Source organism: Mus caroli, unplaced genomic scaffold, assembly GCF_978045245.1.
Source record: "Mus caroli unplaced genomic scaffold, Mus_caroli_1 scaffold_4, whole genome shotgun sequence".
Classification (NCBI taxonomy): domain Eukaryota; kingdom Metazoa; phylum Chordata; class Mammalia; order Rodentia; family Muridae; genus Mus; species Mus caroli.
This window is the reverse complement of record NW_028227259.1, coordinates 39,479,218-39,723,124: the sequence shown is the minus strand read 5'-3', so window position 1 is coordinate 39,723,124 and position 243,907 is coordinate 39,479,218. Positions and strand designations below refer to the sequence as shown.

General features: G+C 49.1%; 3 protein-coding genes across 5 annotated transcripts; all 3 read right to left on the bottom strand.

The window, feature by feature from the left end:
• Positions 1-12,445: 12,445 nt before the first annotated feature.
• CUNH4orf50 (chromosome unknown C4orf50 homolog) lies at positions 12,446-84,094 on the bottom strand. 2 transcript variants are annotated; one of them, XM_085836177.1, is made up of 12 exons: positions 83,713-84,094; positions 78,669-78,807; positions 75,057-75,602; positions 68,325-68,430; positions 67,327-67,445; positions 62,320-64,746; positions 55,499-55,672; positions 52,838-52,894; positions 51,348-51,530; positions 45,824-45,872; positions 44,327-44,463; positions 12,446-12,630 (listed from the first exon to the last, which is right to left on the bottom strand). In XM_085836177.1, the coding sequence occupies exons 1-12, from the start codon at positions 83,994-83,996 to the stop codon at positions 12,544-12,546; spliced, it is 4,308 nt and encodes a 1,435-aa protein (XP_085692303.1). In that variant the 5' UTR covers positions 83,997-84,094; the 3' UTR covers positions 12,446-12,543. The 2 variants fall into 2 exon arrangements, with proteins under 2 accessions (XP_085692303.1, XP_029333706.1); XM_029477846.2 differs by having other exon boundaries at positions 44,327-44,448.
• A 5,259-nt stretch (positions 84,095-89,353) lies between these two features.
• On the bottom strand, positions 89,354-209,113 carry Jakmip1 (janus kinase and microtubule interacting protein 1). Of its 2 annotated transcripts, XM_029477928.2 has the most exons (23): positions 208,885-209,113; positions 191,469-191,638; positions 152,875-153,137; positions 146,326-146,820; positions 137,087-137,296; positions 136,065-136,184; positions 133,167-133,313; positions 132,361-132,501; positions 130,789-130,848; positions 120,515-120,643; positions 119,186-119,314; positions 117,051-117,134; positions 114,821-114,883; positions 113,163-113,261; positions 110,665-110,766; positions 110,080-110,133; positions 109,469-109,534; positions 103,860-103,928; positions 102,535-102,612; positions 96,957-97,160; positions 95,929-95,994; positions 90,679-90,754; positions 89,354-89,600 (listed from the first exon to the last, which is right to left on the bottom strand). In XM_029477928.2, the coding sequence occupies exons 3-22, from the start codon at positions 153,001-153,003 to the stop codon at positions 90,704-90,706; spliced, it is 2,496 nt and encodes an 831-aa protein (XP_029333788.1). In that variant the 5' UTR covers positions 153,004-153,137; positions 191,469-191,638; positions 208,885-209,113; the 3' UTR covers positions 89,354-89,600; positions 90,679-90,703. The 2 variants fall into 2 exon arrangements, with proteins under 2 accessions (XP_029333788.1, XP_021017909.1); XM_021162250.3 differs by lacking the exon at positions 191,469-191,638.
• On the bottom strand, positions 120,515-124,617 carry LOC147005132 (uncharacterized). Its single transcript, XM_085836651.1, has 2 exons — positions 124,196-124,617; positions 120,515-120,643 (listed from the first exon to the last, which is right to left on the bottom strand). Exons 1-2 carry the CDS (start codon positions 124,299-124,301, stop codon positions 120,612-120,614), a joined length of 138 nt encoding a protein of 45 aa, XP_085692777.1. The 5' UTR covers positions 124,302-124,617; the 3' UTR covers positions 120,515-120,611.
• Positions 209,114-243,907: the final 34,794 nt, after the last annotated feature.

Here is a 243,907-nt window from a genome sequence, read left to right as displayed (position 1 = left end):
CCTCCGCGCTCCCTCCAGACACCTAGCACACCATAGATACACACGCACACGCTCACACACGCTTGCGCGTGCACACCAGAGATTCCCTCTGTCAGGCAACCCCACGCACCACCAAAAACCATACAAAAATTAAATGATCTTAAATGCACAGTCAGAGGCATACACATCCAACTCCCCATTGGCTCACTCGACACTACTACACTGATTGCCTGATAGGATCTGACACTAGTGTAGGTGCTGGGCACAGGACTAAGAGTAAAATGAAATCCCTGGTCTCAAGGGCCAGCTTCTAAAAGGTATGATAGAGAATGCAGCCTGCAGCACTCAGGAACAGAGGTTCCTATCCCAAAGGAAGGAGGTCATGTTAGCATTACACTCCCAGACGCTTGTCACTTAGCCAATGACCCACACTCGTGCTGGATACACAGCCCAACAACATCTCAGGGTGAAGAATTTCCACACCACTACCAAAAGCAACCTCACAAGGCTCCTTCACACACAGGCCTGTAGACTGCTGATAGGTGCACATCCCCACCAGACACGAGGGAAGGAAGAACTCTTGAACAGAAACACTTAGGAAACAAATATGCAGGGACAGACACACACGCAGTAGGCAATGACCCAGACAATAGCCTCCATCTATGGGCAGCTCCCACATCCTGAATACAGCCCACTCCAACTATGCCTGGAGCTTAACGTCTAGACTTGAGGGGCTTCTTTAACCAGGAAGAAGTATGGAGACTTGGGATCCGCTCATTTATTTATGACTTTCTAGCATAGGGGTTATGAGATTCCCTGGGGACCCAGGAATCTCAGCTGTGCTTTCTGGATGGAAGGCTCACAAGCTGCCAGCCCCCTAGGCAGACAAGTCCAAACTGGCAATCAGGATTGCTGGGGAACAGTAGGAAGCCTGATTCAGCATCTGTCCCTTCAGTTAGCTTCCCTGAGCTAGGAGCTGTCCTTTCAGCACCCCACCAAAGGTCAGAGAAATCTGTAACCAACCTTGGAGAACTCCAGACAGACAGTCAACGTGACTGTTGAGACCATAACCAGAGGACTCTGCCACATAGGAGGATCTGCGACATCAGCTGACACCTCATGCTCCCTCTGTGATTAAAGCCAGTCTGCGCAGAAAGCAGGACGCTTCTGCTGTGGGGTTGAGGAAGCAGGAGAAGCAAACAGCTACCTCTCCATTCCATTTCATGCAGCTGCTCCTGTCTGCCTGAGACCTCATTATTATCCAGTGTCAGTGGGCAGTTGGAAAGTTCCTTCCCTCCTCCCTTTATCTTTACTTGCACACAGGGGCTAATGTTGAGCACACAGGAAAGTACAAAGTCCTTGTCCTCAGTGTCTATTCTAATTAAGTGCACAGTCTTCCACCCACCTCACCCATACCCTGGCTCTTCTATCCCCTTGTTCCTACATCCCATGAAGATTCAGTTCACCCAGGCATTCCTCTTGAAATAAGAAGAACTACACTGCAACCATCCTCAATCTTTAATTGAAAACTCTGAAATACAATCCACAACATGTCCTGTGCTAGAAAAGCTGACGCTGAGGTCCACAGTGAGTCTAATCCAGAGTCTCACAAGGATTGATGGTGATTGCATCCACATAGCATAGGTAGCTGAGTGTATTCATGCACACCTTTATTCCTAGCACTCAGGAGGCAAGCATATGTCTGTGAGTTTGAGGCCATCTGGTCTACATAATGAGCTTCAGGCCAATCAGAGTTACACAGTGAGACCCTGTATCAACAACAACAAAGATAACAGAGACTCCAAATATCTGAGTTAGACAGGACTTTCAAAGCTCAAGCTTTCTACTCCATGCTACAATCAACAATTTGGGGACACAGTCTCTCTAGACTTGCCAATAGTGATAGAAGCCTTATTGCTTTTTAAGAAAATTCCAGGCCCAGAGAGACGGCTTAGCAATTAAAAGCACCTGCTGCCTTGCAGAGGACCTGAATTCAGTTGTTAACACCCATGTACAATGGCTCACAACAGTCTGTAACTCCAGACCCAGGAGATCTTACACCACCCTCTTCTGGCCTCTGCAGGCATCTGTGCACATGTGCTCTCATGCATACATTCACACACACACACACACACACACACACACACACACACACACACACACAGCATACCATCACACAGGTGACTACATAAATAACAATGAAATAAATCTTTTAAAAGGAAGAAATGAAAGGCCTGGAGAGAGGAATTGGCCATTAAGAAATCTTACTGCTCTTGCAGAGGAGCCAGGGCTCGGCTCGCAGCACCAACACGGAAGATTACAAATGACTCCGGTTCCAAAGGACATGACACCCTTTTTGCCTTCATAGTCTCTCAAGTGCTTGTGGTGCACAGAAACTCACAAAAACTCACACACATACAAAGGAAGGAAGGAAGGAAGGAAGGAAGGAAGGAAGGAAGGAAGGAAGGAAGGAAGGAAGGAAGGAAGGAAGGAAGGAAGGAAGGAAAAAGAATTTTTAAAGAAAAAAGCCCATTCTCTCATGAGAAAGAGCCAGCCAGTTTGTGAAGCCAGAGGGTGCAACACGAGGAAGCACTATGTTTAGGCAGAAGCAAGAAAAATCACAGTTTCCACTTACCAAGTGTTTACCACCTGCCTGGGGCACTCTACCAAAAAGAATGCTTTGTACACCACCACCACTACCGCATACCCTCGCCTACAAAAGCTTGAAAGTACTATTTTAGTCTCATTTTCCAAATTAGGAAAATGTGGCTAAGAGAGATTAAATCCTTTGCCTAGAGGCACAGATGGCAAGGAGACTGTTGGGACGTTAACAAAGTCTCCTGCTGAGGCTGCATCCTAACCATTGACCTTGCTCAGCCCCAAATGTCTGATTGAGATTATCCCCTTGGGAGAAGAGAGAAAAGAATGAAGGAAGTACAGACAGAGTGTGGGATTGGGGGGGCTTAGACTTTTGCCCTTAGAATAACCTTGGGCAGTGATCACCCAACATAGCATTGGAGCACCACTGTGTAGTCTGGGCCAGTCATCTCTCCTCCCTCCCTTGCAGAGGGGAATATCCAATACTCAGATTGTTCATTCTTTGTGTGATGGTCAATGCTCTACCTAACACATCATTGTCCCCTTCAGCCATGCCACATGGCACCTCCACCTTCAGGCTGTTGTGCTGAGGAGGTCACACTGTAAACCTATCATGAATGTTCTGCAGGGAGGAACTAGGTTGAGATACCCAGACAAGCTTGTCGGTGGCCGTTCAATCTCTTCAACTCAAAGCCAGGAAGGTAAGAGGATCAGAGTCAGAGACAGAAAACAGAAACAGGAACTGAGCTTAAAATGTATGCAGTGGCAGGGAGTCAGGGACAGTGGCTGGCAGACAACTACAAATGACGTCCAGGGTACTGGCAGAGAGGCACATGTCAGAGTGTAGCAAATAGGACAAGCCTAACTCCAAGGAGTATTTTGTGTAGACAAACAAAACAAATACAAAAAAATTACAACTTATCTAAAGAATATTCTGTTGGGCTTAATAGCATACGCCCTTAATCCCAGAACTCAGGAGGCAGAGACAGGTGCGTCTCTGTGAATTTGAGACCAACCTGGTCTACATAACAAGTTCCAAGCCACCCAAAGCTACACAGTAAGTTCCTCTCTTGAAAAAACAAATTTCAGGAAATGGAGTTGCAATTTGCTGTCAAATGTATAGTGTTCTTTGTAAGTCTTCTAGGCAAAGTCATGTGCTCGTCTGAGACATGAGAAGTTCAGAGAGCTGTGGACCTTCCTGCAGTGTGCCAGAGACAGACACAGACACAGATTATTGAATGCTGCTCTTTCTGATGCTTCCACCAGAACGAAAGGACAGAAGAAAGCTGCTTAGTGATGCTCACACGTTTCCTGGGATCTGTTTGATAACCCACATGCCAAATGGGGATTTTGGGGTGTGCTTAAATTAACGATCAGGAGATGGAGAAAATAGGCTAGAATATCTGGGAAGCACCATCCAGGTGAGAACACAAAAAAAATGAAAGGCAGATGGAGATGTAATAGCAGAAGCAGAGAGAGTTCATGCTACAGTCCTGCCCTTGGAGATGCAGGAGGGACCACACGCCAAAGCAGACAGCTGGTCTCTAGGTGCAGGAGAGGGCAGGAAGGTGTATTCTTCTCTGGACTCAGAAAGAAGTGCATTCTGCCAACACTTTGATGTTGAGACCCATTTCAGACTCTGGCTGCCAGACCTAGAAAACATACGTGTCCTGTAGGGTGGGGTCTCACACCTGAAATCTCAACCTCAGGAAGTAGACAGGAGGACCTTGGAGTCTATAAATAACTGTGGAGGTGTTGGCTTTTATCCGTCGTCTCATGGCTATAAGAAATTAACATGGTGGTAAAGGATATTATCCCATTGTTTGTACCGAGTAGATTTGATTCACAAGAAAATAGTTTATCCCCCACCAGAAAAGGAGAATCCCAAAGTCATTGCCTATTTACATCAGGCCAGGCCTTCCAAAACGTGGTAACGAACCCATCGCCAAACATTAAAAGGAAAAAGGGAACTCTAATTATGATAAAAAGCATATGTTTTAATGTACAAAATTACACAAAGTATACATTTCACTAACATAGAAAAATACTTCTGGGTAACAAGAAAACATCCTAATTTACACAAGACAGAATTGTCATTAGAAAGCCTGGTGGGGTACTGAGCCTGAGTTACACAGGTCTGAGTGGTGAGGGGAGGGGCTGAGTAGTGGAGGGAGGGAACACTGTGGTCACTGTACTACAGGTAGCAGCTGAGGGACAGCCACTGCCAGCCACTCAGTGGGGGTCCTGTTGTAGAGCATCCATCAGGAGAAGGGTCTACATGTCACTGGACCATGCCCCTGTGGAGCTGAGAGGCTAAAAGGGAGGGGACATGGTGGGTCTGCCAATGTTTTGACCCTGGGTTTGGTAACACAGAGATGGGAGAGTCCTTTTAGATTCCAGCAGTTAGGTGTAAGGTTAATGTGCACCTGGGACCTGGTTAGAAAGTGCACAATTTCCCAAATGCTGTTGTGCTTTACTGCGGTCCTGTGCTTTCTGTTCCTAGTTCTAGCCCCCAAGGGACTGAGAAGGCCAGGGACTCTCTGCAGCACCCCAACCAGTGATTCCTATACCCTTCCCCCCACTGGCTAGGAAAAGTGGTTGGGAAAACCTGAGCTTCAGACCCTGGTTCAAGGGGGTAACCTGTGCTCTGACTCCCTAGAGGTGTCTGCATGCTTGTTTTTAGAGGAATGACAAAAGTCCCTGGTATCTGTCAACGTTCTTTGGCTGTTGTACTCACACCCTCCCACACTGTTCCCCTGGAGAGGCTGAGAGGGCCAGTCGGAGTTTACACAGCTGATTGGTGGCCCAGGCCAAGTTCAGGGCCCAGGATGTGCATCTGGCCCCCTGTGCTCACCCTTCCACCACTGCTGGCCTTCTACTTGCCTCAGTGAAGAGTCTAAGTGAGAGCTGTCCTTTACCTGTTTTCCCCCCATCATTTCCAAGGTCATGTTTATGATCACTATATTGTATTACTGCAGTTAGGAATGAAAAGGACACAGATTGAAGTCAAGTTTTCATCAATGTTTGACACTCTCATTCATTGTTCTCTTCCCTTTTACTCTCGATGTATAAAGATACCATCCGGCCACCCTTTGTCATAGAAACAGCTGCCCAAAATCATGCTTTTGAAGAAAGCCTTATCCTCATGGACTTGGTTCAATCTTCCCATGATGCAAGAGTCAGACTGGGGAGCAGCCACAATGAGATCATGAACAGGGATGAAACAAAGAAAATCCTGCCCTTTGGCCCCACAGTGCACTGACTTATTCCAAATGATTTTAGGTCCAAGGTATAAATTAACTTTTTTTCTAGAACTTCCCATTACATGGAGAGGTTACAGGTCAGCATCCCTCTAGGGTTTTTCCTTATCCACTTCTGTAAGGCACCAAGAAACCTCAGAGTACCAAGCAGGTGCACACCGGCACCAATGCAGGAGAGAAATCGGCTGCTGTTCACTGAACAATTAGAAGATGTGCCTCTCACAGTGCATCTAGCCCAGAAGAGTTCAGGAGGCAAGGAAGTTGCCAGAGGCACATTTCATCCCCTGGATTCTCAGATAGTTCTGCAGTGATGGGCCACCAAGTTCCCAGGGAATGAAGGCTGTCTCTCACTGTGTGCTCTGGTTCCACAAGGCTCACTGAGGTTTAAGAGGGTCTCAAAAGTCAGGTTGCAAAGCCATCTCGTGTCTAGACATAGTCGAAAGATGGGGACCTCCTGCCTACACAGTTCTTTCCCAGTGAAGAGTAAAAGCAAATGCAATAGAGCACATGAGAAACTCACAGTAGCATCTGGAAACTTAATTCGTTCGGAGAAGGGCAGGGCTGGAAGGGACTTTGGGTTCACCATCTGAAAGTGGATAGTTATCTACCCTGCTGCTTCACTCAGCTTCTCAGAAGCTTCCCTGCCCAGGCTACACCCAGGACGATGTCTGCAGGTGACCCCAGAACCCACAGTCTCAGCAAGGGGAACACGAGGGGTGTCTGAAAGATGACAGAACTGTCTAATTCCCTATTCTCACTTGAGACCTCAAAAGGTCTCACTTTCCGAGCCGTGGGTGGCACATGCCAGAAACCCCAGTACTTGGGGGGCAGAAGCATGGGAATCCAAAGTTCAAAAGCAGCCTGGACTGCAGAGGGCAATGAGACCATCAACAAGAACCCAGAATGGTGGGTCTGGGTGGGGATGCTCTGCTGAAGGCAGGTGAAGCAGCTAGGGAGACTAACTACCTAGTTTCAGACAGTGGCCCAAAGTTCCATCCAGCCTTCTCCCTTCCTAAACTAAGTTTCCAGTTGACACTGTGTGCTTTATTGGATTATCCCCTGCTCACGAAAAAAGACAGAAGGGAGAAGAGGAAGGAAGAAGAGGAGAGAGGGAGGGAGAAAGGAAGGAAGCAAAGAAGGAAGGGAGGGAGGGAGGGAGGGAGGGAGGGAGGGAGGGAGGGAGGGAGGGAGGGAGGGAAGAAAGGAGGAAGGAAGGGAGGGAGGAAATGAGGAAGGAGGAAGGAAGGCGAGGAGGAAGGGAGAAAGGGAGGAAAGAAGGAAGGAGAAGAGGGGATGGAGGGAGGGAGGGAAAAGTTTCACCTTCCAGACCTAGGATCTCAGCTTGGAAACAAACAAGGGCCATTAGTCTCTTTTAATCAGCTCAGAGCTTATAGGAGAAGAAACCCCTGAAATAATAAACCTCACTCAATTACCTGCTGAGCCAAGGGAGCACGAAGCAGTCCTGTGTGAGACCCGAGTTCCCATCCTCTGCAGGGATGATGAACCAGACTCACAGATGAGTCTCACCACAAAATGCTCAATACACATTATGATAAGACAGCTTTCACATAGCCCAGACTAGCCTTCATCTCTGCATCCTCCTGCCTCTGCCTCCCAAGTGCTAAGTAAGAGGACTGCAGGCATGTATCAACATGCTTGGCTTAATTCATGTTTTGTTTTGTTTTTGAGACTGTATATCCCAGACTGGTCTCAAACTTGCGTAGCTGAAGGTAAGTTGGACATCTGCTCCTCCTGCCTCCCCATCTGGAGTGCTAGGATCACAGTCCTTCACCACACCCAGTGTATATGGTGCTGGGGTTGGAACCTATTTTAGGACCTGGGATTTCCCAAGGAGGATCATTCATGTGCACATGAATTCCACAGAAAAAGAGAGACTTGAACTCGGAATCTAAGTGATGCCATGGCCATTGAAACCCACCCGCACCGCTGGGCAGCAGTCTACAAGAGACATCAGAACAGGAGCAATCCCACCTGGGGCCCCTTGGCCAAGGGTGTCCCACTCAAGTTCTCTGGGCTTCAGGAAGGAAGGACATTTATAGTGAGTCCTACTTTCTCTCCAGCCCCCACAGTGGATGCTTCTGGGTTTTCCCTCTCAGTCCCTGCACTGCTAACTTGCTGGGGACAGACAAGGGCATGAATACTCTGAGTTTGCCACCCATTTCAGGCTGCAGAGCTATCTGTCTCGGCTGCTGCCACACCTCCAGCGTACCTATTTTAAGCTTCCTGCCTCGCAGTTCAGGGAGAAACGTTGCCATGCCAACTCTCTGGCTGTTGTTAGTTATAACCGACGAATGTGTAGTACAGCCATCTGACAGGCAATCCTTCTCTGTCCAGGGATGTTTTCCAAATCAACTCGTGGCAGACAGATCACATTGTTCACAGCGCACACAGTAGGTGCACCATAAATGCATAACAAAGGAATGACCCAAATAAAGTGTCTTCACTGTGCTCAAGTCTGCAAAGTGCTTCCCCACCCAGCCTGTTCCCAGGTGCTCCCAGCAGATGCTGTTGCAGGTGTGTGAGGACCCAGGTTGCCAGGTGATGAAACAGGGCAGGGAGTGTCTTCAGGGTCAGAGATCTTCAGACGACTCACAGCAGCCTTGCTGCTCTGCCTTGAGATCCTCCTTGTCCCTCCTATGCCAGGTGGTCTCTGTCTTCTAGCTTGCACATGAAAGTCAAGTAGCACCAAACTGGCCTCTCTCCACAGAATGTGAGTTGATGAGAGGCTCTTCCATCTGTGTCCCATCTCATCCAAAGCCGAAGGGGGAGAGGCCAGACTCTGCTGAGTCCGCATCTGACCTTAAAAGATTTTTTTCCCATATGTGGCCACAGGCTCGAGTTGGCACACAGTGTTCCGGGTGCTTCGTAAGTCTCCATCCAGGCTTTGGAAAGGAGGAAGTAGCTGCAGCAGCATTGAGTGGGAAGAGAGGTCTGTAGGACCCAGAACAAGAAGATCAGCTGGAACTGAACCCAGAAAGATGATGAGATGGCAGCCATGGGTGAGCCTCAAAGGCAAAGTCAGGGAGAAGGGCTATTCAGAAGGGACATGCAGGGGAGCCACTGATGGGTTGACCGTAGTGAACTCCTACTGCAAGAACTCAGGGATTATCCTGAGTCACTGCTATTCATCAAATTAATAAACAAAATCTGGAGACCATTAAGCCATGGCATCTAGTGCCTGTGAGTCCTGGAATGGACCAACTGGAGGTCACCTGTTTCTTCCTCCTTGTGGGAGACGTATTGGAGAACGGTTTTTGTTTGTTTGTTTGTTGTTTTTCTTTTTGTTTTGCTTTATTTTTTTGAGACAGTGTCTCACTGTGTAGCCCTGGTTGGCCTGGAATTCACCTCCAAATCATAGAAATCCACCTGCCTCTGCTCCCTGAATGCTACCTGAAAGGTGTGTGCCACTGTGCCTAGTACAGGCTTTGTTGATCTTGCACTGTGAGTCTAGTGCCTTCTAATGATATCCTGGTACTGGGAAGACTTTGCAGGAGTCTTCCTGTCTTGGGAAGCTGTCCACTACAGACTGGTTTGAAGTTAGGCAAAACCAGGGTGATCCCCCTTGACTTCATGGCTCTTGCTGTAAAGTGAGTGGGAGACCTCAGATCTGGCCCCCTTGACTGGAAAGTGACATTTATGGAGTACTGAGGTATGCCAAGTTCATTTCCCATAAGCCTCAGAGGTCCTAGGAATAACCCTGGGACCCTTTTTCCACTTTCCAGCATAGTAAAGGGTTCCCATTCATGCACACCCAGCCTCCTGGCTTGGCCTGAGCTGTTATTGGCACATTCCAAGTGCACTCCAGTCCCTGCACACTTCCTCTTCTGTCTTCACCTTTTCAGGCTGCCAGAGAAAGGACTTTCTCCAGTGTTTCTCCACAAGACAAAACTGAGGGTCAGATGATTCAGGTCTTTGCCCTGGAGGACAGGCAGCATAGGGTCTAAACTGCCCCCAGAGAGCACCGTGGGGTCTAGACTGTCCCAGAGAGCACTGTGGGGTCTAGACTGTCCCAGGGAGCACTGTGGGGTCTAGACTGTCCCAGAGAGCACTGTGGGGTCTAGACTGTCCCAGAGAGCAGTGTAGGGTCTAGACTGTCCCAGAGAGCACTGTGGGGTCTAGACTGTCCCAGAGAGCAGTGTGGGGTCTAGACTGTCCCAGAGAGCAGTGTGGGGTCTAGACTGTCCCAGAGAGCAGTGTGGGGTCTAGACTGTCCCAGAGAGCACTGTGGGGTCTAGACTGTCCCAGAGAGCACTGTGGGGTCTAGACTGTCCCAGAGAGCACTGTGGGGTCTAGACTGTCCCAGAGAGCAGTGTGGGGTCTAGACTGTCCCAGAGAGCACTGTGGGGTCTAGACTGTCCCAGAGAGCACTGTGGGGTCTAGACTGTCCCAGAGAGCAGTGTGGGGTCTAGACTGTCCCAGAGAGCAGTGTGGGGTCTAGACTGTCCCAGAGAGCACTATGGGGTCTAGACTGTCCCAGAGAGCACTGTGGGGTCTAGACTGTCCTAGAGAGCACTGTGGTATCACTCCTTGACTGGGACATAGGATGAGTCTCTGGCCTCTGATATCTGCACTGTCACTATCATGCAGTACTGAAAGATTGTCACTGAATCGCAGCAAGGTAGTAGCCAGCTGGATTTTGGACTGGATTGAGGAGAGTCTATCCACAAGGTGCTTGCCACTGGAACAGCAAAGCAACCTCACACAGCTCCCATGATGGCCAAGAAAACGATGGGAGGGAGCAAAGTGGCCAGATCCCACAGTCTCCTGAAGAACCCACATATCCTTGCTTGTCTGAGGTTTTAAATGTTACTGATTCCAATATTTTTTTTTAAATCCAGCACTTCTGTGTGCTCCCCTTCACAGCATCAAATGGTAGCAGAGATCCAAGTGTCACTGCAGGGTGAGAGGACAAACAATGTGCCCAATACATGCAGTAATGGCTTCATAAAAGGGTGTTCTGATGCATGATCCAACATGGACAGTCCCTATGCTTATCATATGGAACCCAAGAAGCCAGTCACAGGATACATGTTATACAAGATCTCCAGGGCAATCAGACAAGGGAGACATAAAATGGGGTAGAAATTGGGGTTATCAGGGTCTGGACAAAGAGAAAGAGGAACCAGTGTGCAATGGACATAGGGTTTCAATTGAGAAGACGTTTGAGCTCTGGAGGTGGTAGAGGTGATGACTGCACAGCTCTAAGTATGTGGATGTGCTCTGTGCAGTGAACTGAATGTTTGAGATGGTTGAGACACTAAGTTTGCCCTTTGTACCTTCTGCCTAATCAAAAGCGCAAGTCACAGAAATGTGTTTGGGGCCAGATCCTCCAAGGGTAGTCTGATTGTATGCTAGATTCTGTATTTGAGCACACAGGTTATAGAACCTATTACTGCCCCCTCACTGACCAAAGCCCCAGGTCCTTCCCAAGCCTAAGATATACCAGCTGAATGTACCCACCTCCTATTATTCACTTGGAAACACAGCATCAAAGCTAGGAAGATGGCTTCTGGAGAATTATCCAGGCAAACTCTTGTTTTTCTTAACTTTTCTAGGGGTGCTTAAATCTCAAATGGTCCTGTTGGATGCCCATCTTCCAGAGCCAGCAAACCCCATCAACTCTCAACTAAAAGGGAAACATTCCACCCTCTTACAGAAGCTAAGCCCCTGGATAAGAACAGAAATGGGGGTGTGAGTATGGGCTGCTTGATGGGGTGCTATGACTCTCTGTGGGGGTGGGGGGGAATAGAGGACACCATTGCTAGAAGTGTTTAGAAAAGCAGCTCTTTCTCTGCCTATTCCTGGAAGCAGAGAAGGCTGCCTGGAGACTTCCCATGAGCCACAGCTTGTTCCTCAGCAGATGCCAGCAATAAGGCTTAATAACTAAGAGACTGAGCCATGATACCAGGAGGGTCTGCAGCCTGGGAGGTATCACAGTTACCAGTGAACTGGAAAATATGTGGGTGCATCCACCATGCAATTGAGGACCTGGGTCTCTTAGAGGCCAAGAATTAGCACAAGGGTCACCAGAAAGATAGGAGCAGAGTCCAGTACCTGGATGCCCTGTAGAATCTTCTCCATACTAGACTAATGTGTTTAGTAGAGCTTATTTCCTTTGAGAATCAGTCACTGGGTGGGGGGCTCTCCCCTAAACAATTTCCAGCACAGCTGAGCCCCCCATTCAACCTGGGCCTCTAAAGAGGCTCTGTGATGTTTAGACCATCCCCAGGGTCACCGTAAAACCTTCCCTCCAGGCTCCTTGCTACTGCAGGCAGGAGAGACAGCGGTGACACTGTGTGTGCTTAAAGGCAGCAAATCCCGAATGACATCAGGGCAGTAAGCAGAGGATAGCTCACAAACACCAAGATGTTCCCGAAACATGCGCCACCGTTCTGAAGGTTCAGAGTAACTTGCCAGTAATGGCACCATCATGAGTGACTGTCAGCTAGCAAGAAAGGCTCCCAAACAGACTAAGAAGGAGACACTCAAAAAAGTTAAATCGTTTGTACAAGTGACACAGCCAACCTGGGAACTCCAGATCCCAGGGTCTCTCTATTGCTCCATGCCAGTGCTGGGGGCTTCTGAGGTGCTCACTGGTCTTGTGCAGAGAGAAACATTCCCTCGTGATGGCTTGGGAAGGGAGTGATGATGAGGCTTGTAACTCAGCTCCTGAAAGGACCATACATCACAGTGCCACCTCTGCTCCATTGGTCATCTGGGACAGACATTCATCTTTTCCATCGTGATGTGCCTGGTGGTGATGTCTTCTTTCCTGCAATAGAGAAAGCAGACAGATGAGCCTCTGAAGAGAGCAGACCCCCCATGTTGCTACCATGGAGAGCTGTCCAGATGGGCCAGGCTTCGGGTTGCTAGGGGCTCACCCTGTACCTCGGTGCCTTCAGGACAACTCCCCCAGCTGCTCCCACTAGGAAAAGAAGCTGGATTGGAGGTGTCTGTGAGCTGTGAGTGCCATATGGAAGTGTCATGTGATTGAGTCTGATGCACATAGTCTGCAGGGTTACCAGCCCCTGGCCCCTGCCAGGCTCAGGGATTAGAGACGGCCCAGTGGCAGTTCTGGTGAGCTGGAGGAGACAGTGAGAGGTGTACATGTCTCAGCTGTAACTGTGAAGCAGGACAGTTACTGCAGATTCCAGGAAGCGTGGAGGCAGCAGAGCAGGAACTTGAATGAGAGGAGACTGCCAGACAAGCCTGTGCAAGGGTCCTGTGGGGGGAAAGCCAGTGTGGTGAGAACAGAGAACAGAGGAACTGTGTGGTAGAAGAAGGAAGGGTTGTTGGGAAGCTCCACGCAGGCCTGAACATGATGAGGATTCAGAGAGAAAGGGAGGATGAGAAAGGAAGTTATGGGTCAGAAGACCATCTGAAGATGCTGATATCTTAGGCTCTTGGAGACCCAAAGGGGTTTTCTATGCAGAGAGAACACAGGAGGCAGGAGGCAGTGTACACTGGGTGGGGTTTGGGAAACTCAGGCCAGAGAGTTCAGCTTGCCAAGAGGAGACTTCGGGAGAAGCTGCCAGATCCACTCAAGTATCTGGGCAGTGTGACAGCCCAGAGGGAGATCCCTGAAAAGTGATACCCTACCAGAGCATCCTTGTGTGGTTCCACAGCCAGCCTCACAGCTGATGTCATCGAGGGCAGCTTTGCTGTGATGCTGAGGCTCTGTGGAGCTGTGCAGCAGCAGCAACAGCAACAGCACGGGCCCTCAGCAGACTGCCAACTCAAGCAACATCCTCAGAACCCTGTCCTGCAGTAAAGATCTCATTGTTCAGCGTGTGTGTGGTGTGTGTGTGTGTGTGTGTGTGTGTGTGTGTGTGTGTGTGTGTGTAGGTGGTTTTAGACTGCTTTGCTTTTCAAAATGTATTTATAGATTTCTTCCTGTGCGCTGCATCACATGTTAGGGGTGGAGGGAGAAAGTGAAACAAAAATAAACTCAGTGCAAATCCTTGACCTTGTAGGATCTCTGGGGCCAGGATTCCCTTCCTATGAAGACTCTGGGGATCTTCAGCTGTGTTCAGGTACTAGAGGCATTCACATCTCTGTGGACTCTGTCCATGGGGTACATCTTCTGTATGTCCAGAGGTCCCTACACTCCTTTCTTCCCCATACATTCTGCACCTCAAACCCCAGCACCTGGTACCTGGGCATCACTGCATTGAGACAGCTTCCAGTCGCGCAGAGCACAGAACACTGTCCCTAGAAGGAGCTGAGTGACATCAAGCTCAAGACAGCATCATCCCTAAGTTATATGGCACACAAGGTTAAAGACTATATTCTCCATTGATCTTGTATTTACCAAGAGATACACTCAACTGTCCCAGGATTAATGAAGACCATAAGATCACCCTCAAAGTCCACATGAGATGTTTACAGGTTCAGTTTGGGGAGAAATTTTGGAGTTCAGAAAGGATGTTAAAATAAGAATACTCACAACCGTTATTTGGGGTGGTGTGTCTGTCTGTCTGTCTGTCTGCATCTATGTGTCTCTGTGTGTGGAAGAGAGAGAGAATGTGTGTGCACACACATGCATGCACACACTCCTAAAAACAAAACATGGAGTAACTTATATGAAACCTCTCTCAGCAGGTTAAACAGAAGATAAACAAAGATAAAGAGAGAGGCAGTGAACTGAAAGGCAGATGTGAGGAAGTCATGCAGAGCTCATGATAGAGATAAGAACTGTGGGAAAAGAAGTCCTTTAGGAGGCATGATCAGTAGAGACTTGAGGCAATGACCTCCGAGCTCCCAGTAACAAGAGAGACCCAGCCATAGACAGAAACACGGCAATGAGTGCAAAGGCCCTCAGGGTACAGTAGGATCAGGTGCCTGAAGAACAGAGAGCAGGATCTGTGGCCCTACTGTGTGACAAAGGGCTGTTGCAAGAAATGTCAATGAGGCAATAAGCTCAGACATGGGCAAGAAGATTCGCTCCAGCTGAGGGCCTAGAAGGACATTAGAACAGTGATAACTGACCATGTGCCTACTAAATGACCGGCTCTTCACCCATTTTCTCACACACTTGCTTACTCTCACCCACGCACCCGCTCATGCTCACCCACCCACTCATCCATTCATTTTGCCACTCATCCGTTCCCTCCCACGCCTCCCAGACATGTGGAAGCAGGAAGGAGAGGGCTTCCTCTATGGTGGCTGTGAATGTCCAGAGGACTCCTGCATTGGGAGGAAGCACTGATCCAGGGACCTCTGAGGCCCCTTTGACCACTGAGGTCTGATGATTCTGGACACCAAGGCATTATGCATGCTTGAATGCAGGACCAGGCTTCAGCTTCATGGCAGAGTCAAAGAAAAAAAAAAAAAAAACAGAAGAAGAAGCAACTGTGTGAGCAGACCATGGCAGAGGCTCAAGCAGGAAGGCAAACACGTAATGGGGAGGAAGAAGCCCTAGGGTACCAGGAAATGAGGCCAAAAATGGGGACAGTAATCTATGTCCTACTTAGTGCCAGACCCTTGTGAAGACAGCTCCTCCACAAGAGAATGTAGCCTGACAGGAGACTGGCTTAGATGTGTGTGTCCTTGACACAATTTGCTCCACCAGACCACAAGGCTACGTATTTCAGTGGGGACACACGAGGAAGCCAAACTTAGGGAAGGCTTCGTCCCCTCCCCCACCCTCCAGCCTCTCTCAAATCAGAAGCCCAGGGGACCTGATCTGCTGATAGGTTCAAAGCAGCCAGGATCTCACATCTAGAATCCCAGCACTGGGAAGGTACCCCAGGCAGGAGGAGAACCATGGGCTCAAGGATAGCTTGGGTTAAATAAATGGTGAATTCCAGCCATTCTGAGCTATATTATGAGAACTTGTCTCAAAAATAAGGAAAGGAAAGGAAAAAGGAAGGAGGAAGGGATGGAGGGAGAGAGAAATGGGGTAGGGAAGTAGGGAGGGAGGAGGGAGGGGGGAAAATAAGGAGGGAGGGGGTGATTTGTAGACTCTGTCCTGCCTTTCTCTTCCACACTGCTATCTCCAGCCCAGCCACTACCACTTCCTGCCAGGGCACAGCTTCCTGGCAGGCTCTTGCTCCAAGGCTGGCCCCTCCCTACTCCGAACAGCAGCCAGAATTCCTAGAAAGAGGATGATGTCATTCCCTTGCTTCAAACCACCTCACCTCTCACTTCTCTGAGATGCAGCCAAGCTTCTCGCACACAGAGCATCCCATGACATCTAGCCCTGCCTGCCTCTCCCAGATGTCTCTTAAAACATGAGCACTTCCATGTCATGCCTGAGCTCCCTGCTGACCACTGTGTCTGAGGCCACCACAGGTGTCCAGAGGGTGGGAATGAGCAAGTTGGGTGGACTGGGGTTTCAGCTGCACTCTGCACTCTGAGACTATTCATTTCCACCAGACCTCCCATCGCTCCCCTGAATGCCAGCTCTAGATTGGTCACTGAATCCTTGGTTCAGCTCGGGTTCTGGGCACAGCTAGGTAGTGGGGATTGATTCTTGCAGCACCTAGGACACTGTCACCTAGGGACAGTGACAGAGACATGAAAGTGGGGAGCCTGGAGTCCAAGGAGGACCGTGCAGGAGCACTGAAGAGAACTCTTCCTGAGGAACCCACCATGTCCAAGACAGCCCAGTGTCCCAGGATGCAGATGAGAAGGTCAGAACATGCCATCCCAGAAGCTTGAACCACAGTCACCTTCATGGAATGGTCTCACCTTGGACAGCTAGCACACCCAGCATCTTATTGGTCCCTAGGATGCACTTCTATCTTATCCCCACTTTTGTCAGGACTACAGCCAGGTCCCACATACAGGAAGTAGTCACCCTAGGAACTTGAAGGGGCCTGGAAGAACTCAAGACTGGTGGCCTTAAGCAAGACAAGGAGACTCACACAACACTATTTAAAACCCAGAGAAACCACTCACAGGGGAGTGTGAACAGGGCAGGTCTTAAACAAGGCCAAGCTAAACCCAGATCAACTTAATGAGATTCCTGTTTGAGGCAGCAGGTTTCAAGATATGTCCTTGGGCAGCAGTCAGCATTTTTCTGCCCAGTGATGGAAATGAAATATAGGATGCATGATTCCCATCCAGCCCCAAATACAAGGCCTCAGAGTTTAAGTCTCTACCTAGTCTGCTCCATCTGGTCACGAATTCCTCCGTTCAAATATCTGTGTGTTTCTAGCATGCACTAAGTGGCAAAGAGGGTGGGTGTGAATCTCAAGTGTTTTAATAGACCAGTTCCTGGTATGGGACCATTCAGAGTCATCTGTAGTTGGGGAAACAAGCCCCAAAGAGCAAGAATAATAGCCAAACTCAGAATCACTTTGGGATTCTCCAGTCCATGCTCTTCCCACCTTACCTCTGGCCCACATTTACCCAGAACTCCTCTGACTCAGATAAAAGCCATGGCATGGTTTGTCCACCTCTGTGTCTAACCTAACATCCCTGTGACTTCAGGGAAAACCTTTTGGGATACCTTTACTTAGTGGACAGCTAATTGTTACCAACCCAAAAGCTAAGGCTGTCTTCAGATAGCATCTGAGACCTACAGCAGAGACTGCCCTGCCTGGCTGTACCCAGCCTGCCCATTATTCCCACCAATATATTTGATGCTTTGATTTGTGGATTTTTTTTTTATTCTGTGACTACAAAAGCTCACGACACTGCTTCCATGGAGAAATGTGTTATCTGGGGCAACCTGAATTTGGCACAGAATAAATGGCCTATTATTTCCCCTTCAGGGTGAGAGCTGGGTTGAATCCATGTAACCAATCATTGGCAGGAAGCTCTTTTGGGGTTCAAGAGGAAACAGAATGAAGTCCATCCCTGCAAGCTGCTCTTGACCCTGTCAGCTAATGTCTGGCTCTGCCCACCACATGTGAATTCACAGAGCTCTCCACCCACTTGTCCAGCAGGCAGCCCTTCAATGCCACTGGCTTCTTCTTCCCCTTCTATCTGCTGAACTTGGAGGTTTGCTGGTCTTTCTCAAAGCCATGTTAGAAATAAGATGATAACAAATGTAAGAGACTAGTGAAAACCAAACAGTGTGTAATATACAATTCTATAGAAAGGGACACCAGAAGAGGAAAAAGGGCAAAAATTACCTGCAAGCTGAATTGGCACACACCGGTAGTTGTTGGTTTGGGGGTTTGTTTTTTTAAGTCCTAGTCTCAAGAAATTCCTGCCCTCTTCTCCCATAGGCAGGACTTGCCCAATTTCCAGATTCTCCATTCTATTGGCTTAGAACACAGCGCTGATCCTGGGCTCAGTCAGTTGGCAGACCCGTAACTTTCCAACCTGAGAGAAGCACCTGCCAATCAGGGGGAGGGACCCGGCAGCTCCTGCTTATCTGTGACTCCGTTGAACTCGAAGTGCACCTCATGCTGAACATGCACTATAACCAACAATTTCTTACAGCCAGAACCCTCTGGCTGGAACATCTGTGAGTGTAGTTGCTTAAGCCCTCCTTGGGTCTATCTTTAGATACGCAGCTTACCACAAGGAAGCTGTCCCATTGGCCAACTCTCACTTTTAGGAGACGAGTCCATGAGGAAAATTATATGAGCTGGGCTGGGCTGGAGAGATGGTTCAGCTGTTAAGAGCACTGGCTGTTCTTCCAGAGGTCCTGAGTTCAATTCCCAGCAATTACAGATGGTGGCTCACAACCATCTGTATTGGGATCTGATACCCTCTTCTGGTGTGTCTGGAGACACCAACAGTGTACTTAAATAAAACAAATAAGTCGGTTTTTTAAAATGAGCTGTGTTAAAGTGGGTGTGAGGCTTGGAAAGACTATTCCATATGCCACTTGGGGATCATTTACAGAGAAAAGCTCCTCTATAGACACCATGATGAGCACAGTTAATGATGGTCTGCCCGCCTGCCCTGTGTTTCTTCTAAATAGAGACAGAGCATCAGAGAGGCAGGATCACGGGCCACTTGCTGCTCTAGGACCCTGGCAGGGCACAAAAGAGAACCACAGTTGGAAGCAGCACAGGCCTAGTCACTGACTCTCACGTGAGGTCACTATTGATGTAGAGCCATCTATGTGATTGGAGGCTTGGCAAGACACACTGCACACACACTACACACACACACACACACACACACACACACACACACGAACACACACACACAAGAGAGGCCAGCTGAGTGCCCCTCTGTGCATGCATACATGTGTGCATGCCTTTGGAGAGATATGTGTAAGGGAATGAACAAGCACCCAAAGGAACAAAAGAAAACAATATTTCAGAAGTTGGTAGAGAAAAACCATCTTGAGCAGAATATTTTTATAACCGTGTGAGATGTGACTCTATGGAGAACAACGCAAAGGGTCTTTTGTTATAACTCTTCCAATTTTCCAAGAAAACACATGTGCTCTTATATCAGAGGCATGACGGTAAAGTGCCCAGGAGTTTTAATCAGCTAAGGGGAACACCACAGGCACAGAGGCAGCAGGCTGAGAAGGCAGGATATTACCCATGGCTCCCCAGAGGAGGAGGGGGCGCACATGGGGAGCACGGGGTCAGATGGGAGGCGGAGCAGCAGCAGAGAGCCTTTATTAGGGTTTCTAATCCGTCAGTTTATGTGAATGGGGAATGCAGGGTAAGCAGTCTGAGATAGACTGGAACTAGACAGCCTGCATGATGAGGGACCTCCCGGCTACGGAGGGGTGGGTTCTTTAGGAAGGAGGATGGAGATTCGGTTTGATTCGAACATGAAAGGTGAGCTCACAGGGAGTCTTCTGCCATCCCCCAAAGGCCACCTCTTCCACAAGGCCCTGACATTATAAAGCATTGAAGATAAAGATGACCTCCGAGTTGATTACCCTCAGGGCCTTGGGGAGGCGATTCCTCAGTTTCCCCATATGCAAATTGAGGGTGATATTCTATTGTTCACAGGGCTGTAGGAAGAAGCTGACTCTCAGAGTCCTCCATGAGTGGCTGAGCCAGAATCTGAGCCAGAACTCCCCAGTACAGGGACTGAAGCTCAATTCCGTGATCAATGCAAACCTGCAGTGACTATTCTTGGGTCATGGAGTCCACACACTGATGTGCAGTGGGAAAGCACTCATGGTATGAATCGGGTGAGCTGCTCTCGAGCTTCCAGGAGATATTTGAAGTGTGAGATACTGAAAAGATAAAGAGAGGGTGCTCCTTTTCTCTGCGTGCTCTAATCTGTGTATCAATAGCATGATTCATGCTTCTGTTTCCACTCTCCTGTTCTCCCAGCTCGGCTTTAATTGATGGGTCTGTCTTGGAGGCGGGGCTCTGAATCTCATTACATTACACTGGGGTTGAGGCAGATCAATTCCCTCTAGAAACGAGGCAATAAATTGTCCATGGACATTATGAGCAAACCTGCAGCCACTAAGGAAATACGTACACAAAGCAGGCTTCCTCCAGCCATGGGTTTATAAGTTCACTCCTATCCCAGGTTGACATTTTCGAACGAGACATAGGCATGAGGTATAGACATCTCTTAGTACAGCCTCCCAGAAACAGACTTCTTTCTACAAAGGTAGATTCATAAATAATAGCAACCAACACGGTATTGTTATAGATTAAACAGCTCGATGCTAGGTCACAGGGGTCAAGAAAGCTTTTTGTTATGTAACCATGAAAGGTGAAGTTGATGAAGACTGCACTGACCTCAGGGAGATCAGACAAACGCAGCTTATAAAGCTGGGTTTTGATTACAGCTATAAATATTACAAGGAAATATATACATAAGGCTAAAAAAAGATACAGGCCAAAAAGCTAATGGTGATTTTGTTTTTATAAATTTCAGTTTTCTTCTCACTGGCTTTTCCCTATTTTTTCCTATGATAAATACACTTCACTTAAATTTGAGTTTTTGTAGCTGGAAGTGTTTGAAAGCTGCAGACGTTAACTGTGGCTTCCGTTCCAGTGCCAGCGGACCTACTTACGGTACCTTGAGCAATGACACTTACAGCTTTCACTGTTCAACTGTCTTGCACCTTATCCTATGGCCCTGAAAGAATCCATTCTTGATCTGTTTCAGGTACTTGTTTTATGCATCTGAGTGACATAGCCTGAAATCTTCCCATTTGCAAATAAAAGCCACAAGCAAAATATTGACATTCAGGAACGGGTCCCACTTCATCATTCCCAGTCGTCCGATTGTCTGTCACCCACCCTGACACTTGTTCTATCCTTGGCAGCCGCATCAAGTCTAGACAAGTGTGTACCTCTCACCTACTCCCAATCTGGCTACCCGGACTCCCTCCAGGTAACAGCCAGGCTGGTGGTTCCAGAAGGTGTAGTCAGAGGCAGTTTCTCCCATCACTAAGCTGGGGCTGTCACTGCATCAAGTTCTTAGCCCCACCCTGCCCCAGCCCCACACCCTGAGGTCTAGTCTCGTCCAGTTTCTTCCACTTGCTCTTTACAATGCTGAATGCTGTGTCACTACCAGAAAAAGACACGTTCTGTGTGCTGACTCACGAGTATTTCCAGACGCTTTTCCCAGTCGCCTCCTATCTGGGAAGTTGAAAAGGGAAATACTCCTGTCAGGAAGGAATGGCCATAGATGTGAAGCCTGAAGCTGCAGCAGCCACTTTGTAACCATCTGACAATACTCCAGGAGACCTGAGCAAGCTGGAGACAGAGAGCCCACAAAATAGAAGGCAGTCAGGTGATGGACAGCATTAGGGAGGTGCCAAAAAAGCCCCTAGAAAGTGTCTGAATCCCCACTCATTCCCTCTCCTCTTCTTCCTGAGTGCTTCTCCCGAGCCACACTAACTCATCTTCCGGGCCCTGGAACCGTATCTACCCTTCACCCGCCCCCCACCCCACCCCCGGGATAACACCAGTAATGTTTATAATTATCCAATGTGACCGCCTGTGAAAGAACACAAACTAAAGTTGCCTAGGAAAAACTGGACTTTCCAAAAGAGATGCTAGGTAATCTCAGGAGAGGACGGACTATCACCTTGAGTAGAGTTAGGCTTTCAATCTATGATTGCGTCTTGTCCCACCGGTCCCTACCACTCTACCCTCTTTCTCTGGGCTGTGGCTCTTTTTCTCTCAGAACACCTACTAGCTCCAGTTAGTTTGGAGCTCTAGGTAGTTGAGCTGGACATATCTGCAAGAGTTCCAATTGGCTTGGTGTTCGGCAGAGTCCTGAATGTCAACCAATCATCTTTGAGAGGGGTGGAGCCATGCCACTCAGCATCCAAGCTCCGCCCACTGTGAAGAACAAAGCAGAGACAAGACTAATCTATGGGCTCCTCTGTCGAGCTATATGATGTACTGGCTTCTGTGAGACACCAAGGAGAACCAGGGCACCTTCCAGGCAATAGCGCTGTAAGGCAAAAGCAACTCCTTCTTCCAACTGTCACAGCTTCGATTCCTCCAGACATAGAGGCTGAAGTCAATATGTGCATGCAGGCTAGCAAAAGAAGAGAGGAGCCAAAAGCTAGGCAGAGAATTTAGTGTCCAGGTGGAGATGGAAGTCGCTCCTATAACATCAAACAAGGAACCTCTGAGAAGTCCACAGAAAACTACTGGGGTGTTCTGCTTCCTGCACAGGCAGGTGCCTGAGGCCACAGGAGAGCTGTGCTGGCCAGTGGAGGTTGCAGTAGTGGGTGTGGCATGGCCCCAAAGCCTCTGTTCCACAGACCGGAGAAAGCAAGGCCAGGGCTGGAATTAGCCAGACAAGGATTTAGCCAAACACAGGCATTTCCAGGGCGCACACACACACACACACACACACACACGCGCGCGCGCGCGCGCGCGCGCGCGCACGGATATGCTGCTGGCTGGTAGCCCCACATTATTCCACAAAATTCTCTAATTCTGTGATCCATATTAAGCTCATCCCCCAGTTCTAGATGGAGAAGCAAGGCTCAGACTCACTAAGTAATGTTCTCAGAGTCATCCAAATGGGAGTGGGCAGATCAGCACTGGAATCCCGATCTGCCTTTTCTCTTTAGCCCAGGTGTCCCCAAGAGCATCAGCCTTATCCCCACCCCAGGGACCTTAAGGGAAGGAGAAATTGGAATGAGATGTCCTGAGAATTGCTGGCAGACAGTCTCCTCACACAGCCCTGCTCTGCCTGGCTGGGGTTGCAAACACTAGACAACCATCCATTTAAGCCCCAATACATCTGTGAGCCTGAACCGTACCATGAAGGAAGGAAAACCTAATGGAAAAAGCAAAACAAAACAAACAACAAAAGACAAAGAAAACAAAACAAAACAAAACAAAAAGGAAGAAAGAGAAAGAAAACCAACCACAAAAATAAAAATTTTAAATGACCCATCCACAAAGAACAACCTTAAGCTGCTGAAGCCAGAGTGTTGGCAACCTCCTTCCAGGCTCCTCTGAGACCTGCAGCTCTTCATTCTGAGGCTGGAAAGCCCACACCCAGCAAGGTATTTAATTATCGAGCATCCTAGCATTTCAGCTGCGCTCACCACGAGTCCTGCTTTGCACAGGTCACTGGGAGTCACTGGGCCTCTACCAACTCCCATAAATCATTGCAGCCTGGCAGAAGCCCAGGCACAGGGCAGCAGCAACAAAATCATACAGAGTTGGAAGAGAAGCTGCTGGCCATTCATCAGAGAGCTACGGCTAGAGGGACACAAAATGATGACTAAGAACAAATGGTTTGTGTCCCTGAGGGAGAGGCTTGGAAGGAAAGGGCAGCATCGGAGAGAGAAACCACATTGCTAGTCTTGTTGTCAGGGAAAGCCCCCACTGGAGACCCTGGAATTCAAGCACAAGTGAAAAAGGAGATAACCTCTCATAGTCACCACAGCACCCAATTATTATACAGCCCGGGAAGGCATGGCTCATTAAGGGACCAGCAGACTCTGGACTTCAGTAAGGTTGGGTGGGGTCCTGGGGCATTGAGCAATTGGTTCAGTGTCACAGGAGGAGAGAATCAGGCTTCTGGAATATAGACGGGGTAATTCTACTCCTGAGTCACAATGCTGACCAACTCACATGACCCAGGACCACACTCTGTATGGGGGCAGGGGCCAATGAGACGTGGAACTCAGGCTGTGCTAGATTCTGACTGGACTTGTGATGTTTGACTTGGGGTGTTTGACGGTGGGAGCGGGGAGCCAGAGGGGGAGGAGGGAGCAGCACACACCCCAGCTGGCTTGTGAAAATGAATACTTACTGCCTGCGCATCCCAAGGGTACCCTAAAGAAGCTACTAGACAGCTTCTGTGGCTTCGATTTAATTTATCCTCCTTTACAATGGTCTTTTGTGGTTAGCTTACAGGGGCCTCTATGCTTAGCAGCATGCTTTGAGGGGTTTCTGAAAGCATCAACCATATCTTTGCAGGCCAGATGGGCAGAGTGTCCAGAAGGACTCAGACATTCTATCTGATGAAGCTCCCACCTTCCTCCCATGCAGCCAAGGCTTAGGATCTCTGGGCCAGACACATCCCCTGCCTGGGGTGGGAAAGAGACCCCCAGGGGCCACATGCTTACTCAAGGCTCACGCCAGGCTTGGGGCTTCTCAGGCAGCATTTTCCAGTGTTCCTCAAAAGCCATTGGTGAGGTCTGGGGTCTGGGAGGAGAGAAAGGACAGCAGAGCTGAGGGATCTCTCAGGGATCGGATCCCCATCTGATCCAAAAGGCAGTATCTCTCTTGACCCCACTCAGAAAGTCTCCCTATAGGAACCAAGCAGTCAGAGGTGGTGGTAGCCAAGTCTCCTCCCCAGATGTCCGACTTATGGCCATAGGGAGGGATGGGAACAAAGAGGAAGTGCAAACATGGAAGATGACAGGGCAGCTAGCCCACCTCAGATCCCAGTGCGGCTGCAAGAGAGACAAGCCAGTGTGGACAAGGCTCTCAGAGCCCAGAGTATTAGCAGCCAAAGAGGATGTCCAGACTAGTGGGGACTAACACCAATGCCGGCAAGAAGGACCCTCTCGTTACCTCTGTCCCAAGAATTAATGCTCAGAAAATCTGTCAGGAAGGAAGCAAAGATTAACTCCATGCTCCCTTTACAAAGATCCATAGAGATGCTCCATAAGTTAGTCACATGACTGTCCCTCCCTGCTGGGAGGTCAGCTGTCATGGCTAGCTCAGTACCTCACAGTTGGCAGGCACTGACATTGAAGATAAACGGGGAAATAAGGAAGTGCCCAAAGTGACCACTCATCACACATCCCAGAGCTGGGTGAGGATACAGGATGAGGATATGGGTGTCATTCACAGGCTCTCTTTACACACACAGCTTTCTCGTGCGGGTCTCTGAAAGACCCTCGGTAGGAGGCAGGCAGACCTGCAGCTCACTTCTGCCTCTCTCCAGGCTGTCCTAAATTTTAATTAGCAATAATCATCATAAACATTTCAGAGTACTTGAGCATTTTACAAACCACTTTGCACACATTATCTCCCTAGGAACCCATGGCGTTCGGTGCGTGGGGAATCTGTGAGCGAGCTGTTTTCTGGATGGTAGCCAGGACATTGCCTGTTGCAGTGGGGACTGGGCCCTGTATTCTCTGTAGCCTTTAAGTATTAGAACTTTTACACAGGCTGCTTATTTTTGATTAGTCACAGCAAAGCAGCAATACACGGAAATGTAATAATTACTGGCTCTCGATGAAAATCTGATGTCCATGAAAGGTATGTATCTCGCTTGAGGGTCACAGCAAGGGAGGGTAGAAGGACTCAACTGTGGGTCTTCCTGACTTCAAGAGGGCATAGGACAGTGACAATAACGATAATACAGGACACCAGCTGATGCCACCTGAGCCAAGCACAGAGCCTGGCGCTTGGCATGTTCTATTCATTTTTTTCACCGCTAACAAGGAAAGGAGGGCATGGTGCCAGCCAAAGTGGATGGAGAAGTTTGTGGAGCCACCCTTGGGCAGGAGGCTGAAGGAAGGAGAAGTGTAGCTGGGTGGGGCTCAACCTGGAGATGGGAACACAATCTGAACAGGCATGTGAAGAAACATATTCTGAACAGTGTGATTCTGAGCTGGGGGCCTTGGAGGCTGAGGGGAAGAAAAGGGGGGAGGGTCTGTTCTAGGACTCTGCCTCACCACACTCCAGTCAGGTCTCATCCATTGGCGCTATGGTTACTTGTAAGGCAAAGTTGTGAGCTTCTAACAAACTACAGGAGCCTGGAGACCAGGGTTGGGACCCCCAAGAGGGCAACTGCTGGGCCAACTACATGCCATGGAGCCCTGGAGTTCTGTCTTGGAGATGACACCCCACTACCACACTGCCCAGCTGCCTGCCTCAGCCCTTATGGTTAGAGAAGCAGTGAATAAAAAGAGCCGAGAATGCCCTTGTCAGTGCTGTGGAACCCAGAGGCTAGCAATGATGGGAATCTGAGTCTCTGCTCCACGCCAGTAAGAGCCACCACAATGGGAATGGAAGAGAGAGAAGGGGACAGTCTTCTATATAATATATTTTTAACCACACCTTTGTGGTGGCCTATAATTCCAGCTATTTGGTAGGAGTGGAACATAAGACAGGAAGATTATGAGTTTGAGGCAAGCTTCAGTAATTAAGACCTGCCTAAAAGAAAAAAAATTGCTGGGGATGTAGCTCAGTTGGTTAGGTGCTTGAATGTATGTGTGAAGCATGCCTGGAAAGGCAGCCAGAGAGTATGGGATAGGATGGGGTGGAGTGGATCTAGGAAGAGTTTCCCAGTGTTCCCAGCAAGAGCTTCCAGCTGGGGAGAAGAAGGAAACAGGGAACAGGGGCAGAAGGCAGAGCATCCAAGTAGAGGCTTCTAAAAGCATGGTCAGGTTGAGCAAATCACAGAGGCGTGATGGTCTCTAAGCTCCCATTTTTTTACGAGGTGTCCTTTGGGTAGAGGAGATGGGGAACCTTGTAGCTTGTCTAGGAAGTGGTGAGCATTCAGCTTGTGACCTGAGAATTGGAAATACAGACACAATCCAAGGTTGTAGGGAGATGGCCATGGTGGAGAAGGTTGCAGGGCTGGTCACAAGCGCCTGTGTTCTCTTGTTTGAGGAAGGTGCTCACTAGCTCAGACTAGCCTTGACCTTCTTACGTAGGAGGAAAGTTTTGAACTTCCGTTCCTCCAAAACCTATGCCCTGAGTTCTAGGATCACAGGCATGTGCTACCATACCCAGCTTGTTATTGATGTGTGACCTTATCTTGTCATCATCAAAGTGGGTTTCTATCACAACCTGCTACCTTACAAGTGTTTAAGGCCACGGGCCTGCAGTCAGAGATGAGCAGAGTGATCCGTGGCTTTAGAGCCATGTCTGGCAGGGGAGACACTGGGTAAAGACAGGACTATGACTTGGCCCTGAGAAGCAGGGATGAGCTGGAGTCATGGAGGGAAGGAAGTTGATAATGAAGTCCTAGGAATCAGGAAAGAGGGAGAGGGGCCAGGTGTAGGGGGAGGACAGACCTTAGCACAAGGACAGACCTAGAGACCCCACAGAGAAGGTGTGACTGTGCAACAAGGAGTCAGGGGACATCTGCCCCTGAGAAACCAGGCCACAGAGAAGGTTGAGCCATGCAGGAGTCAAAAGTGGTGACTGTGAGTCTCCAAGGTATGTTCCCTTTATGTGTCTTTCTGGAAGGCTTACTTTGGTTAATCTGGCAACTTAAATATTCATAACTGCCAAACATGAACTCAGATGTCCATCAACTGAGCCAGAATCTACCCATGAATATTAGTAGTATACTGGTGGCCCCTCGCATCTATAATCCCAGCCCTGGGAAGGCAGGGGCAGGAGTGTTGCCATGACTTCAAGGCTATCCTGGAGTGCAAAGTGAAACTCTGTCTTAAAAAGAACAAAATAAACATGAAAGTTGAAATGAAATCATGACCTCCATTGATCTAGGACCAGACAGCCAGCAAAGTGTCTGTGCCCTCAGGCTGGGACATCATCGTTACGATCCAAAGAAAAGGCTACATGAATTGACTGAACCCAGTTTCTAAGCACGAGAGATATCTGCCCTCCCCCATCTCCCTCAAACTCCCAGCACCAGGAGCAGACCCCTGGCTTTGTGAGCTGAGTGTCCTCCCTCCGTTCACATTCCTTCCTCCGCTCCCGCCTGCCTCATGCATTTCCTACTCCCTCATTGCAGTTCATGTTCTACATTTCCTCGTTCAGGAATTGTTCTGAGGTCCCTCCTCAGCCAGCCAGCTCAGTGCAGAGGAAAAGAGTGGCCAGCAATAGATATCTGTCTGCCTGTCTGTCTGTCTGTCTGTCTGTCCATCAGATATGTGGAGTGCTTTAAGCAACAAGCAGACCAGGATTGGCAGGAGAGACAGGCCAGCCTCACTTCCACTGCTGTCTGGGCTTGAGAACCAGAGCTCTGGTATCAGGGAGTCAGAAGCAAGCTGCACAACAGACGGCCATAGTTCAAGGCCAGCCTCGGGAACCCTACTCCCCAAAGCCAGACTCTTCCAGGCTTGCAGTCCCCCATCCATAGCTGCCTATTGCCTGTTCTATGCAACCTTCCAGGCTTCCTGCCTCAGCCCCTGAACTAGTAATTCCAATCTCCCAAGCCCTCAGTTCAGCATGGGTGGGGCCACGCTGGTTCAACTGCACAGCCCAACTCCTCCCCAGCCCAGGAGTCCCTCCTGGCAGTCTCTATACAGTATTGCCACTGACTTCAGCTCTGTGCTCCTTGGCGGGCTCATGAGACCAACCCCACTCCTCTCCTAGACCCAGTTCGAAGTACTTCGAGGGGCCCCCAAACACGCAGCTGAAATTAACACATGGAACTCACGATATTAAGAGACATAATGTTTATAGCCATCTATAAATGGCAAGTGTTCATGAGATGCATGATGATTGAATTCAGTGGAGCTCATTAAGTCAGAAATAAAACTCGGTCACAAAAGGCCCTGGGACAGTGTTCGTGTTTCTTCCACTAAACGTGTATCACGGGAGGATCCTAAACCAATGAAGCAAGGGCACTCAACACTTAGGAGCAAAGGTGAAACCAGTGAACCAAGTTCTCTGTGGGCACACATACGCATCTCTATGCGTACATACACTCATGCATATGACAGCTACCAGCCTGACAGCTATGACAGGCAGCTGCAGCTAGGCTCTGGGTCTCCAGAGAGCACGTGGGGGAGATGACAAATCACCTTTGTTGCTCACACAGTGTTTTATGGAGGCAGGAGCAGGTCCTTGTAGGGGCACAGATGGGGACTGAAAGATGGAGGCTTCCCTGGGAATGTACAGGAAGAGCTGTGGGGACAAATGTTCCTACAGGCTGCATCCTTAGGCTGTCAGCCTTACAGGGGATAGCTATGATCAGTGATTCTGAAGTGCAGACATGACACCCCCAGAAGCCCATCTAAGTCAACGTGGCAGATGTTTTGAAAGCTGCTTTCCCTTTTTCGGCCATGCGAGTATGAGGTGCCCCTTTGAGACACTTGAGGAAAAAGCAAACACTAACTGTGCCTTCCCAGGGCTGTGTGTGAACAGAGCTGGGATTGTAAAGCTTCAGGAGGCTCGGTGCTTGACATCCTACCTTTCCCCCAGTGTTGTCTTCCCAAAAGCTGTTATCCACAGCTCCTTCCTCACACCCAGAGACAGTACTCGGGCCACACAGCTCCCAGCGCTCAGGGCACATGAGACAGCGCTGTATCATTGTTGGATTAATACAATTGGATGTCTTTCCAATTCCTAATAGTTTTTTTTTTAATACAACTCAAACCATTGTAAATTGTCCAATTAGTTACATCTGTGTCTCAATGACCAAGAAGCCACAAAGGGGGTTATTACTGTCAGGCAAAACAAAGACCTTGCAATGGTGGGCAGCGGATTGGGGGCTTGAGGCTGTGCTGAAGGCATTGACACAGTCTGACCCAAACTAGAAAGCATTTGGTGTGAGGGAAGTGCCTGATAGGGAGAAGTCAACAAAGCAAGCATCGAGCAGGACTTCTGACAGAGGATGTGGAGAGTAGAAATGAAGAAGAGGTGGGCTCTCACGAAGCCTTAGGCATACAAATGTTTTCTGAACCTTGAAGGACTACAGCCCACCCTCCACCAGAAACCACACTGATGGTTAAATACTTGGTTTCTAGAAACAAGAACACTTTCCCATTAACTCTATTTGTAAATCTTGACAAAACGAGATTTTCAACATGTCGATACTTTTATAAATATAAAAATTGAGGCTTTCCAAATAAGTCTTACTTCAATATAGTGCTGTGTCAGAGAACAAACTTTGAGCTACTCTCTTAGGGTTTCTATTGCTGTGAAGAGACGCCATGACCATAGCAATTCTTTTAATTTTGTTTTTCATAGCAACTCCAATAAAGGAAACCATTTCATTGGGGCTAGCTTACAGTTCAAAGGTTTAGTCCATTATTATCATGGCAGGAAACACACAGGTAGACACTGTGCTGGAAAAGGAGCTGAGAGTTCCACATCTGGATCAGCAGGCAGTAGGAAGAGAGTGACATTGGGCCTGGCTTGAGCTTCTGAAATTTCAAAGCCCACCCCAAGTGACACACTTCCTCCAAAAAGATAGTACCTACTCTAACAAGGCCACATGTTCTAATCTTTTCAAGTAATGCTACCCACTGTGAGTCTATGGGGGCCATTTTCATTCAGACTACCACAGCTACTTACATCATAGTTTATCCAAAGCCATTCATTAAGACTTCCAACATACAAGCCAGGCAGTGGTCGCTGGCACCTTTAATCCCAGCACTTGGGAGGCAGAGACAGGTAGATTTCTGAGTTTGAGGCCAGCCTGGTCTATAGAGTGAGTTCCAGGACAGCCAGATCTATATAGAAATCCCTGTCTCAAAAAAATAAAAAGACTTCCAACATACAAAAAGTTGGGAACTCTAGAATCATCACCTTGTTCAACACAGAAGAAAACCTTCACCTACACAAAGGCGATAGATGCTGTTGCATCCTCTGACTTATTGACCAGCACTCATTTTTTTTTCAAGCTAGGATGCGTACCATCACCAAGTTAGAAGTTAGGTAAACACTTCTTTATCCCAAACTCAACAATCCATTTAGGCATAAGCACACTGTTCTGAGGCAAGTGTACTAACACTTCATTGCTTGACTCTGCAGCCCAATGTGGCATGTGTGCTTTTGAGAAACAACAACCCAGACTCCTCAGCTGTCTCCTAGCCTGGCGATGACAGAAGCTTGAACTGGAAGCAAAAGAGATGAAAAGTGAGATTTATTGCGGGCTCCTTGTTCAAGCGGCAAGGAAAGTGAGCAGTTCAGCTCACAAAATGAACATCAAAGCTATGTGCAGCAGGGACTCCCGTGGGCCCAGCCCAAAGAATGCCTGTAGAGTTCTCCATCTGCCTGGGCTCCTGAAGACACAGGAATCAAAGGGACTCATGGGCATCCCATGCAATGACTCTCCTGTATTATCCTCTTGTGAAGAAGGAGATGAAGAAGTAGTGAAGATGTCCTATCTCAAAGGGCAGTTGAGACAATGCTCCGTTCCACAGGAGCCACCCCACAATGAGCAGGCTGCCCTGGGCTCACCCAGGCTGGAAGACTGGAAGGTTATGATGGCTTTTCCATGATTTTTTTATAGTCTCCTAAGTGTTTATAGCCTCTAAATGTCTTGCATGTGTCTACAGGACTCAGGAAAAAATGGATTCTGGAGAGATGATGCTCTGTGTGCTATGGCGCAGAACTGAGAATTGGGGACCAGCCACCTCTCTTGGACACAGATTTCCCTCTCTCCCTAGAGTGTAAGAGTGTACAGGACTTTGACTACCAGAGGCAGTGCTGATTATCACCATGACTAGGTGATACTTCAACTTCCCTGCAGAAATTGGACTCCTCTTGGCTCCAGGCTCACCCTTGGATCATTCCAGTCACTAGTACCAATTCAGTTCATCCCCTAATACATCTTAGCCCATTTTTCCAGTTGCCCCCTCTTATAAAGCTTTTAGAAAAGCCAACACAAGCTTTGAAAATCTCAAATCACCAGGCATTTTTATGCACTTTAAACCATACACATCTAAGCCGACCCTCCCCGGGGTCCTCGTGTGGGCAGTAGCTTTGATCTGTGCATAGTAGACACTCCTGAAGTGTAGCCCATCTGGAAGAGTCTATACAGAACTATCCCTGGGCTTGCTCCACATCCTGGTGCTCCCTATAAGGTCATGCAAGCATGTTCACAATTTGCTGTGTGGCTGTGTGCTAAAGTGTTAATCTCTGTGGATCCCTTGCTTAAATTCACTTCTGTGATCATGCTGCCTAAATGGGACAAGAAGAAAGGCTTGCAGCAAAGCCTCTTACATTAGAGACCAAACCTCTCTGGCCGCCTAGCAGAGCTCATAGTGAGAGCGGGAGTCTGGCCCTATTCCAGTGAGACAGATGAGGGGCGGCTTGATGTGTGGCTGGTCAGGGCTGGTTCAAGCCCCACTGAAAAGAAGCCCCAGGGAACAGAGCCAGAGCTAGGGTGGTCACTGAGTGGGTCTCACTCTGGGTGGGTCACACCTAGCTGGGAGCCCAGGTCACATGTCTGGCATTTGCCTGAATTCTGCACAACTTGTGTCCTGAACAAAGAGAAGAATTGGGTAATAGCCCCTACCACTGGTGATCAGAGCAGAAGGCACTATGCAAGTTGCCCTTAGAAAGTGCAGATGAGGTGGGGGGTGGGGTGCAGATATTGCTTTCAGGAAAGATCTGAGGCTGGGCATGTGGTCACATCAAAAATTTAGTGCCAGGATCTTCCCAGTCCATCCCCTGCCACTCCCATCATCACCCCACAGCCCACCCCTGTGTCCTGACCTCATGAGACCACCATCTCAAAGCTGGTGCTGGCACAGCCCTGGATGCTGAGGCAGTCAGCTAGGATGGATGAAACACCTTCTTTGGGACAGAAAAGAATCTTAAATACTAGGATCTTCAGGATACACCTGCAGTGGGGAGAGACTGGGGGGAGGGCAGGGGTCAGAAGAGAGGAGAGAAAGATGAGAATGGAGAGAGAGGCAGGCAGCCTTGGGAATGGCAGCCTGAGCTAAGAAACCTAAACAAGGGAAGGTTTGCTACAGCTCACAGCTTCGGAGCTTTCGCTCCAAGGTCAGTTGGCACTATACTCTGCCAAAGTAAGGTAGGATCTAATGGCAGTGGGGGTTTATGGAAGAGGAAGATAGCCAGGAAGGAGATATGGGAAAGGCCAGGCACAATATATAACCACAAGGATCCATTTCTCTCCCAATACCAGGTAGAATAAGGCTGGAAAGATGGCTGAATCAGTAAAGTGCTTGCCATGCAAACACAAGAAGCTGAGTTTAGTCCTGCAGAACTCATCTCAAAAAGCAGGGGGCAGTCATAGACTCCTGTAGTCCCGGTGCTGGGGATGTGGAGACAGGATAAGCCCTGAGCTTTCTGGCCAAGGACTCAAGCTAAATTGGGGGGTTCCAGGCTCACCAGGAGATTCTGTGTCCAAAATTAAGGTGGAAAGTGTCTAAGGAAGACACCCAGCTTTGACATCTGGTCTTTACACACATGTGCAGACACGTGTACCTGCACAGACTTATGTAGACCCAAAAGAAGATAGAATGGCTTTATGATCAAGATACTAGATCCCTAATCAGGCTAAGGTTTCATTCTCCCAGGTCCTAGGTTTCTGCAGTAAGACAGTCAGTCTGATTCACCCCCAGGTCTCAGATAACTGTTTTAGTTTTTTCAACTTAATTTGAATCCATCCCGTTTCAGTTCTGCTTAATATTACACAAGACCAATTCTTCTTATTCGCTGCAAAAACCTGTCAAAGCCCTTTCATAACATGTTGTCAGCTTTCTTCTCTCTCATCGCTGAAGACAAATGATGCTTCGCTTCCGTCTTTGCTTCACCCCATCTTCCAAGTTTGCTACGGAGACAGATGGCCCTCCATCTCCTTCCCAATGCCTCTGCTCATCTGCCTCCTTGATTTATGGGAGAAACCAAGCAAATCAGGTGCCACCCCAGACTGCCAACCCTGCTAGGTAGCAATGCCTCTCATGTCCCCTGTGTACCAAACCTCTTTTCCACACTGGATCTAGAATGGATCCCCTATACCACATGAGGTTGGCTTGCCACTCAAAGCTTCCCCTCAGCTGCCTGGCAACCATGGGCTTAAAACTGCTGCTTTCCACTGAGCCTCTGTGTCTGACTGGCCCTGAAGGTCCATCCGTTTCATCTCAGAATGGAGGCTGTGAAAACCTATGCTCTGCCATTATTGGGACTTATCATTCATCTTCCCCCTGCCTCCCTGTGGAACAGTGTCTTCTACAGAATGTATACCTAAAGGAGTGGCCAGACAGGTGTCAGAAGCCCCTCCAGCCTGCCACAGATTGTCTCTGCCAGTGATTCTGGCCTGGACTAGTGCACTTGTTGGTGCTCCAACTGGTAAAATATATATATATATATATATATATATATATATATATATATATATATATATATTCTGTGGGTGTGAAACTGATTCTGTGGGTGTCATTTAGAAATTGAATATGACAACATGTGTGAAACCTTGGAAGATGATCAGCACACAGTAGGGAGATGTACATATATAATTTATTCCAGTAAAGATGATATCTACATTTGAGATCCAGTGAAAAGAATATGTATGCCTGTACTGATGTGGCTTCTCATGGCTATGACCAATTCTGGAGAGAAACAGCTTGAAGGAACAAAGATTGACCTTTGCTCACAATTTCTGAGGTTTCATCCCATGGTCATCTTGAGACAGACTAGGCTGATGCCATGACAGGCTTCAAATTGGCTGTTCAGGAGACTAGGCCTAAATCTCTGTTTTCAAGAACTGGGAAATTCCAGGCAAGTCCAGGCCCTGCCACCTGGCCTGAGGCCAGGACAATGGGTCAGCAGCAGTTTCCAGACTTGCTTAGCAACAGTTTCCAGCCCCCCACGCCCCAGCAATGGTTCCAGAATGTCCCTAGAGATAGAGCCAACAGATTAAGATAAAGATCACTTACCCCTCCCAGAATTCCCCTGATGTGGCTTTTGCATACTATTTGAGTCCAAGGTATCATTCTTCTGAGAATCATGGACCCTTACAATCTGGTTCCACGGCTGTGGTCCTACGGCCCAATATCACAGCAGGGGGCACCCCCTGAGGCACACAGGAAGCAGAAAGGAAAGAATAGGAAGAGAGACAATGCCTTTAGGAGGCGAATCAGCCAGTAACCCCTTTCCTTCAACCAGGCCCCACCTACTATACTTCTGCCACCTCCCAAGATGGTGCCACCAGGTTGGCAGGGACAAGTGTTCCACACTTGAGCCTGTGAGAGACAGTTCATCAGAGTGTCACACCCTGATCCAAGCCTTTATACAGGAACACGTCTACTGATGTTCCTGACAGGTGCTGATGGGGACATGGATGCACCGAAGGATTAAGAGCATCTATTACATTTATGAAGTGGCTTGGTTGTCTCCAGAAGGTTCCATCTTTACCAGTGTGCCCTCCTACCCCTTCAAAATGCTACACTGGTGAAACACATGGTTTCAAAGATACTGTTCGTTAGTTCATCATCACTGTGGGAGCTTAATGACTGGAAAGGTCCAGTTCCTGAAAGTAAATTCCCAATTGCTCAGTGCTGGAATTTCTAGTGGTTTTGTTTGTTACTCTATTTGTTTGCATTTCCCAAATAAACATATGTGATTTGATAAGCAGAAAGCATACTGTTTAAAGTATGCTTATTTCTGTCTGTGGTACCAGGAATGGTTAGGGGCTGAGTAGGAGGCCATGGTCTCAAGGCAATGTTCAGAAATCTTCTAGCTGGCTTAAAGCACTGTCCGTATTATGCTTCGTTCCTCCCAAGACCAGTCACATCACAGCACAACCCATAATCAAATCCCCTAGCCCCAGGATAGGGTCTCATACACTCCATCCTAATCTCAGCCCCATTATGTTGCCAAGGATGACCCTGTCCTTCTGATCCTCCTGTCTCTACTTCCTAAGTGCTAGCTACCCAAGTGCTAGGTAGCATGAGTTACCACACCCAGTTTATTCCATGGTAGAGGGGAGAATAAAACCCAGGGTCCCTGCGGGTTTGGTAATCACTCTACCCACTGAGAATCATGACCAGGCTTGCCCTTAGGTTTCTAAAGTGAATATTGATAGAGACCCCTTACTCCATTTCTTGACCCTGCTAGGGGAAGGAGTGGCTCTCTGTACAGCTCTCCCATCAACCAGGAGGAGCTGGGGTTCCAAGAATTCCCAGCCCCCACTGCAAAGGAAAGTCAGAGTCCATGTGTTAGCCAGAGTTCCTTGGCAGCATTAGTCTAATTACACAGCCCTGAGAGGTCATGACCTCCTCATCCATCATCCTTCAGGACTATTCATGACTTGGTTTGACACAATTTCCCCAGGGACACTAAGTGAGCTGCTGGTACCCAGGTTCCAGCTGAGGCTAAATCTCACCAGATTCACTTCATCTCCCTTGTCTTTGGCTGCATTGGATGAGCTGGGTCCAAGCTCCAGCCCCCAGGGAGAGAGAGAGAGAGGGAGAGGGAGAGGGAGAGGGAGAGGGAGAGGGAGAGGGAGAGGGAGAGGGAGAGGGAGAGGGAGAGGGAGAGGGAGAGGGAGAGGGAGAGGGAGAGGGAGAGGGAGAGGGAGAGGGAGAGGGAGAGGGAGAGGGAGAGGGAGAGGGAGAGGGAGAGGGAGAGGGAGAGGGAGAGGGAGAGGGAGAGGGAGAGGGAGAGGGAGAGGGAGAGGGAGAGGGAGAGGGAGAGGGAGAGGGAGAAAATCCCACATTGCATCACAAATGTGCTTCATGCATGTAAACCCGGAGCATCTGAAGATTCTGTTACTCCCATAGAGCCTGCTCAGTGGACAAAGAAGCCAGGGAACACACTGACACAGGAGGGGCCTGGAGGCTAAGTCAGATATGATGCCTTCACCTTGGAAAGGAAGAGACTGGCTCAGAGACGGCTGTCCTCCATCATGTGGAGGGGACAAACTGTTACAAGTCTATGCAGTTGAAGTATATTCAGCCTTTAAAAGGAAGGAAATTATGGCACGCTATTGTATACACGCACCTTCATGGCATTGTACTAAATCTAACACAGCTAGGCACAAAGGGATAAACTCTATAGGCTCTCCCAAATGAGGGACCTAGTCACTGTCATTTTCTTTTCTTTTCTTCGAAACAGGGTTTCTCTGTGTAGCCCTGGCTGTCCTGGAACTCACTCTGTAGACCAGGCTGGTCTTGAACTCAGAAATCCACCTGCCTCTGCCTCCCAAGTGCTGGGATTAAAGGCGTGCGTCACCACTGCCCAACTACCAGGGCAGGTGGACTGTTCATGTTTCTAGGGATGGAGCTTCAGTATAGGAAGCTAGAAATGTTTTGGAGAGAGACAGGTGACAGTCCCACAGCAAGTGGCCACGCTCATATTTAATGAAGTAAGTTTTGCCTTACATAGATCTACCTCAAAAAAGACATGTCAATCAGTTATAATGAGACCTTAAACAGTTTCAAATAAACCACAAAAAACTACCAATGTAATTTGTAAAATAGAAAACTGAACAAACTGGATGTTTGATAAAATTAATGAGTTATCACTTATTGGAGGCATGATGATGGAACAAGTGTTTAAAATGTTTGTGAAGTGGATGAATATCTAGCCACACCTCCCAATAATGTGGGTGGAAAAGAGGGAAGGGGAGGGGCATGGACAAAGGAGCCTGCCTTCAAGCTGATCTTTGTTGATGCTGAATAATGAACACGCTGGAACCTCTAATTTTTCTGTCTGCTTTTGTAAATATTTGACATCTTTTGTCCTAACATGTTTTCAGAAATGAGGTTAAACTCCCTTCCTTCCTGTCATCTATCTTTCCTGTGACAGAAAGATCTCCCTGTCTCCACTCACAACACAACATGCTGAGGTGCACACCCAGGCCTAGCTAGGAAGCCAGTTTTCAGCCACATTCATATCAGCCACCCTCATTTTTCCTCCCTGCAGCTTCCCGCACGCAGAACTTGGATCTCTTGTCATCCCAGGCCATGGCCTATCTTCAGCTCACAGGGAAAGATGGATAATCTGAAGCCCGGATGCTCCCTGCCTTCATGTAGCCTTTCTTCTAACCACAACCACATTTCTTTGCATTCTCGCCACTGCCAAGAGGAGCACCTCAGTAGAGTTGACCATCATGATTCTGGGGGATTCCATAGAGGCCTCTCTCTGCTGAGCCGTGTGTGTGTGTGTGTGTGTGTGTGTGTGTGTCTGTGTGTGTGTCTGTGTCTGTGTGTCTGTGTGTGTGTCTGTGTCTGTGTGTATGTCTATGTATGTCTGTGTGTGTCTGTGTGTGTTTCTATGTGTGTGTCTGTGTGTGTTTCTATGTGTGTGTCTGTGTGTGTTTCTATGTGTGTGTCTGTGTGTACGTTGTGTATGTGTCTGTGTGTATATGTGTGTGCATGTGTGTATATGTGTGTGTGTCTATTGTGTCTGTGCATGTGTCTGTTTGTATATCTGTGTGTGTATGTACGTGTGTCCATGTGTTTGTGTGTGACGCTACCCATGCTCCATGGCACACTGACCATACATTTCAACCACATCATGGACATGGCACTTAGGGGCCATGAGGTCCTAAGTGTATGACCAATTCTGTCCCAGGGGATGTTTATAAACTGCCACACAACACCCAGAGCAGCGCATATACTTTATCCTAACCTCTTCTGCCAGGGTCTCCTGTGTGGCTGAATCCTGTTCAAGTCTGCATCACCACACTGTATAGAGTTTTATGTTCCTGGATTATAAAAACCACACCGTCGAAGTCACATATTAGCAATGACACTGTAGCTCTTCCATGCTTGGGGGCCTACTAGGACAAAGGGTGGATCACCCCTTCTAGTCATGCTGGGAGCCAGACACCCCATCCCACAGGCCAGAACACTGAGACTCTGGAGGGATGCAAGGGTCAGAGCCGGACCAGTGCATGGTGTGGAAGGTAGGCATGCTTAGCTCCTAAATCACCTGCCTCTTGGCTTAGGTAGGGAAAGTGTGTGAGGATGACACTGAGTTACAAATGCCGCAGGGCAGGGCAGCATTCTAGAGGTGACATCATGAAGCATGTCACCAGGCTGTGTCAGCAAAGATGATGGAAGACGATGTCACCATGGAGGTGTTTTACCAGGCAGAATCCAAGGGCTGCTGTTAGAAGCTACATCTGGCCAGCTGAGGGGAGAGTGAGCACGAGGCTCTGTCCACAGGACACACACTCCATCTGAGTTCTGGAGGTTCATTTGCCCAGCTCTGTGCTTCCTGTGATTTTTATACCAGGCTTCCTGCCTCCTAAAGAAACAGGAACTGAACACAGTGCTACATGGACCTGACACTCCAAGTCCCCACATCTTCTGCTGTCAGACTATCAACTTTCAGGGCTCAACAAAGGCCACTCAGGCTCTCCAAGGCTTTATCAAACGTCCCCAGGGGCCATCTTACCACTTCCCAGCATCCCCTGTGGTCCTTTCCTCCTAACTGTGAGCCCAGCAGGTGGAAGCAGGACGGCCATTACTAGAACTGAGAAGCAAACACTTGCTTCTTCTGTGAAAGCTGCCAGAAGAAATGGAGTCACTTCTGCCATGCTCGTAAAAGAACTGGTCATTGTAACAAAGCCAGAGGTGACAAGGGAAGGCGTTTTGCCATATACACACACTTAGCACCAAGAGCTGCTGCAGAACCTACTGGGGGTGCAGCCATAAGCAGAGGCCATCACAGCTCCGTAGGTTCACACCTGCCTATTTTGTACAGCACCAGGCTGGGTCTGGGTCCCTATGATGGCATCCCCTGTATCCGCTTACTGTGCTCCCTTTGCTTTGCCTTTGCAGACTTCTGACCCCAGCCATCTTGGAGTATGTGAACCCACACAGAGCGCTCAGCTAACCCCAGAGAAACCATCACCTTTGGAGAGAGTCTGATTGCCATTTAAAGTTGACAGCTAGTCTCCCTCTTCTTATGTATATCCCCAAGATGTATACCGACAAGAGATGGTATATCCCAGACCTGGGTGACGGTACAGGGTTATAGCATCCCATGCTCTCTCTGGGTTTGCAAATCCACCTCCACCTACCTCCACCGTGGGGAGGTTGGGAAGTGACTCTGCTATGGCTGCCTGACTTTGGCATCTCCTCTTCCTGGCAGCACCCCTAGGGAGATTTAGCACAGTGCACACTTTGGCCAGGAGTCTACAGCAGTATCCTCACAGGCAGCTTCCTACTCCAGAGTCCTACCCTGCATCTTATCTATGGATGCCCTGGGTCATAGGCTATACATTGTCTACCTGGAACCCCCAGGGCAGGAGCTGGCAGGACACCAAGGAGACCCAGTTCTAGTCCTCCCTGGACTTCCAGATTCATGGGAAGATGAATGAGGCCACAGGGAGAGAAACCACATTTAACACAGGCAAAGCCAGGCCTCCCCAAGGACCTGCCTCGTGGCTAGGGGGAAGGGCATGCTGACTTTACTGGCTTTGGCTAGGCTCCAAGGGAAGTCCTCCGCGTGGCTTGCTGACAACTGACTGATAAATTATTTTCTGCTGCAGCTGCAGGGCTAGTCTGTTTTGCTGGTCTCTCCAGAGGCCTAGGCAGAGGAGTGGCTGTCCCCAGCTCCTGCAAGCCAAGCTCCTGCCTGGCCTTCAATACCCTGGGTGCAAGCCCTGGCTTGGTCCCCCTGCATTTGACAATATATAACTGACTGAGGGTGTGTTGGGCCTCCTATGCCTTCCAAGGGGCTGAGCTCTGCAGGCCTGGAAGAAGGCCAGAATCTGCCTGCATCTGCCAGCATTCATTGCAACAGGGCTTGGAAGTCAGCCCACGAAGCAACCCGTATTGGAGACCCTCAGTGTACCCTAAGAGGAAATGCTTACTGCAGTTTCTGATTTACAAGGATGTTGTATTTAGTATGGAATCACCATGGTGAGCAGCAGGGATCACTCTGGAGAGACCTATCTGGGTTGCCTCTCAGCAAGGCTCAGAAGATGAGCTGGGATGATAGGATGAAGCCTCGTGTCTTAGTATTGCAGGACCACGTTGGAGATCAGAGGTGGTACCACTCCTGCAGGATGAGCTGCCTCTTGTACATCCTCTCTCCATCACATTCTAGATATCACAACTCATGATGTCAAGGATGTAGTTCCAGGACAAAGAGACAGGGGAGCAGAAGAGAGGCCATCAAGCCAATATGCTCACCCAGCTCCGTATGTGTTTCATCTGTACTTGGTTCCTTGTCCCACGACAAGTGACCACAGCTCTGTGAGATTTGTGTTTCAGTGGCTCCCGTTTCTCCTGGAAACCAAACCCACCGGCTCCTAGATCCATGTTGTGGTTGGTCTCATGAGATTCGAATAGCAGGGATGCAAGGAAAGGACAAGTGGGAATTCCCTGTCTGTTCTCAAACTGAAAACCAACGCATATTAAGACCAAGCCCACAGGCTCTGGCTACGTACTGACATACCTCGGTTTCTTGTCATTGTCCCTGTGCAACCTTCCAGGAGAGAACAGAGCAGGGCAGGGACCTCTGACCTTCCTTTCAAGAGGGGAAAAGGCACCTGAGGAAGAGCCTGGGATGGGAGCTGGAAGGTGAGGTCTAAGGACCTCAGTGTGGCCTTGCCATGTATCACCCTGTGCAGGGTGACTATGCAGCTGTCACAGTGGCCTGGTCCTTCTTAGAGCTGCACACAGGAAATCCTTCTATCACTGCCTTTGTACCAAAGCAGGTCTGCAAGGCACACGGCACCTTTCCAGCTAAAACCGTGACCGCAAGCCCTTTTAAAGACAAAGACGAAAGCACTCCCCACTCACTGAGGGCTGAGAGCAAGCCCGATTTCTTAAAGTGCTCTCAGAAGACTCTGCTTCAAATATTTATGGAGGCTGTGAAGTGGCCCCGGAGAGTGAGTGGCCCTGTCAACTCCACGCCTGCTGCAGTGATTTATTGGCTTGGGAATTGCTTCAGTCACTCTCTGAGTGCTTGGTGGAAAACCAGCGTCCTCCAGGAGTTGCAGAATGGCAAGAGGCTGCTGGCTAGGAAGAGAGGGTGGGATATTATGCCTCCACCCCTTAGACACGATGGGGAAAGCTCTGTTTCCCCACTGCTGGGCACTATCCAGAATCCAGGCCGAGCCCGAAGACAGAGACAGCTGGAGAAGGGAAAGCAGAAGTCTCTGTGTCCATTGATGACGGTTTCTGTGATCACACCTCTTAGCCCAGGAAGATATAGCAATGACAAGTATTGCTTACCCAGCACTTTCTGTGCTGGCATCAACTGTGACCGTTCTAAAAGGACATCGTCACCGAGTCACAGCCAAGGACATGGAGATGGGGACCAGTTGGGCTGTCATACCCTGCCATTGAGCAAGTGCTGGCGTACAGGCATTGGGCTGGTGGCAGAGTGGAAGTGAAGGCTTTTGTTCTCAATGACAGGAGAACACACCCTTCACACAGGTAGGCGGTGTCTCCTGCATGGTAATCTCATGCCGCAGTCCCCATGGCCCCTAAATGTGCACCCAACCCCCTGTCCTGGATCCTTTCTATAGTTTTGAAGACACCAGACATTTTATGTAAATGTATGTGGCTATGAAGCTGCTGACTCCACATCCCTCGGGTCACGTGACTTCGTCCCTTACCCTGTCTACAAGCCGGTCATCAGCCACTCCTGGGTATAAGATGACCCATGTCAGCATCTCACCTCTGAAGACATGTTGCCTTCCAGAACTCACAGGAAGGACCAGCTACAACAGCACAGCAGCAGGAAGCTCATCTGCCTCTCCAGCCTCCCCCAGAGGTGGCCATGTGTCTGCCTTCTAGCCTGACCAGAAGACTAGAGCCATCCCTCCATCCACCAGGGATGGGATCAGGGAGCAGCTACAGGGCTATACCATCAGTGCACTCAGCCTTAGTGTTCCTGGGTGAGCCTGAGCCATCTGCCTCCTTTACCTCCTGCCTTTCTTCATAGGCAAAGCAGGTATAATGTTATTATGAGATTGCTGTGTGGATGGGTACCCAATGTGGGCTCCCCCTTTCAGTCTCTGCCTGCTTCCCTCCCTGTGCCCCAGCCATGCTCACCCCACACATGCTCATCCTGCTTGTCTGGGAAGGCCACTGTTGCCTGTGGTGCCTCCAGACTGCAGAGGGTGCGGTGACAGGTTAGAAAAGGCGAGTCAGAGGTAGTTTTCTCAGGGGAAGGCAAAAAAAAATGGGAAAACGTTTCTAGACATGGACTCTACACAAGTAACTGTGCCATCAGCCCTCAGAAAGCTGGTAAAGGTCCCGCTGAGCACAGCCAGCACTTGGGAGCATCTCTTATGAGCTGGAAACAAATATTTCATAGATGTGGGGTCATCAAATCGACCCACAACCCTGGCATGCAAATGTATCATCTCCGTGCTTAAGATAAAAACATAAATAAATGTGGAGGCCAGTGAAAAGTCACAAGAGTCAAGGTGGGAAAGACCATATCTTGTGCTGGAAGAGATGCAGCGAAGAAGAGCCACTTTCTCTGTTCTTTCTTTGTTGGGTGAGGCCTGCAAACACAGAATGACATGGCCACCTTCTCATGACAGCATCGGACAGTGCCACTCCCTTTTTATACAAAGGAGACTGGCACACAAACAGATGAAGGGCTTTGCCCAGCATCACACTGACTTAACAAGGACAGGCTTGGGGTAGAACTCAGAGCAGCCAGGCCCCAGATTTAATAAGTTAAGTAGTTTGTCTTGTGTCAGGGCAGTGTATCTGGTGATGACTGGTTCAGGAACTTCATAGCAGAAACGACTAGACACATCTAGATAAAATATAAGGACCACATATTTGTCAGCTAGGATCCGCAAAGGACCACGGCTCGAGGGGCTTTGTGGGACTGACCCTGACAGCAGGGGTGGGGGTCCCTCTGCAGTCCGATGGAGGATCAGAGTCCTCCCCCTCACTTGCAAGTCTGTGGGAGGTGCAGGTGCTGTGAGGGTCGGGTGCTGGACAGGAATCCCATAGCCGGTGCGACACCAGGAACAATGGAAAGGACTTGGAGGACCCTGTAGGTTTGGGGCCCACAAGTGAGTGTGACCAGATGTCAGGCAGAGCTGCTCTGGCTGTGTGACCTTTGAGTCAGCCCTCAGTGACGAAGGTACTGGACACATCAGCCCATCAGAGCAAGGGAAGTTCTCCTGGGACAGGGATCACCAGCAGAGCCTCAGCTCAGGACCCGGGTCTCCACACATGAGGGCCAGCCCTCAAAGAAAATAGCATACAGCATGGGGCTTCAGCAGAAACAACAGCTGAAATGCAGGTATTAGACACTGGGTTACATTTTACATCTTAACCTGGTGGGCTTTAGTGGGGCTGACATGTGTGCATGCTTGTGTTTATACATGCATCTCTCTCTCTCTCTCTCTCTCTCTCTCTCTCTCTCTCTCTCTCTCTCTCTCTCTCTCTGTGTGTGTGTGTGTGTGTGTGTGTGTGTGTGTGTGTGTGTGTGTGTGTATACATGTAAGTGTGCACATCTGAGAGTGTATTCCTCTTCCAGTTGAAACCATATTTCAGAAGAGAGGTGAAAGCATGTGCTTACCTTTGGGGAACCTGGTGGAGCAGTCTGCAGTGCCCACTCAACCCCTGGATGGGACCAGGACTCCGCACCCCACAGGCTTTGGAGGACACTGTCTGTTTCCGAATTAAACAGATACTCCTGAGCTGGAAGAGAGAATCCTCAGTCAGGCCTCAGGCCAAGCATCCATCTTTAAAACTGACATGGCCTAAACTTTATCATATTCTTCCAGTCTCTTGCTGTCCACAAATGCTCCCACACTGCCATCCCTGGGACAGAGGCTCTCTTGGTGCCTTTGAATTCTCTGAGTACCACACTGAATGACAGCACTACCATGGTCTTGCTGCACCCCAAACCGCTGCCTGACTCCCTAATCCCCTCCAGGGTGGGGCTACCTTCTGTGTTCTCTCTGCTGGCCCCCACATCTCATAGGCATCCCCTACAGGGGGAAGCAACACAAACAGCCCCATTCATCATAAGCATTTCCTTCTCCCACAAGTGAGAAGGCTGAGCCCAGGGAGGGCAGACGGCATGAAAACCAGTGGCCGAGTGTGGCCAGATAGAATCCACAACTCTCCAGCTGTAGAATCAGATACCAACTCAGGCTAGAGGCACAGCAGTGAAGGTACAAAGGGCACCCCCATTTGCACAAGATGAACCTTTCTTCTCGTGTATTGACAACTCGCTATGTGTTGGGCCCTGTACAGGAAGGTCACAGTGCCCTTGTTTTGAACACAGTCTTTGGCTCAGAGACTGTGAGCCATCACAGGGCTGGCAAGAACAGAATATAATATAGGAGCTGTGGAGAGAACGCATCTGGAGAGTGCTCAGTCCTTCTATGAGTGCAACCGCAGCAAGCCCTCAGAGTCAGCTCCACACCTATAGCCCAGTCCCAACCCGCTAGTAAACGGCACTTTCTAAGGCCCTCGGAGAGGAGACTGTCTGGTCTCTGCCACCTTAATTCCCCTATTACGATAAAGACAAAAGAACGACAACAAAACCACTCACAGTAAATATTTAGTTCGTCTCTTAACCTGCTTTGCTGATCGCCCATGGATATGCATGCTTGATGCATGCGTGATACAGCTCACAGTATCGAGCACTCCGTGTCTTACCATCTTTGAATTTAATATCATCACACTGCCCTACAGCATGGCATTCTCAGCCACCTTAGTGACTGTGTTACATTCCACAGAGGGCATGGGGTGAACGCATCTGCCCCCCTAGCTTACTCCTAATGTTATATGAGATGAAGGGGTGTAATGGTTCAGAATGAAGAACAGAGCTAAGGAATTTGAGGCTCTTCTTAGGTTTTTGTTTTTGTTTTGTTTTGTTTTGTTTTGTTTTTCAGTATGTTCTGATGCTATGTGGTGGCAAGACGGTTGGTTGAGCAGCAGAAAGAAAGGGAGAGAGAGGAAGTCCCCTTCATGGTACAAGCGTGACATTGGGCTGTTTGCACCCGCCCCACCTGGCCCTGGCTTCTGCTGAACAAACAGAAAGGTTTCTGGCAGGTGCACTGACCTCCTCCGGCTGAGGTCTCCTTGGAGCTCACGTCCAGGTGGCAGAACGTCTGGAAGAAAGAACAACTCAGTGGATATACTTCGGGGACCAGGGTGTGAAAGTCCCCAGAGAACCAGAGTAAGGCTGGTCACCCTGTGCAGCCTGCTCAGGAAGGTGAGCATGATAGTGGTTCTGCCACATTCCCTCCTCAGCCACCATCCTGGTGACCCAGGCCAGGTCTCCTCAAGGGTACCACACACCAGAGACAATTACATTTCCTTCAATCAGATTCAACTTCCTTGCAGAGACAGCAGCCCGTGTCTTTTCAGAAATGCATTGCAAGAAAATTTAAAGAACATTGGGGCATCTCGTGCTGCCAGGGGCCACCAATTCATCATCTAGGTAATGAGGAGACCTTGATCCCGAGTCCACCCCATGCACTACTGCAATGATCAGTCACATCTATAGGCAACAGGGCAGCCTCAAGAATTCACACTCTACCCAGCAGCCCCTGTTGGTGAAGAAGAAGCATCTACTAGAACTTCAAGGCATGTTGGAGTCTCGATCCTGCATCCTTTGGGGCATTCTGTGGGGCGGGGTCCTGTGTGTAGTGACCCTGGGGCATCTCTTCTCTCCCACCTTCATCCTGATGCTCCAGGCACCAGCACAGCCCATCGTCCCTGTAAGCTCTACTCTCTTTCCACCATTGGCAAACCTCTGTGTGAACCCCAAGACCTCCTTCAAGTGAGCCAGTGACCCTGTATCATCGTTCCAGAATCCTAACACAGTTCAGCCACCTGCCTGCTACTTGCCCTGACCAGGATCTATGTAACAACTGGATACTGTGACAGGGACTCCAGGATGGACTGACAGAGGCAGTGACCAATAACCAAAGACTGGCTGTCCTCTGGTCACAACCCACTCTGCCACACCTTTCAGGATCCTTGTGCTCCAGGTGGGACGGTGCCTGCTCTCCTGCTGTGCTTAGGTGTGGGTAGATACTCTTGTCCTAATTTCATTGTGGTTGCTCCGACAGATACGTTAAGAAAAAGCGATGGGGTGGGAATGGGGGTGCTGCAATTTACAATCCCAGAATACAGTCCATCAGTTTGGGAAATCGAAGCAGGAACTCAAGAAGCTAGCAACATGACACCCACAGCTGTGAGCAAATAGAAATGTTGTATCCTTGTTTGCTTGCCCTCAACAAACCTCCTCTCTTCTAGACAACTGCCTGTGCATTCCCACCATCACCACACCAAGGACCTGAGCTGGAGAAAGGGGTCCCACTGGGAGACAACACATGTACAGCAGTCTGGGGAAGCGGAGGCAGTGCAGGTACTCTGGGCGGGGGCCCACAGCCATGTCCCAGTGAGAAGAGCTGACGAAGGATGGGATCCATCCCTCTCTCTCAAATCCCAGCCAGAAAAGTCAACGGAGGTGAGACTCCACTAATTGCAGTGACAGAAAGAGGGAGCGGGAGTGACAGACCACACCCTCTTCTGGGAAGGGGGGATGCCAAACCTTCTCTACCCCTGTCTTAGTCGGGGTTTGTATCCTGCACAAAACATCATGACCAAGAAGCAAGTTGGGGAGGAAGGGGTTTACTCAGCTTACACTTCCACGTTGCTGTTTATCACCAAAGGAAGTCAGGACTGGAACTCACACAGGACAGGATGTTGGAGGCAGGAGCTGATGCAGAGGCATGGAGGGGTGCTACTTCCTGGATTGCTTCCCCTGGCTTGCTCAGCTTGCTTTCTTATAGAACCCAGGACTACCATCCCAAGGATGGCACCACCCACTCTTGATCACTGAGAAATTGTCATACAGCCCGATCTCATGGAGGCATTTCCTCAAGGGAGGCTCTTTCTCTGTGATAACTCCAGCTTGTGTCAAGTTGACACACAAAACTAGTCAGCACAACCTCCTTTCCAAGGCCTTGACAGACCTCTGGTTATTAGGACTCTCCTCCAAGGAAGGGGATGTGGGAAGATGGAACAGATTCATCTGTGGAGTGGAGGGCAGGACTGCATTACCAGATACCAAGCACAGATGACCTGTCTGGGAAGGAGCACCATGTCCCATTGCCATAGTCTCTGTTTCCAAAGAAGGGCTGTCAGGCACTTCAGTGTATGGATTCCCCAGGGATGTTTCCAGGAGGCTTATGTCAAAAACACACCATCTCCCTACTTGCCAGTCTGATGCCATGCACGGCCTGCCCCATGCCCATCAGCAACTCCTCAGCCGCCAGGCAGCCCTCTCGGCTGTCAGCCAAAGCCCAAAGTCCTCCATCAGGACTCCCATCTGTGTTCCCTGAAGCAAAACTAGTGTCCATAAAACCAAGCGCTCTGGACCAGCTTCCAGTCCCCAACTGCCAGCAGGAAGAGCTGCCACTACCAGCACGACTCCAGCAACTACTTGGCCACCAGGGTCCTCATTGCTCAGAACATACTGTTGGAGGAACAGAGGGCTACATAGTACATAGCCAGCCTCTCAAACCCCAGCCTAGCCACACACTTAGGGGACTTGTCTATCTGGTCCAGGACCAACACTCTACCCCTCAGCCCTAGAAGCTACTGAAGCCAGTGCAGACACCATGAACCCCAGTCCAGCCATACTGTCCCTGTGCTTGCACTCAGGTAGGCCCTACCTATCCACTTCTACAGTGGTCATTGCTGAGGGCTGTGTGCAGACTCCCAGCATCAGGTTCAACTGCCCCTCCCACCACCTAGGCAAAGTCACTCAGCATGTAGAGGACCGAATGGGAATGGTCCATAGAGATGTCTATGGGAAAGACTGTCTCAGAGCCTCGCTTGTCATCTGATTGGGGGAGAACTGGGCCATTCCTGTGGGATGACAGCCACACTCTGCTAGTTTGCAGCAAGCACTTGGAACATCGCCTGCACACAATCAGCAAAACACGTAAGTGTCACCTCATAGGTCAAAGGACTAGAGGGTGGTGGAGCAGAGATGTGACCCTGGACCCCTTGGTCTCAGCTTCTTGCCTACAGGAGACAAGTTATCCCATCCTGGCTTCTCAGCATCTCCCCATGAGCAGACTGTGCTGTTCCCATTGTACAGGTCAGAGAAGAAAAGTCAGCGGACTCAGGGTCATGCTGTACCCTATCCTGGTCTGAACCCTGCAAGGGCCAATTGTCTTTTACCCCGTTGGTTGGCTCACTGTGCTTTTGGCCTACTTGGTTTCCCAGATCTATGGCTGAGGGTGGCAGGAACTCTGTCAACACTCCTGGCCAGGAAATGGCACAGCAGGCTGCTTCAGGCTCCAGACCACACAGTACATGGGTAGACTCTGAGTCATCTTTTGTGCTTGGTTTTTTTTTGTCTGTTTGTTTGTTTGTTTGTTTTGTCAACTTGACACAAACCTACACACACCTGCAAATAACAAGTCTCAGTTGAGGAGCTGGCTCCTTCAGAGTAGCCTGTGGCCACGTCTGTGAGGAACAGTCTTGATGGTGGGTGTGGGAGGGTCCAGCCCACGGTGGGCAGTGCCATTCCTGGGAAGGTCCTGAGATGTCTAAGAAAGCAAGCTGAGCATGAGCCAGAGAGCAATGTGAGAGTCAGCACTCCATTCCATGGTCTCTACTTCAGTTCCCGCTTCCTGACTGCAGACTCAAGCTCCAGCCTTGACTTCCCTGATGATAGTTTGTGATCTGTAACCAAGGAAACCCTTTTCTTCCCCCCAAGTTGCTTTTGGCCATAGCATTTGTCACAGCAACAGAAACCAAACTAGTACACCTTCAAAGCTGGGGGCAGTTCTGAGCCGAGCCAGGAAGAGACTCAGGGCTGTGACACTGAATAGTGTGACAACTGGAGACAGTTATGTCTGCTGTATGGCCTCCCCAAGATCTATACCCCAGGCCAAGAGGAGGCATCTCAGGCACAGAGAATCTTCTTACAGATAGATACACATTAACATCCACCCCTATCCCACACCCACATCTTACACCCCTATCCCACACCCACATTTTTCTTCTAGCTTCTGACAACAGACGGTAACTGACCAACATATGAACACATTAGTGAATTTGCCTCTCTGAGAACTGCAATGGGGAAAATGTGCTGACTTCCTTGATGTATTCATGTGCCTAGAGTATGCCAGACACACACTAGCTCTGTTTTCATAGATAATTGATTATTCTCGGATTCACCCATCAGCCCCTTCTAGTTTGGCTACTGCAAACCAGCCTATTCTAGCACAGTGTTCATGTTATAATCAATGCCTCCTTGTTTCAGTCCTGCCTCACTCACCGCAACTATTAGGCACTAACTGTGTCCCAGAGATTGTCTTAATCACTTTAACTAGAATTCCCTTTCCCTCTCTCCATCTCTCCCTCTCTCCCTCTTCTCCTCCCCCACCCATATCTTCTAAAAACCCACAGAAACAAACAGATAAACACTAGACATGTCATCTGGTGTTTTGGATTTGAACTCCGGCCCTACACCAAGTTTCTACACTTCTGACAGCCCTATGACCTCCAGTTTCCATCTCCTCAGCTGCATGGCGGTTGGTATCATAGACATCGGCAGGCTGTGAGGGGCTGAGAAGGTTGACCCCTGTACAGCCAGAACCAACCCCAAGGCTGTATTCCCAGAAAACACATCCACCCCACACCATCAACAGCCTCAGAGGCAGATCTGTCTCAATCACAGGAATAGGATGTGGGCAGATATGGCTGACACTTCTGGGTTCCCTCCAGGCAGCTGTTCAGAGCCAAGCACACCCCCTGGGGGCCCTCTATCTAGATCAGAAAAATAGGTACCCAGGACCACCCTTCACCATCACCAGGACTTCTGAACATTTCACCCTCAATTTCTTCTTTTGCTAACCTTCAAGAGAGAAGATTCTCACACATTGAGTTAATTATCTCTATGTGGGTGTGGTTCTGAGCATAGCATCCAGGGTCTCACCGGTGCGGGGCAAGCACTCTCTCTCTCTCTCTCAGCCTAGCAACAAATCATGATCTTGTGCTTCAAGAAGTGTTTCCCTGGGCAGATTCTGTGTCAGACAATGGGGAGACAGACAAATGGGGAGAGGCTCTGGCCTCCCAGTGAGGTATCAACAAATGTGCTCAACAACATGGGAAGAATTCCCTGTGCATGCTCTATTGTGCATACCAGGTACCGTGGGGGAAGAAGGGTGTGAGGGGAATTATGGTCTTTGGGATTTAGACCAGTTGCTATGGAGAGGCACTAGGAACCTTGAAGGATGGACAGGAGGCAGTCAGTGGACCAAGCATGCTGTCAGAAGGGGCTATGCATCCAGAACTCCTGAAGTATGGGTGACAAGAATGTCTGGTGACACAGCATCATGGTGCTTATGTGACACATTAGTGTCTGTTGCCCCTGCACAGGGTCATAAGCGCTTCAGAGACAAAGGCTCCCCAGCCCTCTTCCCAGACCCCAGAATACAGGTGCCACCTAGAGAAGGAACCAGTGTGGGGGAAGGATCACATGGAAGCAGGTGGCCTGGGCTGGGTCCACCTAAGAGTCCCTAGAAGCAAGGATAAGGTTGTCTATGGCAACTTACCTCAGGTGCTCCTGGGGTCAGGAAGGTGGCACTATACTCAGCCAGGGCTATATCCTCAAACATGCTCTGCGCCAGCTCAGAGAGCAGGCGGTTCCTGGGCTCGTGCCTTGGCAGCTCCTGTAGTAGGTGTTCAATCAGGCGATTCCTCTCCTGGCACTTGTGGACCAGGGAAGCCATCTTGGCCTAGGAAGTAGGGTTCATGGTAAAGGCTGAGCTAGGGGCCAAGGCAGTACCCGATTCCCAGTACGATTCCCTCATCCGCAACCGGGACCTCAGGGTTACATGCTACCATCCTAAAAGATTCCAGGCTCACATAGTAGGCACGCAAGAATACAGACGCAGACTGGGTGGTGGCTCAGAGCTGCAACTAAGCTCCTCTCCACACCTCAGCCTACCAATCTGTCTGATGTGCTGTGAGGGGAACCAGGAACCACCCGGCAGAGCCCTCCCTGCCTTTTCATTTGGCTTCACCTTGCTAAAGCACAAAGCTCTGGGATCCTCCTTTAATGGGAGGGATTTGTCAAAGCATGAAGTTAGTTGGGGGGGCACTCATGGTCCTGACTTTATGGGGGTCCTTATACTGTCCTGTCTATGGTGTCCCAGATGGCATCCTAGAGTCTCGGTGGTAATTCCTAAAGTTTCCATTTTACCAATACCAGTGTTTCTCAACCTGAGGGTCCTGACCCCTTTGGGGGTCAGATAACCCTTCCACGGAGGTCACCTAAGACCATCAGAAAACACAGGTGTTTACATTACAATTCACAACAGTAGCAAAATTATACTTATGAAGTAGCAACAAAATAAGTTTATGGTTGGGGGTCACCACATGAAGAACTGTATTAAAGGGGTGCAGTATCAGGAAGGTTGAGCACCACTAATTAACACAAAGGTGAGGCTCCAAGAGAAGGCAGGAAACAGGGACTCTGAGTATCATGGCGTCCAACTGATGATCAAGCAAGGCTCCTCCTCAGCCACCCACACAGAAACCAGGACCGTGGGTGGGTCTCTGCCTCTTCCCAAATGCAGGCCCAGATTAAACATGTCACCTTATCCTGCTAGCAAAGAGCGTGTGCAACAAGGGTCCTTCCTCAGTATGTCCCAAATATACATATAAAAGGATAGGTGGAGTGGGGACCTTCTTAAGGAAGCGTGCACTGGAGTGAATGCAGTATGGGAAAGTGGGGGAGATGGAGAGAGAAGAGAAAGAGGGAAAGGAGAGAGAAGAAGAACAAAGCAGAAGAAGGGTGAGGAGAGGAAATGGGGAGGGAGGACTGTGGGCACCAAGGCACTGCCCCGGAGCCCAGCTCCGAGGACAAAGTGGGACACAGCATGTGGGGTCAAGACACGGCATATAGGATGATCTCACACACGTGAGAAGCGAGGTGAAGAAGATATGTGGAACACTGCTCATGTGGGGACCTGGGTGACATCCGTGGCTGACACTTGGGTATTTTCATGAAATACAAAATGGTGACGTGGCAGTGTGTTACCTTCAGAGGGCTTGAAGCCAGGCGTACTTCATGCTGCTGCTCCCGAAGCTCCTCAAGCTGAAAGAAGAAGAAACGCACTTGTGACTGAGCCGTGTGGGATGCGTCAGGGGAGGGTGCCAGTGCTGGCCTGCAGTCACCTTTCCCTGTGTGGGGAATGGAATGCCATAGAAACACAACCTACCGTGAAACGTGGGTCCCTGAGCCACACATTATCCTGACATAGCTGGCCCCTGTGACCTGTATGTTCCTGCATAGTGTCTTCTGTGCAGTGGGGTACAATGACTGTTCACCCCAAGCTGAGGGTCACTAATATAGGGCACCTAGACCCAGACATGGTGGTCAGTGGTGCTCAATAGGCACTAGCTACTCTTACTACCTGGGGCAGACCAGCAATGTGGATTCTGTTCCTGGTGTGAGGCTGCTCTCACTCCAGCCCTCATCTCTGGGCTGGCCTCTGGTACCCAACACTCATCATGCAGCTGGAGTGCCCTCCTGACCTGGCCTCAGGTCCTGCTGAGAAGGACCAAGTATGGGACCTAGCACGACAGAGAGAGGAGCCAGAGAACAGGTACCAGGCATGTGTGAGGTCACCTCAGACTTTCCACATTAGCCCAGCATCCCACCTTACCAGATTCTGTCTGAATTCTTGTCCTATAGTATGTATAAAATGGGGATTTTATGGCAATTCCCTCACACTCTCTTATCTGTTGCAATCTAAATAAACCCCTTGCCCATGACCAGTTCTCACCCATCATTCTTATTCCTCAACATTACACACTCACACAAATAGGATGTGTGTGCACAGGCACATGAAAATCTGATGCATAGGGAGTGTCACACACACATCCTGTTTGGTAATTAAATAGAAAAGCCTGGCGACGTTTTCAAGCAAACCAACTGGCCTCATCCCTTTAAAAGCTCACACACTCTCTCCTCATGCAGCTGTGGTGTGACTTATTTACGCAGGCTTCTGTTGGTGGGAATACGTAATGCTGGTCTGTTTCTTTGTTTTTACAGACATTACTTCTATGCCTCTATCTGGTGTAACTCTCTAGGACTGGTCCAAAGAGAGATTCCAGCTTCAAGCGGATAAACTTGTATTCAAAAGGGACTCAATGTGTGCAGGCTTCAAGGTGGTAGGACTACAAGCAGACAGTGCTTCAGGGGCAAACCAGCCCAGCTGCACATCCGATTGAAGTGCTTGTGACAGCGTGCAGCAGACCTGCGCAAGCGCAAGTCAGGCTGAAGCTCAGCACGGAGAGGGGAAGAGGGCACTGAGTCCACCACTGGCCATGCAGCTATTGACAACTGGGAGTCTGTTTTCTTCAAGAGTGGCCCTGGTAAGTGGACCACACTGTAGTGGGAGGCCACACGTCTGAGAGTATATGGACAGCACAAACTTACTTGATGGATTTAAGTTAAAGAAAGCAGAGGGTGGGGAAGGAGGAGAGGGAGACTTGGGTGGGGTGGGAAGGGGATCTGTGAGAGTTGGCAGAACGGAGAATATGACAGAAACACATTGTATAAGATTACCAAAGACAAATGATTGTTTATGTGGATGAGAAGGGAGTGAAAAACGTAAGCTGGGGATAGGGAGAAAGTATTCTTAAGCCATGCATCTAAGCATGCCTTAGATAGAATGCGTTGAGGGCGCTTTGGGGTTTCGGTATGTAAGATTAGGAACACATATCATGTTCGGTTAAAATCAATTACTGATATGTGTCATCACTGAGGGCCGATGCAGAATGAGAAACAAAGTGGGCTTCCCCCGTGCACTTCCTCAGGCTTCCTCCAACGGGAACATTGTACAAAGCTGCAGGGTCAGCAGGGACTGAAGTCAGCACAACTGCAGCTGGAATTTCTGCCCTTTGGTGTGTGTGTGTGTGCCTATGAAGGTCTGTGTGGGTTTAGACCCATGTTGGTCCAAATGTCCTCCAGAGCCAAGGTCCTGAGCCAGTCCACCTTGAGTCCCTCACTGAACTTCTATAATCATGTCCATGCATGCCCCCTGCAGCAGAAGGGCTGAATGTTCCTCTTGCAAATAATTGAAGGCGCCTGTGCTGACTAGTCTTATGTCAGCTTAACACAAGCTAGAGTCATCAGAAAGGAGGGAGCCTCAACTGAGAAAATGTCTCCATAAGATCCAACTGTAAGGCATTTTCTTGATTAGTGATTGATGGGGGAAGAGCCAAATCTGTTGTGGGTGGTGCCATCCCTGGGCTGGTGGCTCTGGGTTCTATAGGAAAGCAGGCTGAGCAAGAAACAGGGAACAGACCAGTAAGCAGCATCCCTCCACGGCCTCTGCATCAGTTCCTGCCTCCAGGTCCCTGCCCTGTGTGAGTTCCTGTCCTGACTTCCTTCAATGATGAACAGTGATGTGGAAGTGTAAGCCGAATAAACCTTTTCTTCTCCAACTTGCTTTTTGATCATGGTGTCTCGTCACAGCAATAGAAAACCTGAGACGGTGCCTGATGCTTTTGAAACCCATATATACATATTGTCTTGATGGAGGGCAGCTGGCTGCAAAGGCTCCAGCCCTCTTGTCTTTCTTCCCACGTTGCTCTAGGCTCTCAATCTCTAACCAACACCACCAAGCTGTTGGCTCTCGCTCCTTGAGGTCTGGAAACATTCAGAGGGCGAGGAAGAGTTGGCCTAGCCTACCTTGCTTTTGAGCTTATCCTGGAGGTCCACTGCCTCATCCCGAGCCATCTGCAACTCCCTCAGTGCCCAACCCTGGTCCCTGAGCTGGCACTGTAGGGTCCGAACCTGGTGCTGGAGCCGCTGAATGCATAGTTTGGTGTCTTCCTCAGAGGCAGCAGCCTTAGAGTTTTGGAGCTGAGAAAAAGAAGTGTGGGTAAAATCATCAGGTGATAAAGTGCCATAGCCTACAACCAGCAACCTGCTCGTCTGTCTGTCTGTCCATTCATCTATCTATCCTGTTTGGTTATTTCTCATAGTAGAAAGAAAAAAGGAAGGGGAATGAGAGAGAGAGAGAGAGAGAGAGAGAGAGAGAGAGAGAGGGAGGGAGGGAGGGAGGGAGGGAGGGGAGAGAGGGATGGAGAGGGAGAGAAGGAGGGAGAGAGATAAAGATAGATAGATGGATGGGTGGATAGATAGATAGATAGACAGACAGACAGACAGAGTATGAATAAAGAAGAATCTCAAATTCTATGCCTTTCATTATTGCTAACATCCATTTCTCACATGGGATGCCCTTGGTGCCTCTCGGTGCACAAATGAATGTATGAGCCCTGATGAATATCCTGAGAGGAGAGGGAAAGGTAAATAGAACCACAGAACAACATTCCAGATTATTACTCTCAAAAATATGCAAAATAGGGCCTATCAACCAGGGTTCTGTTCGATCACTCTCAGTAATTACTGCTTTGAAACACAGAAAAATCAGCTTTCACACGCAACTCGAACTGTCAGATGTGTGTGCCGTCGAAGCTTCATGACTTTGCAAAAGGCAGACAATTCCAAATTTCCCACGATTACTACCAAATCGCCACCTATTCTCTGACAGAATGAATACCACAGGAGCAGGATTCATACAGCTGCCAGGGGAGTCAGGGAAGAAGGAGCTTGCCCAGCCCTGAGGGAAGTAAGATCAATAATAGTGATCGTTCTGCCCCTAAATGGTCCTGTGTGCTGAGTCCTCATTGTTTTACTAACCCACATATACACACATATGTACAAAGCATGTGTCTTTTCCTTACATGTTTTTAAAGATTGAAAGTATTCATTTGACTGTTGACAGTGGTGGCGCATGCCTTTAATCCCAGCACTTGGGAGGCAGAGGCAGGCAGATTTCTGAGTTCGAGGCCAGCCTGGTCTACAGAGTGAGTTCCAGGACAGTCAGGGCTACACAAAGAGAAAAAAAAAATGCTTATAAAAGTGTTAATTTATATGTATGTCAGTGTGAGTTGTGCCACATGAGTGCAGTGCTCACAGAGGCCAGAAGATGGCGACAATCCCTCGGAGCTGGAATTTCAAGTGGCTGTGAGCTGCCCAACATGGACTTTAGGGAAATGGAACCTGAGCCCTCTGGAAGAACAGCAGGTGCTCTGAACCCCTGAGCCATCTCTCCAGCTCCTCTATAAAATCTGATAAAAGATATCTATTTTTCTTTCTCCTGCCATGTGTGGTTTCCCATTCTTAGTATTGGAGTGATATCTGTAGTTGCGCTGAACTTGACTATGCTAATTCTGTCAGGGGATAGACAGACCTTATCCGTGATGGGAACACACCTGTAGGGTCTTGAGAACGCATGGGGGTGGATTTCTAACCCCACTGAGCAAGGAGTGATCAATCCCGATCCGAATGCTAAGATGCACATGGGAAGGAGTGGTATGGCTAACAGGGATCGTCTCCATGAAGGACTGGCTAGCTCAGAGATACCCGTATCCCTTGCTTTATTTAAACCAACCCGTTTCTTCCATAACTTCTACCATCCCACACTCTAGTGGGAGAAGGTGGAGAGGTCTCAGGCTATTCTGAGAGCAGGAAAAAAGTGTGGGACAGGAGAGGGCAGGATCCATGGGACTGTGATTGATCGGACATCTCCCTATGAACAAGGACCACAATAACAGAATGTGGTATTTTTCTTAATTAATAGAAATTCACACTGCGTAGGCCTGAGACTCGCAGGCTGGGGCCTGTCAGGAACAGATGGGTGCTCCGGATGGTTCCATAAAATTTAGCTCCAGACTCCAAAACAACGTGGCCTTTTGAGAAGTTTGGTGGCTCGATGCTGTGTCCTGCCTCTGGTGGCATGGACAAGGGCTCTCTGTCCTATGGACCCTAAGAGAGTGTCCACAACATTATCTGGTAGTAGATGGGGAAGTGGGCTGGTGCCTGAGTCTACACAGCTGACTGTATGCTGCATTTAGGCTTAGGGACAGCAGGGAGATCCCATAGGAGCTGTGGTTGACTGGGAAAGTGACAGACACAGGTCATTCAGCTCAATTTGCAAAAAGGAGGTCTAAAAGCTATGGAAGCCTATAGGAGGCTCTGAGCAGAGACTCTGGCCCCATCCATCTGTGCTGTGGTAGCAGACACCATGCTGTGATACCAACGTGTAGCCTTCGTCTATTTTAGTGATATAAATCCTCGTCACAAGTATAGCAATGACTGCAGAACTGTGAAGAGCTGTGCCCAATCAGCTCCTCCACCCTTCTGCCCTGAGCCCAGTCTGCAGGGCTGCCCTGAACATGAGACTTGAAGGCCAGTAGCAGTTCCCAGGTGAAAGCTGGATATCTACAGAGAAGTCAATGAAGGATGCAGAGAACTCAGTCTCAGGTTGCTGCAGCTCAGGGTGCAGTTGGTGAGGTGTAGACGGCAGCTCCTGCAGCCTTGGAGACTCTGCTGTGTCCTTACTATAAGAACTGGAGATTCGGGCCCAGTATGACAGGGAGCTATGAGAGGGCCGAAGGTCTAAGAGTGACTCTGTGACAGAAAGAGGATCTTCACCCTCTGTCCCTGATCATCCCTAAATCCTGTGGACTTCATCTCTAGTTATTAACCTCACATTTCCCAACTGTGTGTCACCTCTTGGTTGTGATCCCCAGATGCCCTCTGTGGTCCTCAAACTCCCTCCCCACCCCACCCCTTCTCTGCCTCCCCCCCCCACCTCTCACATACACCCCACCTCAGAGGAGGGCCACCTAGTGAGCTCTGACCTTTTTTCTCAACAGCCTTTAATACCTTCTATCACATACCACAGCCTGGCTGCTGTGGCGGCCACACCAGCTCAGTTTTATTTTTAAGCAAGTCTGACTCTTCACTGAATCAGAGCCGAAACAGCTGTCTTACAACATCCTGAAACTCTCTACTCTCTATGCCTCCCTCCCTCCCCCAGGGTTTTCAGTTCATGCCAGGTTAGGTCAGAATCGTGTTACTGAGAAACTATGAAATCCAGGGAGGTGGATGGTGTGGACAATGAAGACACCAGGCCAGCATGGATCCCTGGGCTTCTCTCTGAAGCACTTTGTAGAGCATGGTTCGGGAAATTGGCTCCACTGCTGAGAACAGGGCTGGGTGAAAAGGATGAGAGATGGAGTTCAGCTAGACTTAGGGTACAGGGAAGAGAGAGCCGCAGAGAAGAAACCCAACTGCTGCCCTAAAAATGTCCTCCTGGGTCCTCTGCTGGGAGGTGAGCCACCAGGACCTCAGGGTCACACAGCACTAAGCATGTGGCTGTGTTGGTTGTCCTAGGTGCAAGTGCCACACTGTGAGAGGCACAGCATACCCTAGGACCAAAAAAAGACTCTCATGGGAATACCGTGATGACCAGCAATCACCCCATGAGGGGCCAGCATGAGATGCACACAGCACCACCCGGAAGAAGAGGCAACCAGGGATCTCTACCACACATCATAGGAAGGTCCAAGCCTCAAAAGCTCTTTGAATGACCGATATATGAAGAAACAGAGAAATCTTCCAAGAAATCAAACGAACAGAGGCAGGCAAAGGGATGATCCAGACCCTGGAGTGCAGATGAGACCCTACAAAATGTCAGCCACTTACATATTTCCTCATTTGAAAGATAAATTGAATGGATGAAAAGGTGGACTACTTCAGCAGATGGTCAGCATTGCTTCTTTATAAATAATAAAATGAATTTTCTAGATCCACAAAGTACAACGAATGGAATCAGGAGCTCACCGGGTGAATTCAGAAAGATATGGGTCACAACAGAACACAGAGTTAGCAAATTAAAAGAAAAAAAATCAATAGAAAACCCCCAAACAGAAGCACAGGCCTGCAAACTTATGATAAACCTTTCTCTTTTTTTCAAAAGATAAAAGAGTCAGCCAAAAAGTCTGGAATTCCAGAAGGTGGAAAAAAAATAAGAATAAATTCTTTACAAAAGAACAACCACTGGACTGGAGAGATGATCACGAGGTCAAGATGGTTGCTGTAGAGCTGAGGTCCAGAGCTCCATCTCCAGCATCCACAGTGAGAGCTAAGTGTGGTACCACACATTTGTAATCCCAGCACCTGAGAGACTGAAACAGGCAGATCCCCATGGCTCGATGGCTAGTCACTCTAGCCTAATCGGCAAGCCCCAGCTCACAGGGAAATCCTATCAGGTTATAGCTCCAAGAGAATGACACCGGAGGCTGACCTCTGGTCTCCAAACACCTATACTCACAGATGCACATGCATATACACATACACTGCACGCACGCACGTGCACATGCACACACACACACATTGTAGATATACACACATATGTACCTCTGAACATGCAAAAGAATTTTAAAGGAAATGATAACCAAGAATTTTTCAAATCCTTTACATAAATATACACGTTCAAAGAGCTTGGGAACTTGTATATAGAAAGTACAAACAGAGCCATAGCTAGATCCATCAAGCCACCAAAACTCAAAGATAAATGAAAATCTTCAGAGCAGTCAGACTTAGCATCGGCGTTTATTCTGGGGCTTGGGGGATGATGATGACAACGTGTGTCTGAGGGTGGAAGGCAGACGACAGCAAAAGGCAGCCTTCTGAGTACCGAGTGAGGGGAGGCTGTGGATCCAGCGCTGAATCTAAGAGAAGGGACCTTCAAGGCCAGGGAGAACACAAGAAAGAATACCACCTAATCCGTACAATGAGAAATATCAGCAGCAAACTGCTCCTCCAAATTCCTGTGGAATAGACGCAATAAACACATGTGGGTGTGTGCGAAAACGGCTAATGACTGCTCAAATCAGCAACAGCAACAGCTCACGAGGCTTAGAATACACTGAAGCGATACGTGACAGGATAATAGAGAAGAGGCAGAGTTAAATACTAAAAGTTCTCTCTCTCTCTCTCTCTCTCTCTCTCTCTCTCTCTCTCTCTCTCTCTCTTTCTCTCTCTCTTTTCATGATTTGGGCACATGGTACAACGGCATTAGCCTAAGGCAAATTTAAATGACAGATACATCCTAGAATTTCTAGAGTGGTCACTAAAATAACAGTAGTAAATTATACAGGAATATAAGCTACTGTGGGAGAAAGAATTATATATGCATGTATACATACAAATATGCATACACACACACACACACACACACAAGGTCAAGTGCAGACGATAAAGGAAACTGGTAAAAAGCCAAAAGCTCTTCTTTGAGACAGCAGCTAAATTTGCTGAGAAGAGGGAGGGAAGCAGAACTCAGCGATGGCGAGTGAGGGGGAGAGGGCAGATGGAAGGAGAGAGAGAGAGAGAGAGACAGACAGACAGACAGACAGGGAGAGAGAGAAAGAGAGAGAGAGAGAGAGAGAGGATTTCTGAGTGATACAGTCTTAGTGACAGTGGTCCCCAGACATTAACAGTGTGAGCATTTCATCCTGGGGATTCTAAACATGGAGATTTGATTTGTCAGGGATCGGGTGAGCAGAGAGTGACTCTAAGAGAGGTTCCATGTCTGCACCAGAATCCCACATCTCTATAGAACAAACCTTGTCTCCACTCTGCTGCTACCTTCCATGGCTCACTGCTCTGTCTGCAACAACGTTTTAAGACATACCCTGAAGAGTGCTGGCTTGGGCTGCTTGAACTATTCACATGGGAAAAATCCAAGGTATGATCTCAAAATGCAAACCCTAGACCCAGACCCAACTTCAGCCTCAGCTCCAGACCCAGACCCAGACCCAGAACCAGACCCAGAGCCAAGCAAGACCCAGACCCGGACCCGGACCCAGGCCTGGGCCCAGAACCAAGTCAGACCCAGCCCCAGACACAAGTCAGACCCAGCCCCAGACACAAGTCAGACCCAGACCCAGACCCAGACCCAGACCCAGACACAAGTCAGACCCAGACCCCAGACCCAGGCCCAGGCCCAGGCCCAGGCCCAGGCCCAGCCCCATTCCCAGACCCAGACCCAACCTCAGCCCCATTTCCATCCTGATCCCCATCCCAATCCCCAGCCCCAGCCCCAGCCCCAGCCCCATCCCCAGCCCCAGCCCCAGCCCCAACCCCAGACCCAGACCCAGACCCAGACCCAGACCCAGACCCAGACCCAGACCCAGACCCAGACCCAGACCCAGACCCAGACCCAGACCCAGACCCAGACCCAGACCCAGACCCTGACCCAACCCCAGACCCAGACCCAGACCCAGACCCAGACCCAGACCCAGACCCAACCCCAGACCCAGACCCAGACCCAGACCCAGACCCAGACCCAGACCCAGACCCAGACCCAGACCCAGATCCAGGCCTGGGCCCACCTATTCGCTGGACCTACTGGGAGATTCAGGCTTAACTTTCAGGCCAAAAGGGAGATCTTGGGCTCTTCTCAGCTGACGCCCTTCCTAACTGAGTGACCTCAGACAAACCCCTTCACTTTTCTGCCTGGTTTTCTCATCTAGCAAATGGGACTGGTGATCTAATTCCCTTTTATGGCTGCAGCAGGGGCATCTACATCTTTGGGGGGGGTGGGGAGGCCCTCACTACTGAGCTTGCTAAACAGGAAGGAAGTCAAATCAGAATACCTGGGGGCTGAGGCTCCGGGACCTCTGAGACTCTCCTTGCTGCACAGAACACCATGGCGTCTTCTGTTCTTTCGGCAGCCAAGCTCTGTCTCCCGCGGCCCCGTCGGTGTGTGCTTCCTGAGGCCCTGTGGTGGCTGCACAGACTGATGAGGTCATACTAGCATCAGCCCTGCATCTGGAATCTTCCAAATCTAAGGAAGGTCCTCCAGCCACATCTGACTTCTCAGCCCAGGATGGCCCACAGGCTCTTGTGCTCAGTTGTCTTGAAAACATAGTCACCTGGACCTCTTTGTCTTCAGCGTGTCCCTTGTCTCCCACCATGCCGGCGTTTCCCTGGGAGTACCACTTTTCTTCCCCCAAATCCCTGCTCATCTGCAGGACCTCCCTCTCCAGGCCTTGGACCCTGCCCACAAGGCGCTTGTTTTCCCCCTGCAGAGCCCAGACCATGTCTTCTATCCCTAGCACTGTGTCTTTTATCAGTCCTTTATAGCTGACCCCGAGCTCAGAGATCAGAGCCCTGAGCTCTGTGTTTTCCAGGGTGACATGTGTCACCCTGCTCCCGGCTTTCCTGACACTTTCAGCCACAGCCTTATGCAACTGGCCCAGGTCCCTCTTCAGTTTCTCATTCTCCTCTTCCAGCTGGGAAATCTTGCAGTAACTCTTCCTATTGCATTCCTCCAGGTCGGACACAGCCTGCAGGCACCGGTCCAGCTCGTGCCTGAGGCGGACCAGTTCTCCCTGCAGCGTGTGGTTCGCCTGCTCCAGCCTCAGTGCCTTGGCAGCTTCTCTTGCATGCTCCTTTTCACAAGGACATCCTTCATGGTGACATCTCTCTTGGTGTCCCTGAAGCCCGGCATTATCAAGTAAAACCTGACTTCTCTCTTTCTCCGTGTTAGAAAGGAGCTGATGGAATCTGCTTCCCGCCTTATTTAGGGTACAGTATGTTGCAGGGAGCTGACTCCCACCCAGCTCAGCAGGGCCCCAGTTGGCTTTATCCCCATTGAGTACTGCTCCTGGAAAAACTTCTTCATTGCATAGGACCACATCCTCGTCCAGCCCCACTCCCTCATTATTCTTGTTGGGTTTTGCATTCAGATCCTGGCTGGCCAATGCCTGCTGAAGGCGCACACCCTCCTCGATGTCCCGCTGCCACCTGTGAGTGGCACTGTGGCTCTGTCTCATCAAGGCTGACATCTGCTGGGGGTCTCCACACACACGCTGCAGGTTGTTCAGCTGCTGGAAGCCTGCTCCCACCTCCTTCTCCAGTGTGTCTGTCTGGAGGGCACGCCTATCCTGTCCCATGATCAGAGCCTGTGAGGAGAAAGGACCTTCACTCCTGGCACCTGCTGAAGCCCATCTGGAAAGCTGTAACAAATCCTGATCATCTATGCACTGTTCCTGACCCACACGGGTCTTGAACTCAGGCTGCTCAGGGCCCACAGAAGCCGAGTCTGACGCCACGCGGACCTGCATCTCCTCTTGTTCTCCATCCCCAGATCTCTCCTTCTGTAGGAGCTCAGCGTCTCCAAAGCACAGCTGGTGGCCCAGCTTGCCCTGTGCACTCCTCCAGATGTCTTTGCCCTTTCCCGAGGAAAGCTGGCTACCATTTGTCCTTGGCTCTCGGGTCGCATGAGCCCTGAAGCTGGTGGCCTCTTCCTCCTTCTCTGGAGACAGATTTATCAATCGTTCCCAGCCACATCCTTTCACATTTCCTCTCTTGCTCATGGAGTCAGGACCCTCCTGTGACCTAGAGGCTGTCCCACGCAGAGGCAGTATTAGACATTCTGACCCAAGCCAAGGAAAGGAGGACCCATCCTGGGTATCTGCAGCCCTACCTTCTCCCTGCATGCTCTCTGGAGTGTGGACCTCAGTGTCCAAGGACAACTTCTCACTGTCTTGCAGGAACAGCAGGCATCTGTCCTCAAGCTCTGACTTTACCCCACCCAAGGTTCCCATCACCCCCCACTTCTCTGCACTTGTGATTGGAGGCCCACTTCCCTCCTGCCATGTGTCTCTTGGCTCCTTGGGACCTTTTGTGAGAGATGAACCATTGGAAATAAGTGGGAACTCCCGGCCAAGGGTGGTGTCATGGTTCCTTGCCAGATTACAATGGCAGCTGGAGTGTGCCAGAGCTCCAAGGGTGGGTGAAGGCATGCTGTCCAGCTCTTCTTGGGTCTGCAGTTCTTGCAGAGGACACTCCTGGAGCAGAGGTGGCAGGAGGAGCTCTGGGTCTCCAGCAGGTCCCCAGAGCTGGAGCATGGATGTGGGTAACAGCAGTAGAGGTTCTTGGGCTCCAACACTTTGAAGATTCTCTGATACTTCTGACAAACCCAAGGAGCAGAGTGGCTCGTCCATGCCTGAACTTGGGGGACAGCTACACAGCAGCCGGAGAACCTGTGCATCCAGGTGGGGCTGGATGAGAGCCCCCTGCAGGTGGAGAGAGGAGAGGAATTATGAGACAGGCCTGGCCTGCTGGGTCCCACACATGATCATGACCCCCATTACTCTCTGGACCTGCCATACAGCTGGGCATGTGACCTTATGTGTCCTCTTCCACCTCAGGGCCTTGCCCTGAGTTCTTCCCACTGCCCAGGATTCCCCTTCTCCCAGATATCCTCAAGGAACACCCCTTTATCTCAAACCAAATATCATTGCCTCCTCACAAAAGACCCCAACCCCTTGTACCACTCCCCAGCCGTTCTTACTTATCTTCTGCATACTACACCTACTACTCCCTGGCCATTCTCACATATCTTCTGCATACTACACCATAACAGATCATACACACGTGCCTATAGGGTGACCCATGCTCCCTATGGTCCTTTCCTGTCCAGCATCGTCTCCACGATGCCACAGAATGTAAAAAGATATTAACAAGGTTTGGTTCTGCAGGGATATGAGTCACCCTGTGGCTTGTATCTGCCATCAGAGATGGCATAGGTTGAAAGCACCAATCACAGGTGGAAGGTTCTAGTACACAGTGTATGTGGACTCTGTACTCCCCCCAGGGGGTATGAGCTGGCCTTCACTTTGCTTCAGGCCTGGAGCAGTGCCAAGCTTACCTAAAGGGTTTCCTAGACCGCTCTGAATGTCTTTGTAGTCATTTATACCACATGTCTACCAAGCAAGGGAGATATCTGGTCACAGTACCCTGAAGAGAAGCAGGAGGCTGGGTGCCTGACTTGGGCTCCAGTTTTCTACCAGACCCTGAGCTTCTCAGTCTCCCAGTGCTATAGGGAGCTGTGGGGTAGTGGGCAGGCTCTTAGCAGGGACTCTGACCAGCAGGATGAAGCTTAAACCTTGCCTCTAATCTGGTGGGAAACATTTGGCTTCAGGAGCCACACAGCTGCATTTGTAAACTGGGCATCCCTAAATTAAAAGATCTGGACTGGGTCTCAAGGGCAGCAGTGACATGCAGTTCTAATCCAGTGATGAGATTAGATTCAATAGAATTAGCAGAGAGACAGACATGGTGCTGAAGCTGAGCACATGCTATTTGAGAGTGGCAAAAGACATGCATAAAGGGAGGAAGAGAGAGACGTGGTCCATGAATCTAGGGATGTGGGTTAAGCCTCTGCTCTTAGTCCAGGCCTCGGAGCTTCTTTTTCATCAGCAATGTGGAACCTAGGGCTGAGGCATCTAAGGGGATCTCTGGAAGCCAGGAAATGTGTTGGCTCGGGGATAGACGTCTAGGAGCCACCCTGAGATTGTGAGGGGTTCATTCAACAAGGAGAGCACAGAGATGCCAGTCTTTTGGAGCACTGAGACTAAGTGACTTCCCTGAAGTGTTTCTGAGCTGTCTATAAATAGGATGAGTGGGTGGCACACAGGGCCCCATCTTCCTGTCCTTTCATGTCTCTTTAGGGCCGGCAGAAGACTAAATAATGGAGGCAGGTCAGCTCTCTCTCTTGCTGTGTGGAATTCTTTCCTCTACATGAAGCCAAACTTTGTGAGGGGATGTTTCAGGAGGTAAATAAATGAATACACGAATGCATAAACATATATATAAATGCATGCATGCATACATGAATGAATGAATGAATGAATGAATGAATGAATGAATGAATGAATGAATGAGGAATGAAGAATGAATGAGGTTCAGAATCACAGAGTCATGTCAGGACACCACTTTCAGTTCAGCTTTGTTCTTTAGGACAAGAGGCAGAAGTTGGGGTCAGAGGTTTGCCACAGTGTCAGGAAGAATTCAGATCCAGCTTTCAAGACCAGATGATTGGAGTGGCACAGAGTGCAGGAAGCCAGTGCAGCAGCATGGGCCAAGATGTTACCTGCCTTACCCGAGCATCACGGTGAGGCTGCATGCATGCCTGGGCTGCCTGCCGGGCTAGACCATCCCTCGTGATCTGGACTTGTCAGCCTATTGGTGACCGACCTGAGCGCGTGCCTGGAGCGTGTGTGAATTCTGATTGGATGAGGTGGGGTGGATCTAGATGAGGTCAGTCGGCTCGAGTATAGGAGGTTTTGTTGTTTAGCCCTTGCCCTAAGTAGAAGCTAGTTGTAGTAAGAGAAACTGTTGTAAGGGGAGTTGTTGTAAGAAAAGCTGCAAGAAGAACAAGTAAAGAAGCTGTTGCATGAACCCGACTTGGTGCCCGTGTCATTCCTGTCTTTCCGGCTCGAAGGACCAGCATCAACAGAGTACAGAAGAAGGAGACCTCCAAGGCTGGGGAACTCTGGGAAGTTCAGTGTCCCTCGGGTCTCATTATCTCTGGATAGGGAGGCACGACCTGCTCTGTGGGTGGCCAGGGAGGTTCACTAAGGTAATGTGGGTATCTTGGGGTAGCCCAGACCAGACACACTTATTTGGGGCTTCTTTTCACACCACCCTACTTCTCAGCTAGGTCTCAGCACACTGCATCCATTCACTCAAACTGTCCTCTCAATTATATCCTTCCAAATCTGTTACTTCCCCAGGGGGGGCACACCACTGTACACATAGAGGGCCATCCAGGCCCCACTGATCTGCATATCCAAAAACCCTTCTGGCCTCACCTGTCTATGCTCAGACACTGGCAGGTCTCTCTGAAGCTTGACTGTGGTCCTTGCTGACACCATCATGTGGGGGTCTGGTCCATCTCCAGCCCAGCTTGGGGGCTCTTCTGAGAGCTGGCCTAGAACAGCAAGACCCTGAGGTTAAAAATCACTCATGGAAGATCTATTACAATAGCCACCAAGAACCATGTCTCTCTTGACACTCTTGTAGCCCACAGTGACTCCTGATGAGCTCCACTCCTCTGCCAGGTGAGGACCTGAGGTTGGAAGATGTGAATGACTCCCAACTGTGAGCAGAGGTCCCTCCATGGACGATAGCTGGACCATGTCTATGAAGCCTTTAGGACCCTCGGTGTCCTCATCCGTCAGCAGGGCGATGCCCCTACCCCAACCCTGCACAGCTTTCAGGAACAGTCCCACCAAGTCCCATCATGCTTTATTCTGTCCCACAACTCTGCTCCCCAGACATGAATAAGGGAAGCATCAGCTGCCTCCTCCTGCATCCAGTAGCCCTGGGTAGCATGAGGCTGAGGACTGCTCTTGCACTTGGAGGGCTGAGGATGAGCTATCAGGATCTCCTATAGGAGGGAGGTAGGAAATCATGTCTGACAGCTAAGAGACCAGGGACCTCAAAGCCCCAGAATTCTTAGACTGAGTCGCAAGTCTCATCCTCAACCCAAGGCATCACCTAGGATGTATGGGGGCTAGGATGGCTCCTGCTTGCCATGGATGTCTCTGTGAGGACAAGCTCTCACTACCAACGTGTTGACACACTTTGAGAGTCAAGTGTGTACGTTTAATTGTCCAACTATCCTAAGCTAATGACCCCTGGAACGACACACCCTGATTCTGCCTTAACCAGCTGTAGGACCTTGAGCCCCAACTCTGTGAGAGGCGTGAACCACCCTGCCCAACATTGTAATATCAGGAAGACTAAGGGAGCTGGTCTATCAGAGGGATGTCAGGCAGCCCCTCTACGTATCATAGCATCCACAAACCTGCTAGTCCCTGAAGTTCACACGCATCACCGTGGCTGCTGCCGGGATACAGCACCTCTGCCCTGGGTGGAGATGGAGAATCACTCTGTGCACAGCCCAAGGCAACCTGGGGAGAGACAAAAAATAGAACAACCATAGTGCCCATCTGAAGTGTCCACGCCAAGCCGGACAATGCCCCTTTCCCTTCATAGCAATGGTCAGACGTCTCCAAAGTAAGGAAAATGATCAGAAAGCAGTGGGCTCAAAGTTGGTCATGGGGCCTAGCCTGAGCCATTGGTTTATCAGGTCACACTGTTCCTGGTGACTCCTGAGATTCTTTCAGTAAGTTAGTTACGTGGGGTAGCAGTCTGTCCTCGGAGTAGTCTGCCCATTCAGACAAGAAACTGTATGGTAGAGCAAAGTCCCAGCCTTGCTCCTATGTGGTCCCTCTGTCCCACTGGAAAACTGGCTTCTGCTCAGGGATTTTGAATGCTTCCATTTTTCCCTTGTGAGCAAGTACCAAAGGTGACAGTAGCTAATGACCCAGGCAGTATCCCCCAGACCTGTATGAGGCCATCTGTGTGGACAGAGAGTAAGATACCCACCATGGTCCTGGAGGCCACCTATGGACAGTTCCAGCTGTCATGACCCCAGTGGGCTCTTGGCCTTGACATGGTAGCCTCCTGGCCTGCCACCATGCTGGGCACATTCTCTGTGCACAGGCTGTTCCTTCTGCTATGTTGGGGGAGGGCTCTAACAGCCAGCCAACTGTCTTACAGGCCTTTTTGTAGTTAACTCTCGGACCTGTCCCCATCCCACTGAACATCTGGACAGTAACTTAAACTGGAAAGCAAAGCAGGCCAGGGTGCCTCCCCTTTCCCCCTTCTCCTGTGCAGCAAGATAAAAAGGCCCATCTTCATCTCAGGCATATACCTTGCTCTGTGTTCCAGCCAGTGACTGTAGGCCCCAGGTCATGGGCAGGACTGTGACTGAGCCACAGGATACCTGAGTGTCCCTGAGCAAGGCCACCCTACAATAAGCTCTGCCCCTCATTTGGAATCCTTTTTGCAACAGATTAGTCTTTGGAGCACGCAATCATTGCTGGATGGTAGTAAGTAAGGGTCCGGTGCCCTGCAAAGTCCCCTGTGAGGCTTTCTTTTGCCTTCCTTGACCTTTCCACCAATCAGATTCCCATCACCCTCCCCCATGTCCTGCCCTTCTGCCACTCTGTGCTTGTGACCTCCTTTCTATCTGTGCAACGGTTTATGCTGCATCCTTTTACCCACAAATCAAAGCCCCCCACCCCAGCTGCATCATAGACTCTTAGAAACAGGCCTGTGTGTTTGACCTCTTGGACCTAGCTAATGGCACTGTTTGAGAAGGTTGTAGAACCCTCAGAAAGTACAGCCTCACTGGAGAAAGTAGGTCACTGGAGACAGGCCTTGAGGTGTCACACATTTGATAAGCTGGCTCCATTTCCTGACTGCTTTCTGATTCCTAAGTGCAAACACAATGTGACCAGCTGCCCCATGGCCCAGTGACCATGCCTGTCCCACTATGCTAGGACTGTGCCTTCTTTTCAGGTATTTGGTCACAACAATGAGAACAGTAAACATCTGTTCATGGGGTCCATGTCCACATAGACCCCATGGCTGTAATAAAAATATTAATTCCTTTAAGGATAATAGAAAAGTTGGATGGAGAAAATAGTGACATAGTGATTAGTAGTTCTCCAATACAGTTGGTGCATCATGGGAGCGCTAAATCAGCAACACTTGCTCCAAGTCATCAAGTTGGTTTCTTATAACGTTTGATACTCACTGCCTGACAGCCCTCCCCAAAGGCCTAGGTTCCCAAAGGCCCAGGCAAACCCTGTAGATCAGTGGCCCCTTCAATGGCTGTGTGTATTAACTATTTCTTTCTGTTTTCTTTGTGTGTTCGTGTGTGTGCATATATGAGTGTGTGTGTATGTGTGTTTGTGTGTGTGATTGTGTGTGCATATATGAGTGTGTGTGTATGTGTGTTTGTGTGTGTGATTGTGTGTGCGTGTGAGTGTGTGTATGTGTGAGTGTGTGTTTGTGTGTGTGATTGTGTGTGTGTGAGTGTGTGTGTGTGTGTGTGTGTATGTGTGTGTGTGTTATATTGCAGGGAACTGAATTTAGGGCCTCACATATGTTCACAAGTGCTTTACCATTTGCCTTTGGTATTTTTTTAAAAAGAGTTACTTAGTTGTTTGATGTGTGTATTATTGTGTCTGAGTAAATGGTGGATTGTGTGTGTCCAGAAGCCCTCAGAAGAAGGCAATGAATTTCCAGAAGCTGGAGTTAACGAGCAGGTGTGATCCACTCCATGTGGGCGCTAAAAACCACACCCTGGCCCTCTACAAGAGCAGCAAGGGCTCTTGACCACAGAATTCTCCCTCAAGCCCTCTCTATTTCTCAGTGCCCCTATCTTCTCTATCGTGAACAGCAAACCGGTGCTGACGCAGTCCTGCAGAGATGCAAGCAGAGGTCATTTCCCAACAATGAAAGCGTTCCCACAGCTGATGCCAGGGCTCACTCTATACCCACTGAGGACAGGGAAATGCAGACAGCACCCAGCAATACCCATCACTTCAGCGCCTCAGCTATCAGATGACAGAGGACATGGTGACCTTGACAGTCTGACTTTTCATCTCTGTACATAAGCCTCTGTCAGTGGCCCTGCAGACCAGGTCATGGCCATCTATCTGTCTTCTGATATAGCTGCTTGGTAGCCTAAACCACTACTGCTTACACCTGTGTCTGTATCTCCATCAAGTTCTTGAAGAGCTGGGCCACACTCAGATCACCCCCCGAGTCCCAGGGCCCAGCACTGTGCCTGGGACACTGCAGAAGCACAGTGAATGCTCCCAGGGAAGCCTGTGAATGCACACCACCAAACAAGTAGCATCTTGCTACCCAACATCTTCCCCTGCTCCTTTCCCCAGCATCTTCCTTTGTCCAAACTCCTCCCTGGGGCTTCGGAGGACTTAGCTTTTTAAGAAACCTGTTCTGAAAGTTCTCAGCTATCTGAGCTTGGGCAAATCGAGTTCACTCCCTAGACTCAGCCTAGGGATAGGGGATCAGCACTTTTCTGGCTGCTTTACAGTGCCTAGGAGAGCAAGCACCTTGTGGCTAAGGAGCAACCAATATGTCTTTTCCCAATGCCCGCCCTCCTTGTAACTAACAGCACATCGCCCAGAGTCCATGAGCAGAGAGCTATCTTGAAGCAGGTAACAGGTGTGTGTGTGGGGGGGGGGTGGGTAATTCCCCTTCAGACCTGGCTTCCTTCATGTGCTGGAGCATGTGACTCTCCCTCGCTTTCTCGGTTCCCTCTTCTGTAATGACTACTAACTAATAAGGACTAATAACTCTATCACCTTGTCAGCTGGCTACCGTGAGGACAGCAGTGTCTGGTAAACGGCAGCTCTGTGAAGACTGCCTGCTGCACACATGCCCAAGGATCCTCACTCCAAACCTCTTGTCTCCCAATCTCTGTTCCTCAAAGAAGTACGGTCACATGAAGACACTCCCTATGACCAGAGCAAGTGGCTTCCTGCATTCATTTCCTTACCGAGTGGCTCGTTCACAGAGCTTCACAGTCCATGGGGCTCAGTCCCATCTCATCATAAGAATGCCGAGGCACTGAAGTTCAGCAACCAGCCTAAGGCTATCCTGGCTAGTCTGGATCACTACTGTCCCTGTAGTGTGATTCCCTACAGTCACCTATAGGAGTACCTCCTCTCTCTTCAGCACAGGATCCTCCCCACTACTGAACACTGTTTCGAATATACCATGGGTTCCTAAGGGCAGCCTGTTTTTTTAAAATCTGCAACAAACAGCATGGGGACAACTGTTTGTGGACAACTTAGAGAACCTACAAGAGACATCTTTCAGCTTTGACAGTTGAATCCCTATTTAAGATGCAGCTCCCCAGAGCACAGGGCCATCTGAAGAGAGGGCATGTAACACTGAGGTCATGGATGCTTGTGACCAATGATGGCTTTCCAGCTAAGGGCACAGATCTTACAGGATTCAGCCACTGATAAGCCCACAGCCCCAAAGAGCTACTGACTCTGGCCCCAGATTCAGAGTGAAGGACCAAAGACGGGGGCATGATTCCCTTCTGGTCGCGATGCTACCTTTGTGTCTGTAGCCAAATCACTCCCCCTCCCTGGGCAGTTCCTCCGTCAGCTTGATCAGAACAACCCTTGATGCAGAAGGGGTTAAAGGGGAGAACAGGAAATGGACAAATAACAGCAAGACCCTGCCAGGCATCTAGGAACCTGCTCTTCTTCTCAGAGACGTGCTTTGAGGGAACAATGAGTCCAGCACTCAGGGTAATGGCAGGATGGGAGAATGAAGCCTCAGGCCAATTGTCTAAATGAGAGTGCATTTATGGCAATCCCAGAAAAGATTCTAAATGACAAGTTCCGCATATGCATCATTTATTTTCAGAATTACAAGGAGATGATGGTGAGTGTACATACACTTTGCTCTCCTCTTGGATGAACAAGAAGCACACAGCGGAGACAGGTGGGAGACAAAGCAATGCAAAGGCACCACAGAACACCAACACGCTGGTAAGCTCGCCCAGGCAAGAGAAACGCCGCCGTTATCTGGAAAACTTGAGCACTCCATGTTCCAATCAAAAACTACATTTCAATTTTTAAATAAGCAAACCCAGCTGGCTTGTATTGACAATCTGGTTTGGTTGTGGTTCTGTTTGAGACAGAGTCGGAACCCACCCAAGTTGACCTCAAATTTGCTATGTAGCCTGAAGTCCTGATCCTCTTGCCTCCGAAATATCCCCTCTTCTCTAAAGGAACTGAGTTCACTCTGGCTTGATGGGCACAGGGCTCATGCAGCTGGAGCCACCCACCCTGATGTCACGTCTTATATGGACCAATCTCCAGGTCTATCTCTCAACAGCTACATGGCAACAGGTAAGATACTACCAGAGTCTTCACTTCCTCTCTGTGGAACAAGGATGCTGAGAGCAGCTGTCCCTGTCTCCACAGCTTTGAAAGGGAGCTTTGAACACATCTGGCACGTGGCAGGAAGACATAGAGTGAGGATGTTTACTCTTCTGTCAAGTAAGGAGGAAATAAATGCCCAGCCATCCCTCCCCAGCTTGAAACATACCCAAGTTTAAAGAGATAGAATGAGGAGAACAGGCAAGGCTCAAACCTTTGTAGTCCCTGGACCCACACTGTGTGCTGCTGCTGGGAATGGAGGCTGCAAAGCCCAGTGGATGCTGGACCTGCCTGGGAAGTTCACAGCCCAGGTAGAGAGGAAAGACGAGGGGGGTGGCGGGGGGGGAGGAGGAGTAAGTTCCCTGGGGGTGGGGCTGGGCCAGAGGGGACCTATATTCAGATTTGAGACCCATCACTCATATGGCTTACACACTGTCGACTGTCGGGGCCCGATCAGTGTCAAATAGATGGATGAAAAGGGAGAGGAAGAGGGAGAGGGAGAGACCATAACGGGTATGAGAGGCAACTGGCTGGCTGCCTGGCAACCAGCTGGGTGAGTGGACAGATGGGGAAGATACAGGTGAATGGGGGCACAAGGAAACACAGGTGACAGTGGACAGATGGATGCCTCCACCCAAATGTTTGTTCTGCCCCCCCTAATTCATGTGTTGGAATCTAATCACCAAGGCAATAATGTCAGCGGGTGATTAAATAGGAAAGGACCCCCTACTGGGTGGTACCATCGCTCCCATTAAAGAGGCACATGCCCCTTCCCCCTGTGAGGACTCAGCAGCCATAAGGCACCATCTACAAACCAGGTCTCAGACACTGAGTCTGGGGGTGCCCTGACCTTGAACTGGGTGTGAAAGGCTAGACTAGTGTTGGGGTGGGGGTGCACTGATCATTTCTCAGTGTGATAAAATACCTGGCCAAAGCAACTTAAAGGATGAAGGGTTTATTGTGCCTCTTCATGCAGAGACCACAGTGATGGCGAGGAAGGCACGGGGCTGAGAGCAGCTTGGGAAAGAGCTTGGCTTCTGCTTCCTCTCAGCTGGAAGGGCTTAGGAAGTGCCAGCACCTCAAGTCACCCCAGCAACCCACCGTTTCCACCCAGGCCCTTTCCTAGCAGGCGTGTCTAACCTTTTTCAACATTAGGACTCTTAAGGTCTTCACTACCAAGTTCACACTCACACTCAAGAAGTTCATGATTGGTTTTGTTTTGTTTCGTCTCATAGCGTTTTAAGTCTTGGGTTTTGTATTGGTCCACATGCATAGCTATCCCAGAGAGAATGCATCCCAAGGGCTTCAGATTGGACACACCTGTCAGACCTAAAGGTTTCACAGCCTCCCCAAATAGAACCAGCAGCTCCGACCAAGGGCTCAAGCCTGGGGAAGGAGGGGAAGCGCACAGCGGGCATTCCACATTCAAACCTTTAACAGTGGGTGAGGAGAGTAACACCAAGGTTGGCGATGGGGTACAGTAGAACTGGACATGGGGGTCTGCAAGTGCATGGACAAGTGGGTAGACATCGAATGGCTGGCCATTTGGGTAGTGAAGCCAATGTGTTGAAGGGCAACGGCGACCTCGTGTGTATGAATGGTGGAGGCAGGAGACTGAGTTGGCGAAGGACGGACCAGCCTCTGATTCAGCTAAGTGATGACCAGATGCTGGGGAAATGACCTTAATCAAGCAAGTGGCTGGGCAGAAGTCAGAGGAGGACAAGCGATCACTCCTGTCCTGGGTTCCGGCCACTTACCGGGCTACGGTGCCCCAGCTGGGCCCGCAGGCGCCGATTTTGGTGGGCGAGCTCCTCCACCTGGCTGTGCAGGCCAATCTCCGACAACGTCAGCCCATACACGCAGCAGCGCAGTTCCTCCAGCTGCTCCCGCAGCTGCCGCTCGGTGGCGCTGTGCTCCCGCAGCCTGAGCACCGCTTTCACCCGCTCCCGCTCCGCGAGCTCCGCCCTGGCTCGCAGCGCGCTTAGCTCTACGACCTCAGGATCACCCAAGGGACCGGCTAGAAACTGCGGTCCGGAGCTCCCCGAAATAGGCGACGAGTCCGCGGCCTGCAGCTGAGCCAGCAGGAGGCCCGCAGCGTGCCCCAGGCGCCGCACGTCGCGCTCCAGCCGCTGCACCTGCACCCGCAGAACGCGCTCCTGCTCCCGCACCAGGCCCAGCTGCTGCCGCTGCACCCGCCCGCAACGCTTCAGGGCCGCCGCCTGCCGTGCCAGCGCCTCGTCCTTGCGCCGCAGCCGCTCCTGCAGCCGCCGCTGCCGTCGGACCGCACTCTCTGCCTCCCGCACCTAGGAGTTGCGGTGATGGGCGTGTCAGGAAGCCCCAGACACGCTCCTTGCTCGCCTTGATCTCTCTTCCTAACATTCCCTTATTTTGTGCATGGTGGGTATTTTTTATTATCATGTTGCGCTAGGACCAAAGATGGCTCAGAGGGTTAATGTCACTTGTCACCAATTTTGAAGACCCAAGTTGGGTCCCGGGTACCCACATGTGGTAGGAGAAAAACCTATACAAGTTGGACTCTAACCGCCACTGTGGCACGTGTATGTGCATGCACAAAATAAATAAACAAAAATTTAAAGTTATGCTGATTACTGAGTTTGCTGACACTGCAGCCAAGAGTCACATTCACCTCATCCTTGTCATAGCCCCAAATCTCCCTGAGTTCCCTAAGTCTGCGTGCGGAAGAGTGTTCAGTGCGCTGGAGGAGCAGTACCCTGCAGAGGGTCTCTGGAGTTGTTTCATCTCAACAGTCCTGACACACCGATTTCCAAACACCACAGAACTTTCCAGAGCTTCCCAGGTCAGTGAAGTGAGCTGAGCAGGGGCCAGTAAGCCTCAGTAGCTAACTGTTCACAACTATGAATACCTTGTCCCCACCCCACCACCCCACCCCACCACCCCAACCCATCACCCCCCCAACCCATCATCCCCTACCCCCACCCCGCTGAACTAGAGCTGTCATTAGCCCCACCACACATTCAGAAGCTATCTATATAATGGGACAGCTAAAATTCTTGCAGCCAGCTCTGGAGCACAGCATGGGAGCCTTGTGTCTGCCTCAAGGGCTTTTTATCTGTCCCTTTGGCCATCTTGCTGAGCAGGGAACACTTCTCCATATTCAGACACCCAGCCTTCTCCCTACCCCAGACAGTGAGTTGGACTGACATGCAAACACTGCCTCTGTGGTAAGCTTTCTCTCACCAGCTAGCTGCTTTCCTCTGCTGCCAGAGAGCCTGCAGGTGAAAGAGGCGTTTGCCAAAGGAGAAAGGACGTGCAAGACCAGCCCAGGCTGGCTTTGTGGGGTAGTTTATTGACTGGGTGTGGGGAGGGAATAAAAACTGGAGTTGAGTTTTTTGGATCTTCCTGGCTTTATAATGGTGTGGATTCTGTCCTGGGTGCCTTTATGGTTCTGGGAGCCTGGGGATCCACGGCATGGGTGGGTGGGCCCTCGACACCTCTCAGGATGACCAGAGCTTGCTGTGGAAATGAGGCCTCTTTGCTCACTGGGAGTAGGACCAGAGCAAAGCTGGCACCTGTGACAGATGACACACATTTTTTTAATGCCCAAAGCCTGTTCAGAAAACCCTGTGATACTAACTCCTACATTCCAAACTCTCCAACAAAAATATAAAGGCTAGAAGTTAAGGTTGGGGAATGGGCTGCAGTTGGACCACCTCTGACCCTGACCAAACCACTGAGTCTGTACATGGGCCTCTTGACAGGTCTGTGTGAGAACATTCTTGCTGCTCTCTGGCTCGTGCTCAGCTTGCTTTCTTAGACAGCTCAGGATCTGCCCAGGGATGGCACTGCCCATGGTGGGCTGGACCCTCCCACACCCACCATCACAGACCGTTCCTCACAGACATGTAATGACAATGGAGAAGCATGTGAAAAGGACTGATAGCTCCCTGGGCTCCCCAACACCCCTCATCCCACTAATGCAATTAGTGGCTTGCATGTCACCCTCACCATTCATCTGCCACCACACTACAAGCATCTCCACTGCAGGACTGTCCCTGACTTCCTTGGGGATCCCAGGTGTACAGAAAGCAAGGCTTGAAACACCTTACAATGTCTCCTCAGAGGAACCACATGTCCCAGTGCAGAGGCACAGCCTGTACCCTGCTTCTCTGAAGACTCCCCCGGGGTTGAGAGGCTAAGGCCACGTGAGACAAGGGTTCAATTTAACTTAAGTCTGCCTCCAGTGGTCAGGGGAAAGGTGAGAGTGACTCTAGGCTGGCCCACTGGTACCCAAGGGCTAAGTTGAGCTGAGCTGGACTTTCCACTTTACATTTTTGTCTCAGTGAATACCATGTCATGTACCCTAGTTGTCCCATAGTTGCCCACTGCCACACACACACATACACACACAGCTGAACAAAACCTGAGAAACAACACCCCCTTTAGTGGGTGCCTTGCTTGTTCAAGTTGAGTTCACATCCCATGAATGGTCTGCACCCTGCAATCTTAATACCCCACTAAGCTGTGCCCCCGAAGCCTGGAAACTGGGTACCCAGGCATCATTGGGTACCTATTGCAGAGGTGTGGGTCCATCTGTTATATATTCCTTTTGCAATGTGGCCTGCATCACCTGTCCCCTGAAAAGTGTCTTACGATGGATAAGAATGGCCAGTGCAGATGACATTAAAAGATGCCCTCTTCTTTGAGTGTTCTATGTGCATGTACCCATTTCGCTCATATACCCACCTGAGAGGTGGGTAGCATATTCCCATTTTACATATGAGGAAGCAGGCCCAGGGAGGTTGTGTCACTTGTCCAATGTCACACAGCCAATTCAGCAGGAGAACTAGGGTTTGCCTCCACAACCTGGCCCTGAACCACTCACTTCTTGGTGGGGCTGTTTCTTGTGCTCTGCCTCCCTACTCTCCAAAGCTTAACTGTCTTCCTCGTTTCTGCAATGGCCCCTCTGGAGTTCCTGCTATACCTGCCAGCCTTTCCCTCCCTACATATACAGCTTTTCCTGGCTCTCCACAGCAGAGTGTTGGTCCGCCTCATTCCCATACTTCAAATACCTTTCCCAGAAAGGTCTGGGAAGATTTGTCCCCAGTTCCCTGAGTGTCTTTCTCCTGCCACACCCACAGCATACTCAAGTCCCTCCTCCACCCAAGAACGGGTTCTTATCTTCCCTCTGTCCCTGCCTTCACACAGCAATTTGAAGAGAGAAACCTGCACTGGCCACTTCCCGACCTCAAGGACCCAGGCATGAGAAAGATACCAACACCCAAGCTTCCCCGGGAGGCCTAGGAGGCAGGCAGGGAGAGGTCAGACAGAGAAACTGAGGCCCAGGCTGATCACCCGACCTGGCGCTGGGAAGGGGAAGGGATACGAACCTGGCTGACCAGTGTCCCCTTCAGTGCCTGCAGCTGCTCCTGGACATGGATTGTGGCACTTCTTTCCTCGGCCACACAGGCACTCAGCTGTTCCACCTTCAAGAGAAGCCTCCTCTCTGACAGCTCCAGCTCCTGGACCCTGCGGAAAGAGAAGCAGGAGACACTCAGGATAGAAAGTGAAGACTGAGTGTCCAAGCCACTGTGTAAACCCCACCACCACCAGTCCTGCTCAGCTGCTGGTCTAAGGGTTTCATTGTCAACCGCCCACATACTAGATCAGCTAGGGCTTAAGCTCCGTAGCCCAGACTGGTCTCAAAGTCACGGCGATTCACTTCCCGCTTCCCTGCCACTGGATGGCCAGGTTGAGCCACCAACCCAGTCATATCTATCTCATTAGAGAGTCTCTGACCTACCACAAAGGGCTGGGAAGATAGCTAAGTGGGGAAGAGCACTTGTTCAGTGAACAAGAGGACCTTAGTTCAAATCCCCAGCACCCACATAAAAGCCATCCCTGTAACAGAGACAGACAGAACTTAGGACTTTATTGCTCAACCTGCCTAGGCAAGATGTGAGCTTCCAGGCAATTAGGTGGAGAGTTATGGAGGAAGACACGCTCATGTCCTGTCTGGGCCTCTCCATGAATGCAGATGGATGTTGCATGGATAACCATACTACATACATGTGTGCGCACACATACACACACACACACACACACCAGCATCACTTACCACAAAATTCAATCCTATGTATTTCTCAGCCCTACATGATGAGCGAAAGACACTGAGGGGAGGCCGACCAGCCAGGATCCTCTTTTTTTCTTTTTTCTTTTTTCTTTTTCTTTTCTTTTCTTTTCTTTTTTTTTTTTTTTTTAACCATCAGACCAATGGTTGCAACTTAAGCATCCTTCAGGTCATATATTTCACACAGGAGAAAACCGAGGACCCGAGAAGCAATTATTTCCCAGGGTAACACAGAATTGTGGATTCTAGGCTGACTTTTAATCCTCCTCACTGTTGCCTCCCATTCTGGCTCCACACTTGCGCACATCTCCTAAGGAAATGACTGAGAGTCAAAAGGTGTCTGTGATAAAAACAGAAACCATGGTCACGAAAACAGAAACCATGGTCACGTCTGTGTGGCTTGCACTTGCACAAGAGATGCTGGGAACAGCCTGTAGGACTGACACGGAGTGGCTGAGCCATGCAGGGCTTTGTGCTGCATGACGAGACTCTAGAGACTGTGCCTAGCCAGGAGGGGACAAACCCTGACTGCAAACAAAGGAAGTGACACAAGCAGGATGCCCCCACCAGAAGAACCACAAGACGAGACGTTTCCTTCTGTTCAGTGCTAGCCTTGCCTTCATGCTAGGTAACGTTAGCCGGAGATATCCCTCTATCTACCACCTCTAAGACCAGCCAGACCAGCCAGTGGCCTTCTCCTCCATCTCAGACCCTGATCCACTGGGAGGGATGGGCTCTGTCTTTACCAGCCATTGAAGCCTAACTGGGTTACGTCTATGACCCTCAGATTTTCCTCTGTAAGATACAGGCTCTGCTCACAGGGTTTTGTTAAGATGAAAGAGTATGCTCTTGCTCTTTAAGACCTGGCCAAGGTTTCCTCTCCTCGGTGAGTCCCTCTATCCCTCCTGAATAGGTCCTCTCAAGCTAATGAGTGAGGAGGTGAACTGGTGCCTTCTCACTGCTTTTGAGATGCACTGAGAGTTGAAAGGGCAAAAGGAAGCTGTTCTCTTTATTTGGGGGAGCAACCTGTGCCCTGACCAGAGAAGACAGTTGCTTCTGACTCAGTGCAGTGCAGTGCAGTAGCCAAGCTGTGGTCCCAGATACACCCAGATCCTGGTCCCTGCAGGAAGGGTGTCGCCCTTCACGTGTCCAGAAGGCTGCAGAGCAGGTGAAGTCAAGTCAGTGAGAGGAGACCGACAACTGGTCTCCAGCTAGTCAGAAGGAGGCCAGGGTGGAGCTGACTGTGGAGAAGAAAGCCACAACAGCACTAAGGCACCTGGTTTGCTACAGCTCTGAAGTGGGCTAGGAGACGAGGAGGGGTGCTCAGCTCAGGAGCAGGAATCAAGCAGCTAGGAATCACAGTGCCAAAGGTGTCTGGGTGTGACCCTACTAACAATTTGAGCTAAGCCTGAATCCTAATTTCCAGCCTCCAGGGCTGTTAACCAACCATACCTAGGTTCCTATTTGATAGTCTGTCTGTCTGTCTGTCTCCCTGCCTGCCTGCCTGATTGCCTGCCTGCCTGCCTGCCTGCCTGCCTGCCTGCCTGCCAGCCTGCCAGCCTGCCTGCCTGTTTGTTTGCTTGCTTGCTTGCTTGCTTGCTTGCTTGCTTTAGAAACACTATGTGAGTGCAGGTGCATATGCATGTGTGAAGCCAGAGGTGGACATGAGGTGTCTTCCTTAACTACCCTCCACTTACTTTATTTATTTATTTATTTATTTATTTATTTATTTATTTATTTATTTAGAGACAGAGCCTCCTACTGAGCGAGAAGCTCACTGGTTGTTTCAGCTGGCCAGTGCACTCCACTGATTCCCCCATCTCTGACTCACAACACTGTGGTTCCAGGTGTGTACCACCCCTGGCTTTTACTTGGGTGTTGCAGGATCTAAACGCAGGTCCTAGTGTTTCTACACTGGGCACCTCCCAGATGGAGCCGTGTCTTTAGGCTGTTTTTAAGCCACCAAGTCTCGTGGATGCATGCCTATAACCTCAGCACCCTGGAGAGAAAGACAAAAGGATGGAGAGTTAAGGCCATCCAGGGCCAGAGCTCGAGTCGGAGGCCAGCACAGGCTGTGTGAAGTCCTGTCTCCAATCCCACCACGCTACTCCCAAGAAAAGGAACCAAGTTTGTGCCATTTGTCATGGCAGCATAGGACACCCATACTCACAGGACCCTGAAAAGGGCAAGGGGTGGGGTTTTTTTGTTTTTGTTTTGTTTTGTTTTTCTGTCTACAATAATCACACGAGGCTTGTCAGCATGGTGTCACAGAGAGTACTGTGAATCTAAGATGCTCTGCCGTGAATATATGGGCCCACAGTGGCCACAGGCTAGACTCCTGGTACCTGGAATCCAGCCCTGAGGGATGTATAGGCACAGTGAAACACCATCCCCAGCCTTGGTGTCTCCTTCATAAAACAAGCAGGATGTTCACCATGAACACCTGCTGAGGGCTTAGGTCTCACTCAGAGCGAGAGGGTGACAAGTACCCCATGTGACTTTGCTATACTAGGTCAGAAGTGACTGTGAAGCACAGTTTGGTGAGATGAGATTGGGCTTTTTTTTTTTTCCAATCCATTTTCTAACAACTCAGTTGTGTTATTTTTATGTTTTATCCATTTCTTTGAATTAGCTAATTAACCTCATTTTTTTTGAGACAAGAGCTGAATCTATAGCCGAGGCTGGCCTGTGACTCACAGCAATCCTCCTAGCTCAAGCTCCTAAGTGCTGGGATTCCAGCTATGAGCCTCCTCGCCCAGCTCTGCATTATTTCCATAATAATAACTTTTAAGACCTTTGGCATGTTAGCACTTCTCTATTTATTTTTTTTTTAATTTTGTGGAGGCCAGGTGAGCAGTGCATGTGTGGTAGACAGGTGACAGTGGGTCCTAGGAATTGAACTCATGTCATCAGGCTTGGTGGCAAGCATCTTAGCCCACTAAAGCCATCTCACCAGCCCTACACGTTAACTCTGTGACTGCAGCAAGTCCAGTGTGTACTCCCAGACACTCGCTGTTTCCTAGTGGACGTCAGCTGGGCATCTGCATTCCTAGAGGGACATTTAGACACTGCAGCTCTTCTTGTCTCTGACTCTATAGTTCCACCTCTGGAAAAGGAGGCAATAACATTATATACATCACAGGCCTCAAGAGAGTCAAAGTTGGGCCAGAATGGAGGCCAGAGTGGTCCTTTTTCTCCTCCACAGATCCTACCTCCCTATCCCCTGGCTCTTTCCTGAAAGATGTGTACCGCATCTTCAAAGAGAACAGTGGCTATGGTCTCACCCTGGGCTCCAGCTGCAGAGGTGCCTCCGCCAAGGTCCAAGTCAATGAATGCACATCACAGACTGAAACCCGCTGTGAGCCACAATGAACCTGTGCTCCATTCATTAATGACATGAGTGTCTGTTCACAGTGACAGAAAAAAATAACTAACACACACAGTCTCAAGAAACTCCCTGGGGACCCCACTGCCGCTCTTCCTGGCTACAAGGAGGAGAACAGCATTCCTCTACCAAACCCATCCTTCCTTCATGATGAGCCCAACTGGTCACAGGCCAATAACAATGCAGCCAGCTGACCATGGAAACTGCCTTTTGAGAGGAAGGGAGGGAAGGAAGGCAGTAAGGGAGGGAGGGAGGGAGGGGAGAGGGAGGGAGGGAGGAAAGGTGGAAGGGAGGGAGGGAGAGAAAGGGATGGAAGGAAGGAGGGAGGGGGAAGGGCTGGGGTGTGATCAGGCAGCACAGTGCTGCTCTAGGATATTCAAGGCCTCGAGTTCCATCCCCAGCACCACTAAAGGAAGGGAAAACAGAAAGAAGAGGAGAGGGCGTGGAAGAGAGGAAAATAAGGGGGAACGGGAGAAAGGGAAGGGAGGTGCCATTAGGAAAAAGCCAGAAAAACTAGGGTTTGGAAAAAGACCTAGATTCAAATGGCCACCCTGGTCTGTGTTGACTCCACCAGGCAGCAGAGCCCATACGAGAGGCAGCAGGAAAAACAACTCAGGATGGGGTCGGGAATATCCTGTACCAAGATAGCGGAGGAGCTGGGAGGCCAGACAGAGATGACAGACAGCTGGTTCAGCGACTCTGGGGCCACTTCTGTTCCTGGAGCTAAGGGACTACCCAGGGGAAACATGTGACCAAGAGCACAGGCCAAGAGTGACAGACAGAAGCGAGGGCAGACGACCCCCTGAGGCTGGGCCTACACCTCGGGTGAGCCTGGGACCTCAGCTGGAGACAGGATTCAAAGGACCATGTGTAGGAGGGGATTCTCCCCACACAGGCATGCTCACAGGGTTACACCCACCTGCTCCTCAGCCCTGACTCTGATACCATATGCTTGTCCACAGCTGCCAACAGCTTCTGCTCGGAGGATTCTAGCTGCTCCCTGAGCAGCCCTGTGTCCAGGTCCAGGCTGCTGGCTGTTTCTCGAAGGCATCCCTGCTCCTTGTCACTCTCCTCCACGTCTCGGAACACCCAGCAGGTGTCAATCTTCACGTCCACGTTTATCCCATCCGAGCCATCGATGCTGGGAGCTCTGATGACATAGCTGAAGCATTTCTCCGTCTGTCCCTGGGCTGTCGGCTCCATCCCGGAAACATTTCACTGGCTCAGACTTAGCCAAAATGGAATGGGTCTACAACATGGACTTTCTGGAAATTCTGAGGTGGCTACTGTGCCTTTGGATTATCCCGGAAAACGTCCTTTGAGGAGAACAAGAACAGGTGGATTATTCATGAGTGGGTAGCTTGGGTTTCATCCACACCAAAGTCATACAATACGAACAGAGCATCTCATTTTACAAGCTGGCCCAGCTAGGATACAGCAAAGCTAGAGTGTGGCTCAGACCAGCAGCCACCTGGAGTTAAATGCTTAGCAATGCACACAAAGAGGAAAGGGATGGTTTCCAGAGAGTACCATCAGGCTCTCCCAAGCAAACAAAGCTCATTCCTAACCGTAACGAATGTCGGTCCCTGCTGCCGTTTGAGTATAGCGCATACTTACCAAGGACCAAGAATCTGCCAGGCAAAGAAGGTGGGAAATAAATGCAGGACTGAGAGGTCTCGGGAACCTACCTAGTCCGGTTGTCCTGGTGACCCTATGAGGTAGGCATCCTCATGATCATTTTAGAGATGGTAAAATCAAAAGACCTCAGAAGGTGGAAGAGCTTGTCCAAACCCTACAGGTGGGAAGGAACATCCAGGTCTGACTCCACACAGAGAATGCATGTTGTAGCCCAGGAGCTGTGAGATCAAGTGCGACATGAAACCAGCCTTTGAGCATCAGAAAACGAGTCCCCAGAGCTCGGGGTCAGGGAAGGGATGCAGGGGATGAGAAAAGCAGGAATGGCAGGGAGCAGCAGACAGATGTAGGCAGAGATCCGTGGAGTGGGGACAAGCACCAGGCCACAGCCAATAGGCTAGGAGTGTCTAGACACATGGCACACAGAAGGGCCCACGTTGACACAGGTACGCAGGGGTCTCGGACATCTCACTGTGAGCATAGGGCAGTTATGGCCATTCAGAATCAAGGAGGTGGCTGGTCTAAGGTGACATCAAGGGATCTACAGGGGGCAAAGTCTGAGACCATCACCATACCACAGGACAGGACTAGTCAGGGAGGTAGCAGGCTATTATAAAATAAGAAGCTTAGTTTCCACAGGAAATAATGGGGCAGGTTTTTTAGCACATTGTCCTCAGAGCATACAGATGTGATCATTTCTAAAGTGCCCCTGGGACCCAAAGGAAACCGTATCTCCCCCCCCTCCACCTCTGCACACAGCTGCTCATTTATTCTCTCTCCATTTCCCAGTCTTTCTTGTACAATTGACTCTTGCCATAAAAATAGACATTTATTGTAATATTTGTATAAACCCACTTAATGAAGTCGGAGGGTTACCCAGCTTACCAGCGGGTGAACTTGGGGTGACCCATCCTTGGAAAGAAGCAGCTATGGTCTTCGGGGCCAGTAGGATTTGTCTGGAAATCATGTGTACCCCACCCCAAGCATCCTGTCTGTACCCCCTTCTGGGTTGCCTGGGATGCACCTCACTCAGGCTTCATGCTCTCTAACAATGAAGTCTGTGGCTCTCTCTTCTACTTTTGTAGAGAGGCCTTCAGAGTTCCCAACAGTAGATCTCTGGGGGACTCAGGGGGTGAAGAGCTGCATCAGAGTTAGGCCAGGCAGAATGGGCCATGGGAAACACTGGCCTTATAGGGACAGGAAGATCAACTCAGATCAGAGGTGCTGAAGCCTTCCTCCTTGGGTTTGAATCCTGTCTCAGGTATGAATCTGGACAAATTACTGAGTATCTCATCCAAGGATATCCAGACACTGTCTGGAGTACAGGCATCTGCGTCTGTGAGAGGATGCATGAGTGGGTTCACACAGCTTGCGCATTGAGCCCAGCACATCCTCAGGCTGAATACTGGGTGGATGTGATAGGCATAGTGACGTTTCCTGGGCCACGCCCTCAGCTGTCTGCATTGTGATCAGACTTACTGCTTAGCTGCTGCAGGGTACTGGGCAAGTGGCCAGCACCTTGCAAAGGGACACCACACACAGTAAACAGTTCTTTCCCCTACCACGGGGAGGATTCCCCAAGTACTGGGCATGTGAGCCCCAGAAACACTGGCCAGAGAGGCTACCTGCCAGGGGAAGATAACTGTCACCCGAAGGCAGCTGGCTCTTCCTGGTGACTCACCGAGACTTAGAGGGAAAAGAAGGTGGAACTGGGAAGATTAAAAAGAGAAATGGATGCTGGGTAGAGGCCTGGGCCTGTGGCCACCAGTTTTCCGTGGGAGACAGGCCTCAAGAAAGTGGCTATAAGGACAGAGACCAATGTCTTAGGAGACATGACTGAGAGATAGCCACAGAAAGAACTCAGGCCATGACTGCAGCACCCATCTTAAAATCTTGGCCCTGAGGAGAATGGATAAGGAGGGGAAAGGGCAGGCTCAGCCTTGAGACTAGTACCTTCTACCAGAGTAGGGCTCTGGACACATACTGGAGTCTGCAGAAACCCCTCAGAGGCTCTTGGTTGTCTGGAGGTGTTTGTTTGTTTGTTTGCTGGTTTGTTTTGGTTTGAGGTTTTTTCTTTGTTTTGTTTTTTTTGTTTTGTTTTGTTTTTGTTGACAATTTGGTAGAGGAAAAAGACACCAAAGTGGCTGGTTTGGGGCTTCCTGCTCCCTGATGGGAATCCCTTAACAACCTGAGGTTAAGCATGAGAAATAAAAGAACAACCCATTTGCATGGTACTGGGATTGCCAGGTTCCTGGCTGTCACCTGGCTAGGGAATCCAAAGGAAACAGCAGCCATGTAATTCTTCAGGGAACATGACCTTGGTTAGGGACCTGAAGCAGGCCAGAGCATGTAGTCCCTGCCTAGCCAGGATAGGAAGCAACTGAGAGGGTGTCAGGCTGGGTGGACTCCGTGTAGAACTGAGCTAAGACTCAGGCCCTGGCTTCTGCACAGCATATGGGCGGGGTTGGGGCTCTACACTGTGCTAAGCAGGGGACCTTGACTGAGCACTTTTCCATGACCAAGCAAAGTGAAGAGGACCTGGTAGGACATAGGAATTTCAGCCTTAGGAGCACCCTCCACTTTAAAGCTAAAGGCTCCCAGTCCTCAGCTCATCTAGCTACCTGACTCCAGCTCGGGTCTCCCCACTTAGCCGCTACAGGCTGCAGCAATGACAGACTAGCCTTGACCCCTCAGCTTCTCTGTCCTGCTCAAGATCACCATGCTATGTGGGTTTAGAGGACTGGGGTACAGAGGTGGAACCTTGTGTTTGAAGACTTCATAGGATGAGCTATGGGCTTCATTCTCCTAGTGAGTCTAGAAGAAGAGCGAAGGAAAATTCCACCTGCCTTCCTGCCTACAGAAGAGTGTAGCCTTGGCGTTGGAGCCTTGGTTTTACAGCTCTACTCTCCTGGAAACTACACAGGTATTTGGTGGCAAGAGCCCTGCGACTGTGCGTCCCAGCAGGGACTCTGGCAGAAATGCCTAAGCTAACCATAAGGACTCGGGAAGCTTGCACACCTGTCTGTGTGAGCTGAATTCTCAGGCCTGAGTGGCTTCCTGGGGGTAGAAGAGGATAGACACTGGCCCCGACCGAGCAACCTGAATACTCCTGGGAAAACCCTTCCACGAGGGTCTCAGATCCTTGCTCCTGCCAGCTGCTGACGGGATGTCAGAGTGGAATGATGCAGGTCCACCCATCCCGCTGTGGTCACAGAAGCTCTTCCACGAGGCATGGCCTGGGATCTGTCAGTTGTGTTCCTCAGAGTCACAAGGAAACTGTTTATCTGCATCAGGGAAATGACTGAGCTGGGAGTGCCCAGACCGGTCTGACTGCAGAGTTAAGGTGTCACTGTCACATAAGGTGTTGAGTGAAAGAGCCAGGCAGACAGGGAGGCTGCCCTCTCCCTCACAGTAGGTAGGGACAGGAGGTACAAGGACCACACTCCAGCACAGCCTGCAGGGATTCTAGACAGATGGTTGCGGGGACAGAGTGGTGGACTTCTTGACCCTCTGGGATGCCCCGGGATGACTGTCTACAGAAGTCAGTTGAATCGTACCCCCCTGCATCTCCTATCAGAGAAAGCAAGCACGCTTTCCATATTCCTGACAGTTGCCCACATTCCTGCGACTCAGTGACTCAGATGCTTGTCAAAGATAAATTCCTTGGGATTTAATTAAGCCACTGGATAGTGGTAGGTTGCAGAGGCTTATGGGTCACAGGTGTTGGGGGACTCAGATTTCAGCAGAGAGTCAACACTTCTGAGCCATTCTGCTATGTTTGCTTCAAGCTGGAGACATCATAGCTCCCGGGATGACCTCCTGTCTGGACGGCCGCTCTTCCATCCAGAGCACTGTCCTAGCCTCTCTGTGTTTGAATCTGGCTTCCCTATAATGTCCGGTCCCTGCTCCATGGTTCCATCCATGGGCCTGATCTGAACCCCAGTCATTCTTCTTGCTTCCAGGAAATCGTGGGGCCACTTGCTTGGTCCTGTAACTACACAGCAAGAGGCTTCATCTGGCCTGCTGCCGCCGTGTCTCATCGCAACCCACCATACGCTCCTGCACCCAGACCCACCGTCCTATCCTTTTTTCACACTGTCAATCTGATGGCTAACATTCTCTTCACCCCAAGTTTGAAAGAGTATAGCCACATAGGCAGGGTCCTTTTGGAGGTGCCCCACCCTACCTGCCCTAGATGGACAGGAGCATCCCAAAGTTACTTCTTGGGGAATTTCCTCTGGAAGTCGACTTCTAGCATCTCGTTCTAGCACTACCCTTTATCTTACCCCCTGTGCTCTGGGAGGCCCCAACACCTGAGGAGATGACTCTACTCTCTACCAAGAATCGTGGGCATTGAAGGCTCTACAGTAGTTTTCTCTATGGTAAAGGGTGCTCCTGGCCTCAGACCTCAGACCTCAGACCTCAGAGCTTCTGGGTGCTGCACTACCAGCTTGAGCTCCTTCATGGGATGTCCCTACAAATTACAACAGATAGCTTTGGTCTGTTTTCTCTGTCCTCACTCCTCCCTGGTCTTAGGCACAGCCATGCTCTGGGACTTATGCGGTGTCACACCTATAAGTGTCAGAGTGTCAGAGCCTCCAGCTTTCCTCGGAAATCTACAATCCACAGGGTCCCCACATTGGCGATTCCAACTCTCTCTTGCTGGCCACTAGCTGCCAGTCCAGCTGTGCATGGAGTCAGAGGTTTCGTTGGTTGCTCTGGCAGATAAACTCTGGAAGAACACTCTCAGTCCAAGGAGATTTATGTACATGAGGCAGAGGGGCTGCCTGAGTCCCTCTAGGCACTCGCGGTGCCTTCAGGGAGGCACACAGCACGGGGACAAGGCTTGTGCCGATCCCCCAAGGTAGCAGTTCCCATGTCCTGGGCTTCCACTAATTGCACTTATCGATTTCTGCCATCCAGATCCACCTTTGCCCTTGGCTCCTGAAGATGTCACAGTGGGGATACTGGGAAGGCTCGCCATTGTCCTGCAGAGCTCCACAGCAGAGGCTGGCCAGGTCCCCAGGCCTCCCCTTTAAGTGACCGTCAAATGTGCGTAAGTTCTGTGTTCAGGCTCTGGACTTTGAAAAGCTTTGTTGCTGTTGGATTTTGGTTTCAGTGAGGATGGGGCACCACGGGGACTCAGGTAATTCCAAAAGCTCTTTGTCTAGCCTGTAAGATTAAGAGATAATTTGAAGTGAAACAAAAATCAAAGGTTAAGTAGAGTGCCCTGGTATATCTTCAAGCCCACACCATCCTGATCTCTCTTGACAGTTGCCCAGAGAACCTTCTCCACAACCCAGAAAAAAAAAGGGGGAGCAGGATTTGGATATCCCAAGCCCCAGGACTCCATCAATGGAGCATGGTGTGAGCTGTCTCCCAGAGCTCAGGATAACCCTTCATTCTCTCTATACCATGACCAAACATGTGCCTGGATATGTCCCAGGCAATGGGACATAGAAGGGACCTAACTTAAGCCCTTGCGAGCTAGTGTTAGAGTCAGGGACATCACTAAGGACATTGGGTGGTCCCTCTAGGGATCTAGCAAGCCTCAAGGGTACCCTGGAGTTCAAGGATCCTCAGCCTAGGTTAGATTCAGGGTCAAGACTCCAAAATTCAGAGGTCCTGGCAGATACCAGCCCTATTATGGGCAGCCCTATTAAGGGGACTGGGAGTGTATGGAAAGGCAGGGACTCAGGCTGAAAGTTGGGTGCTTGGAAACAAGGAATCAACAGCCAAGGCAGGGCCAGATCCTGGGATGCCTTCAGTCTTCAGGTCTCTGAATATAGTCGGGCATCATAACTGGGCATGCAGGTTGAGATCCAGAGGTGAGGAGCCAAAGACTGTTGGTTTCCGGACATTGTGCAGTCACATTAGGGATCTGGCTTCATGAGCCACTGGCTTGTCAACCTGCTGCTCCTTGCCCTGGAAGGTCACTTGAAGGTCACTTTGCACAAAGCAGGAACTACACCAGACTGGAGATAGCTTTGGGAATGGGACATAAACTCTGTGGATGAAATGCCGTGGGGCCTCTCTTTCTCAGCAATCCTCACCATGTGCCTCTATGGCAGGACCCTAAGGACCCTAAGGACCCAGGGCCACACGGCCCCTGAGGAGATGAAGTGGGAGAATCCAAAACAAGGTTGCACTCAAGGCTCCTCATTTCCCAAGGAGCAGCACAGCCGGAGGGGAATCAACCTCCTCTCTCAATCGGCTCTGCATCAGCCAGTAGAAAGGAAAGGATACACACCCGAGTTCTCGGCGCATGGGAGTCGTCAAGGCCACAGAATGAATGCTAGTGAGAAAAACAAAAAAAGGAACAAAAACTATAACATAAGACCAAAAGAAAACAAGAAGAGAAAGGGGAAGAAGGAAAAAGAAAAGAAAAGGAAAGGAAAGGAAAGAGAAGGGAAGAAAAGAAAAACGAAAAGAAAAAAGAAAAGGAAAAAGAAAAGAATGTGAGATGTGGTATGGAATTCACTGACAGCATCTTACAAAACTAGAACACTAGGGGGCAGCAGAGAGAGAGGAGCGGAGGGCTGCCAACAGGAGGTGCCATTGCTCCCTCCAGCCTTATGTGCTCAGTGGGTTGTCCCTACACTTTTATCAGGTATCCCATCAATCCCTGCTGCCAGGTGAGACCTATGCCGTGTGCAGAGACTTTGGGGGATAAAAGTAAGGCTGCACAGGGCAGCACAAGGGAAGGGCCTGCCCAAGGGCACTCTGTGCTTCTCCAGTATATGTTATAGTGGGCAGAACAAGGGAGGCAGCCAGGCCAACCTGCAGACAAGTGATCCTTCCCTACACTGCCCCTGGAAAGAGATTTGTTAATTTAAAACATCATGTGCCTTTTGCTAGTCATCTTTAGAGAAACGCTGCTTAAAAAAAAAAAAAAAAAAAAAAAAAAAAAGATACTCTTACAAAACCAGAAAAGACAGATCAGTTAGTTCAAAAGAATATTTTTTTCTTAATCTACTTGTGACTTGCCCTGTTTAAACAGAATCAATAGTCACTAGAGGAAACAAATATGACCACCATCTGGGATTTAAAAAAAAATCCCCACCAAACAAGATCATAGTTTCCTATGTTGTTTTTAGAGAAAAGTGAAAATCCAAATAACATTACCACTTTCTTCCATCCAGTCTCTAGGATCGAGAGCTTGAGAGGTCACTGTAATCCTAGAATAGTTCATGTTCTACATGGGGAAACTGAGGCTCAGTGCGAGGAGGGTGTAGTGACCATCCAGTGGATTGTGAATAAGAATGGCCACAGAAGGAGAGAAAGATCACAAGCCACAGAGTTTCCCACGATCACTTGCAGGGAGTGACTGGGAGGACCTAGATGTGACAGTTAGGCCTGTCATATAGCCAACTAGTAATCCACCATTCATTCAGGTCAGCCTCTCCTGCTGTGTGTTTGGCCTGGGCATGCCCTCCTGGGAAGATGGAGACAGAGCCACCCACAAATCAGCTCTGAGAAAGTCTGAGAGAGCAGAGAAACAATCCAGGTGACAACTGGGTGCTCCTCCATGGCGGCATAGCATATACCCACCCAGCCAGCCTGATTTCTGACATTACTATATGTGTATAGTGCATGCGTTGTGTGTTGGTTGGCTCACGGTTGCAGGTGTGCACGCATGAGTGTAGGGCAGAGGACAAGCTCAGATTTCATTCCCTAGGCACTGTCCTCTTTGGGTTTTTGAGACAGGGTATCTCACTGACCTGGGACTCACCAGTTATGCCACACTATCTGACCAGTGTGAGTCCCCAAACTGCCTGTCTCCACTTCCCCAGCACTGGGTTTCTAACTGTGTCCCACCACACCCAACTGTCCTTGGTGTGAATTGTGGGAATCCATCGAGCACTTTACTGACTGAGGCATCTCCCAACCCCCACCCCCACCCCACCCCACCCCATTCTTAACATTTTAATAAGTGGCAGCCCTTGTGGCCACGTTTGTACAGTTGTCACATCTGGCTATGACTCTCAAGGTGCCTATGGATGGAATGGCAGGCAGAGTTCATTCCCCCACCCCTACTCCCACCCACCTCCCTCACTGCTGCCACCCAGGGAGGCAAAAAGTCTCATTCTCAGAGCAGTAAAGAAGCTCTCCATTTACAGCCCCAGGATCTCGGGCTATCCTGAGCCCAGCCACGGAGCCATAGTATTCTCAGCTGGATCAACCTGACATTCCTTTAGGACTTCCCAACAGTCCTAGAGGGTTAGCAGAGGGAACTCTGGGATCTAGCACAGCCGCTCAAAGGGTTCCCCAGAAGGGAACTGATGGGAAAACCAAGGTAGCTACTGCTTAGACACGGACCTCTGGTGCCCCCTGCAGACACAGGCAGCGATGCACCTGAAACTATACAGGAGAGACTAGTGATTGCCCTGTCTGAATTTAACGTCTCAGGGAGAATATATCTGTCCCTCAAGGAGTCTCAAGGAGCACTTTCCTCTTTCTCTCTCCCCATCACCTTTATTTAGTATCTGACAACCACCAGGAAGTCTGCCCAACTGATGAAGAGCCTCAAACTCTGCTGTCCAGTGACTTCTAGCAACTTGTCCCTGCTGTCCCTGGAGAGTCAAGCTCCTTTCCCACAAGCTGGCCTGGCATGTTTCAGCCCAGAAGTGGCCTTTGTCTTTCCTTCTGGGCTTTCCCATATCCTCATTTAGGATTCAGACAGAGTCTTCTCAGGCACCCTAGCCTTACCCTGAAAATCAGGCTGGATCAGAAGGCCTGTGCTTCTGCCCACGGATGTCCTCGCCACCCCACAGATGTAAGCTCGGCCTTACCACCTTGCTCTTTGACATAAGCTATGCAACTATGACTTCTCCCTGGACTTGTCTAGGACCACTCTACTCTTTGCCTCAGGGGAAGACATGAGTGAAATTTCACTCTGCCCTCAAGGGACGCACAGTTAGCAGGTGTTGTCACAGGAAGCAGTGACAATCACAGTACAGTCACCTTGCCTGTGTGGTCCTCGACTAGCTTTGCAGTCTGCTAGGCCAGCAGCACAGGGTGGCGACCAGCATCCACATAACCCTGGCTGTCTCTTCTGGGATGAGTGCAAGTGTTTGTCTCTGGGATCCTTCCTTTCTGGATGTTGGCCTGCCATTTTTCACTCCTGTGGATGCGCTCCAGTCTGATCTTGAACTTGTAAGACCTTTCAACTTTGCCTCCTAAGTACTGGGATTACAGGTGTGCACCACAACCATGCCCAGCATGGTTAAGAGGATTGATTTTTATGTTTTTCAATTCTTAGCAAAAGGGCTTGTCTAAAACAGCTCACTCTACTATATCCCAAAGTTAAACGGGGTCTGGAAGTGGTAATTGTTGTTGTTGTTGTTGTTGTTGTTGTTAGAGACTTTATTGTTTAATTATGTGGTATATGTGTGTATGTGCACATTAGTGCAATACCCATAGAAGCCAGAAGAGGGCGTCAGATAGATACCCATGGAGCTGTGGTTACAGGTGATGGTGAGCTGCCCAAGCCACTGAGCCATCTCTCTAGACCAATAGGCACAGCTACTGGTGTATCTACTGTTGTGCACAGTGTGAAGCCCGTGGGAGTGAGCGAGAACTGTTGGAGGCATCTGTGTGTTCCTCTCCTGTCGTGTGTACTGTTTCCTCCCAGGAATTCTGCTTAGTCTGTGATGCTGAGTTTTCCTTCTAGCTTCACCAAGCATGCATTAGACACATCCACTATCGTCACATCTGGCCAGCTGGTAAGTGCCAGGCCTGGACTGGCACCATAGCATGGTCTTGCTTACTTCAGTCATGGTATGTGCTCCCTGCCCTGTGTCTCTCATCCCACACATGCCTGTTATCCCAGCACTGATGGGATGGCAGTCAGAAGGATTGCTGGGGCCTGTTGGAGGCAGGCTAGTGGAAAAATCTCAAGCTCCAGGTTCAGCAAGGGGTCCTCCCTCCTAGGAAAAGTTGGAGAGTGGTAGAGAAGGATATCAGATACCTTCTTCCGGCTTCTGTGTGTGCACACAGGCACTCTCATCAACACATACATCTCAATATGTGCCCACACACATACATACATACTTACACCTCACATACATACATTCATACATACAGACACCTCACACATACACATACATACATACATACTTACACCTCTCACACACATACATACATAATACATATATATATATATATATATATATATATATATATATACATACTTACACCTCACATACATACATACTTGTACCTCTCACACACATACATACATACTTATACCTCACATATACACATACATACATACATACATACATACATACATACATGCACCTCACACACACATAAATACTTACATCTCACACACACATACATACAAATATAGACCTCACTAACACACGTACATGCATACATTCACAAACAGAGGTAAAAAAAGAAGCAAAAAAGATCTTTAATGCAAAAATAACTACAAATACAAATGGCTTCATTATTACTATGTCCTTTTGTCCCAGTAAAAAGAGCTAAGATTCAGGGATTGCTATTATTCATTCATTCATTCGTTTATTCACTCTTTCTCTTTCTCACACTGCCTATGCCAGGCACTGTACTGGGTGTATTCTTGAAAGTGGGACTACAATATGGACAAACAAAAATTAGAAATATAATCTACGTTATTGAAAGGGTTTGTTTACTAGGACTGATGTGTTAAGTATACATCTCAGTGAAGGTGGGTAGCACTCTGCTAATTTATATAAATATACATGAATTAATTTCGAGGGAGGTTGGTTTCCTGAGATGGGGGCTTTGTACTCATGATTCCATTACTTCAGCCTCCTAAGTTCTGTGACTGAAAGCATGCCCCACCACACCCAGCTTGTATGCTAATGTTTTGAGCTCAAGGCCTTCTGTTTATGCTAAGCAAATGTTCTACCATTTGACTATTCCCCCAGACTCTTGCTATTTTTAATTTTTCCTGCATGTAAGGCATAATCTATTCATTCATCATTCACCTATTTATTTATTTATTTATTTATTTATTTATTTATTTACTTTGTGTTGACATGTATATGTGTCTGTGTGTGCATGGTTGTGTATGTAGGTACACGTGTTTATAGGTAGGTGTATTCATGTGTATGGGTACGCATGGGGAACTAGAGAACCCTCGGCTCCATTTCTCAACAGTTGTTCATCGTGTTTCTAAGACAGGGTCTCTCACTGACTTGGGTCTTGATGACTGGGCTACATCTTTTTACTATGGCTCACCTTTTCAGCCTTTCTGAAGGGATTTGAACCAACCCTCACCCAGACTCTGAAATGGCCAACCCTCACCCAGACTCTGAAATGGCCAACCCTCACCCAGACACTGAAATGGCCAACCCTCACCCAGACACTGAAATGGATTCCTGACCCTGTGGCCCCAGCATCTGCCTGTGGAGGCCTTAGATTCCTCGGATGAACTGGGGAACAGGAAGCCTGGGTTTTAAAGCTGAACGGGGCAGCTACCTGGTCTCAGCACTCCCGGTCCACCTACCTTTTCCTCTAGCTCCTTCAGCTGGCGCCTCTGCAGCTCCAGCTTGCCCTCCATCTCCCGGATTTTCTGAAACACATCGAGTCATGCGTTACAAAAACCTGGCCTATGTCTTTTATGGTGGTCCAGAATGGAATCCCTGAAGGACAGACCCAGAGGACAGGCAGTCCCCCTGAGGAACTAACTCTCTCTTCTGACTTGTTACAGAGGGATAGACTTCATTTGCTTGTGAAGTCCATGACCTGCTCACATCCAGTGTAGACAGCGTACACTCATGAGATGAGGCCTGAGCTGGGGCACCTAGGCTCCCAGCAGGACAAGAAGATGAATTGCCTCAATCACTCAGTCCAACATCCAGGTAGCAGGGACCTGGGGGCTGCAGGGAAGGGGAAGGTAGTGCTGGTGACAGCCATGATGTGTGTGCATTCATGCACCTCACGGGGATGCCATGAGGTGGGTGGAGGCTCTGATGAATAAGAAGCATGCATCCTAGCAAAGCTCTGTGTAGCTCATCTCTTCTGCTTCTCCTCCCTCGGCTATCATCAAGGTTCTGGAACCTTCTTTTCTCTGCTCAGCATCGTATGAACCGCACAGATGGTTAGGTCCTCCAAGAAGTAGCAAGTCAGGCTCTTAGGCTGATTCTCAAATTCTTGGCCATCCCAAACCTAACAGCTAAGAGTTGCTGAGGCAGTGTGGTTCCTGTACATCAGGCTGCCATATAGGGAGCATTGGAGGAAGGTGGGAGAATCACCTTTGTTTTATGGATATGTTACAGCCAATGGAGAATACAAGTTTACCATTTACAACACCCAAGTGCCTTGTGTCTCCCCAGCCACCAAGGAGGAAATGCTTTCTACTCTGTGACAGGCAGCCATAAGAAAAGATGCCGTGTCAGCAGAACTCCTACCTGTCACTCTCCACCCAACATCCAGGGTACCTGATGTCCATCAAGTGCCAGCAGGTCATCAGGGACCCAGGATATATTGAAAGTATGAGTGGGGGAATGAGACTGTAGGGGCCATTGCTAGTACCTGCTGGGCTTGCTGTAGCAGCTCCATTCGCTCCCGCAGGATCTGACTGTCGAACTCCCGGCTCTGACGCAGCAGCTGTCTGCGCACCTTCTCTACAGCTGCCTGGAGGTCCTCACGCTGGCTGGCGCTCAGTGCCTCGCTGGCCCTCCGCCCTGGCTCCTGCTGCAGTGCATTGTACAAGGTGGCCTCCAGGTCCTGGATTTTCTGCATGACCCAAACCAGAGACAGTTGAGGTTATAGAAAGGCCGACAGCCATTGCTGTCAGGATGATGCTAGAGGTCACGCTAAGGAGGGAAGGTCAGCATGCAGGGTCCAGCAGAGCATGTGGGGGTCTCTCTGGCCAAGGCACACCTCATTGAGTGTTTTGTTCTGGACAGAGACAAATATCCTTGGTCTGAGTAGGAGACAAGGGCAAGAAGAAAGAATCACGTCTCCCTGAAACAAATCCATTTAACTGGAATTTATCTTCTCTTCGGCTTCTAACTTACTCTTGCCCACTATTCTAATGAAGCCAGTGGGTCACTATTTGTCAGTTGTATGATTTACTTACCAGCTGTGTGGAGAAGGAAGCTTTTACTGGAAGCAAATAGGGAGAATGTCCTACCCACCACCCCATCCCTGATCCTGCACATAGTAAGGGGGCCTTTGTGGGCAATGCTGTAGGAGACAGTGGAGCTGGCTGTAGGAGTCCCGTCATTCGGGGTTTGAATTCTTAGTGAAGTTACATCAGACTCTCTCTCTGCTGGATGCTCAACAGTTACCTTGCCATGGTATCCAGAGGCAAAGGGGAAAACTGTCTCTCTCCTGCTGCCACAAAGTCCCTCACCCCAAACTAAGAAATATCACAACCATGTGATGGAACCCACCTGTGACGGTTTGTATATCCTCGGCCCAGGGAGTGGCACTATTAGAAGGTGTGGCCCTGTTGGAGTAAGTGTGGCCTTATTGGAGTCGGTGTGTCACTGTGGGTGTGGGCTTTAAGACCCTAGTCCTAGCTGCCTGGAAGCCAGTATTCTGCTAGCATCTGTCAGATGAAGATGTAGAACTCTCAGCTTCTTCTGCACTAGGCCTGCCTGGATGCTACCATGTTCCTGCCTTGATGATAATGAACTGAACCTCTGAACCTGTAAGCTGGCTCCAATTAAATGTTGTCTTTATAAGAGTTGCCTTGGTCATGGTGTCTGTTCACAGCAGTAAAACCCTAACTAGGACACCACCCTAATATGAGACAGAGCAACCCAGGGAAGGTTTTGCGATTCTCACATCTGCACCATTGTTCTGACTTCCTAGATAGCCCTTTTGGGCTACCATTGATTTGGCTACAGACACGACCACCTTCTCCCAGAGTGACCTTGGCCATGGGAAAACAGAAGGCAGAACAGTGGGATTCCACGTGGTCTCTGTCTGGGCTCCAAGTGTCACAGGAGCTTACATGTAGGATGGTCAATACTCACCATCAAACATCCTAGCTCACTCCTCTCCATTCAGCAACGAAGCTTCTTTTTTGTTTTTGTTTTTGTTTTGTTTTTAGATATTTTCTTCATTTGCATTTCAAATGTTATCCCGAAAGTCCCCTATACCCTCCCCTACCTGCCCTGCTCCCCTACCCACCCACTCAAACTTCTTGGCCCTGGCATTCGCCTGCACTGGGGCATATAAAGTTTGCAAGACCCACCCCACCCCCAAAAAAGCTGAGAGGTGGTGGCACATGCCTTTAATCCCAGCATTTGGGAGGCAGAGACAGGCAGATTTCTGAGTTCGAGGCCAGCCTGGTCTACGGAGTGAGTTCCAGAAGAGCCAGGGCTCTACAGAGAAACCCTGTCTCAAAAAAAGCAAACAAACAAACAAAAAAGTTTGCAAGACCAAGGGGCCTCTCTTCCCAATGATGGCCAACTAGGCCATCTTCTGCTACATATGCAGCTAGAGACACATGCTCTGGGGGTACTGATTAATTCATATTGTTGTTCCACCTATAGGGTTGCAGACCCCTTCATCTCCTTGGGTACTTTCTCTAGTTCCTCCATTGGGGGCCCTGTGTTCCATCCTGTAGATGACTGTGAGCATCCACTTCTGTATTTGCCAGGCACTGGCATAGCCTCACAGGAGACAGCTATATCAGGGTCCTTTCAGCAAAATCTTGCTGGTATGTGCAATAGTGTCTGCATTTCGTGGCTGATTATGGGATGGATCCCTGGGTAGGGTAGTCTCTGAATGGTCCATCCTTTTGTCTTAGCTCCAAATTTTGTCTCTGTAACTCCTTCCATGGGTATTTTGTTCCCTATTCTAAGGAGGAATGAAGTATCCACACTTTGGTCTTCCTTCTTCTTGATTTTCTTGTGTTTTGAAAATTGTATCTTGGGTATTCTAAGTTTCTGGGCTAATATCTACTTATTAGTGAGTGCATATCAAGTGACTTCTTTTGTGATTGGGTTACCTCACTCAGGATGATATCCTCCAGATCCATCCACTTGCCCAAGAATTTCATAAATTCATTGTCTTTAATAGCTGAATAGTACTCCATTATGTAAATGTACAACATTTTCTGTATCCATTCCTCTGTTGAGGGACATCTGGGTTCTTTCCAGCTTCTGGCTATTATAAATAAGGCTGCTATGAACATAGTGGAGCATGTGCTCTTATTACCAGTTGGAACATCTTCTGAGCATATGCCCAGGAGAGGTATTGCTGGATCTTCAGGTAGCACTATGTCCAATTTTCTGAGGAACTGCCAGACTGATTTCCAGAGTGGTTGTACAAGCTTGCAATCCCACCAGCAATGGAGGAGTGTTCCCCTTTCTCCACACCCTTGCCAGCATCTGCTGTCACCTGAATTTTTGATCTTAGCCATTCTAACTGGTGTGAGGTGGAATCTCAGGGTTGTTTTGATTTGCATTTCCCTGATGATTAAGGATGTTGAACATTTTTTCAAGTGCTTCTCAGCCCTTCAGTATTCCTCAGTTGAGAATTCTTTGTTTAGCTCTGTACCCAATTTTTAATGGGGTTATTTGATTTTCTGGAGTCCATCTTCTTGAGTTCTTTATATATATTGGATATTAGTCCCCTATCTGATTTAGGACTGCTAAAGATCCTTTCCCAATCTGTTGGTGGCCTTTTTGTCTTATTGACAGAATCCTGTGCATTACAGAAGCTTTGCAATTTTATGAGGTCCCATTTGTCGATTCTTGATCTTACAGCACAAGCCATTGCTCTTCTGTTCAGGAATTTTTTTCCCCTCTACCCATATCTTCGAGGCTTTTCCCCACTTCCTCCTCTATAAATTTCAGTGTCTCTGGTTTTATGTGGAGGTCTTTGATCCACTTAGACTCGAGCTTTGTACAAGGAGATAAGAATGGATCAATTTGCATTCTTCTACATGATAATTGCCAGTTGTGCCAGCACCATTTGTTGAAAACACTGTCTTTTTTCCACTGGATGGTTTTAGCTCCCTTGTCAAAGATCAAGTGACCATAGGTGTGTGGGTTCATTTCTGGATCTTCAATTCTATTTCATTGATCTACCTGTCTGTCACTGTACCAGTGCAACCAAGCTTCTGGGAGACCCAAGTTTCCACTCCTCATTCCACACCATGACAAAGGAAGACAGCCATGCACCCCGCACCTTGCCCTAACCAGCCTGGAAGCAGGAGGTGAGAGGTCCATAGACCATGCTCTAAGTGAATCTGATACCTCCCAAGAACTGTTTAGAATCTCACAAGACAGATACCCATCTGGGTCCATGCTGTGCACTTGAGGTTTAGTGTGTTTTCGGTGATAGCTATAACTTCTACAGGGACCAGGATCATTAAGGTAAGGATGTGTTCTAAGAGCCAACATGCTCAAGGTCCTGAACCTGCCTACACACCATCCTATGATTGGGGATCACCTTTTCCAAATAGCTGTCCTGTGAGAGGCCCCAGTGAACCACAGCACTTTGCAATGCTGGTCCCCACCTCTCTCAGCACTGCAGCTGTCCTTTAGCACACTGTCCTGGGAGGACCTTAGGATCAGGGCCCTCAGCTTTCCATCTAATGTACCTCCCCTTGGGGACAACTGGGTTCCCGAAGCTTCTCTGAGGGCTGTCCTTCAGGGCTGCTAAACAGGCTTCAGAGGCAGCTCTGGTCAGTGGGGGTGTGTTCTTCGTGGGCATTTACAAGGACCAAGACTGGATGAGGTAGAGGGACAGAGATGAGAGCATTCTCATTCATTCATTACTCCCCGATGCTGTTGTTGGCCACATCACAGGATAAGGAACCAAAAGTGACAGGAGAGATGTTGCACAGTGATGAGTGTTGACCGTCCTCCACAGAGTGGCACTGACTCTCCCTCCACCATGGGGACATCTTGGAAATGTCCCACCCACAACTTAGACCCTCACCCACAAGGGATAATGGCTCTTGGTGAGAGGGATTTGTGACTTTGAGGGAAACCCAGACTCTTTGGAGAACCCCACAGGGTTTCACAGGGCTTTAAACCTTTCCCCATTTGCCTGAGCACATCTGGCCACAGCTCACTTCCTCACCTCTTTGTTCTTTAGGACCATCTCTGTTCCTATCTACAAGAAAACCTGCAGCACCTGAGTCAGATGCAGATACTTGCACCTTATCAATGGACAGAAAGCAGGGACCCCTGGGGTTGAATTAGGGAACAGCTGGAAGAAGCTGAGGAGGGTGACCCCATAGGAAGACCAGCAGCCTCAACTAACCTGGACCCCCGAGATCTCTCAGACACTGAGCCAACAACAAGGCAGCATACTCTAGCTGATATGAGGCCCCCAACACATTGGACACCAACCCAGCCACAAAACCTTTGACCTACAGTTTGTCCTGCCTGAAGAGTGTGGTGGGACAGAAACCTAGCAGAATTGTCATCAAAGAGACCAGAGAGATTTCATCCAGCAGCTGATGGGAGAGATGCAGGGTCCCACAGCCAAACATTAGGCAGAGCTTGGGGAGTCCTGCGGAGGAGGGGAGGAAGGATTGGAGGAGCCAGAGGGGGCAGCAACACCCACAAGAACACGGCCCACAGAATCAACCAGCTGGGACTCTTAGGGGCTCACAGAGATCTGGGAGCCTGTGTAGGTCAGCACTAGGTCCTCTGCATGTATGTCATGGCTGAGTAGCTTGATGTTCTAGTGGAAATCCTAACAGTGGGAGAAAGGGCTGTCCTCTTTTGCCTAGTTTGTAGGACCCTTTTCCTCCTACGGGTTTGCCTTGACCGGCCTTGATGTGATGGTGTTATTGTAGCTTGTTATGCTATGTTAGGGTGATGTCCCGGGAGGTCGGTTCCTTTCTGAGGGAGGGAGGCAGAAGGTGTGTGGATCTTGGGGAGAAGGGAGGTAGGGGGAGAGTCTGCGGGAAAGGAGGGAAACTGTAGTCCAAATGATAAAAGAATCTAAACAAAAAAGAATATAAATTTAAAAAAAAAAGTGTTTAAAAAAAAAAACCCACAGCTCATTTGGAACACTTGCTGGTCATTCTAGTCACGGGTGCACTGGGAACATGGTGTGCTCCCTGCAGGAAGCAGCAGCCTCAAAGGCTGAGAGAAGAAAGCCAAAGTGTCAAACCCACTTCCGGTCCTACCAGGTAGGCCTGGTCGAGGGCTTCTTTCCTGTAGTCCAGCTCCTGCTCCAGGTAGCCTTTCTGCCTGCTGAACTGGTCCTAGAAAAGAGAGGCCGCCATTAGGATTGGCCGGAACAAGTCAACAGCAGGAGGGCCCTGCACCTACCCCCTAGAGACTCAGTGCTGGGGAAGCAAGAAGATCCTGACTGTTGACTGCCCTGTGTGAACTCCCTGAAAAGTCCTCACTGCCCTGGGCACCCAGGCTATCCATGAGAACCCTGATCAGGGTACCATCATTCTGGCTCCCCCTCCTCTTGGCTATCTGGTAACAGGGAAGGAACATCATATGCAGCCTGCTCTTCAGTCCATATTCCCAAAGTCCCCAGTCCCTGTGTTGTGGCCTGGAGCCTCTGAAGATTGTCTCAATAGTTCCCAGGTGCAGCCCATCCATTGCCCAGGCTGTGCACCCCCTGCCCCATGAATCTCACTGTTAAACACTCCCTGAAGCTGTCTGGTTCCTGCTACACAGGCCTCATCTGAGCAGACTACATGCCCATTTATACCCATGAGGCCCAAGGGCCAGAACTCATGGTGCAGCCCCTGTATTTTATAGGTGAGGAAAAAGAAGGCCAAAGAGGATTAGTGCCTCACCGATGGTGCCATTGATGTCAGGGATAACTAGAAACCCAAGTTCCTAAGGCCTCTCCAGGGCCTCTCTCTGGCACTTCATGCTGCTTTGGATCCATGTGACAGTCCCATTCTTCAGTGTGTTCTCTTATATTTTTGGTTGTGAGCCTAGCCTTTAACATTGAGCCATCTCTCCAGCCCTTCAATGAGTTCTCAACTGAAGTTGGAATACAAACGGGTCTTGGATGGCTTTGGAGCCAGGTCTTCTGGAATAGCTTCTCTTGCCTCTCTGAGCTGCAGACAACTGTCCCCCACACCCCAAATAGGGCATCCCAGGAGCATAACACCCTCACAACCACAATCCACCAAGCTTGCATTAAAGCACCCAGTCCACAACCAAGGAAGACCAGCTCCAGGTTTCCAAGCTATCGTGAAAAATCTCCACTGTATATACATCTGCAAATACCCTCAGACAAGGGTCCATGTGTCACACTACATCTCTAATGTTCTCAAGATGCACTCATGTCACCCCAGGGCCTGTGAGTCCAAGATGGGGCACAGGGTCAAAAATAAGTGTTCAGTTGAAAACGGGGTGACTGGGAAAGGAAGAGAAAGGAGATGGCTCAAAGGAGCCTTAAGAACTGAATGCTATGCTGTGATAATGCTGAGCCTTCCGCAAAGCCAAATTCTGCCTCTGCCGCAGGCCCTGGAATCTTTACCTTCTCCTTCTCCAGGTCCATCATCTTCTGCGTGAGGGCTGCCTCTGTTCCCTCTATCTGCTTCAGCCACTAGAAAACAGCAGGACAGGAGGACATAGGCAAGTGAGCAGGGCCACCGGGAGGCTGAGCCTCGCGACACATACAGACAGTTGCACGGGATGAGGAACGATGCACTCACACAGCTGTGTGTGTTCATGGCTATGGCTGTGTGAGCACTATCAGGCCTGTGTTCAAAGGGGTGTCTGGAAGTGTGGATCTAGTTCATAAGTGAACAGGAGCTGGGAAGCCTGTGTGCCATCCAGAGGTAGGTGGCAGCCCTACCATCTTACAGGTGAAGATGTAATGGCTGCATTAAGTCTTGTGTCCAGTCACAGAGCTGTGGACTGGGAATCTAGTACCCAGCCTGCAGGACTGGGAAGCCACTCCCGTGATACTTACAAGGTGTGCTATGAGATCAAGATGCAGAAAAGAGGAGGATACATGCATGTGGGGTGGGGACACAGGGGCATGAAAGTGGGCAAGAGACAGGAGGACTCTCAGACATGCCAGTGACCATATGAGGTGCACACCTGATGGCTGCAGTACATCCCTCTGGCCAGATGTTGGGAGTGTGCCCCTATACTAGGCGAACTTTGGGGATGGGTGTGGGTGTCAAAGGCACCCAGGAGTATTTAGACTTGACACTGAGTATGAATTGACTTTGGCCTTCTAACTGTGAAGACCTATAGTCTGGCCTGGTGACCCCAAGACTCCTTCCAGACTATGAGGCATCCCATAGTTTCTCTGGAGACACTGGTCCATTCCTCCTCTGGCTACATCTCTGAGGTCCCACTTAACACCACAAACTCTTGTTGCCCTAGAACCAGACCTCTGCCCTTCACTCTGTCTCAGCCCTTAATCATCTCACTCAGTACAGACATTCCTTGTTGTATTTTATGCTCTCTTCCTGTTTTTCAGACCTACCACACTCTGTCCCCATGGTCACCACCCATATCAGAGCCCCACCCAACGCCTAGCTCATGCCTGACCCTACCAGGGCCCTCAGACCCTTCCTCGCTGCACATCCTTATGGATAATTTCTGACCCCATCCAGATCTCACCACGCATCCTCTGCTCATAACAACAGGGACAAGGCCAACACAGCATTGTCCTCCTGAAGATCACTGTGGTCACTCGATAGGCTCTTCTGCCACCACAAAACCCACGCTTGGCCAGGAGTGGTGGCACACATCTTTAATCCCAGCACTCAGAAGGCCAAGGCAGACAGATCTTTTTGAGTTCTAGACCAGCCAGAGCTGCACAGTGAGGCACTGATTCCACGTTCCCTACTTGTCACCAACCCACATTTAAAAAAAAAAAAAAAAGCCACCTGTATCTTAGCTGTCTGAAAATGTACTTGGCTCCTCAGACATAATGAGCCATATTTCACCTCAGGGCCTTTGTACATACTCCTCAGACATCAGTAGCTCAGACCTCAGCATCAGCCCCAGGTCTTTGCCAAGCTATCATCTACCCAGATCACCAATCTCAAGCTAGCTCTACCTTCTCCCGTAAGAAGTCTGTACTGCTTCTTGAGGCCACACGGTCATCTTTTCCTGGTGCTCAGGTGAGGACACTATTACCCACTTAGATTTCTCCAGCCGCCCATGGTGGGAACACATCTGCCTTTGTTGATTTTCTTTCAGGGCAGAGTCAACCACACAGTGGTGACAAAGAAATCTCTGTGGAGTGGAGGAGGCGCAGTATGGATATAGGTGGACACCACAGAGGTTGGAGAGGTATGAAAGACATGATCAGAGATTCCTCCCACAACATCAAGGTCAGCTTGGCCCTGAGCAGCTTCAGGGACAAGCAGTAGACGTGTGTAGAGCTAGCCCCTCCTCACACCGCTTGTGTAATCGCTTCTTGTGAAAAGGGTGAATGTTTCTGATGAGGAGTTTAAAATACTGTGCTTTTTTGTAGTACTTTAAAATGTTTGTTTATTTTTACGTGTTTTGGTGTTTTGCCTGTATGCATGTATCAGTCAGATCTTGGAGTTATAAATAGCTGTAAGATATCATGGGCGTGCTGGGATTTGAACCTGAGTCCTCTGAAAGAACCATCAGTGCTCTTAACTACTAAACCATCTTCCAGCCCTGAGCACCTGTGCTTTTCAAAGTTTGATGTTAGCTTGAGATTAATTTTCAAAGGGGAGCAGGACTTTCCAGTCTTAAAAACCACACATGCCTTTTTCAGGACCAAGGACAGTGACAAGACAGAAAGAGAAAGCTCGGTTCTGGGTTGCTGACTGGGGGTTTCTGTCCACTAATCTCATACTCTCCTGAGGAGACTGCTCCCACCCCAGGAGGGAAGAGAACTGGCTGTACAGGAAGCAGGAGAACCTGGCCACTGGGGATGCTCCAGAAACTGGGTGTCTTCTAGGCAGATGCAATTCAAACGCGTCAACTCTCTGAATCCCATGCCAAGGATCTTCAGGTGAAGAGCCTGGAACCCCTCTATAACCGGATACTCTCTTCCCCTACATTGACTCAGGGACAGCTCTGAAAGCTTCACTTTGGCTGAAGACCTAAGTAGCTCTCATCCTTTGACCCCCATCCCCTACTTACAAACAGAACAGAACATAGTGGGCTTTTTGTTTTTGTTTTGATTTTTTTGAAGTGTTTTTCATCTTCCTGAGGTCTGTGCCTACTTCTCAAAGGACTTTGAACTTTATGGAAAAGAGGCATGTCTGACTGGGAACCCCAAATGAGCCACAGACCCTTCACGTTTTCAATTTGAGCCTCTCTGTGTAGGCTCATACCTGGGCTAAGGTTAAGCTTGGTGTAGCTGCTGGCCTTGTGCTCAGTTAACCAGAGGAAATCTGATGGGTCGTTCCTGCAGCCCAGAGCCTGAGAAAACTTCTGAGAGAACAGGAGAAAGGCACACACAAGGGACAAGAAGCGGGGTGCTGACTGATGTGAGACCATTATATATCGGACCACCTGACCAGACTGGGATGCACTCTGTCTAAATACCAAGAAATGTCCTTAGTGCTGCTAAGAGAGAGCTGGGCTGGGGCTCATTGGTGTACCAAATGACAGTTTTTGTTCTTAAGTGGGGTGTGTTGGGTGGAGAGAGGTTCCTAGGGCTCCTAACCAAGTTCTCTGACATCCATACTGCTGGCACCGTGTGTCTCTGTAGTCACTTGTCTCTTTTTGTTCTTGACTGTCCCTGCCTTAGCACTAAGATGCCCACATCTCAGGGAACCTCCAACTCCAAGCTAGAAAAGACTATCTTGGCTCCCAGGCTGTCCGGCCAGCATCCTCAGGGGTCCCATGAACCAGCTCCCAGCCTGCTCCCACCCCTACTTGTGAACATTTTCCCCAAGCAGTGAGAGGATAAGCAGCAGCATTGACGCCGGCTTCACTTTAGTTCACAGACACATGGCTGAAGCGGTCACTGGCAGAGCCAAGTCTGAGGAGAACCTGGGTGACGGCCAGTGTTCTGCCCACAGGTATCAGCCATGGACCCCCTGCTCTCTCCTGCTCTCATGGGGCACTGAGGGGCTGGCAGCCCAACAGCCAGGCTCTCTCTCTAATATTTAGGACACAGAGTGAAATGCCAGGCAGGCCCGTGCCGTGGGGCGATGGCGCCCAGAAGCGTATAGGTGTCAGCTGGCAAAGGTGGGTAGAGTACAAGCCAGAGGTGGGCAAGGTGTGGCAAAGCAGAGACTAGCTGATGCCAGACAGGCCTCCTTTCTTCATCTGTAAGAGATTGCAAGAGGTTGAGGGGCCTGGGGTTCTACAGTACTGGACTTAGCATAGCTGCTGGCACAGGTGTGGTCCTGCACGGCCTGAAGCCTGTTCCGAGTGAGGTCTCCACCTTCCACCATGACAGCCCTGCCCTGGGGGACACTCCAGCAGCTGGAGAGACAGCACCTACCAATGTCCACTATCCTAGCCCACTGTGAGCCAGACACCCCAAGTCATAGACTGGCCCTACTCTGTCCATCAGATCCTGAACAGCAAGTAGTGGACCCAAGACGCAAACTAGGAGAGGTCTCCTTGGAAACAAGGGAGCTTGAAAACCTGGCCTCTTCCTCACTCTCCAGAGACTTGCTGGGAACTGAACACTGACAGGCTACGTGAATGCAGACTACACTGATATAGGTATCTTTAGTCAGCACTTAGGTAATTCTATATAGCCTGTGTTATAAAGGGCTGGAACACCACATTTGATTTTGCTAATGACAGCAGTCATATACTGAATCTGCCTAGCACTGTGGTAGACACTTGCTTCTCATGGCCTCCAGCCAGCCAAGTGTGACTCACTGACCCAACCGTCCACTGGAGAAAACCAACTTGGCCAGATAAGGGGCAGAAACAGAAAGCTCACAGTGCCACCCAACCACCACCCTTCCCAACCATGTGACCTGGGACAAGGCACAATCACAATGTCTCACGTCAGTGTTTTGTGTCCTTTCCTTGGCTGAGGGCTGGGAAAGGATGAACAGGTCCCTAGGGGAGAAAACCGTATTGTAAGTGCCCTACTGACGACTGTGGCAGGACTCCAATCTAAATCATCCCAAGGTTGCATTTCAGAGTCTGACTGTGTGAAAGGAAAAGATCTGCAGGAAAGACTCTACTAAAAGCTGTGTGCATCTCAATATTCTAGGTCACTGTAGGAGGCACGAACGCCAGGATGTGTTTAAAAAAAAAAACAGTCGAAATTTAGCATCTTTAATACACAAAGCATACACAGAAAGAACAGTTACAACAAATGCTTATGGGATGGATGGATGGATGGATGGATGGATGGATGGATGGATGGATGGGCGGGAAAATGAATGAATAGAAAACTTTCCAAAGAAACGTAATTACACTTCACAAGGAAGAAGACACTGCTGAGGCCCACTCGAAATCTCACCATGCTGACTACCCACTCAAACACAGTACAACTATGATCTCACAGGGTGTAGTGTCTACCAACTGCCCGTGTTTTTATTCCTAGTAAAAGTCACATTATATGTAGAAATAGACCATTCAGGTTATGGCTCCAGGCCCTACCCAAACCCTGACAAGTGGTCTTACTATCTGGCCGGGATTCCTGTTCCAGAATGCATGGGTGGGCTCTCCAGTGCATACAGACATGTATTATGAAGTTGTCCCTCAGGGCACACTGGTAAATAGGGAAGAGTGGGCACTCCCCGGATGCTGACTCACTGAAAGGTGATGAGGTTCTCTGTGGGTACCCGTGATGGAATGGCATCGATACCATTTGAATACATATCCATGAGCCACTCCAGATAGCTTAGCAAGCAGGAGGGACACACAGCGTGTTAACTACTCCGAAAGAGAATGCGCATGGGAGCTACGAGGTGGAAATAAAGCAGACATCACAGATTGTTTCCTTGCAAAGGGTGGTGTGCATTTCCTCCTGAGCGTCAAGGCTTTCTGCAGTGAGCCTGTGTGGTGCTCCATCTTGAACACGCAAAGGCATGCATGTGTACATGCAGACGCAGACTGACCCACACACATGCTCCCAAATAAAGCGACACACCAATGGACAGTTTCTGCTATGGTGCCGGGTGCTGGGACAAGATGTGAGCACAAGGACACTGCCAGGTCTACCTTTTCACAGAGGGCAAGCACAGTTCCCGCTTGGATTACTGCAACCTGCTCTTCATTCCTCAAATTCTACAACACAAAAAGGGGCAAGCGCGTTGACACTGGGTTCCAAGGACATGGCAGACAGTCAGTGCCAAGCCCTTCGGGGGTGCGTGCCGACGACGATCAGTCCCCAATCAACAACCAGCCGAGGTCAGCCATCTGAGGGACATGGCTCCAGTCCCTCTAGGTAGAGATAGGTCACAAAGTGGAACCGACACTTGAGGAAATAGCGCCTCATTAAAGACAGTCTTTTCAGAAGGCAAAGACATCACCTTTTGACTTCGGCAATCTTGAGTACGGGACCTTGTGTCTCTATGCCCCTTAGTCTTTCAGTTTGTTGGTCCCCTGTTCACTCACAGATTTGTAAGGCTGTCCTCAGCTCAGAACCCCACTCTGACAAATACAGACCCAACCACCCACACGGGGACACGGCCATACAAAAGCCTTCCCTTGTACTTCTCAGATCTCTTAAATCAGAGAAAAAAAATTAAAAAAAAAAAAAAACAAAGCCACACAGAACACCCCCAATCAAAACAAGGACACAGAACCGGGAACCGACCGCTCATAGTTACCCCGTTATCGCCAAGAATATCTAAGTTCTTCATAAGTTCAGAGATATTCACACCCTGGAAAAGATGGCCAATGTTCATTCTCGTGTGAGCTGCACATACGACCCACACCTACTCTAGTGCCACGGCTCACACGCCTCCTTCTGCTCTGAAGCCACGGTGGGGCCCAGCCTCTGGCTCTGCGCAGGCAGGTGGGGACGGTGTAGCTATGGTTCATATACTGAGATTCACTCCAGTACAACCCTGCTTTCTAAGCTCGTGGGCATCTGAGGACTCTGCCTGTGGGGTCTGGTGGGGCGCCAGGCCTGCAGCCAACCATAGTCACTATCAGCACAGCCCTGGTTATGGGCTGGGCACTGCGCAAATAAGAGACAGCCCATTGCGAGGTTGGGTTTAGAGCCTTCCTGTAGCTGGGCAGAAGGGTAAACCCTGCATGATCCTTTCACCTAGCTCTCTGTCTTTCAACACAGCAGCACTGGCTCTGTCCCTGACCTAAGGACACAATCCCCGTTTACCACTGTGCCAGGTACTCAGCCCGCCCCTGAGTGGCAGGTCCATGTGACATACCCCACCCCCCAAGCATGCTACCTTTACTCCTTCCTGGTGACAGAACAGCTGGAGGGCGCTGCTGTTGTTCTCGGGGAAGGTGGTGATTTGGAGGTTAAAGGCTGGCGACCTCCGCTCTCTCTCCTGGGGAAAAGACGTGGTTTAAAGACAGAACTCAACTGCTATTCACCACTTGCCATCTTCCCAAGTTATCAGCAAAGGAGGAGCTACACGGCACACATCTGGACCACACAGTCCTGGCATGGGACATGTGGTGTCCTCCTGCCTCTTTGGAAGCTTCACATCTCCCCTACCGCTAGGGAGAAACAGACGATTGGGCCTGCCTGTTGCAATCCAAACCCCAGAAGTCACAGAGGAGGAGGCTTAATCAACACAGTGTATCAGATTCAACAGAGAACAGAAGCCAGCCACCACGGGGGATATTCTAGGCAGGGTACTTTGGTTATCACAAGGGATGTCCAGGCTACCTCACAAGGCACATACCCACGGAGGCTTGGGATGGCTGAGCCTGAGGTCCCCTGCTAGTGAGTAACAGAACTGGGCCCACTTCTAACTCTCCTTGCTTTCCATGATAATAGGTGACTCAGCTCGGCGTTTTTTAAATTTGGTTTTGTTTCTTTGGTCCACACTAACAAGACTTGTGCTCACTCTTTGCACACCCCCACCCACACCTCAGATTTATGACTAGATGTCCCAAAAGAGACATTTATCAGCCATACACCTTATGAGCACTTTATGGAAGGCCCAAGGGAACCTCGTTGCTTAGAGGAATTACAGCATGTTGGCAGAATAGCACCCTGGTCCCCTGTGCATTTTCTATATGGAGCTGGCTTTAACTGGCAGATGAGTTATGACGGGTTGGCACCCTCTCAAATTCTACATTAGGTCAAGCTGCTCTGGGGGAGGGGGTGTGCGGCAATTACAGACCTAGCACACCTCTATCATCATACCAAGAGAAGTGATGGAACTTAGTGTGAACCCAGAAAGCATGCCTTAACACACTGAGCGAGGCTCGAGGGGAGGGCTGGGTGCTGTTCACAGTGGGCTTCCAGGAAGCCTCCAGCTGGCTCACCTCACTTTGCACTGTTCTAAGAGACAAGACGGATGCAACCACGTACTTCCCCACACACCTGCCACCAGAGGTACTCAATCAATGGGCTTCTCACAGAAAAGGGGTGTCGGAGCAGCCCGTGGTTTATATGAACAAAGTCATAAACCTGCTTCCCAGTGGCTCCGAAGGCCGTTGGGAAGCTCAGGCAAAGCATGTGGTTATCTGGAGCTCGCAGTGAAAGGGGTCCTAGCGAAGGACTGTGGAAGGCATTCTCACAGCCGTGGGGTACTAAGCATGACCTCGTGACTTCTCACTTCTGATGGAAGAATAAAGGGTAGAGCTGAGACACAGTGACAGCGGAAGTGGAAAGCCACCTGGCCCGTCCTTGCCAGGAGGACAAGGCTTTTGGGCCACAGAAGGAAGGAAAAGGAAGCCAGAGAAGCCACAGATGAGAGAAGGCGCCCATGTGGATGGAGAGGAGTCACACATGCAACAACGGTGTCGGCTGGGGAAGCAGCACAGTGAGTGTCACAGAGCCCTGTGGAGGCTCACCCCAAGTGCAGAGATGTTCAGGATGCTCATGATTTAAACAGAAGCAGAATGGGAGGATGAGGGGCCGTGAGAGCCGAGCAATACCGTAACACACCTGACGCACGATTCTGACTGGAAGCAACAAATTCCTCAAGTGTTTCCTCAGAGTCCTACTCCCTGCCCTGTGGAGTTCCCAGAAGGACAAGGTTTCTACGCGTGCAGTGTCTGGGAGTTTCCAGTTGCGGTTTGAATCGTATATAACTTAAGTCCAAACGCCTGCAGTGCCCAGGTTTGTATTTACTGGCCAGAAGGGTTTGAGCAAAGTAGCCGGTTTAACACCTTGTGTAAATACATCCTCCTGCCTGCCTCCACTTACCTCGCATTCGCTTTGGCAGGCAGAAAATGGGCCCACACTGCTGTTAAACACAGCAGAGATCAAAAGAGCCAGCTGGGGCAGACCCTGCTATCTCAGAAGAGGCCTGCTGCATGCAAGATCAAAGGTGTGTTATCCATTGCAACAGTACTGCTGTCTGGGGTTGCAGAAGGCGCACCCAGTGGCTGCATGCAGGGTAGTAGTTATGGAAATGAAACACAAATAAAAAAGGCAAAATATTGCAAAAACAACTTATTTTATTAAGTGCAAAACAAGCGGTAGGCAATAAATAGATTGCTCTGGTACAGGTCCACAGACGTCGCAAGCATCCTCCCCAGGACACGTTAAGGCAGTGAAGTTATCCCGAACATACAGATTTGTTTTTTGATTTTTGTTTAAAAAAAAAAAAAAGAGGAAGAAGAAAAGAACGGAGGAAGGAGAGAAACGGTAACACGTCCCTTCACACATGCTTGGGAACGGCAGGGAGCTTTACATGAATTTCAGTTTGGGCTCAAAGAGAATGTCTGCTCCGTTTGAGAGCTTACAACAGAGAGAGTCTCTTACTTCGAGCTCTAGCACTCTGAATTCTAACAGCTCGTTCTGGTCCTTGGCGTCTTGCATTTCGCTCTTTAGCTGGTTCTCCTCCATCTCCAGCCTGTAAATCTGGGCAAAGACACCTTGACATTAATGGCCTCTGTGGTTGTCCCCCACCCCCCCTCCAGGGGGATCCTACAACTACAATATGACATCAGTGAGTAGTCTGAGAGCAACAGGGAACTGGGCACTGAGAGAAGGGCAGAGCTGGCCACAAGTCCATCTGCTGGTGAGCCCAGAGTGAGGGAGAGTTGCTGGACTGAGCTCGCCTCCATAGCACTAACCCTAGACCAAGAGACTAGAAACTCCTTATATTTTCGCTGAACAAATGAGTGATGGGGACCTGAGGCCTGGGGCTACCAAGTCCCTGCCTGAGGTCAGATAAGGGAAACAAGAGTGCAGTGTTGGGGTATAGTACCCAGAGCCCTCCAGACCCTTCCAAGCCAGGCCCAGGATTAAGCTGTGGAGGCCACTACAGCAGGTACTGTGAGGGCTCAGGTCTCCAACACCCCAAAAGGTTAAGAGAACATTAATTGCCCTGATTACACAGAGCAGCCTGGGAAGAGCTTAGGAATGCAGCTCAGAACCTGCTCTGACCCTCAGTTTCCACCCAAAGAGGATAACAGTGGTGCCTACAACCTACAGCAGAGAGAGGCCACCAGTATGTGTAGGTGAGAGCTCCAGGTGGCAGCTATTCTCTCTCCTCCTGTCAGAAGACCAAAGAAGGGCTATCTTACAGGTAGTCTCAACCCCAGGAGGAACCAGGAAACACTGGGTTTCTTGTGTGGCCTGTGGGACTGAGGTAATAGCCATTAAAGCCTTCCTGACACACAGGGCCCACCAGGCAGCCAAGACTTGCCACCCCTCAATGCCTTAAGGAAGATAAGGTCAGGGAAGGTGACACAGCAGAGCTGGGCCAGATCCAGACCACCTTCCTGAGAGATGGGCCTTGGCGGTTCAGGCCTGGGCTTTCAGGATGCTGAAGACCCAGGGACCACCCTAGATTCTCTTCTGCTGGCATGAAGTGTGCATAGGGCATGAGTCTACTGATCACACAGCTCAAATATACTGGGACTCAGAAAGCAGGGAGTAGGAAGGACTGCAAACATGGGGGAGGGAGGCTCAAACTGCTCTAAACGGGCACTGGGATCATGGTAGCACAGCTTGGCATCTACTTTAACAATAACTGAATGGACCCATCCAATCAAGGAAAAGCTAATCTCCATGCCAACGCACATTCAGACCAACTCCCTTCAAGCTTCAGGGAGGCCCATGGTGAGAGGGCAAGGCATATAGGCTCCAATATAAGAACTGATCCAGCTGAGGGAACCTGAGGACCTGCCTTGGACTCTGTCTGCCTCAGGTGTCCCCATGAGGAATAGGAAGGCTCCCAAATCAACAGCAAAGGGAGATAGCACCCTTTCCTGTTTTGTAGAGGCACACTAAAGGTTCTAAGACCTAAGGGTTATGTCCCAGAAGACAGACCCTGAGTCTAGTGGGAAAGACCCTACTCCTATGAGAACTACTATGTCATGGAGCCCTGGTCTTTGTGGTGTACTCAGAGCTTGGGGCAGGTTGGTGGCCTCTGTGGTTTGGTTCATGAAGCTGAGGCTCTGGCCTGAGCATACCTTCTCCAGCAGGTCCTGGTTTGTCCTCATGAGTACCTGCTTCTCCTCTACCCACGCAGCGTCCTGCAGGAAATACAGGGTATTTATTCACTGGTTCCGGTGTTGACTGAGCCACCAACTCCCAGATATGGACAGTGGCTGTGTGACTTCATCATCCTCTAAACCTTCACACCCAGGTAAGAACAACAGGGTTCTTCCAATTGTCCTGAGAGCACAGAGCGGCAGGAGGGGTGACCGGACCACAAGAGGTGAGTGAGCTTATTTAAAGCCTCCTAGCCCCATGTGTGAGATGTCATTCTTTACTAGCTCTCTCCCCATAGGTTCAAGGTCCCCTGGTCCATTACAGGACACTCTGCTCTGTGATGGCTGAGTGAATAACCAAAAGGGCTTTCCACCTCCCCACTGGTGCTTTGCTCAACTCCACTCACATGGAGTCTATTAGCACAGCCTCTGTGCTGACACCGTAGCACCCTCAGTGCCAGGCCAGAGCCACGAACACTGGCTCTCCCTCATCAGCATCAGACTGGAGGGGGAAGATACAGGAGGCAAGGGAGCCTTCTCCACCTCCTCTTCTTCTCCCTTCTCCTCCTCCCTCATCCTCCTCCTCTTCCTCCTCCTGATCCTGCCCACCCTAGATTCAGAACAGTCTACCCCCTCCACCTTGCCCCCCATTCCCACTCCACAGGAGCCGAGCCAGTCTCACCCAGTGCTGGAATTCAGCAATGCTCGTTAGCCAAGGCGGACCTAGAATCTGACCAACAGATGTGCAATGCCCAGAAGACATCTGAAGGTCACCTCCTGGGGCCTTCTACCTAATACCCTGTGTCTCTGCTGCACCCATTTGCATACATGCTCTTTGCATGTATGTTTGTGTGGCTGCAAGTCCCTGAGAAAATAGTGCTGTGTCCATCCACCTTCCTGTCTGGTGGACTGGTCACAAGGGTGGCTGCAACATTTGCTCCACATCTGTTTGTACAAGATGCTTTGCAAGTCAGCTCATCGTCCAAAGGGATGGGGTTTGTTACTCCAACCTTGAAGCTGGGCTTGGCTGTGATGTGTTTTGCCTACTCAAGTACTAATGAATGTGATGTGAGCAGAGGCCTGGTCAGTATTCGTGGTGCTTGAGAGAACGGGGTTCCTCATCCCAGACGACCAGATAAAAAAGCCAGAATACCTATGGTAGGAGGGATAACCAGACCTCAAGTGGCAAGTGATCTCATTTAAGGCCTCCTAGCCCCACTTGACCTGCCTGACTACTGAAGCTTCAGGGCAGCCCAGGCAAGACCAACAGAACAACAATTTACAGAGCCCAGCCTGGCACCAATCCACAGATCTCAGAACAAATCAAACCATACTATTTAAACAACTACGTTTGGAGGCAGCTTGTTATACCATACAAACACACACACACACACACACACACACACAGAGAGAGAGAGAGAGAGAGAGAGAGAGAGAGAGAGAGAGAGAGAAAGATCTGAGACCTGAGACCTCTCCATATGCCTCAGTCTCTCTCTGAGAACAGGAGCAAGGACCTACAGAAACCCATGCCTGTGCCTGTGCACCAGCCTTTTATAGGCCCATATGGGGCCATGTGACTAGTTTGTGCCAGTAAGCTATTCTGAGGCAGTGAAAATCTCCTCAATCCGCTGACTGCTGCCAGGAAATGAGTTCTAAGATGGCACCTCTGGTACTGGGTCCCTAGGGAACCGTGTAAAATAGATAACCCTCTGCTTACAATAGGCACCAACAAGAAAGACCTGAGGGCTGCCTCTCTCTGCCTGCTGCCCACTGAGCCTGGACTAAGCAAATCAGAGAGAGGAGTCCATGCAGATAACCAATCCAGACTCCCATGGCGGAGTCACAGCCTCAGCCCTTTGCTATGCGCCCTGCCAAGTGGCCCACAGCACTTCAATTATGCACAGGCAATTAAAATCTTGACAGAAAACAGCAGCTTTTCTTCAGGCTCCAGCCCCAGTCAAGAGCTTCTGGCTGCGTCTCTGCTCTGAGAGTAACCTTCTGCTTTCCTGATGTGGGCAATCAAGGAGAAGCCAGGCAAGCTTTAAGGGCACCACACTCTGACTGCGGCAACACAGGCTTGCCTGGGGTCACAGGGATTCCTCCACAGAACCACCCCCTTACCCTTGGCACACCAAAGACACCATCGATCCCAGGGACACTGTGGGGACAGAGCCATGAGGATCACAGAGTGCATGGCCTTCTTGCTTACCTGTCCCTTCTCAACCAGCAGCTTCTCTAAGTCCTCGATTTTGGCCTGGCACCTCAGCAGGTCGGCCTGAAGCTGCTCCCGAGTCTGGAAGTAGAAAGACCAGGAAGTAAGCAAGTCACTTGCAGAGGTAACAAGTCAGGCTGCCAACCAGCTGCCTCCACAGCCAGAGAGCTTGGGGGTAGGAGGGTCCTGTTGCACGCATGCTCACGTCACAACCACTTGAGGCGTTCTGAAGTCCATCTGCAGCCGCATCCTGCAGTGGGAAGTAAGGGATCGTGGGGTGGGGGGGTGATGGTTCTAACTCCCCAAGTAAAGGACAATCAAAGGGCAGCCTGCAAGAGGAGCCACCCTCTTCCGGGATGAACTTGCCCAAACTGGATGCCTCAGGGTCCCAAAGCCAGAACTGACAAGGTCAGTGCTTTCTCCTTCAGCATCATCCAGCTGCTGACAGCTGTTCTACTTGCTTGGGGGTCTAATGGGGCTCTCTGTCACCTACAGCAAAGACCAAAACCTAATACCTCATAAACCAGGCAAGTCATGTACATCAAGGAAGTCACTGATCAGCTGACCCTACAGCAAGATGAAGCAGGCAGGGAACAGAGTAGGCGCATACCCTAGTCCCGGGAGGCCCAGCTACTTGGCTACAGCCACACATTGACACGCGGAATGTGAAGACACGGATGTGACCTGCTTTCCAGATGTCAGGAACCCAAACTAGGTGTGTTGTCAGAGGCCTGAAATCTTGGCCCTCAGGAGGTGTATCAGGAGTTCAAGGTCATCTGGAAAGTGGGGAAATCTACCTCTTTCCCCTTTCTTTTTAAATTATGAAACAAGGTCTCAAACTATGGTCCAGACTAACCTAGCACTCACTATGTTGCCCTAGCTGGCCTCCAAGTCATGGCAATCCTCCTGTTGTAGCCTCCAAGTGCTGGGACTACAGATATATACCACCATGTTCCACTATGCATTTCACTGTGAAATCTCCATTAACTGGGAAAGTGGACGACGTTAAAAGACAAGAAGAAATTAAGCACAGATAAAGCCTAGATGTTTACTTGCTGTGGTCCAGAAAGAAAGACTGGTCATTCATTATGGCAGAAATGGCTACATCCCCTGGGGATCCTGTTCCCTATGTGTCTGCCCCACCCACTCTCTGAGACTGATACCATCCTGATCCCTGAGTGCCAAGCTCATTCTGGAGATGGTTGCTCATGCCCACGCCTTCCATATTCTTGAGACCTACAAACCATGGTGTCATGCATGCTTTAGGATACCCAAACCCGCCTGCATGGGGCTCCCAGGACTATTTCCGGAGCATTCTGAGCCTGAGTTGCACAGTCCCAGATCCCAGTTATGTTGGGGACCATCTGGGCATCTTCAAGCAAGTTGCTATTTTCCTGAGTCTCTGTTCCTTCTGCAGGACATGGAATCGATTCATCCCGGCTAATAGGGCTATGGGAGTGAGACAGGGAACATGGGACAGCACTAAACCAGTATGGGCTTCCTGGTGTCTCTGGAACTCCTAGAGGGACATGCAAATACTATAGACTTCAAGGTGGGAGAAGGGTTAGTGGGAGGAAGTTTCCAGAAAAGTTCATCCCAGTACCACAATGTATTTATTTCCTGAACCTGTAGTACCTGTGTCTTGGGTGCTCCAAGAACTCCTGAAAGTGTTTCCTGAAGACACTGGGCATGAGGGGAGAGGAGCCTTGGCTCTACAGGGAGAAGAATAGGTCTGAAGCCTGAAAGGCTGGCTGAGTCTATAACTTCATCACTTTCTTAAATTCCATTCTATTTTAACTCATTGTGTGTGTGTGTGTGTGTGTGTGTCTGTGCGTGCGTGTGTGTGTGTGTTTGTGGAGGTCATAAGCACAACTGGCAAGAATCAGTTCTTTTTCTACCACGTGGGTTCGGCAGATGGAACTAAGATCATCAGGCCTGGCATCAAGTCCTTCAGCTGTTTGTCCATCCATCTGCCCCTACCCCTTCAACTCTGTAAGTCTTCTCTCTTGCAAACAGACAGCAGACAAAAAGTGGAGGGTCTAGTTTCACCTCCCTCAGTTTCAAGATTCTAGGTCCCTCCCCTCCTGGTCCCCAGTCTCTGTACCTCCCCATCAACGAGGGGACACACTTACCCGGGCCTCCCTTTCAGCATCCAGTGTCCCCCCAACCTGCTCCTGAAGCAGGGCATAAGCCCTCTGCAGAGCCTGGTACTCCCTGGTCAGCTGGCAGAACCTCAGGTCCGCCTCTTCTCTGGTTGTGGTCTTAACCAAACAACAACAAAACAAACAAGTCAATTCATGACTTCATGTGACTTCAAGGGACAGAGTCAAAACACGAGTAAATGCCCACTTCTCTCCAGCGTGTCTACAAATGCCTAGAGAGCTTGTCACACCAGAAAGTAACAGGAAGGACCTGGAGTGAAGGCTGCTTGGAGAAAATACCTCCCCCACTTCAGCACGCCACCCCAGCACTCACAGGCCTCCTGGGAGCCAGCCTGACTCGACAGGTAAAGGCTCACCCTGAGAAGGGTGTCCCTCTGGCCATGCGAGTCTGGGAGTTTCTGCTCTGGCATGTGACTGGAGAGCACCTGTGTGTGAAGCCCCCGTGTGGTCGTGAGAGGACAGTGCAGGGTGACTAATGTAGCAAGTCACTGTTTCGGGTACCATGACAAGTTTGTAAAAACCGGAGATCATATTGGACCAAATTTTAGCCAGATGCTCAGACAGGACATGACACCCGTGGCATTTCCCACATGGGTAGGCCACTCCATAAGCAACTGAATTTAAGGCCAGTGGGCTGACTTGGAGGAAGGGTCCATCTTCCTGAGGGTCCTGACACCATTCAAGAAGGCACTCCATAGTAAAGCCTGAATGGCCCTGAACCATGGGGCTGTGAGAGGCGGCTGCTCAAGGAGCTAGGACAGGGAGACAGAGGACGGGCAATCCTAGGCTCATGCAGAAAGCTGCATGGAGCTTCCCAACAGAGCACATGTGACACCAGAAAGCTCCACCAGCACCTGCCACAGCCAGGCTCAGGGGACAGCCACTGAGGGGTGCACAGAGGACGGACAGACAGACAGACAGACACATACACACACAGAGGAAGCCTGGTGTGAGCTGCAGCACCAGGGGAAAGTCTATATTAAATACTGCCTGGAATTTAGGAAAGTCACCAACTGTGACCACTTCTGTCACCTATGTGTGGGGGATAAGAAACGAGACGTGTAATTTTACCTGCAATTGTAAGCAGCACCGGGGGCAGCATCTGGGTGTTGCTCTAGCAGCCTTAAGTCTCCCAGGAGATCAGCTCTGAGGGAGGTGCTCAGTGGGTGCCCTCTAGGCAGCAAGGCCTGGCTTTCCTTGCTCTGAGGCTCTAAGGCATGGCAGGATTGACCACCAGAGAGGGAGCAGCCCTGGCCAAGACAAAGGTGTGGCGTCCCTAGCATATTGCACTTTGCTTACCTCATCTAAGTCCTCTTCCGGCGTGGCTGGGGTCCGGTCTGTCCTGTCTGTGTTGTAGGACGTCTCAGACAATGTTTCAGAGTCCACGGACTCCTCATCAAATCCAAAAAATGTCTCCACAACATGCTTCTGTGAGAGGCAAGGAGCACGAGGTCAAGAAGACAGCAGCTGCCTACCCACAGCCAGCCCAGGGCACAGGGGGCTGAGGCTGAGGTGGAGGCAGCTGTGGCCCCATCTACAGCTGGCTCAGGACGGAGCGAGCCACTAAGTCTGCTGAAGATGCGGCTAGCATAACAATGATCACTAGGTGGCAGGAGGGGTCATAGGCAGAGGGGGCTATGCAACTCTTCAGTTGGCTTTAAATGCCAGGTCTTCTGAGCTCTAGGTCCCTCCTGACGACTGTTGAGATGCCACCCTTCCAGTGTAAGAGGGGACCTCACTCACTCTGTGCTTAATTAAGTCCCAGCACCCAGGGCTTTCTACAGGCTGAGTGAGATGTCTGGCCCCAAAGAAGGAGCTGATACACGGGATGCCAGGAAAAGGAGATGTGATTAGGAGAACCAGAATTCTGACCCCATCTTCCCCAGCAGCTCGGCCTAAGAGGTGATTCCTCTTAGCTTCGGGTGACAATGCATTCAGAGCACTGAAATAATTAGAAAGAATAACATTAAGGGCCCTGTACTCATAACCTCAGATCATCTTTCTGCCCTGTTTGCCAACTACCTGAGAATCTTTTTGCTACACCTCTCTCACTCCAAACTGCACAGGATGTGGGGCTCCCCTCACTCATTTGTTCAATCATTCATTCACTCGTTCAGTAGTCACCGGCTGAGCAGCTTCAGTGAGCCAGACAAGGCTCAGCCTGGAGACACACGATTAAAGCCAGGTAGGGTACCTGCTAGGGAGCACTAGCCCCAGAGGGCTGTGTCCATCAACCATCTACCTCCACATGCACCCCTCTTCCTGGCTCAAGGCACACTGCTCTTTATTCTCCTTCCAAACACCCTGTTCGAGAGAATCCCTTGCCTTCCCAATCAGAGTGCTTTCCAGGACTGTGAGAGAACAGGAGCCTCATTGCAGTGATCAGCTCTGGGCTCCCAAGGACTCCCAGAGAGTCACACATCTATCCTTAACCCACAGAGGAGGCAGAGTGTACCCTACACCCAAGCCACTATGGCAGCAAACATGTATGTGCAGATACGAGAACATAGAGGCTGCAGTCCCCAGCAACAACGCCATGAGGAAGTCCCTTTGACATCACAGGGAAGGGGCAGGGAGGGACTTCTCAGTCACTCTGGACAGTTAGGGTTTTCTACAGAGGCTCTACCAGGCCCCTGCAAACATTCCCTCCAGAATGTTCCTCACATGGTTTGGGGTTTGCTCTCACGTGACCTCTTTGAAGGTTCACATGGCCAGCATCTGCTGGGTATCCACCTGCCTCTGTACCCAGCTGACAGGGAGGATGGTGAGACCAGGTGAGGCTCCATATAGTCCAAGTGGCCTTCAGCATCTCCCCTCCCGTCAGATAGGAAGCCCTACCACTGCAGGCATTGGCGACAACAGGAAGCAGTAGAGTCCACACCAGCAGCTCACTCTGACTCGAGCTCCACATCCCTGTTCCCTTGGGCTGCTGCCTGGCCAACCTTATTTTTCATAAACACTGCTAATTGCCTGTCCTCTGGGGACAGATCTGCGTGTTGGCTGTGCTAACTAGTGGCCTGATGTGGGGACATCTCTGCTCCCCCTTCTACCAAGTGGGCCCCAGGAAGGTCCTAAAATTACACACTTCCCCAAATTAGGATGTGGTGGTGGCCTATGACCATCCACTGTTAGCATTCTGGAAGTTTCTGGGGCTAGTAACACAGATCAATTGCCTAGGCTAATCTGCTCTTGAAGAACAGGGTGGCTTTTAATGAAGCGCTCAATGACAGAGCCTAATCACAAGGTTTCAACTGCTCAAGTTCCCAACTGAATAGGACAAGGTTAGGCCCAGGTAGAGCTTCACAGTAGACCTGGCCCTAGACTGGGGCTGCAGAAAGCCACGTTATACCAGGGGAAGCCGGAAGCTACTTACAGGGAGGAAGCCAGCACAAACCAATAGTTCCAGTGAAATCCTGTTGTAATGGAGGGGAGTCAGTAACTATGCATGGCCCATCTACTTCCTCAGCTATCAGGAGCTGGCTGGGCTCCAGTGCCCACTGCCCAGCTCTCAGGACACACGGGTGGCCTAGCCTGCCTCCTTTAGAGGTTCCTTTTTGCTTTGTAATCCTCCCCCCCACCTTTGGTTTTTCGAGACAGGGTTTCTCTGCGTAGCTCTGGCTGTCCTGGAACTCATTCTGTAGACCAGGCTGGCCTTGAACTCAGAAATCCACCTGCCTCTGCCTTCCAAGTGCTGGGACTATAGGCGTGCACCACCACTGCCCAGCTTTGCTTTGTTTTCTTTTAAAATGTCTCATGTAGTCCAGGCTTGCCTTAAACTCCATCCCTCCATGCCCCTACCTCCCAAACGGCAGGATTACAGGTGTGTACCTGCATGCCTGGAACAGCTCCTTTGTCTAGGTGATGAGGTGACAGAGAAGCTGACAGAGCCAGCCCACTCAGCACAGCCTCACTAACAGCACAAAACAGAAAAGTCACCTTGGTGTTTAAAGTGAACACAGTGCCTATGTCCTCAGAACAGGAAACTTGTTCTGGCTGCTTCCTCGATACACTGAGGTGGCCCACACTCACTTCCCGAGGGGCGGGGGAGGGCCACCAGGAGATGTTGCCCGCTGCCTGCTGCCAAGTGGCCTGTGTCCCTTAATTCTAAACTTCCTGGATTGGGCAGAAAAGTTCTTACAATTCTCAGGCACCAAGTGAGCTGACTGTGAAAAGGGGCTTGTCCCTCTAGACACCCACCCTGCTTGCAACACAAGTCAGTCCAGCCAGTGTCATTTTTACAAAGAAATCCAAAGTTTAAAACATAGTTTGGGGGCTGAGGGTGTAGTCCAGTTGGTAGGGTGCTTGTCTAGTATACATGGAGATCTGGGTCGGTGTACACCAAGTGTGCTATGCATGGCTGTGGGGCGAAGAGCTGACAGCTGTGAGTCACGGGACACATAGGACAGTCAGAAATTCAAGGTCAAAGGTCATCCTCAGATGCATCGTTAAGTTTGAAGCTAGCTACAGTGAGCTACATGAGACCTTGTGCGCTCTCGAGCCGCTCGTGCTTGTGTGTGTGTGTGTGTGTGTGTGTGTGTTTGTGTGTGTAATTGTGATTTTGACCAAAATGCTTTTAGAGCAAATCTTTCTTCTACATATACACATAAGTTCATGCTTGGCACACATAATACATACATACATACACACACATACAATACACATATACACACACACAGACAGATACTAACCTCTCCACTGAGTTCAGCAGAGAGAGAAAGAGACAGACAGACAGTGAGACAGACACAGACAAAGACAGGCTAACCATCTTCATTGGACTCAACACACACACACACACGTATACACACACACACACACACACACACACACACACACACACACCTCTCCACTGGACCCAGCATCTCACCAGCTCTTCTCTTCACCGTCCCAGCATCCAGCCAGAATTGCCCAGAAGATCTAGGACCTTCCGATGGCAGCCAAGAGTCACCAAGACAGACCCTCCCATCCTAGGCAGCTGCCTACCTTCATGCTTATAGGTCATCTCCTGGCAGCCAGAAAAGTACAGGCACACGAGGGCGCAGAGGCAGAGGAAGAAGGAGAAGTAGAGCACAAACAGGATGTACTCCATGTCTGTCAGGGATGCTGCGGGAACTAGCCTGTACTGGCTGGTCAGGCCATCCCTGCCTTCTCTCCAGCCCCAGAAAACAGGCACACCTGCCCCTCACAGCTTCCTGAATAGTGTCAGCAGCAGAAGCCAGAGGACAGGGACGCCCCAAAGGTGCACCCTTGGCAACAGCGGTGGTGATGCTGGTGACAGAGCTATCAATGGAGAGTAGCCAGTTTCCAGGCCAGCCCAGGTATCTGTCACAGAGCACAGCTTCTAAACCTGCATGTCCTCTGGGGACTTCTCTCCTAGGACCCAATCTCCCTATGCCCAGAACTGTTGTCAACAGTCCCAGGTCCCTGGATAGTTGCAAAGCCTTTGGGCACAGCAGTAGCAACGGTATCATGACGAGAGTCTTCTGCTTCAGGCCCAGAGCCGCAAAGGATGGGATGTCTCTTCCCTCGTCTGCCTGGGACATCTGCAAACTAACCCACCGCCAGCCGTGGGTGTCCTGGCACACGCAGCCCCTGTTGTCCCCGAAGTGTGGCTCTCAGAGTTTATTTACCTGAGCTCGTACACAACCTGCAACAAACCACTACAGAGGTTTTTTTTTGGGGGGGGAGCTATGATTCCTAAGCTATAAGGAAGTCATCAGTACCTTGCCCAGACAGAGGCCAGGGTTGGACTTAGGGGTACAGCCCTTAGAGAAGTGCCACTAGGAAATCTCTCACCACAAGGGCCAAGGACCAGCCTTGCATTCAAGTTGGGCATAAAATCTGACCGCTTCATGCAGTCGCCGTTCTGAATCTCTAGGCTTGTAGGATGCTATGCTACAGTCGTGCCTCGGGGACACACAGGGCAGGATGAAGCCATAGAAGCTCTCAGGGCAACAGCTGGAGAAGGACTGACGACAAACGGGTTCAGTTGCAAACTAACATAGGGATAGAAGCACTTTTGGCTGCTGAGAAGCAAAAAATCACACTGAAAACCAGTAGGGTGTCCTAGGCGGGAAGTCACTCCACAGCAGTGTCTGCTCCGGAAGTGCCCAATGTTCCTCTGCCCCAACCCTCCACAAGCAGCTAGGCACTGGTTTTGGTTTGTAGGGCTCCTAGATGTGATGTCAGAGTGGACTCAGGAACAACGCGCCAGAAGGATCTGCCAGGCATCAGGCATGGACTCCTCACTGCTGGCAGTAAGCCAAGGTCCCCAGAGAAGAGGCGACTCAGGCACATGGCCCAGCAGGCTCTGCAGCCTTCCTGGGTAGACACCACCATAGGATACTTACACTGTCTCAAAGGCTACACTGTGGATTGCGGGTACCTGAGCATCTGCATTAAACCCAGCCACAATAACCTAGCTCGCCTCCTCTATGAACCTGACACAGCCTTGAACTGTCTGAGGGAACCTCAATTAAAGAACTGCCTTGATAGGACTGCCCTGTAGCCATGTCTGTGAAGAACTCTCGTGGTGACTAATGTGGGAGGGGCCCAGCCTACTTTGGGCACTGCCACCCTTGAGCAGGTCCTGTGTTGTAGAAGGCTAGCTGAGCATGAGCCAGAGAGAGGGCCAGTAGCTAACAGCCCCCTCTGTCTCTGCTTCAGTTTCTGCTGATTCCTGCCTTGAGTTTCTGTGCTGACCACACTCAATGACGGACTGTAACCCGTAAACTGAAACAAGGTCCTTCCTCCCATAGTCATGGCATTTACTACAGCAATAAAAAGCAAACTAGAACATGCAGCAAGGCTACTGTTCTAAGACAAAGAGGGGAGGAAGGAGGCACAATCATTTCTTGACTACCGACTATGGTCAGCCATAGAACCAGGTCTCCAGTATGATCTCCTGATTTGAATGTGATTTCGTTTTGAGAACCAGGAAGCAAATTCTAGGAGCTTATGCCCTTGTCTCAGGCCTCAGAGTTTGTGCTGGGGCTGACTGCTCAACATTCCAGACCTCAGTCTCTCAGCTACACCCAAGATCCCCATCACCCATGTGCTAGAGCTCTGCTAGAGTTCAATTCACATGGCTATGGAATAGCAGCTACTGACAGTCTGCAGTCCGGTTCATTGCCCCATATTGAGGCCTCCTTGCTGCCAGACCCCTGCAGAGAAAGGTCCCTAGACTCTAGGACAAGGCCCAAGAAATCAACTAGGGTCTCCCCTGCACCTCTCACTAGGAACTGATGTTAGCTTGGCCTAAACTAGCAGGAGGCACAAAGAGTCAGCATAGTCTTGCCCCAGAGGGAATCCCATGGCGGGAGAAGGTGCTCCTGGGAAGCCCAGGGTGACATTAAGGTAGTCCTTAGGACTGTGGAGACCATTTAAATATGAGGACCACCACTGGGGACACTGCCCTGTCTCCATTACCTGTGCATCAGGGTGTATGATGGTCAATCTTACTGTCTACCTGAATGGACTGATATAAATACCCAGGAAAAAAAAAAGTCATGTGTACCTCCAGAGACTATCAGACCACAGCCATCAGATGGCTTCAGGTTTTGAGTAGCGGTGGAGAGGTGGTAGAAACTTGGAGGTGGGGCCTGGCTGGAGGAAGCAGGTCACTGAGGGAGTGTCTCTGGGACTGTATCTGCCCTGATCCCTTCCTGTATGCCTTTCCTCTGCTTCCTATGCAGCACGTGAGCAGCTCGTGCCACGCGCTCCTGCTCCCATGATGTGCTGGCTCAGGAGGGGCCCAGAATCAACGGACTCAGCATGATTGACAGTGCCATCAGAGGTTGTAAGCCTACCCAAGCCCTTCCTCCCTAAAGTTGTTTCTGGCAGACACCTGGTCTCCATGGTAACGAGAGTTAACTAATACAGGAGTCCTCAGAGTCTAGAGGCTTCCCTAGGGTCTAGGTGTCAGGAGTCAAGAGCAGGGATGGATCTGGGAGGCTTCTGAAAAATTTTGTAAGTGTCAATGAATTTATTCAAATGGTCTGTGAAGCTGGAGGACCTGACATGGTCCTAGGATATACACCATACAGAGTAAAAGGGGGAAGGGGGCAGTTATAGGGGGAGACAAAAAAACCATCAGTACTTCAGCCGTAGGAGGAGACCAGGATGCACCAGGCCTGAAGGGCACCAATGGGGCACAGAAGAGTACAATCACGCTCAAGCCCAAAGCTGCAAAGCTGCCTGTCCACCCGGTCTGCACAGGAAGCCACCATCGCCTGTCCACCTGGTCTGCACAGGGCTGGGCTAAAACGCAGGATCCTGGGATGAAAGCCAGCCTACATGAATCTGGAGAAAAAGAGATGCTGGTGGCCCAGGAAACAGTAAGAGGGAAGCCACTTCCCATGGGCTGGGGATGCAGATCAACTGCTGAAGGGCTAACCTAGCAGGCACAAAGGCCTTGGATCAGCCTCCAACACTACATAAAACAGGGCTTGGTGGAGCACGCCAGGAACCCCACCACTCAGGAAGTGGGGCCGGAGGAGCCTCAACTACACATGGAGGTCAAGGCCAACTTGGGCTATAAGCAATCCTACCTTTAAGAAAACAAAATCCGTACAGCTTTCCCACACCCAACCTTCTAGGGTTCGCACTAACGTACGCACACACCCCTGCTTCTCTGAGGTAGGCAATGTCCTGCAAACGCACTTCTCGGGAGAGGCTGTGCACCTAGTCAGTCAGCCCCCTGCTCGGTGCCAGTCACTCTTTGGAGACAGATGCTTCCCCCCCGCCCCCCTCCCCCGCGCTTCCCCACCACCACCACTGCTGGCGTGCTGTGCTGTTAATGTCTCTCCCAATCAGCAGATTCAGAGATCAGGACCAGTGGAAGACAGGCCAAGTGCCCCTATCTGGGACGATTGGAAGCACAACTACTTACAATTGCTGGGTTTTTCTGATTGGCAGGATTTTTTTAAAATAAACTTCATCAGTTAAGTATCCCTAATCCAGAATCCAAAACCTGAATTTTTTTTTTATTTGATACTGAAAACATTTTAAGTTTCAAAAAAGGCTTCACAGGCCACGTAGGCTTGAGGTAATCTTACCTCACAACAGATTTCTTGGTAACCTTTAATTATGGATTGTTTCATGCCACGCATGTGCAGTGTGAACCAACCATCTACCTACCCTCAGTAGTTTTAACTCCTGTCTCACAAGCACTGTTTGCAGATGTCACAACCTTCTTCTGGCAGCAGGGGGCGCTTTCTCCCCATTAGGCCCATGTTGCAAACACTGAGATGGTACCAGCCAGAACCAGCCAGACTTTCTGCTCAAAGTGACTTTACTTCAGTGACATTTACCACCAGAGCAAAATGCCCCCCGCCCCCAGAAGGGGAAAGGGCGGGCAAATAATTATACAGTCACCAAACGCAGTTACTGGAATCAGCTGAAGGCTGTCGTGTGGGGGTGCTGCAGCGTTCCTCCTAACCACAGGAGGGAGGGAGCAAGCCTGCAGCGTTGAACAATTGTATGACCCACACATTCAGCAGATTATGTGGCAATAAACATTCTAAGTGCCAGATGAGTGTAGGACAGACTCTGGCCCACCCTGGGGACAAGCCATGGGGACATCACTTGCTATCCCCCTGCTTTATTAAGGTGGGTGTCAACAGGTCTGTGAATGCAAACAGCTATGCTGGGCCTCCTACTGGTCCGTTTTTTTCCTGTTTGGTTGGTTCGTTTTGAGGGTGTTTGTTGTTTTGTTTTGTTTTGTTTTGTTTTGTTTTGTTTTGGAGAAGATCTTACTAGGAAGCCCTGACTGAGGTGGCTTGAAACTTGCTATATGTGGAAACCAACTTGGTCTCAAACTACCTCCCTCTGCCACCAGAGTGCTGGGATTAAAGGCGTGCAGCATCATACACAGCCTTCTGAGCATCTAAGATCAGCACACAAAGACCTGCCCCTGACTCAGCTCAGCCTGCTGCAGACAGTGAGTCCGAGGCTCGACCCCATCTGCCCACTGGCTCGTCCTCGAGCTGTCTCTACATCTCTGTCTCCCGTAACTGGAAGAGCCAGGGTGGCTCTGAGGATGAATTGAGATAGTGGGGTGACCACTAATCAATCCAAGCAACCATGAGCTCAGACTGAATTCAGACTGGCTACCCGGGGAGGGGACAGGGCAGAGATGGCTCAGAGACACATTTTACACTCTCTGTATTCTGACATTTACATCCACATTAAAAATCCTTGGGTTTTATATAATGGTATTATGACTAAATTGTGTCCCCTCAAAAGATACGCTGAAGTCCTTCCTGACTGTGCTGCTGCAGAATGTGATTATTTATTTATTTATTTATTTATTTATTTATTTATTTATTTATTTGGTCAATGCAAAGATAACTATGCAAGAGGTCCTGAAGAAGCACCTCATGCTGAGGCACTATAGGCTCTGAACCCAGTATATCCGGTGTCCCTAAAGATGACAGTGTGACCCAGCAGTGGACTGGAGTAGTGCAAGGAACAGCCACTATCACTGGAACACCCCAGAGCTGGAGGAAATGGAAAAGAGGGCCCTCCAGACGAGACGCCTGGGGGAAGAGACCTGGCCTCACCAGCACCTTGAAGCCAGGCTTCTGGTCTCACGAATTATAAGACACTAACTTCCTGTCATTCCAAGGGACCCATTTTTGTTCAGCCAGTCCTAGGGAAATAACATGTAAGGATCTGCCCCTCCCTCATCTCTTGGCTTATTGACGCAGAGCCTCATATAGCCCAGGTCAGCCTCAAACTCACCAATTAGCCAGAGGGCTAGTTTTGAACTTCAAATCTTCCCATTCCCTCTTGTCCAGTGCTGGGGCCACAGGCATTCTCCATCACTCTGAGGTGAAGACTTATGCTTCGCTTTAAACAGTGGAATGCTTGATGCCATCAGCCTACCTTGTGCCAACTGGGCCACATTAGGTGTTCTGGGCCAGAAAAGGGTTGTCCCCACCACTCCCTGCTGCCACTCTGACTCCACGTCTTTAGCCATCTGCTGTCATACCTTCACAGTTTTTCTTACCCAGAAGCACTTCTCTAACCATCTCTGTCAGTAGACGAAGCTGCCAGGTACCAGTTCAGGAAGGAGCAGAGATCCATCTCAGACAAGTGGCCAGTGGGGCTGACATTCAAACCACAGCTTCTTCTAAGCCTCCCCGGGGACCTCTAAGTCTCCCCACCCAGCTCTGCTCGCTCCTGATGGCACACCCAGACAGCCTCTGGGAGACAGCAGTCACATGTTACAAAAAGGGCTCCATTCCACACCTCTCAACAAAGCGCCTGAGATCCCATAACACACAGGAGGCATAAAATGAGGCTGAGTGTCCTTCAAATCCCTCAGAAGGCCTGAGTAACTATGGGTTTTTTTGTTTTTTTAAATTTTGGATGCACATAATCCAAGGTTCAAACACAGAATTCCATTAGTAAGTGTTCCATTAATAAATTTCCATATCTGGGTCACATTACTGTGCCACAATGTATGTAGCCTTGAGACAGCCAACACACAGCTGTGTCACACAGTCTCTGGGCCTGCGGCTGGCCCTGTGACCCTCCCCTCCTGTAAGACTGGCTTGAGGTGGCAGGCTCACCTTGGGGGGCTTCAGGCTCTTCCCTCGATGCCTCTTGGAGCGCAGCAGGCGTTCTCTCTCCTGAAAAGAAATGCAGCCACCAGTGAGCACTTGCAACCAGGCCCCCATCACACAGGACCACACAGTTAAGACATGGAGGTTCAGTGCACCAACCTGCCTGCTTACCTCTCTATCAGTATGGCCTAGTTCACACTGCAGGCACCCAACTGAGAGCCTAGTAACAAGATACTTGTTCAGGTCCTTGTCACCCACCCTGATGGACCATCTCATCACAGAAAAACCTAGATTCTTTTTTTTTTCTTTTCTTTTTTTTTTTTTTTTTTTTTTTGGTTTTTCAAGACAGGGTTTCTCTGTGTAGCCCTGGCTGTCCTGGAACTCACTCTGTAGACCAGGCTGGCCTCGAATTCAGAAATTCACCTGCCTCTGCCAAAGGCAGAGGGTTGAGGCTGCCAAGCCCAAGCAGTGTGGCCTCACAGTGGTTCTTCTGGCCTTGGCAGGGTCTACCTGCAATAGCAGCAGCTGGATGCTTACGGCTTTGAGCTAGACAGAGCAGGGATGGAATCCCCCACAACCCTTGTACTGGCTGTGTGACTTAATTTTCTCCAGTTGTTTCTTTCTTGCTGTGTGGGGCTAGGAGCTTCCTGCAGCATTGCTTAGTTGGGGTCCACTGCAGACAGGGGTGGCAGTACTGAGGACCCAGATGGACCCAGGGCCTCTCCCTATCAGCACTCCCTCCTTTCCCTCCAGCAGGACAAAACTGGGACTGGATCTGACCAGATCCTGGCAGACTGGTTAATCTGTTCCCCAGTCCCGCTTTGGCTTATTTTTCTTTTCACTCATTGTCTCTTTATTGAGTGTGTCTTGTCATCCTTGGCTACATTATGTCATCTAGGTAATGAAGCCAAGATGGCTGGCTGTGTGGGAAAGGCAGGGGGAGAGAGGGGAGGGTAGAGGACAGGCACCGCTTCTCATGCAACCCGCCGAGGATGTGATCATGGCTTCCCGCCCTTCAGAGTCCCGTGGATGGAACCATCATGCCCACGCAGGTCTCATGAGCAAGCAGAGCCCACTCCGCTTCTGCGCTCACTGCAGATGTGCCTGACTGCACTGCCGGGCGCTATCTTTGGAATAAGACACCCCTCTCTACTGCAGGCTCGCTCTCCTCTCCTTTCATCATAACCACCCCTGAGCAGCTATGAAGCCCTCATGACAGTCTCAGCTGGTCCTTCAAACTCTGATCTGATGATAAAGCTCAGATTTTCGGGCTCAAACTCCTGGTATGCAATAGCTAAATTAAAAAATGAATCCAAGTTAATAATAACTCAAAGGCCCCTCAGAACAGATCCAGGCTGCCTCTTCACCAGGGCAAGCCAAGAGCCCACTGAAAAGTGAGTTGCCATGGAAACTGTTCCCAGGTAGCACTGATCTCATTTCAACCAAGCTAAAGCTGCTTCCTGGAGATCACAGGGGACCTAGTGTCAGAAGCTGGACTGTCAGGTCCCACTCCTGTCCTAATGCCCACTCTTGACTCTGCCTCCTGTGGTGTCATCTTAGCCAAGAGTGACAACGTACCAGAGAGAGGTCATCGATGACATGCTGCTGTTCCAGCACCTGCAGCCTCAGGAACTCTATCTCCTGCTCGTCCCTGGTCAGACTGAGGTCATTCAGGGATGTGTGTCGCTTTAGCGAGGCCTGAGCAGACAGCTTTTCTTTCTGCAACCAGAAGGAGAGAGGGTGCTTCGGTGTGCTACAGTGTGAAAGACAGCACTGCTGTGGGGCTCAGGGGTGGGGATGACAGACCCCTGGTCCCAAGATGGGGAATACACAGCTGAAGGCCGAAGCTGAGCCAGAGGTGTGGTCAGTGATGCTCACAGGAATGGCTGGTGGGGCTGGGGCAGGGGATAATCTGAATGATCTCTGAAAGCCAGAAGGCAAGACAGGCAGGGAGGCAACTCCTCATCACAGACTACCCACACTAGTACCTGGGCCCCAGTCTTCTAAGCTGTGAAATGGGCACTCTAATTAATGGACCTGAAAGTATCTTACAAACCCCCCAGAGCACAGACACCAGTCATCCTATGTAGAGGGAAAACCTGCCCCCACGTACAGCCCTTTCAGCAGTAACTGTCTCCAGGGAAGCCCATAAAGCATGAGCCAGTCATGGGCTATAATCCATCAGTGTATAAGCCTGGCCTACTGATTCTGCCCTGTCCTCCTCTGGGACAATGAGGGGATGAGGCAGCAGGCACTCTGGCAGTGCGCATATGGAGATGTGGAGGCGAGCAAGACCAGCCAGGACTGAGCCCACTTCTGAGGTGTCAAGGGGTGGGCAGAGATCATGGACCACAGAGTCTAGCCAGGTGGGAAGTGGGCCTCACCATCTCCACGTTCTCCCTCGTGAGGCTCTTGAGCTTCTCCTCCATCCTCTGGATGCTGTGCAGCAGATCCTCATTCTTTTTGTTCATGCGTTTGTTCTTCTCCACCAGCGGCTTCAGCTGCACCTCTGTCTCCCGAGAGCGCTTCAGCTGCAGCAGGCACAGACAGGGGTCAGGAGGCTGCACAGCCCCACGGGTGGCCAAGCTCCACCGCGAAGGCCAGCAGAGATTCTCAACATGGTCCCTCTTCAGAAGCATGGCCCCCAGAGGTCAATCCAGCCAGCCACCTAGTCTTTCCCAGCCCCTCTTCAGTGAGCCATAGGACAACACCCTGCAGACAAGAGCCCTGGCCTCAGTCCCGGGCATGGAGGTGAGTCTAGGCCTACAGCCTGGAGGGATTCACCAGAACTCCAAGCAAACAGTCCTGGCAAAGGTGGGGTGTCTTTCCGGGCTGCCATTCATTCAGCCTCTGGAAAACCCTTTGTGCCTCTCTTGTCCGTTTGGTCTTCACCCTAGCTCCCAACAACTTTCAGTCAGGAAAGCTTTGTGGTTAGATCTAACTTCTAGAGCAATCCATGATTCTAATCTGTGGTGTGGGGGCAGTTCAGTGGGAAAGAGACTAGTGAGAGGTCATGGTGGCTACTGGGGAGAAGGGGCAGGGTCCTCCATGGCTAAAAGTGGTCACTCCTTTTCCTTGTAAGTACAGTAATTGCAACTGCAGGCTCGGTCGCTGTCCAGCTGCACAGCCACAGTCAAGTTTTTAGCTTGTCTCCTCATCTACAGAACTGAAGTAACAACCTCATCTGCTCAGACTCACAATGAGAAACGGACCAAAAGTAAAAAGTAACCGAAATGTCCCCATGTCTGTACCACAAAAGTGGCCACCATGTCACCAAGCCCTCACCATGAACCTGACCTAGCGCTGAGCCCCTCAGCTCACTCACTAAGACCCCCCATCTGCCTAGGAGGGCCATGGCCACTCTGCTGTGCACCAGAATGTGAGCAGAGAGGTGGCCCTGTGGTCGCTGAGGGCACAGTCACACTGAACACTCAGACGCTGTCTGTCACATACCAAAGGCGCGTGTGACCTCCCACCCAAGAGAGGATAACTACAGACCCTCTAAAGTAAAGACAGGCATGGGGCTTCTTGCATTATTTATAACAGTAAAGAAGCCAGGAGCAGCCTGAATGGCCACCAGGAAGGGTGGCCATCAAGGCTATGACACTACCATACATAAGGGATTGGCTGCACTGGTAAATCTACACGCACCTTGCAGAGCACTAATCCCACAAGTGCAAAGTCAACCCTTTGGGTGTGGATTTGTTTACTAAAGTGAAATGTGTAACCAACCACCCAGGTCAGGAGCCACTGCACCGTGGGGAATTCAGATGCTGACCACCTCACTCTTTCTACCTGAGACTTGTTCAGGCAGCCTACAGGTTTTGCTACAGTAAATTGCCATGTGGCTCATGAGTATTTATTTAGCTCATGAATATTTAAGCAAGAAGTAGAAACATAATGGGGGTAGAGTCTGATCATAGCTGTCTGGGGTATGCCTTCACGTACACTAGGAAGAACGTCATTTCGCTTCTGCTAAACCTGTGAAGATGCATTTCCCTTCACAGTCAAGGTTAGAAAGAGCAACAAGGTCATGAGGCTTCTTCCAAACGCTTTGTGCATTAACAATGGAAAACTAGCTCAGCTGGGGCCGGCAAGCTGGCTCAGCAGGTAAAGGTGCTTGCTGCCAAGTCTGATGACCTAACTCCCATTACCAAACCCACACACTGGAAGTAGAGAGCCAACTTCCCAAAGTTGATTTCTGCCATCTACAAGTGTACTGTGACACACGGAGGAAAGAAAGGAAGGGAGGGAGGGAGGGAAGGAGGGAGGGAGGGAGAAAGGAAGGAAGGAAGAAAGGAAGGAAGATGGAAGGAAAGATGGAGGGAGGGAGAGAGAGAAGTTATAAAAATAAAATTAGTTTAGCTATTTCGATAGCAAAAATAAGCATATTCTTGCAAATACTAGTTTTACAAAAGATTTGTTTTAAACTAGTCCGTGTTCATTACGCACACATACAGAGAGAGAGAGAGAGAGAGAGAGAGAGAGAGAGAGAGAGAGAGAGAGAGAGAAATCTGAAGCAGGATGCCAGGTAACTCAGGCTAGCCTCACAACCTTAGCTCAGGCTGGCCTCACAAACCTCAAGCTGAAGTACAGCCTGGAGCTTCTGACCCTCCCGCCTTCACCCCTCAGGTGCTGGGATTAAAGGCTGGAATTACATGCAGCTTATGTGCTTATGTGCTGGGTATGGCATAATCCAGGGCTTCCTGCATGCCAGGCAAAGACTCTAGCAACTAAACTACCAGCATGCATGCTCATCCTTTTTAAAAATAGAAATATATCAACTTTTATGCCAAGTAAATAAAGGAAAAATAGAGCTATTCATAACCACACTACCTAAAAGAACAGCTTTGCAAATCCAAAACAACTACAAAGCCTGCTCGGGACGCTGCTTCCGCCCTGCGACTCAAGGGTGAGGAGTCTCCCTGTCGGCAACATCTGCTCCTCATCACTGTGCAGCAGCATCGGTCTGGAAACCCCCACAGATCCTGTGCAGGAGGCTTTGGTACTGAAGGCCTGTGTCTGCTGTTACTTTCTGTTGATGTAAATATTGGGAAACCCTGCAGAGATTCCTTCCCCCACTGTTTTCTAAGGATGGATCCCTCCACAGACAATAAGCGGAGAGATTTCTTCCATGAGTGTCACACAGACACACACGCGCACACACACACACACACACAAAGAACGGGATAGGAAGTAAAGAGACCCAGGGGCCCCTCTGCATCCACTCCTGGCCCTAGTCCCTTCCTCGTGTCCAGACGCCACATGTTTTGGGTGGTTACCAGTTCGTTCCTCTCATCAGCCAGCAGGGTGTTCCTGTCCTCTAGCTTCCGAATCACTGAATTCAGTTCAGCAATTTTCAGTTGAAATCGCCTCACATCTCGCTCATCCATATGTTGATCCTAAAAATAAAAAACTTTGAAGAAGCTCAAATGATTCCAATGGAGCCTCTGAAGACCCGGTGAAGACACAACGGGAACGGCCGGCCCCATCTAGAGGACCATGTGCTCAACATGGAGGCAGACAGACAGGCACACCTGTCCCATCCTCCCGGGGACACTTCATCTCAACCTGCCTGAGACTGAAAACCTCGGTGTGATTCAAACACCAGCCCAGGAGGATTGAAGTTGAAGCTCCCACCCATGCTGCAAACTTATGAGAACCCACTGGATGCCATTGTGGTTTCTAGAATATGCTAGTACATTCCTCCACAGCAGGCTGTCTTGCTCAACTCTGAAACATCAGCGCCTCATGCACACTCAGCACAGAGCATTCATGACACCCGATGAAGCAGAGAGGAAGAAAGGGAGAGAGGGCAGGCTTGCTTCAACTGCCTGTTTTTGCTAAGAGCCTGGTAGTTGCCACCCCCAGCACACACACACACACTTGCCCTGCCACTTTGGGGAAACCCTGCTGGTCTCCGGGCCTCTGAGTTTGCCACTCTCTGTCTTGCCCAGGGGCCTCCTTCTTGCAGAGCATCAGCTGTGGACCCTGCTCTCTGTATCTCCATATATTTTTTGCAACTCCAGCCACAGCCGGCTCAGCCAGCCAGTTCTCCACAAATATTTTCTCAGTGCTGAGTGCTGAGCCTGGCATACACTGAATATCAGTAACTCCCTCCTTCCCTCTCCCCCTTTCTTCCTCTTTGCCTCATCGGATATCATGAATATCCTGGTGGGAAGGATCCAGAGAGGAGGGGAGTGTGAGAGAGTAGGAAATACCAGAGAAGAGCCAGGAAGATGGTAGGACAGTAGCCAGCAGAGGGAAGTGGTCTTTCTGGCTAGCAGGAGACACCATCCCTCACCTGGCCACCCATAAGCTCCGCCATGTCACCAATGCCAGGAGGAAGCTCCCTCTTTGGGCTGCTGTGGTGGCGTTCTGCCTCCTTGACCTGGACCAGCTGTTCATCCAGAGCCTCCTTCTGTAACAACAGCCGCTGGGTCTGCCCGGTTTGCACACCAAGCTCCTTCTCCAGGGCCAGGATCACCCGCTCCTTCCCTTTGATCTCGTCCATCTGGTACAGGAAAAAGAAAATGGGCCATCAGGTGTGGGCTCAGGACCAGAGGGGGGGTCCCTGTCAGACTCTGGATTGATGCTGAGGCTGAGTCCACTGAACTGGGAGTGATCTGGAGTGGGGTAGCCAGTGTGCAGCACAGACCCTCTAATCTCACAAACACTGACGACATAGCCCTTGGTCTGAGGATCTACAGAGCTATGGGCACTTCTCACCGCAACTCAGCGCCCTAAGGCTCCCCTAACCCGACAGCTCCCTATCAGCCCCAAACAGTCCAGCCCACCCTGCTTCCTCCCAGATGCATTTCTTCCAGAGGTGGCTGTTCCTGCTGTCTACTCACTGTGTCCTACATGCAACTGATGCAGAAATGTAGATAGGTCCCCAATCCTAAGTGCCCTCTGAATCCCAGAGTCTCAGAACTACTGGACACCTAAACTCTGCTTGGCCTCTAGTAGACCCCTTCTCCAGGTGTGGGGAGCCCTCTCTTTGGGTACAGATGGGACACTTAACCCTTGCTTTCTCCAGTCCAGTCAAATCCAGCCTTCCCTGGGACAGCACACCAAACAGGGGACAGAGCTTAGCCTGGCAGGCCAGACAGAGCAGGGAACCACACTGAAAGAGGTTTGCAGAGGAACCCCAGACCATCCTTCAACGTACTCATGGGAAATCAACCATTAGGGACCTATTTCTGTGAGGACACGGTCCTGGTTAGAGTGTCACCCAGAATCTACACCTTCTCTAGGATCTCTGGATGTGTTGGTGGTGGTGGTTGTTTTTGTTTGTTTGTTTGTTTGTTTGTTTGATTGATTTGTTTTTTACAAAGACAGCTGTCACACAGCCATGGAACAAAGAACTATGGGCAACCCAAGAACTAGGAAAGGTGGAAAGGACCCTCCTCCAGAGCCTTCATACCACATGGTCCTGGTGACACCTCGGGTTTGGCATCCTAAGGCTCGCTCTGGAACTAAGAGCCCTTAGTGAGCTCACAGCCCCAGCCCCAGGAGACCAAGAAGGCTTTAAAGCTTTCGGGTCCAATCGTTGGGGGAGTTTCCTCTTGACCACAGATAGAACCTGGGTTCTTACTAGCAGGTCATCGGCCTGTGACCACCAGCAGAATCCTGTGGAATAGACCTGGTCCATCCAAGACCCACAAACCTAATCTCAGAGAGAGAGGCAAGTGTGCCCTGATTGGCAGGAGAACACTGGTGGTTCCTCCCAGCCCTCTCCTCCTCCCCACACTGCAAGCCTGGTTCTGGAAGGCAGAGCCCAGGATGTGCAAGGCAGTGGAAATCACAGTTGGACAGCAACCTACCTCTGTCTTTTGAAGCTCTGTGGGCTCCACTGCTCTACAAAGTTTGGAAGATTCAAAAGTCAGAGACAGAAGCCACTACTGCTACAGCCATTATCACTGTCACCCTCGGCACCTCTCACGGGTGAACAGTGTCCCCCAAATGCTATGCTAGCCTGCTGAGTCAGAGCATGGCTTTCCTTGGCTATCGGATCTGTGTAGATACAATGATGGACATGAAAATGACACCCACAGGTTAGGATGGGCCCCAAATCCAAGGACTGGTGTCTTTAGGACAGGGCAGGGTACAGATATGGGGAGATGTAGGGGTGAAGGCAGAGATTCGATGGAGTCAGCCACACTCCAAGGAGCTTCAAGAACAGGTAGCTGCCACCAGAACCTGGAAGAGATGGGGGCCTTCCCCAGAGCCTACAGAGGGAGCCTGATACTGAGGCTGCCTTGATTTTGGACTCCTATTCCCCAAAATAGTGATAAATGCCACCATGAAGATAGAGAAGAGTCTGGGGGGACAAGGTGGCTTGGGGTCTGGTCTACGTGGGGTTCTCAGGCTGCTTGCCTTACAGAGGGGACACAGAGCATGAGGTCTTCTTCAGAGGGAGCCTGACATGGGAGCTAAAAAGAGTAGGCATAACAGGACTGGAGATGGGCAGAGGACATGAAGGAGCCAGCACAAAGGCCCTGAGCCCATTTGTTAGGTGACCCTCTCGCTGGGGCAAGAGGTAGGTGCCACCATCGTCAGTTGGTGAGGGTCCCTGCTCTTTGCCTCCTAAGATCTTCCAGGTGCTCAGCTCAAGGAATGAGTCAAGGAGAATGGTGACTTCCGTGTCTTTCACTAGACTGAGTTAGCCCAGTTCAGTGGCATTCAGCATCCCTCCAGCTTCTGCCTGGAGACCAAATGTCATTGGGTTTCCTTTCCCACAGCCATCCCATCCCCCTAGTCTGGCAGTGATGTCAACTAAAGGTGGAGAGGGGGGTCACAAAGACAAGGGAAGCCCTGGTCCTGGGCCTTACTGGTCCCCACATCTAGCTGTACAAAAAGCCACTCTGGTTTTCTAATAAGCAGAACCAGTCAATATCTGCATCTGCATAACTTTCTGCTGGTCCTCAGACCCTGCAAACAAACAAGCCAAAGTCTATATGTCTGCACTTGGTGGGGGCAGTGGGGAGCGCCCTCCCAGCAAAGTGTCTGGTTTCCTGGGGTGAGGAAATGACTACCCTTGATGTGAATCAACACTGTGGAGCCAAGGCATGGAGATTGGAGCATGGGTGATTTTCCCTAGATCTTCTCCTCTTCCTGGGCCATGGGAGACAGGCCTTGGGTAACTACCTATTCTGCAGGTTCAGGTTTTCCATCCAATGGGCTGCTGCAGAGTTCAGACCGGAACAGCTACAAGCTGTCCTGCCCTTTACCAAACCTGTTCCTCCCTGGCCGAGCTCTGCTGGTGATGACGGAGACTCGTCCCTTCCTCCTCTGCCAGATGCTTTAGATTCTTGATTGGTTCAGGACCAGTCCAGAAGACAGCAGCGTGCTACATCCATTAGTCAAACACCCTGCTGTGTGTGCATTTCCTTCTCTGTATCACTTCACCTCTTGCTGAGTGCAGGAGTTCAAGGCTTCCGGCACTGGGCTCAGTCTGCACAGGGTGGGCGGTGCAGTTGTACAGAGAGCGACAGGCCTTGGGAGAGAGTCCCTGCATAGTGCAGTTCTTCTGTACAGCTAACTACCACATGATCTCAGTCACCCCAGAATTGGCCAAGTTTTGCTCAGGCATCGACAAGCACTGTACAGGCCGGTCACTGCCTTGGATAACTTTGAATTGATGCACCCACATTACCAAGCACCCAGGGGAGCCCCTGTGGGTGCTTCCTCACAGATCCACCCTGCAAGGAGCTTCTGCTCTGTCCTCCATGCCACCCTCCTCTATCCCCTTCTCCTGCATGGTAGAGATACAGTCGCACCATAGGGAGGCTTCACCCTCAGGTTTGGGTTGATTTCTTTCTCCTGGCACATGGCTAGAGTCCACCCAAGCTCTTGTACACACCAGACATGCATTCCTTTAACTGAATATGCCACTATTCACATTATTATTATTATACTTGCATAGCAATTCTTCTTCGTCCTTCAGGGAAAGTGGGCCTTCGTGCTGAAGGCCTGACCTCCCTGTAGGCACTTTTTTTAAAAAATGGGGTTGGTTTCTCTGTGCTCAGGAAACTACAGATGTCTTCTGTTTACTTCTGCCTTCTCCCTCCTACTTGTCACACCCGAACTTCTATGACCCTTTCTTCTTACCGCCCTCGAGCATAAATTTTCTGGTACCTCAACTCCCTTCCTCAATCAGCTTTCAGCTGAGCCTTTGTTTCTTTGTTGTTTGTCCTGGATCGAAGTCTCATGCCCCAGTAAGATGGAAAGATTTCCGGGAGTGTGAATCCGCTCGTGGCCCAGGTTTCACCCATCCCTGGGTCAGACATCTTCTTCTCTGTGTTGAGCACATTGCAGTGCCTTAGTTAAGCAATCCCTGGAGGTTTAAACTAAGGGCTACAGATAAACCTAAGCGCATCTTCCTGGGCATCCTCCCATTTCCTGCCTGAACGGCTTTCCTTCCAGCTGAGTTCCCATTCTTTGGGAAGTGTGTTGCTCATCCTTTTCAGAAAGCGACGTGGCTGGGTCAGTTCTCCCACACCAGCAGACTTGTTCTCATTGCTTTACTTTACAATGCACCCATGTGTGGGACACCGGCTTTCCAGTGATGTCTTGGAACTACTGGTCTTTTTAACTGAGCCACTCCGGTGACTGTAGGAAGTGTCTTGGCTATAAACACGTCCTAGTAGAAACAATTCCTCATAGCCACCGCACTGTCCCAGTGTTGTTTACTGAAACGACGTCCTTTCCCTACTGCACTAGGAGACAGTCTGCCCCTAAGTCAAGTGATCCCGTATCTAGAGGTCTCTTCCTAGACCCTCCTGTTCCTACTTGGTGATAGGATGCCTGTCTAGCAAGCAGGGAGCTACACACACACACACACACACACACACACACACACATACACACACACACAGGTACACACGCTTGCACAAACAAACACACACATCCTCCATTCCAACCCCTTTAAGGGTTTAGTGACTAACCTAGACTCTGTTTGCCGATATCCGAGCTGCACAGCAATACCCTCCAAACACAAACATCATCTTCATCCGTCTGCCCCATCTACTCCCAAAAGTTCATCACAGCTGGGCTTGACCACTGACATCTCCACATGGGAGGTCAGGGACAGTCACTGAACCCTCCCTGAATATCCAACCACTCCTCCTAATAGCAGGCAATTCTGCCCTTACAGAACTTGGTTTTAGGGCCTCAGGGAGGAGCTAGAACACACAGGCATGGGGGTGTTATTGAGAATGTCTCCATCTGCACAGACATGGAGAAGCCACCACCCATGCTGGGTACAACCCCCCTGGTGCAGCTGTATTATGGCTACCCACACTCTTGCCACGACCCAAACTTATTGGTTCCCTCTATGAACTCTGGGAAATCAAACTGATCTGTCTGCCACTGGGAATATAAGGACAGGGTAAAACAACACTTAGTCATGCCCACACCCCTCCACACCGCCCCCCATGCTCATGCTCACACACACACACACACACACACACACACACACACACACACACACACACACACCTACCTCAGAGGGAAGTCAGCTTGGCTTCTAGCTTTCCCTTCCTGGGCATTCTCATCAATGCAAATGGTTTACTTACTTGGCTCTCCCTTCACCCTTCCGAGCAAGGCTTCTAGCCTGGCAGAACTCCTGAACAACTTGCCTGACAATTGTTCCTGGAGCCTTTTTTTCCTGCTTCTTAAAATTAAAAGTCTCCTCCCTTCCAGCAGTTCATTTCTAGTACCCAAAAACGAAAGTTAATTTGTGTCTACTTTGTATCAGAGCTTGGACAAATGCGTTTGTTAGTTCTGAGAAGTCATGAGATTGATGACCTTGAGGGAGAGGCCCAGGCCACTGTGTGCCTCCCTTTTGCCATCCTGTGCCAACCACTGTTTGAGGACATGGCTCTGAGGATGCCATCTTGGAAGCTCGGACTGGGACTCGTCAGACACAGAACCCAGTGATACCTTGGCTTTCTCATTTTGAGAACCACCGTTGCCCAGTCTGTGCTAAGAAACAGACTGGAGGAACTGGGAGAGACCCTGGACTCTGCAGCATCTCAGCATCATTTGCATATAATGAGGCTCCCCTTCATCCCCTCTTTAGAACTTACCGCTTCCAGAGCTTCTGTATACTGTGCCCCTGGCTAGTGAAATGCTGAACAGAAGAGCTGCTTTAAGGGTCACTCTGGCTTGATCCTGAACGTGAGTGGGAAACCTTAACTGAATCATCATTATGACAAACATCGTTAGCAGATTTCCAAAAGAACAATTTATCAGACTAGAGCAACTCCATTTTAAGCCAGACATGCTAAGAGTCTGCCAGGAAGCGGAATTTTAAAATGTTTTGAATGCGTCGACAAAAATGGCCACGTGAGTTTTAATCCTTTATTACACTGTCAGATTGGCGTCTACACAGGCTGCGCGTGTGGTGGCCTCTATGAGTGGATCTCTGTGAGTTTGAGGCCAGCTTGGTCTACATATCACGCTCCAGGCCAGTCAAGGCTACACAGTGAGACCATCTCAAAACACCATAGATAGGTAGGTAGATAGATAGATAGATAGATAGATAGATAGATAGATAGATAGATAGACAGACAGGGATAGATGGATGGATAGTTGGTTGGGTGGATGGATGGATGGATAGTTGGTTGGATGGAGGATAGATGGATGGATGGATAGATAGATAGAATAAAATTCTCTAGTTTTAAATCAGTAAATACTAGCAGATCTTTACATTTTCATAGTTAACTTACCCTGGCTCATGATTTATTAGCCTTCTTATAGAGCCCTGGTCTTTCTTGGTTAATAATTAGCATTCTTATAACTAAGTTCTTTTTTGGGGGGGATTTTTTTTTTGGATTTTTCGAGACAGGGTTTTTCTGTGTAGCCCTGGCTGTCCTGGAACTCACTCTGTAGACCAGGCTGGCCTTGAACTCAGAAATCTGCCTGCATCTGCCTTCCAAGTGCTGGGATTAAAGGCGTGCGCCACCACTGCCCGGCATAACTAAGTTCTTAAGAGAGAATGCTCCATCCCTAGTTCTTCCCAAGTCACAGCTTTGGAATCTGGCTGGCGATGGAATCCTAAGGCTTTCAGTGCCTTTCTACTTCCTGGATGCATTGCATCTGTGTGAGCTACTCCTGCTCTTGACAGGAGTAAAATCACTCAGGAAACACACCTCTGGATATTTCCAGGGGTTTAATTAAAGTAGGACTACCTGCCAGCCATTATGTTGAGCAGCAGTAACCCCATGGTGGAAACCCTGGTCTGAGTAAACACAAGTCAGTTGAGCTCTAGTTTTCATTTCTCCTTGTTTCCACGGACTGTGAATGCAGTGTGAGCAGCTGCTTCCTGCTCCTGCCACCCATCAGGCCTTTCTCACCAGGATGGACTGCACCCTCAAATTGGGAGACAGGATGAGTCCTTCCTTTCTCAAGAGGCTTCTGGTCAGCTGTTGGATCACAGCCCCCAGTCTCGCAGCTGATGCAATAAGGATTCATTAGTTCCTCCGTAAGTGGAAGACGAAGGCGCCAGACCTAGACTCTTCTTATGTGTGGAAGTGCCGAGAGCTACAGGCTCAACAACCTGCACAGCTATGGGACATTCTATCCTACAGTGTTGATCTTGATGGGCTAGCTGCCACTTCCTCTAACTACACCTTGACCATTGATCTACACTCCCCAAGGTGTCTTCAGTGTCAGCATCCCTTTCCCCCATGACTTACCCCCCCATCCCCACCCGTGACTTAAAACCTCTGTCCCCTTCATACAGACAATTGACTTCCCAGGAAGTCATATTGTGAACACTGTATCAACTTTAATTTTAATTCATTTCTGAACTTGATTTCTTGATTGGTTTTTATCTTCAGCAGTTCTTGCTCTTTATGGTTTTCTTTGCCTTACTTTCTGGGAGATGAAACTTTAATATTTATTACTATTATTATCGTTGTGTGTTTATATGACAATTGTATTTGCATATGGGAAGCCATGTGCCCTGGTATGATGTAATCAGTTCTCACCTCCCGCCAAGGGTTCCCTGCGATCTCAGTTCATCAGGCTGACACAGCAAGCGATTTACCCACTGAGCCACCTTGCCAGACTCCTTCCTGGGAAGTCAATTGTCTGTATGTCTCCTGACAAGGCAGCTCAAAAGATGGTTGAGTCCCAGTATTTCTTTCATCTACAGCATGCTTTGCTCTGTGGACTGACACAGTTAGTGCTGAGAATCCTGACAGTTTGAAGCGCAGATGACTTTTGATTAAAGTGCTAGATGTCACCTCCCCAAGAACAACACTGTGGGCTGCCGGGGTAGGTCTGTGTACCCAGAAAGGTTCTTCTCCAACTCCAGCCAGGGGTCTGCCTCTTCCTCCTCCTTGTCTTTGAAATATTTATTACACATTTTTTAGGCTTTCCTATCAAACCCTTCACTGTTAAGTGCTGCTCCTGTCTATAGTCAGTTATGACCTCTTGACGTAGGTCCTTCACATCTGTGTCACCAGGCTGGCCACACTCGGGGTCAGTGTGCTCATGGTACATCATCTTGTTTCTTTACGTTGCACCTAACTCAGCCCTCAGCCTTCGAAGTGGCTCTCCTAAAAATCACCCCTTCGTGCAGTCTGAGATTCTAAGCTAGCTGAGGTGCTAGTACGCTGTGCCACCCTGCTGCAGGATGACCAGGGCCTTGAGGGGCACCTAGCTGTTCGACACAGTCCCGTATGTGTACAGAGCCCTGTCTCCTGTGTCTACTAGGACTGTGGAAGGTGACGTTATGCCCTGCAAGCCCCCATTGACCTTCCACATCCCTTCAGTGACTAAGAAGAATATTACCAGTCTATGGCCATACCACGCTGAAGGTCTGGGCTCAGAGGCTAAGCAGGGTTGGACCTGGTTAGTACTTGGATGGGAGAAGAGTATACCAGGGTGAGCTGACCCAGTCTGAGCCCTGCTTCTTCCTGTCACCGCTGAGATAGCTCAAAGTTCCACTCACCTCTTAATCAAAATCTCCACCTGCTCACACTTAGAACCCAGGCTAGGGCTGGTGGTGAGTGGTACTGGGAAGGGCTCCTTCCATTAGGAATGGAGGTCAAATCAACTTAACAGCTCTCACCCCACTCCCACTTTTTAAATAAAATTAAAATTTTTTATTTATTTTTTTACTTTCCTTTTTATTTATTTATGTATTTATTTGCTTACTTGGCACTTTACAGTTCCCTGAATGGTGCAGCCCTGGGTCTCACCCAAATGTAAGGCCCACTCCAGTTCAAGTGAATAAAGGCTGTATCTCCTGCCTTTCCTCTACAGCCTAGGTCCGCTCTTACAGCACCTCAGCCCTCCCCCCCCCCGCCCCCATCCACAAGTCCTACATAGAGACAAGGAAACTGCTCCTCTCTTTACAAATCTTCCCAGAACCCCACCCTAGGAGAAGCCTGCCATTCTAAACCTACTACCATCCCAGGAACAGCCAGGACTTTGCGGTCGCCCCTGTATCTCCAATCTTGCTTGCCTGGAGCACACAGCCCCCCTGTGCTTGAAGGAAGGGGTGCTGTGGGGAGAGAGTTCACGTACCAGTCTGCGGATGTCACGTTCGCACTCTCGCTTGATGCGGTGCACCTCATCCTGGTGCGCCTGGTACGCAGCGCGCAGGTCGGCGGCTTTGGCCTTGTCTGCCTGCATGCAGTTACTGAGTGCCTCTTCCGCCTGTTTGCGCGCAGCCTTCAGCTCCAAGATCTCCTGCTGCAGCCGCTGGCGCTCGCCATCAAAGGTCCTGCGCGCCTCCTCGCGCGCGTCGGCCAGCAATGCAGTCTTGACTTTGTCTGCGGCGCCATCGCGCAGCACATTCAGCGTGGCCTGCAGCCGCTGCAGCTCACCTTCCTTGATCTTGGCGGTCCGCGCTGCCTCCTGCTCGTGCTGCCGGATGAGCGCCTCGCGCAGCGCCTGCAGTTCCTTCGTCTTCTCCTCGTGCAGCTTGGCCTTGAGTTCCGAGATGTAGGCCGTGTGGCGACGCTGCTCCTGCTCCCGCTCCAGCTTGGCCTCCTGCAGACGCTCCCGCAGCTTCCCCACCTGCAGCCAGAACAGTGGCCAGAGTTAGGATCGCTCAGGGGTAGCCTCAGCTCGATACTCTTCCTGTCTCCACCCTCTAGTTCCCCTGCAGGCCACACCCACAGCTCGGCCCTCCATCCCAACCTCATCCCCATCTCCCTTCCCACAGTACTTTATGATTTTCTCTGGAGAGACAAACCTTGAGGACGTTTCGGTTCTGAACTGTAAGAGGAAGGACAAGAAACTAAGGAGAGAACAGAGGCCAAGGAAAATTCTAAACAGTTTAGCGGGTTTTTTTAGTGCCCCTGGGCAGGGAACTTGAGTCAGTGATGGCACCACTATTACCTTGTGCCAGAAGGTCTGGCAGACCAGTATGGAATTGGATGCAAAATAGCTGCCCTGAGACAGATGCATGAGACTAGTATCTCCTGACATCACATGCAATCACAGAAACAATAGGTGACACCATCAATCACCTCCCCCCGGAGCTGGAACTGGCACTCTCCTGGTGAACTTAGCACCAGGGCATCAAGACTCAAACAGTCCATAGACTTAAGGACAGCACTGTCCAAATGCAAGGAACACTGCAGCTGAGTCGGGTCCTGCTCCAGCCTACCTGCCTCAGACAACTGTGGTGCTATGGTCTCACTGTAAATCTGTCAAGGTTTAGAATTGTCTCCGAGATGACGAGGAACGCATCTAAATAGGACTGAGAGCGTTTCCAGGGAGAAATGTGGGAAGAAGACGTTCTTGTCCTGGAGAGGACCCGGGAGCTGGGGACCTGCTCTCACGCAGCAGAGAAGGGAAGTGCTTTCAGAGGTTCAGTCTGTTTGTTCTGTTGCCATGGCTCCTTTCATGGCTCTGGTCCATTATATTTGGGGAACATATAGGTCTGCTGTAGTTTTACAAGGGTTCATAGCTAAGAGATTGCCTTGAGTCTCACACAGAGACTTTGAACATGGACTTTTAAACAGTGTTGGAAGTGTTAAGGTTTTGGAGACCACAGATACAGGCTGAACACATTTTGCATCGTGGATGAGCTGGGGGTAGGGGGTGGGGCAGTCTAGGATGGAATGCTATGGTTTAAAGGGCGGCTGTCTCCATGCCATACTGACACAGGGTAGACTTCACCATCAACTTGACTACGTTTTAGGCTCACCCTGGAGATGAGGATTCTGGGAGTTGCCTGTAAGGATGTCTCTAGAGAGGATTACCTTAGGGGAGAAGGACCCACCCTGCAGCTGGAGGGCACCGTTCTATGGGCTGGGGGCTCAGATGGAATAAGATGGAAGAGAAGACTCCAGCTAGTCTCCAGCAAGCCTCTTTTTTCTGCTTCTCTGACATGAACCCTTAGTTCTGCTCGGCCACACCACCCGGCCATGATGGATGAGTCCTTTGAAAAGGTGGGTCAGAATAAACATGTCCTCCATAAAACTCTCCACCCCTAGGCTATTGATATCAGAATCTTTGTTGTCCCAGCAGCAAGAGGAGTAACTAACACACAGTGTGTCAGCCCTGTGGCTTTGTGAAGGACCTGGATCACCCGGCAGCTGTCTCACTAGAGGTAGGTACTTCCCTCACACAAGAAAGTTTGTTACTGAGCCAGTGCAAAGCCTGTAACTGGGCCTTAGTAGAACTGGAAGTGGTGTTGTGATTGGCAGAAATTATTAATACCACATTTGCATGCCACTCCCTGCCATGCCCCACAACTGGGCTGTACCCCTCACTTTTTGACCCAGGGGTGCACCCCCTCCTGTGCTGCTCCCTGGTGTTGTAAGAGATTCTCCTGAGATGCCATGTCTTCTGTGAGCTTCACCGTGGGTAAGACAGGCTAAGCAGGCAAGGGAGGTAGCAGAGGTGGTGACTGCTGCTGCCTTGGTGGTAGGGACAGCACCATCCTCATGAAGCCAGCACAGTCACAGAGAGTGACTGGGCAAAGACTGCCTGGAGCCCAGACAGGAGACAGCTCAGGATAGTGGAAGCACAAAGAAAGCACTGTAAAAGACAAGACAGCACCAAGACAGCAGCAGAAGGCATTGACAGGCTTCCAAAACCAAAGGCCAGAGGCTGCAGTTCCTGGGTACTGAGTCCAAAGAGCTAAGGGTCCCCACATCCAAGGTCTAGGAGCTGTAAGAGCAGCAACTGCAAGAGCCCAGGATCCTGACACACAAGACCTGGAAATAAGACTCCCACCCCAAGCCGGGCATGGTGGCGCACGCCTTTAATCCCAGCATTCGGGAGGCAGAGGCAGGCGGATTTCTGAGTTCGAGTCCAGCCTGGTCTACAAAGTGAGTTCCAGGACAGCCAGGACTATACAGAGAAACCCTGTCTCGAAAAAACCAAAAGAAAAAAAAAAAAAAGACTCCCACCCCACCCACCAAGGCCAACCAATCCCTTATGGCTGGGGTCAAGGTCTGACTCACTTCTGCAGACCAAGGCTGGTTCCTGCCTCGGGATGAATAAATAGTATAGTATGGACTAGTTGCAGCAGGACTGAATAAATCACTGTCGGGCTACAGAACCTGCATGGCCTTCCCTCCACCATCACTGCTCCCCATATGACCTCAGACTTTGGACCTTTTCGGGGTTTCGAGTTCTACCCTGCCAGCCAGACATTCATCCCACCCTGTCCCTGACTAACACTCATGTTGCTCATGGGGGCAGTTGAAAACTTGATGCAATGCAAATCTGTTTACTTCCTCTCCAGTCAGAGAAATCCTTAGGATCAGCTCTAAGGTCTTCACAGGCCCAGCTTGCCCTGCAGGTGCTGAGACCTCCCCCCCACCCTACCCCACCCCTCCCCGCACCAGTTGAGGGGAGGGACCTCATGCAAATCAGGTGTCCCAGCTCACAGCAGGCTGCATACAGTACTCAGGACAAGGCCCTCAGTGAATGAATGGTGTCTTAGTTAGGGTTTTACTGCTGTGAAAAGACACCAAGACCAGGGAAAGTCTTATAAACAACAACATTTAATTGGGGCTGGCTTACAGGTTCAGAGGTTCAGTGCATTAGCATCAAGGTGGGAGCATGGCAGCATCCAGGCAGGTATTGTGCAAGAGGAGCTGAGAGTTCTACATCTTCATCCAAAGGCTGCTAGTGGAAGACTGACTTAGGGTGAGAGAATTAAGCCCACACCCACAGTGACACACCTACTACAACCAGGTCACACCTATTCCAACAAGGCCACAACTCCAAATGGTGCCACTCCCTGGTCCAAGAATAGAAAAACCATCACAAATGGTGAGAGGAACACTTGACTCATGTTCCTTCTTCAACTGAAGACTTTTATGCCTGTCCTCTGCTAACATAAGGACACCATCAACATGACCTTGCTGGTGAGTATGATATCATGTTCAATGACACCTAAATGAAATCGTGCAGTTCACATTTATGCGTTTCCTCCTGGCCTGGGGGCTGCTCTACTGAGTTCTCTGAGAGCAGACTTGTCTCAGTGACTAAACAGGCAAAGCCCTATGCAGACCACAGAGGGTGATGCGGAGAGGACAGCAGCCGGAAGATGGCAAGGCAAATATCCCAAGTCCCAGAGCTGAGAGGCATCCTGGGTGGTCGGAGACTCCCAAAGCTGATCTTTGGTACTTTGTGGGTTCTTTTCCCTTCCCTTTATCCCCCTGGCTTCACCCCACATCACTAGATAGGAGAGAAAGAAGGGTAGGGGGGAGAGAGAGAGAGAGATTGGGGAATCTAATTTCTTTTTTTGTTTGTTTTTGTTTTGTTTTGTTGTTTTGGTTTCTTTGAGACAGGGTTTCTCTGTGTAGCCCGGGCTGTTCTGGAGCTCACTCTGTAGACCAGGTTGGCCTCAAACTCAGAAATCTGCCTGCCTCTGCCTCCCAAGTGCTGGGATTAAATGTGTGTGCCACTACTGCCCAGCTCTGAATCTAATTTCTTTCTTGTTTCTTCTTTGACTGTAGCTGGTCTTTGCTCCTTTGAGCAACCTTTTACCCCTCTGGTTTCACCCCCTATCACTAGATAGAGAGTGAGATCTGAATAATTTCTTTCTTCTTGTTTTTCCTTTGAGTACCACTACTAACAAACCACAACCAACAACTACCCACCCAACTATCCAACTATTGGGTCTCTAGCATTTATATACCCTCAGAAAAATTCCCAGAATCCCAAAGTCACACAATTGCAGAAACAATTTGCAGCTGGGTAAAACCATGCCTCTGCTAGAGCACGAGACAAATCACAATCAGCTGCTGCAAAGCAGCCCCATAGCCCCACACCTGGGAGTAAGACAAAAACAGTCTTAAAATAGTCTGAGGTTTTTTGTTTTGTTTTGTTTTATTTTGTTTTGTTTTGTTTTGTTTTTTAAGAAACCAAAATTCGGGCTGGAGAGATGGCTCAGTGGTTAAGAGCACTGACTGCTCTTCCAGAGGTCCTGAGTTCAATTCCCAGCAACCACATGGTGGCTTACAATCACCTGTAATGGAATCTGATTCCTGATTCCTTCTTCTGGTGTATGTGAAGACAGAGCACACACACACACACACACACACACACACACACACACACACACATATATATATATATATATATATATATATATATATATATATAGTATTTTTAAAATATTAAAATAGGGCTGGCAAGATGACTCAGCAGGTAAGAGTACTGACTGTTCCTCCAAAGGTCCTGAGTTCAATTCCCAGCAACCACATGGTGGCTCACAACCACCCGTAATGAGATCTGATGCCCTCTTCTGGTGTGTCTAAAGACAGCTACAGTGTACTTATGTATAACAATAAATAAATCTTTGGGCCAGAGCAAGCAGGTCTGACCAGAGTGAGGAGAGGTCCTAAAATTCAGTTCCCAACAACCACATGAAGGCTGAAGGCTCACAACCATCTACATCTACAGTGTACTCATATAAATAAATAAATAAGTCTTTAAAATATTAAAATAATAGAAACCAACATTCCAGAATTCTCACTACAGACTCCCACAAGTCTGTCTTCCATAGTATAGCACCTGCTAGACCAGGGCTAACCTGGTATGGAGGCTCGATTACGTCTCACAAAACAAACAAGCTAAAGTCCTAAATACTAGAGTCTTAGGATGGCATTAGATTGTAAGAGTACCTGTAATGAGCAGATTAGTGTAAAATGAGGACATTCTATTGGGTCCAAATCCTATCTGTGATGGTTAGGATTAACTATCAACAGGTAGACGTTAGAATCGCCTGGAAGATGGGCCTCTGGGCATGTCTTGAGGGGATTATCTTAATTACATTAAGTGATATGTGAAGATCCTTCTGTGGTAGGGAGCACCCTGTCCAGGGTGTGCAAGGCTGCACAGCAATGGAGAATGCATAGCTATGGAGAAAGCAAGCTGAATACTGGCTCATACTAATTGCTCTCAGCTTCTGACTATGAAGGCCATGTGACCAGCTCCCCCAGAATCCATCCTGCAGCTGTGACTTCCCAGCTCTGAGGGATCTCAGACCCTCCCATATCACAACAGCTGCTACAGCAAAGACTATGGTGGTGGGGTATTGCCTTGTAGCTGTTATCTCAGACATTTAGGACAGCCTTGAACTAGTTCATCTCCTGCAAGCTCAGAACAAGAGCTGGGAGACTTTAAGTCACACATCCATGATCAGGAAGCCAGTCTGGCTGAATCATAAGAAGGCCACCGTGTCTATGAACCAGACAGCTGGAGTCCCCTGACCGTACTGTGTTGACATAAGAGCTGTGCCTTGACTGTTTTCCTGAAGGTTGTGGGTGCCCAGCCAAGTACTGTTCCAACAGGTTCCAAAGCTTATATATGCCCTACAATGTCAAGAAAGTTCTTGTCACAGAGCCAGGCTCTTCAGAGATGACTTGCCCATAGCCCCTACCTTGACTCCTATCTTGCAAGGAAGGGGAAGCTGAAACATAAAGAATCTTGAAGCCCCACCAAGGTCACAGGCAGCATGTGGTAAAAACTACCACCAGGTCGTCTTCTCAGCTGTCTCCTGTACTCAAAGGGGCAGCTGAGGCTTGGGCCTGGGATTACACTCTTCACAGCCCAGTGCTCACAGCCCAGCCTGAGGTGGCCCCCGAGGCCCCGCCTTACCTTGCTCTTCTCCTGCTGGAACTCAATCTGGATGTTGGTCAGCTTGGCCCGCAGCTCTTCATTAGCCATCTGCACAGAGTCTGTCTCCACCTCGGGCTTCTCCCCCTTGCTGCGGCCCTTTTTAGACATGTTTCCTCTTGGAGTGAGACACGGAGGTCCTGAGGTTCACGCCCACCCACCAGCGAGCACAGCTACCAGCTCGGCTGTGCTAAGCAGTCGTACAGGGCTCCGCTCGTCCTCTGTGCACACCATCACTGGCAAGTCTGTCCAGGGACAAGAGAGACTGAGTAAGCACATAGCAAGTGTCCCCCTAGCCTGAGCATCCCAGGCCTAAGCACCTGCCTCACCTGCAGAAGGCCTACCACTCTCAAGTCTGGTCTATCATCGCTCACTGGAGCTACCATAGAATCACTTGGAAGATGTTACAGGCAGAGTCTCACAATCCTTGGGGCCTGACCACCAGCTCCTAAATGATGCCCCCAGAGGACCACACTGTGCCGCTCTCCTCTAGTCCTGGCCTCTTGAGGTTGCAGGACCTCATCAGTGTATCTGGGAGCCACAGCATACAGACCTCTGTGCAGCCTGTGGGTGCTGTTTCTAAAGGCTTCCTGGGGGTCTCACTTGAAGCACGTGGCAGAGGACAGGAGGCACTGTGTGTCCACAAGCTAGTAACCCTGGACCAATGTCAGTGCCGCACTCTGAAACAGACGGTTTCACCCCAGACTTAACTGTTACTCCTATGCAGGGTAAAATTCTGTCATCCATGTTACAGATGAAGAAGAAATGGAGGCATGCACCAGCCAAGCACCAGGTTACACAGCTCATAACAGGAAATGGAGCTGACCTGATCATCCTGCTATGTCCAAAAGCAACACCAGGACAAGCAACTGAGGCCCTGGGACAGCAGACCTTGCCACCAAGGGCCCAGTCCAAACTCCTCCTGCTGCCCACTAAACAAGAGAAACTCCAGTCAGGGAAATACCTGCCACATGGCTACAAAGCTGAAGTGCTGCCCAGTGAGAGTGGGGAGGACACATGAGAGGGAAGGATGGAGGAAGAGAGGAAGAGAAGATGTTAGGAGAAATTAACAGAATATATAGTTTCTAGTCCAACACATAAAAAATTTGGAGTCCCAAGATAGATAAAGAAAATGGAAATAAGGAACTTCCTTAGATCATCCGAGGACTGAGGTCTTAGGGCAAAGCAATGCCTGTCCCACAGAGGGCCCGGAGCAGAGAACCGCTTCCCGAGTACAGCTCCAGCTCCGTTTGCATCAGGCCCAGCTTTCAACAAAATATCAAAGACTAGACCCAGACTCAGACATTAAAGTAATTCTGAATAGCATGCAAAGGGCCTCAGAGAAAAAAGCAGACAGCATGGCAGAACAGATGGTCTGTAAGTAGAGAAGAAAAATCCAGGAAGGGATAACGAGATGTCCAAGTTAAAGCACACACAAGCGCACACACACACACACACATACACACACACACACCACAGAGGAACTCAAACAAGCTTTCTACAAGTTTTTGCAGGACTGCACAGAGCTAAAGAGCCCATGAGCTCACAGATGCACCAATGGTGTATTTCCAAACTGAAGAGAGTCTGTCCATGAGGTCACAGATACTAACATAGTGTCTTCAAACTGAAAAGCAATGAGAAACTAACAAGACAGAGACAAGACTGTCCAGGGGCAAAATAGTGAGGAGGCAGTGTATTAGCTAGACTAATAGCTGTGCTCAAACACACCGAAAGCAACTTGAAGAGAAAAGGGTTTACTTCAGCTGCTAGTCCCACATCACACTCCATCACTGACAGAAATCGGGGCAGGAACTCAAATAAGGCAAGAGTCTGGAGGCAGGAGCTGATACAGAGGCTGTGGGGGAGTGCTTACTTACTGGTTTGCTCATAAGCCAATCTGGTGGGCACTTCGTCTCAATCTGGCTCCCTCTTCTAAAAAGACTCTAGCTTGTGCCAGGTTGATCTAAAACTAGCCAACACAGGTGTGAATGGAAGAGTGAGAGAAAGAGCCACAGGTCTCTGTAAAGCTATGTGTGTTCTTCCCCAACTAACAGCAGACACCCAACCATAGGTACACACATTGTACTTGCACGTGAGTATGTCACACAGCAAGCTGCAGCTGACCAAAGATGAAGGAAAAGAAAATCCTAAAACAAGACCAAGAAGAAATAGCTCAGCTACAGAAAAACAATGATAAGAATTCAGCAGACATCTCTGCAGAAATGATGGGGGGGGGGGGAACAGAGCAAAAAATGGTTTAGATAAGAAAGTCAACCTGCAATTCAGTCAACTGTGACATTTTCAGAGATTAAAAACTCAAGAGAAACAAAAGCCAAAGGATCGGCCAAGCCACACAGACCTCCCCTTTTAAGAAGGCTAAGAGAAAACGCTACAGAGAAGGGTACAATGAGTTGAAAACCCAGTCTAGCTGGACCTGTAGTGTCCTGTATACCTTTAACCCCAGCACTTGGGAGGCAGAGGCTGGTGGATCATTCTGAGTTTTGGGGCCAGTGCTGGCTACAAGGGTTCCAAACCAGCCAGTGCTACATAGTAAGACTGTCTAAAAACAAAAACAAAAACAAAAACAAAACAAACAAACAAAAAAGTCCTCAGTCTAAATAGGAGAACAAACAAATGAAAACCAGATTATATTGTAAAATTATGGTTTCCATTTAAAAAACAATGAGAGAGCTCTAGAGAAGGGATATGTAAACAGTAAAAACTTGAGGTTTCTATTCTTAACTGATCTGACAGATACCAGTTTGCTGGAGCAGAAAGAACTGTGGGCTGGATGCCTGCAGCTCCAGCTGGGAGGGGGAGGGGTGACAAATCAGATCTCACAACCTACTAGAGGAAGTAGGACCCATACAGATGCTATAGTGTACTGTTCATCCAAACTGGACTTAAGACAGCTTCTAAATACATGTTGCAAACTCTGGGCTTCTCCTGAAACAGTTTTGAGAGCGAGGAACAAATTGAGTTCCTCTTAAAACGGAAGCATTAAGCTACAAAAGGCAGAAAGAGAGAAGATAAAATCAGTTACTAAGAAGACTCAAGGAATCCAAGCTAATAATCAACTGGGCAGACAGCAGCTAAGGACACCAGCTCTAACTCAACCACCCAGAGCACCGTGGCTTCACAGCCAGCCACTGCCCCATGCTGGGGTCCCCGGAAACTGCAGAGAGAGCCAGGGGAAAAATGGCAACAATAGTATCTGAATTCACACAGCCCAAAATGCTAGCTCTGAGCACCCAGCACTCACATTGTGTACCATGCAATGCCCTCAGAGGCTGCAGGGAACACCATGGCTCTGTCTCCCGGCTGTTGTATTGCCTGCTCTTTTTTTTATTAGATATTTTCTTCATTTACATTTCAAATGTATCCAGATCATTTTCCTATACCCTCCCCCCGCCCTGCTCCCCTACCCACCCACTCCCACTTCCCTGGCGTTCCCCTTTACTGGGGCATATACAGTTTGCAAGACCAAGGGGCCCCTCTTCATAATGATGGCTGACTAAGCCATCTTCTGCTACATATGCAGCTAGAGACACGAACTCTGGGAGGTACTGGTTAGTTCATATTGTTGTTCCTCCTATAGGGTTGCAGACCCCTTCAGCTCGAGTGTTTTCTCTAGCTTCTCCATTGGGGGCCCTGTGTTCCATCCAATAGCTGACTGTGAGTATCCACTTCTGCTCTTCTTGAAATGGAACAGTTTCAGTAAGGAAACAAAAACTTTAAAAATGTTCCTATCTTCATTGTTCGGCATGCGAATATCAAATTGGTGTCTACGTCTCATTACTAGGACTAGTGAGATGGCTGAGCGGGTAAGGATGCAGAGCTTAGTCTCTGGGACCCACGTGGCGGAGGGCAAGAAGTGACTCCTGCAAGTTGTCCCCTGACTTCCAAGCATATGCACGTATACGATAGATAAATAAGCATAATAAAATTTTTCTTAATTGCTGTTTGTGTTGTTAATATCTTTCATAGAGAAACATTCAATGAATTGTGACTCATGATTAGGGCAGAATTCACAACTTCTGAAGTGGCCCTAAGCATGCTTTTGTTATTCAGTATGATATATTTATTTATGCAAAGTGCCATTTGAAGCTTTGAGGATTACAAAATCAAAATATTAGTCAGCTCCAAAATATATTAAAGGTGTTCTACTCCAACTCTCAATATCAAATATTCAGCCAATATTTAATTTCTTACATAAAAATAAAGAGCCCATCATTCTCATTAGTATGCAGATGTTTTCATTTTAAGAAATGCCACAATCATATGAACATAATAGAATTGTTTTAAAGCCGGGCAGGGGTGGCACACACCTTTGATTCCAGCACTCAGGAGGCAGAGGCAGGCAGATCTCTGTGAGTTTGAAGCCAGCTTAGTCTACAAGTAAGTTCTAGGGCAGCCAGAGCTATACAAAGAAACCCTGTCTCAAAAATCAAAGAGAAAAAAAACATTGTTTCAAAGTAAGTATCGTATGACTTACCAGGAAACATCTGAGTTGTGTGCTATACCTTTAAACTTGGGGTCATGGAAATTACTCCAGCAAAAGGGATCACAAGTGGCAAAAGCCTTAGAGGCACCCATGGAGACAGAAGCTGCCGGAGTGGAGACAAAACGAGAGCCAATCATTTGTTGCCTACAGCAAAGCACTGACTTTTAAGACTCTCTCGTGTGCAAAGCTGGCCAACACTTTCATTGTTAATTGGGGGAACTGCTTTGAATTCATACCCAGTCACAGAGGAACGGATTGGAAACCGTGAAGTCAAGGCCCTGCTGGCAGGGCCTCCAGGAACAGGACACCAGACTCCACTCACCTGAGCTCCTGAATATTTATGGATGGGTGGGTCTCCCTCCCACCCACTGCCCTCACCAGCATCTCCTTGGTAATCATGAGAACAGTTACAACCAGCCAGCTCTCTGTGAGGCTCAAACAACTGAAGCTAAACACAACTGTTCCATTCCCACAAAAAGATGCACTCCACATCATACTCTAAGGAGGAGGGAGGGAAGGAGGAAGGAAGGGTGGCTGGGTGGGCGGGCCCTAAGGGAATGTGACAACACTGAGCCCAGTTGTTTGGAAGCAAATTACAGAACCTGACGTGAGTCAGTCCTTCTGGAAGGCAGAGTCCATACGCTCCCTGAAGCTCTCCTTCTCCCATGGGTCCACTTTCCAGACACAAGGTTGATGCCCCAAAGTGGGTGGTGATGCACCCAGGGGAAGGAGAGTCTTTGTTGATTTTCTAGCAGAGCAGACACTTCCAGAACCAGAGTTGAAAGCCATCTTGTGTTCTCTTGCCTGCAAAGGTGCTCCCTAGAGTATACCTTGGAAATGTCCTACATGGTTCCTTACACTTCCTAGACTCCTCTGCAGAAATGCGTCATGTGAACAGACTTGGCCAATGATGTACATGAATGGTTGTGCCTAGGGCCCTCACCGGCAGAATTTAAAGTATGACTATGCTTCCTGCCTATAGAACCCTATAAAACCATCTGTTGAGGTGGTGACAAGGCCACAGGGACATCTGGGCTCCTGACTCGGGCACTAGACAGGCCCAGCCAGCCTTCACTAAAGGATCTATGAAGCTGAACTGTCCTTTTAACCTTCCTTTGTTGGCGTGGTTTGGCCTTGACACCTGGGAAATGTTCTTCCTAGCCTGCCTTCCTTCTCCTTACCACCTACCTAACTTCAAACTGCAACTCAGACGTCCCCAATTGCTCAGCACCTGCATCATGTTCTGTAAACATTCCTCTCCATCATCTTCTGATTGGTTTGGAGCTGACAGCCTATGGCCACAGAGGAGAGGAAAGGCAAGACACCAGGGCAGAGACAGGAACTCTGGGAAAGAATCAGGTGTGTGGATTTGCCAGCCGGACATGGAGGAAGTCAGATGTATGGGGACTGAATGAAAGGTAACAGGTCACGAGGCAAACATGACTAGAATGGAGGGATTAGTTAAGTTATATGAGCTGGTTGGGAAGAAGTCTATGCTATAATGTCTAAACACTCATAAATAATAAGAAATCACTGTCATTGCGGGCTGGCCGGCCAATAGCTGTCAATCATAAGGCCAGCCAAGGCAAACGAGGCATAGCAGATCTGCTTGTCCTGGATGTGGGAAGGGCTACAAATCTAAGGTAAACTGGTTTACAGAGCCCAGACTTGCCCACTGCTTCTTCCCAGGTGGGATTAAATGGTCACACCACAGAGGCAAGAGTTGTGACATATTTAACACACCTAACCCCTATATACCAAGAAAAGCCAGGCCTCAGTGGTGGGAGGGTGGATTCCATCTGAGCTTAAAGATGAGTCAACTGCGAACTCCTCCCTAAGGTGGAAGAAGGACCTATGACACCAGGACTGCAGTGATCCCCAGTGACATCCCAAGAGAAGGAAGAACAAACCGGGTACCCTCAATGAATGCGGGCACCCAGATCCTCGGCCAGATGCCAGGAAGCAGAACCATGAGATAAAGAGAAGCAAACACTGCAGCTCTCAGGTCCTAGCACATCCCAGCCCAGAAGGACTGCTCTCAGAGGGGGAACCCTCTCTCCCCACCCTACCCCACCAAAGTCACAGATCTCCTCCCCCACAGCTCCATCAGTCTGCCCTGTGCCTCCTTCTGAGAAGCCACACTGGGCAAACAGACCTGGAGTCCCTAATAACACTGTTCCACCCAGTCCATTCAGTCACTCACTCAACTAAGATCGACCGGACTTGCCCATGCTGGTCCTAGAATGAGAAACCCCTGCTTGCCTCTGTCTCTGATCTCTCCTTCCTTATCTTACTTAGTTCTGTGCTCGTGGGAGCTGCTGTGCCTGGCGCTAAGCAGATGCAGTGACAGCATGGCCGAGGGAGACTTGGGAGAGCTGCGGGCTAGGCCATGGGCACTGTGGAATTGAATTCTGCAACGGATGGATTCCATGACAGAGGGTAAGGGTGTTGAGGGGGATGAGGAGGGTCATCAGTCCAGAGCCACCATGTCTCTCAGGGTAGCCCTGAGGAAAAAAAGGCCCCTCTCCCATTCAGCAGACATCTAAAGCCTTGATCCTAGCAGCCCCTGGCACTGACACACCCTGCTCACACCTCACCAACCCCAAAGGAAATCTTCCTCAAGGACTGTCCTTCTGTCACCAACCCCCTCCCTCCACCTAGCATCCATCCAAGCTTCTACTTGTGGTCAAGGTGGGATCCATGCACACAACTATGTAATGTATGCCTTTCACCAATTCTTGTTATAAAATCGTCTTAGCTGTAGGTCTAGGGACATCTTTTAATTTTGCAAGCCAGTCTTGCAGACAAGTGGGTCCCAGTAGCAGGTCTTTTTTTTTTTTTTTCTGGCTGGTGTCTGCAACAGCTCAATAACCACCCATCAGCCTCCACGGTTTACCACGTGACCTGCTGCGGGACGCCAGCAAACTCCGTGCACCGAGTACCGATGATATAATGGCTTCCGTGCACCTTTCTGAGACAGAGCGCACGCAAGGTGACTGTGTCACCTGGGAACGTGGCCCAGAGGCCAGCTGACTTCCAGCCCCTGATTCAGGCTCAGGTCCAGCAGACCTTCCTGTATGGGGAGTGGCATTTTGCATATGTTTCTCCTAAACAAATGAGGATTTCAGATTTTTGTTTGGGCTGCAGGAAACACACATCAGCATCATATCTCTACACATCCCTTAGCTTCAGACAGACACACACACATACACACACACACACACACACACACACACACACGCACGCACTCGTGCACGATTGCTGTGAGCAAGTCCACCAAGGAACAGGGATCAGGAGCCAATGCCATCATTTTTTTGGGGTTTTTTTTTTGTTTGTTTGTTTTTGTTTTTGGTTTTTCGAGACAGGGTTTCTCTGTATAGCCCTGGCTGTCCTGGAACTCACTTTGTAGACCAGGCTGGCCTCGAACTCAGAAATCCGCCTGCCTCTGCCTCCCGAATGCTGGGATTAAAGGCGTGCGCCACCACGCCCGGCTCATCATTCTTTACCAATTCAACTCAGCAGCCTGTCCTGAGTACCAGCCAGGCACAGGGAAAGAGGGCAGAGGGAGGCGCTATGGGGCTGCAGAGATGCCTACACTGCAGGAGGGGGCCTTGATTCTTGCTGTCCCTCAAACTGTCTCGTGTGTCCCTGTAGCTCATCTGCAGACAGTACCATGGCCACTCCCAGGCCCAGTGTTGTGTTGTGTAGAATTTCAAACCTTCCGTCCTAGACAGAAGCTCCTTATAGCCCAGGAAGGAAACAATTTACAAGTGTCAGGAAGCCCCTGAATGTGCCAGCTGCACCAGAACCCACCCTCCTCAAGGTTATGTAAGCAGTAAGAACTGCTAGAGAGACTGAGGCGGGGCAGCTTGCTGGAATAGATGCTCTCTAACCAATCGCATGCCTGCAGGTGTCCATGGGTCATCACCCATGCTGGGGTGGGCTTTGGGGATGCAGCTGTCTTTGAGTCATTTCTGCTCCTGTAAATAACTCTCACCCACATTGCCATAAGTAACCGCAGTGAAACTGATGGGTCACCGAGTTGGACTTTGCTGGTATCTGCACTTTGATCTCTTGTCAGTTTCCATATTCCCCACAATGATTCTTCCTCCCTATGTCAGCTAGCACCTGCCTTCAAGTCCTCCACAGCCAGTTTCACCCACATTCCTTAGAGAAATACACCACCTCGTCTATGCAAGCACCCGCCCTATGCCAAGTCCTGGGTGAGCGAGACAGGCAGAGAGCCTGACAGCTGCTGCCTAAGGCCCTGCAGGTTCCCCTACATCATAGGAGACAGGCAGGTATCACAGGAGCTCCGATGCCTCTAAATGCTTTCAGAGCGACTCCCAGCACCATCCCCCGCAGCCCTCCTATATAAAGAAAGAAAAGCTGCCTGTAAAAACTGAAGAGGCATTCCTGCCAAGGAGGCTAAGCACAAATCTTCACCCTTCCCTCCTCTCCTTCAAAGCCAGTTCCCCAGGCTCGCCCCAGCCTTCCTTCCCTCTCATCCCATTATCCCAGCCCCCAACTCCAGCAGGTACCCCCTGGGAAGCCAGCAGCCAAGTCTGCCAGAGAAGAAAGTAGGCCAGCGAAGCAGGTAGGTGAGCTTCAGGTCTTCAGGTCTTCACACTCCCTTCCCTCCTGCAAATCTTATCCCCCAGTCTCATGCCCAGCTCTGCAGCAGACTACCCATGATGGCTACCCCTGGCTCTCCGCCCCTCTTCCCAGGGGACTAAGCTGAACCTGGTGAGACACTTTCTCCCTTTGCAAACTTCCTTTATCCCCCAAGGCTGCCTCTATTCCTAAGTGTCAGTTCCCAATACCTAGAAACATATTTTACCTAGAACCCGCAGTGGCCACACCTAGTAGAATCCCAGTGTAATTCCCTACCAACCAACACAGGGCCGCCAGCACATCCTCCTGAAGACGGAGTGGGCAACAGAAACTAATGAACAAAACGAAGGGACTCAGCCAGACCGAGCACAGCAAGCATGGCTGGGAAGCCTTGCCTTTCCCCCATCCCCTCTGCTTGGTTAAAAACCATTAAATCGCATCCCTAAAGCTAACTAACTCCCAAGTCCCTCACTTGGCCAATTCCTCTCCTGAGGCTGACCACCAAGGTCCGGATATCAAATTATTGACGTCCAGCAATCAAAAGTCCCATTTGAATCATCTATAACATCTCTAATTAAAATTAGGCACATCATCACAACCCTTGCACCTTCTTTTTTTTTATTAGATTTTTTTTTTATTTACATTTCCAATGCTATCCCGAAAGTTCCCTATATCCCCCCCCGCCCTGCTCCCCTACCCACCCACTCCCACTTCTTGGCCCCGGCATTGCCCTGTACTGGGGCATATAAAGTTTGCAAGACCAAGGGGCCTCTCTTCCCAATGATGGCCGACTAGGCCATCTTCTGCTACATATGCAGCTAGAGACACGAGCTCTGGGGGTACTGGTTAGTTCATATTGTTGTTCCACCTATAGGGTTGCAGACCCCTTCAGCTCCTTGGATACTTTTTCTAGATCTTCCATTGGGGGCCCTGTGTTCCATCCTATAGATGACTGTGAGCATCCACTTCTGTATTTGCCAGGCACTAGCATAGCCTCACAAGAGACAACTATATCAGGGTCCTTTCAGCAAAATCTTGCTGGCATATGCAATTGTGTCTGGGTTTGGTGGCTGATTATGGGATGGATCCCCGGGTGGGGTAGTCTCTGGATGGTGCATCCTTTCATCTTAACTCCAAACTTTGTCTCTGTAACTCCTTCCATGGGTATTTTGTTCCCTATTCTAATGAGGAATGAAGTATCCACACTTTGGTCTTCCTTCTTCTTGATTTTCTTATGTTTTGCAAATTGTATCTTGGGTATTCTAAGTTTCTGGGCTAATATCCACTTATCAGTGAGTGCATATTTAATGACTTCTTTTGTGATTGGGTTACCTCACTCAGGATGATATCCTCCAGATCCATCCACTTGCCCAAGAATTTCATGAATTCATTGTTTTTAATAGCTGAGTAGTACTCCATTGTGTAAATGTACCACATTTTCTGTATCCATTCCTCGGTTGAGGGACATCTGGGTTCTTTCCAGCTTCTGGCTATTATAAATAAGGCTGCTATGAACATAGAGCATGTGGGTATATGCCCAGGAGAGGTATTGCTGGATCTTCTAGTAGTACTATGTCCAATTTTCTGAGGAACCGCTAGACTTCCAGAGTGGTTGTACAAGCTTGCAATCCCACCAGCAATGGAAGAGTGTTCCTCTTTCTCCACATTCTTGCCTGCTGTCACCTGAATTTTTGATCTTAGCCATTCTGACTGGAGTGAGGTGGAATCTCAAGGTTGTTTTGATTTGCATTTCCCTGATGATTAAGGATGCTGAACATTTTTTCAGGTGCTTCTTAGCCCTTTGGTATTCCTCAGTTGAGAATTCTTTGTTTAGCTCTGTACCCCATTTTTAATGGGGTTATTTGAATTTCTGGAGTCCCGCTTCTTGAGCTCTTTGTATATATTGGATATTAGTTCCCTATCAGATTTAGGATTGGTAAAAATCCTTTCCCAATCTGTTGGTGTCTTGTTGACAGTGTCTTTTGCCTTATAGAAGCTTGCAATTTCATGAGGTCCCATTTGTCGATTCTTGATCTTACAGCACAAGCCATTGCTGTTCTGTTTAGGAATTTTTTCCCCAGCCCTTGCACATTTATAAATTGCCATTTTCCTATGGGCCACGTCTGACTCCTCTCTATTCAGAGGCACTTCTTTGTCCTCCTGGGACAAATATCCCTTCCCCTTATCCCCTACCCATTTCTCCTCTCTCCTTTCTTCCCTTCCTTTATCTCCTGTCTTTGTCTCTTATCCCTGTTCTCTGTCCCTCTGGGACAAATAAGTCTCTTTTGTGATGAGAACTTGGTCTTGGGGCATCTTGAGATGACTTCGAGATTCCTTACACAAAATAACCACCCAACAAGGCAAGACCAAACATCAGCACCTAGAGTCACTATCACTGCAAACCCAGATGCCACCAGCATAAACACACAAACAGTAACAGCCAGGACACTGTGTCCCCACTAGAGCCCAGCAACCCTACCATGGTAAGCCCTGACACAGCTTAAGCACAAAACGAAGGCCTTCAAATTGCCATATGATAGACGTCCTTAAAGAGGAAGCGAATAAACCCCTTAAAGAAATCCATGGGATCACAAGCAGTAGAAGGAAGTGAATAAAAGTGTTTCAAGTCCTGAAAGTAAAAACAGAACCAGCAAACTGAAGGAAATCTGTAAATGACAAGCTTAGGAACTCAAACAGGAACTTCAGAGGCAAGCCACTCCAATAAAATACACAAGATGAAAGAGAGTTTCAGGCACTGAAGACACCATAGAAGAAATGGATACCTCAGTCAAAGAAAATGTTAACTCTTTAAAAAAAAATGTAGGAACAAAACAGCCAGGAAGTCTCAGACATTATGAAAAGACCAGATCTAAAAATGATGAATATACAACAAACCCAAACTTATGAGACACAATGAAGGCAGTTCTAAGAGGCAAACTCACAGCACTAAGTGCCTACATTTAAAAAAAAAATGGAGAGATCTTATATTGGTAACTTAACAGCACACTTGAAAGCTCTACAACAAAAAGAAAACATCACACCCAAAAGAGTAAAGAGCAAGAAACAACCAAGCTCAGGACTGAAATGAAAGAACAAGCAAACAATTACAAAGAATCAATGAAACAAAGAGTTGTTTCTTCAGTAAACACCAGAAAGATTGACAAACTCTCATCCAAATTGACTACAGGGCAGAGAGAGAAGATCTGAATTAACAAAATCAGAGATGAAGAAGACATAACAACAGACAATGAGGAAATCCAGAGAATCATAAGGATATACATTCAAAATCTAAAAGAAATGGATCATTTTCTCAATTACAAATTACTAAAGTTAAACCACGATCAGATAAGTCAATTAATCAGGCCTATAACTCCAAGTGAAATAGTAGCAGTCACTAAAAGTCTAACAACAGCAACAACAAAAGGCCCGGGGCTAGATGGGTTTAGTGCAGAATCCCACCAGCCCTTCAATGAAGAGTTAATGCCAATACATCTTAGAAACAGAAGGATGTTGCCCAATTTGTTTTACAAGGTCACAGTGGCCTTGATACCAAAACCACATAAAGACCCAACAAAAGGAGTTATAGACCAACTTCCCTTATGTATACAGATGCAAAAATTCTCAATAAAATATTAGCAAATTGAATCTAAGAACACATCAAAAAGATCATCTACCATGATCAAGTAGGCTTCATTCCAGAGATGCAGGGGATAGTTCTACACACATAAATCAGTAAATGAATCCACTAGATAAGCAAACTGAAAAACAAAACCACATGATCATCCCATTAGATGCAGGAAAAGCCTTCAACAAAATCCAACACCCCTTCATGATAAAAGCCCCGAAGACATTAGAGATACACGGGACATACTTCAACATAATAAAGCCATTTACAACAAGCTGATAGCCACCCATCGCCAACTCCAAGTTAAATGGAGAGAAACTCAAAGCAATCGGGAACAAGACAAGGCTGTCCACTTTCTCCATACCTATTCAATGTAGTATTGAAGTCTTATTTAGAGTAATAAGGCAACTGATGGAGATCAAGGGGATACAAACTGGAAAGGAAGAAGACAAGGTATGGTTATTTGCAGATAATATGATAGTATACATAAGTGACCTAAAAAAATCCCACCAGGAAACCCCTAGAGAGAATAAACACTTTTGGCAAAATAGCTAGCTGCAAAATTAACTCACAAAAATCAGTAGCCTTCCTACATCCAAATGACAAACAGACTGAGAAAGAAATCAGGAAAATATCTTTCAGAATAGACTCTAATAATATACAATGCCCTACAGTAACTCTAACCAAGCAAGTAAAAGACTAGTGTGATAAAACTTAAAGAAATTAGGGAAGATATCAGAAGACGGGAAGATCTCCCATGTTCATGGATCAGTAGGATTAAAATAGTAAAAGTGGCCATCCTACCAAAAGCAATCTACAGATTCAATTCAATTCCTATCAAAATTCCAATACAATTCTTCATGATCTCGAAAGGTCAATTTTCAGCTTCATATGGAAACTCGCACACTCATGCACACACACACACACTCATACACACATACACACACACACCAAACTGCTGAAAGTATCACCATCTCTAACCTCAAATTGTTCTACAGAGCTCTAGTAGTAAGGAAAAACCTACATGGTATCAGCACAGAAACAGACACAGTGAACAATTAAATAAAACTGAAGACCCACACATAATTCACACTCCTTTGGACACCTGGTTTTTTGTTTGTTTCCTTTTGTTTTGTTTTTAAGCCAGAAATACACTGGGAGGAAAAAAAAGAGCACCTTTGACAAATGTGTAACATGGCAAAGGTTCTTCAATCTTGTCTCAGCTGGAGCCATCTTTGATTTAAACTGTAACTGACCCCCACCCACCCCCCTTCTCCCCATACCAGAAAAGGTCCTGTGAGAACGCATCCACCCTGTTCTAAAAACGTGGAGTCCAAATGTCCCAGATAACTGCATGTTCTCCGCTCCTCTTAAACTGTTGGCTTGCTTCCCCTGCAACTGCCAAGCAGGACATAGTTTTTCTGTGTTCTGTGTCTTTAACCACCCCCTGTAATACTCATTTGAGGCTGCTCTGTGAGAAGTGTTTCCTTCTAGGCAGTCACCAGCCAGCTTAACATAGACGCGTAATTCAGACTTGGGTCATGCGGAGTAGTCTTTGGGTCTCTATTCCCCAACAATGGTGGTAGTCAAACTGTATGACAGAATATAAAATACTGCAAATAGAGCCATACTTACCATCCCACACAAAACTCAACTTTAACAGATCAAAGACCTCAACATAAAAGCAGACACACTAAACCTGGAAGAAGAGACAGCAGGGAACAGCCTTGAACTTACTGGCATAGAAGACTTTCTAACAACAGAACGCCGTTATCACAGGCACTAATATCAATAATTAATAAATGGGAAGTCACAAAAATGAAAAGCTTCTGTGTGGCAAAGGGCACTGTCATTTGGACAAGGCATCAGCTTACAAATTAGGAGAAGTTTTTTTTTTTTTTAAACCAGCTACACATTCAATAGAGGGCTAGTATCTAAAATATATAAAGAACAACAACAACAAAAATAGATAGCAAAAATAAACAAATAACCCAATTTAAAAAGATCTAAACAGGGCTGGAGAGATGGCTCAGCAGTTAAAAGCACCGACTGCTCTTCCAAAGGTCCTGAGTTCAAACCCCAGCAACCACATGGTGGCTCACAACCATCCGTAATGAGATCTGACTCCCTCTTCTGGAATGTCTGAAGACGGCTACAGTGTATGTACATATAATAATAAATAAATAAATCTTTTTTTAAAAAAATCTAAACAGAGAATTCTCCATAGAGAGAACTCAAATGGCTGAGAAACACTTAAAGAAACGTTCAGTATCCTTAGTCATCAGAAAAACGCAATCAAAATGACGGATGTTTCATCTTACCCCATCAGAACGGCTAAGACCGATCAAACACGTGACAGCTCATGCTGACGAGGATACAGAGTGAGGAGAACACTCATCCGTTGCACTTGAACAAGTGCAAACTTGTACGATACTATGTTCCTTAGGGAGACACAAATCAATCCTCCACAAGATCCAGCTATACCACTCTTGGGCATATAGCCCAAGGATGCTTCATCCTACCCCAGGGACACTTGCTCAGCCATGTTTACTACTGTTTACTAATGTTTACATGTTTACTACTGTTACTTCGTAACAGCCAGAAACTGGAAACAACCTAGTTGTCCCTCAGCAGATGAATGAGTAAAGAAAATGTGGTACATTTTACACAATGGAATATTACTCAGCTGTTAAAAAGATGATATCATGAAATGTGCAGGTAAATAGTTGTAACTAGGAAAACATCATCCTGTGTGAGGTAACCCAGACTCAGAAAGACAAATGTGGTATGTATGTACTTATATGAGGATATTAGCCGTTAAGTCAATGATAACCAAGCTACAATAAATAGACCCAGAGCGGTTAGATATAGAGTAAAGGACTTGGGTGGGAGTGGGAACAGATTGATCTTCCTAGGAAAGAGAAATAGCATAGACAGTTAGTTATAGTTGGATGGATGGATGGGGAGATACTGGAAAAATAAGATCATGTGACAAGAGGTAGTGAATAGGGGAATGAGGGAGGGAATACAGAGAGAAACAGCTAAAATTAAAGTCCATTTGAGGGGTCATATGAAAACCTAATACAGTAGAAGATTCCTAAAATATATACATATATGAAGGTCATCTAAATGTAATCACCAGATAATGGAGGAGACAGAGCCCCAACTGGACATCTCTTATCACCAAATAAAGCTTCCATAGGAAAACTGGGCTACATCTAATTGAGGTGAAGGCCAAATGGGAATATGTTGGTCCCATGGGAACCTCCATACAACCCAGGCTATTGCCAAGGTTACTCTACACAAACTGAGAGGAAGGCCCTGCTGCTGAAGACAAGACTGAACATGGAGAACTCAAGCTGGCGCCTACATAGAGCCTTCTCACTCCTATGTGCTAGCATCTTTGGTACAGGAAGATCATCTGCATGCTTCTAAAGGAGGAACATAAACACCAAACCAGCTACAAACCCCTTGATCTACAATGGTGTCCTGCCTGCAAGATACATAGTGCAGTGGTGGCTCAAAGCTTGTGAGAGCAACCAACCAATGTCTGATTTGATTAAAGGCCTTCTCCATGTCAGGAACTGCTTGGGTGACCAAGAACCTGAGACTAGATAGCCCAGAGCTCTAGGAAAAACCAAATACTACTGTTCTACTAAAAGAATATAGCAAGAGAATGACTCCTAATGAAACTGAGCTATCCTTGTATATCAGTGCCTTGCTCAGCCATCATCAGAAAAGCTTCCCCCTGCAGCAGATAGGAGCAAGTAAAGAGAGCAGGCAATATGCAGAGAGTGAGAGACCTACACGAAACTTCTCCATCAAATCCCTCCCCTTGGGGATCAGGGAAAGCATCAGAAGAGGAGGCAGAAAGAGTGTTAGAGTCAGAAGGAATGGAGGACACCATGAAAACAAGGACCCGTAAATCAACAGGATCTAGGAAGATATGAACTCCCAGAGGCAGCACACACAGCACACAGCAGAGAGGGTCCTAGAACTGAAACAGAAGTTCATGCGTGCCCTAATCGCTAACCCAGAAGCTATCTCCAATTGATAGCCACTTGCAACAGACTCCTCTTACGGGCAGGCCGCATGCCCAGCAGTTGATGGACAACAGAAAACAAACTGAACAACGTCTCTGGAGGCTTTCATAACATCCTATCAGGGCTGGCTTTTTTGTTTATTTTAAATCTAATTTTTAATTTTCTTTTTTATTTACATATTTTTGTCTCTTTTTACCCTACAAGTCCTTTGCATATATCTTATGACTTCCAGTTAAGAGTTTTATGTGATTGCTGAGTGTGCAAATGAGTGTGTATCTGTGTCTGTATCCGTTTCTTGAGCCTTTTTTTGGGCTCATTTCCTTTTGTTTGTTTTGTTCTATTCCAATGTATTAGGTTTTGTTTTATCATATTATATTATATTATTATGTTATCTTCCCTTAGAATCCTGCTTGTTTCTAATGAGAGACAGAAAGGAGGCAGATCTGCATGGGAGGAGATGTGGGGAGGAACTAGGAGGAATAGAGGGAGGGAAAGCCATAATTAGGATGTACCGTGTGAAAAAATCTCTTTCAATAAGAGGCAGGAAAAATGAAAAGGAAATGATACAAGCTGCCTGCGTCCAGGAACTGGCAAATGGTACTTGCCCTCACAGTGGTCTGTGTTAGACCCTTCACTGTGCCTGTGTAAACTTCTCTCAAGCAACATCAGAAAAGGGCCCACCTCTGCATCCCCAGGGCCCAGCCTGACTGGCAGAGGCTCCATGGCCTATCTGCCACGGCCTATCTGCTGAACAGAGCAGTTTCTGCCTCTGAGAATAGATGCCTACATCCAAAGCCATGGCTGCTGCATTCAGCCAGGCGATTTTGGCTTTCTCCAGAAACCCACTGGCTTTCCTGTCAGCCAGAAAAACCAGTCTGATGAGATCAGTAGGATGCAAAATCATTAAAAGGCACCTCTGAGAAGGCTGTTCTGTAAATCTATCTCCCTAGACACCATGAAGAAAAGACAGTGTGTGCTGTACATTCATGCCTGGCCACCTCCACAGCATCCACACTGTACTGATGCCTCCACAATGAGGTCCCCAGCTACACACCAGAGCAGTCTTCCTTAGGGGCCTCAGCTCTCTGTCACACACACACACACACAGAGGGGGGAACGGGAGAAGGAGACAGACAGATAGACAGACCGACCGACCAACCAACTGACTCTAATGGCCCTCCATCAACCAGCAAGGAAAGGCTAAGACGATATAAAGTGGGTCTTTACCCAGAAGCCTCTATCCCTTCCAGTCTGCCATTCTCACCCCATCTACCATCTGCAGCCACAGTCCAGCTGTTTTGGCTTGGCAGTCAACAGCCTCCATCATTTAGCCCCAAGCTCAACACCTTCTTCCCAGCTGTGGCATATTCACATCAGACCACACACAAACAGCGACAGCAGCAACCACATAGCACCTCCCCTGTGCTATACACATTGCGTCAGTATCCTGTTTCCTAAATAGAGGCTCAGCAAGTTCACCTAACCTCAAGATCATAAGACATCTATGACAGGACTAAGATCACACATGGCTGCCCATACTGATTCAAGGCCTCTGCCTGCCTCCTCCAGGTACCTCTAACCCCCACCACTCATAGTCCAGCAGATCCAGCCTAGCCAGTGAGCTTCCCTGGATGCCTGCCCTGGGGTTTCCCACCCCTCACCCCCACCTGGTTGTTCTCAGAGTTCATCACAGCCTAAGCCTTGAAGTTTTCCAGGCTGGGGCTATTTGTTTGCAGGCCTACCTGTCACTCACACTCAAAGTGCTCTGAGGGCCACACACAAAAGGGACAAGCTGGAGAGCAATGTGAACTGTACAGGGCGAGAGCTTTGCACTTCAATTTCCTGTCTCAGATCCTCAGGTTCGGAAAAAATGAAATTAAACAGTGACACCTCACCCGCAGTGCTGTTTCAAGAATGAGCAAGAGAATATAGACAAGCACAGTTAAGACCATTCAGGCCCAAGGTGCCTCCCCCACCCCACACACTGCTACTACGGTGACCACCGGAGCCTCCCTCTCCCTTCTCCTCCCCCTCCCCTTCCTTTTCCTCTCCCCCTTCTTCATCACAGGCTTCTGCTTCCATGGTACTCTGTCTCCTTCAGGCTGACCTTTGAAATGAAACCTGAAACTTCTAGAATGGTGAACTAAAGTGCATCTTTCTTCAAGTTGCCAGGTATTTTGTCCCAATAATGACAAGGCTTACACAGAACTCGGAAGGCACTAACTTTTGTGCATAAGATGCTAGGGACAGATGGGTGGGTGTTGTGCATGCTGGGCAAATGTTCTACCACCAGGCCACTTAGTATGTATGTGTGTGTGCATGTTTGTGTGGGTGCACACATGCATATAGCAGCATGTAGAAGGCAGAGGTCACTGGTGTCTTCTGTGTGTGTACATGTTTGTGCAGGTGTACATATGCATATAGGTGAATGTAGGGTCCCAAAGTCACTGGTTGGTGTCTTTTATCACTAGCCACTATATTTTTTGAGACAGGACCTCTCCCTAAAGATGGAGTTCATGTTGATCGGCTAGACTAGCTGGCCAGGAGCTCCAGGAATCCTCCTGTCTCCACATCCTCAGCCTTGGTATAACAGATAAAACACCATGCCTGACTCTGTATGTGAGTTCAGGGAATCCAAACTTAGGGCCTCAGGCTTGCATGCAAGCACTCTACTGACTGAGTTATCTCACCAGCCCCTGCAATGACTCTTTAAAATGAACCTTCCTAAAGTGCCGTTCCCAATGCTGGTGTACAGCTCAGAGGCTGACAGTAGCCAGAGAGTATCTGGTCAACTCTACAACACTTCCATGATCCTTCGTACAACTTATCTTTCTTGGCCTAAAAGTTTTAAGATTCTTTGATTTTAAAACACACACATGCACACCACCAAGCCTGGTTTGGTGGTAAAGGTGTTTGCTGCCAAGCCTGGCAACCTCTCCTCCATCCCTAGAACCCACATGGTTGACGGAGAATCCACTCCCGAAAGTTGTCCTCTGACCCCCACATATGCAGTGTGGTACGCATACATACACACCTGCAAAATAAATAAGATAAAATGGAGTGACTATTAAAAACTAAATGTGTAGCCGGGCAGTAGTGACGCATTCCTTTAATCCCAGCACTTGGGAGGCAAAGGCAGGCGTATTTCTGAGTTCGAGACCAGCCTGGTCTACAGAGTGAGTTCCGGAACAGCCAGGGCTACACAGAGAAACCCTGTCTTGGAAAAAAAAAAAGAAAAAAGAAAAAAAAACTAAATATGTGTGTGTGTGTGTGTGTGTGTGTGTGTGTGTGCGCGCGCGCGCGCGCGCGCTGATCCAGCCTTATTCCAAGAAACATTTCATGAGCTCACAGGCTAGTTACAGTCTTCCCAGTATACACTAAATATTAAGATGAAACTTCTCGGACCAAGAGAAGCAATACGTCTCACTACGCAGCATTCAAGAAGCAATGGCCCCAGAGCCAGCTCCCCAAGTCTGGAATCCATACTTGCTTGCACAGAGGCTTGTACACAGCAGATGATATGAAGCCAGAGAGTGCCAGGCCCATCTTGGTAGCCCACCCAAACTATGTCTGGTCCCACAGCCCTGCTGCCTGGGTGAGAGGCAGCCGACATGTGCTGAAGGATCGGCATTCGGGCTCCAGCCCTGGGTGCAGAAGAGACCCAGATTGAAGCAGGAAGTGGGGGGGGAGCAGAGATGACCAGCAACTCCACCGAGGCTCAATGGCTAATCTGCCTGCATATTCACTTGCTGCATATTGTTAATAATTCAGGCACTACACATCAAAACTACTTCGTGGAAACCTGCTAGGGGTGTCAGTCTTCATTCAGAGGGGTGGGGGGCTTCCAACAGAGGCAACAGACGGATCCCCTTCCAAGTCCTCATTTCACAAGCCAAATAGCTGAAAGGAAGCCTTCTGTGCCCTGAGCAATTAGGCAAGGAGTCTGTCAGATGTCTGCAGACTGCAAATGAGCTGGGGGAGGGGTACATGTCAGCCTAAAAAGAGGGAATGAGGTAGGTTTTCAGAAACTCAAAGATCAGCCACCTAAAGTCCCTAAAACACTTGTTCTACTGCACACTGGAGTCACACCCAACCCTGCAGGCTGCCAGTCTGGCACCAATTTCCTTGTTCTCCACCGTACCACCAAGGTCTCGCCCCAGCCAGAATGAACCCTGGACACTGCCCGGTACATGTGCAGCCATGCCTTTACACATGCTGGCTCCTCCTTCCTGTTCCATGCGAGAAACTCCTATTCACCCTCCAAAGGCCCACTCAACCCCCACGTCTCACAGCTCCACAAAACAAACCAGCACAGGCCACACAGGCAGGAGAGAAGCAAGGACCAGCTGGATCAGAACCAGGTTCTAGACAGCCTTCCTTTCCTGTCTAGTGTGTAAAGGAGTCCGCAATCCACCTCAGGCGGCAGGGAGTAGAGCAGTCAGGTATGAGTATGTGGTGGGGAGAGTCTCTGGTGGCGGTGTTAGGGGCTCTCGGGCTCCTAGATCAGGAGCAATGAAGTCAGATTCTCTAACATCAAAAGGCACACAGATGTCCAGAGCATCCGTCCACCGTGACCCCAGTCCACAAGGAGACACAGCAGTTCCTGGAGAGACAGCAACCCAACTAAGTGCCCTACCCTACAGGCACAGCCACCGGCACCACCACCGCTGCTTTCAGAGGACACGTGCCAGCTATCAGCTCTTGATTATTTTTTCCACAATGTTCAGTCCTCACATTAACCTTAAAAGTAGGGACGACAGGACTGGGGGAGGGGGGTGGCTCAGTGGGTAAAGTGCTTGCCTCCCAAGCATGAAGACCTGAGACTGATCTCCAGTAAAAATGTAAATAAGCCATATGAGCACGGTAGTGCGTGCCTCTAACCCTGGTGCTCGCTGGCCTAACTGGTTAAGCTCTGGGACAAGGAGAGACTCTGTAAAAGGAGGTGGGCCGTGTTCCTGACAAAGGCTTCCATGACTGTTCTCTGCCCTCCATTTGTGTGTGCATGTACACACACACATACACACACACACATGCATGCACCTTAGATAATAAAGAAATTTAGAATTTGTGGCAGGTAAAGGAACCTGTCCAAGGATGCAGAGCTAAGAACTATGATCCAAGCATACACTTTGCTTATAGGGGGGAATAAAACACCAGTTAGATTTGCTAGCCACTGACTAAACACACTAGGGATCGTCTGTAGAGTGTGAGGCCATGAAACTGGAGCTCAGTCTTTCCGATTCTGATCTGTCCCCCTGCCTTTCCAATACCTAGTGTGCCTATTCCAGTGCAGCTGCAAACTGATATGAATCGTCATGTAAACATCTGTGTTTTCTGAAGGTCTTAGACACCCCTGGGAAGGGGTCTTTGGACTCCAAGGGGGTCCCACAGGTTGAGAACCACTGTGCAAGGGGTTGCACGCTAGGCTAGTAGTGCTCTGCCTCTGAGCCACACCTTCATCTCACAATCTAGATTTTTGCACATTGGTTTTTCTGCATGTTAACATCATAGACTGTTACCAGGAAGAGGACTTCACGGCCTTGGAGAGTCAGCTCTGTGAGCAGCACTGACCACAGCAAGGTTTCCAGTGCTTGGTACAGAGATGCTTAAGAATTTAGCATCTGGGTGGACCCATTAACCTGCAAACTATTTGATGCGATCCACTGGCATCCCATGTGCCAGCATGAGGCCAGGCAGGCACAAAGCCTGCTGTTCTAATTTGTTGCTATTGCTATGACAAACACCATGATCAAAAGTAGCTTAGGGAAGAAAGAGTCTATGGGCTTACACTTCCCAATCACTGTCCATCATGAAGGGAAGCCAAGGTAGGAACCTAGAGGCAGGAACTGAAGCAGAGGCCATGAAAGAACTCTGCTTACTTGCTTGTTCTTCAAAGCTTGCTCAGCTTTCTTTCTTCTACAACCCCAGACCCATGGATGACATCACCCACAGTGAGCTGGCCCTTCTCCATCCATTATTAATGAAGAAAAAGCTCCTACAGGCCAATCTGATAGAGGCAATTCCTCAACGAGGTTCTCTCTTTCCAGACGTGACTAGGTTTCTGTCCAGTTGACGAACACTAACCAACATACCTGACCTCGGAAATGATCTGTAGCAAGCAAGCACATGCATGTCCCATGCGACCCCACCATGCCATGATTCCCTGTGTAAGCCTTATGTGACCCGATGTGCTGTGACCACGTCCCCAGCAGCAGCATCTCCTCTTACTGCTGGCACAACAATCCCGGCACCTGCCCATTGATGGCATCTTTGATGTGGGTATCTAACGGAGTTCAGAATTCAAATGAAACTGGGATCCCGATGCCTGCACATCTATCAGGCTGCTGTACACTCCCTTCTAACATTTGCAATTATAAGCCTGACACCACCTGTGAAGCTTCCAGCCTCTGCCCAGTTCGTCCTGGGGATTTGAGCAACGTCTGCTGAGATAAGACTCAATCGTGTATCTGCAGCAAACGCAAGTTTCTCCTCATGCTTTCAAAGGTGCTTCCAAGTATGGCAAGTGCTAGCAATCCTGCACTCTGTCCTTCCTTGGAGGCCAAAGTCCTTCTGAGCTCCACCCTGGGCCTATCCTCCAATGTCTGGCTTTAGGGAGCCATGACTTCCGTATCAGCTTTGATGACCTGCAATACCTGTTGGACCTGCTGTGACTGTCTGGTGGCCCACACTCTTGGCCAATGACCACAACTCCATATTCTGACATTAGTTCCACAGCTATAGAGCCGAGTGCTTTCAGAAATGGGGTGGGATGAGGGCCAGGCGAGGAATCTTGCCAACGCCCAAGATCCTTCACTGTCCTCACCTTCTCTGAAGGAAAGGGCACAGGTCACCAAAGTAAACAAGAGCCAGACACCGGGGGAGCTGGAGTTCCAATTCAGCCATCCTCCCCAGGAGCCTTAAACAGCTCAGCCTCAGCTGCCTCCATGGTCTCTGCTACTCAGCAGTGAGACTCACCTCTCTGTAAAGCATCATTCCCAAAACATCATCATAGGAATCTGAAGAATGCTGTGCTGCAGAAGCAAGAGTAGCCACTCTCTTCCTGTGGATAACTTAGTTTCAGAGAACAAAGCTAAGGATACACCCTCGGATCCAGAGAGGCTACTGGCCATACTCCGGGGTTCTCAGGGTGGAGACAGGGGACAAGGCTCTCAGGGGACAAGGCTCCCAGATGTAGTCCTAACTACTTTACTGCTCTGCCCCCCTCTTCTGAGTGCAGGAAGACGGGGCAGAGAGACCATACCCAGCACACCCCACATCCCTACCAGTACTCAAAGCTTAGGTACAAAGAGCTAGGAAGGAAAGAACAGAGCAGAGATAGCATAGGGTGTCTAGCCGCATATGTCCTTCCAGCAAGGCTTCCTCGCGAGCCTCTTGAGACAGACTGTCACACACAGAGTGCACAGACTGACTTCTGGGAGTTGACTGTCAACTTGACAAAACCTAACATCACCTTGAAGACAAATCTCTGGGCACATCAGTGAGGGGGTTTCTAGACTGAGTTAGGGAAGACCCGTGTGGGCAGCACCATTTTATGGGTTTGGGGTTCCTGGGGTGAATTAAAGGGAAAGGGGAGCTGAACATAAGCACTCCTTCTGCTTCCTGACCGCAGGAGCAGTACAGCCAGCCGCATCATGCTCCTGCCTCTGTAATTCCCTTGCCATGGTGGACTGTACCCTCAAACTGTGAGCCAGGATAAACCCTTCTTTCCACAGTAACAAAGGGCTGGGTAAAGAGGGATGCTCAGAAGGCACAAGTCTCCCAACAAAGGCAAAGGAAGACAAGAGAGTCTGGGTTAATGCTGAGGGAGGAGAGAAGCAGAAGTATGAAGAGCAAGAGGTCAGGGCTCAGCATTTTCTCAGCATCTTTGAGGCACACCAAGCCTGGAGGAATACTCAATAGGGCTCATGGCATAGATGCATTTATGAACTGGATCCAACAGGATTCTCCCCAAAATCCATGTCCTTCCAGTTGGAATGTGACCTTCTCTGGAGCGGAGGCCACTGAGGTGTCACTGGTTAAGGTAAGACATGCTGATTTAGGGCTCACATCCTGAGTGACTTCTGTCCTTCCAAGGAGAAACCCAGGGCTGTGCACAGAGGAAGCAGAGAGTGAAGTGAGGCCCCTACAAGCCGAGGAACCGGGAGGGCTGCTATCGCTACTGGACACTGGAGGAAGAAAGAAGGGTCCTCCCCATACCCTAAGTGAGCAGCCCTCCCAGATTCTGACCTTAACTTTGGGTCTCTAGAAACATGAGGAACTGTAGTTATGTTTTAAGATGCCTAGTTTGTGGGAATTTGTTACAGCATCATAGAACCGTGTGTGTGTGTGTGTGTGTGTGTGTGCATGTGCATGTGTGTGTTCATATATACATATGTATATGTGTACATGCACGTGCACAAGATTTATTTTCAAGTGACTTTTAACAAGGTAGAGCTCCTGTCCTGAACAACTTTACCAGTCTGGAGCAGGCCAAGTACATGGTTCCCTAACCATGTGCAGACACAGGTTCAGAGTCACACATCCTGGGGAGGGGGCAGAGGAAACAGACATGCAAAGAGAGGCAGCGGGGTTCTGGTACAGTAGGAGGCAGTGCTCAGAGGCTGCTGAGAACCACAATTGGAGAGGCAGACAGCAGAGCAACTCAGCAGGGCAAGCCAGCTGCCAAGCCTTGACGGAAAGGCCAGACAGACTACCCAGACTGGCCACTTCTAACTCAAGCAAGTGGGCAGCTATATCTCCTTCAAAGCTCCAACCACAGGAAGCCCACTCAGGATTGTGAGAGCTTTAGACCCACGGGCCCACCACCAACTGGCACTTCTTGTCAACAAACAACTGCCCAGTAGCAAACACAGCCATGTAGCCAGTAATGGAAATGTGGCCAATGCCAGGCGGCACGCACAGTGGTCCCCTGAGATGCCCCCTCCAGATGATGCCGTAGCTGCCTTGTCTGTGGAAGTGCTTATGACGTTCTCGCCTAACTGCGTATCATGTCTAAGTACGCTATGTGGTACATGACTGCCCTTTACTTTTTCCTAGATGAACGAACTCAAGGGAGGTTTACTAGGCCAACAGAACTAACACCGCCCCACAGGACAGTGATCAAAGCGGTTGCCTTACAGGTCCCTCTGACTGCGATGAGCTTACCCACCACTGGCAAGAGGGGAGATCGTGACTGGGCATCTCGCCGAGACCTGTGCCACCATAAGTGGATGTCACATCAGGCTGGGAGGGTGCCATCTTCACTAGACCCTCTTTACCACCATCCTTGCCATCACCATCACCATCACCATCACCATCACCACCATCACCTGTACTTCAGTTGTGGCCACAGCAAAACAGTGCTACCAGGCCCGGGCAATGGCTCAGCAGGTCAAGCTGTTTGCCATGCAAGTCTGGAGGGATGAGTTTCATCCCTGGAACCCAAGTAAAGGTGGAAGGAGAAAACTGACTCCACACAGCTGTCCTCTGACCTCTACCCATGTGCCCTGGTACATGTGCCGCTCCCACACCCTTTGAGATGAACTTTCATGTCTACACATGTCCCTCAAGTCTGGGAAGGTCCCACTCAGCACTGGCTCTCCACAGGGACGGGCCTGGGACAAAGGGAAGGCAGCCGATTCATTTACTGCATTCCTCCTTCTGTTTCAATAGTCACAGTAACAAATACTTCTTTAGTAAATTCCTGTTTAAATTTTATGTGTGTGTGTGTGTGTGTATATATATATGTGTGTGTGTGTGTGTGTGTGTGTGTATGTATATATACATATATATATACATACATACACACTACCATATAACACATGTCATATATATGTATATAAACCTCAAACACATGATAATAATAAAATACATTTTTAATAATTGTAAGAAAGCAAGCAGACTATGGCTGGCTAACTCAAGAGCGGTGGGGCTGAGAGAGGTTTGAGTTTCTTGGCCACAGCTCAAGCCACTTCACAGCGCCAAGCTGAAGACATGAGGATGGGGCATCTTTCCTGAAACCATGGGCTGGAAGATGTGGGGTTAGAGTTCACACAGCTGTCAAGGAGGGGTTCGAGGCTGCTGCTGTGTAATTCCCAGAGCACCACCTGTGTAAGATCAGACCATGGCTTTCAAGGGGAAGAATGGCCACACACACACACACACACACACACACACACACACCACTCCAAGGAGTGGGTTTTGAGCTTCATGGAGGAGAACATGGTTGCCATGGATGCAAAGACTTACAACCCAATGGAGTGTATGAAGGAATCCACCTCCTATGATGTCCAGCTGAGTGTAAGTTGGACCTGTTTGTCTGTATAGCCTATGTGAAGTCCCCACCTGGTGTGGAACTCTAGACCTGGTGATCAATCATTCGGGACCCGACAGAAGTGGAGGATACCTCTCTGGAACACAAAGTGAGAAGGGGATGACCAAGTACATGAAGAAGTGCCAAGTCTCAGAGGATTACAAGATCTGTGTTTAACACGCCAGCAAGCAAGGGTAGGACAAGGTTGCAGCTGCCCCTACAGTCAACATCATGAAATTCAGGGATGGGCTGCTACTGTGGTGCTGTGGAGGAGGTTGCTAACAAATCAAGTGTCACAGAAAACTGCACAGAATTCTACAGGATCCTTATCAGTGTGCTCATGATACAACCCTTATGGGAATGTTACTGACAGCTGGCCTTGGTGGGGTAGCTGAGGTAGTCCCTGGTGAGAGCTACAGGGCAGAATGCAGGGTTTTTTTTTTAGATAAGGACCCTGTACCAGTTCCCCAGGCCGTGAACAGGAATACAGCTAATCCCACAACCACCCTGCTGCCAGCATCCAACCTGCTGTGGCTTCTCAACCTGCTCCTGAGCATCACTGCAGACACAGTGAGGAAGGTGGTTCAGAGCTGGGGAGGGGTGGCCTCCAGACACAGGCAGCTATAACCCCACAACTGACCTCACCAAATTCATCACCGGCCTTCTCCACCCCATGGTGGCTAGAGCCCTTTACTCTCTCCAACATGCTATGTGCACATCCTCTCAGTCCAGGGGATCAGGGAAGAGAACTCTGACCCTCCAGACAGTACACAGCAATTGCTTTTCTGGGTAGAGCCTTTGGCTGTCATAGGGCTGGCTTCCTAAGCAAACTGTGCTGGGTGGTGAGTGTTGGAAATAAGACCTAGCACACAGGATGATATCATTTTCCCCCATGGGTTGAAGCCACTTGTTATGACGTCATTAAAGCTGCCATTGCTGCTGTATGTAAGTCCTGCCCAGACCGGTGTGAAATATTCAGTAAGCATGTGTTACCAAAAACACTGATCGAAAATGTCGAGGAAAAGGAAAATCTGAAAGTAAAGGTCCAGCACAGACATTCTAAAAATGGTGCCATCCCTACAGAGGGAGAGAAAGTCGGACGCTCCTGCCTTCATGCCAGAGCTGGGCCCCAAGGGACCAACCAGGAAGGAATGTGATGAGAGCTCTTCAAACATTCAACATCTTAGAGACATGAAGGGGAGACCTCGGGATGGACCAGGGGACACAGCAGCCATGGGTCTAGAATATTTTTGCCCCAAGGACATTGATAAACTTCAAAAGCCACAAAGAATGTAGAGCAGTAAAGGAACCTCCCGTCCCTACATCTGGAGGCCCCAGCTGCCCCCCCAGCTGCCCCCACTGCTCCACGGCTGCTTCCCTGCCTAAGAAGATGCATTTCTGTGCATAATGACTATTTTTATGAATCTCTTTTAAGTCACAGACATGTGACTTCCCATCCTCAACACTGTGACTTTGATCTTAAGACCAAAGATGATATAAAAATCACAAAACAGTCATCCCTCCCCCACCACCAATGTCAGTGGGCTCCACATCTGTGAGTTCAGCCAACCGTGGATGAGAAAGATTTTTAATTGCTTCTACACTGACACACATAAACTTTTCCTTTTTGCTTGCTGAAACAAATACAGGGTCAGAGCAAGAGTCTTGCACAGGCTTCCACATCGTCAAATGTCACCCAAAACAAGAGACAACTAAAAGGCTCACGGGGGATGTATGTGGGTTCCATCAAACACAGCCCCATTTGGAGAATCGTGAGGTTTCAGTACCTGGTGAAACTGGTCCCCTGCAGACACTGAAGGGCAGCCATGACAATGACAATTACCAATGCTAGAAGCCCCTCCATTGACAATAAATACACTTGTCACCACCCAAATGTCACAACAATGTCCTACCCTGCCTCAGAGCAGTTGTACAGAGAGTACAGTCCATCTGTCAGTGCTACCTACCCCCTAGCCACAAACTCCCCCAGAATAGCTAAATGGACACACAGAATATAATGACATGTGGAGAACAGCCAGTACCATCAGGTGACATGTGGCCTTTGATAAATGAGGAGCAGCATAACACCAAGCTCCTGGCTAACATCAGCTGCCATGGTCAAGAAATCAGAAACCAAGAACCATTAGGCAGGCGGTCCTCTATCCCTGGGATGTGGAAGTATGACTCAGAGCAGGCCCAGCACATAAGAGCCAGGAACTTGGCTACACATCTCCAGACCATCTGGATTAACATGGATGGTCACACTGCTGCTACAGGCCTCAGTTTCCACATCTGCAAAGACTCAGCACTTGCTCACACCCTCTTGGAGAACAGCTAACCTGTTGCAGGATTTTTCCCATCCAATCACATTAGGGCAACAGGAGGCCTGTGATTGGACAGGGAAAAGGGAGATGGAGCTAAGAGTTGCAGGGGCAGAGAGCATCTCAGAGGGGAGAAGAGGAAGGCCAGGATGGAGGTGGGTGTGAACCAGAATGACTTTAACCAGCCATAGGTAGTTATGGTATCACAAGGTTGTAATATTGTGATAAAGCTTTTATCACTATCAATTGGTTCTGAAACTATTGAATTAGCATCTTGTAAATTGAGAATTTATTGATACATAAATCTGATTAATTATAAGCTTCAAGAGTTTTGTTTCTACTGGGTAGATGGGTGTTGTGGTGGCTGACCATGGGGTGGACGGTCATTGCGTGTCAGCTTGAGGAATTTGTGAGCTCCAGCCCTGCTGGAGAGATGGCAGGTAGAGACAGAATTGACAGGACCGCAGTGGGGCCGAGAATTGCCAGCACATATGTGGGAACATGCCAGTTCTTTTTTTTTTTTAATATTTCCTGCAACACTAAACCCTCTCTCAGGACTAATAAGATGGTTTACCAGGTAAAAGAGCTTGCCTCACAGGCTGATAAACTGTGTTCAACTCGTGGAACCTACAGTAGGAGAGAACCAACTCCCAGATGTCCTCTGACTTCCACATGTGTGCTGTGGCACAGGTGCTTACTCACATGGACTCATTGCCCTCCAACCTACACACACACACAAACACACATGCACACACACACACGCACGTGCACACACACATTCACACACACAAACACACATGCACACACACACGCACACACACATTCACACACACACACACAAACACACATGCACACACACAAACACACATGCACACACATGCACATACACACACATATTCACACACACATGCACACACGCACACATGCACACACACACATTCACACACACATGCACATACACACACACATTCACACACACACACACACACACACGCACACACACATGCACACACACATGTAAAAAAATAAATGTACTTCCAGTTCACCTCTAGACACTCTTAAAAGAGACCTTCCTACTCATCCCTCTGTGTCTCTTCCTAGGTCCAGAGAGCCCTCAACTAGACCTTGACACCCAGCCAGGTGGTTGCAGTGGTTTTTTGTCACCCTGCTCCACTATTCCCTTGCCACTTCTTCCCGCAATTGCGTCCAGGCAGCCATCAATCCCCTGGACCACTGGGAACCACACTGAGTTCTGACCCAGAGTCCCCTGACCTAGGCAGATACACTGTCTCCGTGCATTAGAAGACAGATACAGTGACACACTGTGCCTGTCTGCCTACTTCCCTGAGGACAGAACCAAACTCCAGGCATGGAGAAGGATCCCTCGCTTGGCCCCTATTACATGTCCTCTTAAACTCTCTTTGGATGCTAAAGTGAGAAAGATCTGGGCAGCAACACTGACAGGCAGCAAGAAGAGCAGGGGATGAGAATGTAAGGGAGGAGAAACAAGCTCCAAGTACACTTGTTCTGCAAAGGACTCCTGAGTCCAGGAAAGCTCAGAGAGACAGAGGTACTTGTCCAAAGTCACATAGCTCATATGTGATCAAACTATGGCACAAGCATGTGAGCCCAGAGCAAGCACCCTGGCACCTTATAGGAAGGCACCATCATGAGAATATTCAAGGATGCTGGGGGGTCTGTGCACCTCAGTTCAAGTCACCTTGCACAGTGACTTGGTGACACTGGGGGTGACACTGGGGGTCAGCACACCTCAGTTTAAGTCACCCTGCAGAGCCACGGTGACAAAACATCATAGAATGCCATAGAAGACCCACAAAGTGCTGAGAATAACTGTTGGGTGCTCAGCCCTAAACTGACATCTGTGTAGCCCCCTCAAAGGCTCAGAGAATCCTGCATAAAGCAGGACATAAAGGATGAAACACTGTCTTTTGGATACAACATGACTGGTGAACCCATAGCTCTAGGGCCTTAGTGGCTACCTGAGGCATAAGACTGGGCCACCAACATTCCAGCACGAATGGGGAGATGCTCACACAGCCCCACCCCTCCCCAAGGAGCCAGAGGCAGTTAATGGCTGCTAAGAGAAAGGGGGCCATAGCTCCCTTGGTATAGCCACTGGCAAGCTGCTATCACTCAAGTAAAGGACCCCCCCACACCCATACTTATACACAGAAGTCTTATTAAATGAAGAGGGGGGAGGGGAGAAGAGGATGTTCAGCGAGAGGAGCAGGGGATGAGAATGTAAGGGAGGAGAAACAAGCTCCAAGTACATTTTATAGATGTATGTGTGAAATTATAAAAGAATAGCAGGCCCGTATACAAACGCACACAGCTACGGCCGCAGCTGATTTTTAGAGAAAATGCCAAAAATACAAACTGGAGAAGAGACATCTTTAACAAATGGTGGTGGGAGAACTGGACATCCACGTGCAGAAAAATTACACTAGATCCCTGTCTCCGACCGTGTACAAAGTCAGCCCCAAATGGATCAGAGACTTTAGTATGAAACTTGAAACACTGAAAGGGACAGGAAAAATCAGAGAATATACTTCAAGATTCAGCATAGGCTCAGTGGCTAAGAGCACTGACTGCCCTTCCAGAGGAAATGGGCTCAATGCCAAGCACCCTCATGGTGGCTAACGACCATCTGTAACCCCAGTTCCAGGGGATCCAATGTCCTCTTCTAGTCTCCTGGAGCACGCAAGTGGGGAACAGACACTTGTAAGCAAGCACCCATACATATGAAATATTTTTTTTATTAAGAAAAGATTAGACATAGGTAAGGGCTTCCTGAATGGGATTCCAGTTGTCAGGAAATGTGGCCAACAACTAACCAAGGCGATCTCGTGAGATCCGAAGCTTCATCTCAATCCAGGAGAAACAGCCAAGTAGGGAGCAGCCAGCAGGATGGGAGAAAATCTTGGCTAGCTAAACACCTGACAAAGGACTGCAATCTAGACCATACAACGAACTCCGAACTAAACAGAAACTAAACAACCCAGTCGATAACAGGCTGATGAAGTGAACAGATGGTTCTCAGAAGGTGTGCAAAGGGCCGATAAACAGAAAGAAAACAAACAAGCAAAAGACTGTTCAGCCACTAAAGACATGCACTTCCAAACTCCACAGAAATTCCCTCCTACCCCAGGGAGAATGGCAGTCATCAGGAAAGCACACACACACACACACACACACACACACACACACACACACACACGCACGCACAGGCACAGGCATGCACACACACACGCACGTGCACACACACGCACACATGCACGCACGAACGCATGCACACACACACTCAGGAGATGGAGAAGGGAGCTGGGTACTGTGTAAGCCTGGGGACCTGGGTCCGGATACCTAGCACCCATATAAATAGCTGGGCATGGCCACATATGCCCCCTTACCCTCAGTGCTGTGGGAAGTAGAGGCAGGAGGATAGCTAAGGTTAGCTGGCTGCCAGCCTAGCTCTAGGTTCAGTGAGTGGTGGAGCAGGACACCAAATGTCACACACACAAATAAAACACACACAGAGAGGAAAAAAAACAACAAATATTGTCAAGGGTATGGACAAAATGAAACCCTTACACACAGCTGGTAGGAATGTAAACTAGTCCAAGCCATGGTGGAAATCAGTTCCTCAAAAAACTCAAACTATGTTTACCATCTAATCAATACGCCATCCTGGTATGTATTCAAAGAAACCCCTCAGCAGGCCACAGAGATCCTTACACACCCATGTCTACTGTAGCACTTCACAACAGCCCGAGTGTCCGCCAACACAGGAACTGGTTTTAAAACGTGCCTATCTACACAAACGTGAAATTTCTTTCAGCCACAGAGAGCAAAGTTATGTCATTTGCAGGAAATGGGTGCCCGTGGACGTGATCACATTAATCGAATTAAACCAGTCTCAGAACGAGAAGCTATCTTTCTTATTTGTTATCTTTCTCACTTGTAGTTCATAGACTTTGCTCGGTACCTAAAGACGCAGATGTATACAGGATATCAGAGTAGAACTGAAACTGCTTAGAGACAAAACTAGCAAGAGGGGGAAGAAAAGGAAAGGAGAATGGAGGGCGTGCTGAATATACATTGTCCACTCATATGACAGAGTCTTAATGGGATACAGCACCATGTACATTGAATACACAAATTTTTCAAGTATGTATTGAACAACAACAAAAAAGCGCCACCTCTCTAAGTGTGAGCCCCAGAGAGTATCAAACAGAAACCGCAGAGGAAGCCCAGGTTGGTGTGGGTTGTTTTTCTTCTTTGCAATAGTATGATTAATTCTGTCATGCTGAACCTTCACAGTGCACTATGGCTTGAAGGTAAGATACATACATGAGCAGGCACAAACACAGGCACACGCACACGTTTGCCAGATGGTTTTGGGAGGTTGTGAAATCTTGGGAGGTAGGACCTAGACATCCTAGAGGAAGTGGGTCATTAGAGCATGGGTCAGAGAGTTACAACTCTGCTCTCCCTCCAAGAGCTCTCAGCTTCCTGAGAGCCCTAGGGTGTAAGCAATTACTTCACACTCTTATCACAGAGCAGCACCTCCATGCCTTCCCCCACCATGACGGATTGCAGCCTTTTAAACCGGGGTCAAAATGAAACCATCCTCCCTTGAGATGTGCCCGTGAGATCTGCAGTCCCAGCATTGAGAAGTAGCTGACACTGCGTGCAACCATGCCTAGAAGCCTAGATGATCAGGAGCCCCAGGCACCCCTTTCATCCAGATGAGTCATGCACCCGAGTGGAGAGGATGGAAGGGGGAGAGGAGTGGGGGAGGGGAGTGTTTGATCCCAGCCGAGGACTCACCCAGCAAGGTCAGCCTTGGACAGATGAGCGGTCTCCTCTGTGCCCTGGCAGATGAACATTGCCCCAGCACACCTCCCTGAGCACACATGCAGCCAGCTACCAGGGTGCGGCTCTCTGCCACACCTGCAGAAGGCTGCCCTCAGCACAGACTTTCCCCCACTTAAAGGAACAGGTGCTTTAAGGAAGGCCTTGAGGTTAGAAGGCTACCAAAGTCACACAGTGCTCACCTCTGGGTCTCTCAAGGCCACTGCCCTCTGGGAAGCAGATGTGGCCCCCAAGCAGGAGAGAGACACGTGATAGTGTGTCACAAAGTTTGCAGACTGACCACAGAGTCGGTTTTACAGAGACTTAACAAAATGGAGACAGGAATCCTTGAAAGGAGGAATCTCCCACACACATACGTCACCAAAAGAATAAAATAAAGTAAGACCGCACCCAAAAATAAGAAGTATCACAAAAGACTCTTCACAGCTAAGGCCACTTCTATGGGGGGCATCTTTCCAGTAGCAGCCAGTCCTAATGCAGCTATTCTGCAGCCAAGATCCTCTCCCAGCAACACCCGGGGCACAACTCACTGTCTAGGGCACACTGCAAGAACCGATAAGTGTGTTTTCTAAATAAGCTGCGTGTACTTCTTCTCTCCAGCTTTGAATAGTTCCCCAGCTGTGCCTAGGTCAGAGCACCCACATTTCAGCTCACAACCCACTGCAGAGTCCAGGTTACACCCAGGTTCTTAGCAAGCAGCACACCTCTTTCCGCTACCGCTTTAGACCGACACTCAAAGTCATGGAGATATACAAGGTGCACTGTGCCCTAGAGTGTCAACAGAGACCGAGCGACAACAGATCACTACAAGGTTTGAGCTTGATCGCAAGCTCAAAATGGAGCCACCCCGAGGTGCATGCGTGGAAAGAAAACTCCCTCACACCTCAGAGCTGTGCCTCCAGGATTGGCCTGGAGGTGAGCCACTAGCGGGGATGGAGGACAGAGAAAAGCATGTGTCTTTGGTGCGGTAAGATGCTATCTGAGACAAGGCACAGGTATGAATAAGAAAGACAAGACCTACAGCCTAAACAGAGAACTCATGAAACAAGTAAATGAAACAGAATTCCCAAAGCGCTATTAATGGTGTTAGCATCTTCATCTAGTTTTCAGCCTCCCTGTCCTCCTGTGACCACTTCTCTTCAGAGTGTGGAAGCAGAGCTGTGTCCCATCGTCTGGACTCACTCAGCATGGGGCAGCAAAGCCAGACTGTACTAGCTCCGACAAAGGAAAAACTGAGGCTCACAGCAGAGAGGTGACCCCTGAAGGACCCACGAACCCAGCAGGTAAGCACATGCCTCCCAAACAGTGGGGCCCCTTACCTGGAGTCCCCAGTGGGTGAGCCTGGACACAGTAAAGATGGCTAATGTGGCCAGAAAGCAATGGTCCCTATTGTAAAATAAACAGTGCAACACAGGCCTGTTGTCATGAAGATTGGCTGCCTGAGAAGCACCCGCCCTGTCAGCACTGTGAAACCACACAGGAACTTTGGGTGGGAAAGAAATGGTGGACAGATATCAATCAAGGCTACCAAGCAGAAAAGTATTTAGGATACACTGCAATAAATTAAAAGGTCCCAGGGTTGGGACTTTAAGAAAGGCCATCTGGTCCACTCCTCACACTCCTTGTCTAGGCTCCGCCCCACAGTTACCTAGCAACAGCCAGGTGTGCCTGACTCACTATAAAAGGGGCTGCTTGTCCCACTCCTTGCTCCCTTGCCCTCCTCTCCTCTTGCTCTTGCCCCTTACCCTCTCTCCCCACTCCCCCTCCCTCTCTCCACATGCTCATAGCTGGCCTTCTCTCCTCTCCTCTCCTCCCCTCCACTCCCTTCCCTTCCTCTCCTCTCCTCTCCTCTCCTCTCCTCTCCTCTCCTCTCCTCTCCTCTCCTCTCCTCTCCTCTCCTCTCCTCCCCTCCCCTCCCCTCCACTCCACTCCCTTCCCTTCCTCTCCTCTCCTCTCCTCTTTACTCCTCAACCCCTCTCCCATGCCCTAAATAAACTCTATTCTATAACTATACCATCGGTATAGCTGGTACCTCAGGGGAAAGGGATGCCTCAGCATGGGCCGGCAGAAGCACCCCCTTTCCCCACACCATTCTGCAACACACCTCCACCAAATATATCCCTGGCCTCTCTCTTTTTATAAAACACAACACTCACCACATAGATGGACATCAAGTCAATGGGAATGTAGCTAACTCCTAAATACACTCGGAAGCAGAATCTGAACACATGCCCTTCCACCATCTCACCCTCACCCCTGAACTGTTTTTACCAACATCTCACTCATACTTAGCTAGTTATGGCTGCCCCAGGAAACCAACATGGACCCGGAGGCCCTGAAACCCTCGGGCTTCCATGGATGCAGAATGAAGGAAAAAGAGTCAAGAACTCGTTCCAGACTTAGGGTCAAGTCCCATCTCCAGCCCTTACTGTCCTAAGATCTTTATAGAGGGTGTTGCCTCAGAGTCCTGGCACTGTTGGATGGGTAAAGGTATTCGCCCTAAGTAAAGCCACCTTCGCAGGACAGAGTGACGCAAAGTACACTCATCCCCATACCAGCGACCCCTGTGGCCTCCAGAGCCACTACCTACATCAGGGCCAGGTCCTCTTGGCCACCAGAGTGCCCGGCTCCACCTGCCTTGGGGCCCTGCTCGCTGCACCTCGCCGTCCATCTGCCTCCTACACCCTGCAGAGCCACTCAACCTTGGGGACAATTTTAAATAGAAAAAGAAGTCAATGAATTCTAACAGCCCTAACATATTAATTCTACTTCCGGTATATACAGCCTGACTTCCGGTCTGGCTTTTGAAGTCAGGAGGAAGTCTCACTCTCAAGCCTGCCTCCCGGGCCACGCCCCTTTCCCTGATCTCCGTTCGTTCCCCCACACCCTTCCAAAAAAGAAAAAAAAAATTCCTGGGGGCTAATCATTTGACACATGCCCACACTTAGTGTCTCTGTCTCTTTTTAGTTGGAAGACACCTTATAAAAGCAGCGTTTCCTATCACAATTACAAATGGCAGCTCACAGCTGTCTCCACCACCTCTAGGACTGGGCTGGGGCCACTGAAACCGTGCACTGGTTATCAGTTCTCTCTCCAGGACAGAGACTCGACCCCCAAAAGCACACAAAACACCAAAAGCCAGGAAGCCTCGGAGGTGCGAAGTTTAAGAAGGGTAAGTTCTCCTCAGCCCAGAAAGTTCTCAGGAAACCATAGAACCAGCCGCGGGGAGTTCTAAACTGTGCTTCACAAACCTTTTGTCATGAAATGGAATCTTATCTGCTCTTCCCTGGGCACACCCTGGTCTCCCAGCCTCTTTCCTCGGGTAGGCCTGCCTGAAAGCTTTGCAGTGTAGAGAGAGAAGCAAGGCTCTTTCACTCTGGGGGGTTGATGGTGGGGGACTCATAGCTCTCACCTTTCAGTGACTGTTACATCCCAGGATCTTGCCTCCTCTGGGCATGGAGGTTGAAAGGCTGAGGAGGAAGCTATAGCACCTGCCGCAGGGAGCACTCTGTAAATACCACAGCACAGCAGCAGGTGGGGACAAGGAAACAGGAAGACTGAACCCCAGCAAGAGACCAGGCCCATCCTCTGTGGTCTGCTTCTTCTACCTGCTACTGTACAGAGCAGCAGAAACACACACACACACACACACACCAAGAAAACTGGACTCTCACTTCCCAGCCACATCACCTGCAAAAGGAGACCTGTCCATTGTGGCAGAAGGCTTGTGAGGATGGAGCTCAAGATGGTTCCAAGTCAGGCTCAAGATATCACGGCTGCTTCCAGACTCAGGAGCAGTGTTAAAACTAGCTGGCGGCAGGCAGTGTAAGCCAGCCAGCACCCCTCATCACAGCCCATCCACCAGGCCCCCTGGTTGAACAAGCAACAGTATCATTGGACCGCTAAAGAAACGATAAAGAAACGTGAGGCACTTGCTGCAGATGGCAGGAAGGAAACCCCAGGCACTCCCCAGCTGCAGAAAGACCTGCCTGGTTTGTTCCCTGCTCTTCAGAGCAGCACAGCACAGGCATGCTCATGGAAGACGCCAAGAACACACTCAGAGATGAGCAACCAGGCTCTTTCCTGCACACCCAGCTACAGCCTCCAAGAACAAAGCACGCTGACAAAACCAAACACCACCAAGGCATTCCCATAAAACAGAAATCCCAGAATATTTGATACTGCGCTCCCAGTATAATCAGACTTTTCGATTTTCCACCACAAACACAATTTCTGACTTTAAAAAAAACACACACACACATACCTGCTCCTCTGAGTATGTTAAGACATTCAGAACCACACTCTGAAGTCTGATCCAATTGTCACTGGAGTTGTTTACAGGCACTCAGGAGAGTGCAGGGTGCTTCCCTCCCAACACTCTGTATGGGAACTCCTCTTTGTCCTTGAGCTTCTTGTGTGTGATCTTACCAGGGGCTGGAAAGGAGAGACGGAGGTAGAAATGGGTGATCCATATTCTGCAAGAATAACTAAGTGCCAGAATCTGTATCCTCCTCTCTTTAGACGGAATCCAGCACAAACGAAGAAATATGTGCCAACTGATAACAGCCACCGCTTCTACGGCTCCTGCGGAGTGCCAGAAACTGTGGCAATGCCTTTAGACAATCGCTGCTCTGAAGCCTGTGAATAGCTCTGTCCACACCAAGATGGTCCTTCCCGATGGCTTATTGATAAGGCCTAGAGTTCAGTTCTCAAGGACCCACATAAAAGGAGTAGGTATGAGGGTCCTCCTGCAATCCCAGCACAGGAGAGCCAGAGACAGGTGGTGCTCCAGAGCAAACTGGCTACTCAGACTGGTTGACATGGCAAGCTCCAGGTTCAGTAAGAGACCTTTTGTCAATACGTAAGGTGGAGAGTGATCAAGGAAGGCAAATGATGTCATCCTGGGAGGTTTGTGGGGGGAGGGGGCTCCACGGTACACAGACATATATACACATGCACACACATGTGAACACAACTGCGAACACACATTCATGATATATATATAAAGAAATAACCACCTGCTGGTACCCCAGCAGGAAGGGTGAATTCCTTAGACAATGTGTTCAGCAAGTGGTTACAGCCACAGGGAATGGCTCTATTGTCTTTTGTCCTAACCTGTTTAGGAGTGTGACTTATAGGGGCCATTTATTATGCTAGGCCTGGAGGCTAGAACCACAAAGTTGCTGTCAGGTCCATCAGAGAAAAGGTCAAGCTAGCTCCATTCATGAGAAAGAGAGCCCAAAGAGCCCCAGCCATCCTGCGAGTGTGAGGGTGGGTGGCTGCCCCCTCTTAGATGGTATAACATCTTAGGGGGGGGGGTAACAGACACATTATTTTAGTGCTCTGAACTTCTTGGAGAAAGATCCATTATTTCCCTTATTTTGTAGGGCAGAATTCGGCCTCGAATGGACTGTAAGAATTTGCTAATCTCCCCACCAGAATGCAAAGCCTACCTCTGGGCAGACTGCCTGCAGCACCCAAGAATCCCTTATTGATGAGACAGGACCCTTAAAAGGTCTCCCCAGAGGCTTAGGCCTCCTGTTTTTTCTGCATCAACTCTGCTAAAGTGAGCCAAGAGGCCAAGAGTACACACACCCCAGAGAGCTGGTGGGTGAGGGCCACCCCTGAGAATGGGTAGGAACGGTTGGTGAGGGCCAAGAAAAGAATACCTTCTTTCTGTGGTTTCCACATCCTTTCTGAGCTCAGTGTGGCTTGACATACATAGGGCGCTCTCTGCAGAGTGCACTGGCTGTGTGCACAGATTGTCTAAAAGCCATGCCAGGGACCCAGAGGGAGGGGACCCAGAGTGCACAGGTGTCATGATTTCTCTCCGGAAGCTCCAGGAAGTGTGGTTGAGGGGAGATGAGATGGGGAGGGAGGGACTTGGAGTTCAGAGAGTGGGGTGCTCAGCCATTGTTGAGGAGGGGTGACTCACCAGCTTTGTAGTAGCTCATCAGGGAGTGAAGGAGATGTCCTGAGGTCATCTACACACACACACACACACACACACACACACACACACACACACAGTCCCAACCCTACAGTGGGCATCCTGACACCACCCCTGCCCCAACACAAATACAGTCAAGGAGTTCCCAGTTAAGTTGGGAAGATACCATAACAAGGCCAGGTAAGGCTTAGCCACAGGAGTCATGGGGACCCCTCTGATGGAGGGACACTTGAAGTGGGCCTGTCTCTGTAAATGAGAATTTACAGAGAGGCACAGGAGCCTAAGGGAGATGAGAGGCACCCAGGCAGACAGAGCAGCAGGGACCCCAAGTCTCATTCACATATACACTGACTCAGCAGCACCCCTGCCTGCTCCATCCTGGGATTCATGCTGACCACTAGAATCTCAGACATGAATTGAATGTATATTGAACTGCTCTGGGAAGAGATGTGGAAGAGAAGAGCTACATGGGGGGGGGGGACCAATCTAGGACAAAGAGAGGAACAGCAGATGAGAGACTATCTGAGGAGAGGGGCCTGGGCATGGTCGGAGGTACCAGGAAAGGTGTGGCTGGGGAAAGGCACAGCAGTAGACAGGACAAAGGTGGGGCCTGGTGAGGTTAGAGATGGCAGCTGGGACACCCAAGGTTCATATGCTACGCCCCTAACAGGGTCATATGATATGATGAGGTGGGGCCTTCATATGACAAAAGGCAGGACAGGACAAAAGAGAGAGCTTGCTTCTGCCTGTTACCAGCATAGCAGGGCACAGGAGAACATTGCAACCTGCAAACAAAAAGGACCTCATCAGACCAGAATAGCCCAGAACCTTGACCTCAGACTATGCAGCCTGTGACACAGTGAGAAGCAATCTCTGCGGCAAGTTCCAGCCTCTAGAGTTTGTTAGAGTGACCCAGTTGTCCACCAACTCAAGTAGGGGGTATGTGTCCCTTCAAGAGGCCACACAGGTAGTGACAGGAGTCTGTGTTTCTCATCTATTGTGGGGGCCTTTTCATCAGGCATGAGTTTCATGAATATGTTATCCTGTCTCAGTTCATTTATTCAATTTCCCAAATGTTTCCTACAAATCGAGAGTTACTCCAATGGAGAAGTGGAGAAAGATCTCAAACATTCCAGGAGACACAGGACCCTGCTGTGTTTCAGATACTTAGAGGCGCATAGCTCCCAGCCTCATCCATCAGTCAACGGTGGTCCTGGAAGCTCCCAACCTTGATGCTTGAAGGTTTGGGACAGAAGAGCTAACAACAACCTGACTCATTCATGACATCCCAGCGATACAAATGCCAGGCAGAGGAGAGGGGCCAATGTCTAAAACGGAGCAAGATATTCAGCACTCAGGTACAGAGCCCATTTTTCAAACCCAGATGTGTGAAGTCTCAAGTATGTCTTGAAGATGCTGGAGGCTGGGAGAGTGAGCCTGACAGGCCCAGTCTGGTTTTGTTTCCTTCTAGGTTGCCCAGTGAGTGCTTATCAACATCCTGTCTTGGGTACAGCCATCCCATCCTCTCTTGGGAAGAGATCTGAGCCTGCAGAGCTCATGGATGTTGCCATTTGCAGGAACATTGGGTATATTGTCGCTACACAGGATATTTCCATGGCAACAGCCAAGCCTGCTGTCAATCAGCGCTCTGTGCCACAGGCTGCTCTGACAAGCATGGCCTCCCAGACTTCTTTTCCAAATGTTAAATTCACCAAGGTAAAATAGTCTTCAAGAGAAAACCAGTGTTGGCAGAGACAAAGAGCTGAACTTGACACCTCTCCCGTTTTGTTTATTAGAACAAGATGGTTTAGCTGTGGGGTTTTTTTTAATGGTGTGGAGGATGGAGAGATGGTTCAGTGGGTAACAACAGCCCTTGCCGCACAAGCATGAGGACCTGAGTTCAAATCTCCAAAGCCCTCATAAAAGATATAGGTGTGGTCTCCTGCACCTGTAACCCCAGTACTATGATGGAGACTGAGACAGGAGGATTACTGAAACTTTCTGGAGTAGCTCTAGGTTCAGTGACAGACCTTGTCTCAAAGGAATAAGGTAGAGAGCCATAGAGCAAGACAGCCAATGTCCTCCGCTGGCTCTACTCTGGCACAGACGTGGGCACGGCACGCACGCGTACACCCACCATACATAAACGCACACATTTTAAATAATAATTGATTTAAAAATCATTTTTAAACACTTTAATCTGAAGATGAGGAAGCAGACCAGAGATGGGTACAGGTGTCACACACTGCTCAGGGACCACCGTCCCTACTTAATGGGTGGAAACCAGCCAGATGCCCTGCCCTGCCCTTGGCAAAAGGACCCTCAAACATCACCAAGAGACTGCAGAGAAGCCAAACCCAGGTCCTCTGAGACCTCCTCCCAAGACCCTGGCCCACAGTTTTTCACCCCTCACTCAGCCTCCCCTCCTCTCCCAGATGTGTGGCCACACCCATCTTCCCATGCAAGGAGAGCACAGCGCAAGAGCCAGGACTTCTTCCTTCTGCAAGAAGGTACCAGAAGCCAAGTATACTGTCCCCAAAGCACCAGTTTGAAGATAGTGCCTATGTGCACAGGAAGGCCTCTGCACCCTGCACACAGTCAAGGTCCTCAGGCCACCCTCAGAATCAGCAGGAGAGGAACCTGTCAAATACTTTAGCAAAAAGTATTTTTTGCTAAAACAAACATCAAATAAACAAACACCCTGCTCTCTAGTTCTCATTGGAGGGCCGATCAAAAGCCACAAAAGGACTAAAGAGGCAGGCTGCTCAAAGGCAGGGCACCAGAGGATATGAGGTCATGGAATGCTTCCTGGAGCTACTGCTGCCACTGCTAACTAACCTTTATCTTCCCACTACACAAGCTCTTTAGAGGGGTTCCTTCCAGCTGATGATGCATACCCTTACCCAGGCTAGGATCAATGTTCCTACTAATGCTTCACTGACGGTATGTCTAGACTACAAATAAACACTGCATTACCTCGGTGCAGGACGACGCTACTTTCCAATCCTTTTGTGTAGTAAGATGGCTCAGCAACAGTAGCAGGTTCAGGACCCGCCCTCAGAGCAGTCACATCAGAGATGAAGAGGCAGGCATACAGAGCCAAGCATCCACTAGGGTGGAGCCCAAGAAGAAGCCACGGAAGGGAAGGTGAAGCAGGCTTGGGAGAATTCTGAGTCCTAAGGAAGGCTGGACAGTGGTAGGAGTGGAGTTAACAGTGTTGGGGGCAAAAAAGAATGTCTTCAGGTTGGTCGTAGACACGATCAGCAGGCAGGGAGGGAAGGTAAACGGTGACAGTCACAAAGGGACAGGGGACAAGCTGGGAAACTTGCCATAGAAGACCAGAACAACCCAGCCAGGGAATAAGGGGGTAGAAGGATTGTGAGAAGGCGAAAGGAAAAGCGTGGCCTTGGATGTCTCTCAGGAAGAAATCTGCGCCCTCTACTGACCTCTGCTAGTGCCCGTTACCGCGGGTGGTTTTACAGTGTTGCTCGAGTGCCCCCCGTCTTTGACAGTTTCTGTCCATTCCTTCTGTCTATTAACAGGAATACTGCTCTCTGCCCTCATCAGAGACTTGTTTTCACAACTGCAGTTAGTGAAGGGCTCACGGCCAGTTAGAGTGCTTAGCCCTAAAGGGACATCTACAGTACGCCTGCCTCTACTTCAGGTAACATGGCAAAAAAAGGTTCTGGAGAAGAGGAGACCTACGCCAGTGTCTTCTAGGTATGATGGGAACCAATGTGCTCACGAACTCACAGCAGCTGAGATTACCTGCACAAGATCCAGCCATCAACATTCAGCATGGGTAGGCGGGGCTCTTGAGGCCCCGCCCCCAGCTGAAGAGCTATCGGTAGCCAATAGCTGCTGAGGAAGGGAAGAGTCTTTTTTTTTTTCTTCTTCTTCAGGGATGTGGCCCCTGGTAGGTTGCCAAGCTCCAGCGGATGGCCCCACACCGGTGTACATGCACACAGGCAGCACTAACTGGACTCCGTTAGTGACAAGAAAAAAGAAGAGAGCCTAAAGTGGGGAGGGCTGTTGGGTAGTTGGGGGGTGGAGGGAGGTCCAGGAGGATAAAAAGGGAAAAGGGAATGCATATGACTACAATACATAATATACATATGTGAAATTCACAAAGAATTAAAAAAATGCTCAAAAATTAGAAAATCTAAAAAGGAATGGGATATTGAGTGGAGGGTGTACCTCAGTAGAGCACTGAATCGTGTGTTTGAGAGCCTGGGTCGCATCCCTAGCACCACAAAGGGTGCAGGAAAATGAAGTGTGTGAGTGACAATCATTATTGAATACTTCCCTTCACTTTGGGGGTTATGCTCATGAATTTTGATGCTACGTTGTTAAGTGAGAGCATGCTGACAAATTGTTAACTTGTCCTGTGAAAACAATCCTTTTGTATACTTTCAAAATGTTGTTCCTCGTCTCTAGTGATTATTTTATTTTAAAGTCTACTTTGTTTGATATCCGCAGAGCTACTCTAGTTTTCTCTGGGTTTCTATTCCCATCCTTCAGCGTCTGTTTATTCCTCTGGATCTAAAATATGTCTCACGGGGCAGTGCTGTGGTCCAAAGTCTTATGTTCCCAGATCTGAGTCAGACATGCGCCTGCTAAGACCTAACAAATGTGACGGCCTGTGGTGGGGCAGGGAGGTGATAGGTGAAGTTCTGCCTCCACAGGTGGGGTTAGACCCAAGGCATGGCAGCCCTCCCTGACATAGGGGGGCTCACCAGGAAACCTGCTAGCTACAAGGAAGCAGGCCCTCAGTAGACACTGAATATGTACGCACCCTGAGACTACCACCCTCCAGTATGTGTGAAAGAAATTTACTTTATTTACAAGCTCCAAGCCTAAGGTATTTTGTTACAGTAGACCAGGTGGATTAAGATAGCATAGAGTTGGAGCACAGGTTCTATCCTTTCTGAATATGTCCATCTTTTGATTGGGTTGTCTCACACATTTCTGGTTAATGGTGTCATTGGAATGATTGGACTGTCCTCTGCCATTTTGCCTTTTTTCCCCTTTATTATTGTTCAATAATTTTTATATATGCATATAATTTTTATCAAGCTCATCCTCACCCACTCCTCTACAGCTCCTCCCCTACCCCACCAACCATGTTTCCCTCTCAAACTGACAAGCTCTGTCTTTATGAAACCCACTGAGTTCACTCAGTGCTGTCTATACATGCTTGGGTGTAAGCATGGGCAGACCCGTGTCCCTCATCCTGAGGACACTGGCCTGACTTTCCCTCACCCACTGCGTTCATCTTTCCGTTCCTCTGTTCCCTTTATTGCTTTATTGCTTTAAATGAAGCAGGGACTGCACTCAGCAGATAACTCGGGAGCCAAGAGTTATTTATGTTTAATGTAGATAGACAATTTTAAGCTTCTTCAACGGCTTGTTTTTCAGATCCATCATGTTTTTCCCTCTCTGGTGCCGGTAAATGAGAAGGAGCAAATGGACTCCTCATCGAACGGCCACAGGACACCAGCTGCAGTCCAGAATGCCTGCTGCCAGCCTCCACAGCTGGCGCATCTAAGGTCTTCAAGTGGATCTCCCCATCAGAAGGCAGGACAAGGTCCTCAGGTTAGGTTCATGATAGATCAAGGCAGCCCAGAGCTTCACACCAAGGTATGGTGGTGGTGGCTGAAATTTTCAAACATACCTTGCTCTTGAGGCCATTGGTATGGGTGCCAAGGAAGCTCTAGGGCACTGAAATGCTTTATGAACTGAACAGGTCAGACAGCACTGAAAGCTCTCGGTCTGCCTCAGTGCCCGAGTGACACCACTAGTCAACCTCCTAGCTTACCTGCAAAGCCCTTCACACCATTCACCAGCAAAAACTGAAAGATAGCTGGAACCCAGCGGCCTGGGGCTTGTGAGGTCTAGGGAGGGGGCACATGATGCTGTGGGGGAAGAATCTCAGGAGGAAAGCCTGGTAATGAAGATGAGCTCCAAATGAAGGCATGGCATTGGCTGGTCAGGAATGGGCAAACAGAGAAACTGGTCAGGAACAGTGGCTAGACAGTGCAGCCGACAAAGCAAGTCCGTTCCCTGTCCCGAGGATGCTCCAGGGACAGCCCATTGCCTCCATTCATATAATGTGTCTGTAACAACTAGGAAATATTCTCTCATTATCATAGTTTGAATATGATTGGCTCAGGGAGTGACACTATTTGGAGGTGTGGCCTTGTTGGAGTAGGTGTGTCACTGTGGGCATGGATTTAAGACCCTTGTCCTAGCTTCCTGAAAGTGAGCATTCTGCTAGCAGCCTTCAGATGAAGATGTAGAACTCTCAGCTCCTCCTGTATCATGCCTGCCTTGGTGATAACGGACTGAACTTCTGAACCTCTAAGCCAGCCCCAATTAAATGTTGTCCTTAAAAGAGTTGCCTTGGTCATGGTGTCTGATCACAGCAGTAAAACCCTAACCAAGACACTCATGGAAAGAGAGGACTTAAAAGACTCAGGAAGTTGGAAGCTGTAGAGAAGGCTTAGTAACTTAGAGTACTTGTTGTCCTTGCAGGGAATCTAAGTTCATTTCCCCAAATCTACACATCTTGTGGCTTATAGTCAATCATAACTCCAGTTCCAGGGGATCTGATGCCCTCTTCTGACCTCCCTGAGCACCAGACATGCATAACACATGTACACCTGCAGGAAAAACACTCATACATACAAAATAAAAATATTTTTAATTCCCAAGGAAGTAAATAAAACTTACAAGTCTCAGGAAGCACCTGAAACTCACAGGACTCACCACACACACACACACACACACACACACACACACACACACACAGACACACACACACAACCCTCAATCACATAGCCAAAGTCATTTCAATTTATGTGTGAGCCTAACCCACTTCCACCTTAATACCTGTCCAGCACTCTCCAGACATATCAGAGTGACTACCTAGGCTACAGGTTAGTGATAAGCAACTGTGAACCCTCCCACTCCCACCCCAGGGCACAAAGCTATGAGCATCAGTATTCCCTGCCTCCAGCCTTCAAAAAGCCATTTGGGCTGGTGTCAATACTAGGTTTGTATTTTTATTCAAACTGTGTGCCCTGTGGGTCTCTCCCCTCCCCAACAAAGGCAGCTCCAGGTCCTCTAAGACCTGGGGGCCCAAGATACAAGAAACCCTGCTGAGGACAATGGTTCCCAGTCACTGTTCGTTATCAGGCTGAGCTTCTGGTTCACAGACCAGGAAACCAAAGAGCCCCAATCCTCCCAGGCCCAAGGTCACACAGGCAACAGAAGACAGAGTTGGGGTGGGGAAACTGGTGGGTGTAAATACCTTGTACTACCAACACTTAGCCTCAGGGAGCTTCAGCCTACAGCAGCAGGGCCCAACAGAGATACTGTCACTTCAGTTGTGCAGTGCTAGAGCAAGCCCAGGACTGGGGGGGGGGGAGCTAGTTAGCCCCGAGCCTACCCCATCAGTCTGTCACTTTAAATATTCTAGTGATTACATCATAAAATTGAAACAGCAACTAGTAATAATAACAGTACCCAACACCTCCCCAGCAGGACCCTCTCCCCACATGCCCATGGCTCCACTCAACCCTGGGCTTATTCACATTAGTAAGTCTGACCCCTTGCCTGCTGGAGTCATGTCTCAGTGCTCAGGAACCATACTGCTGTAACAGCAGCTCAGCTCCAGAAATCTCCTGGTCAGATGACACAGGTACCTGAGTTTCCAAGCCTAAGGATGCTCACTCAGTCTAAGCACCTCCAGCCGGTGTATCACAAACCTTATACTGGGCTAGCCTTTCATGCCTTAGCAATGGCAGACCGGGGAAAAACAAGGACACCCTCCAGATCTTACAGAGGACGCAGAACCCAGAAAAAAAAATGAAGCCTTGTGCTCAGAGCAAGCAAGGCAGCATGGGGAAAACAAAGTCACCCCACCTCCACGCAGCAGTGATTTGGTGCACGTGAACACCACCTGTATGGCTGAAGAGTCACAAAAACTTGGGAAATGAGTCTCTGCATGCATGATGCTCTTCAGGGTGGGGAGTGGACATGAAAGAGGGAAACAAAGTCATATCAGCTCACGATGACTCTCAGAAGGAAACTGAAGCAAGGGTGAGGGGAAAGTGGAGTTCTGACCTGCGACAGCACTTTAAGATGGGAAGGAAGCCAAACAGTCATCCGGGGCCAGGGCAGAAGACAGCCTTCCAGAGAGCAAACAACAAACAGAAATGCTCGTCACAGCAAGAGTCCAGCATGTTCCAGAAACTGGCAGAGAGGCTGCTAGGGTTCCCTGCACTGTGCCAGCAGGCCTCCCTTGGCCACTCCCCCACTCCTCAAGTCCTCTCTCCAGCTTTGGGGTATTCCCATGCTCTTGCTGGGGAGATTAGGAGCCACTAAACCGGCCTCCTGGTTGGATGCTCCCAGCACAGTGCTGGGCATGGAGGACCCAGAACCATTTCAGTGGTTAGTTAGCTTCATGGTCTGTAAATTTACCTCAGTTTTTTTTTAAGAAGTCATGTAGAACAGGGAAGGAGGTGGACTGCATCAATGGAAGTTGCAGATTGTGACATCATTAAACAGTGTCCCATGCTGGAGTGCACAGGTACAGTGCCAGCCCCCAAAACACTATTAAAAGGGACACGGAAGGAGCCCTCTCATCTGTCGCTACCCACCTGACTTTTATGCCTCAGCTCTGAGGGGAAACAGGACACCCCTCCCATGGCACATCCCACTCTGTCCATCCCCGAGGTAAGTACCAAAAATTCTGGACTCAAAACACTGCGAGGGAGAGGCTACAGGCCAGAAGGCTGAGCCAGCACGTCCCTGTGACCTGGAATACACAAGCACATTACCACCACAAAGCCCAGTCCCCACTGATGCACACAGAACCTCTTTCATTCCTCAAAGTGGTCCTTCAGCCAAGCCAGGGCCACAGGGAGAGAAAGCAGGCAGCCAGTGCCCAGTCCCAGGTTGCCATGGTTAGGCTGAAGTCATCAGGGCACTGAAGTGTACCAGGCCCTGGATAGGGGGAAGAGGCCACACTCAGGTCACACCGAACAACACATAACAGACCAATACCTGCCTGAATGTGCTGTCCCAGGAGACAACTTCTATCTGCTGCACAGTGCCAAACAAGACCTTCCCCCATCCTTTTGTCCAGGGGATTTGCAAGCACAAAACTCCAGTGTTCTACTTTGCTTTCTGTTGCTGGGATAAAGCACTGACCAAAAGCAACCAGGAGCTGGAGAAGACAGGGTTTATTTCATCTTACAGCTTACTGTCCATCATCCAGGAAAGCCAGGACAGGAACTCAAAACAGGAACAGAATGGCCATGGAGGAATGCTGCTTACTAGCTTGCTCCCCATGTCTTGCTCAGTCTGCCTTCCTATACATGCTGAGGTCCACCTACACAGGGGTGGCAGCACTCCCAATGGACGGGTCTTCTCCCATCACATCTCACACCTCACATCAAGACAATACTCCTTAGACCCGCCCACAGGCCAATCTGATGGAGGCAATTCCTCAATGTATGCTCTCTCTTCCGAGGAGCATCCAGGTCTGTATCAAGCTGGCAAAGTATGAGAAATGGCTCACCAGATAAAAGTACTTTGTGGCCAGGCCTAATGGCCTGAGTTCCCATCCCCAGGCGCCACACAGTGGAAGGAGAGAACCAACGCTCACATGTTGTCCTCTCACCTCCACACAGCTGTAGCAGGCACTCTCCCCTCAACAAATAAATAATGTCATTTAAAAAAAATAGTATGGCATTCTACCCTGAGTGCATTTGAGACACAAATATATCACTTCAATCCATACTCTTTCATTCCTTGGCCCTAAGATCTCATGTTACTATCACAATATAAAAGACAGTCCAATTTTAAAAGTTCTACTCCTTAAAAAAGAATATTGTCAATGATTTTAAAGTCCATGATTTCTTTAAAAATCCAACATCAGGGCTTCTGAGATGGCTCAGCAGTTAAGAGCACTGGAGCTCTTGCAGAAGACCAAGGTTCGGTTCCCAGCACTTACCTAATGCCTCACAACCATCCATAACATATCCATACATATGTGCATACAGTCAAAACACTCAAACACATAAAATAAACCCAAAATTTTTATAAATAAAAATCCAGGGTCTAGAGAGATGGCTTGGTGGTTAAGAGAACTGGCTGAGGATCTGGGTTTGTAACCCAGCACCCACATGGTGGCTCACAACCATCTGTAACTCTAGTTCCAACTTACCTTGCAACTAGTTCTTTCCTGTTCTCTGAAGGACACACACACACACAGAGTGCACTTACATGCATGCAAGCAAAACACTCACACACATAAAATATAAAGAATAAAACCAAAACTCTATTAACTGTGAATGCCTGTGAAACCCAAAACAAGTTCCATATTTCCTTATTCCGAGAGGGAAAGACCAGACCACAGTTCCAAGCAAAACAACAACAACAAAAACCCAATACTCAACAGTGGGAAAAGTTCTATGTCCATCTTGGACTCACTTTTGATTTTCTGGGCTCTAAATGATTGGTTGTAGCCACCCCTTCAGTTCTGCCATCCACAGAACCCGTAGCTTGCCTTGTCAGCTCTAACCAGCTGCACTTCACACCCGCTACTGTCCTTGCAGGATGTCCCAGGATCTCTAATATCCCAACATCCCAATATCCCAGGATCCCAACATGTCGAATATCCTGGGGTGCCCACAGCCATACCTTCACCAATGGCCTCTCTTGGCCTCCAAGCTTCTCTCCATGAAACCGTCCATCTTAATGGTTTTCACTGCTACTGAAGCTGTATACATTCACTGGTGGCCTGGCCTGGCCTCTCCAGTGCTCTCCATGGCCCCTTCATGCTTTCAAATCCAGAACTACCTAAGGGACTCTTATGCGTCACCAACTTCTGTGGCCAGCTTGAGCTGCAGCCTTGGCCCCTTCTGGACCTCAGCTTCTGTGTGCTGACCCAGAGGAAACACCTCCCAGAAGATTTCAGTGATACTGGTCTTATTAATCACTGTTGATTCTTCAGCCTCAGTTGACCGGAAACTACAGAGTCTCCACTCAAAATCTATCATAAAATGGCCCCAACAGTGTCTTTGATGGACTCTCAAACTTCCCCTCTGAAGCCTCACAAGGCAGGCCTCCACTGTCTGCACAGCTCTCAGCACCCACAAGCTCCCACAGAACAGACCATTAAGCTCTGAGCACAAATGGCTTTTCTAGCCCAAAGCTTCAAATGTTTCCCCCATTGCCCCAAACAACATGGTCAGGTCAATTATAGCAACACCCCTTGGTACCAATTTCTGGTCTAGTTTGCATTCTGTCGCTGTGACACAATATTGACCCATAACAACTTCAAGGTGGGTAAGGTGGGAGCTGTTACAGGTTACTGTCAGTCACTGCAGGAAGTCAGGGCAGGAATTCAAGACAAGGACTTGAAGGCAGGAACTGAAGCTGAGGTCATAGAGGAGTGCTGCTTACTGGTTTGTTCCCCACGGCTTATTCAGCCTGCTTTCTTATACAACCTACTATCAACTTCCCAGGAGTGGCACAGTTCACAGTGGGCTGGGCTCTTCCACATCAATTAGCCATCAAGACTATGGATGTTCCACAGACATGCCCAGAGACCAATCTGATAGACGAAATCCTTCAATTCAGACTCCCCTTCTAAAGCATGTCTAGGTCTATGTCAGGTTGACAAAATCCATATCACGAGGACCATTGACTCTCACCAAATAAGGAAAGTAAAATGCAGAGGATCCTGAAGGGCACAGACGTTTGTTTGCACAGTTAACTGGTAAAAAGCAACACTGGCACGAACCTGAAGCTGGTATTTGCACTGGGCAGTGAGTGTCCGTAAAGAACTCATGCTGCAGTTTAGGATAATAGAAAGTTCTGGAAATGGATGACAGCCATGGCGACAGAGTAGTGCAACTGTGCTTAATGCAACAAACTGTGCACTTAACAAGGATTGCTGGAATAGCCATTGTTAAATAGTAAGTATACAGTTAATGTAAAATATTTTAAGAATTAATCAGCAAATTTTGACATTAGATATAAGATGTATCGTACCCTATGCCCCACAAATGTGGTAAAATTAAATGAGTGGTAATTAAAGTATAGAGTTCCAAGGAAAAAAATATGAAGAAATAAAGAACACTGACTTCCTGCCTTCAAACTCGCTGGCTGTGCTGAGCCCCTCAGTGCCCATTTCTTAAGAGATCTCCCTCTGGGTCTCAACAAGTTCAGAATCAGAGATAGCATGGTCCACAGGGCAGCGACCACCTCCACCCACCATGCCAGCTCTCCCAGGTCCAAGCCAAAGCAGCCACAGACCATCCTGCACAAAAGAGCAGGGCAGGGATGTGTGCCAGTTACTATTTACACGGGTACTGGATGCCAACCCTGGTGTGAACCCTAACACTTGGTAAGAGCTTTGCTACACTATTCTAAACCCATAACATCTGCCAGTCCACTCTGAAAGCTCCTGAGAAGCACCCTTCTTGGGAAATTTAGAAACGGTGTGCCCAAGCCAGAGGCAAGAGCAGAGTGCCATCCATCACTCCCGTCCTCTGGGTTGCCTCAGAATGCTGACCTCTTGTCTGCTTCTAGCCAGGGTTTGTCCCTAAAAGATTACTTATATTTTATGTGTACAAATATCTTGCCTGTGTGTATACTTATGCACCATTTATATGCCCAGTGCCTGCAGAAGCCAAGAAAGGGCATAGAACTTCCTGGACCTGGAGTTGCAGACGGTTGTGAGCTGCATATGGGTGCTAGGAACTCAACCCAGGTCCTCTTCAGGAGTAGCAAATGCGTTTAACTGCTGAAATATCTCTTCAGACCCCCAGCCAGGGTTTTGACCCAGCATCCAATTACATCTCCAGAGTCCTCCCTGTCCTCATGTCCACTTCCTATGAGACGCCTGCCTTCTCCACTCTCAGTTCAGGCTCCCAGAGCTACCCCTACCCTGCCCCTGTACGGATGCTGCCTGCGTCCTCTCTGCCTTCAGCTACCTGTGGAACCACATGAGCAAAGATAGCACTTCTCTGACACTTTGGAGTTGGAGGATTGCTGGACATCCCAGGATCCTTTTCTGAGCCTCTAACTATAGCAGCCCCAGTGGCTAGGAGGTGATTACGGTGCTGTGTTTCCATAGAAAGCAGAGGGACAGTACCTACGCTTTATTCTAGCCCTGCAGGAAGATGGTGATCCACTGCCAGGGTTTCACACGTGGGGCAGCATTTGAGGTAGAGGAAAGCTCACTGATCTGCTCCTCCCACTGGAGCAGACTGCTCATCCTCATCACGTGATCTGTACCTGCACGGCATGGGGCTAAAATAAGAGCCCTCAAGGCAGAAGTGGGAGGTAGAGCAGTGCAAGCTATTCTCTTTATATAACCCTCTCTCCCACTGAGCTCAGAGACTGAGTGCCTTGCCTAGAGACACAGAGCCACCGGGACCTGAGCTCACCTCACCCGGGACTGCTTCTTAGGATCATCAGCGTAGCCCGAGGGCAAACTCGAGTTTCCAGCAAGGGCGCTAGCTCTGCCACAGAGCTGAAGGACACAGCTCAAGCCAGACTTATCATCATGATCGTTTAGTAAGAGGACCACACCTCTGATTTCCAGACAACCCAGCAAAAGAGGGACACTGCCACCCACCCCACCCGACCCCCATTTATACAGGAAATGAAGACTGAGCGAGAGGTTAGTGCTCTTGCCCAGATCTCTCATAGCAATAAGAATCAGGGCACAGATTCTAGTGGGGCCATTCTATCATCCTGGAAGAGGAGACCCACTCAAGCAAATGGGGACCACAGTAATACTCAGTCCTCACAGGAGGACCCTTAGTCAGAAATCCCAGGTAGAAAACGCCTTCCGAATTCCAAGAGGCAGGTAGGTTTTGAGACATCTCAGTTCCCAGAATCCCTAGTGGGCTAGGTCTGCCTGAGGGGAAACCCACATAAATCCTGTTGTTGCACACAAGTGTGATGCTCTGGGAGGTACACATAGGGAGTCACAGTTTGGCAAATCAAGAGAAAGCCAGGAGAATGTAATTCCAGTGCAGGGTTACATTATCCCATGAACAGGAATTTCTCAGACAGACAAGAAGGAAACAATATTTTAAAGGAACGGCAGGGAAAACCCAATTTGTGTGCAGACAAGACCATGAAGCACAAAAGTTGCCGAGACAGGACAGCAGGAAAGGGATCAGGTGGGCCAGGGACACCAACAGTGAGGAACTTGCTGCACAACGGAGACAGTGGGACTCTGAAGATGGCTTATAAAACAGGGAATGACAGTATTGACATCTACAAGACCACAAACCTTTTGAGAATTTCATGTTGTGAAATGGCCCAGGTGATGAGAACTATCTCCAACTCCCGTGCAGGCCTCAGCAATCCTACCTGAAGCAAGGTCTCAATGAGCACTTTGAGACAATCCTCAGCTTCACAAATGAATCCACAAAATGAGCTTTCACACCACACCTCACTTCAAACCTGTCCCTTCCACTTGGCCTGCCCACCTGATGGGACAATCATCAGCCAGACCTCTGATCTGGAGAAACAGCCGGCTCCTCCCCTAGCCTTGCCCACACATCAGAGACTCCCAAGTTACACGAGGTGGCATCAGGTGTGCCCTCTCCTCCTCGGCTTTGGGAGGTACAGCCATTCACCGTGAAGGTCGGGGGTGGGGGGGGGGAAGTGCCCTGCCACACTAGGAAGCACGGATTGGCAAGGAACTCGGCTTTACTTTGGTCTACAAGGAGCCAGCCAGATGAAGGGCGTGCCCAAAATGGGAACAGCACAGCAAAGGTCAGGGGGCCAGAGTCTGCACTAATGACAGGTGCTGAAAGGGTCAGCTACCATTATCTTTGAGCTTAAAGCTCTGAGGAAAGTCTAGGGTAGAGCCTTGGTGCGGGAAGGGAAGTGAAAGGCTCCAGCCTGGCCAGTGGCCTAAAATGGCCTATCCTTGGAATCCCACAGCCGGGAGGGTGGAATGATGGACTGAAAGTCTAGGAATATGCAGCACAGAGCAGCTCCCTAAATGGAGACCAAAAGGTCGCCAGCCTGATCTCCAGGAGCACGACATGGAACCGGGCAGCACCATGGAGCTGATCCCAGCGCCTGCCCGAAAGGCGGTGCGCCCAGGGCGCGCCGCCGGGCACAGGGTGGATACCAGCCTTTCTTCGCAGCGCTCCAGCCTTCTCCCCGGCGCACACGTGGGCGGAGCGGCGCGAGGGTGTGCGTAGCCCGGCAGCCGCAGCGTGTGCAGTGCGTGGGGTGGGATATCACTAGGGCGGCCTCCCACTCCGGGTCACCCCTACATACTCTGGGCTCCACCTAGGCAGAAACCCTCAGGACTGTAACGGGCCGGCCAACCACGCCCCCCTACACCACTTGCTGGGGCTCGGGTGGGTCCCCTCCCACTCCTCACTCCGGGATGTAAGGACGAGACGAGTGGAAAGCGATGTGGCGTGAGCGACACAGGGGAGCAACGGGCCAGTGTTGGGGAGCGCCGCCACCACAGGAAAGATGGGGGGGGTTAATAGCTGGGGAGAGTGGGGGAGGGGAGATGGGCGGGGCTGGGAGGTAGGATGAACGGTTGTGAGGGGCGCGGAGGCTGGGGGTGGGGATCGGACAGGCAGCAAGGGTAGCGGTGTCCTCGTTGCAGGGTCCACCTACTGGGTGCGGTGTCCCAGATCCCCTTCCTCCGTGGCACACCTGTACCCACCTGCTTGACACTCCGACCCGAGCCGAGCAGCAGCGGGGAGCCGCATTCTCCGGCCGCCCCCTCCCCGCGCGCACCTACGCTGCTGTCGCCGTCGCCGCTGCCTTAAAAGGGACGAGATAGAACAGAAAATGAATGCATGCAAAAAAATGAAAATAAAGAAAACCTGGACCGTAGCCGAGGAGGCCCGGCCCGTGGGGAACCCGTGTGCGATGCGGGAACGGCGGGGACCGGCGCCGCACGCTAGCGGCTGCAGATCGGTGGGCGCCGGGCGCCGGCTCGCGGTGTGGCCCCGCCCCCTCCCGCATCGTCCCTCCGATTGGTGTTTTCTCCCGCCAGTCATTGGGGAGGGTGTGGTGTCCTCGCGGCCCCGGGCGAAAGCCCTTAGCGGTGGTCAGCTCCCGGCGCAGGCGAGCGTGCGCACTGGGCGGGGAAGGCCTGGGTGCTGCTAGTCTAGACCCCCCGGCCATCACAGGCAGGAGCAACGGGAGTTGGGGGGGGGAACCTTTTTAGGCCTAGGAAGCTCTCTCTGCCCACAGAGGCCGCCCACCGCGGGATGGTGACCATCCTGGGAAAGATGCAGCGATGGAGGGGGTGTCTACCCCCACATTGTGCAGATAAGAAATCTGAAGATCAGAGGTTAAAGCGAAATGTTCAAGGTCACAAATGGTAAGGGCTTCCCCTTACCCGGGATTCCAACGATTCTGACGTCTCCATCATTGAGTAAAACCGCACCTACTTCATGACAATGTGATGGCAACCGGAGTCTTGCAGGAAGATAGGGTTTAGCTAGGCAGAGATCCATTGGTTCAGTATAGGTCTACAGATATGTATTGAGGACCTACTGTGTTGTCCCTAAGATCTAAGGACAACATAATGGACAAACCAGCAAAAATGGAGAAGAGCATCCATGCCCAGGGAATAGTTTAATGACAATGGGGCATATTTGACAGTCTAAAAAGGACTGTCTCAAGGCAGAGAGAAGACTGGAAAGGTAAGAGAGAAGGAATGGGCAGATGCCAGCACCATGAAGTCTTATGGGCTACGAGAAAGCCTTTGGAGATTACCCGGAGACTTGTCTCACCTTGGGAAAAACTACTATCAGATTCACACTTTTTAAATATACTAGTCAGGATAAACTCTGCTGAACTGCGGTAACAAAGGAGCCAGAATCTCACTGGCTTGTTTCCTGCCTGCACTCTTCATCCTGCTTAAATCAGCAGGGGATCTACTGATGGACTGCTGTCACAGGCCAGGCTTATGAGACTGGGTCAGAAGGAGCACAATTTGCAGAACAGTGTAAAGGAAAGGTGGCCTGATACAGGAGTTTGTCAAACCAACCCTTCCACTTTAAAAGCACCACATGCTTTTGCACTTCATTGGCCAATGTAAGAAACATGGTTCTGCCTGACTTTAGAGAGGACAGATCTTCCCAGAACTGAAGAGGGAAGACCCAGAATGTGAGGGACTCTAAGGATGTCATTAACAGCAACGGACCAGTTGTAAAGAGAGCATGGTCCGAAATGGGGACCTGGTAGCAACAGGAACGACAGGAAGGGTGATGTCATAGGAACACAGCCAGGAAAGAAGAGCAGGAATGAGGTGTTTCGGGAATGATCTGTCTGCCCCACCCCCACCCCCTACCCTCTCTCTCTCTCTACTTTACAATATGACCTTCTTTAGAAATAAGACCTTGACAAGTCTCATTAATTAGGATGAGGTTATCCTGGAGTAGCCTGGCCCCTCATCCAGTCTGACTCCTGTTCCTATGAAAATGGGTGCAGGGAAGTGCCCAGAAAGGACATAGTTGGTGAACTTGAAGGCATTGCAGAAACACCAAACATCAACTTGGGGAAGGAGCAGAGGGGAGGCTTCTGAGAACTGCAGAGGGGCTTGAATGGCTTGAGGTAGCCATTCTAGCTTAGAACAAAAATAGTAAGTTTCTGTTACTAGGGCCACTGAGTTTGCCCTGATTCGATACATATGTATCAGTTGCAGATTGCATTTGGCCACAAGTTATCTGAAGCTCTGCTCTACAGTATGCTTTTCCTCACTTAAGAAACCCAAGGCAAGCCAGCCCTCCCTTTCTCCTGTCCTCCCCTCCTCAACATGGGATTTCCTTCCTCATGTTATCTTCAAGGTGGCAAGGTAACACCCATCTTCCTGTATCCTGTCTTCATTCCAGACAGGAGAGAGAGATTCAAAATGCACAGGACACATCCCACAGCTCCTTGCAACAGCCTTTCTGGAGGATCCTATTTAATATGTTTGGCCAGAACATCATTGCACAACCCCTCTGACTCCAGAGGAGGATTTCTTTTTTATTTAAGGAAACGAGGTTTTTTTTTTTTTTCAGATGCATGATGAAAAACAGTGCCACAGGGTTCTGATAATGGGTAAGAGAAGAAGAATGAATTATGAACTGATGTCTGTGTGGTGTGTGAGTTTCATGATGCCCAGAGCTTCTGAAATCAGGAGCCCTCCTTAAGAAGAATAAGAATTACAAAGTTCTGTGCAAAAGACAATTTTTTTTAATGGAGCCATAGAGATGGTTCAGTGAGTAAAACACCTGTCACTGGGTCTGATGACCTGAGACCCACATGATGAAAGGAGAAAGCCAACTCCTACAGTGGTTCTGACACAGACAGACAGACAGACAGACACACACACACACACACACACAGAGACTACACATATAAACACAGACACATACATTATAGATTCATAGACACATGTAGAGACATACACATGTATGTCTCTACATGCTACATGTATTCTATTTTTATTTAGAATAACAAAATACAACAAATTTTGTTTCATGCAGCTAGAAGCCATACACATAACAAGACACAAGACTCAGAAAAACGGTATTAATTGAATTAATTACTTAGCTGACAGCCAGCCACTATTATAGAAGTATCTTTTGGTTGGTTTCCCTACCTCCTCCTCCTCCTCCTCCTCCTCCTCCTCCTCCTCCTCCCCTTCCTTCTCATCCTTCTTCTTCATCTGTTTTGAGTGACTTCATGGGATAATGATTTGGTAACATTTTTCTATGCAGAAATCATAGAAATAGATCATTTAGAGTTCTATAATAAGAGTAGAGAAATTTTTTGTTGGTTTTTGTTGTTGTTTGTTGTTTTGTTTTGTTTTTGTTTTCTTGAGGCAGAGTTTGTCTTTGTGTATAGCCTTGGTCATCCTGGAACTCACTTTATAGACAGGGCTGTCTTCGAACTCAGAAAGATCTACCTGCCTCTGCTTAGATCAAGTTGTGTGCCACAGCCACCACCACCAGGCTCCGGTAGAGGAAACTCTGATGTAGATAGAAAGGTTCTCCCGACTCAGACTCATTACCAGTGACACGCACATTTTCAAGATTGTTTGAAAGCTAGGGAAGACTTGAGGACTGAATGCTTCCAGTAAAGTTATTTGTTGTATCTTGTTATTCTAAATAAAAATATAACTCTGTGTGTGTGTGTGTGTGTGTACTACCATGAGAGTTGGTTCTTTCCTTTTCCAGTATGTGTTCTGGGGATTGAACTCAGATCATCAGACCAAATGTCGTGCTTTTATTTTACACATTGAACCCCCAATTATTCAAAATAAATATTCGTCTTGCATCTAGATTAGAATTCATGTCAGTCCCCCTGCCCCAGCCTCCAGAGTGATTGGCTAGTGAGCATGTGACGGCCTGAGTGGCTTTTAACTCTCATGAGGAGAAGCATCTATTTAATAGATGCAAGGAGAATGTGAGCAGCCCAGCACTTCCCATCCCTGCCACCTAGGAAGAAAGAACCCAAGTGCCCAAGCTCTCCCAGGTCCCTGTGGCAGACCATGGCTCTGCTGTGCTCTCACAAATCTGAAGCCTGCTGATCCTACATTCACACGGTGACTCGAGCAGCCTACCTGCTGATCCTGCCCGGGGTATTTTATCACACCAACAGGCAATGAAGCTCACACAATACTGCAAACACAAAGCGATGAGAACCATCCCAGATGTTGGAAGGGGTAAATGCTTAACCTCTCAAGCTTGAAGGTGAATTTACCCCAGTGCCACCATGTGGCTGCTGCATAACCCTCAGTTAGACCTGGTAAGAAAGGTGCCACTGTGCTATCCTAGTAAAGGACAGGAAGCTGGGCCCAGGGAGCAAGCACCTGGGGACACACCTAGTATCCAAAACTGCACCCCTGGCCCTGTATTGTATGGCACTCAACCCTGAAGTCCAAGGCTCAGCCACACCCAGTAACACTCAAAGTGTTCCCAACAGAGAGGTACCTTATGAAAAGTTCAGAGGGCCACTGTGTGACTTCCACGGGAGAAGGAGTTCAGAGGATCCGGAGAACCAGAAAGTGCCTGGTTACTGTGGGCAACTCTGCAATTACCTCAAAATAGAATGAGCTTTTAAAAGAATCGATCATCCTTTGATAACCTTGAAGGTTGTTCACCGACGTTCTTGTTCTGCACAGAGGGTTTTTGGCTTTTTCCCCTCCTGGGGCAGGGAGGCGTGGTTAGGGGATACAGGCTCTCCTCCAAAACTTAGGAGTGTTAGCCTCGGGAGTGTGTGACCCTAGCTTGACCCTCAGAGCCAGGCCACGTGGCTTCATGCTGGCAGCTGCAGGTTCCTCTGCCAGGCCACTGCTTCCTGGGTTCTTGCCTTTGAATGGGTACTGTTTGCTTTCTATGAGTCTCATGAAAAGATTTAAACAGCGCAGGCAATTATGGAAAGGAACATGAAGGCCTCCTTCAATCTTACCTCCCAGGATAAGTTCACAAACCCTTGGTGACCTTGGCTCAGTGACTCTCCTTGTATGCAAACACATGCACAGAACTTTCTGTGAAGCACAGACTCTCCCATCACACCCTGCAGGTGGCCCACCTCCACAGCCTGGCTAGTTTTGGTTTTGTTGTCAGTTCTGGGGGTACTTGAATGTCAGATAGGCCAGGTAAGTCCTCTAATGCTGAGACATTAGCCATATTGTTCTGGTTCTCCCTCTGCACACACATCAGCACCTCAGGAAATTCCATCCAGTGCTGTAGGGTCTCTAATTCATCTTCTGATGGGCTGTGCTCCACACTGCCAGCCAGGATCAATGACGGGAAACACTCTTCCGTACATGCCAGAATTTCTGTTTCAGGGGAATGTCTTCCTAGAGACAGTTGTCAGCTTCTAGGTAGAGGTTTTGTTCTTTTTTTATTTGTTTGTTTTGTTTTGAGACAGGGTATAGCCCTGGCTGTCCTGGAACTCACTTTGTAGACCAGGCTGACCTCGAACTCAGAAATCCGCCTGCCTCTGCCTCCAGAGTGCTGGGATTAAAGACGTGCGCTACCACTGCCCAGCGAGGTTTATTCTTAATAGCTGTTCCTAGGACCCTGTACCATGTCACTCTTGCTTTCCTAGTTCCCACCGTCAGGCCATGTCACTGTGTGCTGCAGTGTCACCAGGAAAGGGTTGTCTGTCCCTATAAGTTATTTTGAAATAGTGCCTTGCATATTCCAGGCTGGCTTTAAACTCACCGTGCAGTCTGTAGTGACAAATTTTCTAAAACTATCTTTTGCCTTAAAAGAGACTGAACTTTCACTGGACCAAGTTAATGATATGCCTTGAGATGACTTAAGACTTAACCTGCTCTCCTACTGTGTGCTTAGATGTAAGATTAACCTCCCTGTAAGGGAACAATGTAACCAAACTGACTATACCTTCTACAAGCTAAACCAATCATAGCTTTAATTTTATCTTACATACTCTTCCATCCCCAGAACAATGTATATGTGTTACCTGTGTGTTGTGGTCATCGTTTTCGGGAAGCAGACAATACATTGAAAGCAACCTTAACCAATGTCCCATAAATGTTTAGATACAGGTTGATAATATCTGTTTGCAGTTCTGAGTTCTTCTTAGGGTTAACTGAGTTAACCGAGTTACTTCTTGCTTTGTAAAACCCTGTTAAAGATTTCTGTAAAGAATTCCTCATTTTCATTGTTCTTTCATATCATGTTTTCTGTGTTATCAATAAATACAGAAATGAAGCCCTTTGTTCAGGCAGTCAGTCACAAGAAGGCAGCTTAGGACGGACAGACCAGATATATACAATAGACAGGCTGAATGCAAATAGGCAAGAAGTCAGGAACTCTAAGCAGAGGAAAAACACTGAGAACGAAGTGGGGAATTCAGCTCTGGGCTAGTTCTTGGTAGAATTCCTCCGAGAAGGAGGGTCTGTCTTCCTTCCTTTCTGCTCTTGCAGAGGTCCCAGGTATAATTCCTGACACCCACATGGTGACTCACAACCATCTGTAATTCTAGTTCCAGGGGATCTGATGCCCTCTTCTGACCTCAGAGAGCAATAGACCCTCATGTATTTAGAGGGGGCAGGGATGGCAGGAGAGGTGACTCTGTGGTTAAGAGCACCTGCTGCTCTTGCCGAAGACCTGGGTTCAGACTTGTGTCCACATGACAACTCACGACCATTCCTAACGGCAGCTCCAAGGAATAGAACCGGCCACCCTCTTCTGACCTCCATATGCACCAGGACACATGTGGTGCACAGAGATGCTGTCAGGCAAAACACTCATATACATAAAATAAAATAATAAATCTTCTAATAACTAAAAATCTAACATATATATATATATATATATAAACAGTTGGGCGACAAAGGCCATCCCATAAAGCATCTTTATGTGGAAAAGTTTCCTACCATGTGGCATATTGCAGAAATCCCAGGAAAGACATGCCACTAACACCTTCTCCAAAGGCGGTTTGTAAAAGGCTTCCAATAAAGTCAGTTCTGCCTTGAAAGTAAAAAGAATAAAGCCAAAGACAGTGAGATCATACTATACAAGTTAGCAGGTATGAACCCAAGGTGGCCCTGAAGAAATTGTTATCCTTCTGTCTCTGTCCCTCACAGCAGGGAGCTCCCATTGCCCTTCATGAGAACAGGGGCAAGGCAGGGACATGACTGTAAATTTACCTTCTCTTACAGATCTTGGTGTGTATAGACTACGCATTAAGGGACCGGCATTCACATACACCATAGGCCCCATCCCCCTGTGCCTCTCTCCTTAGTGTGTTATCTTTCTCACTCCATGCGTGGAGAGTTGTGGCTATAAACAGAATCCATTTTTTTAAACTTTTAACTTGATAATGATCTTTTAAAATCTATAATTTTGTTGGTCCCTATGGATAGGAAAGACATCATTTTGAACAAGGCAACTTAAACATTTGAGTTTCTGACCATGGTCCTCTAGAGCAGGACACTTGACCTTAGAGGCAGGTTCTTGAGCAGGGGTCGTACACCAACAAGGCATGGCAGCATCTTCAGCCTCCATCCCAGAAGTGCCAAGTGTCTTCCCCATGTGATATATCAACTCTGTATCTTTACAGGAGATCAAGTTGCCCTCAAGGGGAACCATGATTAAGTGTGTCTGTTACATGAGTGGAAGGGCTGTCCAGTCCACAGGGCTATGAGCATCATCAACTTCACTGTACAAAAAGCCCTCCAAGACAGGCATGGCAGTTTATCACGTAGCAGCTTTGGAGGAAATGTTTGCCGTCCTCCAATTGTATCCCCCACACCTTCTGGATGCCAGTGCTGGGCTGGGATCTGCTCCACACATGTCTTCTCCCATATCCTTATGGGTTCCTCTGTGTGAATGAAAACAGTGCCTTCAACGTAGTCCATGCTTGCAACGATTTTCTCTGATCTGAGATTCTGTGTTTTAATATGTTCTCAATCTTGAAGCAATAACAGAATATACGCCCATATTCCTTCAGGGTGCTTTCAAGTTTTGTTTTATTTTTCCATCTCAAAGATTAATGGCCATGGCACTGAGGTTTTGACACATTTTTATTCATCAGTGTGTGTGTGTGTGTGTGTGTGTGTGTGTGTGTGTGTGTGTGTGAACACATGTGTATAGGTCAGAGGACAACATTGTGGAGTCAGATCTCTCTTTCTGACTTTACATGGTATATTAGTCAGGGTTCTCTAGAGTCACAGAACTTATGGATAGTCTCTATATAGAAAAGAAATTTATTGATGACTTACAGTCGGCAGCCCAATTCCCAACAATGGTTCAGTAGTAGCTGTGAATGGAAGTCCAAGGATCTAGCAGTTACTCAGTCCCACACGGCAAGCAGGCTAAGAAGCGAGAGTGAGACTCCCTTCTTCCAATGTCCTTATATGGTCTCCAGCAGAAGGTGTAACCCAGATTAAAGGTGTGTTCCACCACAGCTTTAATCCCAGATGACCTTGAACTCGGAGATCTCCATGTCTTAATCTTCTGGAATCCATAGCCACTATGCCTCAAGATCTCCATACCGTGATCCAGGGCAGAAACTTCTATCTCCCAGCCTCCAGATTAGGGTCACTGGTGAGCCTTCTAATTCTGGATTGTAGTTCATTCCAAATATAGTTAAGTTGACAACCAGGAACAGCCACTATACCTGGGTTCCAGGGATTAAACTCGAGTTTCCAAGCTTTCGCAGCTAGCACCCTTACCTGCTGATTCAGCTCCCTGGCTCAGAACCGAGGTTTGTGAGGCCAGTGTGAGTGTGTCTTCACTGGAAGAAATTAACAACAGTGTCAGCATGTACAACTCCATCTCGTGTCCAGACTGTGACACACACTGAGTCCCTCTCACACAATTCTGTTTATCTCCTGTCATTCGTCTACTCTGTCTCTTGCCACACGGTCACACCCACCCATGACAGCACGTGTCCCCAGCTTGTTCATTTTCTCAGAGCCTGGCAGCTATTCTTAAACCTTTGCTCTTCCATATACATTTTGGAATTTTCTTTGCAGTCTTGCAAAGAGCTTTGTTAGAGTTTGATCAGCCCTGCATTGAGTCAATCATAAATGAGAGAGAGAGAGGGGGGAGGAGGGAGGGGGAAGGGAAGGAGGGAGGGAGGGAGGGAGGGAGGGAGGGAGGGAGGGAGGGAGGGGGAGAGAGGGAGGGAGGGAGGGAGGGAGGGAGGAGAGAGAGAGAGAGAGAGAGAGAGAGAGAGAGAGAGAGAGAGAGAGAGAGAGAGAGAGAGAGAGAGAGATCTTACAGATTGCATCTCCAGGCTGTGGATCCTGCCAGCATCTGCTCCCTCCTTCATTCTTCTTTCTCTTTTGGATGCATGCATGGACATGTGTACATGTTAGTGTGTATGTAGGGGCCATCTAACTTGGTTTTTGAGATAGGGTCTCTTATTGCGACCTGGGGCACACCGACTAGACTAGACTAGCTAGGCAGTGAACCTAGACATCCACGTTTCTATCAGTGCTGAATTACAGATGTGCTGAACCCTGGTTTTTATGTGGGTGCTGGGAACCACACTGAGGTCCTCATGATTGTATATATGTGTGATATATGTGTGTATACATTTGTGTCTGTGTACTTAGTGTGTGTGTGTGTGTGTGTGTGTAGGCTGTAAGTTCGATGTTGGATGCCTTCCTCTATGGCTTTCCATCCTCTTTTTGGGCAGGGTCTCTCACTGAACCTGGATCTCACCAATTCATTTAGACATCCAGAAAGACCCAATGATTGTCCTGAGTCTGCCTCTCAGAACTGGAGTCACAGACACACCACCACGCCTGGCTTTTTATGTGAGTGCTAGGGTTGTGGGCTCAGGTCTTGTACCCACACAGCAAGCATTTCGCTGCCTGTGCCAGCTCTCCAGCTCTGTTTAATTTTTGACTTGCCAACAGGTGTGTGCCATGTCATTGAATTTTTAATTTGCATGATCAATAACTAGTCTGTTTTCAGGCGCTTCTTTGTTACTCATTTATCTTTAGGTTTATTCAACCCATGAGCCAGTTTCTAATTGCTTGGTTTTCTTATTGAACAACAAATGTTTTCACTTTTATGTATTTACGTTACATATTCATACACCAATGGGATTTTTTATCCCAGTCTCTTGTCTCTTCATTTTTTAGCAATATCTTATGCTTTTGCTATTGTATCTCAGAAATCTTTGCCTAACCCAAGGCCACACCACTTTTTTTTCCATTTCCTCCTGTAAGTTTCCCAGCTTTAAGCTTTTGCATATATGTCTGTCATTCATTACGGAGAATTTCTTTAATAAATGGTTCAAGGATTGACTCAGAATTGATTTATTCATGTGGTTATCCAATTGTCCCAACACCATTTGTTGAACGACACTTTCTGCCTTCTATAAATGTTCTTAGCATCATTGTAAAAAAAATCAATCCTCCACATGTGTGTGGGTCTGTTTGTGCATCCCCAGCTCCATTGATCTGTCTCCACAATATCAACACCATGCTTATTTGTAAGACTCCAATGCCTTAAGCAAAGTTTCTCTGGCTGCTTTGGCTTTATTTCCAGCAGTCTGGAGAATGCACATTCATGTCTACCCATGTTCAGGGTGGGGGATGTTGAACACTTTGATCTTTGTCTTCATCAGATGTAGAATTTCTGGAATGATTTACTTCAGTGTCTCTATCTGCCTCTCTCTTCCAAAGCCAAATACTACCTCCTGAAACCCCCCTTCCAGTCCCCAAGGCTTCTCCTTCAGCTTAGGGCTTTTGTGCTGCCTTCTCATACTGTTCATGACCACTGCCTGTTATCCTCTGTAAAGTGAATCCGGAGACTGTTTCATTTCTGAGGTGATGTTGAGTTCCAGAAAATCCATTTGTTCATTTCTTTTTTTATTTTCTCATTGGTTCTTCATTTCTCTCTAGTGCCACAAATGTAGCTCCAGCCTTAGAGGCTAGTTTCTTCTCCTCCTCTTCCTCCTCTTCCTCCTCCTCCTCTTCTTCATCCTCTTCTTCTTCCTCTTCTTCCTCCTCCTCCTTCCCCTCCCCCTTCTCCTTTCTCCTATCTGGGAGTTTCCTTGAGTTTATTTCCCCCTAGTTAATGTTTCCATTTCCCCTTTTAAAGGACTTCATGAGGCCTGGGTTGACCTTGAACTTACGACCCTCCTCCAAACTCCCCCAGTGCTGGGATTGCAAGCCTGCTCACTCTAGCATACCCAGTTTATTCAGTACGGAGGATGGACCCTGGGCTTTGTGCATGTTGGGCAAGCCCTCTTCCAGCAGAGCCACTTGCCCAGCCCTTTGCTCTCATTTCCTGTTTCCTTAGTTGTCTAGCGGTTTCTGATGGGCGCCAGCTCTATGATTTACTTTCCAAGTGCAGTTTTTGCTTTCTTCCTTTAAAGACTGTCTGGAGGTTTTGTTTTGTTTTCTCTTCAGATCACTTATTTCCAGCTTGATCTTGTTTATTTAAAGACAGAGTCTCCTGTAGCCCAGGCTGGCCTCAAACTTGCTGTATACCTGAGGCATTTACCACCACACCTGTCTCAACTTAGTTGAAGTATTTATTATGGCACACAGCTCCCAAGGTGGCAGCCATGGCTGACTGGATCTCCTGCTTTCACTGTGGTGCAGTGGGACATCATGGTGGGAAGATCATGGTAGAAAGTTGTTTAGCTCATGACAGTCAGGAAGCAGATGGACATAGGAAGGGGCTGAAGACACAGCTGCTCTTGCAGGAATTCTACCCAGGGACCTTCTGCTTCCGACTCAGCTCCACTTCCTCATCCCCACCCCTCCCAGTGAGGCTAATACATTATAGCAGGTGAAGGAATGAGTGCATTGACAGTCAGAGCCCTCGATCCATCCTAAATGTCCACTTTCCTACCTTGCTACCTTATGATCACCTACCACAAAGAGAGCGTTTATAGGCAAACAGGAAAGGAATGCCTTGGGAAGAGGTGTATGCAGGGGAGGGGCCAGGTGTGTGTGTGTGTGTGTGTGTGTGTGTGTGTGTGTGTGTGTGTGTGTGTGTGTGTGAAGAACTCGCTGTTCCCAAGAGTCTAAACAGTCATTTAAATTGTGTGTGTGTGTGTTACACCAAAGTATTAACAAGAAGACGCATACAGGGACACTGTTCTGAGCTTTCTAATTCCACCACCAGCGATCATGTATCATGTATTCTTATGAGATCAGAAAATATAAAAAGACGTATAAATAATTTAGAAAGAAGGCTTCTACAGACAGCTCCTAGTTGGCAGCAGAAGAGATCTGCGAGCAACCAGGGGCCCCGCCGGATGGGGCGGAGCTTCCAACCCCTCAGACCGCCCACTGCAGCTTCCTCCAAAGCCAGGAACAAGAAGTAAGGCGCGGCCACACCCCAGGACCATGGAGCTGGAGATTGCGGACCCCCAATGCGGAGCGCTGCCTACGGGAACAAAACAGCAGCTAGATTTAGTGGCTGGACTTGGTCCTGGGCGGCTCCTGTCTCGAGAGCCGGACTTCCCTGGGGCGGGAGTGAGATGTCCTCGGGAAGGAACATAGTCCCCAAGTGGTGCCCAGGCCCTGGCACGTGATCAGCCCTACAAAGTGGGGAGGGGTCCTTGGCTCCGTGAAAACCAACTCCACAGGAGTTATCTAGCTGGGTAGCAGCCAGGGCGCGGGAGCTGTCCGCCGCCTAGTGCTGACAGGAGCAAGGAGGATTCGATATGGCCTGCTGCAGGGCCACTGGGCTGGTCAGGGCTTGGGGAGGGCAGCAATGTGCAATGCTCAATTGTCTCGTGGCACTCCCACAGCGCCCTAGCAGAAGGATTGACCCAAACCAGCGTTTTAAAAGGCATCCGGGACCTTGAACTTGCATTGGAACCCACATTCTTACGGTTCTGCCATTGATGTTAAAATTGACATTGGAAAGATTTGGGTTTTTTCCCCTGGAACTTTCCCTTATGCAGCTGCCTCGCCATTACTGAGTGCTTCCATGTTTGGTGTGTACCTTAGAGAAGACAGACATCCCTTGTGCTGCTTGCCTCCTGGGTCTCAGGCAGAGGAAGAACCAAGTTGTCCTTAGTGGCCCTCCTCTTGGCAACCCCACTTCACAGGTGAAAAAAAAAAAAAAAAAAAAAAAAACGAGCCAAGCATATTGTGTCTGGTAGGTGGCAGCACTAGCTCAAGCTAGACTGTCCTATCCTAAGGTATGGCCACCGCACTGTCAAACTTCTTAGCAGGCCTGGGCTCCAGGGCAGCTGCGCCACTGTAGAGCTTGGGCACTTGAGGGCCGGGGTTTACCCAAAATTAAAACAAGAGTATTAGACAGGCAACCGTTTATTGTATTCTACTTTCTTCAGGCCACATTGCTATGGCCACTGCTGTTTTTCTCATCCATGTATAGCCTGGCATAGCAGTCTGTCCACAGAATGGACAGGACCAGGGCAGCCAGCCAGCTGTGCTGTGCTCGGTGCTCATCAAGCTTAGGCCCTTGGGAAAGGGTCAAACTCGGGAAGATAGAGCCAGGTCCTGCTGGAGTGAAAGTTGAGGGCAGGGCGAGTAAGGAGAGGATTTCTATTTGTCAGTGAAGTGCCTGGGGAGATGTGAGGAGCAGGCCAGGGGGACAGTATGTCTGTCCCTGCCCACATCTATGATCTGGTGTCTTCTGTCCAAGCAATATGCATGTGTGTTGATACAGTAAAGGAATGGAGATGAAGATTACATAGGACAGGCCACTTGGAGTGTCTGATGATCATCCTGGTTTTGGTTTGGTTTGGGTTGACTTCTATCTTAGTGTTTCCATTGCTGTAAAGAAACACCATGACCATGGCAACTCTTATAAAGGACAATGTTTAACTGGGGCTGGCTTACACTTTCAGGGGTTCAGCCCATTATCATCACAGCAGGAAGCATGGCACAGTGCAGGCAAACATGGTGCTCGAGGAGCTGAGAGTTCTGAATCTTGATCTAACTGGAGCCAGGAGAAGACTGTCTCTTGGGTAGTTAGGAGGACTGTCTCTTGCACAATGGGTGGAGCCTAAGCATAGGACCTCAAAACCCACCACCCTCTAACAAGGCCACACCTATTCCAAAAAGGCCAATTGTCCTAATAGTACTATTTCCCATGGGCCAAGTTTATTCAAAACATCACAGTTAACCACCACAGCCACCACCACCACCGCAGCTACCATTCCTGCCTTCTTTCAGAGCTAATTTCACAGGGCATAAGCAACTTACCAGAGAAAGAGTTTATTTGGGCTCAGAGCTCCAGAGTATGTTTCAGTGTGGTGGTGAATTCCTTCTAGAGGTCTAAAGTGAATAGTTACATTGTGTCCATAGTTAGGAAGCAGAGAATGATGACTGTTGTTACTCAGCTCAATTGTATTGTCTGGGACCCCAGCTCCTAAGACCATACTGGCTACATTTAGGGTAGTTCTTCCTACCTCAATTTACACAGTCTGGTGTTCCTGGAAACACCTTTAGACACATATTTGTTTCTATGGTGGTTCTAAGTCAAGTCGAACTGAGCATGGCAATTGACCGTTATACCATTTATATCACAGACACAATTCCTAGGAGGCTCACCACACAGATGCAATACTGTGGAGACCACGACTGCTCTTTGCATCTGCCACTGGGCTGGAAATGCTTTGGGGCCTGAGAGCACAGCCGTCATGGTACACACTTTCTGCAGATGTGCTTGGGGTACCCTGGCACAGAAGCCCATGAGTCACACAGGCAGTCAAAAAGGCAGCTCGTGGCAGAATACCTGTGGTGCCAGTGTCCAGCGAAATGCCTGTAGGGCCAGACTCGCTCTGGATCTTTGGAAGAGGCCAAGGAGAAGCCAAGCCTCCAATGAAGATCATTATAGACTGCTGGACCAGGGTGGGGTTGTCTCTACCTTTGCCACCATCCCCTTGACCTTAACTTCTGAGCCATACTCATGAGTTACAACCTAAACCCAAGACTCCAGAGAAACCCAAAGCATAGTTTCAGCCCCAGACTCCTGGAATTTGCATATACTCAGCTGTATGCATGCACTCAGCCGTATGGGAATAGAAAGGGGGAGAGAAGGATGGGCCAGGCCAGGGCCAGAGCTCTGGGTTTAGACATGGCTATTTGTACCTTTGCTCTGTCCAGAAGTGTGACTCTGTTCTCTTCTGCTTTTTGGTACTTTCAGAATGATTGACAGAGAACTGGCTTCTGCATCATGGCTTCTTAATGGCATGGTCATGATGAGGCCGCCTTTGAGAACTGCTCAGTATGAAGAGACTTGATGTGGTATAGGGGGGGGGGGGGTCCTGGGCTGGTTACCAGGAGACGTGTGCTCTTTCCACCTGTGTGGTTCTAGGCCATCTGTGCCTTTGCACATCTTAGTCTTCCCACCTACATATCAACTCCTGTGTGGCCAGGAAAACAAGCCATGGTCTTGTGTGCAATTGATCCTAACTATGCAAATGCCATCTCCTACCTCCTTCCTTCCCATGAGCAAAAAATGATGCTATAGTTCGAGCCTGCCTCCTTTGTGGGGTGCCATTGTCAGCGTCATCTGTCAACTTGACCAACCTAGAATCACTTGGGAAGAGGGACTCTCACTGAGGGACTGCCTCCATAGTACTGACCTATGGATATGTCTGTGGGGCAGTTTCTTAATTGCTAATTGACTTAGGAGGGCCCTCACCACTGTGCCATCCTTGGGCAGGTAGAGGTTGTATAAAAAAGGTAGGTGTTCTGCTTCAGGCTCCTGCCTTGACTTCCAGACTTGGCTTCTCGCCATGATGTAATAGCCTGAAGATGAAGCAAACCCTTTCATCTATAAATTGTTTTTGGTAGTGTTTTATTACAGCAACACAAATAGTCGAGGACATATAAAAACATACATAATCAGTATACCCCACTATTCTGATAGCCTTACCATGCTGCCTCCTGACCCAAGGTAACGACTGAGCACCACCATCCTTATATTCTTTCCATCCCAGGAAAGAGATGTGGGTTATAAAAAAATCTAGTGTCCTAATAAATATGTTCTAGAAACTGGGCGTGGTGGCGCACGCCTTTAATCCCAGCACTTGGGAGGCAGAGGCAGGTGAATTTCTGAGTTCGAGGCCAGCCTGGTCTACAAAGTAAGTTCCAGGACAGTCAGGGCTACACAGAGAAACCCTGTCTCCAAAAACCAAAAACCAAAAACCAAAATCCAAAAACAAAAAAATATGTTCTAGAGTTGAACAACATACTTCAGTTTAGTCCCATTGGCCAGAACTTAGTCGCATGACCCCACCTGCCTACAGTGGATTCTGAGAAGCATCTTTATTTATTCTAGGTGACTGACCACATGGCCACCTGAAGTTCAGGGGTCATTAGTTCCTGGAACAGGGAAGACAATAGCCAGATTGGGCTTCTCAGCCCACAGACACCTAGGTCCAAGATCAGCCCTGTCTCTGTGTGCCAGCACATGACAGGGGAAGGGTGTTCTACATATGAAATTAGGATCCCATCTCTAACTTTAACTATCTTCTGAACATCCTATCTCAAGATGATGGGGGCAGAGGTTCAAGGCTTCATCATGAAATTTGGGGAAACAGAATTCAGTCCAAAGTACAACGGCAATTCAATTCAGAACAAATGGACATGGGGCCTCACTGCAGCCAGAGCTGTGATATCTGAAGGAGTGTCCCAGGCTTAGCAGTGTACTGTGATGTGGCTCCAGTTCTACAGAAAGCATCCTCAAAGCTCAAATAATCAGAGCACTCCACATCCTCAAAAAATAAAACAAAACAAAAAACAAACAAACAAACAAACAAAAAACCATCATCAACATGACAAGGCCCAGGGCCTTACCTTCCAAGGAATTTTTTGTTTGTTTGATTTTTGTTTTTCAAGTCAGGGTTTCTCTGTGTAGCTCTGGCTGTCCTGGAACTAACTCCGTAGACCAGACTGGCCTTGAACTCAGAAATCCGCCTGCCCCTGCCTCCCAAGTGCTGGGATTAAAAGCGTGCACCACCACTGCCCATCTCAAGGAATTTGTAAAACCTCGCAGGCCACAGCTGCTTCCTAGCTGTAACTATACTCGTCGTGTGAGCTGGAGTCGGGCTCTCCTGTGAGTGGTGTGGGATACTGCAGAGATGAAAGCATCTCTCCCTTTAACACTGGCCCAGGCTCCTCATAGAAGCCTGTCTGTTGGCTTCAACCTGCTTTTGTTCAACCCTGAGGATGGCAGGGAAGGAAGACATCTCTGGCACTCCTGCTCTGTAGCAAGCCCTTCACACACCTAAACACATGTGGCCCCACCTCCTTCAGGACTTTTTCAGTGGAAGCTGCAGATATAACATTGCTGGCACGTCATGTATAGCAGAGCTGAGGCTGAGCCCATCGCCATTCAAGCCCAGCTTACTTTGCATTTGTGAAACAAAAGCCAATTGTTGAACTAAATGTCTGAAATGCTCTGTCTACTGCTGTCTGAGCCTAATGGATATGCTGAGGCGAATCCAGTCAGGTGTATTCTCTGGCTCCTTGGATCTGCTCACTCCCTGCTTTCCCTGCCACGGTTTTGGCTGCATTCTCTAAACATGCTGTTTCATATGCACTGTCTGCTTTTCCTTTCCTGCTGGTGCACTCTAGCGGGTGACTGTGCTGTCCACATGGAAACGCCCTTTGCCTAGCAAAGAGGATGAGCTCACTGTCTGCGTGGCTCTATGTAGGGCACAGGCAATTTGATATAAACCCTACATGAGAAATTCAACAAGAAGAAAAAGCCAAGGAAAACATCCCACTGCCCACTCAAGTCTCTATCCTGGTAACTATGGTGTCTGGGCAAGCTAAGGGAACACTCAGGTTATCTTAATGGGAAGCTGACATAAATGGCTGAGAATGGCTCAAGGGACAGGCTTCTCCAAATTATTGATTCATAATTGATTGATGATTGATTGATTGATTGATTGATTAGACTATTGGAATATGGAGGGGGACACTAAAATGTATAGAATAGTCTCTCCAATAACACAAAGCACTTCCTTGGAAAGTAGCTGAGAAGGAAAAGAGGTGGCTGTATGACCCAGGGAAGAGGTGGTCCAATCCAGGTTCCATGTGGAGTCTCCATCAGAAACAAAGGCTATGAGTGCAGCCTATGCGAGTGTTCTGGCCACTCAGGGACCAAGCCATTGCATCTCTCCATGGCGTGGAGTGATATTGATATTTACTACTGGTGGGAAATGACACTCAGACTCAGGAGTGTGGGAGGGTTTGGGGAGGGAGGCAATCCTGATGATCTGAGCTGTAGTTAACCACCCAGCTGAGCTCTCCGAGGTGCTGAACGTTCCTTTCTGCCACAACGACACAGATCAGGACAGAAGTAATGAGACTATGTTTACTGAGCATCTATCATGTCTGCGAATCAGATTGTGTTTGCTGAGCACTTACTCTGTGCCAGGTGCCTGGCTACTCATGCAAAATTAGCTCATTAGCACACAAAGTCCCTAACCTGGTTTTTGCCTTTGGTTGACCCGAGCTCTTTCTGCCTACTCCTGAATCCTCTGGTGTCATCCTGACCCATATGTGGCCTGACCAGCTCATCCTTTGCTCTCTAGCCATGTCCTGGCCATGGTAGCACCTTGTGACTGGCCTGTGGAATAACCCTAACCATAGCCTCCACTAGATTCTGGGTACCATGAAAGTGGTTTGCCTTTCTGAGTTAGGAGTAAAAGTTTTGGACAGACCCTCACTCTATAGCTCAAGCTTGTCTTGAACTCAAATGAGCAGGCCATCATGGCTTCAAATTCATGATTGTCTCTGCTCCCCAAATGCTAGAACCACAGACATACACAACCCTCCCAGCCAGGGTTGTTCCTTGTCTAGCCCTGTGTCCCCCCACCTATGGCACAGAGTTCCAACAACAGTAAAGGCTCAGTCACATGGCTCATGTTTTAAAACAGCTAAGTCCCACTTACTAGATTGGTTACAGAACTTCCTCACTGGCCATGAGCTGTATTCTCACAACTTCAGGCAGAGGCTCAGACAGGCAGCTTAGCTGGTTAGAGTGCTCACATAGCATGCATAGCACTGGATTTAATATTGACCATAATGTGGTGGTACACACCTGGAATCTCAGCATCCAAGCAGTGGAGGCAGGAAGTCACCTTCTACTAAATAATAAGTTTAAGACAAATTTGGGCCAAAATAATGTAAAATAATATGTAAAAAATAAAATTAAAAATCAAAGCCTCAGGTATCTCTCCCTGAAGCCCTTTGTCTGAATACTCCATTTGGAATGAGGCCATTAGGAGTCTCCAGGCTGAGTGCTGTCCTCTCTCTGTTCTAGCTGACCAGCAAGAACTGGAAAGGGTCATGGACCTCTACCTGATATAGGTCTGTGTGAGACCTGATGCCACTAGAGCCAGAGGCTAAAGATGGCATACCACCGCCTGTAAAAGTAACTTTTATTCGCCTGATGTAATTATCATCTCAGAGGCTTACTGCTGAATAAGCTCACCCTTTCTAGTTCTTTCTGAATTCTGGATGGTTCAACTCAGCTGTTCTGGCTCAAAAAACTCCTATCCAAGCTGACTGATTCAATCTGGTCTCTCTCGGCTTCTCACTGAATTGTTCTGCATGGCCTCAAACTAACTCTGGCGATTTGTTCTACTCTCTGGCTCCTTCTTATTCTCTGGCTTCAACTGCTTCTGTTGACTTGCTGACTGCTGAACTGCATGAATTCAAGAATGAACCCCACTGCACTGCACCACACTCCCTGCACTACACTGCACCACACTCACTGCACGGCACTGTGCTCACTGCAGTGCACTGCACTGCACTGCACTGTGCTCACGGCATTCAAGACACTGCATTCACTGCACCCACTGCACAGCTCCAGCTACACTGCACTCACTGCATCGTGCAGCACTGCATTGCATCATGCTCACAGCATTGTGCTCACTGCACTGCACTTCACCCCACTCACTGCACTGGCTCCCAACTCACGGAACTCTCCAAACTGACTGCTCTTAAATGGCTTTTCTTCTGGGAGTTGGGCGTATCCGATCTCTGGCTCATTCGGTCAGATCTTTCTCTGATTTGTCACTTTGTCTGCCCCTCAATTAGATGTCACTTTCAAACATAGCTATTCCCTTCAACAAGCTAATTTTACCTTCATTGTTTGGGATTAAATGTGTGTACTAAAGGTGTGTTTGCATTCAGGCTGAATCACACAGACCTAGAAGATCTTTGAATGTTATCCAAGAAGCCATGCTGCTAGATTAAAATTCTTCTACAACAGCCAAACAGGTAGTGCAGCCTCTCAGGACACAGAAGGCATTCTTACAAGGACCTGGGTCAGATGCTCACTGTCACCATCTGAACCTTTTTCCTTTGTCTTTGAATTTGTGTTTTGTGACAGTAAGACATCAGAGCATACATACAACCAGGAAAACATGGAAGCTGGGGCAGCTGGCTGGTTGGGAACCAGGTCAGGCTTGCTGCTGTTGCTGGTGATGGCAGCTGTGGTGATTATGGGAAATAGGAAGATTCCTGTGGGGCTGATACACAGGCGTTCCTGAGGACACGGGAGGACACTGGCTCTCCATCTGGGAAGCTTGACCCAGAGGTGACTGTGTGTTCACTCTATCCAAAGCCAAGACCAGACCTAAGGGTCAAGACAGTGACCTTGACAAAGGTTTAGAAGTATGCAGAGTCACAGCAAAGCAATCAAGGAAATCAACATAAAGTTTCTCCGAAAGCTGAGCACAGACAGACCTACCACGTGACCCAGTTAGACCCGACCCAGGAATCCACAGTCAGGATGCTGAGCTCCATACAACAATCCTCAAACACCATGGCTATCGCTGCCCTTCTCATGGTAGCCAGGAAATGGAAGTAACCAAGACAGCCAACAGAAGGAGGGATGGATGAAGTAAGGTTCATATGCCTGGTGGACATTTTATGAAACCACAGCATGTGCATGAAAATGGATGGGACTGGAAATTATTATGTCAAGTGGAACAAGCCAGATTCAGAAAGACAAATAGCACATGATTTCTCTCCCGTGGAACCCAGACTTAAAATTATATGAGGGGTGTGTGTGTGTGTGTGTGTGTGTGTGTGTGTTTGTGTGTATTTGTGTTGGATGTATACATGTTTCCCATGTCTAAATGTTTTGCATGTCTGAATGTTTTGCATTTTAAATGTAAACATGTTTTACATTTAGATGTATGTACTCACGGATGCACATGTATGTGGAGACCTGAGGTTGATGCCAGGAAATATTTTCCAAAGTGATTCTACCTTATTCATTGAGACAAGGTCTCTCAGTCAAACTCAGAGCTCACCCATATGGCTAGTCTCATTAGCCAGCTTGCCCTGGGGACACCCTATCTCCACTTTCTAAAGCTGGAATGACAGGTCGCCCACCACATGCAGTTGCCATTTACACGGGGTCCGGAGGTGTAAACTTGGCAAGTGCTAAGGCACCTTCCAGTCCCTCAGAAGTGATTTTTAGGTTGCACCTGTCGGGAACAATGATGCCACTTTCCATTAAAAATTAAAGATGGGAGAAGAGAAACCTTAGACAACCTCTGTATTCGTTATCTCATCGCTGTCACAAAATACCTGAGGAAAGTGACTCAAAGAAAGAAGGGTTGCTTTTGGTTCACAGTTCAAGGGTGAAGCCCATCCCAGCGGGCAGGTCAAGGCAGCAAGGGTATGAGGCAGCTGCTCATATCGTATCTGCAGTCAGGAAGTGGGGAGATGGATGTTACAGTCAGGATGCAGGGAGATGGAGATGGATACCGGTGCTCAGCTCACTTCCTTCTCTCAGCTCATGATCGCAGCACATGGGAGGATGACACCATATTTGAGGTGGGGTCTATCTCCTCAAGTAACCCAATCTAGGAACTTCTTCAGAGCATGCCTTGTGTTTGTCTCTGAGGTGACTGACTATCCTGTCAAGTTGACAATATTAACACTACAACCTTTGCACTAGTAGGGGCTCTCTAGAAGACCAGGATAGATGGAATCTGTGGACCTAAAAGGAAATCCACTGGATTGTCTTTCATAATACAGTCTAAGCCATCCACCCAAGGCTATCTGCAGGCTGAAGAGGTGTAAATCTAGTAATTGCTCAGTCCACGAGAGTGCATCCATTAGTAGTCCCTGGAGGACTGGAAAATTCCCAGAGAGCTACTGGTGTTCAGTGCATGTTTGAAGGCAAAGGGTCTGACATCAGCAGAGGTTGGCAGTTGTGGTGACAGTGGCAGCATAGACATACACACTCTACACCAAGCAGGGAAGCCAGACAGGTGACCTTTCATTCATTGCTGTACTGCAGGCAGACCCAGTTGGGGTCCCTCAACCCCGGGGGAAAATCAGGGTTCTGGTACTCAGGTGGGCAAGGAGCCGGCAAGTGACAAACAGACATGAACACAAGAGAGTGCTGAATCTGAGTGTAATCTTTCAAAGTGAGCATCAGACTTACATAGTCACTACAGAAGAAAACAAGGAAGTTAGATGATACATCCAGCCAAGATACATTGAGGTGATCTGATGCATAATGTCTCTTTACACAAAACAAAGAAATGAATACATAAAAACTAGAAGGAACCAGGCAGTGGTTACAACTGAGATAAAAAACAGCCCTATCTAAAGTCAGCTATTCTTAGGAGCCAGGTGTGAGGGCTTCACACCCTAGCCACAATTCTAGTTTATCGTATAACCCACCACCAGGGGTCCCTTAGTAAACACCTAATTATGTTATTCCTCTGGGCCTTGTGAAAGCATGCACCAGGGGGGTTCCATTCTTGCTAACCTTTTCATGAATAATATAATACTCTAGTTCCTCCTTAAACCATAACCCACCTTCTTCCTAGACCATTGTAAATTCCTGCACATGGGAGTAACTCAGCTGTTATTCAAACTATCTGTGGGGAACCTCCATCTATCAGAGGAGCCCACCAACTTTCTTCTATTATGTAGTCTGCCATACATGACTGTAAAAATAATTTTAAAAAGTAAGTTTACTTTGTTGAACTTGCCCTAAAATTTCTAACTCTTATCCAGTAAACTGCAATGCAAGATTTCTTTCTCTTTTTTTGTTTTTGCTTTTTGTTTTTCGAGACAGGGTTTCTCTGTATATCCCTGGCTGTCCTGGAGCTCACTTTGTAGACCAGGCTGGCCTCGAACTCAAAAAAAGCTGCCTGCCTCTGCCTCCTGAATGCTGGGATTAAAGGCGTGTGCCACCACTCCCGGTGCATGATTTCTTTTACTATCTCTCTATCAACACTGAAGGCATTTCATCTGAATAAGTAGCTTTCTTACGAAACTCCAAGCCCAGGGTCGGCTCAATGATTGCCTGGGATGTTGGGACACCAGTGGAGGCCAGGAAACAACGTCAAATCTAACTTAGCTATTTGTCAAATCATTCCTTCGGGGCACTTATAGTAAAACAATACTGAAAGAAAGCACGCACACCCTCCAACAACTATCGCAAGGACAAGTCTGGACATCTGTGTTACAGGACAACAAGGATCTACAGGAGACCAGTTTCCATGAAACTTTTTGCGTCAGGATTGTAGCCAAGTTCTTGGATTTGTCATGCAAACTCCAATGGAGTGGGTGTGGCATTGCTGTACTTATTCCTTCTTTATATCTGGGAGCCAGGTCCTTAATTTAGTTGATTCTCTCTCTCTCTCTCTCTCTCTCTCTCTCTCTCTCTCTCTCTCTCTCTCTCTCTCTCTCTCTCTCTCTCTCTCTCATTTTTCAAGACGAGGTTTCTCTGTGTAGCCCTGGCTGTCCTGGAACTCACTTTGTAGACCAGGCTGGCCTCGAACTGCCTGCCTCTGCCTCCCAAGTGCTGGGATTAAAGGCGTGTACCACCACTGCCCGGCTAGTTGATCTTCTCTTAAGCAGCCTCACAAACATGCCCAGAATTGTGTCTCTCCATTAGTTCCTGATCTCACCAGCACTATGTCTGCCTGCATGCTACCACGCTGCCCACCATGATGATACTGGACTAAACTTCTAAACTATAAGCCAGCCACAGTTAGTGGTTTGTTTTTTATGAGAGTTGCTGTGGTCATGGTATCTCATCTAAGCAATAGAAACGCTAAGACAGGCTGTCAGTCATCCTCAATATTGTCCCCTCACATTCTATAAGTAATCAAATTTAAAGGGAAGAAATCTTGCAGCGCGAATGCCTATATATCATGCACTGGAGATACTCAGCCCAGACATAGACAGGACTTGGCTTCAGTAGAAATAGCACAAATATCTGGGGTTCGAGGTCTGAGGCACTATGCCTAGCATGTTGGCCTGTGCCCTAGGGTTCCATAGTGGGAGCCAGCCTCTTACTTTTGATTGATATACTCACATGCCTTTAATCCCAGCACTTGGGAGGCAGAGGCAGGCAGATTTCTGAATTCAAGGCAAACTTGGTCTACAAAGCAAGTGCCAGGACAGCCAGGACTACACAGAGAAGCCCTGTCTCAAAACAAACAAACAAACAAACAAAACAAAACAAAACAAACAAAAACAACAAAAAACAAAAAATAAAAAAGAGTATCCTATTCTGTGCCCTTGCAAGCAGCCTCTTGCCCTCTGAACAAGTGGCGTGTGCTGTTTTTTAGTGGGCCCCTCATACTCCTTAAGCTCTGTGCACTGTAACTCAGGGCTGTGGTAGCCTCAACCCAGACTTTTTACCCTAAAGAGTCTGCTATGTGTTGATGTGAATTGGGGAGCCCCAGCTTGGAGTTAGTCCTCCCCAGCATATGTCCTAGGGGAATCTCAGCTGTGGCCTTCCTCTGACAAGAGGCGGAAAAGTTCCTCTTGCCTGCGTCAGCAGCCTTCCTCCCAGCTCTGATGGGCTCTCTGCGCCAGCACCTACATAAGTTTGACTGTATGCTTGTTACAAACGCAGACTCTCAAGCTTGCCCAGGACTGCTGAGATGCACCTGTGTTCTACCGACACTCCCAGAGAACATGAAGCCCTAAGCAAGAGAGGAACTTAACCTGAGTCCTTTGCTCAGAAAATTTAGCTTCACCTAGTGCTGTTTGCAATATGGCCACTGGGGGGCACCAGAGCTAGGTGTTAGATAAAAGGTTTCCCAGACTATCTGGGAAAAAGAAATTTAAAACAGATATTTTCCACCTAGACCCCAGCACAGGAGCCTCTATCCACCTCCAAAAGTTAAAATAAAATAAAATAAAATAAAATAAAATAAAATAAAATAAAATAAAATAAAATAAAATAAAATAAAATAAAATAAAATAAAATAAAATAAAAAGGTGTTTCATTAGAAAAGTCCTTGTAATGAGCATGTGAGTATATCAATCAAAAGTAAGAGGCTGGCTCCCACTATGGAACCCTAGGGCACAGGCCAACATGCTAGGCACAGTGCCTCAGACCTCGAACCCCAGATATTTGTGCTATTTCTACTGAAGCCAAGTCCTGTCTATGTCTGGGCTGAGTATCTCAGTGCATGATATATAGGCATTCGCGCTGCAAGATTTCCAGGACCCCTCTAGTTTCAAAGCTGAGGCTCAGACTGCTGGGATCATTTTTTTCTGGAGCCTTCCATGCTGGGCCCCAGAACTTTCCAAGGAAATGAAAGCAGGCTCCACACCCTTATGTCTACAAACAGGACATTCTTCTTGCCTGTGGTCTGCTCTAGGAGACCTGAAGCTTGCTGAAATGGGGGTCTGTCCCACCTACGTGAAAAGGTTTCCAAATACTCAGAGGCAAACAGTACTTTGGTCTCTTTGCTACGCAGACTCGGAGCCTCAGTAGGGAAGCATAGAATGAAGCAGGAAACCTTTCAAAGATGGAGGAACTGAGGCCCAGTGAAGGAAACAGCTATACCCTTAATCTCCATGAGCCCATCACTGGTAGAGCAAGGAAAGGAACCCAATTGTCTAAAAGCTAGGAGCAGCACTGGGTGCTGGTGCTTCCCTCAGGCCCCTGGACTCTGGCTGTCGGCACTCACGAACTCTCCCAGAAGCAGCTGTCAGGACAGTGCTCTGGGCCTTGCCTCCAGAAAACTGGAGTGCAGGGGCTGCCCAGTAATCAGCTCCTGCTCTTGTGAAAGTCCGGCATCCTATGAGTGAGCCTGTGGCACCCAGCAGGGTTGCTAAGAGGACAGGCAGGGCTCTGTGTGGTGATCAAGGAAAACCTCAGGAGGTGATTCATGTGTCAGAAACATGAAATTTGGGGACAGCTGTATGGGCTTAGGGAACAGCATCCAGGCAGGAACAGCAGGTGCAAAGGCCACATGATGGGCTCATTGTAAGAAATAACAATCTTCATTCATAAGGAGAGTTAGGAATGATGGAGATCCAGAGTAATGAAAGCGAAGCCATTTATTTGATGGTTTTGCAAAACCAGGTGTATGAGAAATGAGTGTGGGGAAAGGCGCTGGCCACCAAGCCTGTTTGTGGGAGTCCATGAAAGCTCTCCTGGCGGCAGAGAAGCAAGAGGGAACTGGTTCAGGACGACTGAGCTGGTTCAAACTTCTTAAGTCTGATCCCTTAGATATTTTTGACATATTTAAGCACAGACATGTAGGGATAAACTCTTATAATACACTGTGTAAGAGCATCACCTGTCAATAAAACGCTGAACAGCCTTTAGCAAAGAAGGAGAGAATAGAAGGTGAGACATCCGGCAGAGAGAGTGGAATGCTGGGAAAGTCAGGCACATGAGATTCGCCACCGAGATGCGAAGGAAATCGGAGGTATTGTAAGACCCCAACTCAATATGTCTCCCAGACCCCTAGAAGCAAAGCCAGCATGAAGCTCTTTGTTCTCTTACCTGGCAGCCTGAGAAGCCGATGACCACTGGGTGACCCACCCAGGCGCCTGACTCATTGTGTAAGGGACCAGGAATGTTTGCCAAAGATAGCCTGTAACCCGTCCGCCAGAGATGAGCTATAACTCATCACCGCCATTCTTATGATGTTTACTCAGCTTCCCCTTTCTTTGTGGTTTCTTCCCTTCGTCCCTCTCCCAGCTACACGGGTCGCCATGGTCCTCTATCCCTGTAGGGTGCACAGGGTGCATGACTGTGGGCCCAAGAGCTCTTGAAATAAAAATCCACTTGCTATTTGCATCAAGACTGTTTATCGTGAGTGATTTGGGGTGTTGCCTCTCCTGAGTCAGAACGTGGGGGATTCCTCAAGTTGTGGGTCTTTCAGTATGAAACTGAGGAGAGATAACCAGCCACGTGGCAGACACAGAATACTATAAACAGGTTAATTAAGTTCCAAGCTAGTTGCAGAACAAGCCTAGTTTAAGATCTAGGCATTAATTGATAAATAAATAAGCCTTTGTGTCATTATTCAGGAATGGGGGCGGACACCGAAAAGAACAAATGGCTACAATTCGACCATAGAAAAAGATTTCCTTGTGACAATCACAAGAAAGCTTAGGGCGCAACTACATCGAAACTCCTTTGCCAAGCATGTATCCTTTACAAAGTACCTGTGACCCCTTTCACAAGCGTGGGTCTGAGAAACAGTCTGAGGAGGAAGGGTTTGGGATAAGCACACTAGAGAAGCTCTTCTGCAAAGTGCATGGGAGAATGGGTTATTCAGGTGAGACCTGGATCTACAGATAGTTAAGGATCACCAGGTCAGTAAACAACGTCCCTCCTGGCCTTCTGGACAGAAAACACATGTGCACTTCCCTTCCACTAAAGAAAAAACACTCGAATGTTTAACCATTCTGGTTTTTCTATTGTTATCTGTAAACATGGGAGCCTGTGTTCTTCTACACACACACACACACACTTTTAAAAATTAAAATCTAATAGTCTAGAGACTACATCAGAAAACCCTTAGACCTGATAAACATATTCAGTAAAGTGGATGCTAAGATCAACATTAAAAAAAAAAACAATCTTTAGGAACAGCAATAACGGACAAATTGACAGAAATAACAGGAAAATGCTCCCATTCACAACAGTCTCAAAAAGTTAGCCACCCAGGAATAACCTAAACAAGGGGCTGTGTGAGCTTTATAATTAAAATTTTAGACCCTGAAGGAAGAAATTGCAGAAGCCCCTACAAGATGGGAAGACTCCCCAATGTTCACATATGGACCAGCAGAATTGTGAAATGGCTATATCAGAAAGCAGCATTCGGGTTCAATATTATCCATCAAAATTCCAATGTCATTCTGTACCCAAATAGAACCCCTCCCCCAAAAAACCCATATAATTCAAGTGGAAACACCCGAGATTCTGAATAGCCAAAGCAGTTCTGAGTGGCCGGGCGTGGTGGCGCACGCCTTTAATCCCAGCACTCGGGAGGCAGAGGCAGGCGGATTTCTGAGTTCGAGGCCAGCCTGGTCTACAAAGTGAGTTCCAGGACAGCCAGGGCTATACAGAGAAACCCTGTCTCGAAAAACCAAAAAAAAAACCAAAAAAAAAAAGCAGTTCTGAGTGAAAAGAGCAGTTCTGGGACATCACGACATCTTCGTTCAAGTTACATTACAGAGCCACAGCAACAGAAACACCACGCACGGCGCTGTCACAAACAGGAGCACGCAGACCAACAGATGCAGGACCTCAACAAACCCACAAAACTCCAGTCACCTGGTGTTTGAGGAAGAGGCCAAAAACATATGCAGAAGAAAAGACAGACTCTTCAACACAGTGTGTGTGTGTGTGGGGGGGGGTGGCTGGAGGTCCACACGGAGGGAATGAAACCAGAGCCCCATCTTTTGCCCTGTGCAAAAATCAACTTCAAATGGATCAGCGACCTTAAATTAAGAGCTCAAACTTTGAAGCTGTTACGAAAAGGAAAATATTTTAAGATTTTGGCACTGGCGAAGACTTTCTGAAAAGGCCTAAGGAATAATAGCAGGAACTGACAACGGGATCACGGGAACTTTAAAAGCTTGCAAGCAGCAAAGAAACAATTAACGGAGTGGAGACAGAATGCACGGTGGGAGAAGAATCCCTGCCAGATATACATCTGAGAGTGCAGACGAAGAACAGATTGTCCAAGGTAACATCTCAACCGTCCACAAGGCTCTTGCCAGCATCAGGACCCCCTCACCCTCTCCCAGAGCCTCCACGGGTTCAAATGGCAGGGAAAGCTTCTGCTGAGCCTGGAGGGCGTTAGAAAGTTGGAAAGCTTCTGAATTGGGCAATTTTCAGTTCCTCCTCAAATCTTAAGTTCTGCATTGCTGAAGATCTCTCCCTATTGTTTCCTGCTACACAGAACAAGGCGTTCCCCCTCCCACCAGCCCCAGGCTTTGTAAGGATGACAGTGGGGATATGGGGCTAAAAGCACTTCACAGCAGAAGTAGGGGGTGGGCGCCGTGCTCCACCCCCAGCCCGCAGCCTGGGTGTAAGATGTTCTTAGTCTTTTCTTTGCATCCACAGGAAGTGTTCCAGGTGCCTGTTGGGTTTTGAACTTTGAGGGTGGGGCATGTTGCTGCGACAGGGTTTGGGGGACACTTGTGGCTCTGGGCATGCTTTCAACCTCTCAGAGCCTTGACTTCCTGGACTGTGATGGGAACAACCTCCTCTTTCTGGGGGTGTCCTGTGGATTAAATGACACTCACACAGCTCCCTGACCCCTGGTGTGACTACAGAGCACCAACTTTGGCAGACTACCATTGGGACCAGCTCCACAGCCCAGAGTCTACTGAGGAGGTGTTCACGGAGGATCATGAGATTGCTGCAGGTCTAAAGGCACCTCATGGGCCAGCCTCACCAATGCCTCTGTCCAGGCTCAGCCATCTTACATAAAGGCTCTTGAAAACCACTAAAGTGCCTGAAGCTATGACCTGGTAAAGAAGCTGCGGGTTTTCTGACAAGGAAACGTCACTCAGCCTTAGAGGAGAAAGAACCATGGGACCAGGAGGAGGAATCCTGTCTGCAGATACTAAGAGGAAGGGCCACTGGGCTGCTGCCAGCTCCGTGACATCCAGGCAAGGAGAAAAGAGGGGACAAACTAGATGTCTAGGAACAGTGGACAAACTAGATGTCTAGACCAGTGATCTATTCTTTCTGAGCCTTCATGGTGCCTTTGTCTAAACCCAGAGAGCATCCAGGACCAAGAGCTCAGTAAGGCCCAGTTCCAAGGAACTAATGACTGGCTAGTACTGCTGAGAACTTTGGCTATCCACAGTAGAGGAGACTGGGCAGAGAGGAGGAAGGATGGTGTGTGTTCAATACTCTGCTCTGTTTGCTGTGAAGCTTAAACCACTAAAAACAATGAAGTTTATTAAAATAGCAGAGGAAGAGGACAAAGCAGGGTGGGGATGGATGGAGTCAGCACCTCCTCCAGGGAGTCTTTCCTGACTGCAGCTCACCCTTGAAGGCAAGCCTTCTCCCCTAAGGAACCTGTACCAGCATCCTCACTGGCTCTGCCCTCCCAGGCTAACAGGTCCTCCTATTTTAAGCTTCTAGAGCAGCTGGCCCATTGGCCCCTGGGGGCAGCGTGAGGGTGCCTCAGACCCTTTCACTCCTGTCTCAGTACAAGAGAGGCCTGTGGAGAAGAACAGTGGTTATCTAAGTAAGCTGTAGGCTTCCTGCCCCTTCTGAGGACAAGCTAGATGCAGGGACACACTGTGCTGGGTGCTTAACATGTTCTGTTAGTGCCACTGCTGCTGTGTTTGTCTCTGGGCCACCCTGCGATGTGAGCCCCTGATGCACAAGGCCCATGTGGACTTTCTCTCTTCCTACTGCACATGGTGTCGGTAAGAGCCTAGGCACAGGAAGTCACCTGTTCCTACCTGGTGACTCAGTGGGCTGCTGAGGAGCAGACAATGGTCCTCCTCCAAGGGGCCTCGCCCTTCTCACAGTCCCCCCACACTCTCCCCACATGAAACGTCCCAAGGCACTGGTGACTCACCAGCAAGCGGCACATAGCTGGGTGTCACTCTGCTTTCAGAGGTGGGTAAATCACGACTCAGACTCACACAGAGGCTCAGCGCCCTGAGAGACAATGGTGTGTGTGTGTGTGAGTGTGTGTGTGTGCACTGGGGAGTGTGGAGGTGTCGGTAGTCGTGGGCCTGATGTAGCACACGGCCCTGTGTCATGAGCTGTGTGACCATCAGCATCTCAAACTCCCACTGCTTCCTGGAAGACTGATGAGTGGGCACCACTCGGGTGAGTTAGGGAAAGAAGGAAAGGAAGGGATGGGGGACGGACGATGCCCAGCGCCGTGCCGGAAGGTGGGGAGGGGTGAGGAGGATGGGAAAACGAAGGCTCTGCCACTCAGCAGCTATGCCCCTTAGGGACCTCCATCTTTGACAGGAGGGACAGGTGGGTTATAGGGTGTTGGAAAGATCCATGGAGCCCAAATAACAAAAATAACTGGATATAGCCCAAGCCTGGGGAGCCTGTGCAATGAAACTGGGGGCAGGGCGAGCTTAGCATGACTGGGCAAGCCCCAGGACTTGGTAGATGCTCAAGATGCTCACATGCATATCTTCCCAGGACTCCCATGGAACTCTAGTCCAGCTGCTAGGGTAGGAAGACATGCTCTGCCCGAGTGTGGTATGGGATGAGGGCTTTCTGCCTACAATGGTGTCTCCAACTCCCACAGGTCTCTTCTTGAGGTCAACCTCTGAGCTGGATGGTCTGTGGTTGGGCTCTGACAGTGGCGATGCTGCTGGCCAGCATGGTGAATCACATTACGTTGCATTGTGCTGTCTTGGCAGCCATAGGAGAAATGTCTGTATTAAGTGATAAGTTTCTATTGCTGTGATAAAACTCTGTGATCAAAAGCAATGTATGGAGGAAAGTGTTTATTTAGCTTGCACTTCTCAATCCCAGTCCATCACTGAGAGAAATCAGGACAGGAACCTGGAGGCAGAACCTGAAGCAGAGGCCATGGAGGAGTGCTGTTTACTGGCTTTCTCCCTAAGGCTTGCTCAGCCTGGTTTCTTTTTTTTTTTTTTTTTTTTTTCGAGACAGGGTTTCTCTGTATAGCTCTGGCTGTCCTGGAACTCACTTTGTAGACCAGGCTGGCCTCGAACTCAGAAATCCGCCTGCCTCTGCCTCCCGAGTGCTGGGATTAAAGGCGTGCGCCACCACACCCGGCTCAGCCTGGTTTCTTATATACCCCAGAACCACCTGGCTAGGGATGGTGTCACCCACAATGAGTGGGCCCTCACAAATCAATCAGTAATTAAGAAAATACACTACGGACTTGTCCACAGACCAGTCAAGGGCATTTTCTCATTTGAGGCTCTGTCTTGTCAGGTGACTCTACCTGTGTCAAGTTGGCATAAAACTAACCGGGATGTGGTCCTATACATCAGTATGTCCTGGAAGCCTAATAAAATGCAGATTCCAGGGCCTGCCTCATTGGGTGCTGATGCAGCAAGTTCACCAAATCTGCCCCCTTTCCATCTATTCCATCAACCAACCAGAGCAAAAACTCCATATTCAGGCTATGGAAATGGATATGGTAAATGTCTTAGTCAAGGTTTCTATTCCTACACAAAAGATCATGACCAAGAAGCAAGTTGGAGAGGAAAAGATTTATTCAGTTTACACTTCCACACTGCTGTTCATCACCAAAGGAAGCCAGGACTAGAACTCAAGCAGGTCAGGAAACTAGAGGCAGGAACTGATGCAGAAGCCATGGAAGGATGCTTCTTACTAGATTGACTCCCCTGGCCTGCTCAGCTTGCTTTCTTATAGAACCCAGGACTATCAGCCCAGGGATGGCACCACCCACAGTGGGTACTCTCACCCTTGATCACTAATTGAAAAAATGCCTTACAGCTGGATCTCATGGAGGCATTTCCTCAACGGAGGCTCCTTTCTCTGTGATAACTCCAGCTTGTGTCAAGTTGACACACAAAACCACCCAGTACAGTAAGTCTCTAAAACGTTTGAGCTGGTCACTCAGGAGCCACCGTGTTGAGTACTGCTTGTTTATCCAGTGGGCGCCGAGCCTTTTTGGTTTTTGGTTTTTTGAGACAGGGTTTCTCTGTATAGCCCTGGCTGTCCTGGAACTCACTCTGTAGACCAGGCTGGCCTCGAACTCAGAAACACACCTGCCTCTGCTTCCCAAGTGCTGGGATTAAAGGCGTGCGCCACCACCGCCCGGCTGGCACCGAGTTTTTTATTCTATGAATGTTGGTTGAAATGTCAAGGGCTTGACGACTCTTTCCCCAAGGCCATCCCTGTAAAACATGAGGATTTCCACACCCCACCCAAGCTTATCTATGGGAACTTGGTTGGGTACCAGGTCATGACAGGGCCATAGTCCTGGCATGTTGTCAACTGTGTCCATTTCCTGTAGCTGCCTTGTGGCTTCCAACCACTGAGATGTATCTGCCACCATTCTAGAGTCAGCTGTTTGAATGTTACTATCACTGAGTTGTCATCAAGGAGAAGCCATTTTGCCTCTTCTTGCTTCCAGTGGTAGCTAGCCAGTTGCTACCACACCCTTCCAAGTCCAGCATCTTTGATCTCTCTCTGTCCCAGCTTTATCTTCTCCTCTGTGTGGTCCAAACCTCCTGCTGCTCTCTCCAAAAGACTCCTGTTATTACATCTAGGACTACCCTGATACCCAGGCCACCCCTGGGTCCTTAACTTAATCAAATCTGCACTGTTCCATTCTCAGGATTTAGCAGTCAGGACCTGATATTGTTGATTCATTTCCTGGCACACCAGTGGCCTAAAGGTCCCCAGCTCAGCTCTCCTGAAGATAGTTCACCAGCCCGTGCCCTCAATGTCTGTGAGCTCGGTGTAGACCAGGAGAAGAAGTCAGTAAAGTGCTATGAGCAAAAGGAAGCAGAGAGCTTGGGTGGAGAATCTGAATATCATGACATCATGGGAAGAAATCAAGATGAGGATGTGGGAGGAAAACCGGGCAGGTGGTCCTGGGTGCTGTATGAAAGTAGGCTGAGCAAGCCATAAGGAGCAAGCCAGTAAGCAGCACTCCTCCACGGCTTCTGCTTCTGTTTCTGCCTCCAGATCCCTGTTTCAAGTTCCTGCCCTAACTTTCTTCAAGATAGACTGTGTTCTAGATGCACAAGCTGAAAGAAACCTTTTCTTCTCCAAGGTGTTGGGTTTAGTGTTTATCACAGCGACAGAAACCCTCATTAAGACACCCACCCTCCTCAAGCCTGTTTCCTTATTTGTCCCCTGACCTGTCTAACTTCCACATTAAATCAGAAATTCTCTGCCACTTTCCCACTAATTCAGCATTCTGGTTCCTGAGTTCCAAATGTTTTTTCCTTTAAAGCATTAAAATTAAATGGCGGTGATATCACATAAGGAGCCTTTCATTCCCTGAGTTCTCTCCAATACCAAATGAGACTGTTAGCATTCTGTCCAAACTCCACCCCACAGTTACCTGGCAATAGCCAGGTAGGCCTTGCCTCTTGCTCTCTTGCCCCTCTCCCCCCATTCCTCCCCATGTGCTCATGGCCAGCCTCTCCTCCTCCTTCTCCTCCTCCTCCTCTTCCTCCTCCTCTTCTTCCTTCTCCTCCTCCTTCTTCCTTCTTCTTCTTCTTCTTCTTCTTCTTCTTCTTCTTCTTCTTCTTCTTCTTCTTCTTCTTCTTCTTCTTCTTCTTCTTCTTCTTCCTCTCTCTCTCTCTCTCTCTCTCTCTCTCTCTCTCTCTCTCTCTCTCTCTCTCTCTCTCTCTCTCCTCTGCCTTTCTTTGGCTCTACTACCCTCTTAATTCCCTCCCCATGCCCTGAATAAATTCTATTCTATACTGTACCTACCTGTGGCTGTTCCCTCAGAGAGAAGGGATGCCTCCACATGGGTCCTCTGAGACATCCCCTTTCCCCATACCTCACCACACCCCCATAGAACATATCTTTACATCTCTTTATCTTTTTATAAATACATCAAAGGCTGCCTTCCTTCTTTCCTTCCTTCCTTCCTTTCTTTCTTTCTTTCTTTCTTTCTTTCTTTCTTTCTTTCTTTCTTCCTTTCTTCCTTTCTTCCTTCCTTCCTTCCTTCCTTCCTTCCTTCCTTCCTTCCTTCCTTCCTTCCTCCATCCTATAATGTCCTGACTTCTGTGAGAGAAGATTGCAGTTTTTAGTTGTGGATTAACACAGCCTTTCTTGGGAGCTTGTGGTATATATTTTCCCATTTGGCAGCCCCAGCAGGAAGTTACTGGCTCAGATCAAATCAGGGCTAAGAGCCACTGCTGGTCACCACTTCCTGTACCTGGTCGAGCTCTAACAGTCTTCCCTATGTTTGTGATGTCACTGTCAGAGTGGATCTTCAAGACGATTTCCCTCTAAAACTTGGCTCAGCACAGCTGCTTGCCAGGTTGCACATTTTCTTTCTTGGACCCGACAGATGAAGCCTGTCACTACAGGAGAAGG

Bases quoted from the DNA above. Each gene is read 5' to 3' on its own strand.
- CUNH4orf50 (XM_085836177.1), bottom strand. From the start codon at position 83,996: ATGGAGCCGACAGCCCAGGGACAGACGGAGAAATGCTTCAGCTATGTC. The intron at 75,603-78,668 runs GTTCGTATCCCT...CGCAACTCCTAG, and splicing joins AGGGGACACTGGTCAGCCAG to GTGCGGGAGGCAGAGAGTGC. The intron at 68,431-75,056 runs GTAAGTGGCCGG...GTCTCTCCCCAG, and splicing joins AGCTGGGGCACCGTAGCCCG to GTTGCCTTGGGCTGTGCACA.
- LOC147005132 (XM_085836651.1), bottom strand. From the start codon at position 124,301: ATGGAGTACATCCTGTTTGTGCTCTACTTCTCCTTCTTCCTCTGCCTC. The intron at 120,644-124,195 runs GTAGGCAGCTGC...TGCCTCTCACAG, and splicing joins GATGACCTATAAGCATGAAG to AAGCATGTTGTGGAGACATT.
- Jakmip1 (XM_029477928.2), bottom strand. From the start codon at position 153,003: ATGTCTAAAAAGGGCCGCAGCAAGGGGGAGAAGCCCGAGGTGGAGACA. The intron at 119,315-120,514 runs GTAAGCAAAGTG...TGTTTGGTTAAG, and splicing joins CGGAAGAGGACTTAGATGAG to ACCACAACCAGAGAAGAGGC. The intron at 90,755-95,928 runs GTAGGTGGACCG...CTTATGTTATAG, and splicing joins TGAAGGAGCTAGAGGAAAAG to TTTTTGTTCCTTTTTTTGTT.